At 48.1% G+C, this 253,716-nt stretch overlaps 16 protein-coding genes, 6 long non-coding RNA genes and 1 pseudogene across 68 annotated transcripts in view; 12 read left to right on the top strand and 11 right to left on the bottom strand.

The window, feature by feature from the left end:
- The window catches only part of LOC125752196 (uncharacterized), a 2,081-nt gene extending 624 nt beyond the window's left edge, over positions 1-1,457 (bottom strand). Inside the window, exons 1-2 of the long non-coding RNA XR_007401083.1 lie at positions 546-1,457; positions 1-93 (exon numbers count right to left, since the gene is read on the bottom strand). The exon at positions 1-93 is cut by the window's left edge and continues 52 nt beyond it. This is a non-coding gene — a long non-coding RNA (uncharacterized LOC125752196). The remainder of the gene's footprint in view (positions 94-545) is intronic.
- Positions 1-8,270, top strand: part of LOC112641420 (uncharacterized) — a 12,081-nt gene extending 3,811 nt beyond the window's left edge. For all 5 annotated transcript variants that reach the window (XR_007401081.1, XR_007401082.1, XR_007401080.1 and 2 more), the window contains one exon: positions 6,698-8,270. This is a non-coding gene — a long non-coding RNA (uncharacterized LOC112641420). The remainder of the gene's footprint in view (positions 1-6,697) is intronic.
- Positions 8,271-20,002: 11,732 nt separating this feature from the next.
- On the bottom strand, positions 20,003-37,760 carry LOC118350454 (uncharacterized). The gene is made up of 3 exons (XR_004804268.2): positions 37,645-37,760; positions 25,574-25,680; positions 20,003-23,997 (listed from the first exon to the last, which is right to left on the bottom strand). It is a non-coding gene; the product is annotated as an uncharacterized LOC118350454 (long non-coding RNA).
- Positions 37,761-58,144: 20,384 nt separating this feature from the next.
- On the bottom strand, positions 58,145-61,010 carry ZBTB9 (zinc finger and BTB domain containing 9). The gene is given in 3 exon segments (XM_025418444.3): positions 58,145-59,166; positions 59,168-60,601; positions 60,773-61,010. Coding segments are annotated over 2 exon segments (1,386 nt in total). The 5' UTR covers positions 60,521-60,601; positions 60,773-61,010; the 3' UTR covers positions 58,145-59,133.
- An 87-nt stretch (positions 61,011-61,097) lies between these two features.
- LOC112641416 (uncharacterized) lies at positions 61,098-70,211 on the top strand. 2 transcript variants are annotated; one of them, XR_003124621.3, is made up of 4 exons: positions 61,098-61,321; positions 67,795-67,934; positions 68,541-68,859; positions 69,423-70,211. It is a non-coding gene; the product is annotated as an uncharacterized LOC112641416 (long non-coding RNA). The 2 variants fall into 2 exon arrangements; XR_003124620.3 differs by having other exon boundaries at positions 68,541-70,211.
- On the bottom strand, positions 61,818-95,419 carry SYNGAP1 (synaptic Ras GTPase activating protein 1). 12 transcript variants are annotated; one of them, XR_003124616.3, is made up of 20 exons: positions 95,285-95,416; positions 89,797-89,918; positions 87,593-87,698; positions 81,285-81,376; positions 80,700-80,821; positions 78,743-78,896; positions 78,420-78,518; positions 76,309-76,935; positions 76,019-76,163; positions 75,647-75,791; positions 73,915-74,151; positions 73,567-73,768; positions 73,180-73,358; positions 72,485-72,526; positions 71,019-72,093; positions 70,440-70,613; positions 68,553-68,764; positions 67,353-67,443; positions 66,465-66,542; positions 63,616-63,752 (listed from the first exon to the last, which is right to left on the bottom strand). XR_003124616.3 is itself a non-coding variant. In XM_049091997.1 (19 exons), the coding sequence occupies exons 1-19, from the start codon at positions 95,388-95,390 to the stop codon at positions 63,606-63,608; spliced, it is 4,074 nt and encodes a 1,357-aa protein (XP_048947954.1). In that variant the 5' UTR covers positions 95,391-95,419; the 3' UTR covers positions 61,818-63,605. The 12 variants fall into 12 exon arrangements, 10 of the variants coding, with proteins under 10 accessions (XP_048947954.1, XP_025274208.1, XP_025274211.1 ...); XR_003124617.3 differs by having other exon boundaries at positions 63,692-63,752; positions 67,353-67,456; positions 95,285-95,417; XM_049091997.1 differs by lacking the exon at positions 66,465-66,542 and having other exon boundaries at positions 61,818-63,753; positions 67,351-67,443; positions 68,553-68,758; positions 95,285-95,419.
- Positions 95,420-95,532: 113 nt separating this feature from the next.
- Positions 95,533-97,186, top strand: CUTA (cutA divalent cation tolerance homolog). Of its 7 annotated transcripts, none has more exons than XM_025418439.3 (6): positions 95,533-95,686; positions 96,078-96,286; positions 96,466-96,525; positions 96,630-96,675; positions 96,797-96,846; positions 96,966-97,186. In XM_025418439.3, the coding sequence occupies exons 2-6, from the start codon at positions 96,105-96,107 to the stop codon at positions 97,090-97,092; spliced, it is 465 nt and encodes a 154-aa protein (XP_025274224.1). In that variant the 5' UTR covers positions 95,533-95,686; positions 96,078-96,104; the 3' UTR covers positions 97,093-97,186. The 7 variants fall into 7 exon arrangements, with proteins under 7 accessions (XP_025274224.1, XP_025274223.1, XP_025274227.1 ...); XM_025418438.3 differs by having other exon boundaries at positions 95,660-95,818; XM_025418442.3 differs by lacking the exon at positions 95,533-95,686 and adding an exon at positions 95,694-95,747.
- A 103-nt stretch (positions 97,187-97,289) lies between these two features.
- PHF1 (PHD finger protein 1) lies at positions 97,290-102,334 on the bottom strand. 6 transcript variants are annotated; one of them, XM_035697972.2, is made up of 15 exons: positions 102,203-102,334; positions 101,307-101,484; positions 101,133-101,214; positions 100,929-101,024; positions 100,398-100,498; positions 100,156-100,304; positions 99,860-99,955; positions 99,614-99,682; positions 99,390-99,513; positions 99,217-99,284; positions 98,944-99,048; positions 98,630-98,819; positions 98,446-98,540; positions 98,090-98,170; positions 97,290-97,928 (listed from the first exon to the last, which is right to left on the bottom strand). In XM_035697972.2, exons 2-15 carry the CDS (start codon positions 101,463-101,465, stop codon positions 97,640-97,642), a joined length of 1,704 nt encoding a protein of 567 aa, XP_035553865.1. In that variant the 5' UTR covers positions 101,466-101,484; positions 102,203-102,334; the 3' UTR covers positions 97,290-97,639. The 6 variants fall into 6 exon arrangements, with proteins under 6 accessions (XP_035553865.1, XP_035553866.1, XP_025274205.2 ...); XM_035697973.2 differs by having other exon boundaries at positions 98,090-98,167; XM_025418420.3 differs by lacking the exon at positions 98,090-98,170.
- A 1,195-nt stretch (positions 102,335-103,529) lies between these two features.
- Positions 103,530-116,306, bottom strand: KIFC1 (kinesin family member C1). 6 transcript variants are annotated; one of them, XM_035697956.2, is made up of 11 exons: positions 115,550-115,630; positions 110,901-111,038; positions 110,673-110,772; positions 109,903-109,956; positions 109,734-109,784; positions 109,128-109,525; positions 107,843-108,622; positions 107,027-107,317; positions 106,869-106,942; positions 106,649-106,724; positions 103,530-103,641 (listed from the first exon to the last, which is right to left on the bottom strand). In XM_035697956.2, the coding sequence occupies exons 1-11, from the start codon at positions 115,613-115,615 to the stop codon at positions 103,597-103,599; spliced, it is 2,073 nt and encodes a 690-aa protein (XP_035553849.1). In that variant the 5' UTR covers positions 115,616-115,630; the 3' UTR covers positions 103,530-103,596. The 6 variants fall into 6 exon arrangements, with proteins under 6 accessions (XP_035553849.1, XP_035553851.2, XP_048947966.1 ...); XM_035697958.2 differs by lacking the exon at positions 115,550-115,630 and adding an exon at positions 116,152-116,306 and having other exon boundaries at positions 103,531-103,641; XM_049092009.1 differs by lacking the exon at positions 115,550-115,630 and adding an exon at positions 115,959-116,145 and having other exon boundaries at positions 103,531-103,641; positions 110,901-111,041.
- Positions 116,307-116,514: 208 nt separating this feature from the next.
- Positions 116,515-127,008, top strand: LOC125752194 (uncharacterized). Its single transcript, XR_007401077.1, has 3 exons — positions 116,515-117,014; positions 121,821-121,928; positions 126,127-127,008. It is a non-coding gene; the product is annotated as an uncharacterized LOC125752194 (long non-coding RNA).
- LOC118350452 (uncharacterized) lies at positions 117,998-163,538 on the bottom strand. 2 transcript variants are annotated; one of them, XR_004804264.2, is made up of 4 exons: positions 163,126-163,538; positions 128,758-128,835; positions 127,925-128,039; positions 117,998-120,583 (listed from the first exon to the last, which is right to left on the bottom strand). It is a non-coding gene; the product is annotated as an uncharacterized LOC118350452 (long non-coding RNA). The 2 variants fall into 2 exon arrangements; XR_004804265.2 differs by lacking the exon at positions 117,998-120,583 and adding an exon at positions 127,270-127,495.
- LOC118350451 (diphthine methyl ester synthase-like) lies at positions 124,095-125,439 on the top strand (annotated as a pseudogene).
- On the top strand, positions 157,897-163,538 carry SMIM40 (small integral membrane protein 40). Its single transcript, XM_035698132.2, has 2 exons — positions 157,897-158,308; positions 163,309-163,538. Exon 1 carries the CDS (start codon positions 158,027-158,029, stop codon positions 158,267-158,269), a length of 243 nt encoding a protein of 80 aa, XP_035554025.1. The 5' UTR covers positions 157,897-158,026; the 3' UTR covers positions 158,270-158,308; positions 163,309-163,538.
- A 664-nt stretch (positions 163,539-164,202) lies between these two features.
- On the top strand, positions 164,203-168,695 carry DAXX (death domain associated protein). Of its 6 annotated transcripts, none has more exons than XM_035697948.2 (8): positions 164,203-164,387; positions 165,269-165,524; positions 165,679-166,507; positions 166,633-166,847; positions 167,005-167,215; positions 167,369-167,837; positions 167,999-168,221; positions 168,433-168,695. In XM_035697948.2, exons 2-8 carry the CDS (start codon positions 165,318-165,320, stop codon positions 168,490-168,492), a joined length of 2,214 nt encoding a protein of 737 aa, XP_035553841.1. In that variant the 5' UTR covers positions 164,203-164,387; positions 165,269-165,317; the 3' UTR covers positions 168,493-168,695. The 6 variants fall into 6 exon arrangements, with proteins under 6 accessions (XP_035553841.1, XP_048947964.1, XP_025274180.2 ...); XM_049092007.1 differs by having other exon boundaries at positions 164,241-164,387; positions 165,266-165,524; positions 167,005-167,203; positions 167,366-167,837; XM_025418395.3 differs by having other exon boundaries at positions 164,241-164,387; positions 165,266-165,524.
- Positions 168,696-169,006: 311 nt separating this feature from the next.
- On the top strand, positions 169,007-172,697 carry ZBTB22 (zinc finger and BTB domain containing 22). The gene is made up of 2 exons (XM_025418397.3): positions 169,007-169,453; positions 170,131-172,697. The coding sequence occupies exon 2, from the start codon at positions 170,200-170,202 to the stop codon at positions 172,120-172,122; it is 1,923 nt and encodes a 640-aa protein (XP_025274182.1). The 5' UTR covers positions 169,007-169,453; positions 170,131-170,199; the 3' UTR covers positions 172,123-172,697.
- A 155-nt stretch (positions 172,698-172,852) lies between these two features.
- Positions 172,853-184,393, top strand: LOC112641396 (TAP binding protein). 2 transcript variants are annotated; one of them, XM_025418405.3, is made up of 8 exons: positions 172,854-173,075; positions 173,198-173,368; positions 173,576-173,836; positions 180,732-181,130; positions 181,520-181,861; positions 181,966-182,055; positions 182,167-182,204; positions 183,282-184,393. In XM_025418405.3, exons 1-8 carry the CDS (start codon positions 173,039-173,041, stop codon positions 183,291-183,293), a joined length of 1,350 nt encoding a protein of 449 aa, XP_025274190.1. In that variant the 5' UTR covers positions 172,854-173,038; the 3' UTR covers positions 183,294-184,393. The 2 variants fall into 2 exon arrangements, with proteins under 2 accessions (XP_048947968.1, XP_025274190.1); XM_049092011.1 differs by lacking the exon at positions 173,576-173,836 and having other exon boundaries at positions 172,853-173,075.
- Positions 184,394-185,516: 1,123 nt separating this feature from the next.
- RGL2 (ral guanine nucleotide dissociation stimulator like 2) lies at positions 185,517-193,023 on the top strand. 2 transcript variants are annotated; one of them, XM_025418392.3, is made up of 18 exons: positions 185,517-185,658; positions 185,866-186,065; positions 187,274-187,357; positions 187,593-187,771; positions 187,902-187,952; positions 188,042-188,339; positions 188,607-188,858; positions 188,951-189,054; positions 189,140-189,224; positions 189,305-189,379; positions 189,581-189,655; positions 190,242-190,274; positions 190,395-190,516; positions 190,613-190,708; positions 190,805-190,916; positions 191,025-191,315; positions 192,110-192,224; positions 192,337-193,023. In XM_025418392.3, the coding sequence occupies exons 2-18, from the start codon at positions 185,907-185,909 to the stop codon at positions 192,546-192,548; spliced, it is 2,343 nt and encodes a 780-aa protein (XP_025274177.2). In that variant the 5' UTR covers positions 185,517-185,658; positions 185,866-185,906; the 3' UTR covers positions 192,549-193,023. The 2 variants fall into 2 exon arrangements, with proteins under 2 accessions (XP_025274177.2, XP_035553837.1); XM_035697944.2 differs by having other exon boundaries at positions 189,302-189,379.
- A 782-nt stretch (positions 193,024-193,805) lies between these two features.
- PFDN6 (prefoldin subunit 6) lies at positions 193,806-195,396 on the bottom strand. 2 transcript variants are annotated; one of them, XM_049092013.1, is made up of 5 exons: positions 195,271-195,396; positions 194,758-194,905; positions 194,437-194,507; positions 194,233-194,357; positions 193,806-194,026 (listed from the first exon to the last, which is right to left on the bottom strand). In XM_049092013.1, exons 2-5 carry the CDS (start codon positions 194,819-194,821, stop codon positions 193,897-193,899), a joined length of 390 nt encoding a protein of 129 aa, XP_048947970.1. In that variant the 5' UTR covers positions 194,822-194,905; positions 195,271-195,396; the 3' UTR covers positions 193,806-193,896. The 2 variants fall into 2 exon arrangements, with proteins under 2 accessions (XP_048947970.1, XP_025274204.1); XM_025418419.3 differs by lacking the exon at positions 195,271-195,396 and adding an exon at positions 195,051-195,185.
- Positions 195,397-195,418: 22 nt separating this feature from the next.
- WDR46 (WD repeat domain 46) lies at positions 195,419-203,386 on the top strand. The gene is made up of 15 exons (XM_025418398.3): positions 195,419-195,561; positions 195,663-195,875; positions 195,984-196,064; positions 196,209-196,321; positions 196,446-196,533; positions 196,660-196,721; positions 196,980-197,084; positions 197,172-197,322; positions 197,440-197,575; positions 197,769-197,868; positions 201,918-202,231; positions 202,380-202,474; positions 202,635-202,730; positions 202,884-202,997; positions 203,125-203,386. The coding sequence occupies exons 1-15, from the start codon at positions 195,493-195,495 to the stop codon at positions 203,224-203,226; spliced, it is 1,839 nt and encodes a 612-aa protein (XP_025274183.1). The 5' UTR covers positions 195,419-195,492; the 3' UTR covers positions 203,227-203,386.
- A 284-nt stretch (positions 203,387-203,670) lies between these two features.
- B3GALT4 (beta-1,3-galactosyltransferase 4) lies at positions 203,671-205,555 on the bottom strand. 2 transcript variants are annotated; one of them, XM_025418409.3, is made up of 2 exons: positions 205,395-205,555; positions 203,671-205,128 (listed from the first exon to the last, which is right to left on the bottom strand). In XM_025418409.3, exon 2 carries the CDS (start codon positions 205,103-205,105, stop codon positions 203,954-203,956), a length of 1,152 nt encoding a protein of 383 aa, XP_025274194.1. In that variant the 5' UTR covers positions 205,106-205,128; positions 205,395-205,555; the 3' UTR covers positions 203,671-203,953. The 2 variants fall into 2 exon arrangements, with proteins under 2 accessions (XP_025274194.1, XP_025274193.1); XM_025418408.3 differs by having other exon boundaries at positions 205,268-205,401.
- Positions 205,556-206,001: 446 nt separating this feature from the next.
- On the bottom strand, positions 206,002-211,569 carry RPS18 (ribosomal protein S18). 2 transcript variants are annotated; one of them, XM_025418418.2, is made up of 6 exons: positions 211,430-211,569; positions 210,891-210,989; positions 206,604-206,690; positions 206,424-206,525; positions 206,229-206,320; positions 206,002-206,120 (listed from the first exon to the last, which is right to left on the bottom strand). In XM_025418418.2, the coding sequence occupies exons 1-6, from the start codon at positions 211,430-211,432 to the stop codon at positions 206,045-206,047; spliced, it is 459 nt and encodes a 152-aa protein (XP_025274203.1). In that variant the 5' UTR covers positions 211,433-211,569; the 3' UTR covers positions 206,002-206,044. The 2 variants fall into 2 exon arrangements, with proteins under 2 accessions (XP_025274203.1, XP_048947969.1); XM_049092012.1 differs by having other exon boundaries at positions 211,424-211,481.
- A 41-nt stretch (positions 211,570-211,610) lies between these two features.
- On the top strand, positions 211,611-226,706 carry VPS52 (VPS52 subunit of GARP complex). Of its 4 annotated transcripts, none has more exons than XM_025418394.3 (20): positions 211,611-211,965; positions 212,801-212,885; positions 213,020-213,072; positions 213,256-213,331; positions 213,522-213,589; positions 213,889-214,064; positions 214,458-214,608; positions 214,906-215,006; positions 215,119-215,251; positions 215,390-215,447; positions 215,807-215,940; positions 216,406-216,561; positions 217,027-217,145; positions 217,539-217,662; positions 217,955-218,050; positions 218,166-218,273; positions 218,492-218,557; positions 225,424-225,535; positions 225,744-225,862; positions 226,059-226,706. In XM_025418394.3, the coding sequence occupies exons 1-20, from the start codon at positions 211,876-211,878 to the stop codon at positions 226,203-226,205; spliced, it is 2,172 nt and encodes a 723-aa protein (XP_025274179.1). In that variant the 5' UTR covers positions 211,611-211,875; the 3' UTR covers positions 226,206-226,706. The 4 variants fall into 4 exon arrangements, with proteins under 4 accessions (XP_025274179.1, XP_025274178.1, XP_035553839.1 ...); XM_025418393.3 differs by having other exon boundaries at positions 211,611-212,070; XM_035697946.2 differs by lacking the exons at positions 211,611-211,965; positions 212,801-212,885 and adding an exon at positions 212,914-212,931.
- Positions 226,707-249,200: 22,494 nt separating this feature from the next.
- RING1 (ring finger protein 1) lies at positions 249,201-253,125 on the bottom strand. Its single transcript, XM_025418407.3, has 7 exons — positions 252,967-253,125; positions 252,722-252,859; positions 251,785-251,945; positions 251,469-251,684; positions 250,375-250,764; positions 249,922-250,195; positions 249,201-249,623 (listed from the first exon to the last, which is right to left on the bottom strand). The coding sequence occupies exons 2-7, from the start codon at positions 252,797-252,799 to the stop codon at positions 249,522-249,524; spliced, it is 1,221 nt and encodes a 406-aa protein (XP_025274192.1). The 5' UTR covers positions 252,800-252,859; positions 252,967-253,125; the 3' UTR covers positions 249,201-249,521.
- Positions 253,126-253,716: the final 591 nt, after the last annotated feature.

The following is a 253,716-nucleotide window of genomic DNA, read 5'->3' as shown; positions in this document are numbered from 1 at the left end:
TAGAAGAGAGAAATATTTTTCCTCCCGATTTCGCTGAGACTTTTTTCACCGGTAGTTGGGAAGTTCTGTAGTTTCAAAGCCAGACTTGGGATTCTGTTAATTAGTACAGGAGGAGGGAAGAGAGAGGCAAATTTAAGAAGCTAAAAATTCACAACATAGGAAAAGGGCTGGGTAGGATAATTGTCAAAAAGACCATGGGAATGTAAAGGAGTCCGTTTTCCATCTGTAGAATGCAGAAGACACTTGTTTGGTAGAACATGCATCAAATTTAAGTCCCATCTGGTGTCAGCTATGGACGTGGTCTTTGGCCTGAAATCATGGCCTCCTGTCATTATTGTATCTGTGGCTTCTGACATTATATTGCGGCTGTAACCCCTGGAGTCCAGTGGGAAAAGGGGAACAGAGGTTCACTGGTGGCATAGACTCTGACCCTGCTGAGTTCAGATGGAGCTGCTACTCAGAATAGCTCCCTCCCTCCCCTCCTCACTGAGGCTGGGGTGGTGTCAGGGATCTCTGGAGGACCAGGGACTGAGAGATCAACTAACCTTTCCTGCCTTTCCTTCTGAAACACTTTTCACTCTATCAGCTCTGGGAAGCTGGGCCCTCATCCTGGTTGTAAAGCCTCTCTGCTTTCAGTCCAGGGATTTCAGAGATGAAGATCCCAAACTCTTGTGGGTAGTAAGCCCTTGAAATAGGTCTTCTGGATTATTTTCTAGTAAACAGTGGTTTGAAAAGAGTGGTTTCTTCCTGCCACGTAAGTAGATGGTTTTCAGGTGAAGAGCTGGAATTTACCCAAGGCCTCAGGGAATGCTTTGATTTTAACTGGGTAGCCGCATATCCCAGTTTGTTTGAGGCATTTCCAGTCAAGACCCAGTGTCCTGGTGTAATTATTAATAGCATTCCCTTCCACTCTCAGAGGTAAGAAGTATCCCCATTGTGACAACAAATTATATGGTCCCTGGAGTTCTAAGGCAGCTCACATTTGCTGAAGGATTAGTTCCTACTCTCTGAATTACCTCTTCAGTCGTTCAGGCCGGAATCAGTCAGACTGACTTGCCTTCAGACCCCTCAACAGGCAAGCTTTGGAATCTCTCTCACCACAGGTAGGTCATACAGTTGGTTTCCATCATTAATACAGCCTCTGGCATGTGAGTATGGGAACTGTAGGTTGCTGTGTGCTTTAACAACTTCCTCCCTGAGGGAACACTGACAAATATTTGAAACCCAGTCATAAACACCCTAAAGAGAATGAAGCATTGACTGGAGTGGCTTATTAACAACCTCTAAAATCCCCATCACTTTAAATTCTTTTCTGTGAGACTTTTTTGTTGTTGTTGGAACATTTTATTTATTCATGAGACACAGAGCGTGCCATGGGGAGCCTGATGTGGGATTCAGTCCCAGGACCCTGGGATCATGAGCTGAGCCCAAAGCAGACGTTCAACCACTGAGCCACCAGGTGCACCTTCTGTGGATACTTTTTAATGCACGGTTCAGGCAGCTCCAGGGCAGATGTGCTGTTGGGCCAGTGCAGGCTTTTAAAATAAGCTGAACTGGGGCACCTGGCTGGGTCAGGCAGCAGAGCATGCAACGCTAGATATCGGGGTTGTGAACTCGAGCCCTCAGGTGGGTGTAGAGATTACTTAAAAATGAAATGTTTAGGGGTACCTGGGTGGGTCAGTTAAGTGTCTGGCTCTTGATTTCAGCTCAGGTCATGATCTCAGGGTTGTGAGAACGGGCCCTCCAAGCTGGGCATGGAGGCTGATGGAGATTCTCTCTTTCCCTCTGCCCCCCCTCCCCCCACATACTCTCTCTCCCCCTCTCTCACACACACACAGAAAATCTTTAAAAAATAAATACAGTGTCTGGGTGGTGCAGTTGGTTGAGCGTACAACTCGATTTTGACTCAGGTTGTGATCTCATGGGTTGTGGGATCAGCCTCCTTGCTCAGCACAGAGTCTGCTTGAGTTTCTTCCTCCCTCTCCCTCTATCCTCTCCTCACCTTGTGTGCTTCCTCTCAAATAAATCTTTAAAATATATATGTAGGGACGCCTGGGTGGCTCAGCCATTGAGCACCCACCTTCAGCTCAGGGTGTGATCCCAGAGTCCCGGGATTGAGTCCCACATCAGGCTCCGTGCATGGAGCCTGCTTCTCCCTCTGCCTATGTCTCTGCCTCTGTGTGTGTGTGTGTATGCATCTCATGAATAAATAAATAAAATCTTTTAAAATACATATGTGTATATAAAATAAATAAGCTGGGATCCCTAGGTGGCGCAGCGGTTTGGCACCTGCCTTTGGCCCAGGGCGCGATCCTGGAGACCTGGGATCAAATCCCATGTTGGGCTCCCGGTGCATGGAGCCTGCTTCTCCCTCTGCCTGTGTCTCTGCCTCTCTCTCTCTCTGTGTGACTATCATAAATAAATAAAAACTAAAAAAAATATATTAAAATAAATAAAATTAAATTAAATAAGCTGAATTGAGCTACTTTTGGGGAGTCTTACCCTCTCTGGGGAGCCATAGGGTCCCCCCCCCCTTGTCAGATTCCCAGCTGCTTCACTCACATTTACATTTCTTCCCTGGTGCCTAGAGACTGGGGAATTTGTGAGCTCAGCCCTCAATTTCCCTTTCTACCTCTGTTAGCTGTTAGTAGAAAGAGCTGAAAGCACCTATGGGCTTCTTAGGCTGACTTTACAAGGAGAGTCCCCACAGGTGAGACAGGCCTGGTCCTCAAGCACATAACCCCGTACTCGCAAGAATTTCAGAGCCAATAGCCAACCTTTACTAAGCAATTTCCACTTGCCAGGGACTGTTATAAGGGTTTACGTGTTCTAGTAATCTAAGGGCTGGGGTGCTTTTGTCCCCATTTACAGGTAAAAAAACCAGCACAGACACGCTGATTAACTTCCCTAAGGTCATATGAGTGAAAATTGAGAAATTATTGCTGCTTATTTTCTGATTACAGAAGTAATTATTGTTCAGTTATAGAAAATTTGGAAAATACAGAAAAATAAGACCTAAATTTATAAAACTACAGAATAAAACAGATAATCTCTAATTGTACCCTAAGGCATACATAACCCTATGCTTAGTAAAATTCTACCAGGTTTTTTTTTCCCTCTTGAGTAGGTTTTTTAAACAGCTGGGATTATTTGATGCATCTGTTTTATAACCTGATTTTTTATATGCCCTCTATTTGTGGATATTTTCCTGTTGCAATAATCTACTTTTACATCATGTTTTTTAATGGCTGCGTTGTCTTATACATATGCACTATAATGAATTTTATTCTTAACCAATTCCCTATTGTTGGACATTTATGTAACTTCCAAGCTGTTATAATTAGCCAGCATGTGAATTTACAATGAGAAATAAATCTGGCAAGCGAACAAGACTATTTCTGCAAGTTGGGCACACATCATTTCCCTATAAAAAGGATATAGAAAGTCAAATTATATCATAGAATTTAAAAAAAGGGACATTGATCTTAATAACCCGTATCAGCAAGCTACGTGGTAGCCTGTTAATACAGATTTGAAGATGTTTGAATAAGATTGTCTATATCACAGCTTTCCAAGTTACATCAAAGACAAAGCCCAAATCACGCACATCGGGGTCTTCTGATCCTCACCTTTAAATCTAGCCTGAGGTGCATGAGTTTGCAAGTGATTAATCTTGTCTTTCCTTCCACTCTTTGGGTCCTGAGTGCCTGTTCTCATCCCCATGGTCTGGCACCTGAATATCCTCACAGTTGTCCATCATGTGTACATGCTGCCTCGTCATCTTTCCCCCACCCCCATAATTTACATCTCATTGCCTTGTGTGGGGAAAATCCATGTGTTTGTAACATCTAAGTATTTGATTGATAAGATTTGTATTCACTTTATACACTTAGATGAGTACACAGATTAGTGGGAACTTATTCAATACCCTTTACTTCAAGCAGAGACTTTGTTTATTGCTATGTAGTCCTTCCAAAAAAATTTTTCCCCCACACCTCCTATGTGCCACATCCTGTTCTAGATGCTTGAGATCATCAATGAACAGAAAAGATAAAAATTCTTTCCCTCATGAATTTATGTGTAAGTGAGTCAGATGTGGGCATTATTGAATTTCACTGGGTGGCATCAATATGCTAGTATCTACAGAGCCACTCTCCTGTTACAGTTTTAGTTTAGTTTGAATTTTGCCAATTTGGATTGTTACATACACATTTTAACTTTAGCTGTATTCAAAAGACAGCTTAGTGTGTGTGTGTGTGTGTTTTAGTTCTTGAAATATTCTTATATACAGAGTGTGGAGAGCCGTGCAAGAAGGAAAGGGAGAGAAGGGAGTGCACACAACAGGAAGCTGCATTGCTTCCTTTTTAAATGTGTGTGTTTCAACATTTTCCCCTTAAAGGAGGGATCCTGGAAGGCCCTACCTACTTCATTTAGTTTTACTGTGCTGGCTCAAGTGTTTTTTGAGCTGCCTTTGCAATGGATACATATATGTGAGCCTGAAATGTGACTAGTCTTTATCTCTTAAGGATCCTTTTATTTTAAAATGTAGCCAAAAGTTATTTAGTAAATCTGAAAACCAAGGACTTAACTCAAGCCAGTGAGTAGATGTTTAATCAAAAATGTATGTGATGTGAGCTGGAAGTTTTTTGAACCTTAGAAGTAAAGGGTGTGCAAATTATACTCCATTTGAGGTCTCTTGTCACCATTAGTTAAGCAAGGTCTCATTTACTTTATTCCCTATTTTCTCATCAGCCCACACCCAAAAGTAGACAATTACTTTTTTTTTTGGAAAAAAAAATTTAAATAATATTATATTAAATTTAATATAATCTAAATATAATAGTATATTAAATAATAAATAATTAAATTTATTTAAATATTAAATAATAAATTTATTTAGATTATCTGTACTGGGACGCCTGGGTGGCTCAGCGGTTGAGCGTCTGCCATCAGCCTGGGGCGTGATCCTGGAGTCTGGGGATCAAGTCCCACATCAGGCTCCCTGTGTGGAGCCTGCTTCTCCCACTGCCTCTCTCTCTGTGTTTCTCATGGATAAATAAATAAAATCTTTTTTAAAAAATGTGTTTCTGTTAGTAGGAAAGAAGAGAGAGGTGTTTATAGGTGACTAGCAGCCTCTGACAGAGTGCTCAGATCACATTGAAGCAGCTTTTTGAAAACTGTCCTGTTAATTGTCACAGTTCATTTTTGGTAAGAAAGTATGATTTCCACTGCCTACCCTTTGTAGAAATTTTTTCTGAGGATGTTCTCAGTAAAACCAAAATAACTTTGTAATATATATGAAGTGATGGCCCTTGTCACTATTCCCAGATGCAAATTCTCTCTACTAGAGTTTTCCCACTCTGATTTGTGAAGTGACCATGGCGGAGGGCTGGAGGGGCAGAGATGGGCTAAGAGACTAACTCTCTTGCTTAGCTTTGCATATTTATTCTGCCTTTACATTCAGCCTGTGATGCTGTTCTAACTCCAGACGCAAACATCTAGGATCCTTTGAGATATGCCATTTCAAAATTAAAAAAAAAACTAAGAAATCTCCAAAATCCCAATCCAAATGTAAACAGTATTCTTGAATTGTAGGCATTTTCTGTGCAAAAAGTTTTTTTTTTTTTAATTTTTATTTATTTATGGTAGTCACACACAGAGAGAGAGAGAGAGGCAGAGACACAGGCAGAGGGAGAAGCAGGCTCCATGCACCGGGAGCCCGATGTGGGATTCGATCCCGGGTCTCCAGGATCATGCCCTGGGCCAAAGGCAGGCGCCAAACCACTGCGCCACCCAGGGTTCCCTGTGCAAAAAGTTTTTTAGAAAGTTTTTAAAAATTGAAAGTCATCCAAAAATATACAAAATACTCCTACAATTAGGGATGCTTGCCTGGCTCAATTGATTAAACATCTGCCTTCTGCTCAAGTCATGATCTCAGGGTCCTGGGATGGAGCCCCGTGAGGAGCCCCCATCAGGATCCCTCCCTTCTGAACATCCAGAAGGGAGCTCCCTTCTGAACAGGGAGTCTGCTTCTCTCTCTCACTCTGCCTCTCCCTCTGCTGCTCTCCCTTGTGCTCTTGCTATTTCACACATGCTCTCTCTTTCTCAAATAAATAAACTAATAAATAAAATACTCCTACAATTAAAACCAAACAACTCCCATTAATCAACGGGCCAAGCAAGGATATGGAGAAAGGGGAGCCCTCTTCACTGTTGGTAGGAATGCAAGCTGGTGCAGCCACTCTGGAAAACAGTATGGAGGTTCCTCAAAAAGTTGAAAATAGAGCTACCCTGCAATCCAGAAATTGCACTACTAGGTATTGACCGCCAAAATACAAATGTAGTGATCCAAAGGAGCACATGCATCCCAGTGTTTATAGCAGCAATGTCCACAATAGCTAAACTATGAAAAGAGCCCAGATGTCCATCGACAGATGAATGGATAAAGAAGATGTGTATCTATATACAATGGAATACTATTCAGCCATCAGAAAAAAATGAAATCTTGCCATTTGCAACAACATAGATGAACTAGAGAGTATTATGCTAAGAGAAGTCAATCAGAGACAATTATGATCTCACTCATGAAATTGAAGAAACAAAATAGGATTATAGGGGAAAGGAGGGAAAAAATAAAAAGATGAAATCAGAGAGGGAGACGAACCATAACAGACTCTTTCTTTTTTTTTTTTTTTAGGTTTTATTTATTCCTGAGATACAGAGAGAGAGGCAGAGACACAGGCAGAGAAAGAAGCAGGCCTCTGCAGGGAACCCAATGTGGGACTCAATCCCGGGACTCCAGAATCACGCCCTGAGCCAAAGGCAGACAATCAACCACTGAGCCACCCAGGCGTCCCAGAGACTCTTAATCATAGGAAACAAATAGGGTTGTGGGAGGGGAGGGGAGTGGGGGCTCGGGTAACTGGAGTATACACTATATGTTAATTGAATTTAAATAAAATTCTATTTTATCAAAAAATACGCATAAAAGTACTTTGTAAACACTAAATCACTATACAGAAGTAGACAGTAGGGCAGCCTGGGTGGCTCAGCGGTTTAGCGCCGCCTTCAGCCCAGGGCGCAATCCTGGAGACCTGGGATGGAGTCCCACAGCGGGCTCCCTGCATGGAGCCTGCTTCTCCCTCTGCCTGTGTCTCTGCCTCTCTCTCTCTCTCTCTCTCTCTCTCTGTCTCTCATGAATAAATAAATATATTTTTAAAAGTAGTTAAAAAAAAAGGGGGCCAAGGACTTGAGTAATAGACATTTCTCCCAAAGAAGATATGCAAATGGCAAAATAAGCACTGGAAAAGATGCTCAGTATCACTCATCATTAGGGAAATGCAAGTCAAACCCACAGTGAGATGCTACTTCATACCCATTACAATTACTATTACCAGAAAAAACAAACTACAAATGTTGGCGTGAGGCTATGGAGAAATCACAACCCTTGTGCATTGCTGGTGAGAATGTACAATGGTGCAGCCACTCTGAAAATGTCATGGCAGTTCCTCAAAACAATTAGAATTACCATATGACCCAGCAGCTCTACTTCCTGGTATATTTCCAAAAGAATTGGAAATAGGGACTCTAGTTATTTGCACACCCATGTTTATAGCAGCATTAGTGATAATAACCAGAAAGTGGAAGCAACCCAGGATCCACCCGTGGGGGACTGGAGAAATGAAACACAGTATCTGTACACTGGACTGTTACTCAGACTTTTAAAGGAAGGACATCTGACCATGCTACTACAATGGGGATGAGCCTTGAGGACATTATATTAGTGCAGTAAGACAGTACAGAGGACAAATACTGTTTGACTCCACTTAAGTACCTTGAGGAGCCAAATTTTTTTTTTAAGATCTTATTTATTTATTCATGAGAGACACAGAGAGGGAGAGGCAGGCTCCATGCAGGGAGCCTGACATGGGACTCAATCCTAGGACTTGGGAATCATGCCCTGAGCCAAAGGCAGACGCTCAACCACTGAGCCACCCGGGAGTCCTGAGGAGCCAAATTCTTAAAGGAAAGTAGAACAGTGCTTGCCAGGGGCTGGGAGGAAGTTATTTAATGGATATGGAGTTTCAGTTTGGGTAGATGAGAGATGAGAAAAGTTCTGGAGATGGATGTTGGAGATGGTTGCCCAGCAGCTGGAATGTCCTTAATGCTACCTAGCTGTATGCTTAAAAATTACTACAACGGTAAATTTTATGTTCTATACATCATACCACAACTTTTTTTTAAGAGTTGAAAAAAAAAAAAAGAGTGGTTGAGGGACACCTGGGTGGCTCAGTAGGTTAAACATCTGACTCCTGGTTTCAGCTCAGATCATGATCTCGTAGACCTTGAGATCAAGCCCCGTGTTGGACTCTACATGGGCTCCGCGCTCAGTGGAAAGTATGCTTGAAGATGGTTTCCCCCGCCCCTTCTCTGATTGTCTCTCTCCCTCAAACAAATAAATCTTTAAGGGGCACCTGAGTGGCTCTGTCAGTTAAAGTGTCTGCCTTCTGCTCAGGTCACGATCCTAGGCTTCTGGGATTCAGCCCCACTCCGGGCTCTCTGCTCCTGCAGGGATCCTGCTTCTCCCTCTCCCTCTGCCTACTGCTCCCCCTGCTTGTGCTCTCTCTCTCTCTCTCTGTCAAATAAATAAAATATTTAAATCAACCAATCAATCAGTCTTTTTAAAAAGTGGTTGCTGGCAGCCAGGGTGGCTCAGCGGTTTAGCGCCTCCTTCAGCCCAGGGCCTGATCCTGGAGACCTAGGATAGAGTCCCATGTCAGGCTCCTTGCATGGAGCCTGCTTCTCCCTCTGCCTGTGTCTCTGCCTCTCTCTCTCTCTCTCTCTGTCTCTCATGAATAAATAAATAAAATCTTAAAAAAAAAAGTGGTTGCTGGTTGGGCTCAGCCATGAGAAAGTTTTGTTGGGGTTCTTTCAGCCTGAGTGCCATGGAGCAAAGCCATAGCCAGCCACAGCCCTTCTATAACATGAGTGAAAAATAAATCTTTGCTATTGTTTAAAAAATCAAGAAATAGGGATCCCTGGGTGGTGCAGCGGTTAAGCGCCTGCCTTTGGCCCAGGGCACGATCCTGGAGACCTGGGATCGAATTCCACGTCGGGCTCCCGGTGCATGGAGCCTGCTTCTCCCTCTGCCTGTGTCTCTGCCTCTCTCTCTCTCTCTCTGTGACTATCATAAATAAATAAATAAAAAAAAATCAAGAAATACATTTTATGTTTATATATTACTTAGCATAATAAAAGAATTTGAGAGAAAATGTTTTTCATAAAGCTCTTTGTGTAAAAATGTGGAAAGTGAATGGATACCTTTTTAAATCCTTTTTTGAAAGAATTTAGAATAAAATCCAGATTTTAGGTAAGCATATATGTTTTTGGTTTTATTTATTTACTTATTTTAGAGATTTTATTTATTCATGAGAGACACAGAGAGAGAGGCAGAGACATAGGCAGAAGGGGAAGCTAACCTTCCCACAGGGAACCCAATGCAGGACTCGATCCCAGGACCCTGGGATCACGACCTGAGCCAAAGGCAGCTGTTCAACTGCTGAACCACTCAGGTGCCCCAAGCATATGTGTTTTTTAAAAGGATCAAGCCAAATCTTGGTTTTCCACTTATAGCACCTTACTACATCATGAAACATCTCCAGGTCTTTCCATGTAAGTCTACTTTATGCTCTTTATAGCTCATGGATTTCACAGCAGAGACATGCCATATCCATCTGACCGATGGAGATTTATTATTTGTGATACTTTTAGCTGTTTACTTATTTAGCGGCCCAAGTTAAGATGGTTAGGGTACATGTGGGAAGATTTTTAAATTCTAGAGTGAAGCCTACTTGTCTTCCACATGAGGGATGCTGGGTACTTACTGTCCATTGCTGCCTCAAAGCCTGGTTTCTGAAGCAGATTTGAATGCAGGGTCAGAACTACAGGGCTGTGCACACTCCCCCTCTGTAAATATTCCTGTTCTGTGTGTTTGGTCCCTCCGTGGGCATTGGGAATGGGTCAGGGTACAAGGTAGAGGGCTGCCTCTCGTGTGTGTGTGTGTGTGTGTGTATGTGTATGTGTATGTGTGTGTGTGTGTTCCTCAGAAACTTGCCCATTGTGGCCCTGAAGCCCCCACCCTCTGCAGAAGAAAGTCCTGAGGCCCAGTCATGGTGGCTGCAGCCCTAGCACTTGGATCTGGTAAGCTCTGTTTCCTCTGCTCCTTCGGGAGACCTTGGCTGGCGAATTAATCAATTGGAATTTGCATTCCCTCCCACGGTATAATAAATATATTTGGTCTTCAGCCCTGATTCCTGGCACTGAGCTTCTAAAACCCTTGGACTTGCCTGGGTGATAGGATTGTCTCTTGTTACTCTTAAGGAGTCCCTTTCCAAGAACACAGGAGTTTATGCTGATGAGGGGACTTAGGGCAGGTAGGGTCCCCGGACAGCCTCAGGATGGGACCGGCCACCAGAGAGACCAAGTAGTTGGAGGATTGCAATTCCCAGCCCCACCTGCCAACCTATGGGAAGGGGAGAGGGCTGGATATTAAGCCTGATAAGAACTGCTGGGCAGTGAGATTTGATGAGCTCTTCCTGGGGCTCATCCTTCTGCAAGGAGGTGACACAGCCTAAGTCCACTGGGGACAGAAGTATCTACACTCTTCATCTAGCCATTTAGTCATATCTTTTAACATCCTTTGGAATAGGCTGGCAATCATAAGTAAACTGTTTTCCTGAGTTCTGAAAGTGGCTCTAACAAATTGATTGAATCTGAGGAGAGGAGAGGGTCATAGGAACCTCTGATTTTTAGCCATTCAATCAGAAGTGCAGGTGACGACTTGGACTTGTGATTAGCATCTGAAGTGGAGGCAGCCTGGTGGGGCTGAGCCCTTCACCTATCGGATCTGATGCTCTCTCCACTCTCTTGGGGCACTTGCCTGGCTCAGTCGGTGGAGCTTGAGACTCTTGATCTTGGGATGGTGAGGTTGAGCTCCATGTTGGATGTGGAGATTCCTTTAAAAAATAAATAATAATAAAATTTAAAAAATGAAGAAAAAAAAATTTCAAAATTAAATCTTTAAAAAAAATTGAGGGACACCCAGCTGGTGTCAGAGAACTGTTTGGTGTGGGAACACCCCCCTACACACATATTTGGTGACCAGAAGTATCGAGAGTAGGGGAGGGAAATACAGTTTTCCCTTGCACTTTCATTGCTGTGGCGTTTGCTGGACACAGCAGCCCTAACCACTCCCTTCCCTGCTGGAAGACCCTTGTCTTGTTCCATATCTGTCCTTGCTCATCAGGTATAAACACAGACTCAGAGCCTCCTCTTTATCCTGCTGAATAATTCCCCAAGGATTCTTCTTCTGGTGACAGCAGAAATCCTGTGTTTCAGGATTGGGTGATCTTTGAGGATGTGTGAGGCCATGGCCATACACTTCGCTCATAGGAACTGGAATTGTGTGACCCTTCTGAGAGGAATCTCCGTTTAAGACGTGATGGAGAATGTTGGGAATGTGATCTGATTGGGTAAGGGCTCTCTGTGTGACTCTGTTCCTCCACTGCTAAGTCATTGTCACCACCCATTTGTTAGCAGCATGGTCTAAAGACCAGTTTAGGGAAGCCCAGGTGGCTCAGCGGTTCAGTGCTGCCTTTAGCCCAGGGTGTGATCCTGGAGACCTGGGATCGAGTCCCACGTCGGGCTCCCTGCATGGAGCCTGCTTCTTCCTGTGCCTCTGTCTTCTTCCTGTGTCTCTGCCTCTGCCTCTGTCTCTCTCTGTGTGTCTCTCATGAATAAACAAATAAAATAAAGATTTCAGTTTAGTTGATTTTAGCTTCTGAATCCTTGTAAGCTGCATGCTCCCTCCTGATGAAAAGTGCACTATTTTTGCTTCCCATAAACGTCATACTGTGATATCTCCCTTACTGGAAATGGGCACCTTTCCTGTGATCTGAGTCTATGCTCTCCAGCACCCAGTGATCTGCCTTTGTATGGAAGACCTTGCCCATGGGCATTTTACTTCTGGCCTGAGATGGTCCCCCCCTTGGAGAGCAGCCCCTGGCCATATCTATTTCATGTTGGCAGAAGGACTAAGCCTGGTTTGGGCCCATTATCTCCCCTTTCCTGTTTTCAGTGCTATGAATAGGATTTCATTTTTCCTAGCCTGATCTGATCATCTTCCGGGAACAAGGAGAGGCATGGCAGGTACCAGATCTGCTGGCCACTGAGGATGGAGGGCTTCACCTGCATGGCTGAGTGAGGGGAGCCCACTAGCACCCCTCCTTGTGGCATTGCCTTCCCTTGTGCCTTTTGAAACATTGACGCACCGAGGGCAGAGCCCCGATTTAGGTGACTCCTCATTTTTCTCTCAGTCTCTTAGCCAGTAGGTGGAAATCTGATAGAAACCTCCACAGTAATACGGTAATACGCTGGTGCCCATCTCCTCTCCCCTGGGTTAGCCCTCGGCACCCAGAGGATGCTGGCTGGTGCCATGCCTCTACCGACCAGTTGCTGAAGACACCGAGGACCTCCGCCCACAGCCGTACCCCTTTTCCTGCAGCTTTGTTTTCTTACCCCGTCCTCCTGGGGGTTGACTTCCCCTCTACCCATCAGCTGACTTCCCTGTTCATTCCCTGCGTCTTTGCCCAGGCCTGTGTTCCTCCCTCCTAGTCTCTGCATGTTATCAGTCAGCACCGTGGGCCTTCTTTGCCTGCCGGCTCCTGCCGCATCCCAGGCCCCTTCCCTCCCTTGCTGTGAAGGGTAGGTAGAATGAGGGCCACACGCCTCCGTTCTCTCTTTGATTGTTCTGTCCTCAGGTGGGTTTTTGCTCACAGAGAGAGAGCCCTCTTCTGTGGCAGGTGTGGGAAGTCTTGTGTGCAGGCCCGTGACCATCCACGACAGTCAGAAGGCCTGTGAACAAGTGCAATGTGGCAAAACCTTTAGCTCTAGCTCCCAGCTTCCGACTCGTGGGGAGAAGTCTCCTGAGTGCTGAGGATGGAGAGGAAGTACCAGGAGTCAGTCATTCAGGCTTCGCATCAATACTTTGTAATCAAAAAACCTCCATAAATGTAACAAGTGTGAGAACCTTCCAGGACAACGAGGCCCTTTCTCCTTTTCTTCCTGATGGGAAGAAGTATGTGTGTATTGGTGAGCGCAAAGAGGCCTTTGCTCAGGAGGCTGCTTTTTTTGTTGTTGATCACACGGTGCATGCTAGAAAAAAGCTGTAGAGGCCTCAAAGAGACAGGTCCCACCTCATCACACACCAGAGGGTTCATACCCCGGATAGGCCACATGTGTGCAGCAAGGGTAGAGGAGCTACCCTTTATGGATTATATCAACTACTGAGCCCCATAGAGTTCACCCTGAAGAGAAGCCCCACAAATGTCAAAGCTCCCAATACTTGCTTCCTCTTGAGTAGTCTCTGGGGAAAAGCCTTTTACCTGTGGCGGGTGTGGGAAAGCCTTCAGGGAGCAGTTCCATGTCATCACTCATCAGGCTATTCATACTCCAGAGAAGTTTTTAAGATTTTTATTTACTTATTCATGAGAGACACAGAGAGAGAGAGGCAGAGACACAGGCAGAGGGAGAAGCAGGCTCCCTGTGGAGAGCCCAATGCAGGACTCAATCCCAGGACCCTGGGATCATGACCTGAGCCGAAGGCAGACACTCAACCACTGAGCCACCCAATGTTCCCTCCAGAGAAGTCTTGAGTGCCAGAGGCATGGAAAAGCCTTTAGCCAAACCGAATCGAAGGTTCCATTGAAAAGCCCACACAGGGGACGCCTGGGTGGCTCAGTGGTTGAGCGTCAGGCTCCCCACATGGAGCCTGTTTCTCCTTCTACCTATGTCTCTGCTTCTCTCTCATTGTCTTTCATGAATGAATAAATAAAATCTTTTATAAAAAATAAAAGAAAGAAAAGAAAAGTCCACACAAGAGAGGGATCTGGGAGTATTGCCAATGTGGGAAGGCCTTTCTGAGGAATCCCAGCCTTATTGATCACCAGACACACCACTCTGGGAGGAGGCCTCGGCTGGGAGGGAGGAGAGAAGAAAGGTGGTTAACAATCACGAAGACTGTCACTCACGTAGTAGATTTCATACCATTTCGAATCCTGGGAGTGTGATGTGTGGGAAAACAGAAAAAGATCACACCTTCCTTCTCCCAGAGTGGATGTAGGAGACAGATTGTGCAAACATAGCAGGAGGGGAAAGCCTTCCCTGTGACTAATTCCAGAGCAGGGGCCGCCAAGCCACTTCTGTAAAGGGCCAGAGAATAAAAACGTTTGGCTCATGCGCTCTGCAGTCTCCATTGAAGCGACTCAGCTCTGCTGTTGGAGCACAGAAGCACCAGAAATATGTACCCTGATGAATGTGGCTGCCTTCCCGTATGGTTTGCTTTACAAAAACAGAGAACCGGCTGGATTTGGCCCACAGGTTGTATGTGGCCAACACCTGTTCTAGAGAGGAAGCCTCTCAGGAAGCCTTGATAGTCAGAGTACAGTCACTAGACGGGATTCCTCCTGCAGAGAAATCTTGCCACTGCAGGATCAGTGGAGCAGAGCCTTCCGGGGGTGCTCCGGCCTTGTCAGAGAGGCTGTCAGAGAGGCATGAAAGATCCAGAAACCTGGGTATTACCACAAAATAGCTGAAGGCAAGCACTGGGTCATTTAAAAGCCACAGCGCTTTTCTAAGAAGAGCAAGAAAGTATATCTGAAAGTGCTTCCAAAGTGAATATGGTAAACACATGGATTAACTTTTTTAAGTCATCTCTACCCCCATCGTGGGGCTCGAACTCACAACCTCGAGATCAAGAGCCCCATGCTCCTCCAGTGGAGCCAGCAGCTGGGCGCCCCTCTACGGTAAACACATTTACAATGGTGATTTATGTGAAAAGGTTCTACTCTTCCAAATAGGTTTTGAGCTCCTGCTGGGCCAGGTTCCTGCAGAGGGAAATAGGGAGCGTCCACCGTGTGCCGAGGGCGTTTGGAGCCGTGAGACAGGATGAATTTCACCAAGGGGAATCACGAAGGTCACGCTGGGGCCTCGGGCAGTTGGCTGCAGAGAGAAGACAGGTCTCAGCGGGAAAGACTGCGAAGGCTTCCAGAGGCAGGCCAACGGCTGGAGGGGCCAGGACAGCGGCGAAGGGCGCATCGGGGGATGGGGCGGGCACCCCAAGGGCGCTGCTGCTGCGGGGGCGGTGCGCCCGGAAGGCCCAGCTCGGAGCTGCCCAGGCACATGACCACCAGCCGAGCCTAAAACAGGAGGAATTCTCAGTCCTGGGGGGGGGGGGGGATTCCTTTGCCTCTGCCAGCTCCCAGAGCTCCTGGCGCTCCTCGGTGTGCCACCCGTGCAGGAAATCCAGGCTCCTCAGGTGTCTTCTCAGGCCCGCTATCCTGTCGTGTCTCTTCCATGGCTCCTAGGGCACTTGTCTTTGGATTGAGGGCTCATCTCATAATCCAGGATGATCTCTCTCAAGATTCTTGATTTAATGACATCTGCAAACACCCGCTTTCCCAAATCCGTTTGCATCCATAGGTTCCAGGGGCACAATCCAGCCCATGCCAGGTTTTGTTGGCGAGGAAATGGTAACAAAGGACAGGAAAAAAAAAAAAGAAGGACAGGAGCCAGTTCTGGGAAGAATGGGGGCGGAGGTAGTGTAGTCCGCGAGTGAGTCTCAGCTGGAGGGTACGACTGAGTCACATTTGCCTGATGAAAGCAGGGATCCTATGATACCCGGCTCTCTGAGTAGGATGCAGCACCCTGTGCCCCTCCACACACGCACGCACGCACACGTATGCTGCACACATTCTCAGGAGCAGGGGACAGAGGAAGTGGGGAGGTGTAGCAAAGCATTCCTGTTACACAGCCAAACTTGTGATGGCCCAACTTCCGTGGGCCCCTCTGGAAGGGGCTGTGCGGGGGGGCTCGCAGAAGCCGGTTACCTGCAATCTGAGGCAACTATCCATAAAACCGTTGGCACATCCTCCCCACAGCCACAAGAAACCTGTCCTCACATAGTTAAACCCACTTCCCAAACTTGCAGGACGAAGAGGTAGTCTTCTTGAATGCAGGGCACCCCGCGTTAGTTAGGCTTGCCCTCTCCGATGGCAATTGCTCACCCCAGCTCTATTGTCTAGGATTTCTTGAACAGTGCCACAAATGGTGGTGTGCTTTCGGGAATTGCGAGTTGAGGTCATCTCGGCTTGAGCAAAAGAGAGCTAAGCAGAAGGTCTGAGGCGGAGGCCTTGGCTGCAACAGGCCCTGTTGAGAGGAGACCGATGGTGATGGCAGGAGGGATGGAGGGAGAGCACCTGGGGGAGCACGGCTGGTGGGGAGGATCTGTCTCAAGTCTCAGCCTAGCTCCACCATGGAGGACCAGCCCAGCATCCCTAACGCTGACCGCATGAACCGGAGAAGGGGAGGCGCAACCTGCCGGTCCCCATGTCCCTTGGGGAGGGCTTCATCCTGAGCAGTCACTCTGTGCTGCCAGGGGGACCACTGCCGCCTGCCCACCCGCAGGTGCCCCACAGCCCCAGTGGCAGGGTGCACGGGGCAGTCTCCTAAGGTCACTGAGGGCAGGGTGTGTGCGACCCTCTCTCTGCGCATTTGCCTCTCCTGACGCCTCTTGTGGCCGCAGTGATTGCTTGCCACCTCCCAGCTCTTTCCCTTCCCTGTCCTTAGTCCCAGACTGACGAATGGCATAAGGAGGAACACCCCACACACACACTCCCAGTCACCAGCTCTAGCTGAGAGACAGGGCAGGGCTGGCAGGGTGCTGCCCCGAAGGCTGGCATAAGGTCCTCTGCCCCCTGCATTCTCCCCAGGCAGAAGTACTTCAAACCATCTAATGGAAGCAAACATTTGTCCTTTTATTTCTTTTCAAAGAAATTACTTATCTTATTTGAGAGGAAGAGAGAGTCTTAAGTAGACACCACACTGAGCACGGAGCCCAACACGGGGCTCGATGTCACGACCCTGAGATCATGACCTGAGCTGAAATCAAGAGTCGGACGCTTAACTGACTGAGCCACCCAGACGCCCCAAACATTTCTAGTTCTACGTATGCTCCTGGAAGTGTTCATGCACCGGCATCTCTCTGTTCCCTACGAGGTGGGTCAGACAGGCAACTGTTTCTGAAATTTGATATTGGAAATGGAATTACTGGAGAAGCTCACTTTCTGTGTCATGTGCGTCTAATGTATTTTGTAATCAGAAAGAGAAATTAAAATACTGAAAAATATGTGTACCAACCATGAGTTACTAGTATCTTTTATATGTACTGTTTTCAGGATGAGGGCTCTGCTCCACTGATCTTTCTATACACCTATTTCTCTTGAAATTTAATTTTGACACACCAGGTCCACATGGTATGTAAAGCACAGATTAAAAACAATTTATCAGGGCAGCCTGGGTGGCTCAGCGGTTTAGCTTTAGCGCCTCCCTCAGCCCAGGGCGTGATCCTGGAGACCCGGGATCGAGTCCCACATCAGGCTCCCTGCATGGAGGCTGCTTCTCCCTCTGCCTGTGTCTCTGCCTCTGTGTGTGTGTGTTCTCTCTCGTAAATAAATAAAATATTTTTTAAAAATTTTATCACATTTTTGTGATAAAAGGAAAGTTGAGAGAAAATAGTTTCTATCTAATCAAGTTGGCATTTTTAATAATCAAAGCCTAGTTCTAATGGGATTGCTGAAAATGGTATATAGTCTGGGAATATTTGAAAAGTATCCATTTTGGTGTACTGACAGCAATACTTTTTCTAAGTTATATTTATCTGCGAGTTGTGAACAGAGGGGGGGTGTCCCATGGTCAGCTAGGGACCCATTCCCAGACGAGGAGCAGACTTCATGACCTAGGGTCTTCTCTGTGTCGTGCTGTGTTCAGCGTGGCCCAGAAGGGATGTTCTGGCTTCCACCCCGCTCCTGACACCCAGCGCTCAATGTGTAATCTGAAAAGAAAAACAAGGATGGTTTCTGTTTTACAATTGAGGAGGAGAGTCCCTGAAATGCTTTTTCAAAAGCAAACTCTCATCCTCCACATTTCTTTGATCCTGCTTCTATCAGACTATAAACTGTGACATATTTGAATTCAAATTTTATTGTTAAGAAAGGTGATTTCCACTGTTAGAGGTTCCCTTCTGGGTGACCTCCTGCAGGTATCCCCGCCCCCTGCACCCATTGCTTGATGCAAACCTTTTCAAGGAGGGGCATTAAAGACTAGGCCTAGACTGAGCTAGGGCTTGTTGTTGTTGTTGTTGTTGTTGTTGTTGTTATTGTTTTAAGATCCTACTCATTTATTAGAGAGAGAGAGAGAGCAGAAGCCGCAGGAGGGGCTGAGGGAGGAGAGAAGCAGGCTCCCCGCTGAGCAGGGAGCCCCACATGGGGCTCGACTCCAGGACCTAAACCGATGGCAGACGCCTAACCCACTGAGCCACCCCCAGACTCCAGACTGAGCCCCTGAACGCAGAGAGCCGTCCTTCGTTCATCTTGGTACCTCCAGCCCTGGCTGCGGATGAATGAGAGGCTGCGGGGCTTTCACGTGGGGAGAAAGCCAACCAGTCAAGCCAACCCGGTGCTGCTCCTGGCAGGAGCTGGGCTTTTCCGTCTGCCCACCCGGCTCTTGGATCCCGGCTCAGGGATCCCTCAAACCCTGGTGCCAGCTGTCTCCAGCGCTCGGGGTCTGAACAGCGAGAGCCCTGGGATGCGGATGCAGAGGGCGTGGGCTGAGCAGCAGGGGTTCCGGGAGGCGGCAGAAGGGAAAAGAGGCCCGGCCCAGGGAATGCGGGAGAGTTTACCCCTCTGGGAGGACAGACAGGAAAAGGTTTCCATTCCTCAGAGGAAAAGGAAGGAGAGGTAACAAGGGCCCAGGAGGCGGGCCTCCAAAGGACGGTGGGCGGGGGCCGGCCCCAAACTACAGGCAGCACAGGCATCGAGCCCCAAGAGAAGCAGGTTTATGAGCCTTGAAACCCTCTGAGATGTGAGAGATAATATCCATGAAATCCAGGATTGCTAGAAAGCCACAGACTTGCTTCTCCAAACTGCTGAAAATAGAAAGTAGGAAGTGAAATTAATAGCGCTGGGGATGAGAAGGAAACCAGGCCATGTGTGCATATCTTCAAAGCAAGAAAACAAGCCCATCTTCGGAACACATTACATTCCAGGTGCTGAACCAAGCAATTTCCACTTATTATTTCATTTAATCCTCATAAAAGCCCAAGGAGATAGGTACGACAATCCTGCTTTATTGATGAAATTCTCTTAGGTTGGGTAACAGACTCCAAAGTCACAGAGCCGAACCCTGTTCTAGCAGACTCAAGAGGATGGATTTAATCACTGTGCCTGTAGCTTTGGAACCTCTGCCATGAAGACCCACAGTAAAAGACGGATCTTAGATCTGAACCCACCGCACATAGATCTAATATATAACTGAAAGGAAAAGTTCATAAAACAGCAGGTACCCTTACCACCTGCAGGGCTCGCTGATACCTTCTCTTCGTTCTGTTTTATTTAAAAGGAAATGCTAGGAACGCCTGGGTGGCTCAGTGGCTGAGCAGCTGCCTCTAGCTAGAGGGGCGATCCCAGGATTGGGGGAATCAGTCCTGCATCGGGCTCCCCGCAGGGAGCCTGCTTCTCCCTCTGCCTGTGTCTCTGCCTCTCTCTGTGTCTCTCATGAATAAATAAAATCTTAAAAAAAAAAAAAAAAAGTAAAGAAAAATGCTGGTCACGGCCTGCTAAATGCATTTTTTTTTTTTTAGATTTTATTTATTTATTCATGAGCGACACAGAGAGACAGAGAGAGAGGCAGAGACACAGGCAGAGGGAGAAGCAGGCTCCACGCAGGGAGCCTGACATGGGACTCCATCCCGGGTCTCCAGGATCACACCCTGGGATGCAGGCGGCACTAAACCGCTGCACCACCCGGGCTGCCCTAAATGCATTTCTTCATCCATTAATGGGACAGGACCCCCAATGGCCCCCCCACCCATGCCCATCACACTTGGAGAAGCCCAGCATCACTGCCTCTGGCCAGTGGAGGAGGTACCCTGGACCCAGAAGAGGGCTTTACCAAGCCCCCTGAATTGCTGGGCAGGAGGATAAACATCTCCCCAGATAAACAGAGCGGACTGCAGGCCCCTCTGGAATCTCCGGGTCCTGATGAATCACACCCCAGCACCGCAGGAGAACGTGCCTCCCAGACCTTTCAGGAGGCACTGCAGGTGAGACTGGCAGTGAATGATGAACAAAGAATTAGCAGTTATGAGGGGGAGGGTGCGCACCCGCCAGGAAGCCCTTGGGCCAGGTCTGTCCCGCTGGCAGCAGGTGCCCAGTCCCGGCCACGCAGGAACTTCAGCAAAGTGCGGGGCTGACTCCCCAAAAGCCCTGCAAGGTAACTTGGGACACGTGGGCTGCTTTGTGGCTAAGTCCACTTGCTCCCAGGTGCCTGCCCATCCCAAACAGAGCACAAAAGAGATCCTCCGTGAGCGGGTTCTCTGTAAAAATGAAATCACAGAATGAGTGGAAGTGATCATTTATAGATGGCATGCCTCTGCCTCCTCCGCCAGTGTGTGAGCCCTGCAAGGGTGGGGGACTTGTTTGCCCCGCCGCCTCCTCCCCAGCACTAGCGCAGGATCGGCACTCAGTTGCGCCTGGAGAACTCAGGGGGAATGTTATCATTAATTAATCGATACCTGCCCAAAAGGACTCCAGGGACGTGGGCCAAGGTTCTGGCCTTCATCCTCTCTCCTTGCTCCTTCTTACCTGTGACTTGGGTGGAGGAACGGATGACATATTTACCAAAGTTTCAGGTGGCCAAAAAACTGGGACAGCCGAAGCACTGGATGAGAGAATCGAGGTCCAAATATAACTTAGCAGCCTGGATGGTGGGCTGACTCAAGATGAAAAATAATAGAGCTGTGTTCTCCCTCTGGGTCTCAGACTCAGCTTGCGGAGCACAGGATGGGGGTGGGTAGACCTCACAGCCACATGTGGCAGGGACTTTGGTTTTTATTGGACGCTAACAAATGAGGCAGTGATGTGGCAAGGTCACCAACACTGGAGACTCGGTGCAAATACAGGCTTAGTGAACAACAGAGGGAGGTCAGGGCCCCTCTACTTATGCGGGTCAAATGACGCTGGAAGACCTGGTTTTGAATCATGAAGGGGGATTTATTAAAAGATTTATTTCTTTATTTGAGAGAGAGAAAAGGCAGGAGTGGGAGTGGCAGGGAGAGAGGGAGAATCTCAAGCAGACTCCTCACTGAGCATGGAGCCCTGCTGGAGGGCAGGATCCCAGGCCCCTGAGATCATGACCTGAGCTGAAATAAGAGTGGGATGCTTAACTGACTCAGCCACCCAGGTGTCCCATGAAGGGTGATAGTGACACATCACAGACCTTAGAGAGGAGAATATGCTGAATCTGCCCACATCAAAATCAAGGATTTCTGTTCAGCAGAGGCCACCAGAAAGGCACTGACTGGCTGGATAACATGCCAGGAGAAAATGTTATATACAATTAACACAGAATTAACATCTAGAGTTTTTAAGGAACACCTTCACGTCAATGAGAGAAAGGCAGGAAACCGGGAGCAAAGAGGCACAGGGGGTGAGCAGGCATTTCGCAGGAAAGGAAATTGGAACTGCGACCAGAGAGGCTGGGATTCACCGCTAATCAAAGGACTGCAAATTAAAACAACGGGACTCTCTAGTAATAAGAGGATAACTCTCTCCAGCAACCCTCCTGCTGAAACAACTAAATAGGCTGGATAAAATGTCCAAAATTGCATCTGTAAGGAGCTGACAAGCTGGAAGGCACAGGGCACAGGGATCAAGGAGGGAGGAGCTCAGAGGTTGCTCTCTTCCTGAGGACCTCTGCCCACCGTGGAGGGTTGAGCTCTCTTTCTGATGGCCTCTTGAGATGAATGTGTCTCCACCACAGCCCTGCGGGGGCGGGGAAAAGTCTAATGGGAGACCCCATTGCCCCCAGTAAGCCAGGTTAAGTGTAAACCAGAAGTGGACCAACCGGCCAGAATGAACAGCCTGCTTCCATTTGCCTGGGTTACCCAGGGTATCCGCGGCCTTGACTCTGAATATCTCAGCGCTGGCAGTGCCCCCAGGCTTTTGGAAGCAGCAAACACAAATTCTCTGTGGAGGAAATTACCTTCATCCCAAATTACTCCTACAAATAATTTTTCAAATATAATAACCAACATATAGTCAAAGATAACTCGGGAAACACGGAAATCAGGCTCCAGCCTGCTGCCCTAGAAGCCCGGTTCCACATCTGCCCGGCTGCTAGACTCCACATCTGACACCTAGGGGTGGGGTGGCACGGAGGGAGTGTGTGGCATCAGGAGCAGTGTGCCCCAGTGGCCAGGCATTGTGTGAGTGCACGACACTGTGTGTGCATGTGTGTGCCACCCAGCAAGTTGAAATTTTCTCCCTGGTGGAGCTGGTCAGGTTTCGTGGTAATCTTCTAACTTTTCAAAAACATGTGGTTGAAGAAGGGCCACTTTTTCTAATTTGTAGAAAGATGCCCTAAGGCCTAGGGGCAGCCCCATGTAAAGACTTTAGATAATGGAACTATATGATACACATGATAAAATAAGTTTATTGTTGGGGATGCCTGAGTGGCTCAGCGGTTGAGTGTCTGCCTTTTTTTAATTTTTCAATTTTCAAATGGCAATTCTTTTATTTAAATTCTAGTTAGTTAACCTACAGTGTAATATTAGTTTTAGGTTGAGCGTCTGCCTTTGGCTCAGGGTGTGATCCCGGGGTCCGGGATCGAGTCCCACATCGGGCTCCCTGTGTGGAGCCTGCTTCTCCCTCTGCCTCTGTCTCTGCCTCTGTCTCTGTGTCTTTCATGAATAAATAAATAAAATCTTTTAAAAAAATTTATTGTTGTAAAGAAATAGGTTGAATATATCTACAGGGAATAGGAAGGTAGAAAAAGTGACACGGGTACATCTTTAAAAGAACCAAACTGGACTTCTACAAATAATAAATGCAGTAAATGAAATGGAAGGCATGTTGGGAGCCTCGGGCTCGGGTTCAGGCATGGCCAAATGCAACCAACACCGTGGATAACCAGTCACAAAGATGGCACAGAAATGGCATCGAGAAACCTAGTCACAAAGACATGAATCTTGGGGTGCCTGGGTGGCTCAGTCAATTAAGTGTCCAACTCTTGGTTTTCACTCAGGTCATGATTTCAGAGTCGTGATATCAAGCCCCATGTGGGGCTCTGCACTCAGTATGGAGTCAGCTTGAGATTCTCTCTCTACTGCTCCTTCTCTCTCTCTTTCTCTCTCAAATAATAAAGAAATAAATCTTTAAAAAAAAAGATATGAGGGATGCCTGGGTGGCTCAGTGGTTGAGCTTCTGCCTTTGGCCCGGGGCGTGATCCTGGAGACCTGGGATTGAGTCTCGCATCAGGCTCCCTGCATGGAGCCTGCGTCTCCCTCTGCCTATGTCTCTGCCTCTCTCTGTGTGTCTTTCTGAATAACTAAAATCTTTAAAAAAAGAAGATATGATTCTCTTAAGAGGGCAGATCCTATGTTCCTAAGGAACATGCACTTTTCCCAGAAGCACAACAAGAAAGATTTGAAGAAGACGCAGGCCAACAACACCAAGGCCAGGAGTCCCCAAGGAGGTCAAGCCCAAGATCCCAAAGGGCGGCAGCCGCAAGCTCAACTTGCCTGCATCGCTCACCCCAAGCTTGGGAAATCTGCTCGTTGCCGCATTGCAGGGTCTCAGGGCTCTGGAGTCCGAAGTCCAAGACCAAGGCTCAAACAAGACTCAGACTACAGCTGTGACTCCAGCTGCAGCTCCTGCTGCGGCTCAGGCTCCCAAAGGTGCCCAGGCCCCTTTGCACAAAGGCTCCAGTGCAGAGGCTCCAGTCTGCCAGTGTGAGGACAGAAGGCCGGGTGTGACCCATGGGCTTCTATCTGCATGGGGCTGGTGTCCTCCTGCGCTATTTGTACAAATAAACATGCGGCAGGATCTGTCAAAAAAAAAAAATGAGATGAAAAATTCATGGCAATGAGATAACCTCTTTACCCCAGTCAGAGAGACCAAAGTTAGAAAGGTGGGAAATACGAAACACTGGCCAAGAGCTGGGGAGCTGGGCTCCTTGGGCAACTTTTGTGGATACATAGAGAATACCGCCCTCTGGAGAGGCACCTGTGGTGCTTTGTGCTATTGGCACATGTGCCGACTCTCACCTGGGTTCAGAGCACAGAGAAGCCCTGCCCAGACCCGTGCAGAGACAGGCCTGGGAACCTTCATCCCAGCCTGTGCGGGAGTGCAAGCAGCTGGGATGAACGCCAGCATGCAGCTTGCAGTGGCCGACTTGCTTTCTTTTTTATGATTTATTGTTTATTTTAGTTAGAGAGCACAGGGCAGGGGGGGCAGAGGGAGAGTCTCAAGCAACCTCAGCACTGAGCGCAGAGCCCACTGTGGGGGCTTGATCCCATGAGCCTGCGATCACGACCTGAGCCAAAACCAAGAATCCAGCGCTCAACCAACTGAGCCACCCAGGCACCCCAGCAGTGGCTTTCTTTTTTTTTTTTTTTTCAGCAATGGCTTTCTTAAAGCAGATGTGGATAGAACATTTTCAGTGGAAATAATTTACTCTAGGGATCCCTGGGTGGCTCAGTGGTTTGGCGCCTGCCTTTGGCCCAGGGCACGATCCTGGAGACCCGGGATCGAATCCCACGTCAGGCTCCCGGTGCATGGAGCCTGCTTCTCCCTCTGCCTGTGTCTCTGCCTATCTCTCTCTCTCTCTCTCTCTCTCTCTCTGTGTGTGTGACTATCATAAATAAATAAAAATTTAAAAAAAAAGAAATAATTTACTCTGTAGCCTGTGGAAACTGAAAGAGGAAGAAAGCTTATATTTAAGGGGCTCTAAATAGGAAGGCAAGGTGATTTTTCACGTTGAGATGATTACAAATTTTAACAATATTTTACATTTTAACAATATTTTATTTGTTTTGCTTCATAGCATTAAAATCACTTAATCGGTTTGGTTAAAGTCAAACAGATAGAAGAAAGAATCCAGATTATATGATGTGGCTCTTTTAGGAAAATAAAATACTTTAATAACGTCAGTAATGGTCGTCTCTTCACAGAGTCTAACAAAAATAAACTCATGGTCAAAATACAAAACTGACCAATTAACTGGACAGAGTTTACCTCCCAGTGACTCCACAATTATTTACATCCTCTATTTTTCCTAAATTTATTAGCAGAATCGTCTTTCTATATTTCTTTGGATACATTTGCAAAGTTAATGATTAATTTTAATTAGTTAATTATTCAATGGTATTAATATCATTTTAAAGTCCCCATAGTAAAATGTAACCTAGAGCCAGATCTGAGGGGTGAAGATCATGTATAAAATTTCTATCAAATGATAAGCACTAAATTTTGTTGAAAGTTGATTAAATCAAGAAACCCAGACCAGCATTTTAAGTAAGTCACAAATTGAATCAACCTGATTAAAATCAGACCCTCTAACTCCATATACTAGGTGCAATTTATGCTGATAATATTTAAGACAGTTGGCGATTCCCGATTACCTCAGTGATCCCTGGATGATGATTCTTGGAAGAGCTGGACAGGCAAGGGGGGTGGGGGTGCTCCAACCTACATTTGGAGCGGGCACATTGCAGTGGCCTCTCTGGACCTGGAAACAAAGGATTGACAGCTGAAAAGTATTGCCACCAATTGGCTTTAACTTGTCCTGGTTTACTGATGTAAAATTGCTTAGGTTGAAGGTATATTTGCAAACTCCTTATTAGATCAAATTTACACTGGCTTGCTTTGTTGTACTCAGAATGCTCAGATACATTTTTATTAGCTTCTGGGAGCTCCGGGGGTTTCTCATAAGTAAGCTTCTTGTTAATTGCCTTTTTCGTACATAAGCAAAATCTCAAATTGGAAAAATGAAAGGAAATGAGGAATGAAAGTTTCTTTACTTAAAATGCAACTCTTTTGTAGCTTTAATGCATTCGTTTTCCTTTTTCACTACTTACTCAACATGTTTTTATGATCCATGGGGTTAACTGGCCTCAATTAAAATTGGAACTTAGAAAAAATATGTATGTAGTCCAAATGATGGTGTTTTTTTCCAGTAATAGTTCTTTTTTTAATAAATTTACTTTTTATTGGTGTTCAATTTGCCAACTTACAGAATAACACCCAGTGCTCACCTCAGTGCCCGTCACCCATTCACCCTCCAGTAATAGTTCTGAGGAACAATGGGGTCAATTTGAGAAAGCATGATCTTTACAATCATTCGACCTGAGTTTTAATTGGAGTCCACCAATTAGCTATAAATTAATGATTCTTTGGCAGTTTCTGTTCTGTCGAATGGGAATTTCACCTTCCTTGCAGTTGATATGAAGGTTAAAGATATGAATAAAGTGCCTGTCACATGAGAGACAGTGTTTGTAGTATTCCCTAGTGTGAGTCTGGCCAGAGTTTGATGGTTTAAGCATGTCAATCTTGTGGGGGTTTTGCCTTGTTTTTTTTTTTTTTTTTTAAGATTTTATTTGTTTATTCATGAGAGGCACAGAGAGAGAGAGAGGCAGAGACATAGACAGGGAGAAGCAGGCTCCATGCAGGGAGCCCGACATGGGACCCGATCCCAGGTCTCCAAGATCACAACTTGGGCTGAAGGCAGCACTAAACTGCTGAGCCATCGGACTGCCCTGCATTGCTTTTATATATAGCATGACCTGGTGGACAGTTCTTGCCCTTCTGTATACTCTTTTCGATGTGATTTAATTTCCACCTGAACTTGAGACATATCTGAGTTCATTGATTTAATGATTTAATCTTCACTATAGCCTATGAAGGTCACTCCTGAAGGCCATCAACATGAGTTCACAATCCAAAACTGGAAAACCCACAAGGAAATAATCCACCATGAATGAAAATTTACCTACCTAACAAAGAGCAGGATTAGACCCTGGATCACTTCAGACAATGGAATTAGTATAAGCTTCAAGCTATAAGTATGTTAAAAGTTATTGACATCATAAAACAAAGAATCAAAAGCATGAGAAATAGCAGAATGTTATAAAAAAAAGGTCCGGTATCAATGATTACAAATGATTATTATAAACTCAATGGATGAATTAAGCAAATGATTACAAGTAGCTGAGGTTAAGGGAGCCTGGGTGGCTCAGTCAGTTAAGCATCCGACTCTTGGTTTCGTCTCAGGTCATGATCTCAGGGTGGTGAGATCGAGCCCAGTATTGGGCTCTGTGCTCAGCATGGAGTTAGCTTGAGATTCTCTCTGCCTCTCTCTTTGCCCCTCCCCCTTCTCACACACACTCTTTCTCTGGAATAAATAAATCTTTAAAGAAAAAAAAGTAGCTGAGCTTAGAATTGAGCACTAGAAGATAGATCTGACAAAATTATCTAAAATGTAGCACAGAAAAAGGGATGCCCTGCTGATTTAGTGGGTAGAGGGTACAACTCTTTATCTCGGGGTCATGAGTTCAAGTCCCAAGTTGGATGTAGAGCTTAAATAAATAAATAAATAAATAAATAAATAAATAAATAAATAAAAATGGTGAGTTAAAAAAATAAAATGTAGCAAGAAAAATAATAGAGGAAAAGGTATAGTGGGTAGAGTGAGATGTTTGAACAAATATCTGTAAAAAAATCTGAGCACCAGAGACTCAAAAGAATGAGAGGGAATGGAGAAAATGCTCATTTATTTACCAATTTATTCAACAACTAAGCACCTAAAGTGTGCCAGGCATAATCTTTCACCAATAATGAGGTGATGAGATCATGGTTGATCATCTTCCAGAACTGATTTTGGACAAGAATTCTCAGTCTCAGGAAATTAATTCCAAGATACACTACTAAATATTCATCCAGATACACCAGAGAGAAACTGAAGAACTCAAAGATGGGGAAACCTTTGAAAAGAAACCAGAAAGAAAACATGTTTTCCATAATACAGTGATGCCAGGACCAATAATAAATTTCTCAACAGCAACTATAGAAACCCCAAGACAGAGGATTATTGTCTTCCTAGTTCTTAGAGGAAATACCTGATACCTTGGACCGTCACACCTAGCTAATCCATTATTTGAGGATAAAAGTGCCTTGAACCTTGAACCTAAATCCTTACTGATTTTTCAGATAATTGGAGAAATATGAATATAGACAAATTTAGATTGTATGGGGAATTATTCTTTTGTTAGAATGATATTGTGGGTAAGTAGGAAATGTCCTTATTTTCAAAAGATGAATACTCAAGTATTCAGGGGTGAAATCTCTTGATGTATGTAATAACTTTCCAAAAACCACAATGAGGGCAGCCTGGGTGGCTCAGCGGTTTAGTGCCGCCTTCAGCCCAGGGCGTGATCCTGGAGACCCAGGATTGAGTCCCACGTCAGGCTCCCTGCATGGAACCTGCTTCTCCCTCTGCCTGTGTCTCTGCCTCTCTCTCTCTCTCTCTCTCTCTAATGAATAAATAAATAAAATCTATTAAAAAACATAATGAGCTATTATTTCATCTAGTCATATTGTCAAAAGTAAAAAAGAAAAGTCTGAAAATACCAAGTATTGGCATTGGTGGAGGCATAAATTGGCTAACTGGAAAGTAATTTGGTATCAAGTGGTAGAGTCAAAGATGCAGTTTCCTTCTGCCCATTGATGCTGCTGATGGAGAAGTTGGTCAAGAGGATGTAATGGCCATTTGACCCTTGAGCTGAACCCAAGGCTCATCACACACTCCCCTCTCCTTGGAATGTACATTCTCCCTTCCATTCTCATGGTGGGAGCCTTTTTCAAATACGAAGCCTTGAGAAAGAAATATGTTATTGAGACCACCTAGATGGGATACATGACTGAAACAAGTTAAAGCCTCTATATAAACTTATAAGATTTGGTGGGTGGGTGCTGGGGATCTATTCACTGCCCAAGACAAGCCCATAAGTAATTTCCCTTGCTTATTAAAACTGCCACCTACCAATCTGAGGTGCCCCACCTCTTTATTCTGTCTCTCCCTCCCCCTGTAGATGGGGACTAGTTTCAGATTATACCAGGAAACTCCTAATGCTGTGAACCAACAGTGACATTTTAACTTTATATCCTAGCGAAAGTCTACATGTTCAGAGGCATAAGCTAGATGGTCCTACCATACTGTGTGCTAGTTAGCAGTTAAATATATATGTCCTTCCATCTTCAGCATGCATTTTCCAACACTTCCCAGTCTTTTGTTTATCGGAACTTCCCTGGAATCTATCACACAGAAGTGCTATCTGAAGATTTTATTTATTTATTCATGAGAGACACAGAGATAGACATAGGCCAAGGGAGAAGCAGGCTCCATGCAGGGAGCCCAATGTGGGACTCGATCCTGGGACTCTAGGATAATGTCCTGAGCCAAAGGCAGGCACTCAACTGCTGAGCCACACAGGTGTCCCCAGAAGTCCTATCTAAAAAAAGCCCCCAAAGCCCCAATTAGCAAGGGGCACAATCTTAGCATAGAACTTTGTGCAAGAATGTTTATTATCTAACAGCTGGATCAGTAACATAGTATTGTGAATACTGCATCACCTGTGATGTGAGGTAGCCAAGAATGTTTGCTTTAAATCTAATCAAGCCTGGACACCTGGGTGGCTCAGCGGTTGGGCATCTGCCTTCGGCTCGGGGAGTGATCCTGGAGTCCTGGGATCGAGTCCCACATCGGGCTCCCTGAGTGGAGCCTGCTTCTCCCTCAGCCTATGTCTCTGTGTCTCTCATGAATCAATCAATCAATCAATCAATCAATCAATCTAATCAAGCCTTTGGACCCTAAATTACAGTTATAAGGAAATATAGAGGAAAGAGGAACAGGCTAAACACCACCATAAGGAAACAATCAGACCCAGAAGCGAGGATATTTCATAGGACAACCAGCCTATTCCACCGAATCAGTGTCACAAAAAAAGAGTTTGAAATTAAAAGAGGCTTAAGGGACACAATAAATAAACTGATGCAGGATGTCGTTCTAGATTGGATCTAGTTTGGAAAAACAGACACCATGGGGATAATCTGAATTATCTGATAAATCTGAATCTGATAATCTGACACCATTGGGGAAATCTGAATATGAAATGGACATTTGATGATATTAAGGAATTACTACTGTTCCTGTTGTTAGATGTGTTTGTATTAATTTGGTCTATGTGAGTAAGAGTTCTTTTCAAAATGTAGGCACAAATATTTAAGACTGAAATATCAAGACATCTAAAATTCTGGATGTTAAAAATGTAAAGTAAGTTAATTTTTTAAATGTTTTTTAAAGACTTTATTTATTTATTAATAGAGACAGAGAGAGAGAGAGAGAGAGAGAGAGAGAGAGAGGCAGAGAGAGAAGCAGACACCATGCAAAGAGCCTGACATGGGACTCGATCCCAGGTCTCCAGGACCACGCCCTGGGCTGCAGGCGGCACTAAACCGCTGCACCACCGGGGCTGCCCAAGTTAATTTTTTTAAGTGAGGGTGAAATAAGGTCATCTTCCTTCAAAGAAAAACTCAGAGTGGAAGATTCCTAAGGGCTGTATTTCAGGATGAAGGAAAAACGGGACATTGAGATGCAAGGGAGAAAAATTTACAAATAAAGACTTGAGTACATGTAAACATGTTTAGATTATATAAAGCAATAATAATAGCATAAATATGGGGTATATAAAATAAGTTACAACTGTGTACTAGATACAGTAACACATCAGATGGAAGGGAGATGGTCAGTGTAGTAGCACTCAGAGGCCCTTTATTTTTCTGAAAGAAGGTACAGAAGTTAAGTAAATTTAAACTGGCAGGTATGCATGTTAAAATACTAAAGATTTTATTTATTTTTTTAGAGAGAGTGTGAGTGTGAGGAGGGGCAGAGGGAAAGGGAGAGTCAGCATCTTAAGCTCCATGCTCCGTGCGGAGGCCAGCATAGGGCTTGATCTCATGACCCTGAGATCATGACCTGAGCCGAAATCAAGAGCTGGATGCCTAACTGACTGAGCCATCCAGGCACCCCTATTTTATTTTTTTAAAGTAATCTCTACCCCCAACATGGAGCTCCAGCTTACAACACCAAGATCAAGAGTTGCATGCTCTACCAACTGAACCAGCCAGGTGCCCCAAAATATTAAAGATATTTACCAAAAGAATAAAAACAGGAGTATAACTTTCAAACCTCTAGAAAGGAAATAAAGGAAAAAAGAAAACACAATCATCCCAAATGCAAGCAGGAAAGAAGGAAGAAGCATCATAAGAAAGTCACAAAGCACAAGATGATAGTAATAGGTCCAAATATATCACTAATCAGAATAGATATTATCTTCCTATCTTTCCAAGGATTGTTGGGTTGGAAGAATTTTAAATATGAAGCCATATGCTATTTACTAGAGCATATATAAAACAAAGAGGTACAGAAAAGTTTAAAATAGATAGATGCAAAAAAAAAACATATCAGACAGGGTGCCTGTGTAGCTCAGTTGGTTAAGCATCTATTGATTTTGGCTCAGGTCATGATCTCAGGGTCCTGGAAGCAAGTCCTGTATTGGGCTCAGTGTGGAGTCTGCTTAAGATTCTCTCCCTTTCCTTCTGCCCCTTTTGCCACTGCTGCATGCTCTCTCTCTCTCTCTCTCAAAAAATAAAAAAAATTAAAAAGACATAGCAGACAAAAAACTAACATAGAGAGAGGATCGGGGACACCTGAATGGCTCAGTGGTTGAGCGTCTGTCTTCAGCTCAGGGCATGATCCTGAGGTCCTGAGATCGAGTCCCACAGTGGGCTCCCTGAAGGGAGCCTGCTTCTCTTTCTGCCTATGTCTCTGCCTCTCTCTGTGTGTCTCTCATGAATAAATAAATGAAATCTTAAAAAAAAAAAGAAATGAAGAGGATCACCATCAACAAAATGAAAAATCAACCTACTGAATAGGGGAAGATTTTTGCAAATGATATATCCAGTAAGGGGTTAATATCCAAAATACATAAAGAACTGAGCCTGGGTCGCTCAGTCAGTTTGCTTTTAGCTCAAGTCAAGATCCCAGCTTCTGGGATCAAGCCCCCACATCAGGCTTCTGCTCAGCAGGGAGCCTGCTCCCCCTGTTTGTGCTCTCTCGATCTCTCTCTGTCAAATAAATAAAATCTTTTTAAAAAGAGCTTATAAAACTCAACCCCAAAAAACCCACAAATAATACATATGGCTGCCCAACAGATACATGAAAAGATGCTCCACATCACTCATCATCAGGGAAATGCAGATCCAAACCAAAATGAGATATTACTTCACACCTGTCGGTGTGGCTAGAATCAAAAAGACGAAAAACAAGTGTTGGCAAGGATCTGGAGAAAAAGGAATCCTCCTGAACTGTTGATAGGAATGTAAATTAGTGCAGATGCTGTGTGTGGATAAGAGTATGGAAGTTCTTCAAAAAATTAAAAAATAGAAATATCATATGACCGAGTAATTCTACTATTGTGTATTTACTCAAAGAAAATGAAAACCCTAGGGGCTCCTGGGTGGCATAGTCAGTTAAGCATCTGACTTTTGGTTTCAGCTTAGGTCATGATCTCAGGACGGGGGGCTGAGCCCCGAATTGGGCTCCATGCTCAGTGTGGAGTCTCCTTAAGGCTCTCTCCCCCTCTGTCCTTCCCCACCTTGTGCACTTTCTCTCTCTCAAATAAATAAAGAAATCTTTAAAAAAGGAATATGAAAATGCTAAATTGAAAAGACATATAGACCCCCCACCATGTTTATTGCAGCTTAATTTATAAGAGCCAAGATATGGAAGGAGCCCAAGTGTCCATTGAGAGATGAATGGGTAAAGAAGTAGTATATATGCACAGTGGAATATTACTCAGCTATGAAAAAGAATGACATCTTGCCATTTGCAACAACATGGGTGGACCTAGAGGGTAGTATACTAAGTGAAATAAGTCAGAGAAAGACAAATAATATATGATTCACTCATATGTGGAATCTAAAAAATAAAACAGATGAATAAACAAACAAAAAGCTGAAACAGACACATAAGTACAGAGGACAAACTGACAGTTGCCAGAGGGGAGCAGGGCAGGGTGCTGGGCAAAGTGGGTGAAGAGGAATGGGAGAAATAGGCTTTCATTATGGAATGAATAGGTCACAGGAATGAAAGGCACAGCATAGGGAATATAGTCAATGGTATTGTCACAGTGTTATATGATGACAGATGTCAAATGTTACCACACTTGAAGTGAGCATGGCATAACCTATAAATTAGCCAGATCACCACTATACACCTGAAACTAATGTAACATTGTGTGTCAACTATACTTCAATAAAAATGAAATAAAATAAAATAAAATGCCTGATGATTTTTATTTTTTTATTTTTTCCTGATGAGTTTTTTTAAAAAAATGAAGAGGATCTCTATATAATCACAGATGATATAATGCACAAGGAAGAGTTTAAAATTCTTAATTGTATGCACAAAATAACATAGTTTATTTTTTTAAAAGATTATTTATTTATTCTTAGAGACACAAAGAGAGAGAGGCAGAGACACAGGCAGAGGGAGAAGCAGGCTCCATGCAGAGAGCCTGACGTGGGACTCGATCCAGGGTCTCCAGGATCACACCTTAGGTTGCAGGCAGCGACAAACCGCTGCGCCACCAGGGCTGCCCCATATTCTTTATAAATATAAGAAGCAAACACTAACAGAACCAAAAGGAGAGATTTATAATTCCCAATGGCAATGGGTGATTTAACATGTATCTGAGAACTATCTAGATTAGGTAGACAAAGTGAGAAGTAGATTAGCACCCCATAGATAAGCAATCTTGCATACAAATATTAGAGAATTCACGTTCCTGTCAAGTCCATGTGGGACACTTACAAAAATGGCAAAAATTGACTGTGTATTGGGGAAAAAGTAAGTCTTAGCAAATTGCAAAGGTCATTATCATAGAAGACAATATGCTTAGACTACAATGCAATCAAGTTAAAATCAATCTTTTAAGAAGATACTTTTTAAAAAATATTTTATTTATTCTTGAGAGACACAGGCAGAGGGAGAAGCAGGCTCCTGGGGGGAGCCCGATGTGGGACTCGATCCCAGGATTCCAGGATCATGCCCTGAGCAAAAGGCAGGTGCTCAACTGCTGAGCCACCCAGGATCCCACACACGCAACTTCTAAGATGAGTCAGAAGTCCAGTAAAGGGACTACATCTTGAATATAAATAGCACCTGCAGCTGGAATCCCACCAGATTAAGTCACAGTCATTTTTCTAGGATTACACTTGACTTGCACAGACCAAACTGGTGAATTAAATGGGAAGGGTTAGGAGTCACTAGCTCTGCTTCTTTCAAGTCTTTGATGGGAGTGTCAATGTCTTCATTTCCCTCAGAGATGCAGTGTTGCTTCTGGTTTACTATCTTGGCAGGGAGTGGAGGTTCCAGAGGCTTCCACTTATCCCTGCCGACCATCACGACCCCATAATGATCCCATAGGTAAGAGCCAATGTGGGGATTCTGACATTGGCCAAACATCTATTCCAATTACATTCTCAGGAACCAGGGAAATAGCCCCAGGGTGAGTTCATGGGCCATGGGCCTGTTGAGAGTCACACTTGGGAGTTGAGATTCTATCACCTATCCATCAGATACCCCTACTCTGGGTAGGGGTGAGCCTTGCTGGCATTTTGAATCCCAAGGAATTAGCATCAGTTCAGAGCCATTGTCTAGTAGCCCCCGAAAGGCCCAGGTAATTCCTTTTCCCCAGTGCACTGTCACTCCAGTAAATAGTTGTGCGTTTCTTTGGGAATGCTTGAAGGAAGATTAAGGTATTTATTTTTGGCGGTGGAGCAAGGTCCTTTCTCTAGGGAACCTGGCTTTTTGAAAGTGCTTTGGGTCTGCAAACTGACTGGGTTTGGGTCTGGACACTGAGTGAGAGGGCATCATACTCTACTATGGTGACCCAAGTTAGGTGATTGGCTACCAGATGTAGAGTTTTTCCTGTTACATGGATCAAGCAATTCTAGTAGGCTGATTATCTATTTCATCCTAAAGACACCATGATCAATTAGTTACCACTAGAGATCTCCACAGGCCAAGGCATTCTGATTACTGAACCATCCCCAATGCCCTTTACGGTTGAGGTGCCCACCCTGTGTTTGACAGTTAAGTGCTTCTATTTGGCCTCTGCTACAATGGAACAGTACCAACATCCTCATTGAAATCAGACGTGCATGGGCAGCCCGGGGGCTTAGCAGTTTAGCGCAGCCTTCAGCCTGGAGTGTGATCCTGGAGACCCAGGATCAAGTCCCACGTCAGGCTGCCTCCATGGAGCCTGCTTCTCCCTCTGCCTGTGTCTCTGCTTCTTTCTCTGTGTGTGTCTCTCATGAATAAATAAATAAAATCTTTAAAAAAAAATCAGAAGTGCAGTTTAATCAGCCATTAGAAATGACAAATACCCACCATTTGCTTCGACGTGGATGGAACTGGAGGGTATTATGCTGAGTGAAGTAAGTCAGTCGAAAGACAAACATCATATGGTCTCATTCATTTGGGGAATATAAAAAATAGTGAAAGGGAATAAAGGGGAAAGGAGAGAAAATGAGTGGGAAATATCAGTGAGGGTGAGAGAACATGAGAGACTCCTAACTATGGGAAATGAACAAGGGGTAGTGGAAGGGGAGGTGGGCGGGGGGTTGGGGTGACTGAGTGACAGGCACTGAGGGGGGCACTGGACGGGATGAGCACTGGGTGTTATGCTATATGTCGGCAAATCGAACTCCAATTTAAAAATATACAAAAAAAAAAAAAAAGAAGTGCAGTTTAAAAGTGGCATCCCTGGGGCACCTGGGTGGCTCAGTCAGTTGGGCATCTGCCTTCGGCTCAGGTCATGATCCCAGGATCCTGGGATCAAGCCCCACATCAGGCTCCCTGCTCAGCGGGGAGTCTGCTTCTCCCTCTCCCTCAGCCCCTCCTCCTAGCTTGTTCTCTTTCTCTCTCTCTTTCTCTCCCTCTCTCTCTCTCTCAAATAAATAAGTAAAATCTTAAAAAAGAAAGTGGCATTCCCTACAGTCATAACTGGCCTACAAGGGAGAGAAACCACAGACCTTTTAAAGGATAGAGGTGCTTCCCTCACAAATATATTTCACAATGCCTTCCCCCTTCACATAGAATATAGTTAGGGGATAGGTCACACATGATAAATCCAATCCAACATGGCAACCTCCCTGCACATCTGGATTTCCTCCTTCACTTCACACCAGAAAAGCTCTGGCATCTTGACTGCATTAAATTAAACCTCATTAAACTGGAATATTGAGTTCAAGTTTCAGTCAACCAACCAAATAAATTAAAGTCACCTCTAGCTACACAAGCTAACATACTACATCTGGAATTCTAGTAAGCATATTTATACAAAAAATTTGATATAGTGGGAGCATCTGGTTGGCTCCATTGGAAAAGCAGGTTTTTTTTTTTTGTTTGTTTTGTTTTTTTTGTTTTTTGATCTCAGGGTTGTGAGTTCAAGCCCCAAAATGGGTGAAGAGATTACTTACATAAATTTAAAAATGTTTAAAATTTTTGATATAGTGTTTTTTTTTTAATTTTTCTGATCTAGTGTTATATATCTTGCCCTCCTTGATTTACCAACCTAAGAACCCATTCCCACACATATTCTGCAGTTACTACCAACACATGTTAGAAAAGTTCTGCAATTCTTTTTAGCCTAAATTACTTTCTCCTGGGTTGTATTGTGTTCCTGTACCTCTGGAGCATGCTAAGGCTTACACTATTTATGGGCCTAGTGGCAAAAGGGGGTGGCTGTGGTGGATCCTGAGGAGAAGAATTATCATCCTCTTTCAAGGCATCTGCTTCAGGTCAGATTGTCACAAGTTTTTTAAGTAGAGAAAAACCATCACTTTCAGACATGAGAGGGCAAACTCTGGGGGCTCAGTATGACCTGGGGGTTCAAGATTATCAGTTTTATTTGGATGTCTCAATTCATTTGGGATGTCTCAATTTCAAGGTTCAGAATCCCATTCTTTCCAGATCAGTGCCTAACTTTCACACGACAAACTTGGCAAGACTGTTAATTCAATAGCCATTATAATTCAGCAACCTACACAATTAAATTTTGGTTTTGATTTTTAGTAATATCAGCCCTGGAACTATAAGAAATAAGAAATTCCTTTAGGGTGGGATCCCTGGGTGGCACAATGGTTTGGCGCCTGCCTTTGGCCCAGGGCGCGATCCTGAGGATCCGGGATCGAATCCCACGTCGGGCTCCTGGTGCATGGAGCCTGCTTCTCCCTCTGCCTGTGTCTCTGCCTCTCTCTCTCTCTCTGTGTGTGACTATCATAAATAAATAAATAAATAAATAAATAAATAAATAAATAAATAAATAAATTTAAAAGGGAAAAAAAAAAAAGAAATTCCTTTAGGGTTATCATGGAAGCTTCCATACTTGAGCTGAGACTTAATAGACTGAGCTATTATTTTCCTTTTATAAGTGCTCAAGTATACTAAAAAAAAAAACAAAAACAAAAAACAAAAACAAAAAAACCTGTCCCACACCACAATCTTTATAGTCAAAATCTTTAAGATTTTTTTAAAAGTAATCTCTACACTCAACACGGGGCTCGAACTCACAACACCAAGATGAATAGTTGCACACTCCACTGAGTGCCAGGCCATTGGCACTTTTCCTGGTCATCGTTAGTGTCATAACAGTGAAAGGCCACAACCACATAGACTCCCAAGGCATGTGCTTCATTTGGCACTTCATCACAATCAACTACATATGATAGATAATCCAAGTAATTGTGATGCCACTGCATGCTATGGATTACTAGCAGCCCATTTCTCATTGACAAAGAGATCAGTGCCATGCTCAAGCCGAAAGGTGTTACCAAACCAATGCCCAAATGCCACCTCCATGGGTCTACTTCCTAGGACCATTCCTGGTACCAATTCTTTATTACTTTGTGTCTAATTGAGAGACAGAAACCACATAGTAATTTAAACAATGTAGCTTAATGTAAAGAATTGTTAAACAATGATAGGTCAGTAACTACAAAGAAGTTAAGAAGTATCCTAAAGCTGAGGGGAATGCCCAAGCCTATGGCTCAGAACTTACTGGAGAAGGTATGGCCGCAACCTACTGGATGGCAGAGAAGTTTGCTGGGTTTCCCAGGCCAGAGCTAGTCAGCAAGCAGGCAAGCAGGACACAATCCTCCAGAGCGTGGGTGAACTGAGGCTGGTGGGCAGACATGCAGAGACAGCTGAGGCATGTAGAATATGTGGTGTTCACCTCAAGTGGGAAATAACTGGGTTGAAGCAAGCTGAGGCTGGTGGGTGGGCAGGCAGAGGGAGTCGTGGCACTGCACAGCCATGAGGCCTGGAGTGTACTGGGTCTGCACTGGGGCCTCTGGGGCTTCATGGTGGCTGCAGGGCTGCATTCTCTGGGTACGTGGCTGGAGCAGAGCACTCCTGGATGGTTCCTGTCTAGGCCAACACAAACACACACATACACACATTGCTGATCGACCATGTATCAGGGGGAATAAAAGCAAAATGCTGCATATTGGAACCAGGAAGAAAAATTCCGTTCTTCCTTTTGTCCTCCTGTGCCCTCTACATTATACTCACTCTACAGAAGAAGTGCTTAAATAGTCCAGTCCATTACTGCAGAGCAAGTTCTGAAGGGTGAATTTGGAGCTGAGTGTTAATAAATTGATAGCTGGCATAATACTCTCAATTACTTTGCTATAGTGCTTATATACAAACAGTTCCGGCGGGGGAGGAGGGGGGGAGAAGAAGAGAAGGAATGTGCTTACAACTCATTTGTCAGGCTATTGCAACATTTATTTATTTAAAACTATTTATTCATCTCCTACTATGTACTAGGTCGTTGTAGGTCCTAGCATTACAGTAATGAACAAAAGAGATCAATTGCCTGCTCTCATAAAACTCACATTGTAATGAGTGAAGACAGACAATAAATAAACAAACATAAAAAGATATCAACTGGCTATAAATGATGTGCAAATAAAGCAAGAAAGGGCTGCCAAGTGAAGAAGAGACCCCCCCCCCTTTCAGCTATGATGGGGTAGCTTGTTCTTGTCACCAAGAACAAGCTAGGCTGAATAAAGCTAAAAACAAAACAAAACAAATTTTATTTGAAGGCATCAGACAGCTACCAAGACAGCCAGAATTTGAGGGGCCAAGTTTCCAAAAAGAATGAAAAATCATTGAGGTGCGTCCAAATTCTACTCAATTCTTCATAAAGAATAAGTCTTTGCTAGTTTATAAGTGGCACAGGGTGAGACACTAAGAAGCTGGTCAGAAAGTGGCCACTAAGAGGCCAAGAAGCTCAGCAGGTTCCTCAATGACCTCACAGGGATGAGGGGGGCTCTTGAGACAATCAGGACCTGAGGGGCCCAGATCCTGGGGAGGAGAGTCCCCCCAAATGACTTTCTTTGTGAAGCATTTGCCTCTTTGCAAGGGGCACAGTGGGAGGCTGAGGAGCTGAAAGGAAAACATATACCAAGGGGATGAGAATCTAAACGGAGTTCTTGGCTATCTCATGGTGTTAGGGACGTAAAACATGGAGTTCAGGCCAGTTAAGGAGGAGAGTTCCCTATAAACCCCAGGCTGTCAGTTAAATAAGATCTAAATCCTTGGAGTTAATGGAAAACCAGAAATCTAGGACACCTGGGTGGCTTAGTGGCCGGGCATCTGCCTTTGGCCCAGGGTGGTGGTGATCCTGGGGTTCTGGAATCGAGTCCTGAGTCCGGCTTCCTGTGAGGAGCCTGCTTCTCCCTCTGCCTGTGTCTCTGCCTCTTTGTGCCTCTCATGAATAAATAAATAAATAAATCTTAAAAAAAAAAATAAAGGAAAACCAGAAATCAGAAATAGAGAAAGCCTTACAGAGCACAACAGCCACAGATTAGTTCAATTCCTGATCAATGTATCTGTCGTATCTCTAACTTCCTGCCTAGAGAAGCTAAAATAAGTCTTCTCTGAAAAAAGGTAACTTCATCTAGAGTCTCTACAATTTTTTTTTTTTACAATTTTCACATAAAATATTCAGCATTGAATAAAAACGTACCAGTCATGGAGCACCTGGATGGCTCAGTTGGTTGAGTATCCAGCTCTTGGTTTCAATTGAAGTCATGATCTTGGGGTTGTGGGACTGAACCCCATTATGGGCTCCACACTGGGCTTACTGTCTGCTTGGGAGTCTTTCTCTCCTTCTCCTTCTGTCCCTCCCCTTGCTCATGCTCTCTCTTTAAATAAATAAAATCTTAAAAAAGAAAAAAGAAAAAAAGAAAGACCAGGCATACCAAGAAATGGGACCAAGAAAGAAAGTCAATAGGAATGGACTCTTAGGTGATCCAGATATTGAGGTATCAGATGAAGATTTTAAAATACCTAATTAATATGTTTAAGAAAAAAGATGACACAATGGAGAGTTTTCAGGAGAGCTGGAATCTATAAAAATCAATAAAGTGGAAATTCTAGGGACAACTGGGTGGCTCAGTGATTGAGCGTCTGCCTTTAGCTCAGGGAGTGATCCTGGATTTCCAGGATTGAGTCCCACATCGGGCTCCTTGCATGAAGCCTGCTTCTCCCTCTGCCTGTGTTTCTGTCCCTCTGTGTTTCTCATGAATAAATAAATAAAATCTTTTTTAAAAAGTGGAGATCCTAGAATGTAAAAATACAGTAAATGAAATGATAACTTAATAGATTTGACAAAATTGACACAGCTGAAGAGAGATTAGTGACCAGAAAAATGAGTTAGTAGAAAATATTCAGACTGAAACAGAGACAAAGAGATTAAAAATACCAAAAAGAGCATAAGATACATGTAAGAAAGGGTAAAAAGTGTAACATATGTGTGGTTGGAATTCTAGAAGATGAAAAGACCGAGAATGTGACAGAAGCAGTATTTGTTAGAATCATGGCTGAAAATTTTCCCAATAATTAATTAATAAACATCAAACTACAGATTCAAGAAACACACACACTTATGCATATCATAATAAAACTGCTGAAAACCAAAGAGAGAGGGGAAAAAATTACAGCAAATAGCTGTTGCTGCATTCAAAATCCAAAAAGACCAACAGTCACTGTGCATCTTTTTGGTAGCAGAAGACGTAAGGTGCAGTAAGTTCCCCTCTACCTTGGAGATGTATCTGGACACCTTTTTCTTCACTAATATGAGCCCCAAATCTGTGTATGGCTTGTCTTCTACCCTCTGGCGTACCTGCATCTTACAGGGGTATCCAGGCTACTTGCTACTTCCTATTTCCTGGCCCAAGATGGTTTTTTTTTTCCCCAAGATGTTTTTAATATAGTTGATCAGTATAATATTCTAGAGAATGTCCAGATGACCAAGGTCGTGGTAGCCTATAATGGAACAAGAGAGCAGGAGAGTAGCTCTGGGAACGACCATGACCGTACACTGCAATCTATTGCATGTGAATGTGAATTGTTTCTGATCTTCCTTCCTGATATAGAAAAGAACACAATTACCAAATCAAAAGCCATATACAAGATCCAGAGGCTATGTTGGACTACCACAGAGTCCGCTACCATCCACCATGATCAATCTAGTTTTCACAGGCATCACAGTGCTGAAATAAATGGAAATATATATAACAACTGTATTGTTTAAGTATCTGAGGATGATACTAATCTATGTCTTCCATGTAGAATGCAAAACTACTTCTAACTTATCTTGGTTTGGTGGGAAGAGGAAAGATAGTTTTAGGGGATTTTACTTGTCTTTTCCCACCATTATGGATCTTACTCCATTGGCCTGGGAATTACTGCGAGGGCCTACCAAAATCTAAATATATCCATCCTTACCATGCTCTTAGGAATTAGAGATATTACCAGGGGATGTGTCCACAGATCCACTATGAGAAAAACTTGGGTCAGGACTCTATCACCCAGGCTCCATACACTACTTAACAGGGGGGACATGCTGTCACTTTAGGTACCTGATACAAGTGCCACCTGAGACTCTGAAACCCACACCTCTCAAAAGATCTTGCTGTTTTCTCTTTTTTCCTGTGTACAGTTTCCTTAGTTAATTGTATCAGTTCCCTTTAGGATAAGAGAAATTGCTGCTGCTTTGTCACAGTCCTTCCTTAAGATAATTCAGTCTTTTCTGGGTCTGAGAATTGGCTCAAGCCTAGCAACTGAGTGGGGGATTGTGATTTTTTTCAGTAGCAAATATCAGACTTTGGTTCAACCACTCTTGATCTTTTTTTGGTTATATAGATTGAGTAATATATTAACTGGCTTTCTATCTATCTTGTGCTGGGGATTCCATGGCCTATTAGCCATTGACACAAATCTCCATGGTTTTCTCCCCTCTGGATGCCATTCTGGCTTTGCTGCTTATTATGGTAATTATATCCACCTTGCCTCTAATTAAATCAGGGCCTCTGCTCTTTCAAAATCCTATCACCCTCATTGACCCCAGGGACTCTGGTTCCCTATCAACCTCCTTTATTATGAAACTTAGTTTTCAAAGAACAGCTACTACTGATATTCTCAACAATGTCAGTGCTCTTATCTAGCATATTTTTTACTGCTTTATTGAGGAGAGTATCCTCTGAGCCTTTCAGGGAACACAGTCAACTGATAGGATTTTTGATCTTAAGATAAATCCATTCTAGCATATCTATACTAAATTTCCCAAGGCAGTTCCAGCGTCTCCATTTACTTTTATTATGGGGTACTGTTTTTCCAAGCATCAAGGAGCTTCCTCAGTGATGTACTAGGATCAATTCTAGATGTCTTTTCCAGAACATTAAATCCCAAGTCACAAAGAGTGTCCTTAATATATTCTTCTTTATCCAATCTTATGTCCCAATCCCCTTGGTCCAACACCCTCAAAACTGGCATATTTTCCCAGTTGCTACTGGTATATATTAGAAAGATCCATGAATATATTTTTTAATATATATATTTTTTTTCTTCCCAAAATGGAGTCAATATTTCCCCAGGTGGGCTGTGACAAAAAAATGATCCAAATTATTGACCTAGAAACCATGGGAGGTTGGGGGCAAATCTTCAGGGGAGTGAATGATCCCCTGAGTGAATGATCCAAATTATTGACCTAGAAACCATGGGAGGTTGGAGGCAAATCTTCAGGTATCATCTTACAAGGCATTTGCCTCCACATGTTTCTGAATAAGTGGAAGCTGTTATCATCCAACAAAGGGGAAATGAGACATTTCTTTAGGTCCAGCAAGTTCAGGGGAATCTGGAGCTCAAGCATGTCCACACAATATCCCCATTTCAAGTACCAGAGTGTTGTCATTCTCTTCTTATCAGGGCACTGATTTTGATGTAAGAGTCTTTTTTGTTGTTGTTGTTGTTTTGTTTTTTGAGAGAAAAAACAGGGAAAGGAGGGGCAGAGAGAGGGGGAGAATCTTATGCAGACTCCACACCTAGTGCAGAGCCTGATGCAGGGCTAAATCTCATGACCCTGAGATCATGACCTGAGCTGAAATTAAGAGACTCTCAACTGACTGAGCCAACCAGCGACCCAGATGTAGGAGTCTTAACAGCTTTTAAGCCTTCTCTATAATTCTGCTACTGTTGAAATCAAGTCCTGTGCCTGGTTCTCAGCTCAATCCTCCCTGTATTCAGGAAGGTAGTGAAGGGCTTACAGCAACCAAGTAAATGCTTAACCAGGAGAAAGGCCACTGTAACAAGGCAAGAGAGCTTCGAAGTGTTTTGTTGTTGTTGTTGTTGTTGTTGTTGTTGTTTTCTTTGAAGTGTTTTAACTTAGTCTTGTCCACTCTCTCCCTGGCTTGGTGGCAGTCTCAAAGATGGCAGATTGTATTCCCAGTGTGTGTACAATCTGGTTCAGAAGGAAAAGAATGGACCTTGTTCCCAAGGAATTATGTTTGTCTGTTTTGACCTGACTGGAGTTTTCCTGAAGGATTAACATAAGGACCTTACCTTCATTTCCCTATGTCAGAACTCTACCCGGGCAGAGTTCCCTATGCTGAGGATATTCTTTGAGAATATTGAAAGACAAATGAAGAAGCTGCTGCCTTCTGGGGCAAATAAAGCTGTTGGAGCAAACAACAGACACAATAAAAACCTGGGAGGAAAAGCCAGAGAGATTTGGGGAGGAACAGGGATCTTGAAAAGCTCTCATGTATACCGTGGGAACTCAAAATCCATACATATGTCCAGGGAAGAATGTATGCTCAGAAAAGACCTGAGAAGAGCATAGGCATTCATCTCTGGCTGATCTGTAGGCTCAATGCAAGCAGGAAGTGAAGGCTAAGAAAGAGTTGTAAATGGCCTAGTTAAGCACTGAAGGAGTTACTGCAATCCAGAGCCAATCTGGAAAGATCTAGAGAGTAATTTTCCTTACCTTTTCTTTTTTTTTCATAATATTCAAGATGTCCACCTTTCAACAAAAAATTATGTATACTTTTGACGGTATACCCACTTCTGGGTATATAGTCCAAAGAACTGAAAATAAGGACTCAAACAGATCTTCGTTCACCAGTGTTCCTAGTAATATTTTTCACAGTAAACGGAAAAACTGTGAAGAAAGCAGGTGACTTAAGAGACTAGAGAGGGGCGCCTGCCTGGGTCAGGGGAACGTGGGACTCTTGATCTTGGGGTTGTGAGTTTGAGCCCTACATTGGGTGTAGAGATTACTTAAAAATAAAATCTTAAAAAAAAAAAAGACTAGAGAGACATGTATATTGGAAGTGATAAAGTGTACTAAGAGGTGAAGGCATAAAAAAATATATATATGCATGGCCGTGCACGTGTTTCCAGGGAATACCTTATTTCCTGTATGAGAGAAAACAAACACAAATGATTAAAGTTTTGTTCATTCCGGAGAGTTACCATGCTCCTTCCAAGAAACACATTCCACTGGAGGTAATAATCTGGGAGGAGCTAAGTTGGAGGAAGAGCAGTATTACCAACCGAATTGTGTCCCCCCTCCCCCGCAATTTTGTATTTGACGCCCTGATGCTCAATGTCACTGTATTTGGAGATAAGGCTTTTAAAGAGGTAATTTTTTTAAAAGATTTTATTTATTCATTCATGAGAGATACAGAAAGAGAGAGAGAGAGAGAGGCAGAGACACAGGCAGAGGGAGAAGAGAGAGAGAGAGAGGCAGAGACATAGGCGGAGGGAGAAGCAGGTTCCATGCAGGGAGCCCGGTGTGGGACTCTATCGAGGACTCCAGGATCACGCCCTGAGCCAGACAGATGCTCAACCGCTGAGCCACCCAACCGTCCCTAAAGAGGTAATTAAAGGTAAATAAGGTCATAAGAGTGAAAGCCTAACCCAATATGACTGGTATCAGAATAGAGACACCAGGAGTGCCCGTGCACTAAGAAAGACCATGTGACCAGTAAGAATGGTGGCAGACTGCAAGCTGAGGAGAAAGGCCTCAGGAAAAACCAAACCTGCTGGCATCTTGATCTTGAATTTCTAGTCTCCAGAACTGTGAGAAGAGAAATATTTGTCATGGGTCGCCTGGGTGGCTCAGTTGGTTAAGCATCTGCCTTCAGCTCAGGTCCTGATCTCAGGGTCCTGGGATTGAGCCCCTTGTTGGGCTCTCTACTCAGTGGTGAGTCTCTGCCCCTCCCCCCTACTCCTGCTCCCTCTCTCAAATAAATAAATAAAATCTTAAAAAAAAAAAAAAAAAAGGAAAGAAATATCTGTCATTTAACCCACACAGTCTGTGGTATTTTGTAATGGCAGCCCTAGAAGACTAATATTTGACAACAAATCTTTTTTTGTTGTTTTTTAAAGATTGTATTTATTTATTCATGAGGGACAGAGAGAGAGGCAGAGACTCAGGCAGAGGGGGAAGCAGACTCCCCGTGGGGAGCCCGATGTGGGACTCGATCCTGGGACCTCAGGATTATGCCCTGAGCTTAAGGCAGATGCTCAACCGCTGAGCCACCCACGCATCCCTGACAAATATTTAAAGGAAATTTTATTTATTTTTAAAAGTTTTTATTTATTTAAATAATCCCTACATCCAACATGTGGCTGGAACTCACAACCACGAGATCAAGAGTCTCTTCCAACTGAACCAGGTAGGCTCCACTAAGAGAAATTCTAGATTATAGAGACAGAATCATCACTGTTGCTTATAAGAGATCATGATCATGACAAGAGCAGAAAAATCACATCCAAAAATGCAATTTCCGGGGCATGTGGGTGACTCAGTCAGTTAAGCAGCTAACTCTTGGTTTCCACTCAGGTCATGATTTCAGGGTTGTGAGATGGAGCTCCACATTGGGCTCCACTCTCAGGGGGTGAGTCTGCTTGGGATTCTCTCTCTCTCCCTTTGCCCCTCCCCTCTCCCCTCCCCCTAAAGTAAATAAATAAATCTTTTTTAAAAATGCAATTTCCAGCACAGTCTATGGTTATCAAAAGCTGCATAACACAAGCAAACGGAATGTAATATTGTCCATTTTTAGTTTCTTGTCGTGCTTTGTCAATACTTTCAGAAGACAATTCATGACCATCCACTTCTGAGACTCATTGCTGAGTCTCAGGTAAGCTAATTATCCACCGGCATGGATGAACCTCAGACATTTACTGTTTCACTCCTGCTCAAGCTCATTCTTGTTCACCTTCATCCCCCCACTAAACAGCAACAGTGACTACAACTTCCATATCTCCCTTCTCATCTCCAACCTCACTTAAGGGACACTGCAATTTCAGTAACCACATTTAAAAACTTGCCTTGTTTATTTCACTGCTGCTGAGTGTTATTTGCCTTTGAACATATCATTTCACTGTTCACTTACATTACAGTAACAATTGTTTAAGAGGAAAACATCAGTATCCTATGTTATTGCACAAATAAACTCATTGAGTTAATTAAGTGTTAATTAAGTAACTGGTGTTTTAAAGGCAGAGAAACCTAGTTGATTGTTATATAGATTTTTAAGAGTGTTTTAAGCACTGAGGGAAATTGGTTGGGGTTTTTAGACCTGCTGGAAATACAGTATTATTTTTTTCATTTAAAAGAATGACATATGGGGAGGGAAAAACAAGATGAAATCAGAGAGGGAGACAAGCCATAAGAGACTCTTAAGCATAGGAAACAAACTGAGGGTGGCTGGAGGGGAGGGGAGTGGAAGTATCTCATAACTGGGAGATGAGCATTAAGGAGGGTATGGGATGTAATGAGCACTGGATTTTTTTTTTTTAAGATTTTATTTATTTACTCATGAGAGACACAGAGAGAGGCAGAGACTCAGAGGGAGAAGCAGGCTCCTTGCAGGGACCCCGACGTGGGACTCAATCCCGGGTCTCCAGGATCACGCCCTGGACTGAAGGAGGCACTAAACAGCTGAGTCACTTGGGCTGCCTGAGCACTAGGTATTATACACAACTGATGAATCACTGCTGAATGCTACCTCTGACACTAATAATACACTACATGTTAATTAGTTGAATTTAAATAAAATTTGAAAATAAAATGACATGCAAAAATAAAATAGAATAATGAGTTACAGACTCCCACTACCTAAAAATTCACTATCCAACATATTTTTAGGAATGGATTCTTAAAGATCTTCTGAGGGATACCAGAACTAGGATAAAATATACTAGGAAGAATAAAGTCATATAGTTATATTATTGTATAGTTAATGCTGCATCCCATTAGAAGACACCTATGATTAATCATTAGTGATGCTGAGATTGAACCCCTAGATTAGATAAAATTAGTGGTGAATGATCCCTCGATTTACAGTTAATGCTTTCCCTTTTGAGACTAGAAAGTAATCCACATGGTATTACTTTGACTCTGCATGCATGTTTACAATTACCAATCATCTATTGGTTTTTTTTTTTAATTTTTATTTATTTATGATAGAGAGAGAGAGAGAGAGAGGCAGAGACACAGGCCGAGGGAGAAGCAGGCTCCATGCACCGGGAGCCCGACGTGGGACTCGACCCCAGGTCTCCAGGATCGCGCCCTGGGCCAAAGGCAGGCGCCAAACCGCTGCGCCACCCAGGGATCCCCATCTATTGGTTTTAACACCAATCGATAATCCTTGCCTGAGTCAGTTCTGTTGGAGTTCATGAAATTATGTTTTTCTAATTCTTTTATTTCTTTTACATTGTTTAACTAGCATTCTGTGAAAATTCTCTTTATTAACTAGAACTATTCAGTTATCCTAAAATAAACTTTTACTGGAAAAGCAAAATACATGCTTAAAGAAACCATACTTTTTGTTTTTTTGTTTGTTTCTTTTGTTTTCCATTTTATTCTTTAAAAATCTTTATTTTTTTTAAATTTATTTATTTATTTTAAAATTTTTATTTATTTATTCATGAGACACAGAGAGAGAGGCAGAGACACAGGCAGAGGGAGAAGCAGGCTCCATGCAGGGAGCTCAATTGGGACTCGTTCCCGGGTCTCCAGGATCACACCCTGGGCGGAAGGCAGGCGCTAAACCGCTGAGCCACCCGGGCTGCCCTAAAAAAATTGACTATAAATACACAAATTATAGTTTAATTTATACAATTATCTAGTACTTATGTATGTGTATATTTGATATATTTTTTAAAGATTTTTATTCATTTATGACAGAGAGAGAGAAGCAGAGACACAGGCAGAGAGAAGCAGGCTCCACGCAGGGAGCCTGATGCGGGACTAGATCCCGGGACTCCAGGACCACGCCCTGGGCCGAAGGCAGGCGCTAAACCACTGAGCCACCCAGGGATCCCCATATTTGATATTTTTATTCAATCCATAACTATGAATAAATTTATTTACCCATAAATAACAAATACCATCCAAAGACAAGAATCCTTCTTTACCACAATACCCTTATCACAACTAAAATCTTGTTTTTAAGATTTTATTTATTTATTTATTTATTTATTTATTTATTTATTTATTATTTGAGAGAGAGAGAGGTAGTGAGAGACAGCACCAGCAAGGGAGAAAAGGAGAAGCAGGCTCTCCACTGAGCAGGGAGCCCCATGCAGGGCTCCATCTCAGGACCCTGGGATCATGACCTGAGCTGAGAGTGAATGCTTAACCTACTGAGTCACCCAGATGCCCCACAACTAAAAACTTTAACAGTAACTCCTAATATTAGCAAGTGTCCAGTCACTTAGTTGAGTCCCCAGTTATCTCATAAGGGCCAGAATTGTCTCTCTCTCTTTTTTTTTTAATCTTTTAAATAAACTATGATCCAAATAAGGTCTGAACACTCTGGCTGGCTATTATGTCTTTTATTATTTATTTGTTTATTATTTGAGAGAGAGAGAGAGGGAGAGAATGAGCATGGGGATGGCAGTGGGAGAGGGAAAGAGAGAATATTAAGCAGACTCTCTGCTATGCATGGAGGAGATGTGAGTCTCAGTCTTATGACCTGAGACATCATAATCTGAGCCAAAATCAAGAGTTGGCTGCTTAACCAACTGAGCCACCTACGTGCCCCAGTTAATATGTCTTTTAAAATCTTTTAGGGAGTTCCTGGCTGGCTCAGTTGGAGGTGTGCAACTCTTGATCTTGGGGTCATGAGTTCAAGCCCCATGTTGGGTGCAGAGATTACTAAAAAAAAGTAATAATAAACTCTAAAAAAGAAAATCTTTGAAACTACAGATTTCCCTCCTTTCCCTTTGTCCCTTTGAAATTTTTTGGTGAAGAAAATGGAGTGTTTGTTCCTTAGAATTTCTTGCAGTCTGTTTTGCTGATTACCTCGCTGTGGTGTGGTTTGACATGTTTCCCTGTCCCCTGCATTTTCTGTGAATTGGTAGTTATATTTTGAGGCTTGATCACATTCAAGTTCAATATTTTGGGCCAGACTAATTCATAGGTGGTCATGGTCTTTTCCATAAGAAGCACATATAGTCTTTTTTGTTTCTTTTTTGTTTGCACCACTAATGCCCAATGCCTATGTCCGTTAGTTCATTCATGGTTCGGTTATTTGTTGTTGATATTGTTGTCTTATTGTGATAAAATATATGTAACATGAAGCTTACCACTTAAACCATTTTCAAGTATACAGTTCAGGAACAATAAGTACGTTTACACCGCTACGCAGTGTATCTTGATGGGCGCGGGGGGGGAGCGGGGGGACCGGGGCTCCAAGATGGCGGATCATCCGGCCAACCCTCTCCAAGATGGCGACTTTCCCGCCACTTTCACTGCGGCCTCCAGGTCACCACCAGGAAACTGAAGTTTTCCACCCAGGAACTTCCCAGTTGGGAACTGTCCATCACGGGCTTCTCCCACCCCATGACCTCTCTACCTTACCTAATACGGACACAAGCCTATGGCCTGCCTCAACCCGATAAAAGGACCCTGCCAACTCCCTCCCAGCGCGACTTCCACGACTCACACTCTCTCTCTCTTTCTCTTCTCCTCCGTGAGTCGTGGAACCTCGCCCGAGGGTGCTTGCAATAAAGTTCATCTCTCAGATCCACTTGCCTTGTAGCCTCTTTTCTTACCACCGTCGGCAGGAGAAACTTTACAACCATCATCCATCTGCAGAACCTTTATCATCTTTCTAAACTGAAACTCAGCGCCCATGAAACAGTAACTCTCCATTCCCTCCTCTCATCAGCCCTTACCTAGCCACCACCGCTCTACTTCTTGTCTCTATGAACTTGGCTGTTCCTAATCCCTCATTTAAATGAAATCAAATAGTATTTTTTCTTTTCTGGTTTCTTATTTTACTTAACATAATGTCTTTAAAATTCACTCGTATTGGGGATACCTGGGTGGCTCAGTGGTTTAGCACCTGCCTTCAGCTCAGGGTGTGATCCTGGGGTCCCAGGATTGAGTCCCACATCAGGCTCCCTGAATGGAGCCTACTCTCCCTTTGCCTGTGTCTCTGCCTCTCTCTCTCTCTCTCTCTTTCTCTCTCGGTCTCTCATGAAGTAAATAAAATCTTAAAAAAAAAAAATTCACCCGTGTTGTAGTATGAGTCAGGATCTCCTAACTTTTTTTTTTTTTTTTTTTTAAGATTTTATTCATTTATTTATGAGAGACACAGAGAGAGAGAGAGGGAGAGACACAGGCAGAGGGAGAAGCAGGCTCCATGCAGGAAGCCCAATGCGGTACTCAATCCTGGGACCCCAGGATCAAGCCCTGGGCGGAAGGCAGGTGCTAAACCACTGAGCCACCCAGGGATGCACAAGATCTCCTAACTTTTTAAGGCTGAATAACATTCCATTGTATGTAAATATCACATTTTGTTTATCCATTCACCCATCAGTGGATACTTGATGCAAACATGGTAATACTTCCTACTGAATTTAATCTAAAATTACAAGGCAAAGCAGTGATAATATAGGAAACATATACTGCAGCAAAGTCATCAGGTAATGAATCTCAGGTAATGTCAAGGGGCTGTATACACTTCCTGTGCTATCAAAAGTTAAAACAAAAAGCAAGATCAAAAAAAAAAAAGCAAGATCCCCATTCCCTCATGGATTTGAAGCATATATATTTTCTGAGCTTGAACTAAAGTTCCAGCAGTGTTTTTCAAATCTCAATGCAAGTGGAAAGAAAATTTCTATATTTCACTTAATTGTGCAGTTGAGGAGTTTCCTCCTTCATTTTGATGTGATTAATCCACAATGTAATAACATGGTAAAAGGCAAATATCAAGGAAAGAATATAAAAGAATTCTATAAATGTCTCTCAGGTGATGAATATGCTCAATTAAAATTACACACTATTGGATTAATATCAGCATTTGGCAGTACTATCTGTGTGAAAGACATATTCAAAGACGAAATATGTAAAATCTCATTACAGATCGACACTAACAAATGAACATTTGCAATTGATTTTGATGACAGGGAATACTAACTTTGTACCTCAATTAAGCAGCAAACCTCTATTACCAAAAAATTGTACTCAATCATTATACTTTGAGTTCTGTCATTAATAAATTGTGGAAATGTTTTCTTTAATTTTTATGTACTTATGTTATATCCTTGATTTTACTTTTTGGCATGCAAAGCCTAATTACTATTTGATCCTTTATAGCATAAGTTTGCCAACCCCTGGTGTAGAAGAGCACTGGACAAGTACAGCCAGCTGCTTCTAGCCATTCAGATAAAACCCTTGATCCCTCCCAGGTTCTTCTACTTCTGTCTTCCACTCAGTAAATGGCCTCTAATTCAATTACTCAAGCCAAAATTCTGGTGGTCTTCCTTGATTTTTATTTTCCCACAATCTCTATATTAATCTGTTAGAACGTCCTGTGTTAGCCCTACCTCCAATTATAATAGCTTTAATCCGTTTACTTCTCTCCATATCTGCTGCTTTTATCCACCTCTTGTCTGTACTACTGAAATAGTCTGATTTGTCTCTGTTTCCACTCTTGCCTCCAAATGATCCAATATTCCCTCTGTAGCTAGAGGAATCTCTTTAAAATGTTAAAAGATCATTCCTCTCTACTTTAAGCTCTTTATTGCCTTCCCATTGCATTTCAGATGAAACCCAAATGCCTTAACATGATCTGAAAGGCTCTATATAACTCAGCCCCAGCCTATCTCTTCTATCACATCTGCATCGGACAGAACATTTGTGTTCCCCCAAAATTCATAGGTTGAAATCATAACCCCCCACTGTGATAGTATTCTCCCCCAAATTCTCCCACCTCCTTTGGGGAGGTGATTAGGTCATGAAGGTAGAGTCCCATAAATGGGATTAGTGCCCTTATAAAAGAGACCTCAGGGAAATTCCTTTGTCTGCCATGTGAGAACATGGTAAGAAGATACCCATCTATGAACCTGGAAGCAAGTCCTCATGAAGCTCAATCTGTTGGTGCTTGATCTTGGACTTCCCAGCCTCTAGAACTGTGAGAAATGTTTATAAGCCACCTAGTCTATGGTGTTGTTATAGCATCCCCAATAGACTAAGACAACATCTCATTCCTCTCCAAGTCCATTGGTTTGTCACACACCTGCCTCATTTTCTTTCTTGGCCTTTGCATTTGCTACATACTGTATTGGAACCTTCTCCCCTGTCCCACTTTGTAAGTCTGGGTCTTTCTTCTCCTTTGGATACTAAATCAATGTGTACAGCATGCCTTCCTTTTCTGTTATCCTCCACCTTATTACTTGATTTATTTTCCTTACAGCACTGGAATGTAATCTTATGAGGGTAAGAACTGTCCACCATGCCTAAAACAGCACCCACATATAACAGTGGATAGTTGACAAATACTTACTGAGTAAAGGAAATGCCAAGAAAATTCTATGACAGCAAAATAAGAGCTATTAGAGTACACAGCAGAGGTCCCACTTTGGCCTAATGGTCAGATTTCTAAAGGAAGTGATGCTTCAGTTGATATCTGAAGAGAGTAAGAATTAGCCCACTAAAGATTATTTCCAGGGTAGGTAACTATTCTAGGCAGAGTGATAAGCATGAGGAGCAAAAAGAAAAAAAAAAAAGCAGAGGCCTAAGGAAAACATGAGTGGCAAGAGTGCAACAATTGGGAGCAGATCCTTGGACTTCATCAAAGAGCAGGAGGGAGCAAATGAAAGGTTTAAGCTGGAAAGCTAGTGAAACAGTACTTTATGCTTTAGAAAGATCACTCTGGCCATAGTGTGTGGGAATGAGACACAAAGGGAAGCAAGACAAAAAAAAAAACAAAAACAGTTAGGAGGGTGCAGTAGCAGTATTGGGAATGAAAGAACGTATCAATTTGAAATATTTAGGAGATAGCATTGATAGGGCCAGTATGGGATGTGAGACAGGGGCCCAGGAATACTCCCAGCCTTTAGTCTTGGGCATTTGGGTGGATAGTGGAACTTTTACTAAACCTCGAAACAACAGAGCAGCTGGCTAGAGGTGGGATACAGTATTTTAGACAAATTGAGCTTGAGAGGCCCATGAAGTACAGACATACCTGGTTTGTTTATTTATTTATTTATTTATTTATTTATTTATTTATTTATTTAGACATACCTGGTTTAAACATCTGTCTCTTCAAGTGATAATCCTGCTCTTCTCATCAGTGCCAGGTACACAGCAGGCTTCATTGGGTTTTTTTTTGTTTTGTTTTGTTTTGTTTAAAGTAGGCTTGAACTCACAACTGAGATGGAGACTTGAGGTGAAATCAAGAGTCAGAAGCTGAACCAGCTGAACCACCCAGGCGCCCCAGCTGGCCCTATTGTTGAAGGAAGGAAAGGAGGAAATCTAAGTGAATCTGGGGGTCGGGAAAAATGGAGATATAAAATTAAGGGTCATCAGTATTTAAATGGTTTAACTCAGAAGAGTGGATAAAAATCACCCAGGAATATATAAAGTTAGAAGAGGGTGCAAAGACCCCTGAAGAACTCTAGTATTTATGAGAAAGGTAATAATGACATTGAGTATGCCTCATTTCCCCCTTAGCTGAAAATATTTCCCCTTATATATTTGACCCCTCCCTGAGATCACTGATCCCAGTAAAGGTTCCCCATTAGTGGGGAACTAATGGTCTCCCTCATAATAACAGCTAACATTTATCAAGTTTACTGAGGGCAAGGTACTGTCCTCAGCATTTTACATGTATTAATTCTTACAAACCTGTGAGCATGAGTAAGGACAAATGAGGAACTCCAGAGTGAAAATGATGAACAGATGGGGTAATTAAACGAGCAAGGGTTTTGGGAAGGGGATTAGCCTTGGTCAGTAGGAGGGACACCTCTTCCATTATAAGAAGGAGAGGACAGAGGTAGAGAGGTACACTCTATAATTTATATATATATATATAAATTTTTTTGTTTGTTTTTTTAACTGGCTGCTTAGAGTTTATTTTCCATTTGGTGCAAGGCATATAGTTACAGGGTGTCAGGAAGGTTTGCATGTGATTTGGATAGTAAAGAGTGGGGTTCTCTCAACTTCCTTTTTGGTGTTTTGCTGTTATAAAAGAATCCAACTGCTTCTGTTTGCTACAGTTGGCCTAGTCTATGGGGGAGGGGAGAGGCTCTGATGAGCCTAGTGCCTCTTGAAACCTTGTGGCTGGTGAACACCACTCAAGACTGGGGCCTGGGGACGCCTGGGTGGCTCAGTGGTTGAGCGTCTGCCTTTGGCTCAGGTCATGATCCCGGGGTCCTGGGATTGAGTCCACATGGGCTCCCCGCGGGGAGCCTGCTTCTCCCTCTGCCTGTGTCTCTGCCCTTCTCTCTCTGTGTCTCTTATGAATAAATAAATAAAATCTTAAAAACACACATACAAACACTGGGGCCTTGTGTTGCCTTTGCCAGCTAGCTTTACCTGGCTAGCCACCAGGCTGCTTCCAGAGTCAAGTCACAGGTGATTGTGCTGCTGGAGGCCTGGGGAGATTCCAAGCATTCTGGGAACTCTTAGTACTGTAAACAAGACTGAGAGAACAGACTTCCCAAAAAAGAAGTTTGCCCACCAGTGACTCAGGTCACAGTCAGTTCTGGGGAGACCAGGGTGGTGAGAGATGGCTTCCCCGAGATACTTTGCACTTCCGCAGAAGCTATTCCTGGAAGTGGAACCCAGGTGGTATAATAGTCATGGGTGGCCATGAATGAGCCACTGGAGGGGATAGCTCCTGGGCTGGTGGAAACCTCCGCATGACCCTTCCCAGGCCTGGGTGCACGATCCTGGGTGGCAGGAACTGGGGCCTTTGGCCACAGGGCCCATTTGCAGAGGAGCCTGAAGAAGGCTACTCCATGACTCAAGTAGGGCACTGGTCAAAATCCAGATCTTTCGGGGCACATGGGTTGCTCAGTTGGTTGAGTATCTGCCTTCGGCTCAGGTCCTGATCTCAGGGTCCTGGGATTGGGCCGGCACCAGCCTCTCTGCTCCACAGGGAATCTGCTTCTCCCTTACACTCTCCCTCTATACTCTCCATCTCTCTGTCTCAAATAATAAAATCTTTAAAAATCAGTTTCAATCAATCCAGATCTTTCATTAAGGAATTTGTTTTCTGTATAATTCCTAATAACTTCAAAACAAAAACAAAACTCTAACATGGTATTTTAATTGACTTACAGCAGTAATAAAAAAAGTATTACAGAGACTAAGGAGAGGAAAGAAGCAATTCTGCCTTAAGTTCAGAGGGCGAGTATATCTGAGGCTTTAAGGATCCCAAGATGGGCAACATGTGGAGATTGGAGTGCACCTCTGTTCCTGTGGGCTGGCTGGCTAGCATTATTCCCCATTCCCCTCTTCTATCCCAGGACTTCAATTTCCCCTTGAGGATTACATGCCCACTTTGTTGCCTTGATGGATGGAACATATGATTCAGGGTCCTCTGGCCAGAGGCGAGACCTGAAGCAGAAGAAGAGAACTCCAAGCAGACTCTGTGCTGAGCCTGATGTGGGGCTCGATCTCACGAACCTGAAGTCATGACCTGAGTCAAAACCAAGAGTCAGACACTCAACTGACTGAGCCACTCAAATGACTTAAGTAACAAAAGAAATAAGAATGAAAAAAAAATAAAAAATAAAAAAGAAATAAGAATGACTGTCATCCCAAAACATGACCTGAAAAGATTCCCCAGGAGCAATCCTTCTCCCTGGACCCCTCAAGCTTATCCTTCCAAAGGCTGGTCCTTCAGCCCTTCCTTCCAATTCAGGAGCCATTTCACATACTTCCATAGATCCTGTTTTGGGAAGGTCAAGGCCAGCTTTTCTTGCTTGCAACCAAAGGATCTTGCTCAATGGATAGACAGGCACACCATTTCATTGTGCTCCACTTTATTGCACTTTGCAGATATTGCAGGGGTTTTTTGTTTTTATTTTTACAAACTAAAGGTTTGCAGCAAGTCTACTGGCACCATTTTTCCAACACTATTTGCTTGCTTTGTGTCTGTGTCACATTTTGGTAAATCTTGCAATACTTCAAACTTTTTCATTATTAATATATTAGTTATGTGGTCTGTGATTACTACTTGTTAAAAGCTCAGATGATTGTTAGTATTTTTAGCAACGAAGTATTTTTTAAGGTATGCACATTCTTTTTTTAAAGTAGGCTTCATGCCATGTGGAGGCCAATGTAGGGCTTTAATTCATACTCTGAGATTAAGATCTGAGCTGAGATCAAGAGTCAGACGCTTAACCACATCAGCCACCCAAGTGCCTGTGGTATATACTTTATTTTCTTTAAAGAAATAATACTACTACTGCACACTTACTAGGTTACTGTAAAAGCATAACTTTTATATGCACTGAGAACCTAAAAAATGCATTTGGTTTGCTCTGTTGCAGTGGTCTGGAACTGAACCTGTAATATCTGAGGTATGTCTGTAGCCACCTACTGAATGTGTCAAAAGAATGACAGGTAGGTGGCATTTGGTAGCCCTCTCCCTGACTCCCTTCCCAATATGTTCACAGTCCTTAACCATGAGGATGGTACCATGGCATGGCTCTTTACAGAAGCTAGAATTCACCTCCTCAGCCATAAAGTCACATTTTTCAGCCTGTTCTGGGTCCCATACCAACTTTTAAGGAAAATGCTTTGGGGAAAGCTATCAATCTTGGCCCTAGTTATAACTTCAAGTTCACTCATGTTCAGCCACCCATATTATTATCTCTGGTATAAAGAGATCTTTGTGAAACCTCTGCTGATGTATGAGACCTTCTCTTGACTTCACTTATGCCATTACATTAGCCTGTACTGCCCACTAATATGAACTTATCATACCACAGTGTTATTATTTGTCTAGCTTTGAAAGTAGCTGTGAACTTTTTGAGGTCAGAGTAAAAGGGTCTAGCATACTGCATTGCACTAAATGTTTGTAGAACAAACCATACAACCACCAAACATTATATGTAATACATGAAGTCAGGGAAGATTATAGGTAAAGATCATATGAACCAATCCCTTTAAAAATAAGACGACAGAGAACCAATTAGGAGATGCATACTACCCCACAAAAACAAAAACAAAAACAAAAACAGTTCACACTCTGAAAGATAAGGTAACTTACCTGAGATCATTCAGTGGCAAGTCAGGGCCTAGAATCTGGCCCACTGAAGTCCAGGACAGTGTTCTCTGCACCAGTGTGAAACCATCCCATTTTCCCCTCATCAATATAACCCTGCTGCATAAGTAACATATCCAAGTCTTTGCAACTCTGCTTTCGTGCTGTCTCTCCCACGTAAATTACTCAATCCAATCCACTGTCAGTTTAAATTTCAGGGCAAAGTTTATTTGAAGAAATTAAGTAACCTGTGACAGTCTCCCCATTCCAATATCTACTCTTCTATCTCTCTCAAACAAGGGCCTATCATGTGTAAGTGGGATGGATAAGGGGTATGGTCCTACTGTGCAGTTACTCTTCAGCCTTTCCTGTATGTGCTGTCTCAGTCTCTGACAACAGCCACTTGTTCAAAAACAGTGGTGCTACCCTGAGAGCATTTTAGGTCAGTGGCCATCTCCTGAGTTCTTTGGTCATATTCTAATCACCGTGATCAATATATGGGTGATCAGTGGTGGACAAAGGTAAACAAGAGGCACAGGCTATTTAGGGGATATCCTCTATTAAAAAGAGAGTTCTAATGACACATGGAACGCTCAATTTGTTAAAGTGCTCAACTACAATGTTAATAAAAGAAGTGTTGGGAAGGTGCAGAATGAGTTATGATCTGAGAGGCTTCTGGAAAGATCGAACAAAAGAAAGTACATAAAAAGAACTCTACCTAAATCATTTCAGCAATGACAAGGGAGAGGAGAGCATAGACCTTAATTGGTTTCTGAATTACTGGACCCTAGAATCAGACATCCCTAGAATAGAGACCAGCTCCTTCAACACCTCATGGAGACCAAGTGAAATGTTTATCATTACATCTTTTGTTCTAACTTTTCTCTCACCAAACTTCTAATCCGAAATCTGGTTTCCTGCACGAAAGGTCTGTTATGGGGCAAGTGATCAATTTACATATGCCCTGTAAACCACCCTCCTATGGGGTGGTTAGCAAAAAACTTGGTTATAAGAAATCTGAGATCCCAGAATCTGCCAGGTTGACATCCACACTTAAGAACCAGATGTCTGGAATATATCTATTTTCTTGGCATGATTACAAGATCCAGGAGCAGGGTGTGATGGTGGTGATGAAAAAGTATCCATCAGCAGCAGTGGCTCTCTTATCCTAGAAGTTCGTGTATGCCCTTGGCAGTCAGTTGTAAGTCCAGTGAGCAGTGGCCCAGCCCTTGGCCTTTGCATAGGTCCCGATGGCGAAGGAAACAGGCATGTACCCGAAACCGACGGCCACAATGGGGGCAGGCATGCAGGGCTCCAGCATGAGTCTTCATATGCTCTGTCAGATGGTGCTTCAGCTTGAAGCGCTTATTGCAGATGCCACAGCTAAAGGGCCGAAGGCTGAAGGTCAGCATGATATGCCTGTCACGCTTTGGCTTCACTGCAAACCGCTTTCCACACAAGCAACCAAAGCGTTTTCCATCTTCAGGGGGTATACCTCCTAACTTCACAGGCCCATGCACAGCCTGTCCTCCCCCTCCAGGCCACCCACCCCCTGACAAGATTTCATTCCCATGAAGATCAACTGGTTTCCAGGATGGACCTCCTCCTCCTCCATATGTTGCCCCTGCTCCTAAGGGTAACAAGAACCCTAGTTCTCCATTCCCTTTGGTGTCCCCTCCAGAAAACACTTTGGTCTCCTCCTTTGCTCCTCCAGACTGAGTTCCACCCCCTGGTATCTCTTCTTCAGGCTCAGAGGGTTCCTGCTTAATGTAGAAGACTTTGGGGGGTGGTGCAGTATGAAGGGCAGGAGGCTCAAGTGGGGCACTCTCGCAAGGAACCCTACAATATGTAGTGGATACAGGCAGTGGGTGGGATCCATGAGGGCAGGGAAACCCTCCTGATACCCTCTGAGGCTGAGGTGTCTGAGAAGGGGCTGCTGACCCCTGGTCCTCCTCCTCTTCTTCCTCAACTTTAATCTGTAACACATCTCCCAGTTCACTCCCCTCCCCTAAAACAGAGTTCTCCCTAGAGGTGGAGGAAGACTGCACTGGGGCCTGGAAAGAGGAAGAGCGAATGCACCAGCCTCCTGGAGAGGATGTGGTTGAAAGAAGAGTGTGGTAAGACGTCGCCCCACAGGTTGAAATTCCACCTGAGATTTCTAGTTCTCTAAGAATCTCTGAGCACTGATCTACTACTTGCCACATCTGGAGGCCACTGGCCACAAGGAGGTGGGCAGGCAGAGCATCCAGAGGCAGACGGAGGCGTCCTGAATAAATGAGCTGGAGCAGCCCCTCGAAGGCATCGGCTTCAATGACGCTGGGTAGAGTGAGACGTGGCGCATCCCCCAGCAGAAGTCTGTCGTGGAAGTAGGGAGAGGCAGCAGCCAACACTGCCTTGTGAGCTCTAAGTTCCCGGCCCTGCACCAACAGGGACACATCACAGAACTTTCCCTCTAGCCTGTGGCGGTTCAGGGCTTCCAGCAGCACCGAGCTATGCTGTGGGAACTCGATCTGGATTGTCCGTGGGGCTGGGTTGCGGGTCGGGGAGCAGGGTACGGGGGGCAAAGGCGTCGAGAGATCCATATGGCCTCCTCAGAGAGAGAAATCCCAGAGGGCGGAACACTGGAGATGAGGGGCTGGGGGCGCACCCCCGCGGGACGAAGGCTGCGGAGGAAAGGCACGCGGGTCACAGAAGCTCTGGGTAAGGGCAACAACACCCGCCTCCCCAACCCGGCAAAGTGGAAACTTTCCAGTGAGTGGTGGTTCCCGCAGATCAGGCCCGCACACTCCCCCACCAAGAAAAGAAAAACTAAAACACCACAACAAAAGACCAACCGGGGTTTCACTTCCAGGGCCTGCGGAGGAAGACGAGGAGATCCTTCCAGCCCCGGCCTGGCCTCGCCGGCCCCGGACGGCTCCTGCTCACGGCGCCCAGAGGGCCGGCTCCCGGGGAGCCGCACCAGCCAGCCGGGAGGCCCTTCCCGCCGCCACGCCCCCGCGGCTACACCGGCGGCACCGGGCCGGGGCGCCCAGGCAGCCACCGCTCAGTCCCGGGCCGGAAGCCACCGCCTTCGCGCCGGACGCCAACGCCAGGTGCGGGGGGCGGTGCCAGAGCCCCAGCCAATCGGAGGGCGGAGGGCTACGAGCCTCGCGTTGATTGGCTGCGCGGGCGAGAAGGCGGTGCCGGCGGGAGGTGTCTGACGCCCGGAGGAATCTGAGCTGGGCCTCGGGAGATGGTAGCCTGGAAGGAGGGGGCGACCCTTAAGCCCTGCGGATGATTAAACGTAGCGCCCGCTCCCTTCTAAGTGCTGAGAAGGCGAGATGAACTATTGTGTGGGCCAGGCATCGTCCACATCACCTTGTACCCTCCCCCAGCCCTACAAGGTAGGTGTTGCTCTGCTCAGTTTCCTCGGAGGAAACGGAGGCTGGCAAGTGACCGGCCTGGGATTGCAACTCAGATTTGTTCAGGGACCAAGTTCTTTGCTCCATTCCGTACGGGAGCATTTTAACCAGCCATTAAATCAACCTTATTTCTAGGTAATTACTAAATATAGTTGTGAGTGTGTGTAGATATATATACTTGGAATTCCTTGTCAGATAGTGTTCCTGCTCCCTGGCCTCTCTACTCATAGGGTTAAGTGGGGCAGTGGAGAGGGGAGAGCTGGATTGGGTAAGCTTAGCCAGGTCACAACCCCTGCTCAGAAACAGAATACATCTTATGGCCGGGTGGGAGAGTGCTATTCTGGAGGAGACTGTGGCATCATGCAGGGATATGGTTTCTCCCAGGCTGCCAGCTTCCTCTCAAAAAGCAGATCCTATCACCCTACTGAATAGGGTGATACGTCTGAATGTCCCAGCTTAGGAAAGTCAGCACAGCGAAAAAAGAACAATCTCCGTTTATTAAACATGATTTTTCTGTTTCACCACACACTCCAGAAAAAAAGGAAATGGGGCTGGGAGTGGAGAAAAAGGGATAGTGGTGGAGGACAGAGAAGGCTGGGAGTGGGGTGGGACAAGGTGGGGAGGGAGAACGAGAAAACAAAATAAAACAAGTAGGAAGAGCATCTTCCTACCTTTAGGGTGGTGGAGGGGGAGGGAAGCCTGGGGGAGGGAGGGGGCCAGGAAGCTCTATACAGAGGGGTTGCCCCCAGCCCACACACACACACCCCCAAATATGTACAGTACAAACCCCAGATAATTACAACAGCCAAAGAGAGGAGGAAAGGAGGTCCAGGGGGAGGGTCTGGGGTTGGGAAAGTAGGGAAAGGGCACAGGGATAAAATTTCACATATTTACAACTTTTATATAAGTATAAATTTGGCCCCGGCTGGGTGTATGTGTGTAGGGGGATGGGTCTGAAGGAGAACTGTTCATACAAAAGAAAGAAGGGTGAAGTCTGGAAAGAGTCTCAATACCAAACGCAAGAAAGGATGAGGGGGCAGGGCTGGGTAGGGGATAGCAGTCAGGGAAGAGGGGGTGCCAAGGAGGGGCTTCTCCCCTCCCATGACCTACCCACCCTAAACCCCATCCATCCTACCTCCCCTATCCCGCCAGAGAGCTATGTACAGAGAAACACCGAAAAATTGTGGAGCTGGCGGGAGGGAGGGAGGTGGAGGGAGATTGGGGAGGGGGGAGGATGAGAGGGAAGCCCAGCCCTGTCCTACCTCCCCCGGGGGGGACAGAGTCATGGAAGGGGGCCCCCAACACCCCTCCTCCAACACAGGTCCCCCCACCCTGGGGGAGAGAGACATGGCTTTTCCTAGAGTAAGTTCCCCCCTCCCCCTGGGAGTAGAGACCAAGAAGAGAGAGGGGAGGGGCAAGGAGGGCTGTGTGTGTCCGGGTAGGGCAGATCACCTAGTCTGTCCTCCCTAACATACACACCCTCCTAGACCCTAACCCCTCACCCTAACCTCAATTCCACCCCACCCAACACACTGGGGGAGGGGGGGGCATAAGCCCCCTCACCCCGCTCTGGGACCAGCCAAGAGCAGATCAGGTGTGGGAGGAAGGGGAGACAACTCCCATTCCCCCCTTGCCGCCCCCTCCCTGCCCCGGTGGCCCCTCCACCCCATCTGGGTTCTGGGTGGGGAGGGAGTAAATTTAAGAGTAGTAGGAAGAGAAGGAGTTTGTGCGTGCTGAGCCCCCCCAGACGCTCCTGAGAAATCAAGGGGTAATAGGGCCCCCTCACCCGGGGTCCCCTCCCCATTACAAGGGGGACAGGGGAGGCCAAAATGGGGCGGTGGAGGGGAATTAGATTGTCAGCTCTGGTTACTGCTAAAAAATCACCCTGAAGTTGAAAGTTTGGAGGTGCCACACCCCCAGGGTGGGGGTGAGGGTCTGTCCCCCAGTGCTCAGGGGAACGATGAGGCAGAGGATGGGGATAGCACCCCGGACTGAAGGGGTCTGTGTGGGGTAGGTGGTGTCCTGGGGCAAGGGTCCCTGGGGGTCACAGGGGGCAGCACTCCAACAGGAAGGAAAAGGGGCAGCTAAGGGTCCCCACTCTTCCCCGCTGGAAATGGTGCAGTGGGGGTGGGGGATTGGTGCCCCCCAAGGAGGCATTCAGGGAGGCAATCCCACTGTCCCTTGGCAACATCCAGTCCTGGTGGTGGGTGCTGTTCCAGGGCAGGGTGCATGGGGAGGGAGGAGGAGGTCTGTGATGCTGGGTGGGCTAGTGGTCTGCGGTGTTTCGGAACTCGCCGTTCTCAGTGATCTGCAGCCGGGGTGGGGGGGGCGGTGCTGGGGGGGCCAGGCCGTTCCAAGGTGGGGCCAGCGTCACACGCGGGTTTGTTGGACCCAAGGGGGGAAGCTGCCTCTCCTGCAAGACACCAAAGAGGAGAGCGCGGACTTATTGAGACGCTTCGCGGGAGCCTGGGTGCCAGCTCCCCGAGCTGTGCCCCCCCAGTAGCCAACCCACTCCATAAACCGTGTCTCCCTCCCTGCCCCCAGGACAACCCCTCACCCCATCCTCCTATTTTGTTTCTCACCTGCAGAGGAAGTTACATCTTCTGGGATCAGGGAGAAGAGAATCTCACCCCCGACTCCTAACAGGCCTTCAACCCAGGGAGTCATACCAGGAAACCAGTTCAAATGAAACAAGTTCCTACCTCACCCCAACCTAACCCCTTGGATCTTCCCCTACCCAGCCTCCCTCCTCTTCTTAGATGGAACCCCCTCCCAGCCCACCCCCAATCCGAGGTAGGAACTTTGTGTTGAGGGAACAAGGGGAGGCAGTACAGCAAAACCTCATTAATCCAAACCCCTGCGGATTTGGACTTTTTTCATAATCTGAACAAAAACTGGGCTTGAGTTTTCCTTTAGCTCTGAAGAAAGGGTGTGCTAAGCAAATTAACAGTAGAAACGTGTCTGTAGGAGGGTACCAGCTAACAGGCTTTTGAATCTATCTATTCATTAACGCATGCTCCCTGAGGACCTCGAGTGGAAAAGCCTTGTTCATTGAGCCCCACTTACTGTATGTATTTTGAAGACATACATTTCATTAAATAGACACTGCCATTCAGTTTTGTCATTTGTTCAGAGCAGTCATCTTCTCCAATATACCAGTCCAAGTTAGAGAGGTTTAACTGTACTGGGGTGGTGGGGGGGAGGGGGGAAGGCAAGGGATTGGAGGAAGTGATGGGGGATGGTAAAAAATGTGGGAGGGCTGCCTCTCTCTGGGCAGAAATGACTAGGAGTGTCTGCAGAGGCACAGCGTGCCCCCATCCCTGTGTCCCCAGGAAGCAAAACTGCTTCATTCCTTTCCACCTCCATGTTCCTTTCAATCCCTCTCCCTGGGATCCCAGTTAGAGGGAGAGGGGTAGCAGACCCTACTCCCACCCCTGGACCAGCTCCTGCCTCCTGCCTCCTGCCCTCACATCTGGTTTCTGTTCCTATGCTGGGAGAGGAACCACACTGTGGTACTCCTGTATGACACTTCTGGTCACTCACTTGCCTTTTATTTAAGATACAGGCACAAAATTAACTTTTAAGCGAACGGTTACATTGCAGAGGGACCAGTGCTTAAAAGTGATTTAGAAAGTGTCCAGATTATTTCCCGGGCCATGGGGCATTTAGGCCCATTACATGTAACCATATCTCTGTAGGATACAAAAATATTCTAAGTAGAGGCCTCGAGATCAGCTCTCCCTTCCAAATCAAAGAACCCACCTCTCAGGTCACTGAAACCCCAGCCTTAAGCAAAGCCACCCTCTTAGCTTGCTGAGCATCTCACACACTTCTCCCAAGTCAGCGAGAGAGGAAATTATGTATGGTAGGGGATCCTGAGTATGGCAGGACAGCAAGGGAAGGAAACCTCAGATTCCCTTCTCTCTGCTTGTCTGCTGGCAACAGAACATAGGCATGCCCCCTACTCCCCCATGGACCCAAATTTAGAACGTAGATAAATTAGGGTGCCATTATTCATTTTACAAAAGAATTCACTGCAGGAGTCCTTTAAATGGTGAGGTCCCCTGGTGCCTTTTAGCATCTGTTTACAGATCACGAACTACTTTGACAAAGAGGCTGGGCAGGCAGAGTGTTAAAATTACAGTGTGAGGAGCCACTGCCCACTGCAGATCAATCCCACAGAAAGAAAGCCCCTCAGAAATGATGTCAGTGGCTGACAGGTTCCCATTTACTGGTTTGTAGGTAGGACTGCATCCTGCAAGGCCACTGGGTGGCGGGAGAGGAGGAGTGAGCTCCGCTGAGAAGAACAGAGTTTATTTAACATGCTGTTCCTGGCATCTCTGCCTCGGAATCCACATGGCTACTGAGCCCATGATCTTATCTAGGAAGACGGCTCACCCCACTTCCAACTCCCACGCCACATGGGCTGGTCTGCGTCCTGACATCTGCCGAGGCTCCTTTTTTTGTTCCTTGTTCCACTCACCCTGCCTAGTGTCCTGCCATCATGAAAAGCATTCTTTCCAGCCTCCCTCCCCCAAAGTCTTCCTGAGTTAGCTCCCCATTCCTAGTTCCTACCCAGTGGGGCCCAATAAGAGCTAAAGATGCCTTCGATCTCACCAATATAAGGGAGGAGGAAGAGAGAAACAGGTGAGGAGTGGGAGGAGGGGTGGAGAACTGAGATTAGGGAAAGAAGAGGAAACTCCCACTTACCTGCTGCAGTCAGCATAGCCCCTTTAGCCAGGGTCCCCCAACCCGTCATCACTGCCACCCCTTAACAAGCCCCACTCCCAACGTCCCAAACTCCCAAGGACGCTCTGGTGAAATGGGGGGTGACAGACATACACTGGAGAGGCACAGGCAGAGGATTGAGAGGAGGCTGGGCGGTGGGTTTTGTCAAAGAGAGATGTGGGGATGTGCTGGGCGTGTCCCAGGTAAAATGCTTGGTGTTGGCAAGGTGTCCCTGAACAGTTCCCGGAGCAGCAAGAAGTGCTCTCTCTGGGCAGTGGTTTGGGAGATGGGTCTGTGCAGGAGGTGTCAGGAGGGTAGGGTATGTGGAGGGCAGCAGTGAGGGGTGGGGTGGGGAAAGGCTCCAGAGAGTCAGAGGGGAGTGGGCTTCATGACCAACCTGCAGTGGTCCGGAGTCACCTCCCCCTGTGTCCTCCGCCCGTGGTCAAAGGAACCAGGAGAATTACCTGATGAGGAGCTGCAGGGGGAGAGAGTGGGGTCATGGGGTCAGGAGCCTTGGCAGTAGTGGTGGGGAAGCCTGGCGGTCAGAGCAGAGGAAGGAGCAGCATGGGTGGGAAAGTAGAATTGGGGAGAGCAAGGGGCAAGGGTGCAGGATAGAAGTTCTAAAAGCTGGCTGAGGACAGAGGGCGCTGGAGAGCTGGACAGGTTTAAGGACCAGAGGCCTTCACTGGGGTTAAATACTGAGGGAAGGCAAGCTTACAGGGTGGGGGTGGGGGGGGGCTTTCAAGAGCTGAAGAGTCAGAGGAGGAAGCTATTCGGGAGCTATCCAGGAGATAGGAAAATTGAGGAGGCAAGAGGTGATGGGGGCCATTTAGAACCTGGGAAGCTAGAACTCGTACTGCCCTGTGCTCTCTTCTAGCAAACTACAGCCTCTAGCCCCTGTAGCCCAAGAAGAGCTCAGAGGAGGCTGAATTCCCTGTGTGAACAGGAACAGGCACAGATGGGGCAGGGGTGCCAGGAACTGGGTGGGATCTGGGGGCAAAGAGACTGAGGTTCTGCTGGATGCTCCAAGACCCAGACAGGAGTGGGAAAGACAGAGTAGAAAGGCACAGGGGTGGGGCTAACACTGCTAGGAGTGACAAAGGCATAGACGATGGGATGAAGATGGGGTCACTGGGGGTGCTGCCAGGAGCAGCCAGTGGACAAATGGAGGACAGTGGGAGACAGATGGCAATGGGGCTGGGTGGCTGGTGCAGTGAGTGCACAAAGGACAGTGGGATGGATGGGGATGGGACACGGAGAAGATAAATGACATTGTAATTTCCACCTGAGCGTCGAGCAGCCTCTTCTTGGGTTCAGGCAGCGGCTCAGGCATGGCGGGGTGGTCCCGGCGCAGCTCCTCCTCCACCAGCATCAGCCTGAAGGGACGGGCTTCAGTGGGGTTAGTGGCGGGCACGGGCTCGGAGCCTGCCAGTGGAACTCCTGATCCTGGGGGAGCCCCTGCAGCTCTCTGGAAAAGCCTCAGGCGTCCTTCTCCTCTGCCCTCAGAATCCTTCTATTGTTATGACCCAAAGACTCCCTATACTAACCTTCCCCTCAGGGACCCTCACATCTCCCTGCTAAGGACAGCTTTCTGGGATTCAAAGACCTCTATCACCCAGATGCCCCCTTGGCCCTCCACCCTCCCATTCAGGACAGTGCCCTCCCACAGCCCCTCTGTGGCTGAAGGCCTCACTTCTACATCTCCCATTCCATCTCACTGAACCTAGGACACCACCAGTGCCACCCCTGGGATACCCCAAGACCAAGAGGGGTCTCTACAATCATCATTCCCAGCACCTCCGTGCCTTTGATGAAGATTCTCAAAACGATTTCCCATCAAGGATGTCAATTACAACAGGGTTTCAAAGTAAGTTTCAAGTCAAGCCTTTTTCTTCTAATTAATCTTAATCCAAACTACATTCAGAGTGGATCAAAATGGGACTGGCTCTAGTTAGAGTCCAGCCTGGAGTCCCACCACTTCTCAGGATAAGCTGACCGCCTTGCTGAGATACCTTCTTTGGAAGCCAGGCCTTGGCAGAGCAGTTGAAAATGTGCATATGCTAACAGAAGGGTCATTCGGTTTCTTTTACTTTTTTTTTTTTTTTTGGTCATTCAGTTTCTAAGAGAACATCTTTTCAGGGCTGGAGGGAGGGGCTACCCAGGATAGGAATGGCTAGGGGCTACTCTGGCTAGAGGTCTCTGCTTAGATTTGGGGAGAACATCACAGGCTGGATTGAGACTAACCAGTGGGGAGTCCAAGAATTTAAGAAGTTACTCTATCGGGAGAGAGATCAGGGTTCATTTATGCCCTGAGCGAGAAGTTTCTCCCCATTTGGTGATTGGTAGTGAGTGGCAATCTCTGGGAGCAGGTGGTGGGCTTTCCTCATGGTGTCCTGAGTTTGGGGCTGAAGGCTAGAGGGGGAACTTGCTGGCTCTCCTCAGCCTCAGGCTCTCCCTTGTGACCCCTCCCCAGGCCGCCCCTCACCTGCCAATGATGCTCTTGATCTGCGAATCCTTCTCCACCTGTTGCTGCCTTAGCCTCTTTTCGCTCTGCTCCAGTCGGGCCTGATACTGCATCAAGATTTTGCTGGTCTGCTCCTCCTGGGACAGCAGCCTCCGCTCATACTCTTCTAGCTTCCGGTTGGACATGTGTAGTCGCTCCTTCAGTGAATGGATCTCCTCCTCATACTCCTTCACCTGCCCGCCGGGCAAACGACCCCGCACTGTGAGGGGCGCCTCACCCTGACCCACCACCCCGTCTCCATTCTTGCCTACCAAGCAGCCACTGCATGGTAAGGGACAGATAACCCAGGTGCCTTCTGCAGTCCTTTCCCTGCCTGCTGATTATACCAGACATGGTGGCTTTTGAGAAGACCCTTCTATGGAGCTACCTAAGGCTCCTTTAAAATGGACCAAGATCATATGCTCCCATGCCCTGAGCAGTATATACCTGCCCGCACATGTAAATCTGGACACACAAGGACCCACACACAAACATATACAGACTCCCCTCCCACTCACCTTGAGTGATCCTACCTAGAAATGAAAGCTTAAGGTGACTCCTCAGTCCAACCAGAGCACATGGGGAGGGTGGGGAGACCCAGGAAGAAAAGACACTGGATAAGGAGAGGCTATGTGGGGTTCCAGGTCTGGGCTTTAAACAACTCCAGGCTGAGAATCTAAGACTGCCTCTGTTGATAATGATTCTGGAATTCTGGGGCTCGAAGGGCACAGAGGAGTCATTTTATCTGCCCTACTGGCTCTAGAGTCTAGAGCTGTGGTGCTATCCAATACAGTAGACACTAGCCATGTGTGGCTATTTAAAACGTAAATAAAATAAAATTTCCTTCCTCAGCTGCATCAACCACATGAGGCTGGTGACTGCCATACGGACGATGCAGATCATAGAACGTTTCTCATTACTGCAGAAAACTCTACTGGATGGTACTGTTCTAGAGCCTTCCTCAACAAAAATATCTCATCCAAGTCATAGTACAGAAAAAACGACTTGAGAGTATTTTCTCATTCTCCAAAGATGATACATACAGAACCAACCCCACTCTGGAAGCAAAGGAGAGATGTCATTTATTACCAAAGGTGGCTACCTTGGGCATTAGGGCTTAATTCTCTCATGGGACTTGCTATACCAAGTCCATCTAGACAGTCCCAACATTTTCCTCTGCTCAAAAACCACAGCTCCCAAGAAACCTCTCTCTGCTTCCCCGAGTTGGAGTCGTACAGTCTTTACGTTAACCTAATCCTACAGCCACCCTCTTCTTCAGAGCCCTTGGAGCAACAGCCTCTCCAAGGAGCACTGCTGAGCTATGTGTGTGTGCCCTGAGCTCTTGCTGTCTTTTGCTCTAGGCCACCACCAGCTGAGGATCTGGTCTTTCCACACGTGGGCCAACATATACCACTTTCCAACACCAACCCTCTATCATCTGTGCTGGTGGAACAATGCCTGGGTAAGCTGGACATGGTCTGTAGTACAACTGCAGCCCTCTGGCCCCCCACCCAATTTATCAGCTCACACTGCTGGCAGAGTAGCTAGCTGTCCCTTTCCTGAGTAGTCATAGGAATCGGGGCTTCTGTTCTCCCTGGGGAAGAACATGGAAATAAAATGGAAATAAGCTTTAACATAAAACGTTTCTCCGCAGTCTATGATGTGTATAAGCCACAAAATAAAGTTGGAAGTTGGCTTTCCGACAGACTGTGTACCCAGTGTCCCCTAATAGACTGGACACTTCTTAAGAAAGGAGATCAGGTCTTTGTCTCTTCTTTCCACTGTAACTACTTGACCCCTGGGTCCTTCCCTGAGAAGCATCTAGAGGTTGCCCCTGTGGGTAATGGGAAGATGAGGGGCCCAGCGTACCCTATCCAGCCGGCTCTCATCCATCGACTTAGAGTACTCCTTGAGCTTGTACTCCTCTCGCTCGATGTGGGCACTCTCGATGTCAGCTGACAGGTGAGGCATGTTAGAGACCCAGGCCACTGTCCGCTCAGAGGCTGGCATTGTGGGGTTCAGTGTGGATGGTGCCTGAGAATGCTGGGATGGGGCAAGGTGGAAGTGAAGAGAGAGGAAAGGTGGGAAAAGGTAGGGTGCATTTAGGAGAGAGCACTGCTAAAGAAGGTGACCATTCCCATCTCATTCCCCTGCTCTAGTCTCAATCTCCTTGTGAATGCTATTTAATTACATATCATGTCTCCCCTCTGGAGAGGTGAGCTTCATGAGGGCAGGGTGTGTGTGGCACTCAGTGTCAAACCCACAGTGCCTAGAACAGGACATGGCACCTAGCAGGGACTCTGTATACAATTTCTTTAATGAATGAGAGGATGTGAGAAAAGTATGATTTCAGATGCCAGACTCTATTCTGCCCCCACTTCCACAAAGCCATTTCCTTCCACCCTCCCTGTTCCTCACCCATCCGTCCTTCTTCCCACCCTCACGTACCTGCTTGGTGATGGAGGGCTTGAGCCCCCCACCCCCTCCGCCACCGCTGCCCCCGCTGCCCCCAATGCTGCCCTCTTTGCTGAGGCTTTGTTGCCGTGGACGGGCAGGGCCATAACTTGGCTCCGGTGACTGCAACAGATTCCCACTGGATGGCCGGGGTTTCTGGGCAGCGCTGACTGTCAACTGCTGAGACTTGCCCCTCTGCAATGGAGGCGGTTGGCCTCCGCCACCCCCACCACTGCCCCCACCGCTGCTCCCACCTCCGGGCCCTGAGGGGGCAGGCCTCTGGGGACCAATGGTAATCTGGGGAGGGGACAGCATGTGCTGCAGGTTGTCCTGGAGTGAGAGCTGCCGACGGGTGAAGTCAGTGCCAGAGGGTCCAAACTCATCACTGTAGCTGTGGCTGTGAAGGATGGAAGCAGCGGGGGGCTTGGGGACCCCTGAGGAGAGGTCCTCGCTCTTGCTATAGCCATGGAACGGGGCAAAGGTGTCCCCGGGGGGCTCTCCACCTCGGTGGTGGTGATGATGGTGATGGTGGTGATGGGAGGAAGGTGGACCATGACCACCACCCCCTCCGTGACCCCCTGGGGGGCCTGGCCCATCAGCAGCCATGTGGAAGAGAGGGTTCTGGAAGGAGAGAGGGATGCGCAGTTGCTGGGCAGGGACACCGTCCGTGGTGACACCCATCTGGCTGAGACGCATGCCAGCCGCTGTAATGGACGAGCCACTCCCCTGGGAGAGGCGTCCAGCAGGCGCAGGCCGCAGCCCCAAGGCCGCGGTCAGGGAAGCCTGGCTCGAGTGCAGCAGGTCCCCAACAGCCGCCAGGTTGGATACACTGCTGCTGTTGAGGCGACCACCGGGCCCATCACCCTGCAAATCCAGCATGGAGACACTCTTGTTGACGCTCAGCATCTTTTGCTCCGGCTCCGTGATATCTGAGCTGCTTGTGCAGTATGCTGGCGAGGAACGGGCCAGGGGTGGACGGCTCACATAGAACAGGTCTTTACCCCCACCAGGGGGTGGTGGGGGTGGCTTTTCCTTGGTTGGGGAAGGGAGGCGAGCCATGTCCATAGAGCTGCGGGAAGGGAAAGGGGCAGAGGAACAGGAGGTGAGGCCGACGCTGCCGGCAATCGAGCCTGCTGTGGTCTGGCACAGGCCTTGGGGTGAGGAGTGGGACCCGCAGGGAAGGGTGGAGAGCTGGTGGTGGCAGCTCTAGAGAGGGCTGGAAGGGAGCACGGGAGGTGACACGTGGGAAGGAGGAAGGAAAGGCCCCTCTGGGAAGGGAGCAAGGCCTTGAGGAGGGAAGGTGTGGGCACCGAGAAGAGGGATGAGGGGTGGGTCTGGGCAAGTATGGAGGAAATGAGGGTGCATGGAAGAGAAGAGGAGAGGAGAGTGAAGGCCACTGGAGGGGGAGGGGGAGCAGACAGGAGAGGAGAGGGGGCCGGGGGGAGGGGAGAGCCCCTCACCTGTTGAGGCCTCGAGCCATGAAGGACTGAAGGTCGATGGAGCTGGAGAGAGATGGGAAGAGGGGCAAGCACAGACAGAGAAGGAGGTGGGTGGAAGGTGTGGACGCATGGAAGGAGAGGTGGGAATGGTGGAATGGGGATGGCATTGTGGAGGGAGACTAGGCTGGAGGAACAAGTGGGGCGGTCAGCAGAACAAGCAGCAGTTGAGGCCACTGCATTGGAACAGATGTTGGGGCTTAGGAGGTCCTGCTAGGGTGTGTATGCTACTTCTCAATTGCTGGATTGAGGCCTGTTCAGTTCTGGTGGGTGGCTGGGCCAGTGCTTATTTACCAACTAGTACAACTAGTTCAACGTTTTGTTACCACATGGCTGACCCCACGTGGCTGGCTGAACCTCAGCTCTGGGACAGGCACAGAGGCAGAGGGACTGAGAGGAACCCCAGGCTCATAGCAAGCTGGAGCCGGAGGAGCCTCCGCACTCTTCCTGGGGCTCTGAGATTCTTGCTCTCTCTGGCCCTAATGGGCTCTCAGACTAACCGCTGACTCTACCTGTCTCCTTACCATTTTCTCTGAGAGCCTGCCTCTTTTTCCTTCCTCTCAAGCCCTAGAGAGATGCACGGGGGCCCAGGGAAGCGTATCCGGAAGAGAAAAGTAGAGGCCCTTAGGGCACAGGTGCGGGGAGCCCCAGGTACTCACCTGTTGAGGTCCCGCATCATGTAGCCCTGCATCTCTGCTGATGGGCCCCGCAGCACCACAGGCTGGGGCCGAGGCCGCTCACTCTGACGACTTGGCTGCCTTTGGATGTTGGGGTTCCTCAGAGCTGTGCTGATGTCGTTGAGGAGCCGGGGCAGTGGGCCCAGCTTCAGGAGGGCTTCCTGGAAGGGTGAGGCTGTTACCTGAGGGCTGAGCGCCCAGCTCGAAGAGAGCGCCAGAGGGAGTGGAGGAAGGGTGTCCAAGCTGGGGGAGCAGTGGAGACACATTTTGGGGACAGGGAGGAGAGAAAGCACTGTGCAGGGAGTGGTCTCTCAGGCCATGGGAGCCTCTGGAGACATCTGGGGAAGGGGCAGGGGGGCATCTGCTGACCTTACTGAGCTGGGGCAGCACCTCCCAGAGTAGGGCGTGGAGTGTGGAGAGCTCTCGGCCCAAGTCGATGTAACCTTCAAAGCTACTGCTGTTAGTTAGCGTGTCTAGGTTGGAGATCTCGTACAGGAACTGCTGCATGGAACCCCACTCCAGCTCCAGAAACTCATTCATGAAGCCCAGAAAGTCCTCTTTTGAGGTAAACCTGGCCAAGGCATCCAGAAGGTAGAGGTGTTACGCACACGCGCGCGCACAGGCCTCACACCCGCCTGTCTCAGGGTCTCTGGGGACTTGGGAGACCCTTCCTGCCACCTCCATCCCCACCCTACCCCCACCTGAGGCTTCCCTCACTTTGAAAAGTTGGCCAGGTTTTGGATGACCTTGGCGATGAGGGTTAGGGTTCGTGAGGTCTGCTCATCTGGGTACTCCTGCATAAGCCCAAAGAGACTGGGCGACATAATGGCTGGGCAGAGGAAGCGCAAGAAGAGCGAGGCGCTGATTAGCCTGTCAGCGATGTCCTCCCGGCCCCGCTCTGCGCAGCGCAGTCGCCAAGATGCAAACACCTCCTTCAGCTCCCTCGGGAACACGCTGAGGGGAAGGGAGGGGGAGACAGAGAGAGAGAGAAAGAAAGAGAGAGACCAGGACTGAGCCCCAGAGACCCTCAGCTTCCAGGGAACATGCTGAGGGGGGTGGTAGGAGGTGAGGGTGTGGAAACAGAGTGGGGGAGAGACAGGGAGGGGGGGTCTGCAGCAGGAAGACGGGAGGCTACTGGAAGAAGAGGCCTATGGCAGAGGGAACAGACAGATCAGGGAGAGAGAAATGGAGGGGGAGAGAAGGTGAGGGGAGAGAGACATGCAGGGGAGAGACGGAGGATGTATGAGAGAGACAAGGAGAGGAGGAGAAGAAAAACAGACACCAGGGAGAGACAGAGATGGGAGAGAGATGGAGGGTCACTTGAGGTACAGGGAGCTCGGACCCCCCAACTCTTCTGGATTCCAGGGCAATGGGGATGGAGGTGCCCCTGCGTGACCCCCACTCCCTGCAGTGGCTCAGAGCTCACTCCCCCACCTCCCTGTTCCACTTGAGTGTCCCACTGACACCTTAAACTCTGACTCCGGTAGTGTAAAGCAGAGCTCACCATCGCCCCCACACTGGCTCCTCCTCCTGACTTCCCCAGTTCTGCCAATGAGGCCACAGGTCTCAAACACCAGCCTCCTGGCCTCTTGAGTCATCCCTGACTCCCCACAGACAAGCTCCCTTCTTCCCAGGCAGTTGACAGCTCCAGCTGATCCTTTCCTCAGAGAGGCCTTCACAGTGGGCCCCTTTCTCCCTTCCCTGTCTCCGTCCTGATCCACACCTCATCCATCAACCATTACCTCCAAATAGCCTGGACTTTGCTCCCTCTACTCCAGTCATGCCCCACGCTCCACACCACTCTTCTCAATCATGATACTTCTTGGCACAAGCACCACTAATGGCATTCCATGACCTACCGATGAACTCCATCTCCTTAGCCTGGCAGCTGAGAACTTCCAGATTCTAAGTTCAACCCCCTGTCCGGACCTCTTCTCCTGCACTCTCCATTATGAGCTACATGCTCCATTAAACCTGAGCTAACTGCTGGCCCCCCGAAAGCTCCCAGGCCCCTTACCTTCACACACATGCCCATCCCATAGCTTTCTCCTAAAATGGCTTCTTTGTCCACCATATCCACTTATCAGAACCCCACCCAGTCTTCAAAGCCCAGCCCCGGGGAACATCTCCTCCGTGAAGCCTTCCCTGTTTATCTCAATCAAAGCTTGGCCTCCTCTGATCTTATGTTGCCTGGGGGAACCCTCACTTGGTGCTTAACACACACTAAAGTGTTCTGTGGCTTTCTGTGTATCCACTCTGACCCTATCCATTCTGGGCGAGGCCCTCTAAGGGAAGGGGCCAGGCCTCATTCCTCTCTGTCTGCTCTACAGCCCCCAGCACACCGCTTTGCCCATGACCAGTACTCAGTCCTTTTTGCGGATGGACAGATGAATGAACAGATGAACACATGACCCGGGCCCCAGCCCCCACCCAGCGTTCCCAGTCTCACCAGTGAGAGTTGACCACCTTGCACAGGGCCAACTCACAGCACATCCGCAGGTTGGCCTGGTGCTCTGCCAGGCTGGACGCTGTGCACTTGATGGGGTCCACCTCACAATTCTCCTCGGACTCATACAGAGCACGGATGAATTCCCCTGGGGTGGGGGACACAACAGAGGGTGGTCACACTTGTCAAGGGCAGGGATGGGGGCTGCCTGGGTTGGGGAATCCCAGGATCCCAAGGTTGGAGGCTGGAGTCCGGGGACTCTAGGCTTAGAAGCATCAAGCTGAGGAAGGGTGACTTGGGGTCTGGAGTAGCCAAGTTTAGGGTTGGGATGTGCATCTGGTAGGTTTGGGAAGAAGACCTGAGAGTGGGCCATACCAATGGCATCCTTGAGGTATTTCTGACCAATCAGTCTCATGTACTCTTCTATGGCTTTAGTGGCGAGTGTGTTCTCGCGGAATATGAGGTGCTCCCGTTCCATGAACCGGTCCACCTCAGACATGGCCATGTCTGAAAGGAAGTCCTGAGGCCCGGAAAAATCCAAGGATCAGCCTCTGTATAACCTAAGCTCATTCTGAAGACAGAAGTGCCCTATCCCTACTATCCATCCCCTGCCCCAAGCAAGTGCCCACTCCCAGGCCACCTATTCCTAAGGGCACAGCACTCACCTTGGCCTTGCCCGTACTCTGAAGAATATGAACCAGTGCACTGGCAACCTCCTCCTTGCCCTTGACATTCAGGGCGGGCTCCAGGACTGCGCATAGCATCCGATAATGGTTGGTGACATACTCTGCAAACTCCTTATACAGCTCCATGGGCAGGATACTCATCGTCTGGTAACGCGCTTTCAGCCGCACAGCTGGGCAGCCTCCTTTGCCCTTGCCCCCTGAGCCGCTTCCCGAGCCCCCACCCCCTCCTGAGCCCCCCATACCCCCAGAGCCCCCGCTGCCTGTCGGTAGGGTGACGGGGTACCACTGCTCTGTGAAGTGGCGCCCAGCTAGAGTGGCCACGGGCACAGTCACCAGGCCAACATAGCCCGCCTTGTCCTTCTTGCGCTTTTTATCTGAGTCACGGTACAGATGTAGCCGCAGGGCACGGACAGCCGGCAGGTTGTTAAACTCGAAGTGCTCGCCCCAGAAGACGGTGTCCCCTGAGGCTGAGCGGGGCTTGGAGGTGGTGCGTGCATACAGCATGTCATCCAGGCAGAGCTCGCAGTAGTACCGCTTCTTGGGGGGCAGCTCCCGAGCCTCTATGATCCACAGCTTCAACACGTTGTCCACCCGGCGGCTGTTGTCCTGGGGTGGTGGGGTGGGAATGGCAGGTAAAGGGGAAGGGAGAGGAGACAGAGACACCAGAGAGAGACAGTTGGAAAACGAGACAGAGCCTCTAAGACAGCAATCATAAGGCTGAGAAGATGTGTACCGCGTAGAATAGTGTACCCTTCTCCAAAATTCATGTCCACTCGGAACCTATGAATGTGACCTTCACTGACAAAAGGGTCCTTGCTGATCTACTCATGTTAAAATGTGTTCATTCTGGATTAGAGTGGGCCCTAAATCCAATGCCTCATATCTATATGCAGAGGGAGATTTAGACACCGGACACACACAGAGGCAGAAATTGGACCCATGCAGCTATAAGTCAAGGAGCTATCAAGAGGCAAGGAAGAAAAAAATGACCCAAAAAACCCCCAAAAAAGAGGCAGGGAAGGATTCTTCCTAGAGCTTCAGAGGGAGCAAGGTTCTGCCAACACATTGATTTGGGACTTTTGGTCTTCTAAATCTTGGAAGAATAAAATTCTTTCATTGTAAGTGATCTTGTTTATAGTAATTTGTTACAGCAGCCCTAGAAAACTAATATAGATGGTAGCTCATACATCAGACAATAGAATCGGCACTGGGAAAAATTTCAAAAGCTAGAAGAATAAACCAAAGGTAATAAGGTGGAATTTAAAGAGCAGAATTGGGGGGTCCTCCCCAAAGACAACCAGAGATTGATTGCAAAAACAAAAAAGCGAGTTGTAAAAATACAGGATGGGTGAGGCTATATGCAGAGTTCGTGTGCAAGGGCTTGGGGCATACAGTGGACCACAAGGTCCTGGTGAAGCTCAGGATGCTGCTGAGTGAAGAGAGCAGGTGTTCCGACTCTGCATGGGTCAAACAGCATCCAGCCTCTTGGGTCTAGTTATAGACAACGAAAAACAAGGCATCCCCCAGAGAAGGGTCACCAGGGCTGTGAGCTTACTGTACCCTGGGATCCAAGAAGAGCTGGTGGAACCGGAAGCATTTCTCCTAGGAAATAGAAGCCTTGGGAAGAATGCAGACTCAGAATTTCTGAGCCAGAGGGACTTTAGAGATCATCTAATTCCCACATAAACCCAATTCCCACATACACCCCATTCCCACCAGCTTTATGGAGAGGAAATTAAGGTCTGGAAGCTTGGCTAACTGACAACGGGAAGAGTCTCATGGAGATGCGGCAAGCAGGGGCACGGCATCCGGCTGTCAGGGTGCTGGTGGGGCACCGCTGCCTACATAGAAGACAGATCAACACTCTAGGTCTGTGACTTCTACAGTAGAGAAACAGACCATGAGGCAGAAAAAAATGGTAAAGGAAGTGGGCAGTTCAGAAAAGTGGGGGTCACCTCCTGGTCATCCAGGTCCCCTCCTCCCCAGGCCTCCCTTCCCTTTGGCTCACCTTGCCCCCTAGGCCCCCAGCTTCCCCTGTGGCTTGACCTTTGCCTTGCCCATGCTGTCTTTGTCTCCTTTACTCCCGATACCTTGTTGGGTTTTACTGCCCGCTGTAGATTCTCGATCCATTTGTCCCTTTCGGCCGCAGAACGACAGGCAAAACATTTTGTTCCTGAAGACGTTGTTACCTAGAGAGAGGTGGGGGTTGAGATGGGGCTCTGGAGGGGAGGTGACTCCTAAGCACCTGAGACACCCCCCATCACCATGTCTTCCCCTCCCTGGCCTACCCTCCTCTCTCCCAGGCCTAGAGGTTTTCTATTTCCTCATCATCCCCACCTGTGCCACTTTCTCCAGGTCTCTGTGCCCTCATCCTCCATCACTCCTGCCCTCCCCAGCCCACTAGACCCAGTACCTCAAAACAGAATTCCTGGCCCAGGATAGAGCTATGCACTGGCTTGATAATGGAATCTTCATCCAAGTTGAGCTCCAAGGCCTCGGCCGCACTGCTAGGGCTCAGCAAGGACTCATGCGAGTGTGACTCCTTGAAGCTCTGCATCAGCCGGGCCCTGGCGGGGAAGGGTCAGGCCACAGGGTCAGGGCCTCACTCTTCTTACACACTCAGGGGCCAGCTCTAGGATGGAGACCTGGGGAAAGAGCCCCGTGAATCCCCTTCCCCCACGGGGACACAGATGAAAAGAACATTGGCCTATCCTTAAGGAAGGACAGGAGGAAAGTGAGAGAAGTCAGGATGCTTTAAGAGACCCCTACCCCCAATTCACACCTGAGGGGGTACTGGGGACACCTGGAAATATCTCAACCCCAAAATGATCCATGAGACAAAAAAAAAAAAAAAAAGAACAGGTGAGCCTGGGACACTTCCAGGTAGGACTTCTAGCTGAAACCAGAGTCTCAATATAAAGGAAAAAAAGTGGAACTCAAGAACCAGAAGTACAAAGAAGATGTCTCTTTGGGCCTGGCACACAGCTAGCATCTAAGAAACATTTAGTGATTCCAAAAAGAATGCATGAAGAGGACAAGGTTGAGCAAAATCAGCAGAAAGAGGGAAAGTAAGTTACAAGAAATAGGAGAAAGCTATGGGCAGAGAAGTGAGAAGGAAGAACTAGGAAATGGGGCCTGGGGAAGAGGAGGAGGTAGGGCAGGAGGGAGCAGGTGGAGGCAAAGCCACGTGCAGAAAGACGGGATGGGAGAAGATGAGGAGGAGCAGGTGGAAAGATGGGCATGGGAACGGGGGTGGGGGGGGCAGAAACTGCCCTCCCCCCCACAGCAGAAGGTACAGAGGGCTGAGGGACGGAGGACATGGGCCACACAATACAGAGGGATGGGATAGTGAGCGGCTGGGAGATGGCTAGGGGAGGAAGAGTGGAGAGCAGTGGGAAAGCGGGAGGGGGAGCTCGGGTGTGGGAGCCTCCATGAAGCTATTTATAGCAGCCCCGTCATCTTGGGCTCCTTTGCCGTCAGCGAGACGCTCCCCCAGCCCCCCACCCCCCACCCCCGCCCCCGCGGCCAGGAATACCATGCCCTCACCCCACACCCCCCCCCCCCACCAGGCTCAAATCCAGCTCTGGTGACATGGGAGGGGGGTAGGGGAAGGTGTGACTCACCTATCCCAACCTTCCTACCTGCCCAATCCTGGGGGCGGGCAGACATGGGGGAAAAGGAAGGACAGGGTTCTCCCTGGGGAGTGACTGGGTGAGGGAGAAACCCAAAGAGGACCCAAGAAGCAGACAACAGAAGCAATATCAGATCTCCTGCACCGCTGGCCTAGGCCTTGGAGACAGTACTCTCTGACAGTACCCTCCCGAATTCTCTGAGGGCTTCTTCCTCATTCTCTAGTCTGTGATTAACCCTAGAGCTTCCCCTGGCCATTCTATCAACCTGTACACTTGTGCCAGCCTCCCCTTCCCTCCTCCATTAGCACCTGCCAGCCTCATCCCCACTTCAACCTGCTGCCATTCCCTCACACCCTGCTCCCTAGCTCACAGTGCTCCCTCTCCTATCAACCCACTGCCCCCTTCTCTGGATCTCTTCAATGTTCCTCCTGGGCTCCACTACTTCTCTGTCCAGTAGAGCTCCCTGAATCCTGGGCTGGAACCCATCCTTCTGTTGTCTGGAAGAGGCCCTCCTTGGCCTCACCTTCATTCCCCATCCTGCCTCTCTGCTTGTCCTCTCCCTGCACCCTGCCCCTCTCCTGCTACTGCCTCTTCTCCATTCTGTCTCCTGCCCCAAAACATCCCTCATCCAATCTGAGGCCTTTGCTCTCTGAGCCCGGACAAGCCCCTGCCCTCCAGTCTCACCCAAGAGCCCCTGTACTGTATCCAACTCATCCACCCCGGCTCTAATCCCTGTACCTGTCATGGTCAGCACTTCGGAAGCGAGGCAGGATCTGGCGAAAGCTGCTGGTCCGGTCAAGTTTGGGTTGTGACTTCGTGCGTTTGATGGAGCTTTTTAACCTCCGGCTCAGGAAGCCTTGCTGGGGTGGGGGTGAAATGGGGATAGGGGTGGGTTGGGGAAAGGTCAGTTCTACGTACTCCCCCCTCAGCTGGTAAAGAGTCCCTGGATGAAAGTGGGAGGGGGTGAAGGGGAGTCTCTAGAGGTGAGGAAACGGAGATGGGAGACCTGCTACCAATTTGTCTTCCTTTGCTCCCAAAGGGTACAAGCTGTGTGTGCGCGCGCGCACGCGCGCACGCGCGCGCGCGCGCGCGCGCGCGCACACACACACACACACACACACCAGCCTGGAGAAGGTGGGAGGGCTGGTCTGAAAAGCAGGGGGACAGAGCCAAGGAGGGGGAAACCAAAGAGATGGGAAGAGGCAAGTGCGCGCACTCTCACTCTCTCTCCCTGCAGCCCCCTTTCTTAGAACGCTGGGCTCCAGCTGGGGCTGGAGGGGAGGGGGCGCAGCTGGGCCACATCTGGCAAGCGCCTTCACTCACCGAGGGCCGGAAGGGCGCAGCGGGGGCGGCCTCCATGCTGTACTGCTTCCCCCCTGGGACGCTCTTCCTCCTCGAGCGACCCAAGTGGTATTCTGGAGGGGGGCAAAGAGCCAGAAGGGAGGTTGGCAGGGGTCGCTGTCAGCCCAGGTGACCACCACTGACCCCAACCCATTCGCCCACCTCCCTCTACCCCTCAGCTCCAGCCTCACCTACCCCCCGGAAAGCAGCAGGAAGAGCAGCGTCGGCTGAGAGGCTGGCGGCGGGAAGGAGGGGGTAAAGAACCCGAGCCGGAGCCCCCCGAAGGGGATGGGGTGGGAGGCCTTAGGCCCATGACTGGGACTGGCAGTCAGCAGAAGGGCATGGCTGAGGGGGTCAGTAAAACCTCAGTGGTAAAAGGACACTAAAGATCCACACAAGCTAGGTCCTTGGTGCCCACCCCCCCAGGAAGGGGCTAGCTGGGGGGGAGAGTGGGTTAAAAGTCATTGACCTGAGGCAGGCTTTCCCCTCCCCTCAGCTGGGCACATCTTCCACCAGCTCCCCCATCCTGGAACCCCTGTCCATCTGGAGGGCCAGGGCTGCCTCCCATGACCCCCTCCCTGGTCTGGAGGGGGGAAGTCTTAGAAAGGACCTGTGAGGAGTGGCAGGGGAAGAAGCCTGGGGACAGGAAATTCAGGGAAGGGGCAGATGGGGGGAGGGGGAAGAAGGGGCCGGTCCACGTGCACTGCAGTGGCAGGGCCTCAGAAGGGAAGGGGGGTTGGGAGGAAAAGAAAGGAATGCAGGGGAGTGGGGGAGTGGGCAGAGAGTGGGGGGGTGAGCAGTGGAGGTTCAGGGGACTCCCAAGTAAGGGTGGGGAGAGGAAGAGGAGGAGGGGAGGAGAATGCGGATGAAGCTCAGCCTGCCAGGAGTATGGAGGGGTGGCAGCTCGAGGAGGCAAGCTGAAGCTCTGCTGCCAGGGAATTTAGAGGGGCCAAGGGGCTAGAGGAGAATGAAAGTGGGGGCATGCCAAGCTCCGGCTCTAGCTCCAGAATGGCTGCCCAGGCCTGGGCTCCCCCCTCAGCCCCACAGTCACCACTGCAGCCAATGGGGGGGCAGGTGCTGCATCAGGGGCGGGGCTACCATCTCCAAGGCAACAAGAAGCTACAGGCTGGGGGGGGGGGGGCGGGGACCGGAAGAGCTGCCTGTTAACTCTCTAGGTTCCAGAACTAGGCAGGACCACAGCTACATTTTCACTGTCTACTTCCAGAATTGCAAATCACCAGCAACTTGCCCTAGAATCAGTCTCCAGCTTCCCTTTGCCTCTAAAGCCCAGGTGTTAGAAGGTCCGCACACAATAATGTGGGCCCCATGACGCAGGAACCCTTGCAACCCTTGGGAACAGTGTGTAGAGAGCACAGAAACACACACTGAACTGTGGGGGTACGTGTATATAACCACAATACAAAAAAATAGAGATCTAGGTGCTTATGAGACATACAGACAACTGTGAGCAGGGGAGTGCCACAGATCCACATTCTGAGACCTTGAGGCCCACATACCCCCACGGGATATGCTTAGACATATGTGAACACTGCAACAGGGGAGTACACATTTGGACCCAGACACCTGCTGGTGTGGACATGTGGCCCCAGTCCCTTGGGCAATCATGTGGGCAGCACATTACAGAAATGGACACCTAACCCTCACACACACACACACACACACACACACACGCACGACAAGCCAGTTTAATCTCTAAGCTACATGTTTGAATATACCATGATCCCAATCACAGCAAGGTATCCTGGTACCCCAAAAGCACAAACATTCTTCATTCACATGAAAAGTATGACCATATCCACTCCATCACGATCCCTTCTTCTCCCCCAGCCCTTCTCTGACTCTGACGCCTGCACCCATGATTGCTCTCCCAAGAAGGAAAAAATGAGTAAATGCATCAATTACCCTTCTAGGACACACTAAACAATGCATCTAAGGGGTTAGCAAGTCTTTTTCTTAGTTTCTGCCTTTCTCAGGTATGGCTGCCTCACCCCCATTCCAAAGAACCAAACTCAGCCACTTCTCATATGCAAGCTCCCCTAATAAGGGCACAGAGACAAACTTCAAATCCACTAAAATTTTGCTTTGGAACTAAAGAATGGACAGAAAGAGAACAAATTTGCTAACTGGTTTACTTGGTTCTTGGAAGTAACATAACCTTACATGTTACCAGGAACTAAGATCCAGGAGCTCACACATAAGTCACAGGTACATGGAGGCCACATACACATATGGTTACAAAGACTTTCACTAGCACGGGAAAGAAAGTAGAGGATGACAGAAACACAGGACATTCTGTTATTGATGCTGCATTCAGTGACATGTACAGAAACACAGCACAAACCCATGTATACATACAAGCAAACCTGGTAAGTTTACACTGTGATCCTATCCCTGCACAATGTATACACACATGCACACACATAACAGCCACCTACACACACCCGTAACACAGGCATTGTGCACACACCCACACATGTACACACCCTGTGTACACACACAATTGCACTCTCACACACACAGCAAGGGCTTGGACTCCCACCTCTCCAACCTGTCTAATCTTGCCATCACCCACAGAAATCTCCCCCTGCCCTCCAATCCGCCAAATCCCTAACCTTTCCTTCAGCCTTTCTTCCTTGTCATACCCAGCTGGCAGCTCTTGAGGAGAGCCAAGGAGGGAGGCTGCCAGAGCAGGATGAGGAACAGAGTTGGACAGAGCAGAGAAACAGGGGGGTGGGGGGACAAAACTCTGTGCTGAGGACAGGAAACTCTAATGTCAGTCCCTGTGGTGACAGGCCTCACCGTGAGCCAGCCTCTATGCCTGAGTGGCCATCCCTCATCCAGCTAAGCCTGATCTTATACAATCTACACCAGCCAGTGCCCTCTCATTTTGCCCCTTTTCTTCTCTCAAGAGATAGCTTATGAACAGGCCTTTCTGCTCTCCCCACGCCACCTCCCCAGCTCCCAGACCCCTTCTCTCTCCATTTCCATCCAGTTCCCCATCTTAAGCTCTCTTCTCCTCAATCTGGCTTAAATATCTCCTACATTCCCATTCTCCAGCTAGTCCTTCTATCCTAGCCAAGCCTCCCTCATTCCTCGTCACCTCCTTTCTCCCCACTTTTCTACTTTCTCCCTGCTCCTTTCCTTTTCAGCTTTTCTTCCCCCTCTCCCAGACAGATGAGGGGCTCACACCTGCCCAGCCCAAAGGTGTTCCACACATAGTAGGATTCCAAGAAACCCACTCACACACATTCACTCCCTTCCCCCACTCGCACACCACCCACATCCAGACACGCCCTGGACACCCGTGCTGGGATTGACACAGATACCCAGGCCAATGATGGAACACATGCAAAGACACACAGCTGCCACCAGGGACAGAGAAAAATCCTGTTCATGCAGCCACACATCCCTACACACAGGAGACTGACTGGAGATGAGCCCTAGGCAGGGACATGCAAGCTCAGGGTCAGAGGTGACATGTATCAGTATGGCCAGTGGCCCGCCCAGCAGCCTCCTCGGCAGGCATCAGACAGAGGCACGATGAAACAGGACAAGCTTGCACACGGCTGACTGCACATGTGTGCATATGAGGAACTGGGCCCCGGGTACACATGGCATTGACACACGGGGGACAGGAGCATGGACACGAACACATACACCGACACACGGGCTGCCGTCTCCACCACAGGGCTCCGAGACCACCCCACACCGGCCTCCCCCGCGTGCTCGAGACCCCGGCCCCCCCGAGGCCGGTCCCCGACCCCCCACCTCCGCTGTCCCCCTCCAGTTACCATAACTCCCCCCACTCGGAAGATGCAGCGAGAACATGCGGAGGGAGCAGCTGCCGCCGCCGCCGCCGCCGCCGCGGCTCCCCCCCCTCCCCGCGCCCACGCACACGCGCGCCCCCGCCCCCACGCGCGCTCCTCGTCCGCCCGGCCCCGCCCTTACCTCGCACCGCCCCCTGGGGGGGGTCGGGGGTGTCCCCGGTGGGGGAGGGGCCCCGCCCCTGCGCGGGGGAGGGGCGGGGTGCGGCGGGAGAGGGGGCGGCGCGGCCCGGCTCGCGCCGCCCGGCGCGTTGGGGGCGGCGGCGGGGCCCGGGGCGGCCCGGACGGCCGCGCGGTGACGGCCGCGGGAACGGCTCCCTCCGCCGCCGCTCCCGCCGCTGCCGCCGTTGCCCGGGCCCCGCCGCCGTTGCTAGGAGACCGCTGCTGCCGTGGCCGCCTCTGTCACGAGCCCCGTCGCCCGGAGACAGCGCGAGAGAGACGCGGGAGGGGGGCGAGGGGACCCCCAAAACCAACCGGGTCTCCCACCATCCCCTCCCGAGCAGGACCCCCCACCAAAACAGCGGAGGGAACTAGGGGCGGCGGCTCCACCCAGCAGAGGAGGAGCCCTGGATTCCAATGCCCCTCAAAGGTCCGGCGACCTCTCCTGGGCTCCAGCGTCCACAGCCTCAGCACACACCTTCGCGGACCCAGGCCCCCAAGCCCCCAAAGATCCCTCTGTCCCCTGCATAGCCTCCATGCCCTTTACACGTTCTATGTCCCCCTGAAAACCCCCAATGTTCACCAGCCATCAGCCAGCCGTCAACTCTTTCACCAAGCCCTCCCCCCAACTATGTTTACTCCAGGACCCTCCTCCAACCCCTATTGAACCCCCAACACAGCAACCTCCACACACCATCCCCAACTCCGGACACATATGGGTGCCCCCACCCAAAACACACAGGAGACCCATAGAGACCCCAGACCCTTGAGGACTCAGGATAAGGAGAAAGATGGGGATTAGTGGGCAGAGTGGTATCAACCACCTGATAACATGATAAACATGCTCCATGAGCATGTGACAATTCTGGCCTGGACACACAGGTAGGCACATGTGCACACACACAAATCTTTCCCAGACATGGACATGACTCACACACACACACACACACACACACACACAGATGTGACAGACATCACACGCATTCTCTGTACACACCACTACCACCACCACCACCACCACCACCCTGGTTTTGCTTCACAGAAATGTGCTATCTGCACACCCCCATGGTCAGAGGTTTCCATGACAATGACACACATCCCTGCCCACCCACCCACCCACCCAAGGTCCCAGAGCTGGCCCCCAAGGGCAATGAGACCTGGGCCTATCAGAAGAGGGCTATATATAGGGAGCTAAGGCCACTGGATCTCTTGGAGGAAGAGAAACTGGGATACTGGATTCCTGAGGGGAGGGGTTGCTGGTGGAAGAAAGGGGTCACCAGGGGTTGGGGGAATAGAGGAACTGGATCCCTAGTCCTGGAAGGGAAATGCAGTGGTAAATGGCAGTGACAAGGGGGTTTCTGGGGGCCGAGGGCATCTCTCTGCACCTTGGCTGCAGATCTCTGTTCTCTGCCTTCATCTCTCCTCACTGTTCCCATGGAAACCTTTTAAGCGAACTTCTCAGGAAGACAAAAATCTTTTTTTAAATGACTAAAGAGGGGGGTAGAAGGGGGGGCAGAAAGAGGGAGGGAGGGGAAGAGACAGATGGAGAGAGGGAGAGAGTTGGAGAGACAGACTGAGCAGATAGCTCCACAGACAGACAGAAAGGAGATGATGGGGGGTCTGATGAAGTTCCACCGGGACCAGGAGGGGTCCGAAAGAGGAAATCAGGAGGGGTGGGGAAAATAAGAGAAATTGGGGAGGAAAGAGAAGGGGGGCGGAACAGGACTGCAGAAAATAGAAGCAGCTGAAGAGAAGAGGGAAAAGGGGGCAAGAAAAGAAGGAGGGCCCACAGGCCAGAAGGTCTGGCTGGAAGAGGAATTGGGAGCGTGGGGGTTGGGCAAAGGTCTGAGGGGGAGGGGAAGGGCAGGAACTAGGTCATTCTCTCCACGATCCCAGACCAAGGGCTGGGAGGGGCAGGGGCAGGAACGCTGGGACGGGAAGCTAAAGATCTAAGGAGACTATTTTTATAAGTACCGGGAAAACAGGCAAACTTCACTGCTGGAGAGGAAAAGGGGAGCGAAACAGAGCAAAGACCACTGGGGCCTCTCACCCACAACCCCGGTCCCGCTCCAGATCCCCGAAGAGGGCGCCTTCTCCTTCCAGGCTCCCACTCGCGGGATGAGAGACTGTGTCGTCGTCTCCTCCTCCTCCTCCTCCTCCTCCTCCTCCTCCCACCCCTAGACAGCTCTCTTTTTCCCGACCCCCACCCCTCCCCTGCAGCCCCGTCCACCTCCAGCCCTGTCCCCGCGACTGTCCAGGGCACGAGAGCCTGCTCGGCCGCCGTACCATGCTCGCCGTGGGGCCGCCCCTCCACTGGCACGGAGACCGTGCGTCTCAGCAGTTTGTTGCGACTGGACTCGCTCCTCCGGTCCCGGATCAGAAGGGGGTGTATCTACGGGATGCGGGGGTGTGTCAGACCTCACCGGCCCCGGCCGGCCTTCGCCTCTCCCTTTCCCACCGAGAAATGGGAACCTCCCTTTCCTCTCCCCCCGGGCCTGCCCACCTTTGGCCCCGGCCCCTGCACACACTCCAAGTGTCTCGGGATGAGTCGGTTTCTTTCTCCCCACTCTCTCCCAGTCTCTCTCCCTCGTTTCCCTCCCGTCCCACCCTCCTCTTTCCTCCATTTCTTTTGAAAACCCCTCCGGGAAATTCTCCCGAAGCCGACTCAGCTATGCCCGCAACCCCGGGGGAGTCTGCTACTCTGGTAATCCCCTTTCCCCTTGACCTTCAGTTCCTCCATTGTCCCCGCTTCTCTCCCAACCTCCCACCTCCCTCACCACCTTCCCTCCCTCCGTGCCTGTCATGGGGGTAGCAGAAGCTGCATTTATAATCAGGATCTACAGCTTGTCTCCCTCCCACGGCCCGGCTTTCGGCCAGACTGGGACCCAACCTCCCCGCTCCCCTCAGAGGGCCCGGTCACCTCCCCCCACCCTTCATCTCCTTCCCTTGCCCCCCACTCAACCACAGTCACTTGCCTCCTTCTCTTGAGCCATTCCCTCTCCCTGAGCCTCATCCCCAGTTCCAATCCTCCAATCTTCTCCAGCTGGACAAGAACCACCCCACCTTGCTAGCCCCTAGCCCCAGATCCACAGCCTACCCACTTCCAGCCCCGTGTGGTTCTACACACTGCTCACCTCCCCATCCACCCCCACCATTCCCACTCAGACCTGTGCCCAGCTCTCATTCCTTCATTACCCCACCCTCATCCTTACAACAATCCCCACTCTTATTGGTTCCAGTTCCCCCAGTTCATCCTACAGACTCCAACCTTTGGTCAAGACCTACAACCACTAGTGAATCACTCAAATGCCCCTCAATGCCTAAAACTTGGGACTTTTGAACCACCTCTGCCTTTAAAGTCATCATGTCCTCCCCTAGACACCTGGATTTCACTCTGTGACCTGGAAGCTCTAACCAGCCTCTCTACACTCTCCTTTGGCTCTCAGGTGCCTCCAAACCCTGGTTAACCCCAACTCTGATTCTAGCCCTGCCTCACCACACCCTCCCCAACAGGATCAGAAGCACATCTCTCATGACCTCACCTGTCTCCAAGGCTACCTATCACTCTCTAAAGCAGGTTACCCAAATCACCCCCACTCCCTGAATCTGGGCATCTACCTTTCATATCTGTACCCTCTGTTTCCTCTGATGAGTCCTCTGCTGCTGACCCAGTGCCCAATTGGAACCCCCCCGCCACCCCCCCCACCCCCCACCCCCACTCTAACAGCTCTGCATGGGCCCCAGCTCCCACACTCTGACTAGTCCCTGCCAACTTCCACTTGAAGTTCTTCAGAAAATGTCCCCTACTTCCAGTTCCCCTCATTCCCCAGGCACCTCTTCCCTTATATCCCCCACCCCCCATTGATGTGCCTGGTGAAAGCCCAACTGGTCTCTCTAAACCCTGACCTCAGGTACCTTCCCAGGCTTCACCACCATTCACACCAAGATCCAGAATGCTATCATTTCTCCCAGTACCCTCTGACCCCCTCTCAGTCCCAGTTTCCCTCAGTCCCCACTCCTCCCATGATAGAGGCAGGCCTGGGAGTGGTGAGTGATGGGTCTTGCTGGGGTGGGGGGAGAACAGGAGAGGGTTCTTGAGGACCACTCAGGAAGTGGTCCCTCCAAAGCAATGCCCATTTTGCCACCCCTTCCCCAAGGCCTTGTTTCTATTTCCTGTCCTAACCTATCCCACAATCTGGGCAGAGCTACAACAGGAGCCACCCCCAAGTCTTCAGAACCACATCTCCTCCCCAACACTGCACATGGCCCTGAAAGATCCCCTGGCCAAGGTGAGAGAATGCCCGCACTTTTGCACACCCCAATCCAAATCTCAATCTCAGTGGCCATCCTCCTCAGACCGCTTGCAAATGTTTCTCTTTTTGCCTTCTCTGTGTCTCTCACCCCTTCGCTAATGAAACCTTTCCTTATCTTTCTCTCTACATTCTCCATGCTACCCAGAGGTCTTTCCCCAGCCTTCCCACTCTGCTCACCTCATCCTCATCCAGCATGAGAAGCTGGTTCCCCGAGATGATGCAGAACCGTGGGTTCCAACCAGGACGATCATATGGGGAATGAACGTATTGGGTTCGATGCATAGGGGGTCCCCGAACATCTAGGGGACAGAGACACACAGAAACGGTAAGGGAGGTTCTATGCACTTAGGAGACAGAGGCCCAAAATGGCAAGAAAAGAGTCCACAAAGTGGGAGTAGGAGACCCCACCCGCCCTGAGATCACAGATGGGGGGGAAGCACATGGTAACTTATTTTAAGGGAACAGAAGATAAGCCTGTATGTCTGGGGGGAAGGAGAGGAGGGGAAATCACATCACAGGGGGCTCTGCAGACTTGAGGAAAGAAATACAGAGGGGTGCTCCAGGAGGGGAATTATATCATGACACAGAGGGTACACATTCAGAGGCAGAGAAAGATAGTCAAGATCTCCATCCATGTCCAAAAAATGAAAAGATTGAGGGTACAGCAGAACTGGCAGAAGAAAAGCACACACAGATGGTGGTGGCAGGGGACAGGGAAGAGGGAGGGCATCTAGACAACTGCAGAAGATAAGGACTTGGAGGGAAGGTGGCTCCCCCAGCTGTAAAACTGAGTGGAAAAAGCTACACAGCTGTGAGAAAGAAGGATGGGGTAGGGGTGTAGGAATATTTGGTCTTGAAATTCTGAGAGCTAAACATCTGGAAAAGAGAGGAAGGGAGGGAGATGACCTGTTCAGAGTCAGAGACAGGAGAGGGCCTCTTCTGCCTCCCCTCTATTCTCAGCTCTTTCCTCCCCTAGCCCAACCCTGCTCAACCTCTAGGGAAAGTTCTGGTTCTTCTGATGGTAGGGGAAGGATAGGTCTTGTCAACATCTGGCTATAGGGGGGCACGGCTAGAGAGTGAGGAGGTAGGAAATATGCCTTTGTTTGAAGGAACAGAGACTGAATCAATCTCTTCTCTCACTCCATGCCCAGAGATCAGAGATTCTATACTGCCCCCTCTCTTCACTTAGTCTCCATAGACAGGATGAAAGCCAACTCCACAGGTGAGGAACCTCTCCAAGGCACAGTGAGGAGCTTGAGGAAAAAAGGGGAAGGAAGAAAGGAAGATCCAGGCCTGGGATGGAGAGGGGGCCTCCAAAAGCTCAAGCTGGGGATGCAGACAAACTTCTAGAAAAGAACAGTAGACCAAGCGTTGCCCATGCTCAGAGGTGCCCCCAGGGGCATCTTACCCAATTTAGCTGTTCTTCCCAATCCCCTATCCCTGCAAACTGTCTCTCTTTTAAATCCCAATGCCACACACCATCACAGGGAACAACAGGCCTTATGGAAGTGAGAAGGAAATCAAATTGGTGACATTAAAGGGATAGAAAATGGGTCTAAGGGATCCCTGGGTGGCGCAGCGGTTTAGTGCCTGCCTTTGGCCCAGGGCGCGATCCTGGAGACCCGGGATCAAATTCCACGTCGGGCTCCCGGTGCACGGAGCCTGCTTCTCCCTCTGCCTATGTCTCTACCTCTCTCTCTCTCTGTGACTATCATAAATTAAAAAAAAAAAATGGGTTTAAGGTATCAGAGTGAGAAACAATTTAGAGGAAGAAGAATCAAATTCTGTCACCTTTACAAGATAATCATGAGTACAGTGCAGGAAAATAACTTGGCCCTTAAACTTCACTGTAACTGAATACGTTGAACAGGAAACTTTTTGAAAAGTCTAGCCCCTTTCTGTCTACAAACGTGTTCTTCAAATTTACCCAAACTGCAAATAAGAGTCAGAGATGAACCCCTAGCATACAATCTTCAGAAACCCCAACACTTTGAGACTTTCACCATCTTAGAGCCATCTCAGAGATTCCATCTGATACCCGCCAGATACAGAGATCACCAGTCCCTGGGCTCTGAGACTGCACACACTGCAGGCAACATGCCCACTGCACTCAGACTCTGAGGACTCCCAGAGGAGAAATCTGTTGATATATCTAATAATTCTTGGAGGGGCTGGTTCAGGCTGCAACCACAGGGAGGCAGGTTAGAGTTCAGGGGATACCTTCCTCCTGGGGAGCAGGGAAGGATACAGGGATCTTAGCTTAGAAGCCACTCTGGAGACATACACCCCACACACACATACTGTCTAGACTTAAGTAAGGATGATTCTGAGAGGCAGATGCAAGAGACAGACCAACACAGCTGAGGAAAGGGAAAAATTTACTAGGATAAGAAGTCCCACAGGGATCAGATGGGGATGCCTTGTAGGCCCTGTTCCAACCATCAAAACCTGCCTCTTTGCACCCAAATCTCCAACACCCCAGGAAGTAGAGGAGACAAGAAAAGAGGAATGGGTGGTAAGAGCTGAGGTGTTAGGGGAAAGTGGGTAGGCATAGATTTGCAGTGACAAGATGGGGAGTGAGGCAGGGACAGAGGATGGCCTGGGAGACAAATCACAGGGATAGATTTCAGAGAAAAGAACGCAGAAATGAGAGTAAATTCCTGGGGACAAGGGAATATACGAGAAGAGCCCAACTGGACATGGGGCAGAGGAAACGAGGTGCACCTAACAGGGGTATTTAGACAAGGGGATCATGAAGGACAGGTGAAGAGGTGGTAGAGATATAAGGGAGCTACCAGATAGAACAGAGGGAGAGAGAATGGACCAGAGAAAGGACTGATATGAGGGAAGGACAGAGGGGGACTCATATAAGGAACGGACACCATATGGGGGGAAAGATATAGGTGAGGGACACCAGAGGAGGGAGGGGGGAATGGTAATAGGGACTGGAGGTGGGGGAGGGGGGTAAAAGTGGTGAAGTGAAGGGAGCGGATAGGACCCCAGGGGATACATTTCACTGCTCAAAGGCCTTAAGGAGGGTCAGAGTCTAGGACAGGGTCCTAACCTGTCCTCTACTTCCATCACTCAAATCTTACTTCTATTGCCCCCTCCCCCCTCAATAAACACACACATAATTTGGCCCTCCCCCTGCCCTGGTCTATCCTCCCCCAGCCCATTCCCTCTCTCCTCTCTTCCCTCCATCTGGACCCTCCATTTCCCCCACCCCCCACTGCCTCCCTCTCTCTCCATCTGGCCCCTTCTTCTTTCCCTCCATCCTCCTCTCTTCTTCAACCCCCTACCATCCTCTGAGCCCTTCCACCGTATTCTACCCCCCATCTTCTTTGCTTTTTTCACCCCTATGTTTTCATTTCTCCCTCCTAGCCCCTCTCCTAAGACTCTGTCCTCCTATTTCCTTAATATTTTCCTCATCTCTCAGCTCCTACCTCCAAATTATTTCTGCAGCTCTTCCCCCAACCCTAGCCTTCTCTCTTCCCACCATTTCTGGCGATCTATTTCCTCTTCATCATTTTCCCCTCAGCCCCCTTCAAAGCCTGTTTCCTGGCGCCTACGGCCCCTAGCTACCCCTACCCTCTGGCCTCCAATCTCTCCTTCCCCACTGCTCCCATCCCAGCCTTCCCGGTCCTCTCTCTCCCTCCATTTCAGCTGCTCCCCTCCCTGGCCCCGGCTCTGCTCCCCCCCCCCCGCCCCTGCCCCTCCCCCTCTTGCCCCCCCCCACTGGCCCTCCCCCTCCCCTCCCCACCGTACCTCTGAAGGGGGCATAGGACATCGCGGGGATGCTCCCCCGATGGATGGAGGCGCGAGACCTGCTCATCAGGCCTGGGGGGGAGGGGGCGGGGGGACGGGGGAAAAAGAGAAGAGAGAAAGAGGGGGAGAGAGAGGGGGAGAAGGAGGAGGAGGTGGAGGAGGAGGAGGAGGAGAGAGGAGGAGAGAGGAGCGGAGAGGAGCGGAGAGGAGGAGAGAGGAGGAGGAGGAGGAGAATAGGAGCCAACGGCAGCAGCGGCAGCCGGGAGAGAGGGGGGGGGCGGGGGAGCGAGCAAGAGAGGAGAGAGCAGGAGGAGGAGGAGAGAGAGACTCTGCGGCCCCCACCCCTACTGAGTGAGAACCAGAGAGAGAGACCCCTGACTCAAACACACACCAGACTGAGAGAGAGTACAGTTCTAAAGATGTAGACCTCAGATCCCGAGACTGACAGACCCCAGACCACAGATATCTTGTTGCCCACCCCAGGGGTGGGGATTAATCTGAGGCACAAAACCTGAAATCTAGAGGAAAAGAGACTCTGATCTCAGAGAAAAAAAAAAAAAAAAAAAAGACCCCGGGTCCCCCATTGAGGGAAGGGTCAGAGGTCAAAATATGAGTGTCCAGTTTCAAAAAGGTTCTCCACAGCCACAGAAGTCTTAGACTCTAGAATCAGACAGTGATTTCAGGAACCAAGATCAGAGACCTAGAGTCAAAGAAAAAGATGAGATCCAGATTCAGAAAAAAACAGAGCTAGAATTAGTTCTTAGGGGACTCAGATCCAGAGAGATACCAGACCCCAGACTTAAATCGCAGAGAAAAGAAACTGCAGACTCCGAGACTGATAACTCAAGAAAGAGACAGAGAAACTCCAGACCTGGGGTTTGAGGATGGGGAGAAGGCAGAGGGGCAGGGAGAGATATTCATGTAGCTCAGAGATGTTAAATGCAGAGACCCCCAAGCTCATAAAGAGTTTGAAAGACCTCGAGAAAGAGTCATCAAGCTCCCAGAAACACAGAAACTCCCAAAACAAAAAGGAAACTTGGTCTGGAAAAAGATCCCACTGCAAATACTGAAAGGCCCTACAGAGATCTAGCTCAGAAACTCCAAACCCAAAGACAGAGTTCAGGAAGACCCCATCCTCAGAGATGCAGCTATGAGAGAACTCTGATCAACACCCAGTCACACCCACCCAGCAGGTGGAGACCCCAAAACTTGAAAGGAGGGGGAATACTGGGTAGGGGGAGTGGCAAGAGGCTTTCCTCTGCTGCCTCCCTCCCACCGGTCTCTCCTCTCATTGGCCCCTCTCTCCATTTTTGGGTCACTGGATGTGCTTGGGCCCCAGGGAAGTTATGTAGGACAGGTCCTGGCTCCTAGGGGGATGGGTTAAGGGAAGGAGACCCAAGACTCAGAGGTACACTAGTCCGGGAGAGTTAAATAGGAGGGAGAGTAAGGGACAAAAGGACTATCACTGCTTCCTTGTGTCCTCCATAACCCCAACCCGAAGCCCTCTCTCTCCTCGGCTCCCCCCTTCACCAGTCTGTCTCCTCCTTTGGGGTTTCAATTAGGAAGGCTGAATTGCCCTCAGCCCCATTTTCATCACCCTTTATCCCACTTACAGGGTCTCACTGTCCTTTTAAAATGCATCTTTCCCACCTGACCATCGTCTTGCATTGCCCATCCCTGCCTAATCACTGTCCCCTGCCCAGGGCCAGCTGGCTCCTCAGATTATCGTGGTTCACCACCCAACCCGGCATGTGTCGTCCTGGCCAAAGAGGCAGGGGGCGCTCTCCACCCCTGAGCTTCGATCTTCTCAGACCCGCCCACTCTTTAAGGCCTCGGGAACAGCGCAGGGGCTGTAACTGGGCACACTCTGGGGGTTAAGGACGACTCCCCACGCCACAACCTGACGCATCTAGTCGGCGGGGTCTCCAGCCCCCTTTTCTAGCGCCAGGTCTCTCGTCACGTGGCCTGCGGGGCTGGCCTGTGATTGGCCTCCTCGCGCAGCTCATTGAGGCACGGCCGCCTGAAGACGACCGGCCCCCTCACGTGACAGTGGAACGCCGCTGCGGCTCTCCTCAGGCCGCAATTGGCTGTTTCCGGTTTACTCGGAAACGCGCGTGCCATTTCCGTGCACGTCTGCAGATCCAGCTGCCGATTGGCCAAATTCCCTTTCGCTCCTCCCCCAGCAGGAGGCGGGGCAAACCGGGCCCTGTGAGGGCCAGGATTGGCGGGCTCTGGGGGTTCGGGGCCGGCTTCTACTGTCACGTGGTGTGTGCGGTTTTCTTATCACGTGGGTGCTGCCCAGGTAAGAAGAGGCCGCTCTTCCTGGGTCTGGGGTCCCTTCTCGGCGTTCCGTGCGGTTTTTGGTATTCAACTCCCTGCCAGCGTAGGCTGCATGAGGGGAGGGCGGGCTCCCGCAATCCTGCTCGGCGGAGGGGTGAGTGACCGGCCCCGCCCCTTCCGGTCCTCGAAGCCTCGACCACCGCCCTCACCCAAAACCCTAGAGGTTGGCTCCTGAGGGGGGAGCGAAAGCCGAGTCTGCCTTAGTTAACCAAGTTTCTCTTCCAGCTTCAGGGACCTTTTCCTTCGGTGTGCAGAAGAGGGTGGGCAGGCCTGTCTATTCAAGGGAAGGGTTCCCGAGATGCGACTTCCTCGGGTACTTGTGGGGTGACACCAGGTTCATTTCGTGCTCTCAGGCCGCTCTGCTCCTGTCTCTCCTTTGGATGCCGGCGCTGTTGCCTGTGGCCTCCCGCCTGCTTTTGCTACCCCGAGCTCTGCTGTCCATGGCTTCAGGAAGCCCCCCGTCCCAGCCTTCGCCGGCTTCAAGCTCCGGCTATGTTCCCGGCTCTGTCTCTGCAGCCTTTGTCACCTGCCCCAACGAGAAGGTCGCCAAGGAGATCGCCAGGTGGGGGGCCTCAGTGTGGAGCCAGGAAGGAGGATCATGACGGAGAGGGTTGGGGGTGGGAAAGAGTGCGCTCCCTAGCTTCCTGCCTGATCTCGGGCTTTGGAACCCTGTCTCTGGGCTGCCAGTGCAGAAAGTCAGGTCATAGGGCGTTCTGAATGAGGCTTTGTCTTCACCTTCAGGGCTGTGGTGGAGAAGCGGCTGGCAGCCTGCGTTAACCTCATCCCTCAGATTACATCCATGTGAGTCAGGAGTTGGGGGGTTAACCTAATTTTAGGGGCTTATGGGCAGTACTTTTCCTTGAGGACAATCTTTGCTCCCTAAACACTCTCCCTAACCTTTTCAGCTATGAGTGGAAAGGAAAGATTGAGGAAGACAATGAGGTGCTGATGGTGAGAAACATTTTCCCATCCGATGAAACCTCAATTCCCTGACTCTCATCCCTCTCCCTCATCTGATATCCTGGAATCAACCCCACTCCTTGATTCAGTCATGTTTATCTTTGCCTCTTAGATGATTAAAACCCAAAGTTCCTTGGTTCCAGCTTTGACAGATTTCATTCGGTGAGAATTTTGACGTGGGTAGCCATGACGGTGTGGGGGTCGGGCACTTGCTGGGTGGTCTCGGGGTGGGGGCTCCTTTAGGTATATCTTTTGAGTGATCCCCTCCCATTTTTCCACAGTTCTGTGCACCCTTATGAAGTGGCTGAAGTGATTGCATTGCCTGTGGAGCAGGGGAACTCCCCATACCTGCATTGGGTGCGCCAGGTTACAGAGTCAGTTTCAGACTCCAGCACAGCCCTACCGTGATGAACCCTGTCTCTGCCATGTTCCTCTCATATACTTCAATGCCCTTGACTTCCAGGTGATGACTGGGCCCCTAATAAATCCTGTCTGTAGTTCACTCTGCCTTTTTCCTTGTCACATATGTGAATTTGGCTGGGAAGATTAGAAGTGCTTCTAGTCCCTGGTGTTCTCATCTTCCAGAATGACCCAGGGCTGCTAGATTTGTTTATTTACCTTTATTTCAATCATACAGAGTCTGGGACCCCTTATCATTCCCCCCCTCCTCAGTCTCCGTCCCCAGGGGTTAAATAATTTTAAAAAATATTTAAAAAGCTGTAACAAAATAACATCAAAGGAAATAGGAAGAGGGATGGAGGAAGGGTCAGGAATCGGGAAGGGAATAGAGAAGAGAGAGCCTCTTCCCCAGACCCCTCACCTGGATTCCAGCCTGGGCAGTAGGGAGAACTATCCCCCTACCTCCCCAGGTACATCCCAGCTGTAGGTGAGGTCAGAGGTCAGGGTATGAAAGTGCCGGTGTGTGTGAATGGGGAAGTAGGCAGAGGCAGGCTGTTCAGAAGATGCCCCCACCTCCCCACTCAACCAGGTACTGCACAGAACCATCAGGCCGTACTCTCCGAGCAAGGACCCGGACAGGGTCCCCTCGGGATAGGTAACCAACCCCACCTCGGACTCCTCCCCCAGTCCCAGGAGACAAACTACGGCACAGGGGAGAAGGGGGTGCAGAGCGTCTAGGAAGACCTGGGGAGGGGGCTGGGACTGAGGAAGATGAGGCAGTCATCGAGTGGGGGGCACTTTTAGGGATGTCTGTGGGGAAACCAATGTGAAGTTCCAGGGGTGACCTAGGGAGAGAAGGCAATCGTGAGTCCAGATGCTGATAAGGATGGACCAAAAACGGAGCTGACATGTGAATCAGAGGCACCAAGATATCACATTAGAGACTGAGGAACTTAAGAGCACACAGGTGAAGAGGGGTGGCACAGGTAAAGGGGTAGAATCTCACCTGTCTGGGGGTTCACCATCCCCAGAGGTCCCTGCGGTGCTGGCAGAGGGGTGGAAGGAAGCGAACATCCGGATGGGACTGCTGGGTTTAGGGAGGGGGAAAGTCAGGACCCGAAGCAGGGGAACAGGATCCTCTCCCACGAAGAAGAGCAAAGCTCAAACAGCCCCAAGGAATCCCCATCCCCAGAACACTAGAGATCCAGACATTGGTTCTGGAAGTATCTCTAGGACAAGAAGTGGGTAGCCAAGTGGGAGACGGACAATAATTCTGGGTAAGAAAGTCCAGAAGATGTAGACAATCGAAGGAGAGATTCTAAGGGTACATGCATCTGCTTGGAATGAGGAAGGAGCACTGACCTGGGCAGGCAGCGGGCGTCTGTGGGCCGGAAGTTGTAGCCGCTGCTGCCCTGGTAACTCTGGTTAGGGCTGGGGGATGGTGGAGACACTGAGGCCTAGAAGAAGGAGCAAAGGACTGAGAGGGAATCCTTGATTCCTTCCCACACCACCATTTGGCTCCACGGGGGTGCCCCTGCCCCTGTACCTGCAGTGCCCTCTGCAGACGAGCCCGCTCCCTTTGCTCCGGGGGCTCGGGCTGATTGCGCACTGCTGAGGGTGGCCCCAGCTCCTCCATTTTCCCCTTCTGCCTCCTCCTCAGGGGCTCTGGCTCCGGCCTCCGGCGCTTCCCCAGGGGACGTGAGACCCCTCCCCCAGGGCCCTGCCCTGAAGGGAAGCTGTAAGAGGCCTCCTTATCCCCCCAGCCCCCTCCCGGACACCCCAAAGACCTCCCCATATCCATACATATGCCTCCCTCCATTAATACCCTGAGAACTTCCCCATCCTCCCTGGACCAGTGACCTGGTGGGGGCTCTGTCTCCAGTAAGGGGCTCCACAGGGGGAGGGATCCGAGCATGGAGACCAAACAAGCATTTCCTCTTCTTAATCTCCCTCCCTGAAATGAAACTGGGGTGAGAAAAGAAATGATATAGGGTCAGTGCCATAATAAAGGGCCCCTCTGATGCTATTATTCAATCTTTTTCAGAGATGATCTTCCAGGTGAGTCGCAGCCCCTTCCCTCCCAGGCTTCCATATTTGCGTCTGCATTTCTTTCTGAACCTCTTTCCAACTCACCGGTCTTTGTGGCTGTTGAGAGCAGAGAGGAGTTTGGAAGAACGTTCTCCCTTGGGGGTGTCTGAGAGCTGGGAAAGGAGAATGGGATCAGGGGAGAAGTAGTCCCTCTCCCTTCTCCCTTTCTCCATCCTTCCCTGTTCCACTCTCACCCCCAAAGCCTCAATACCCCTTACCTCCCCGAGGAGCAAACTGTCCCAATTCTCAGAGGTGAAGGGGAGGATCTCGCGGTCAAAATCAAAGTATTTTTTCTTACAGCAAACGCTGAGGTGATAGAGGACGAGATGGGCCACATCCACCCTGGAGAAATAATGATTTGTCAATACAAAAGCCTGGAGAGCCCAAGGTGGGAGGCTGGGGGTGCTGAGAGAGGAGCCATGTGGAGGTGGTGCCCACTCACCAGCGAAGCTGTAGCCTCCTGACCTTCTCAGGGCCACCCCGACACACACAGCATTCGAACTCGTAGAACCTGGAAGTGGGCGAGGGGGAGAGAGCGTGGAGGACTTATGAATAAGGATGGGGTGCGTAGGGGAGGTGAGCTTCAGAGGCTGGGGAGACATGGAGCTGAAGCAGCATGGGGGCCTGAGAGGGTAGAGCAGGGCAAGAGTATTCTCCCTTGGCTCCCAGAGAGCCAGCCCCATCTCACCTGTCCCCGTAGAGGAGCGGCTTGCTCAGACACTGGGTGCAGGCCTCATGGAACCACTGCAGGCAGCTCTGGCACTGCAACATTTTCAGGTTCCACCTGAGAGGGAACACAGGACTGGTGACCTCCAGACACTGCCCCGACCTGAATGGCCCCAAACCCTACTCACCACCTACTTCTGCTTTCTTCAGCACTCCCTTCATCCTATTTTTTCTCCTTCATTCCCCAGGATCCCCCCACCCACTCCATCATTCATTCCCTCCCCACCACTCCTCCACCCCTGTCCCTCATTTACTCACTCCCCAGGGCCACCACAGTAACAGTAGCTCTGCTGTCGGTTGCTCAGATGTCCAGCGTCCCAGTCTAGCCCCTTTAGTCCATATGGCAGTGACAGCTTCATGCCCAGCATGGCCCGGGCATAGGGGCCCTTCTTCAGTGCACCCCCCCTCTGCAGGGAGGAAACAGGCCACCTCAGACGGGTAGGGAACAGGAAGGCTTGGGAGAGGTGGTGGGGGAGGCTCCCACAGAATGGTGACCTTACCTTGGTGGCAATGGCAAAGACACACTGGCGACAGACCCAGGATGTGCCCTCTCCCTCTCCAGGGGCTGGGGCTCTTGGAACGTGGCAGTCCTGGTGATAAGCTGAATAATGATAATATTGATGGTAGACCATTTATTGCACAATATACCTGTGTGTGCTAGTGACTGGGATAGGAGGAGTCTGGGCCACCTCATTTCATCTTTGACTGTGATCTGGCTGCAGTAGATAAGTTACCCTTATTTTACAGGTGAGGAGACAGGCTCCTAGGGGCTTGGGAATTTGCCCAAGGTTTTATGGTTAGTAAAGGTGTATTTGAACCATCCTCTGTCTACAAAGCCCACACCTCCTGATTCCATGGCTATTTCTCCCTGTGCTGGAAGAGAGGTTACAGAGTTGAGCAGACTGGCCAGAGCAGTGGCTTGGGGACTCAGCCAGGACAGGTGGCCTAAGGATCAGTGGTGGAGGGAAGACTTAGAGGCAGCCTGGAAGGTTCAGGGCAAGCTAGACCATTTAGGTATCCTGCCCTCTCACCGTGGCGACACTTCTCACAGCTGACCAGCCGGTTTCCAGGGACCACAGTCTCAGAGCGACAGACACAGCAGAGGAGTTCCTCCCCGGGGAGGGCAGCTGTGAGGGAACAGTGTTGTGGGGCCTGTCCTTAAGCCCCCTTTACATCCCCCAAGCCAGGTTTCTGCTTTCCACAGCATGCATATATTTGGGCCTCTAAGGTCTCACCAGGGCTAATGTCTTTCCATAGAACCAGAAACTGGGAATCGTCCTCAAACTGGACCAGACACACCTCCCGGGAACTGTCCACCTGGAATGGATGAGCACAGGAGATGAAACAGGAATCGGAACTACATAAGGAGAATGGGGGGAAGGTAATAAGTCAGAAGTCAAAGGTCTTACTTTCTTGATGGTCCCCAAGTATAGCAGTCCATCCGTCCACCTGGCCAGCACATCTTGACCCTCCCAAAGTCGAGGCCTGGGGCCTGAGGTGGGAGCAGGGGAGGCTGGGTCCCAAAGTGGGGGGGCACCAGAGCGGCTCAGCCGGGGGGGCTGTGCCATTGCATCCTGGGGGGGGGGGCTATCCAGAAGTGGGATGGGAGAAGGTTATGAATGTTGAGAAACTGTCCCCATTTTTCTATGCCTCAAGGACTCAAGCAGCTGTGCTACCAGTCTCCAAATATGAAATACCTGGATAGGAAATCACACAGCACCCCTCCCAAGCTTCATGACTCCAGCTTTTCCAACTCTGGTGACTGGCTCTCCTCTCCCTAACACCCCCCACCCCCCAACCTAGTTCTCTAGTTTCCCAGCTTCCAGAGCTCCCCTGGGATACTGTATCCTGGCCTTGAGATTTTAGGAGGAATGATGGTTGCAGAAGCAAAGGTTACCATTCAGTTTCTACTGTCACCTTCTGTTTAGAGATACTGTAATTGGGGTGTTCTGCTACCCAGAGAATGTGTTTTGGGAGCTTTTCTGGAAATGTTTTCCAAATTAGAAACGGCTGCCTCCCCGGGCCCCTGTGTCTCCAGAACAATAATCCCGATGCCAGGTTATGGCAGGTCACCCTCAAATACGGGGCTCCCTGTCCCCCGGGTTAGATAACTTCCTTGAGTGCCCTGGGAGGGGGGCGTGTCCCAGTCCCGGTCTCTACTCCCCAGGACAGCGAGTCCGAGAGGGGACTTGAGTCAGCCCAGCGCGAGCTGATGCCTGGGCGGCGAGGCTCTCCCGCCCGCGCCCTGCGCGCCGACCCCCGGCTCCCTGCCCCCCCCCACGGGCGCCTCCCGCCGCCTCCTTACCAGTGACAGCTGGGGCCGCCGGGAGCCGGGCAGAGGCAGACGTGGGAGACCGAGGCGAACCCCCCGCGCGGGGAGGGCACGTCTGGGCGTCGGAGGGCGGGCAGGCAAGGGCCGGGGGGTCCCCAGGCCCAGCCCCTCCGTCCCGGCAGCTCTGGGGCGTATGACGCAGCAGCCAAAGCAGCGGCAGCGGCAGGAGGAGGCGGCGGGGGGAAGGAGGGGAGGGGAGGGGAGGGACAAACCGGCTCGGGGGGAGGGTAGTGGGAGGGGAGGACTGAGGGGAAGGAGGAGCCGGTGGGGGGGGCGGGCACCACCTCACCCCACCTCCCTCACCTCCAACGGGCCTGGAGGGCGCCGAACGGGTGGCGGCCTCCCCACGGCTGGGGCGGGTGGAAAGTCAAGACCCAGTGCGAGAGGGAATCCCTGCAGCCCCTTCCTCGGAGGGAGATCCGCCCTCGGGGCAGCAGGGAATCCCCCCCTTCCCCGCAGCTGGTCTCCAGCCTGGCCCCCGCCCCATGCCACATCCGTTAACTGCCCCCCCAACCTCCATGGTCACTCCAAGTCCCGCCCCTCGGCCCCAGTTCACGACCCCGCCCCCCATTCACCCGTCCCGTCGCCCCCGCCACGCCCTCCTCCCTCGAGTGCCCCGCCTTCCTCCCGCCTTTGCCCCGGCCCCGCCCTCCCCGTGGTAAGTCTCCCCCCGCCACACCGCCGCCGCGCTTCTGCGCATGCGTGACCCCTCCCGCGCGCGGCACCTGGGTGGACCGAGCCCCTCCTTTGCCGGGCGGTGGCCGTTGGCGGTTGGCGCGAGCGAGTCAGCGGGCGTGCAGCCCACCCAGCGCCTGTAGGGCGGGTACACGGACCGGGAGAGCTAGTAGCGAGGCGGTAACGCCGCCGAGAGCCAGCCAATGGGCAGCGGGCGGGCCGGCCCCGGTTCTTCGAATGGGACGGCAAGGAAAGAGCGGGAGGGAGAGCCCGCAGTTTGCAGGAGGGCTCGCTGGCCCGGCCTCTGGACTCGGGCTTCCACTTTCCCGCACCCACCAGACGAGCTCTCCGCGTGGAGCTGGGTGGCCTGCGGCAAACCAGTGACGGCGGTCGGCCAGTGGGCACATCTCCTAGAGGCGGACAACCAGGGTAACCATCTAGTCTCCAGGAGATAGCCAGGTAGAGAAAAGCTGAAACCCTTGCTCTGCAAAACACAAATACTCGGCAGAGTAGACGATCCACAGTTCCCATTTTTACAGATACGGGCCATTGTTAACAAAACCTTTATTTAAAGAAAAAAAACTTGTTCTTTATTTGATAGACCCAGGTCACAGAGCGCCCCTCCCCCCAACAAAGCATCCTTCAGCGCCACCCCCACCCCCCCTTCCCAAACAGAGGATCTGGATCTGTCTTCATTTCCTGTTAGCCTGGGCCGTACCAATAACACACTGGTTCACCTGCGGGCAGAGGTTTTAGAATAAAAATATTTTGTGAGTAACCAAAATAACAGTTTTCTCCAAGATCACCCCCCACCCCCAATATTGGGGCTGCCCTCAGAAAATACTAAAACAAAGGCTCTGAAGGCAGATTCAGCCTGGTCTCAGTTAAGGTTAGGTCTATGCCCACTAACCACACCAGGACTGGAGGAAGTGAAGAGGCCTGAGAAGGGATAGAAGCCACACACAGGAGCAGAGATAGATGGAGCCTCCATTTCCAGCAATACCATGGCCCGGACACCCCAAGCCTTCCTACCATTTAGTTGTTAATAAGTTAGATAGAACAACACTCCTTTAAGAACAAAGGCTCCTTGGAAAATAAATGATCCCAAGTCTACGCAGGATAGGTACAAGATGAGTCTAGAATAAAGACTACTGGGTCCTGTCTAAAGGACACAGGAGCCAACTTAAAGGAGCTCCCATTGGCCAATGATGGGGCAATCTGAACATCAGAAGGAATAATGACTATAAAGGATATATATCAAATCAATAAGCATCTGCAAAATGACACCTCCCAAACCAAAACTCACTTGGTCACCTTTGGAAGTTGCCAAGACATCAACTTCTAATACTGAAAATTGATAAAGAATCCTACAGGCATCACTGGGTGGCTCAGCGGTTTAGCGCCTGCCTTTGGCCCAGGATGTGATCTTGGAGACCTGGGATCAAGCCTCCCTGCATGAGGCCTGCTTCTCCCTCTGCTTGTCTCTGTCTCTCATGAATAAATAAATAAAATCTTAAAAAAAAAAAAAAAAAAAAGAATCCTACATTTATCCTGCCTTTGCTGCTACATAGACTAGATTTCAGAGTAACCAAATAAATGGCAAGGGAAAAATTCTTTGTAGAAGAGACAAGACTAATAAATGTAAAGTTACTGAGAAAATTAAACTCCTTGATGAAGTAACAAATCTAGGTACGATCATTATTCCAAAAATCACTAAGTGAAATCATTAGGTCAACAGGGAGTTTTCAAATGGTCACAAGCTGGTAACACCCAAATCTGATGATTTTTAATTCATTTAAGAGTAAAGCAATTCTAGGGATCCCTGGGTGGCGCAGCGGTTTGGCGCCTGCCTTTGGCCCAGGGCGCGATCCTGGAGACCCGGGATCGAATCCCACGTCGGGCTCCCGGTGCATGGAGCCTGCTTCTCCCTCTGCCTGTGTCTCTGCCTCTCTCTCTCTCTCTGTGTGACTATCATAAATAAATTAAAAAAAAAAAAAAAAGTAAAGCAATTCTAAAAAAAAAAAAAAAGTAAAGCTATTAGATATTAGGTGACTTCTGATGCAATGAAGTGTACTGTACCGTTTCAAGTTTTCTTGTCAAGAAATAAGCCTGATTCAAATCAAATTCAAATCCAAGCCCTTAAGTGTACTACTAGATAACAAAAAGTATGGAAGGAGGAGGAAGCAACTGACCAAAATCCAGAATATGGTATTTTCTATAAGACAAATGACCCTATTTCTTCAACAACAACAACAACAACAAAAAGACATAAAAGGAGGTGAGATTATTACGGATTAAAAGAAATTTTAAAAAATAAAAGAATTAAAATGAAATGGGTGGCCCTTGCTTTGATCCCAATTGGGACAAACCTAATATGTTAAAGACATTTCTGATACAATCAGGTAAAATGTAATAACATAGTAATTTAAGGATACTAAAGAGTTTATGGTGTTGGCTGTTAATGACGTTGCTATAACTTTAATTGAACTTGCAAGATAGCAAGGGAAATCCTGATCAAAGCAGAAAATCAGGGCAGGGTACCTAGGGAATGGACCACTTCTATGGCAGCAACCAATGCTTATTGGGGAGAAGACCTGAATATAGCAGAAGGGCACACCTGCCCAGAGATCCTAAATAAAGCCAGAACCCATCATAGGGCTATCCCTTTGGAAAGGAGCAGCCAGAGAAAAAAATCACCCTCCAGAGACAGACAGTAAAGAAACTTTACTGAAAGGAGCATAAGTCTCCTAGAGAATTCATGGCATGGCCTTCTATTTAATGTTTAAGTGGGTCTTGGAATCTGGATTCACTCTACTCGGAATGGTCTGAAAAACTTTTTTTTTTTTTTTTTTTTTTGAGAGAGAGAATGTGTGCACATGAGGAGCAGAGGGTAGAAGGGGAGGAAGAGAGAATCTTAAGCGGGCTCCATGCGATGTGGGGCTTGACCTCATGACCCCAAGATCATGACCTGAACCATAATCAAGAGTCGGGCGCTTAACCAACTGAGCCACCCAGGCGCCCGTATCCAAGTCTCTTATGATCCAGCAATCCCATTTCCAGGAATCTCCCTAGATAGCTATAACTGAACAAATACAAAATGACATCTATGTATAAGGTTAGTCAACGTGGCCTTGTTTGTAATAGAGAAAAGAGTGGAAACAACCCAAGTGTCCAGTAGAGGGAACTGGTGGATAAACTTTGGTGCAGCCACACAGCGGAGTCCTAGGCAGACATCAAAATAATGGGGTAATCTCTGTGTGCTGGTGGGAGAGTAATCCCAGGAATGTCTGTTTAGCAAAACAAAGTACAGAACAACATACATATATGAAAAAATAGATGTCTTCTATATAAGAGGTAAGGGAATAATATGCATGTTGCTTCTATTTGCAAGAAGAAACACTGAAAGGATAAGTAAAATGATAAATGACAAAAATGACTGCCTCTACCAGGACAGGTAGGGAGAATGGGGTACACACGGGAGATGGTAAAACTTCCATGTTGTGCATAGCTTTTATACAGTTTTGACCTCTTAACTACCTATTTTTAAAAAATAAAAACCCCAAAACCCAATAGCTAAAAATGGATTCAGAGAGGTAGTGTCCCAGATGCCCGGCAAATGTGAATCCTTTCCAGATGAATGTGCCCTTGGCCTAAAGGACTGAATGGATCCCTAAAGGGTCAGAATGGAGAAGCCTACAAGCATCCAGGAGTCCTGACAGGGCCTGGGCCTGGTGGTAACTGCACCTTGGAGGCAAAGCGTAGGGAGTTGAGGGACTCAGAGACGTTCTCTTCTAGGGGAGAAATGTTCACGAACATGAGCCTGTAGAGAGAGAAGTGGGAGCCAAACCCCAACATCAGTGGCTGGGTGGAGCCTGCACCAGGTTCCCACTATTTCCCCTTTCCCACCCCTGATCCCAGCCTCACAGTCTCCAGCCAACCCCTTCTGTCTGTCCCTTTCACTCACATCTTAGCGCTGCCACCCAGAGAGTTCTGCAGCAGGTAGGTGAGTTTGCTGTTCCGGTAAGGAATATGGGACTCCTAGAGGGTTGAAGGACATAGGTGATTAGGATAGGAGCACCCCAACCTACCCCAGGTCCCACTGGCCCTCATCCCCATTCCTACCTTGTTGCTCAAGGCCATGATGACCAGCCCCAGGGTGGACAAGCTGCTGTTAATGGCTTGTGTTTCCCGAAGGCGTTCCCGCTCCCCAGGGCCAAGGGCTAAGCTGGGGTCTAGCCGCTCACTACCAGCCAGGTCCACAAGGTTGAGGGAGGCCCCACACTGCAGGCCTCGTCCGGTGTGCTCCCCAGAGATCTGCAGCTGGAACACGCTGTGACTACGAGATGATCGCTCATTCTGGGACGTGCGGGCCACTGCCCGGTTCTGGTGGGCCAGATGGAGCAGGGCCTCCACCTGGGGTGGGGGTAGCAAAGGGCAAAAGCAGGCTGGGAATCAGCAGACAGCTATGTCAGTAGCAAGGAACCAGAGCACCCTAAGCTTTCTTTCTAGCCACTGAAGAGGCAAAATGACTAAGTAAAATGCACGGTGTGTCTGAGAGTACCAAGGAGGAGAATAAAGCAAAGTAACGAGTGTGTGAAGGTAGGGTGAGGGTTGCAATCTTAGACAAGATGGCCAGGGACAGCTTCAGTGCCTGGAGACAGCAGAGCGGCTAGAGCTATAGTAGGAATGAGGCCTGAGATGCGGTGGGTGGGGGCCAGGAAGCCTTCGGCCACATGCACCACTCTACCCCCTCGTTCCCAAAGGCAGACAAATTTATCCTGTGGCCCATAGGCCAAAACTGATGTGACCACCCACCCACGCAACCTGCCCTTCCTCCATCCTCCCACTCTCTCCTGTTCCTTTTCCATCCACCTGCACCTTGTGCCCCCTCCATCCGCTCTTCCCCGTTCTCCAGCCCCAGAGGCCCTCAGTCCTTACCTCCTTCTCACAGGAGACAGGAACGTATCGGGCATTGGTGACAGTAAGCTCCTCACTCCCAGGCCCTGCCCGGCGGATCTCACACTCCCCGCCCTGGCCCTTCCGGGGCCCAGTGGCCAGCAGGTCTCGGACAGTCTCATTATAGATCTCCACGTAGCTTGCCACAAAGCTGTAGGTCCAGCCCTGGCCGCCCAGCTCCTGGGCCACGGAGAAGAGGTGCCGCAGGGCCCGAGGGATCAGGCCCTCCACCTGGGGGTCTCTCCCAGGCCCACCCTCCATTGTGAAGGTCTTGCCACTGCCTGTCTGGCCATAGGCAAAGATGCATACTGGGTAGCCGTCCAGGGCTGACTGGACAAGCATGGCAATCTCCTCAAACACTTCATCCTGCCCACTCCCTGGGGGGAATACCCGGTCAAAGGAGAAGTCGTGGCGGGTGGCAGGGGCTGGCGCCCCACTCAGGGTCCCACGGCGCTCATCACACCGGGAAACGCTGAGGCGTGTGGGCAGATCAGCGGGCCCGCCAGGGCCAGAGGGAAACAGGAGGTAGCCAGGGGGTGGGGTGGGCTCCCCTGGAAGGACAGGGCGGACCCGGCAGAACACGCGGATGTTGCCTTTGAGTTCCTGTAGCTGGTTGTGTAGTCGCCGGCGCTCCATCTCTAGCCCGTGGAGACGTTCTCCTTGCTCCACCAGGAGGGCCGCCTGGCTTGTGGCCTCCTGGCGCAGAGATGCCACCTCTGCTTGGCTGCCCGACAGAGCTGCTTCTGATGCCTGCAACCGCCTCTGTCCGGAACAGAATGGACAGAGAGAGTGAGACACTGAGGAGTAAGGACAAGTCACGATGATGTGGGGTGGTGGCGGTAGGGTGGTCCCTGTCCCCAGGGACTGAGTCTGCCAGGGAAAGAGGTAAGAAAATAGGAACCAGGGTCCCAGATTAGGGAGTGCTATGGAAAGAGCCAAAAGGGGCACAAGGACAATGATACCCAAAAGTATAGGAATACGCCAACAAAAAGACAGAGAATGGAAGGAACATTCCACAAAGAGGGAAGTGCATATGCAAACTGCCCCAAACAGATGATTAAATCATTTGATAAATGACAAGTAATTCCATCTAGTAGGGAGAAGTGGGGCAGAAAGCAAGATACAGGAGTGAGCAGGGGTGGAGAAGGACAGAGGACAGAAGGACAGAGGAATACTGCTGGAGAGGTGGTCAGGGACTCCCAACCCCCAGAGACTTCAGGGTAACCCAGAAAGGTGGGCTGGCGTTTGCTGAGACGATGGCCCTTACCTCCTGCTCCTCCAGCCGGGCAGCCAGTCCCCTCCGCTCCTCCTGCAATTCTAACTGTTCTTTCTGGAGCTCTCGCAACAAGCCCTCCTGTGTGCACTGCTGCTCTTCCAATTCCAGGACACGGGCCCTGAGGCTCCCCAACTCCTGCTGGCCCTGCTCAGCCTGGGCCTGCACCCTGGCCAACTCCCCTTCCAGTGTCCTACACTCTGCCCCCCGGGCCTTGGCCTGTTGTTGGGCCTCCCTGAGTTGGTCCTGCAGCTGTTGGTTCTCCTGGGCCAGTGTCTGAGTCCTCTCACGGCAGCATTTCAGCTCTGCATTTAGGTCACACAACTGACCCTTTAAGTCCCAGGCCGGACGCTTGGTGGGTTTCCTCCCTCCCACCATTGGAGGGGCAGCTGCTGAGATGGACATAGAAAGGGCAAAGGTCAGGGAGGTCGTGGCTTTCCCTCTCTGCCCCCCTCCTAGCCTTTAAAGCCTCCACACCTGATGCTACATCTCTTTCCCCTCCAGACAGGGAGGGAATCAAACAGATTTTTAGGGGAGTCCTCACCACCTCTTCTCTTCCCGCTCCTAGCCTCTCACCCAATGGTTATGGCAGTCACCTACCTCCAGGCTTCTGGGCAGGAACAGCAGGGCCCGATTTCTGATTCTTCAGCACTAGAGAATTGGAGAGTGAACATAAGGAATCACAGCACCAGTATCCTTCTACCTCCATCACCCTCCCTTTCCACATACTCCGAATCTCTTCCCAGCCCCCACTCTGAAGCACTATTACCCGTGGCAATCGCTGTGGAACATCGGGGTCCTGTCTTCTTGGGAACTTTTGGAGCTGTTGGGAGATGGGAGCAGAAAAAAGTAGAACAATCAGTCTCAGGATGGCATGAGCTCTGGCTGGGCCAGGGGCAGAGAGATTGCTTTCTCTGAGGGTGAGAAATAAGATAACTTCCCTCATCCCTGAAATCTGGCCAGCTTCTAAAGATATCCCTCCCATGACCAGAAATTACTCAAGACACCAAGGAGTAAGTTGGACCAAGATAAGCAAAAAGAGCAGGGAGCAGAACTGGGTTAAGTATGCTACCACTTATAATAATAAAATGTTGGAGAACATGTCCAGATTTGCTTGAACATTCATAAATTGGCCCTGGAAGGGACAAGGCAGTTGTCCCTGGGGAGGGGAACTGGGTGGCTGGCAGACAGGGGTCGGAGGGAAACTTTCCACTGTATAATGCATTTTGTGCGTTTGGAATTTGGGGGTGGTGGGCAGAGGGAGAGGGGGAGAGAGAACCCCAAGCAGGCTACACACCCAGTGTGGAGCCTGACACAGGGTTCCATCTCATGAGATGGGAGACTTGACTTGAGGCGAAATCAAGAGTCGGATGCTTAACCCACTGAGCCACCCAGCCCGCCCCTTGTGCCTTTGTAATTCTGAAACAAGTGAAACCTATTACTTATCCAAAATTAGCTAAAATTGAAAGAAAAGAAATAAGTGAGTTGAAGAGCGCTGGACTTTCATGCCCTTGGTTTCTGCCCATTCATAGAGCCCACCTGTGATCTGGTTTTGTGTCTGTGTTCTTGCAGTGAGGGCTGGTGCTCTGGATTGGGATGTGGCAATTTTAGTCACTGTATCCAGTCCTCGTGTCCTTTTCTGGAGGTAGACAAGAATGGAGTCCATTTAGTCTCTCTCACTGGCTTAGACACACTCTCTCTCTCTCACACACACACACACACACACACACACACACGTGCATGCAAAGCTTTCCAAACCCAGCTTACCTTCTCAGGCTCTAAGGCATCCTCCATCTGGTCAGGCCCCCTCTTAAACCTTGTTCCAGGGAGAGGCAGCCGAGAAGGAGCCTTGACCAGGGGTCTCTTCAGCTCTATGTTCCCCCTCACTTCCAACAAGGGGGACCTCTGCTGGGAAAAGAGAGACCCTTCAGACAACCCTTGGAGCCCAAAAGTCCTAAGAACTCCCCTTCCTGTTCTAGCCTAATTATCAACCACCATCAAGTACTGACTGAGTACCTCTCGTGTACAAACCGGGGCCCACGGATTATGTACCAGCCAAAAGGCACAGATAGAAGTGCAACATGATGCAAAAGAGGGAGAAATCTCTACGGGAAGAGCTGGACAGACGCTGGACCTCAGCTAACTCTCAGGGTAGTACCTACACAGGCAGAGAGAAATGGACACTCTTTTCAGAAGGCAAAACTTCAAACATGCACATGATATATGGCTGGGAAATCAACAGGCTCTTTCAGCTAGAATGTAGGATCACAGTTAAGGGAGAGACTGGAAAATGGGTAAGGCTGAAGACTAGATGATGGGAGGAACAGGTAACATTTTATTTTTATTTTTATTTATTTATTTATTTTGAGAGGCTCCACACCCAGCAGGAGCCCCATGTGGGGCTCGATCTCACGACCCTGAGATCAATCATGACCTGAGCCGAAACCAAGAGCCTGATGCTCAACTGAGCCACCCGGGCACCTCAAGCGGGTAACATTTTAGAAATTGTTTTAAATGCTTCATCTGTATCAACTTAATCCTTATAGGAGCCCACTGAGAAGGTGCTATTATTAGCCTTATTTCACAGATGAGGAAGGAAGGCATCTAGAGGTAAAATAGCTTATCTAAGTTCATCAGTGAGTAAAAGATAGAGCCACGGTTAAAATCTAGACAGTCTGGTTCTGGAGGCCATGCGTGTCTTTAATGCCAGGCAAAGGAGTTTAGGCTTTAGCCTCATTTATGTGGAGAACCAGATATAGTTTCTGGTCAGGCATGTGAAAAGTATACAAAAGAGCCTACTTAAAAAAAATAGAGTTAGGTCAGCCTGGGTGGCTCAGCAGTTTAGTGCCGCCTTTGGCCCAGGGCGTGATCCTGGAGACCCGGGATTGAGTCCCACATCAGACTCCCTGCATGGAGCCTGCTTCTTCCTCTGTCTCTCCCTCTGCTTGTGTCTCTGCCTCTGCCTCTCTCTCTCTCTCTGTGCGTCTCTCATGAATAAATAAATAAAATCTTTTTAAAAAAAAAAGAGTTACAAGTAGGCCGACTTGCATGAAGAGAACTAAGAAGCAGCATGACACATGTACCACCAAAGTACAGGTATTGGGCGGGGGCAGTGGGAGAGATCCTCTCCTAAGCACTGCAATTTGGTGCTTAGAGATTATATTATGTCCACTCCATGGCTACTCTCGACTAGGGTGACCAACTATTCTAATTTGCCCAGGACTAAAGGGTTTCTCAGGACAGAGAACTTTTCCATGCTAAAACCAGGTCCTTAATTATGCAAACCCTGCTCCTATCTGACCATCAGGAGAGTAATATGTATACAGATCAATGTTTAATCTTCACTATAGTTAACTTTTAATTCCAAGGCTAGTCTCTCTGCCCTTTGGCTCACTTTATTCACTCAATACTCTTAGTGCTCACTATGCCAGAAAATGATTTGGGTTTGGGAATAATAGATGTTATCCCTGCCCTCAAAATACTCAGGGAAAATGGAGAAGAGAAGCATTTTTAATATTTTTTTTTCAATTTTTATTTATTTATGATAGTCACAGAGAGAGAGAGAGAGGCAGAGAAGCATTTTTAAAGAGATTATTAAAATTTTACTGAGTGGTATCATAAAAAAAGTATACCCCAAGGAGGGAATGAGCATGTAGTTCAGATGCGGAGAGTGTCAGAGAACACCTCTAAAAAGTCTTTTTAGGCAAAACCTGGATGATGAGAAAGACTTAGCCAGGGGACCTGGGCCAAGGAGGAGCCTCCCAGGCAGAAAGCAAGGACGGGTGCATGCAAGGATGCCAAGTTGTTCTGTTCAGCTGACACATGGAGTGTGCATGGCAGGCAGTATGCCATGATAAGGAGTCTAGCATTTACTGAAGGCAAGAGGGACCCTGATGGTGGTTTTTAGTTAGGAGAGTAGTAAGACTAGATTTGTACCAAAAAAGTAGTGTGAAGCAATGTGAAGAAGTAGATGATGAGGGATATGACAGGTAGAGAAAATTCATCATTCCTTTCTTCCTTCATCCAATAAGGATTTGTTGCACTAAGATTTGTTGCAAGACTGCTCTGGACCAGACATTGTTCTAGAAGGTGAGGTGAGTGTAATGAACAAAATCCCTGCCCTTCCAGACAGGTTCCCTGTAGGGAGCCTGATGTGGGACTCGATCCCAAGACCCCAGGATCACCCGAGCCGAAGGAGATGCTCAACCACTGAGCCACCCATGTGCCCCTCAAAGGTTTGTTTATTAAGGACAACTCCAAAGAGTACAGTATTAATTCTCTTCCCATCTGTGATATAGAGCCAGACACAATGACTCCCAACTATCCACAATGAAAAGCATAAGAGAAATGCTTCCCTTCCATGTATACATCAGACTCCAGTCCTTCATCTATCTATTGGGAAAGAATCCTATCAATCCTTCCATTTCTCCTCTACACCATCAACTTTTCACTCTACTGGATCATTCCTATCTGTATTATAACACATGCTATTATTTCTTCCAAACTGAAAAGAGTTTCTTGACTCTGCTTTACCTGTCAGCTTTTTGTTACTCTCTGCAGCAAAACCCTTAAGTGTTCACTAGAATATTGACCATGTCCAGATTCTCTCCTAAACTCATCCCAATCAGGCCTTCACTCTCACTGTGTCATCAAAACTACTCTCCTTGAGGTCACAAGTACATTGTGTGTTGCTATGTCAACTCTGCATCTTCCTGCTTCTTGACCTATCACAGCATTTGATAGAGCTGCTCACTCTCACGTCCTTAATACACTTTCTTCATTGAGCTTCCAGGAGACCATCCTCTCTTGGTTTCCCCATCTCTCACGGCAGGTCCTCCTCATCTTTCCAAACTTTAATGATGGTCTTTCTATTCTCTATCCACATTCCAGTGCACTCTCATCCATACGCTGACAACTCCAAGATTTATACCTCTAGCCCAGACCTTGTTCCTGAACTTCTATGCAACTACCTTCTCAATGTCTCCACTTGGAAGTCCAATAAACGTGTCAAACTTACATCCAAATGGACTTTCTAATGTCCAAATCCCTTTCGAACTTGGTCCTCTTACAGCTTTCTCCATCCCAGTTGATATATATCTTTCAGTTGTTCAAGCCAAAAAATCCCAAGTCTTCTCATTCTCTTACATACCACATCTAATGTCAGCAAAGGATGACAGAACTGACCACATGTTACTACTTCCACTGCTACAACCCCGATCCATGTCAGCATCACCTCTCAGGTTATCATTCTCCACTGGTTATCAACTGGGGGTGATTTGACTCCCTAGGGGGCATTTGATGAGGTCCGGAGACAGTTTGACATTGATTAGGTGGGAGTTGCTACTGACATCTAGTGGGCAGAGGCCAGGAATGCTGCTACCATCAGACCATGTATAGGACAGCCCCTACAGTAAAAATGTCAATAGTATGGAAGTTGAGAAAAACTGCTGTATTCCTTCCTAACAGTCCTCCTTGTTTCTTTCCTTACCCTTGATGTTTACTCTCAGTGTGGCAGCTAGAGTGATCCTCTTAAAATGTAAGACAGATCTTACCTGCTTAAAACCATCCAAAAGTCAAGGGCCTCACAACAAAGCCCCAACAAGAAGCAATGGGGTCGACAATCCCACTCTCCATGCTCTGACTTCCCCTCCCACAATTTGCCCCCTTGCTCACTCCATTTTAGCTTTTGCTACACAATTCTTGAAGGACTTTGCTCTAGCAGATTCCCTCTGCCTGGAACGCTCTTCCCTCAGTAATCACTAGCCTTTGTCCATCATCTTGTTCAAAGCACTTATTCAACTTTCATCTTCATAATGGAGCTTACTAAGACCACCCTATTTAATACTGTATCCTGCAAGTTGGCCTCCCCTCCTCTTCCTTAATCTGCTCAAGTTTTTCCTTCTGTTCATAGCATTCATCACTTTGAAATAGAGTTATGTAACTTATATTTCCTGGCTCCCCACAGAATGGCAGCTTCTCATAGAATGGCATCTGTAGGGACGACAGGGATTTGTCTTGTTTGTTGCTGCATCCCAAGTATCTACCACTGTGCCTGGTACACAGTAGGTGCTCAGTAAATATGAGAAGGCTTCTACTGTTTTTCACGGTCACATCATACTCATCTGCTCTTTAGCTGTCGGGATACAAACAATATCTCTTCAGTCTGAAACCTGCTTTGGGTAAATCTGAATGTGAAATACTAGCAAACAGAGGATCCAGGCAGGAGCATTTCTCTGGCACCAAAAGTCAATACACTCTGGCTGTCACACATCTCTCTCGACTGGAGAGGGGAGGCTGCTGATGGTTGTGAAGTGCAGTAGGGCCACCGATAAGAGAAGAAACTAAGTCCCAGGGGCAGAGATCTCTGTAAAACCTGACGAAGGAGAGAGAATGAGGAATCCTTCAGTTCAGATTACCGCATTCCCTCTATCCCCTTCCCGCCCTCCGAAGCGACAGCAACCGGAGAGAACAGGAAAGATCATCAGCGCGGATTTGGCCTCAGGCACCACTTCCCCGAGGGAGACGGAATCTCAGAACTCCTCTCAATCACACACTGCAATCGCTGGCAGGAATGGAGAGGTGGGTACAGAGTCAGATAAGCCCGAGAATTCGAAATCGAAAAATCCTGGAGACATCAATCAGAGCGGGGAGGGCTGGCAGACGTGCACCCCGACGCCCCGGGGCTGCTCCCAGCCCTCTCCCTCCCGCCTGTCCCCTGCGCGAGGACGCACGGGCCTCTGCTCTCCACGAGGCAGGACCGAGGCCGGCCGGGGGCCGGGGGCTCGCCAGCGTCGCGGGCAGGAGACCCCTCGCGGCCCTACTCACCTGCGGCTCCATGGCCAGCACCGGCCCACACGCGCCAGGGGCGCCCGCCGGAAGAGGACAGGGCGCCGGGGCTTCCGGGACCCGCGTTCTCTCGCCGGCTTGCGACACAAGCCACGCGTGTGCGGGGCTCCGGGGCTCCCGACCGACGCCACACCCGCCACTTTTGAATTCCAACCGTCGCCACCCTTCTCACCTCCCTCCGCACGCAAGGGCCAATCGTCGCCGTCGCCACGGCCGAGACCAATCGCAGCGCCCCCTGCCTCTGGAGGCCACACCCCGCCAGGCCGGCACCTTCCCCTTCCTGCTTCGCCGGCGCGCGGGAGGCAGGAGGTTAGTCACACTTCCGGCTGCCCTCCCACCTCTCTCGCCCACCCCGCCTCCAGCCGGGGTCGGGCTGCACTTCCGCTCGGCTCCCGGCTGCAGCACGTCACGTCAGAGCATTCCCGGACGGCGCCGCGCGAACTCAGCGGGGTGGGGGCGGGGACGCTGGGAGAAAGGAATCACGCGAGAGCACACGGGACTCGCTTAGGGGGAGGGACGCGACGGGGCAGCCCCCGCCCCCAGCGAGTGCGGCGGGGAGCACCCCCGTTACCCCCGGCCGCGTCTGTGCGATTAGGGTTCGTGACTCGGCGCCTCGCCGCGGAGGCGAGGTCCCTAAAGCTCCCGGGAAGTGGGAGCAGGAGCCCGCCGGTGGCGTGAGAGTGGCCGCGTCTACCCCCTCCCCAGTCATTTTGGCATTTCCCCCCAAACCTAGGGACTTGAGGTGCAGCTTGGCGCTCCTGGAAGCCCGACAGTGGGGATTCGAGGCTCAGAGGGGTTTTCCCTGCAGTCCCCCTCGGCACCCCATGTCCTCGGTACCTGGGCGCCGGTACCGGTGCTGGAGCTGCCTTAGGGCTCCGGAGCCTCCATCCCACGGACGGCAGACTGCTTACATTTAGGAAGTTTCTATGCTTCTCAGGCTGTCTGCACGTGCATTATCTCTTAATAATCGCTAAATTCATTGAGCTCTTACTACGGTCGAGTGTTTTGCATCCCTTCTCTGCAAGCTGGACAAAGGTAGGCTTAGAAAGGTTAGGTATCCAAGCACAAGGTCACACTCATGATCGGGAGTGGATCTAGATTCCAGCAGCTTCAAAATCCAAGCTATATGTTACCCCACACAACCTCTAACAATCTTAGTGTCAAAGACATCAAACCCTTCACCTGCGAGGAATTTGCAGTGATTGTACTGCATTTATTCGTCGGAGTTTCCAACCAACCTGGAGGTGGGACAGGGATTTTATTGATGAGACTGAAAGGAAGGGGAGTTCTGTCTTGGTGCATTTTTGGAGATCGACAGAGCTGGAATCAAGCCACCCATCTTCTATTCCAGTGGGAGGTTTTTTATTATTACTTTTTAAGATTTAATTTATTCATGAGAGACCGAGAGAGGCAGAGACATAGGCAGAAGAAGCAGGCTCCATGCAGGGAGCTCTATGTGGGACTCCATCTATCCAGGGTCCCTGGGATCACGCCCTGAGCTGAAGGCAGATGCTCAACCTCAGCCAGGCGTCCTTATTCCAGTGCTTTGACTTAAATTCAAACCTGCTTGTGGAGGGAGCAGACTGGGGATCTGAAAAACCCAGTGTCTGAAAACTGGGTGGTCATCCCCCAACGGTTGATAGCCTAGGAAACCTACAAAAAGCAGGAGCTTGAAAAGAAGAGAGAGGAGTGTGTGTGTGTGTGTGTGGGGGGGGGGGGATGGTGATAAGACCAACACTTAATGGATGGGTAAAGAGGGAGAACTGAGGGAATCCCTGGGTGGCTCAGCGGTTTAGCGCCAGCCTTTGGCCTGGGCATGATCCTGGAGTCCCAGGATCGGGCTCCCGGCATGGAGCCTGCTTCTCCCTCCTCCTGTGTCTCTGCCTCTCTCTCTCTCTGTGTGTCTCTCATGAATAAATAAATAAATCTTAAAAAAAAAAAAAAAAAAGAGGGAGAACTGAGAAGAAACTTACGGCAAAAGACATTACTCAAAGTTAAAAACAAACGTTAGACTACAAGTATGGACCCATTAAAGGGGCAACAGTTTATTCATGTCAATTGGCATGTAAAAACTACTCAAAATATTTAACATCTGTTGCTGTTAAAGAATGCACCATAACCTGATAAAGGACATCTTGAAAAATCCTGCAGCACACGTCACAATAATAGTAAGCATTTCTCTTAAGATGAGAAACAAGGGGCAGCCCGCGTGGCTCAGGGGTTTAGTGCCAACTTCAGCCCAGGGCCCGATCCTGGAGACCCAGGATCGAGTCCCGCGTCGGGCTCCCTGCATGGAGCCTGCTTCTCTCTCTCTCTCTCTCTCTCTCTCTCTCTCTCTCATGAATAAATAAATAAAGTCTTAAAAAAAAAGTTGAGAAACAAGCCAAGGATGCTTGCTCTTAATAACCCTAGTCAATACAATAGTGGAAGGTTAGCCAGTCCAATAAACAACAGCAACAAATATATAAGGATTAAGGAAAAAAACTAAGGAACGTCAGTATTCATGAATGAAATTACTGTGTGTGTAGCAACCCCAAAAGAAAATTAAGATAGAATTGGTAAGTTTAGCAAGGTTGCTGGATATAAAACAATATAGCAAAAATCAATATACAATATCTATTGCAATTCTAGCAGCAGCAACCATCAGAAGGTATAACTTTTAATAATATTTCCCACTTAAGGGGTGCCTGGATGACTCAGTCAGTTGTGTCCAACTCTTGATTTCAGCTCAGGTCATCATCTCAGGGTGGTGAGGTTGAGCCCTGCATTGAGCTCTGTGCCCAGTGGGGAGTCTGCTCAAGATTCTCTCTCTCTCCCCCTCTCCCTCCCCCTTTGCACCACCCACCCCTGCCTTCCCCAGGTCCACACCTTCTCTCTCTCAAATAAATACATTTTTTAAAATATTTCCCATTTGGTTACATGAACATATACATATATAAAGCCAAGGTATATACTTGATTTGTGCACTTTGTTAAATGTTGTGCACAAACATTTTAATAATATACCATTTGCAATAGCAACAAAGATATAAAGTACTTAATAAATTGAACAGGTATGCCGGCCTTTGTGGATAAAATGATAAAGTTTTACTGAAAGATATTAAAGAAAATCTAAATTAATGGAAAGATAAACTGTGTGCTTGCAGAGAAAGACTTGATATTGTAAAGATTTCACTTCTCCCCATGACCTTAGTATTGAGCCAAGGGGGATATTAAGAGTTCTCCAAGCCTAGTCTTAGTAGAGTCTCACCCATCTGCTCATCTCAGGAGCAGGCTGAGTGGGATCACCCTTGGTGGTCCTTGACTCTTCCCCAGAGATTTCCTCCTGCAAACTGAGGAGGATTTCTTACCTTGGAAATCACATTCCTGAAACCTTCATCTTTTCCTCCTCTGCTTCTCTTTCTGGCTTATCTGGCAGTTTCCTTTTCTCTTCCCCAGCCCTTTGTAGACCTCTCCACAGACGGCAAGGTGTGCAGTAAAATTACCTTGATTGTCTGAAAGATGTCACCCTCCATCCCCCCACCCTACCCCAGCAAATTCTTGTGTTCACTCTCCTGGAAAGTGTGTTACTTAGGCCCTGACCCTTACAGGTATTTTGCCTCTGTTACCTTCTCCCACAAAATCGGTTGTCATTGCCTTGATCCTCAGACCCCTTGGTCTTAAGAGTGGGGTGATGGGGCAGCCTCGGTGGCTCAGCGGTTTAGCGCCACCTTCAGCCCTGGGCGTGATCCTGGGGTCCTGGGATTGAGTCCCACGTTGGGCTCCCTGCATGGAGCCTGCTTCTCCCTCTGCCTGTGTCTCTGCCTCTGTGTGTGTGTGTGTGTCTCATGAATAAATCAATAAAATCTTTAAAAAAGAAAAGAGTAGGGTGATGATTGAACAATTCTGTGACTATGCTAAAATCCATTGATTTGTACACTTTAAAGGATGAATTTTATTTCTAAAACTATTATAAAAAATAAAAAAATAAAACTATTATGAAAAATGTTAATAGGTCATTCAGTTTTCAAGTACAATTCATTCAACATTTCTGAAGTGCCCACTCATGCCATGCACTGTGCTAGGCTTTGATGAAGAAGACAAACATAATCTCTTTCCTCTCAGAGCTTCCAGTTTTGGAGTGAGGGGCAGACAACAATAATACCACAACAATACCATATGGTGAAAGGAACACAAGTGCTATTAGATCACCTTTCTCAGAAGTGAGGCGCTGAAGAAAGATTTCCAGAGGAAGCTCTCATCTCAGCTGTGAGCGATGAGATAAGTAAGCATTCAGAAAAAGCAGCTTCCATCTTGGCAGGAGTAGAGATGTGGTTACAGGCCGGAAGCTGAGGTTCCAAAGGTTGGATCTACTTCTGTGGGTCTGAGAGGACCCAGCCAGAGGTGATTGATTTCCCCCAAAGTTTTTCTCCCTTTATCCCAGGATGTTATTTGGTAACAAAACCAAGACATATAGTTACTGGTCCTGTGAGGAGAAGACCCACTCATTTCCACAGGAAGTCAGGAGAGGAGTAGGTCTTATGGTTTATTCTGGAAAGGAAGGCGTCCAGTTTTTCCTAGAGTATTACAGCACTGAGGTGACTCCTGGGTCCTTGTCTACAGGCTCTAGGGGAAAGAGTGCAGAGAAGCTCTTTCAAATAAATAAAAATAAAATAAAAATTTAACTAGGCTCTATACCCAACATAGGGCTTGAACTCACAGCCCTGAGATCAAGAGTTGCATGCTCCATAGACTGAGCCAGCCAGGTACCCCTCCACCAGTGGATAGTTATTAAATAGAAGATGACAAAACTATATTATGTGATGTAAATTTAATTTGCATATATTTCTAACAACACGTATACCTCAGATAGAACACGTATTGGGGCCGTGCATCTTCTATGTGTGCTATTGCCTGTGATTCAACCCTGAACCCAAACTGACACAGCCCCGCCTTCAGGGAACTTAGAGTCAATTGGAGAAACAGACCTTAAATGCCATTCCGTTTAAACACTCCACAGTAGCAGGTGTGGCATAGAAATAAATTATAAATTTTAAAAGATTGTAATTCAACCTTGGTTCAAATCAGTTACAAATGAGAGTGATGTCTAATGGGAAGTGTTGCAAGAAAAGCACTTTGTTGACATGAGGTCTTTCAGTGCGGCTTAGGTACAGGCACATACAGGTAGAGCTATAGCTATAGACAATAAATATCGGGATCCCTGGGTGGCGCAGCTGTTTGGCGCCTGCCTTTGGCCCAGGGCGCGATCCCGGAGACCCGGGATCGAATCCCACATGGGGCTCCCGGTGCATGGAGCCTGCTTCTCCCTCTGCCTGTGTCTCTGCCTCTCTCTCTGTGTGACTATTATAAATAAATTTTAAAAAAATTAAAAAAAAAAGACAATAAATATCAAGCTAGACTCCAGGTTGCAATGGACCAACATCTGGCCAAGGGAAGAAGCTTTTACAAAATTAGTTTTGGGCATGCTCTGTCTGCAGTTAAAGAGGAGCTACCATTTCATTTTATTTTTTACTTGTTTTTTTTTTTTCATGTCATTTTAAAAAGTGGGAAAATGTGGAATTTAAGAAACAAAACAGAGGATCATTGGGAAAAGGAGGGAAAAATAAAATAAGATGAAATCAGAGAGGGAGGCAAACTGTAAGAGACTCTTAACTATAAGAAACAAAGAGGAGGTTGCTGGAAGTGAAATGGGTGGGGGATGGGGTAATGGGTGATGGTCCTTAAGGAGGGTATGTGAGGTAATGAGCACTGGGTGTTAAATGCAACTGATGAATCACTGAACACTTTATTTATTTATTTATTTATTTATTTATTTATTTATTTATTTATTTATTTATGGCAGACACTGAGAGAAAGGCAGAGGCACAGGCAGAGGGAGAAGCAGGCTCCCTGCAGAGAACACAACGTGGGACTTGATCCCGAGGCTCCAGGATCACACCCTGGGCAGAAGGTAGCGCTAAACCGCTGGGCCACCCGGCTGCCCTGAACACTATTTCTGAAACTAATGATACACTATTTGTTAAGTAATCGAATTTAAATAAAGTAAAATTTTAAAAAATAATAAATAAATAAAAGGGGGATAAAATCAGGTAGCCTCTCTGATAGGCTACTTCTAACTCCAGAAATTATAACCTAAAATTTAAGGTTTTGTTTTCTTTTATTGTAGAAAATTGAATTTGTCATAGCGAAGTATGTGTGTTCACTTCAAGTTAAAACTATATTTGTTATATGAAGTTACATTTGCCCATTGACCTTATATTGATAACACCAAGTTTGAGACCTTGCTGATTTTGTTATAATTAACCATATCTACATATTATCTTGCCAAGTTAGATTCTAAATCTAGCTTCCTTCCTTGTGAGTTATTCAAGTAAAAAAAAAAAGTATAGCATATTTGCTTTCAAAAACACATCACTACATCTGGATTCTCCACAAAGGAAAGCATTTAGGGTGTTAGGTACATGAAGAAGTTCACCCCCTTGCATATACACTACATTCAAAATTGTGTTTAAGAAAAAGAGCATGCCTAAGAAAAAGAAAAATAATAAAAATGCAAAACTTTTCACTATGTTTTCAAATGTCATGTAACATGGTTATGATACCTAGGCATGAAAAGTTATTTTAAAAAGGTTTCCCTGAAAAAAAAAAAAAAAAAAAAAAAGGTTTCCCTGATGGGCGCCTGGGTGGTTCAGTCCATCTGCCTTCTGCTCAGGTCATGATCCCGTGGTCCTGAGATTGAGTCCTGAATCCAAGCATCTGAGGTCCCTGTTGGAAGGACCAACAGTGGGAAGCCTGTTTCTCCCTCCCCCTCTGCCTGCTGCTCCCCCTGTTTGTGCTCTCTCTCTGTCAAATAAGTAATTAAATCTTAAAAAAAAAAGTTTTCCCGGATGGAGGATTAAATCCCTGCCCCCTCCCCTCCATGATATTCATTGAGATGTTTTTGAGGACAGAAAGATTGGACGGGGAACATGGCAAAACTCCTGTTTGCATTTTTCTACCCAAAGACCAATAGAGATTTTTAGTCCATGTGGTACTTATTCTCCCAATAACTTTCCAGTTCTCAGAGTGATAAGAGAGCACCCAGCATTAACTACAAACAGACGGCTGGATTCTCTTTTGCCATCTCATTCTTCCCCGTTCTCACGGACTATCCAAACTCAGCTAACAGCACAGATGTGGAATTGGAGGGGCAGCGGGATGGGGGATGAATTCTCATATGACACTGGGCTGGAGGGCACTTTCAGAGGCCAGGCACCATCTAGATTCCAATTCAAATTGCTACAAGAATGCTCTTTTCTACCATATGTCCGGATCACAAAATTCCACAACTACAAACCATATTGAATGGACATCCTAGAGAGTTTCTCATAATGGAAGATTTCATATCCAGACTGGGAAATATTTGGTCACATAAGTAGGGTAGAGGTTGTGTTAGAAGAAAGAAATGGGGCTTTCTATATTTTACTGTCATTTCTTTGATGAGAAATGCAAGGTGTTAAATAAAAAGAGGGTGAATGCTCATGATCCCGGCCTGTAGAGCAGACCTCCCTCTTCAGTCTCCAATTGCCAAGGAGGCATCACTAAACACCACCACACTCTCTCTCCTCACATATAGGCTTCACAGGAGACAGACACTCCCTGGAGTGAGGTCCACTATCGCTCTGCAAAGCAGTGTCAAAGATTCAGGGAAGATACACCCTTCAAAGTAGGTCTAAGGAGCCATTTTCCTTTCTTTGATCAGTGCTCCTCAGAAAAAATTAGTCATAAAAGAAGAAAGAGTGTTACTACACTTAAAAATGTCTTGCTCCATATTTTTAAAGATTTTATTAATTGAGAGAGAGGGGGAAAGAGAGAGCATGAGCAGGGAGGGGGAGAAGAGGCAGAAAGAGAGTAACAGGCAGATTCCGCACTGAGCAGGGAGCCTGATGTGGGGCTCAGTCCCAGGACCCCGAGATCATGACCTGAGATGAAGGCAGTCTCCGAATTAGTCACCCAGGTGCCCCTGTCTTGCTTCATGTTTATGCAGGATGCAAATTCAGTGTAAGAAGCACTCCAATCCTTAACTGCTTCTTCAGAAAGGGAGCAGTTGGTGGTCTCTGTCCCCCTGGACTTTGAAATGTGTTACCTGGTTAGCTTGGGCTTGGGTGATGCCAAGAACATCAACATTCAAGGGCCTGGAAGCTGTAAAATGCTGCACTCAAGTGTATCTGGAAGCCTATACCTTAGTCTTGACAGTAGGGAAGAAAACCCTGGAAGAGCATGGAAGAAAATTGATTCTTGCTGATAGGGAAGAAGTGGAACAAGAAGCAGATAATATTTTGAAGGATGCTGATATCAATGATGTTGCTTTCCTCATGGTTGATAATCCACTTGGGGATACAATACACAGTGATCTTATTCTGGGAGGAACAAAACTGGGAATCTCTTATCGAGTTATTCAAAATGCTTCCATAATAAATGCTGTAGGCTGCTGTGGTTTACAGTTGTATAAATGTGGAGAGAAAATTTCTATTGTTTTTTGGACAGACACTTGGAGACCAGAAAGCTTCTTTGACAAAGTGAAGAAGAATAGACTGAACAACACACACACACTCTCCTTACTAGACATCGAAGTAAAGGAGCAGTCTTTGGAAAATCTCATCAAAAGAAGGAAGACCTATGAACCTTCTTAGTATATGAATGAAATCCAAGCAGCACAGCAACTTCTGGAGAATCGATACTCAACAAGGAGACACTGTGTTGGCTTAGCCAGGGTTGGAGATAAAGACCAGAAAATTGCAGTTAACTCTTGCAGCAAACATGTACTATGGATTTGGGAGGACCGTCACACTCCTTAATTATCACATGAGACAATGTGCATGTGCTGGAGATGAAGATGCTAAGTCAGTCAGTTTTCCATACTTGAAAATACCTCAAAATCCCCAACCATTGATGGACTCTGAACATAGACATGTTCTATTGTTAGGTGGTTAATTTCAGCCATGTATGCCTCTACACATGTTTGTAAAACCAACTCAACAGTTCTTTTGGTTTATCTAATAAGTATAAAACAAGCGACCAAGAAGAAAGCTGTTGACTCAGCAATTAAAACAAACACAAGAAGCCAGGTCAGTTGTGGCACGGAGTCAGGGGCTGTGTGCATGTGTCATACTGTGCTGGATGCTGGGCTCACGGCAGAGACAGGACAGACTCGTCCCTGCCTTTTTGGAAGTTCTCAACCAGTGAGGAGTACAGATAGATGAGCAGATACAGAGGCAATGACAAAAACAAGAGATCATGGATGTGACAACCTCAGCACAGTATGTACAATCATACGCATTCTCTTCCCTTTGGATGCCACAGTCTTGAGAGCAGTAAGTGCAATGCAAAAATGAATTCACTTTGAGATTTGTATTTAGCTTTTTGAAGTTTTCCAAGTCCAGTTAGTGAGCCCTTTGCTAACTAAAAACAGATTTCCTAGGCAGCCCAGGTGGCTCAGTGCTTTAGCACTGCCTTCAGCCCAGGGCCTGATCCTGGAGACCTGGGGTCGAGTCCCACATCAGGCTCCCTGCATGGAGGCTGCTTCTCCCTCTGGCTCTCTCTCTGTCTCTGTCTCTCATGAATAAATAAATAAAATCTTTTAAAAAATAAAATAAATAAAAACAGGTTTCTATCCTTCAAAGAAAAATTTATATCTGATCTTATATTTTCTTTTCTTTTTTAAGAGTTTATTTTTAATAATCTCTACATCCAACCTTTGGCTTGAACTCACAACCCAACATCATGCAGTGCTGACTCTACCACCAGGTGCCCATTATATTTTCTTTATAAAGAAGGCCTTTTACAGGGGTGCCTGGCTGGCTCAGTTAGTGCCTGGTGACTCCTGATCTTGGAGTTATGAGTTCAAACCCCATGCTGGGTATAGAAATTACTTAAAAATAAAGTCTTTGAAAAAAGAAGGCAGGCTTACATGTGTATTTCTGTCATCATGGCTTAAATGGTCCAGTGCGCTGCCCATGTCCACGTGGCCAGACTTCTCCTGGGCAAATCCAGCTGCAAAGCTTTTTTAAATTCCTCAAAAATGGACGATGTTCTCTCACATCCAGGCCTTCACATTTTTTAAAGCCTAAAATGATGTTTTCCCCCATCTCTTTCTTTTTCAAAATAAGGAGCTCTCCATCTGACCACCACGGTGCTGCCACTGTGGACACAAGCTGTTGCAGCCCATCAAGCTGACCAGGACCAGGAAGGTGCTGCAGGGACTGTGCAGGCGGGTGTGCGTGCAATTCACAGAGGACACCAGCCTCTCCACTCTCCGCAACCGCGACGGCAACGGGAAAGGCCCGGAGGCAAGGATGACTGCTCACCCTATCAGTCAGAGTGAGAGGCTCAGGGGTGGCGCAGGACTCATGGTGGGCCCTGGGTGTCTGGCCCACAGGGATGATCAGCGATTGTTAATAAGGTGTTTATATTATTATTTTTTAAGATGACATTCTTTTAAAAATTTTTATGTTTATTTATTTATTTTTAAAGATTTTGCGTATTTATTCATGAGAGACAAAGAGAGAAGCAAAGGCATAGGCAGAGGGAGAAGCAGGCTCCTCCCAGGGAACCGCATGAGGGACTGGATCCCCAGACTCAGGATCACACCTTGAGCCGAAGGCAGACGCTCAACCGCTGACCCAGGCGTCCCGACATTTTTTTTTTTTTTAATTTATTTATGATAGTCACACAGAGAGAGAGAGAGAGAGAGGCAGAGACACAGGCAGAGGGAACAGCAGGATCCACGCACCGGGAGCCTGACGTGGGATTCAATCCCTGATCTCCAGGATCACGCCCTGGGCCAAAGGCAGGAGCCAACCGCTGCGCCACCCAGGGATCCCCCGACATTCTTTCTTAAAAAAGATTTATTTATTTGCTAGAGAGAAACCACTAGTGTGGGGAGGAGCAGAGGGAAAGGGAGAAGCAGACTCTCTGCTGAACAGGGAGCCCTACCCGGGCTCCAGGCTCCTTCTGGGGACCGTAGGATCAGGACCTGAGTCCAAGGCAGATGCCCCAAGTTGAAATTTTCTTTCTTTCTTCTTTCTTTCTTCCTTCCTTTCTTTCTTTCTTTCTTTCTTTCTTTCTTTCTTCTTTCTTTCTTTCTTCTTTCTTCTTTCTCTTTCTTTCTTTCTTTCTTTCTTTCTCTTTCTCTTTCTTTCTTTCTTCTCTTTCTCTCTTTCTCTTTCTTTCTTTCTTCTTTCTTTCTTTCTTTCTTTCTTTCTTTTTTTTTTTTTTTTTAAGATTTTACTTATTTATCCATGAGAAACACACAGAGAGAGGCAGAGACATAGGCAGAGGGAGGAGAAAATTGAAATTCTTAAGTAGAAAACCAAGTAACAGGGACGCCTGGGGGGCTCAGCGGTTAAGCGTCAGCTCAGGTCATGATCCTGGGGTCCTGGGATGGGTCCCACATGGGGCTCCCCAGAGGGAGCCTGCTTCTCCCTCTGCCTGTGTCTCAGCCTGTCTCTGCGTTTCTCATGAATAAGTAAGTAAAATCTGAAAGAAAGAAATAAGAAAGAAAAGAAAAGAAAATAAAAGAAAAGAAAAGAAAAGAAAGGAAAAGAAAGAAAAGAAAAGAAAAGAGAAAAGAAAAGAAAGATAAAACCACACAGCATGGCAATAATGAAACCCCACGGAATCACCACCCCCTTTCCGACACTAACAATTTGCCCCCCCTCCTTTTTTTTAGTAAGTAAAATGTTGTAGAGTCAATTGATGCCCCTGTGTCCTCCTTCCTGATACCTTCCCTCTCCCCAGAGGTAACCTCCAGCCTGAATCATTATCATTCCCATGAATTATTTTGTACTATCACTGTATTTTTATGTGTCTGTGAGAATATACAGCATTTTAATGTGTTCAAACTGGATATATTTATTAGCTAATACATTACAGTTTTGTCTTGTGTTCACATTACATTTTTCTTACCAGTACTTTCACAACTTTTTTAGTCACAGTTTCTCAGTTTCACGTGAAACAAATACAAAAGATTGAGCAGGATCTTGCTGTAGAAGTTTCAATGAAAATATTCAAATTTTGCGTTCTGTGGAAATTGTAAAATATCACAGAAAGGAAACACAAGGTTATTTTTTTAGACAATCTGGTGGATAGGTTTCAATAAGTAACCAGTAAATATGGTTTTGCCAAACTCCAAAAAGGCTTTACATGCCTTAAGTGTTTTTCTTGAATTGGTTGGAGCCAGAATTTATTTTATTATATTTGAATAGATGATACAATTGCATGGTTCAGAATTTAAAAGAGGCAAAGGATGTATATGAAAAGTCTACCAACCACTTCATCCCTCACCACACACTTCACATCTCTGAAGGCAATGGATGTTATGAATTTCTTCCAAACCAGTCAAATGAGAGGATACTCTAAGTGTACAGGCAGCTTGCTGGCTTTTTCCTATCAATATTATATTTTTGAAACATATATTCTGAAACATATAGACCCGGATGACTCATTTTATCTACTCTATAACATGCTGTCCAACAGAACTTTCTGCAATGACGGAAATGTTCTATAACTACACTGTCCAGTATGGTACCACACTGAACAATTGATATAAAACTAATGTGATTGAGGAACTAAATTTAAAATTTGAAATTTAAAACATAGAATTAATTTAAATATTTAAATTTAAGTTTATGTAGCCCCATGTCGCTTGTGGCTACCATGGGGAACAGAACACCACTGTTGTATTCAATTATATGAATATACCACAGATCAGGGTGCCTGGGTGGCTCAGTAAGTCCTACCTTGGGCTCCCTGCTCATCAGGAAGTCTGCTTCTCCCTCTCCTTCTGCTGCTCCCCCTGCTTGTACTTTCTTCTCTCCCTGTCAAATAAATGAATAAAATCTTTTTTTTTAAGGGTCCCTATTGCCCCATAGAGTCACCAACATTTGCTATTACCAGACTCATCTTTGTTAATTTGATGGATGTAAAATGTTATCTCATTGTTATTTTAATTGGCAGTTTTTGTTTTTCCTTTGAGGAATTGTCTTTTGTACCATTTTCACTTTTTGTGTTGGATTTATTGTCTTTTTCATATTGATTTGAAGGCGTTCTCCATAAATTCTTCTTGGTTATATGCCTATATATGATGTCTCCTATAGTGTGCCTTTTGTTATTAGCTTAATTTTTGGAATAGCAATATATTCACATGTATTTCAAAAGGCACACAATGATAACCAGGGCTCTTTCAAAAGTTAAATGCAGAGTTACCATATGACTGGAAAAGATTCTCTCCTTGACCAAACTCCAACCAGGCTCCTCTAAGCCCTTTCCATCTAGCTCTATAAAGACTTAAACTAATACCAGCATCATTTCTAATAGCTCAAGGCCACAGCTCTAGGATGATCCTTGCCCCTCCTTTAAGTGCCTACCTGAGAAAACTCAAGGCTGCCAAAGGAACTTACTGTTTAGCCAACGCCTAAGGTTATCACCCCTGCCTCCCAGCCTCTGTGGGAGGGTAGGAGCCTAACTTGGATAAGCACCAGTTAATAAACTCGAATGGATTTCACATGGACCAAACCACTGGGATTCCTGCTTTTTAAATTTTTCATTTCCACTCTACTAAGTTGCCACTCACTCCCCTTTTCAATGCCCAGTTACCTCTGTATCAAAGTTGAGTTTCATTCATGCTGGCCTCTTTTCCCTGCTGCAACAGTATCTTACTGACTAAAGTTTGTCCTTACCACTTTAAGGAGGGTCCAGTTTTGTTTATGTTGACACAAACCAGCAATTTTACCTGAGAAATAAAAGCATGTGTCCACACAGAAAATTGTACAAGAATGTTTATAGCAGCATTATTTATAATAGCCAAAGGCAGAAACAACTTAAGTGTCCATCAACTGATGAATAAACAAATTATGATATATACATAGAATGAAATAGTTTCAGCCATAAAAAAGGAATGTACTACTGATACATGCTACTTTGATGAACTTTGAAAACATGCTGAAATAGGAAGCCAAACACAAAAGATCATATATTGGGTGATTCCTTTTCTTTTCTTTTTAAGATTTTATTTATTTATTGGGGATGCCTGGATAGCTCAGTGGTTGAGCCCCTCCCTTTGGCTCAGGGCATGATCCCGGGTCCTGGGATTGAGTTCTGCATCTGGCTTCCTGCAGGGAGCCTGCTTCTCCCTCTGCCTGAGTCTCTGCTTCTCTCTCTCTCTCTCATGAATAAATGGATAAAATCTTAAAAAAAAAAAAGATTTTATTTATTTACTTAAGAGAGACAGAACCGAGATAGCGATGGAGAGAGCACGAGTGGGAAAAAGAGGAAGAGGGAGGCTCTCCTAGAACAGAGAACCCGATGCAGGGCTTGATCCCAGGACCCTGGCTCATGACCTGAGCAGAAGGCAGATGCTCAACCGACTGAGTCACCCAGGAGTTCCTGATTCCTTTTTTTAAAAAAAGATTTACTTATTTATTTTAGAGAGAGAGCGCGAGAGTATATGAGGCAGGGGTGGGGGTGGGGGGAGGCAGTAGGCAGAGGGAGAGAATGGGGAAGCAGATTCTGCACTGAGCAGAGAACCTGATGTCAATGCCAGGAGATCTCAAGACACAAGCAGGGGGAGAGGCAGAGGGAGAGGAAGAAGCAGGCTCCCACTGAGCAGGGAGCTGACACAGGACTGGATCCCTGAGCCAAAGGAAGATGCTTAACCGACTGCACCACCCAGGTACCCCATAGAATAGTTTTTTGTGTTTTTTTTAATTTTTTTTAAATTTATTTATGATAGTCATACAGAGAGAGAGAGAGAGAGGCAGAGACACAGGCAGAGGGAGAAGCAGGCTCCGTGCACCGGGAGCCCGACGTGGGATTCGATCCCAGGTCTCCAGGATCGCGCCCTGGGCCAAAGGCAGGCGCTAAACCGCTGCGCCACCCAGGGATCCCCAAATAGTTTGAAAGTATACTCTTACATACTCTTTCTCTTCTCTGGGAAAATGTATGTTTTTTTTTTTTAATGTTTTTGTTTTAATGTTGGTTATAACTCTGTATCCATTTCATGGAGCATTTTTACTTTTTCTTTTTTAAAGATTTATTTATTTATTTATTTATTTATTTATTTATTTATTTATTTATTTGAGAGAGACAGCGCGCGCGCGCGCGAGAGAGAGAGAGAGAGAGAGAGAGAGAGAGAGAACTATCTGAGGGAGGGGCAGAAGGAGAGGGAGAAGGAGACTCCTCATTGAGCAGGGAGACTGACTCAAGCCTCGGTCCCAGGACCCTGAGATCATGACCTGAGCCAAAGACAGACACTTAACCAACTGAGGTTAATGTCTCACTAAATGTAAATATTTTCAGCTGGGCCACAAGTTGCACAGAGGAAGGGACCTACAGTTTTGTTAAGCACTACTCCAGTGGTTAGCACACTGATGGCACAAAATTGGCCATCAATATTTGCTGACTGTTTGATTACATGAATGAATAAAAGAAATAGCCTCAAAATGGAATATGAACCAAGTTATTCTTAAATATGGGCAAATTTGAGCTCCCTATGAAGGCCTTCTACTTCAGAGCAAGTAAAAGATAAGAACTGGGAAAGACCATATAGCCCCAATTATGAAAGCAGAGGGTTGTAGATGGAAGTGGATGCCTCATCATGGTCCCTCTATGCAGAAGCCCAATATAAAAAGATAGTGATGACAGAGATGTGTCAGTACCAGGGACCCCATCATCACTGGAGGTCTGCTAGAACCCTGGGCATTCATCATGCTATCTGAGAGCCAAGTGCTATGTAGGTTCTTGGGGAAGACTCTGCAGATACTCTCACAGACAGGAGACTGGGCCTTAGAAAGAAGTAGATTTCTTAATAGAAAGAAGAGTCCCTCAAAATACCAACTTAAATTATATATTTCTTTTTTTAAAATATTTTATTTATTTATTCATGAGAGACAGAGAAGAGAGAGAGAGAGGCAGAGACACAGGCAGAGGGAGAGAGCCCATACAGGCTCCATGCAGAGAGCCCGAGGTGGGACTCGATCCCGGGTCTCCAGGATCAGGCCCTGGGCTGAAGGTGGCACTAAACCGCTGAGCCACCTAGGCTGCCCATATATTTCACTCTGTAACAAAACTGTATCCAAAAATAGATTACACTTACAAAATTCCCCTATCTTCTCGAGGCAGAGGTGGCTCAATGTCTTCTATGGGGAGCCAGAGAAAGCTTACTCACCATGTCCTCACCCCTCTGACTCATGCTCAGTGACTATCATGTTTATTCTGCATCTATATGTCAATACTAGGAAGTGCCTTGGACAGAGGTATGAGAAATCTATTCCCTGGAAAGATATTATATCCTAGGTATCCTAGCCGATATGTCTCACATGACTTTGACTAGCATCAGTTAGCCCTTTAGGTTCAATTACCAAATACACTGGCCAACAGATCTCTAGAGTTGCAGTAAGGATCATCACAAATCCCAGATTGTGATTTGTTCATTCATTCAGTACACTTGCCTGAGCACCTCCCGTGTGGGATATAATTGTTGGGTCAGTCCCTGGTATCTACCTAGACAGCTATTTCCACATGACCCAGAAATCTTGATCTATAGAATAGATTTGAAGATTGATGGCTTAGCCTGCTATTTGCCAAATTTCCTTTTTGTTGTTTCAAAAAAGAACAGAGGGGATGAAGGGAGCAGGAGTTTGAGAGAGCTTGTTTTAAATGTGCAGGTTGATTAAATTGTTGAGTGGGGTCACCATCACATGACACCTCTCCTGCATAAAACTCAGGGAAACCCCAGGACTCTACATCTGAGTAGAGCTCTATATTTGAGTAGCCTCTGGTGCCTGGTCCTGGCTCTTCTCTGAGTTGTTTGGCTACAGGGCCAGACCAAAGCCATGTTGATATTTTTTACTGCTATGACCAGACTTTCTGCTTTTTCACCATGGAGTCATTTAATTGCATTATCCTTTGAATCAGCTGCCATGTATATTAGGGGCGTCAGCCCCACACAAGACTTGGAAAGTAAGGTATCATAGTAAGGTAAAAAAAGGCATGTGCTCTACAGACAAAGCTTGGGTTCAAATCCAACCTTCTGCACTTACTTCTCTAGGCCTTATGGAAAAATAGGGCTAATAGGAGTCCAGTATCAGTTGGATGTACTCAACTGAAATCTACAAAAAACTCAGCTAACAATAAACACATCAAATTGTTTCGTATTACAAAAGTCTAGAAGTAGGTGTCTGCTAAAAACATTCAACTCGGGGATCCCTGGGTGGCTCTGCGGTTTAGCACCTGTCTTCAGCCCAGGGCATGATCTTGGAGTCCCGAGATCGAGTCCCACATCCGGCTCCCTGCATAGAGCCTGCTTCTCCCTCTGCCTGTGTCTCTGCCTCTCTCTCTCTTTCTCTGGGTCTCTCATGAATAAATAAATAAAATCTTTAAAAACAACAACAAACAAAAACACACATTTAACTCTATCATCCAAGACCCAGGCTTTCCTCACTCTGCCCCATCATGCTTGCTGTGCTGGCTTTCGGGGTCTTCTGTGATGTTCTACTGATACTCTTTGCTCAAGGGAAATATTGCTCCTAGATTTCCTAGATCAATTTGGGAATACTGCTGTTTTGAGGAGGGAAGAAAGAGTAGGTAGGGGACAGTGGTCCTGTGATGGTTTGGATTGTTATTCCCCATACTTTGCTTCCTCTTTAAGTACACATTCATGCCCTTTGGTATGTGACTCTCTTGGACCAATGGAATGTCATGACATGATATAACCAGATACTTTAAATGTGCTTTTGTGACTTGATTTGGCCTCTTACACCTCTGTGATGTGTCAAGAGAAAAGCAAATTCTATATATCCACTGCCCCTTTAGCTTGGCCCAGGTTAAATAACTGAACATAACCAGGAGCCTGAAGTTCTACCATTCTCTGTTAAGCCCAACATGGATAAGCCAAACCATAGCCAACTTCTACCACCAAAAGCATGAAAATAGGTGATTGTTATTGTAAGCCATTGAGAGCTTGGAGTTGTTTGTTACACAGTAAAAACTGAGTATTGCAGGCCATTTTGAGGGCCCCACCAATGTCTAAGCTCTTTAGTAGGATCAATTATCTTACACCACAACTCAGAGATGTGAGGAGAAATAGTTTATCTATAAGTAATGTGGTTTTTCTTACAACCTTCATTCACTAGGTAGCATGAAAAGCTGGAGTTGTTTCAGTGCAATACCAAAGAATAAGTGGGTGTTCAGATACTTTTCAGTCTCTCTAGATAAAAATGCTCAGAGTCTCAGATCTCTCAGACGTCTTCCCTGCCCCCAGGCTTCTTGCTAAGTTTCTGTTGGGGGTGCATGAAGAGAGAGATGAGGCTTAAGTGATCTCCTCAGGGATGGGTATAAGAAGGGAACTGGGGTTCTCATGCTTTCAGTATGTCCTTTGGTTTATGGGCCAATATGCGCTTGGTCATGTTCACCCTGCCGGCCTTTGACTAAAGTCAGCACTTAGAGTATCTCACATGTCTCTCTTGGCTAGACCTGATCTCATCTCTCTGGCTGACTCAACCTCCCTATAGCTCTGCAAAGCCCAGTGGGCCCCTTGAATTTCCACTATGTCCCCCATCCAGCCCCTGACCCAAGCTGTCCAAACCATATGCCTCCATTTCCTTTGCCATCCTCCTACTCCACCATGGCCCATGGCAGGCCCTTGACTCTCAACTAAATGCTCATCATTGGGGAAGGACTGACAGTACAAATTAGACACTATCTCTCTGACAGTTCACCCTGATTTGCTCAGTTATCTACATTGGGTACCAGTTTATTATAACTTCAGTGATTTCTTCTATTTTCTGGGTATTTCTGAAGCCATTTCCCCAATTCCAAGTTAAACCTCTTTGATTCTTATCTCATTCTCCCCTCCCAGATATCTTCTTCAATGTCCAAGACAGGAAAGGGCAAGCTTCTCTTTTTTTCCTTCCATATCATATCCTTGGCTTGCTGACTCTGGTTGCCACTTTAGAAGACAGAAGTTCCTTTTGGAAACAATTCTTTGATGTAGGTGTTATCAGCATCATGGGTAGATGAGGAAACCAAAGACAATAGACTAAGTTATCCCCTCCTTTGGTAGAAATTTGAATCTGGGTTTGGGTCTTGATCTCATCAAATATTAGCTAAGTGAATATAGAAAATTATTTCTCTCTCACAGAGCTTGGTTTTCAAGACTATTGTTTTGTTGAAAAATTTTGAATTTCAATAATGCATATTAGCTCTTTTCTTTTTAAAAATATTTTATTTATGTATTTATTTGAGAAAGAGAGAGGGAGAGCACTTGGATGTGAGTGCCAGCAGGGAGGAGCAGAGGGAGAAGGGAGAAGGAGAGAGTCTGAACCAACCAGATGTCACACTGAACACAGAGCCCAACAGGGCTTGATCTCACAACCAGGAGATCATGATTTGAGCCAAAACCAAGAATCAGATGCTTAACCAACTGAGCCTCCCAGGTGCTCTTCCTCCCCCCACCCACCCAACAAGATTCATTTATTTATTTTAGAGAGAGAGAGGAGAGGCAGACTTCCCAATAAGCACAGAGCCCAAGACGTGTGGGGCTTGATCCCAAAGCCCTGAGATCATGATCTGAGAAAAATCAAGAGCCAAATGCCCAACCAATTGAGCCACCCACCCTTTTTTTTTCTTCTCTTAGCATTCCTTCTGAAACAATCCGAACCTCCTCACAAGATTGATGCCATAACCAAATAAAGAGGAGGTCATTTTCTGGCTAAGGGCAGAGTGAAAAACTCATTAATAGTTTCTAAGTTCTGGGTAGCCCCGGTGGCCCAGCGGTTTAGCGCCCTTTTGCCCCAGGGTGTGAACCTGGGAACCCGGGTCCCACGTCGGGCCCCCTTCATGGAGCCTGCTTCTCCCTTTGCCTGTGTCTCTGCCTCTCTCTGTGTGTGTGTGTGTCTCTCATGAATAAGTAAACAAAATCTTTTATAAATAAATAGATAAATAAATAAATAAATTAGTTTCTAAGGTTTTAAGTCAGTGGTGAAATTTATTCTAGCTCCCTGCTCTGCTTGACTTCCCTATTGTGAAGTCCAGTGAAATTTTGTCCAGTCCTTTGAGTGTGGGCATGCCCACATGTGTCAGTGTGTGGGTATGCATGTGTGTATGCATATGTGTGGCCATTTTGTGAAAAATCAACTTTCCAATTATTCTTTCAAAACTGTTTTCTTATGCCATGAGTCTTTGGCTTTTAAAACCCCAAAGCAAAAAAATATCTGACTCATTTATAATTGGTGTTAGCTATTATCATTTCTTCCTTGAGATAAAACCAGAACTCTGTTTTCTATGATGAGAATAGGGACAGGAGTTACAGGAAGTAGAGGGTAACTGGTTACTATTTTAAAGAAGATCCATTATCTCTAGGATCTATGTCAATGGCAATAGAGAGAAGAGAAGGCAGTGATGGTGACCCAACCAAACTGCCACTGAGCTGACTAGCCCTCTGGCTCCTCATTCTACTACCATGAGACATAACCCTGGCTCCAATAACCTTTGAATGCAGCACAGTGAACCAAGATATTTTTGAGTCTTAACCATACATCCAGCAGTATGTTATGTACTTTCATACACATTACCTCATTTTATTCTCAAAGCAATCCTTTAAGGTGGGTATTAGCATTCTCACTTTTTAATGATGAGGGAACACAGACAGAGGTTGGGTAACTTCTCCAAAGCCTCACAGCTAAAACATGAAAGAAATAGGATTCAATCCCTATCCCCTGTGATTTCTAACTTCATCTTCCTTTCCTTACTTTAAGGTATTTCTTGAGAGAATGTGCCAGCACCACAGGGGGAGGATTCTATAAAGATGAGTATTTTCTTTCTTGCAGGAGTTTATTTTTAAAACAAGTATGAAAGTGAGTTTACTTAATCTGGCTTTAAACTAAAGGCATCAGATTTAAGCCACTGCTAAAAATATATATATATATCACAAGTGGAGAGGGAGGCCCCAGCTCCCTTGGCACGTATTAGAGGGAGCTCATACTGGGACAGGTCAAAGAGCCACACAATCTGGCACTGGTGTTTGGGACATTTCCCATTCTTGTTGGGTTTTTGAAGCCTAACAAGAAGTAAAGAAAACGGTTGCCTAGGTCCATTTTTTAGAGCGCTTTAAAAATTCTAAAATGCATATTTTCTTCCAAATCAGGCTATGCTTTTAGCTGCCCTGTATGTTTAGCTCTTTTTGAGCACATCTAAATGTCATCAGATCTTTTTGGTGAGTACAGGGAGTCCCTCAAACATCAAGAACCCAGAGTTCTTCTGGTTCAGTTGGGTTATCTATTGATGCATAACAAACTGTACCAAACTTGTCTTAAATCAGTAACCGTTTTTATTGTTTCTCACAATGCAATGGATCAGGAATTCTGGCAGGTCATAGCTTGCCTCTGACTCCCATGATGTCTGCTGGGGCTGGAAGGTCCACAAGGGCTCCCTCCCTCACATGTCTTGGGACTCAGCTTGGAGGGCTTGAGTGGCCAGGGGATGACTGTAATTGCTCAATGGGAGTCATACATTTCAGGCCTCAATTCTCATTGTTGCTGGCTTCCTTCCTTCATTCTTATTCTTCTTCTTCCTTTTTTTTTTTTTTTTTTTTTTTTTTTTAAGATTTTACTTATTTATGAGAGAGAGAGAGAGGCTCCATGCAGGGAGCCCAATGTGGGACACGATCCCAGGTCTCCAGGATCACACCCTGGGCTGAAGGCAGACACTCAACCACTGAGCCACCAGGGCTGACCTTCGTTCTTTATTGTGAAATCTCAGGGCCCCTCTCTCTCTGTGTGGCCTTTCCACCCGGTCTCTCCAGCACAGTAGATAGACTTCTTACCTAGAGACCCAAAGTTTCCAAGAGAGGAAAAATGGAAACCACCAGGGTTTCTTTAGGCTTAGGCTCTGAACTGGGTCATAGTGGATACTATACCCTATTGGTTACATTCATGTGACCGAGCCAGCGACAGATTCAAGAAGAGGGGACTACACAAGGTTGTGAATATTGGGAGTCATCTATTAGGGGTCACCAGTGCAGCAGGCCACCATAGGTCTCAACTTGCATAGCCAATCCTGCAGAAAGTTCCTTCCCTTGGTATTTGTAGATAAGCCCACAGGAGGCCTTACATGTGTTTGTAAACAACAGCTGTAGCCACCAGGAAGTATCTGCTGTGTTCCTCCTCTCCTATTCTGGTTCAGTGACCATAGTTCTCAAAGTTGCTAAGGAAGCTTCGCTGTTATTATAACTGATATCCTACAGAGAATGCCATCAGCCAATCCTGAGTACCACATTAATGCTGGGGTTTGTGACAAACTGGGACATTAAGCCCCACAGCAGTAGGACTTGTGTCTGGAGTCCCTGACATTTCTCAGGAAACAGTTCCTTCCACTAATGAACTGGGACCTACTAACCACTAGCACTCAAATTTGTACCAGGGTCTGGTGTGATGGTGAGAAGACATCACTTTATCCCTTTCTCTCTCTCATAGATACATAGCAAAAGGTCAATCAGTGCTTCAAGCTTCTAAAACAATAAAGGCAGAAAATAGAAGGGGGAGAAATCTTCACCAGCCAATCAGAATGCCCTGTTACTCAAATAACTTTGTGATAATCTCTTTGAGAAGTTACTGAAATGAAGTTCTCCCAGTCAGTTAGAGGTAAAATGTCACAAATATCTGTAATAAAATAGTAGATTATAAAAGGACACAGGAGGAATTCTGATAAGGAACTCTTTTTAATGACCAAAATCACACAGCAAAGAGAATAGAAAAGGAGACAATAGCAACAAAATGTTGGAAACTTGAAAGCTAAAAAGTAGTGGTAACTAGTTTAGTAGACCAGAGAAAGCTGGGGAAAGCAGAGCAGCAACCAAATTTACATCACAGAAGCTGCAAAAAGAATTAGTGACACTGGTCACCTATGGAGGTGAGTATGGGGCTAAAAGCAGAAGGTTTAGTTGGAAGTCCACTTAGCAGCTGAACCCCAAATACCTCTCTTTTGAGAGCAGGCATGTGACTCCTCCTCCTAAACTAGTAAAAGTCTGAGAATTTATATCCTAGAACTTACCAATTAGAGAGTCTCTAGACTGGAGGACACCAGACAGCAAAGGTGCCATCCGAAAACAGGAGTATTAAGTGAAAGTTTAGAGTTCTCCACTGAAAGTTGAGATTCACAGCCTTTTCTCCCACTTAGCTCACAGAACTCTGGCAACCAGACTGGAACCCTCCAGACAAGAGATTGTCTAAAAAAAACCTGACAAGGACAAAAGAAAGGACCTAAAAGTGCAGATGAATATAACCAAGTAATAGCCCAGCTAGGTCACTACTGACGGGCTGGCGAGACTGGGGACCTCAAAATGGCCGATTGAAGGCCGCAACCTCCCAATAATGCCGCCTTGCCGCCATATCCTAACTTGGCTTACAAAGACCTGTAACTCTTCCCCGAATGCCGCCCTAACCCCCTTCTTCCCGCCGAAACTCTTTATAAACCCCCCTGCGGTTTGCCTGGGCCGACTTCCCTGACTCGGGCCTGTCCGGGAACCCGTCCCCAAGCGCTCCCCATTAAAGCACTCTCCAACCCACCGCCTGGGTCTGCTGTCTTTAATTTCCTCCGCCGGTCATTAAAAGAAAACCTAACAACTACCCCCACCTTTGTCCCCTGGACAGCCCCACTTCAGCGTATCTTGCTGACTTCCAAGTGCCAGCATCTGAGTCTCTGCTTGTGATCTCTCTCCAAAGCCAAGGAAAGCTACTCTGCTTAGGCATAAGGCAGGCCAGAAGTGCTAGGGAATTAATACTTTCCCCCCCAGCAGCAGCTCTCAGCCAATGACTGTCAGGATTTGATGTATGAATATCCCATCTCCCTCACTCTTGCCTGGAATAATTCTGAGGTGTGGGTTTTGCAACATTTTCTCAATTTCTCCATAGGATTAAGGCTTAGTTATTCTCAGTGATAGCTAGCATTATGGCTGCCCTCTCTCCCCTGTCTTACTTCCTTGCTCCCCTACCTGTGTTTCCACTGAATACTTTCATTTGAATACATGTCTGATGTGTGTGTGTGGGGGGGTCCTTTTTGAGGGAAAGCAAACTAAGACAATCACATCAAAGTTGAAAATCTCCATTCAAAATGAATAGAATATTTATTTATTTATTTATTTATTTAGATTTTATTTATTTATTCATGAGAGACACACACAGAGGCACAGACACAGGCAGAGGGAGAAGCAGGCTCCATGCAGGGAACCCCACAAGGGACTTGATCCCAGGTCTCCAGGATCATGCCCTGGCCCAAGGCAGCGCTAAACTGCTGAGCCACCCAGGCTGCCCGTGAATAGAGCTTCTAATCAGCTTTGTGGTGCCCCATTCTAAATATAAGCAGTCAAGGATCACCAGAAATTGAAGGAAAAATCCTATCTTGAAATACAGAGATCAAACAAAGCAAAAAATAAAATAAGTTGGAGGAAACAGAGACTAAAGAAAACTTACCAAAAGATCTTTTATTAATATCTTTAAGAAAGTTAAGGAAAGAAATTTGATGCATGAATTAAAAACAGAGGACTATAAAAAATAAGATCAGAGAACAAAACAAAGCTCTTGAAAATAAAAAAAAAGTGTGATAGCAGAGATGAAAAACATGATATGAAAGATAGACAAAAAAGAAGATAGATGAAAAAAGAAAAAGAAGATATGGAAGATAAAGTCAATGACATCTCCCAGAAAGTGGAATAAAAAGAAAGCAATATGGGGCCCCTGGGTAGCTCACTCAGTTAAGCGTCTGCCTTCAGCTCAGTTTATGATTCTAGGATCCCGGGATTGAGCCCTGCATCTGGTTCCTTGCTCTGCGAGAAGCCCGCTTCTCCCTCTCCCTCTGCCTGCCACTTCCCCTGCTTTTCATTTTTCTATTGTGTTTTCTGATTTTTTCCTATTAATTTGTGGAAATTCTTTATCTATTTTCATATTGGCCTTTAATTGTCTGTATGTATTGTGAATATTTTCTCTCACCCTATTGACTACTTATTTTACTTTTGAACTATGTTGCATAAATAAAAGCAAGACCCAAATTATATGCTCTCTACTAGAAACACATCCAACACAGAGACATATTTAAGTTAACAATAAAAGGATACAAGAAGGTGTACTATACAGACACAGTCCAAAGAAAGCAGAAGGACTATATCAATACCAGACAAATTAGACTTCAAAATAAGGAATATTACCAGGGATAGAGAGGGACCTAACAACAAAGGAATCAATTCATGAAAACATAACAGCCTTAAATGTTCATACACTGAACACAGCTTCAAAATACATATAGCAAAACTTCTAGAAGTGAAAGGCAAAATAGATAAGTCCACAGTTGGAGACTTCGACATTCCTGTCTCAGTAATTGATAAGACAACTAGACAGAAAATCAGCAGAGTATAAAAACCTGAACATAACATCAGTGAATTTGATCTTACTGACATTTTGGGAACATTCCACTCAACAACAGAAAAACAACATTCTTTTCAAAGACACATGGAATATTTATCAAAATAGATCACGTTCTGGGTCATAATATAAGCCTCATCAAATTTAAACTAATTGAAATCATAAAAAAGTATGTTCTCTTATCACAACTGAATTAAATTAGAAATCAATAACAGAATGATGTTTGGAAAATCTACAAAATATTTGCAAATTCTAAATAACTCATGGGTCAAAGAGGAAGCCACAAGGAAAATCAGAGAATATTTTTAATTTAATAAAAATGAAATGCAACATTATCAAAATTTGTGGACACTGCCAAACCAGTACTTAAATGGAAATTTAAACATTAAACTAGAAAACAAGAAAAATTTCAAATCAGTAATCTAATCTTCCGTCTTAAGAAATCAGAAAAAGAGGGACGCCTGGGTGGCTTAGTGTTTGAGCGTCTGCCTCAGGCTCAGGACGTGATCTGGGGTCCTGGGATTGAGTTCTGCATCAGGCTCCCCAGTAGGGAGCCTGCTTTTCCCTCTGCCTCTGTTTCTGCCTCAGTCTGTGTGTCTCTCATGAATAAATGAATAAAATCTTAAAAAAAAAAAAAACAGAAAAAAAAAGAGTAAATTAAATCCAAAGCAAATGCACAATGACGTAAGAAAGAACAGAAATCAATAAAATTGTACAGAAAAACAATAGAGAAGCAATGAAACCCAAAGCAGATTTTTCAAAAAGATCATTAACATCAATAAACCTCTAGACAGACACATGGAGAAAAACTATTTTTAAAAATCTGTAGTGTCAGAAATCAGACCGGTGCTTGCCAGTAGCTCTACCTTGTGGGGAGGAGTTGACTACAAAGCAGCAGGAGGGAATTTTGAGGAACATGGAAATGTTCTAGAGCTTGATTGTAGTGGTGTAAGTGAACACATTTATCAAAACACACAGAACCTGGGGCAGCTCTGGTGGCTCAGCGTTTTAGCACTGCCTTCAGCCCAGGGTGTGATCTGGAGACCTGGGATCGAGTCCCAGGTCGGGCTCCCTGCATGGAGCCTGCTTCTCCCTCTGCCTGTGTCTCTGCCTCTCTGTGTGTCTCTCATGAATAAATAAAAATCTTAAAAACAAAAACAAAAACAAAAAAACACACACAGAACCTAAAAAGAGTGAATTGTGTTACATGTAAATGATATCTCAGTAAACCTGATGTTAAACATCAGACTCCATTTTAGCATTTTAAGAGGAGAGTTTCACAATACTTTTGTTTTGGATGTGACTGTGTTCTGTATTACAAATAAAATGTGTGTGTGGTGGGGGGGTTGTTCATTTTTTTGTTTTGTTTGTAGCCCATATATTACGGTTAAAAAAGAAAGAAAGCATTGCCCTAGAACATGCCAAGGTTTTTTCTGCCTTGGAACTTTACACACAAGCCACTTCCTCTGCTGTAATGCTAAGACAGGTTCATTCTACTTGAAGTCATATTTGGGAGCCCTTTCCCAGTCACCCTGTCTTTCCACTCTCTAACTCTCTCACACTGTTTCTTTTGCTCCCATCACTTACTACAATCTGTAACTTTTTACTTTTTTTTTTTTTTTTAAGATTTTATTTATTCATGAGAGACACAGAGAGACAGGCAGAGACATAAGCAGAAGGAAAAGCAGGCTGCCTGCAGGGAGCCTGATGTGGGACTCAATCCCAGGACCCCAGGATCATGCCCTGAGCCAAGGCAGACACTCAAATGCTGAGCCACCCAGGGTTTTCCCCCAACTTCATTTTATTTTATTTTATTTTATTTTTTTTAATTTTTATTTATTTATGATAGTCACAGAGAGAGAGAGAGAGAGAGAGAGAGGCAGAGACATAGGCAGAGGGAGAAGCAGGTTCCGTGCACCGGGAAACCGATGTGGGACTCGATCCCGGGTCTCCAGGATCGCGCCCTGGGCCAAAGGCAGGCGCCAAACCGCTGCGCCACCCAGGGATCCCCCCCAACTTCATTTTAAATTAAGTTTCTTCTCTGGGCCAGCTAAGCCTGGCTTGATGTGGAAAGCTGAAGTGGGAAATGGGCACAATGTGGCTGGCTTCTTCCTCATGCATTTCTTTCTAGGCTCCCTCAGTGTCCACCTTTCTCATCAAAGCTAGTTGCAAGGAGGTCTGGGAGAAAATGCTTTATTTACCCAGCACAGACCAGAAAGGGTTTGGGTTTCCTCTGGCTGAGGCAGATGTTTATATTGACTCTTGCTCTTGCAGGATGTTTATGAGTCTGTGTACTCCCTCAATTGCTGGTTCTCTCTCCCTTGCACTCTCCATTCAAGACCTTGTATTTGTCTTGTGTTTATTTTTGCACTCCTTGACTCTGGATTGGCTTTGTGACTTGCTGTGGTCAACAGAACAAGGTAGACGCAATCTTGTGCCAGCTCTGAGCCTAGGCCTCAGAAAGCCTTGTTTGTAAACTTCTGCTCTAATCTTGGAACCCTGACAATAGTCAAACTCAAACTAGTCTTCTGGATGACAAGATATGGGGCCCAGGCACCTCTTTGTCACCTCAGGAACACACAGCCAACCTCCAGAAGTAATGCTGTCTGGCCAACACCTGATCACAAGCATATAAGTGAGTTTTGCTAAGATGAAAAGAAGAAAAAAAAAGAAGAAAGAAAGAAAGAAGAAGAAAGAAGAACGAAAGAAAAGAAAGAAGAAAGAAAGAAAGAAGGAAGAAGGAAGGAAGGAAGGAAGGAGGAAGGAAAGGCAGGAAGGAAGAGAAAGAAAGACAGAAAGACAAGAAAGAAATAAAGAAAGAAAAGAAAGAAAGAAAGAAAGAAAGAAAGAAGGAAAGAAAGAAAAATATTCATTCTGGCAAGAATAGAGCAGAGAGAGTTTGACTTAGAGCAAAGCAGCTCACACTTTAAAGCACCAAATCCTCTTTTTTTCTCTTGAAAAATGACAAAAATCACTTTTTGTTTGTTGTTTGAGCTAATTATAATGAGGACAACTGTTACTTTTTAAAATTAATTTGTTTTTAAAAAGATTTTATTTTTAAGTAATCTCTACACCCCACGTGGGGCTTGAACTCATTTATGACCCTGAGATCAAGAGTCTCATGTTCCATCAACTGAGCTAGCCAGGAGCCCCACAACTGTTACTTTTCAAATGCCAGGAGCTTCTTCTTGTCATAAAAAAAGTAAAATCTGGATCTTAAAATTAGTCTTGAGTTTTTCTTTCTCATCTACTGTGGATCTTACAGCTCTTTGTTGATTTTTTTATAGCATCCTGTTCTTTTATATATATGCTATCTTCTCTTATCTATGAGGAAGCTTATTTTTTTAATGAGGAAGCTTATTTCAGTTTATGTGAAGTTTTCCTCTTATATCTCTGTTTGCTTTATGATCTTTTTTACTTTTTATTTTTATTTTATTTTATTTTTTCTTTTTTACTTTTTAATTTTGATTTGTTGTTCTTGTCCAGGTTCTTCCTCAAATAACTGAACACTCACATTTAAGATGGAGCGACCAACAAGCTGGTAGGTCACTCTGCTACCTTGGTGGGAACTAGTAGCCTTCATTACAGGAGAACCCAGACTTTTAAAGAATTTAAATAACCCCCAAATGTCAATATCTGTAGGTATTTCTCCTTCAAGGGGTCAGTTTCCCCTTTTTTTTTTTTTAAGATTTATTTATTTATTATTTATTTATTTATTTATTTATTTATTTATGATAGACAGAGAGAGAGAGAGAGAAGCAGAGACACAGGCAGAGAGAGAGGGAGAAGCAGGCTCCATGCAGGGAGCCCGACATGGGACTTGATCCAGGGACTTCAGGATCACGCCCTAGGCCAAAGGCAGGCGCCAAACCACTGAGCCACCCAGGGATCCCCAAGGGGTCAGTTTCCTTATAGAATTAGACTTGTATGGTGTGAAAGGAGATTTCCATCCTCTAGGGAGGGCTGGGAAAAGGGAGCTGAAGGGTTCACTGCTTGGGATACAGACCTCACTAACATCCCCTGTGCTTGGCATCTCATCTCTGCTCTCAGTTGGGTCTGGAGTCTCTAAGGCCAGAATCCATCTGGTTTGTCTTTCTCCAGTCTTCTCCCAGTGTGATGCACTGGCCTAGGAGGGTGCCTGGTTATCAACTGCAGGGAGAACTAACTCTGCTTCTTCAAAAATTTTAAATCCATCTTCCCCCTTTGCTTTCAAAGAGAACTGGGGCCTCTATTCCTGTATCTTCCCCAAGTTCTGCCTCAGGAATCACCTTGTTTCTTGTGACCTACAGCTATTGCTCCTACCCCAGGGTTTTGCTTTCCCAGGTTGGCAAAGTCAGTTAACACTCTTCTCTCAGCTCCATCAGCTTTCCAATTCTTAAAAAGCTGGCTTCTCCTGTCTGATTCGTGCCTTCTCCTGTCTTCTTTGTCCCTGTAGGCTTGTGCCTTTTTTACTCCTTTACTTCAGGGAGATTTGGGACATGAGGAGAGATAAACTTGAATGTCTACTTCTCAGGATTTAATGAAAAGAGCTTAAAATTGCCTTTGTATTCAAAGAAATGAAGCTAAAATTTGTCCTTGGATCAAGATATACCTTTGTTTTGGGAGGGACTACTTTTGTAAATATTTTATTTAGCATTGGTTCATTCATTAATCCATTAAAAAAATATTTCCAGGGATGCCTGGGTGGCTCAGCAGTTTAGCTCCTGTCTTCAGCCCAGGGCGTGATCCCGGAGTCCAGGCATCAAGTCACACATTGGGCTCCCTGCGTGGAGCCTGCTTCTCCCTCTGCCTGAGTCTCTGCCTCTCTCTCTCTCTTTCCGTGTGTCTCTCATGAATAAATAAATAAAATCTTTAAAAAATATTTCCACGTATCCTGTATACTGTACAGACTTGACAAGACAAGGTTTGTTCCTGCCCTCATAGAGCTTAGATTCCAGTTCTGAGAAAGGAGGAAAATAGATAAAAAAGAGAGAACCAACAAATAAATATTATAAAATATAATAAATATAAAGCAAATAAAAGAGAATAATAAAACTCTGTTCTCCTCCTCATTTTTACATCCCAGTAAGAATTGTTAGTATTGACTGCTTCTATAACCTGCTTCCCACTCATTTCCCATAACCTAACTCTGGTTGGGCTTCTCCCTCTTACTCTATTAAATTCTCCAATGACTTCCATGTAACCAAATCCAATGGACTTTTCAGACTTCCTCATATTTGGCTTCCAGCAGCAGGTGAAAAATTGTCTTCCACTTTCTTGGGACATTTGTCCTTTGGCCTATGTGACCTAACACTTTTCTGATACCCCTCTCACCTCTCTGCCTTTGGTTACCATTGCCTTCTTTATCTTGACATTAAATACTGGAGCTGCCCAAAGCTTGATCTTGGACCCTCTTCTCTTCTCACTTTATAATCCTAGGAGATCTCATCCTTAACATCTGGAAATTTCAGGGGTGCCTGGGTGGCTCAGTCAGCAGAGGATGCAAATATTGACCTTGGGATTATGAGTTCAAGCCCCACATTGAAGGTAGAGTTTAGTTAAAAAACAAAAAAACACAAAATACAAAAACTGGAAATTTTGGTACTCATCTTCCTGCCTGGCCTCCACCAATAATCCTGATGTTACTTTTGCATACAGCCTGGACTCCTTTGTTACTTTATCCTTTCCCAGGATTTTTGGCAAAGCCCTAAATCTGCCAGCTCCGCCACCGTACTCATGTGGTTAAACATATCCAGAGGGAATGAAAATCACACATCCATGCTGGCTGATCTCACTTTGAATTTATCATAAACCTCAAGTAGACGTCAGTGCTGGCTGACGATCATATTGCACTTCCCTACTCCAGGGCCCTTTGCCCTAGAGTGTTCAAAACCCAAGGAGTACACAAAGACCTTACCAGGGGTATGAGGGTATGGCCAGTTATGAAGATATCCATTTTTGTATTCTCTATTGCTATATGTCCTTTTTCCTAAAACTGGTTTGCCTGAGAACTGTTCTACAGATTCTCTTTTCTTTCCTCCTCTTTTTACCATTGCCTACAAGGTGGGGAAATGTAAAAACATCTGGGTTGTCAAACAAAAGTACAATTTGGAATATTTGGAATATTGTTTTTGAAAATAAATGACTCTAATGATCGAGTAATGAGTCCTTTAGCAAGTCAGGTGGTTTCCAATTCTTTGCTTTCAACAAAATTAAAAAAGAATATAATTGAATTGTTAGCTCAAATATCATCATTAAAATACTTTTAATGATAGCTCATTATGTGATTTTCGACAGGTAACTCAGAAGTGAGTGATTTGCTGTAATAAAACAATTTCAAAAAAAGAAAACAATTTCCATTCCCTTTTACTTATTTATGTGAACAAAAACCCTCAGCCCTTACTCTGATGAAAAGGAAAAAATAGAAAAGAAATTGATAATTAATGCTGCCTCATTCCAGCAATATGATTCAATGATATATGAACTAGTTGAAAACTCATTAAGAGATACATTTTGGATAACATTTTATATTAATATTTAATAATTATCAAATTTTATAAATATAATTATATTTTATAATTTTATATTAATATTTAATAATTATCAAATTTTATAAATATAATTATAAAATTATCAAATTTTATAATATACTAATGTGATTTTCATCACATTAGTGCTACTGCTAATGGTTCAATCCAGAAGACAAATTAAAACATTTAGAATGTTATGGTTAAAAGAAATTAAAAGGAACTAATTTTAAAAAATATACTTCATTGCAGAGAAATATAGGGAGATCATCACAAGACTTTCAAATATCACGTCCATTAAAATAAGATAAAATTCTGTAGTGGAAGTGAATGAAATAGGAATTCAAGGAGAAAACTAACGTAAGATCTCTAACTGTGGAAGAAGGGTTCATTCGTATCTTTTAAAAAAAAAATAGCAGGGGAGCATTAAAGGGTATGCTTTAATACCCTTTACTTGGCAAGTCAGTAGGTTTTTTAAGTAGGTTCCATGCCCAAAGTGGGACTTGAACTCATGACCCTGAGGTCAAGAGCCACATGCTCAACCTGCTGAATCAGCCACACACCCCCATTCATATCTCTTTCATTTTTATTTTTTAAAAAGTTTGTTTATTTATTCATGAGAGACACAGAGAAAGAGGCAGAGACATAGGCAGAGGGAGAAGTGGGCTCCTCTCAGGGAACTCAATGTGGAACTCGATCCCCAAACCCTGGGATTACACCCTGAGCCAAAGGCAGACACTCAACCACTGAGCCACCCAGGTGTCCCTCATATCTCTTTTAAAAGGGAGATGTTGGGGGTAGATGGGGGGCTCAATGGATTAAGTGTCTGCCTTCTGCTTGGGTCATGATACCAGAGTCACTAGTCCCATGCTCCCCTGCTCATGCTCTCTCTTTTTCTCTTTCTCTCTCAAATAAATAAATAAAATCTTTAAAAAAAAAGGTGATTGTTGAATATCAAACAATGATGGCATTTAAATTCTATTGGATACATTTAAAAGATATTATTAAAAGAATATATAAAGTTTTATGTTAAAATTTCAACATTTATAAGACATCAGAATTTTATACCCTTTGTAGTTATTTAAATTCACAAGAAAAACAATTAGCTCTAAAGTGAAAAAGATATGAAAAGGTCACATAGTTTTCCAAAGTGTGTTTAGGAAACATGCAAGCAAAAAACTTGAGGTCTGATGGACTAATCCTAGCACTGTTTTTATACCCACACAAGAAGGGCTTCTGGCTTGAGCTCCTGCACATTCTGAAGGCTCATCTAGGAAAGGACCTGTTTTTAAGCTCACTCCAACAGTTATTGGCAAGATTTAGTTCCTTAAAGGTTGTTGGACTCAGGCCATCAGTTTCTTATTGGCTATTGTCCAGAGGCTACCCTCAATCTTTTGCCATGTGGGCCTCTCCAACACGGCAGCTTACTTCATCAAAGCCAGCAATAGAGTGCCAGCAAGATGAAAGTCGTGTCTTTTATAACTTGATCTTAGAAGTGACTTTCCAGGCTAAGTCCCAGGCTGCTCCAGCCATTCTCCTTGATGTCCTTCCCCCACTGTGTGGGCTCGGCTTCATTGGTGTGCTGGGCTGGCCACTGAGCAGCCAACTTTTTTGCCCTTCGTGCCCAAGTTGAACCCCTTCATGGGGTTCTGGGGAATGTGTGCAGTTGCCTCTGACTCTCCTCTGTCTCAGAAGGCCCCAAAGCCCAGAACAAGTCTCTGTTCATGCAGCTGACTTTGAAACCTCACGGTCCAGTGCAGATAGCAGAGTCAGGGCTGAGCTAACCTGCCCTCTGGACAAGAATGAAATAAAGGAAGGTCTTAGACAAGTTTTGTAATGGTAAAGAAAGTCGGAAACTGGATGTTGATTATGGACTCAATGCTAATCTCCTCCACCAAGTTCTCATAAGCTTTAGAAATTATATCATGCAGTCTCCTTCCCTCGATGTGGATATTCACATTATTTTGAATGTTGTTTGCTTCAATGCAGTTCCTGTGGATGATTTATTTCCAGTTTTCTGAGGATGTGAGAAACAAGTATCTCCTGTGTTGGAATGTCAAGATGATCTAGGTAAAATCAGTGACTTAAAAATATCACCTAACTGATATCAAGAAGCCAGAGCCATACAGTGGAAGATAATATTCCTTTCAGGCCCCACAAACAGTGGAAAGATTTATCATGCAATCCAGAAATTCTTACCAGCAAAATCTGAGTATATTGTGGCCCTTTAAAATTATGCGCATTCTGGATGGGTCAGCTGGTTAAACATCCAGCCTTTGATTTTGGCTAAGGTCATGATTTCAGGGTCCTGGGATGAGCCCTGGGTCAGGCTTTCCCCTCAGCTGGGGAGAGGACTCTCTTCTTCTCCCTCTGCCTCTCTACCCACTTGTGTGGGCTAAAATAAATACATCTTTAAAAAAATAAAATTACTGGCACATGAGATCTTCAAAAAGAGTAATACTGCTCTTGGTACAATTAAGTGGGGTGGGAGGTGGGGAGAGGGAGAAGCAGACTCTCTGTTGAGCAGGAAGCCCAACCCCAGCAGAAGGCAGACTGACCAAGCCATTCAGGTGCTCCTATTTCTGGGTTTTCTATTCTGTTCCATTGATCTATGTGTCATTTTTGTGCCAGCACCAGGATTTTATACTTTAGTTTGGATAGCTGATTTAAACATTAGAAAAATAATATTTGAAAGCATGAGCAAAATTTTAATCTGACATTAACTTCATTATACATCTGTATGCAAATGTATTCAAATACTGTAAAGTTTGAATATGGTTGCATTTAACTTTTAAATTCAGCCCATTACCATCAATAGAACACAGATTATGTGAAAATCTTGACTATAATAACATAGTGACTTTGCTAAAGTAAAGATAAATATAATTCATTTTATAACATATATATTTTAGGGGTACCTGGTTGGCTCAGTCAATTGAGTGTCTGACTCTTGGTTTCAGCTTGGGTCATGATCTCAGGGTTGTAAGATCAAGCCCCGCACTGAGATCTGCACTCAGTGGGGAGTCTGCTTGAGATTCTCTCTTTCTTCCCCTCTGCCCCTCCCCTAACGCCCCCCATCTCTCTCTCAAATAAATAAATAAATAAATAAATAAATAAATTTAAAACAATATATATATAATTAATTTGTAAATAATGCATATCTTTATTACTCATCCAACTATATCTGATCCACCAATAGAATACTTAGGGACATGTGATAATAATTAAATGTAGTCATTTTTTGTTCTTCTAATTGTGTTGTTTTACATATTTTTTTAATTTTGTAATGAAGGTACATTTGTCAAGGTATGAGTAAAGAACATACTTAGCAGTCCATTAGCCTGATTAGTGACTTTAAAAAAATTTAGACCTATGATATGTAGGCCTCCATTTTTACTCTTGCACTGGGACCCTGCAAATGTCTACACCTTCTTTTCTCTCCCTGGTGAATCTATCCCCTGGTGCCCAACTGATTATGTTATTTCCTAGTTCACTAGAAGCAACAGAAGAAAACTTTCTCCACCTCCCACTACATCTCCCTCACTCACTACATTTCTGCCATTAGACTCTGTCTTCCCTCCAGGCACTACAAATGTGTCTTTCTAAGGCCAACTCCTCTATTTACACACTGAACCCTGAGCCCTCTCACTAAAGGACACCACCCCTACCAGGGACCTGAGTGGCTCAGTGGTTGAGCATCTGCCTTTGGCTCAGGCTGTGACCCTGGGGTCCTGGGATCAAGTCCCGAATCAGGCTTTCTGCAGGGAGTCTGCTTCTCCCACTGCCTATGTCTCTGCCTTTGTCTCTGTGTCTCATGAATAAATAAATAAAATCTTAAGAAAAGAAAGAAGAAAGAAAAAAAGAAAGAAAGAAAGAAGGAAAGAAAGAAAGAAATAAGAAAAAGAAGGAAAGAAAGAAGAAAGAAAGAAAGAAAGAAAGAAAGAAAGAAAAGAAAGAAAGAAAAGAAAACAAAAGAAAACAAAAGAAAACAAAAGAAAAGAAAAGAAAAGAAAAGAAAAGAAAAGAAAAGAAAAGAAAAGAAAATCCAGGGACAGGAATATTACCACTCCTATAATTACCACTTTACTCCCTTGTTTCCTCCCTCCCTACTTAGTCATTCCTATAAGCAGATAAAAATACCAGAATATACCCATTAAAAAAATCCTTCCTCATGATCCCATATCTCCTATATATCTCCTGCATTTCTCTACTTCCCTTTAGGGCAACATTCTTTGAAAGAGCTGGCTGTGCTCTTGTTCTCCTCTTACTCACCTACCATTCTCTCTCTTGAACTCTCTCCACTGTTTCCATCAAGAGGTGGATTTATGAGATCTGTATCTCCTCCCTATAAATATGAACAGGTTTATGACTCTCGTGTAATGCATAAGATGCAATGAAGTCATGCTGTACACTTTCTGAGGCTAGATCTAAAAGGTGATGCATCTTCTGCCCTTTTCATTGCAACACTTGTTTTTGGAGCCATGAGGGCCATATAAGAATTCTAACTACCCCAAAGTTAGTATGTTGTGAAGAAGCCCAGGCTCTGTGGAGAGGACTCCTATGGGTGTTCCAGCCAAGAGCTCCAGCAGAGATCCAGCTGACAGCTAGCATGAACTGTCAGAAGATGCCTCCACATGATTCCACCTCAGCAGTTAAGTTACCCCCAGCCTTAAGGTCTTCCCAGCTGAGGATCTCTATAGACATCACTGAGCAAAGATAAGCTGTCTTACTGTGTCCTTCCTGAATTCCTGACATCATTCCACAAGCATTATAAAATGGTTATTTTATACCACTAAGTTTTGGGTATGTTAGGCAGCAGTAGTAACTGGAATAGTGTGTGTGTGTGTGTGTGTGTGTGTGTGTGTATGTTCACATATTTCCTAGCTTGGTTTACAGAAGGGCTTAGAAACAATGGCATCCCTGTAGCAATAATGACGTCCACCACCCAGATTTGGGTTTCCAAGTACCATCTTATTCGAAGAAGCCAGAAAAAGACATAGCTGATTCTTGGGCTGAAGCAGCAAAAGTACAGATTGAGAGCATGGATAACCTCTTGTCGAGAAAGTAAGGAAGCACTCAAATAATGTTGAGAAAATTTCAAAAGGACACAGGATCCAGCTTGAAAGGCTATTTCATTAGCTAAATTTGGGATAATTTGCACATCAAAATAATAATGATAGTAACTGATTATAATTCATTAAGTAAAATAGAAATCCACAGTCCAGACAATAAATATGAGAGTAATGGATTTTAGTTCATTTGAGTAAGATAGGAATCCATTATAAATGAATAAATGAGGGAGAAGGGAATGCTCTCTTTCATAGTAGATTGTTGACTAAAAGCTGAAGAGGAAATGATGGAGTTAAAAATAAGTATTTAATAAGTATTATCATGGAGATTATTCCAATGGGGGTTATCAATGGATGCTAAGGCAAATAGATAGAGATCTGATGATGTAGCAGATTCTTAGGAATTATAGACAGACAAGTGATGACTTTATGAAGGAGAAACCTGCTAAACTGGGTTGGTAGTACAGGAGTGAGGTGCATTCACTTCCTGCATTTCTTTTTTTTTAATTTTTTTTTAATTTTTGTTTATTATTTATGATAGTCACACAGAGAGAGAGAGAAAGAGAGAGAGAGAGAGAGAGAGAGAGAGAGAGGCAGAGACACAGGCAGAGGGAGAAGCAGGCTCCATGAACCGGGAGCCCGATGTGGGATTCGATCCCGGGTCTACAGGATCGCGCCCTGGGCCAAAAGGCAGGCGCCAAACCGCTGCACCACACAGAGATCCCTCCTTCTTGCATTTCTTGATGTAATTCACTGGTGCACTGAAAAGACACAACATCATATTTCTCTTGCTCTTATGTGGCACCTGGGTTGAGAGACACCTTGCAGAAATGAAAAGCCTGTGCTCTTTAGTTTTGGGGTTTTTATTTTATTTTAAAGATTTTATTTATTTATTCATGAGAGAGACAGACAGAGAGAGAGAGAGAGAGAGAGAGTCGGGGGGGGGGGGAGAGAGAGAGAGAGAATGAGAGAGAGGCAGACACAGGCAGTGAGAGAAGCAGACTCCATGCCGGGAGCCCGACGCGGGACCCGATTCCGGGTATCCAGGATCACACCCTGGGCTGAAGGCAGGCTCTAAATCACTGAGCCATCCAGGGATCCCAGTTTTGTTTTGTTTTGTTTTTAATTTTTTTTTTAATTTATTCAGAGAGAGAGAGAGGCACCATGCAGAGAGCCCGATGTGGGACTCGATCCCGGATCTCCAGGATCACGCCGTGGGCTGCAGGCGGCGCTAAACCGCTGAGCCACCCGGGCTGCCCCAGTTTTGGGGTTTTTAAAAAGGATTTTATTTATTTATTATATAGGGGGGGAGAGAGGAGAGAGAGAGAGAGAGAGAGAGAGAGAGAGAGAGAGAGAGAGATAGGGGGGCAGATGGAGAAGCAAAGGGAGAGGGAGGGGAAAGAATCTCAAGCGACTTCATGCTGAGCCCTGACCTCAATGTGAAGCTCAGTCTCATGATTCTGAGATCATGACCTGAGCTGAAACCACATCCAGGCACCCAAAGCCTGTGATCTTTAAAACTGATTCTGGAAAGCCAAGGCAGATAAAGGATCTGCCCAGATTAAAGGAGACTGTAGATATGTGACAACCAGATGCAATATGTAATTCTGGACCCAAAAGGCCAGAATTATATTATTAGATATATTATTGAGACAGCTGGTGAAATTTGAATGGTATCCAGGATTTGAACAGTGGTGCTGATTTCCTATTTAGAATAGTGTATTAGTTTGCTAGGGCAAACTAGGGTAGTAATGAAGTACTACAAACTTAGTGGCTTAAACAATAGAAATTTATTGCCTCATGGGTTTTTTTAAAGATTTTATTATTTATTTATTTATTTATTTATTTATTTATTTATTTATTTATTCATGAGAGACACACAGAGAGAGGCAGAGACATAGGCAGAGGGAGAGGCAGGCTCCCTGCAAGGAGCCTGATGTGGGACTCAATCCCAGACCCAGGTTCCACGGCCTGAGCTAAAGGCAGAAGCTCAACTGCTGAGCCATCCAGCATCCCTGCCTCATGGTTCTAAAGGCTGGAAGTCTGAAATCATGGTGTTGGCAGGGTTGGTTCTTTCTAAACAATAATGTGAGAGAGAAGTCTAATCCAATGAGTCTCCACCAAGCTTCTGGTGGTTTGCTGGCAAGCTTTGGCATTCCTGGTCTTGCAGACACATCAACCCTCTCTCTACCTTCATGCACACGTGGTGTTCTCATTATATTCAGGTCTGTGTCCAAATTTCCTCTTTTCATAATGACATTAGTCACTTTGGATTAGGTATATACCCTCCTGCAGTATGACTCATGTTAATTTATCCAATTACATCTATTATCACCCTATTTCCAAATAAGGTCCCATTCTAAGATACTGAGGGTTAAGACTTTACTATACAAATTTTGTGTGTCAAAATGCAACCCATAACAGATGGTTATATTGGGGTTGAGAGAAATGAGTAAATTTACCCAAATGTAGACAAGTGGGGAAGTAGGATGAAAAGGATACCAGTATTTTTTTTTTTTTTTTGGAGAGAGAGAGAACACCTGTGAGTGTGTGGGGGGGAGAGGGGTGCCAGGAGATGCAGAGACTGGTGTGGGGCTCAATCACATGACCCTGAGATCATGACCTGAGCCACAATCAAGAGTCGAACACTTAACTGACTGAGCCACCCATGCACCCCTGCATACTAGAGTTCTTGAAACCATTCTTAAATGTTTTCTGTAAACTTGAAATTATTTCAAAATTAAAAAAAAATCCTATGAAGTGCTAGGTTTATATATCATACAAGACATTGGTGCTGAACCTACCATGTGGAAGGAAAGATAAAGGTGTTTGTGTAGCATTATTGTAAACTTGCCTGAAATGTAAGTGAGGGTATCAGAAATTAATATATTAATATAGCACTTCACAATTTACAAAAAGTAAAAACAAACAAAAAACTCCTTACATGGGCAGCTCTGGTGGCTCAGCGGTTTGGCGCCTCCTTCAGCCCAGGGCATGATCCTGGAGACCCGGGATCAAGTCCCACATCAGGCTTCCTGCATGGAGCCTGCTTCTTCCTCTGCCTGTATCTCTGCCTCTCTCTCTGTGTCTCTCATGAATAAATAAATAAATAAAATCTTAAAAAAAAAAAAACTGACGTCATTTTCTCCTTATAACAATTCTGTGAGGAGAGAGATTTATTAATTTTATTTAAAAAACTAGGGGCACCTTGGTGGCTCAGTTGGTTAAGCATCTGTCTTCAGCTCAGGTCATATTCCAGGGTCCTGGATTGAGCCCTATGGAGCTCCCTGCTCAGCAGGGAGCCTGCTTCTCCCTCTCTGTCTGCACCTCCCCCTGCTTGTGTTCTCTGTCTGTCAAATAAGTAAATATTTTTTTTTTAAATTAAAAAATTTGAATTTTTAAATTTGAATGGGGCAGCAGCAGATCAGAAGTGCTTAGGTATGCTCTGTAGACAGAGCATGGGGACAGACTTATATAGATAAAGTACAGAAGAAAAGAAAGGCAATTACTTGACTGGCTATATAGCTTAAAGCCTAGATGGCAGATCACCTGGGTGGCTCAATGGTTGAGCGTCTGCCTTCTGCTCCGGGTGTGTTCCTGGGGTTGTGATCTCAGGGTCCTGGGATTGACCCCCACATTGGGCTCCCTGAAAGGAACCTGCTTCTCCCTCTGCCTATGTCTCTGTCTCTCTCTGTGTCTCTCAAAAATAAATAAATAAAATCTTGAAAAAAGAAAAAAAAGCCTAGATGGCTGTGACTGTCCTCAGTGTTTTGGTTTCCTATCCTTGAGGAATTTACAAGCTTAGGTTTTGATTTGCTAATATAGGCCACCATGCCATTAGTGCCACCTCAGTCTAATGGCTTCCTTGTTGAATTAATTTAACATAAGTCCTCACTTGGCCAGTACATATACTAAACAAAAATTTAACATACCTCAAAAGTAATTTGTTTGAACCCATCCAGGTTTTTTGACTCTTAACACAGCCCTCTTGGGGCAACAGCAAATAATAACATAAGTTGACTCTACATAAAATTGTGATATCATTTGTACCTTTCGGTGGTGAACAAGGTCTTCCTATTAAGGTAAGTAAGAGACCCTAAAGGCTCCGGGTATGAGGTCCACCACCACACACTGCTTCCTCTGCTGGCTGCCCTACCTACCCCCTGCCCCACTTATCGCAGGGGTGGGGGAATCCTCAGGTCTCCACTGGGCTTCCACTTCTGTTATGGACTTTCCGGCCAGTGCCTGGGCAACAGGGACAAGAAATGGCCTTCAACCCTTGCCCCAGTGACAATCTCCTGGATGACACTCCCAGTCAGCAACTCTTCCTCAGAACTCCTGCTCTCATTATTGCCCCAACACTTAAGTCCTAATTACTCTCCGGCTCTGCTGACCAGTCACTATCTTTCTCTTTTTACAGACGTTCCCTTGGGCCCCTGCCCTCCAATTATAGTTGTCCTCTGGACAGCATGGCCCAGAAATGAGGAGGAGAGTGCATTGGGTTTCAACGGGTCTGCAGACTTAGGGAGAGGTAGGCCTGTGCAGGCTGGAGCCTGCTGCTGCTCTTGCACCCCCGCTTCAGTTCCCCTAGGCCTTTTCTCACCTCCCATTGGACAGCTGGAATGGGCTGACAGCGGCTTACCGGCTCATACTAGCTCCTCTTGTTCACCCTTTGTCAGTAGGGGCCCAAGACGCTGGGCCCTGAGCCTAGGGACCTGACATGACTGGACCAGCTTGCATAGCTCTCAGCTGGGCCTTCAGTTGACAGGTCACAGTTACAGTAAAGGTGGACAGCCTTTATGTATCATTTAGTCTGGACCATTCACATTGCACTGGATGATCATATGATGATTTCAAAGGCTCAGAGGCTTCTCTCTCCTTTCTCTCTCTTTGGTGGGGGAATTAGGGTCAGGCTCAGCAGGTGTAAGACTTGCTGTGGCCATGCCCCTTAATCCTCGATTTGCTGAGCAAGGGCTTCCATCCCAGTCTTCCCTGATCCTGTCAGCTCTCAGACTATGAGTTAGTATGGCTGAGGAGGAAGGTGATGTGGACGAGGAGGATGTGTTCCTGGCATTTGCCCAGGGTCCCTGTCCTCCAAGGAGTCCCTTCCGTAGGGCCTTGGACAAAGCCTTCCTTGTCTTCCTGTTTCTCATCCTGACACTACTGACACTGGAGGCTGTTTGTAAGCTGCTGTGGCTGCTACCATGGACAAAGTTTGGGGACTGGCTCCTGAGAACACCTCAGAAGGAGGAGGAGCTGGAATTGTGACCACCTTTCCTATAAATATTCTCTTCCCCTGCTACAGAGGTGAGAGGGGAGGCAAGAGGGAAATGGGACTGCTGGGGGCTGTGCAGGGGACACTTGGATAGCTTAGAACAGCTGTCTTAAATTTTTTTGCACCTATACTCTGGAAAATAATTTTGAAAAAGTTTGTACTTCTTGCATATTTTTAAGGAGCCATCTAAAAATCTTCATCATAAATTAAAATTGTTTCAAGGATGTAATTTCTGGCATATTAAAAACATTCACTTTTTAAAAATATTTTATTTATTTGACAGAGAGCGAGAAAGCACAAGTGGGGGGGTGCGGCAGAGAGAGAGGGAGAAGCAGGCTCCCCACTGAGTAGGGAGCCCAATGTGGGACTTGATCCCAGGACCTTGGGATCATGACCCGAGCGGAAGGCAGCCACTTAACCAACTGAGCCAGCCAGGCACCCCCAAAACATTTACATTTAAAAATAAAACATATTACCCTTTAAATGTCCAGGGGAATGGTAATATCAAAGTGACCGGATAGTCACCACTACCCATTTTTTTTTTAAAGATAAACAAGCTCTTAACAATTGGGATTATTCCTTTCCTTCTTTCATGAATCTTTTCTCCTCAAACACCTATTATCAGTCCACTTCCCTACAGACAATTTTAGGCTTTTATATGTGAAAGTCTTTTATTGACCAATCTATCATACTTCCCTGCATATACATATATATATATTAACTGAAATGCAAAGTATTTTCCTTTCTTGTGACCACGGACAGCAGTTTTTTTTTTAGAACTTCTCCATATCACAATTATTATGAGGACAGAACTGATTAAATGGCATAAAGATTGCACACATTTTTAAAATAATTAAAAATTAGGAGCACCTGGGTGGCTCAGTGGTTGAGTGTCTGCCTTTGGTTCCTGTTATGATCCCAGGGTCCTGGGATGAGTTCCGCATTGGGCTCCCTGCAGGGAGCCTGCTTCTCCCTCTGCTGTGTCTCTGCCTCTGTGTCTCTCATAAATAAATAAATAAAATCTTTTTAAAAAATTAGAAGTACTTTTTTAATTTTTTTTTTAAATTTATGATAGTCACAGAGAGAGAGAGAGGCAGAGACACAGGCAGAGGGAGAAGCGGGCTCCACGCACCAGAAGCCCGACGTGGGACTCGATCCCGGGTCTCCAGGATCGCGCCCTGGGCCAAAGGCAGGCGCTAAACCGCTGCGCCGCCCAGGGATCCCTAGAAGTACATTTTTAATGAGATAGGAAAGGTGGTGCTTATGGTACCTTGATGAAAGAAATAGGCTATTTTTTTAAAGGTTCTATGTATTTATTTGAGAGACAGTGAGAAAGAAAGCATAATCTGCGGGGAGGGGAAAAGGGAGAGGGAGAAACAGATTCCCCGCTGAGTAGGGAGCCCGACGCAGGGCTTGGTCGCAGGGTCCTGAGTTCATGACCTGAGCCGAAACCAAGAGTCAGATGCTTAACCGACTGAGCCACCCAGGTGCCCCACTATATGTTTCTGTATTTAAGACAAGGTAAGATTTCATGATTTACAGGCATATTTTGGAAATTTGCATGTTTGATTCCAGATGACCACAATAAAGTGAATATCGCAATAAAACAAGTCAAAGGAACATTTTTGATTTCCCCGTACATATAAAAGTCATGTTTACACTATAGTGTAGTCTATTAAGTGTGTGATAGCATTATGTCAAAAAAAACCCAATATACATATCTTAATTGAAAAATACTTTATTATGGGGCAACTGGGTGGCTCAGTTAGTTAAGCATTTGACTCTTGATTTCTGTTCAGGTTTTGATCTCAGGGTCATGAGATGGAGCCCTGCATTGGGCTCTGCACTGGGTGTGGAGCCTGCTTGGCATTCTCTCCCTCTCTTTCCCTCCCCATGCGCATGCATGCACTCTCTCTCAAAAACAAAACAAAACAAAACAAAAAACCAAAAAAACTTTATTGCTAAAAGATGCCAAACATCGTTTGAGTGTTTGGGGAGTTTTAATCTTTTTGCTGGTGAAAAGTCTTTCCTAGATGCTTTTGGCTGCTGACCGAACAGGGTAGTGGTTGCTGAAGGCTGTGTCAATTTCTTAAAATAAGACAACAATGCAATTTGCCACATCAATTGACTACTCCTTTCACAAATTATTTTTTCTGTAGCATGTGATGCTGTTTGATAGGACTTTACCCACAGAAGAACTTTCAAAATTAGAGTCAATCCTCTCAGACCCTGCTGCTGCCTTATAAGCTAACTTTATGTAATATTCTAAGTCTTCTGTTGTCATTTCAATAATCTTAGCATCTTCATCAGGAGTAGATCTCATCTCAAGAAAACACTCTCTTTGCTCATCCACAAGAAGCAGCTCCTCATCTCTTGAAGTTTTATCTTAAGATTACAGCCAATTCAGTCCCATCTTGAGGCTGCACTTCTGATTCTAGTTCTCTAACTATTTCTACCATATCTGGAGTTACTTCCCCCACTGACATCACTGACGTCTTGAACCCCTCAAAGTCAACCATGAAGGTTGAAATCAACTCTCTCAAAACTCTTATTAATGTTGATATTTTGGCCTCTTCCCATAAATCATGAATGTTCTTAATGGCATCTACACTGATGAATCCTTTCATGAAGGTTTTCAATTTACCTCACCCAGATCCATTAGAAGAATTATTATGTATGCCAATGATAGCCTTATGGAATGTATTTCTTAAATAATAACCCTTGAAAGTCAGAATTATTCCTTGATCCATGGTCTGCAGAATGGGTGCTGTGTTAGCAAGCATGAAAACATTAATCTCATTGTACATTTTTATCAGAGCCCTTGGATGACCAGGTGCATTTTTAATAAGCACTAACAGAAAGGAGTCTTTGTTTTTGAGCAGTAGGCATTAACAATAAACCAGGCTGTTAAGAGATGTGCTGTCATCCAGGTTTTGGTGTTTCATTTATAGAGCACAGGCAGAGAAGATTTAGCATAATTCTTCAGGCCTCTAGGATTTTTGGAATGGCAAAGGAGCAATGGCTTCAATTTAATGTCACCAGCTGCATTAGCCCTTAACAAGAGTCAGCCTGTCATTTGGAGCTTTGAAGCCAGGGCACTGACTTCTCTCTAGCTATTGAAGTCCTAGATAGTACCTTCTTCCAATATGAGACTGTTTCATCTACACTGAAAATCTGTTGTTTAGTGTAGCCACTTTCATTACTTATTTCGGCTAGATCTTCTAGATAACTTGCTACATATTCTACATCAGTGCCCGCTGCTTCATCTTGCACTTTTATGTTACAAAGATGGCTTCTTTCTTTATACCTCATGAACCAACCCTGCAAGCCTCAAACTTTTCTTCTGAAGCGTCCTCACCTCTCTTAGCCTTAGGACCTCTGAGAGTCAGGTTGTAGCTTAAGGGAGTGTTGTCGCTGGTTTGACTTCTATCCAGACCATTCAGGCTTCCCCCATATCAGTAATAAGGCTGTTTTTCTTTCTTATCATTCATGTGCTCACCAGAGAGGCACTTTTAATTTCCTTCAAGAACTTTTCCTTCGCACTCACATCCTGACTTTTGGCACAAGAGGCCTAGCTTTCAGCCTATCTCATGCTTTCAACATGCCTTCCTCACCAAGCTTAATCATTTCCAGATTTTTTTTTAATTTTTTTTAAATTTTTATTTATTTATGATAGTCACAGAGAGAGAGAGAGAGGCAGAGACACAGGCAGAGGGAGAAGCAGGCTCCATGCACCGGGAGTCCGATGTGGGATTCGATCCCGGGTCTCCAGGATCACGCCCTGGGCCAAAGGCAGGCGCCAAACCGCTGCGCCACCCAGGGATCCCTCATTTCCAGATTTTGATTTAAAGTGAGAGACAGGTGACTCTTCCTTTCACTTGAACACTTAAAGGTCTTTGTAGGGTTATTAATTGGCCTAATTTCAATATTGTTATGTCTTAAAGAATAGGGAAAGCTGACGAGAGGGAGAGGGATGGGGAAACAGCTGGTCAGTGGAGCAGTCAGAACACACAGTATTTATTAAGTTCGCTGTCTTATATAGGTGTCATTTTTGTGGTCCCCCTAAACTAAGACTATAGTAACACCAAAAAGCCACTGATCACAGATCACGGTAACAAATATAAAAGTAATGAAGAAGTTTGAAATATTGCAATACTTACCAAAATGTGACACAGACATACAAAATGAACAAATGCTGCTAGAAATAGGATGCCAATAAGGGCGCCTGGCTGGCTTAGTTGATAGAGCATGCGACTCTCGATCTTGGGGGTTGTAAGTTTGAGTCCCATGTTGGGTATAGAGATTACTTAAAAATAAAATCTTTAGGGGCGCCTCAGTGGCTGAGCATCTGCCTTTGGCTCAGGTGGTGACCCTGAGTCCCGCATTGAGCTCCCCAAAGGGAGCTTGCTTCTCCCTCTGCCTGTCTCAGCTCTCTCTGTGTCTCTCATGAATAAATAAAGAAAATCTTGAAAAAAGGAAAAAATAGTACTGATAGATTTGCTTGATGCAAATCTTCAATTTGTAAAAAACACATATCTGTGAAGCACAATAAAAGGAGGTATGCTTGCATGCATTTTTTTTTTTTTTTAAGAGGGAGCAAGTCTATTATAAAAGGGAACCGGAAGAAAGAAAACCTTTACTTGCAGGCATTTACTCAGATCAATTTTGGGAAAGTCGAGAATCTGTAAATTAAATTCCTATGTCTCCTAAGTCTGCGTACCCTTTTGGGGAGTTTTCGTATTCCCTAATTTGAAGACTGTAGGCTTACATATGGTGTGGGATTCTTTAATGGCAGTGAGGGTTTGAGGTTCTGGTACTCTGTGGTCCTAGAAAGTGGCAAGATACTCACCACTTGTGGAATGTGACGCAGGGGAGGAGAATCTCCGTGTTAACCGGTGTGACTTCCCCATAAGCTCGTATTTGGACCCAACGTGGCCTCCACGAGTCCTTCCGGCCTCTTTAAAGTTGGGTGAGGTGCGGGTGTGGGCGAGGGGGCGTCAGTCAGTTTCTTGTCTCCCCGTTCTTTTCTCAGCTCTCCCAGAGGAAGAGGAAGAGACCAGTGGAGACTCAAGGTATTTTACAAGTCTCATTTCATCCAACAGCGGCAATTTGCACAGATTCTCCTCAAAGCCCCCGCCCCACATCGCGGTCCTATGGCCCTGGAGCTCCTGGACAAGGCACGGCCTCCAGGTCATCACTGCATGCACCTCGGGCACCCCACCAGAAAGGAACGGAGAACCACCTAGGTCTCACCTGCTGGGTGGGTCATTAGTTCCTTGGAGGCGCTTAAAACGAAGTCAATAACAATAGTAATAATAATAATAACAAATTTGTGTAGCGAATTGTGCTCGTTTGTATGCATGTGTTATGATTTCACTATTGGGAGGTGTGGGCACGGGGAAGTAGAAGTAGCTGCTGGACAGCGGCTGGGGAGCGCGCAGCCTGCAGAAAGGAAAGGGCAGGCGCAGTAGATGAAGCCGCGGAAAGGGTACCTGGCAGGTAGGAAAGCGGCGCCGGAAGGCTGGTCAATGGCCCAGCGGAAGGAAGAGGGTTTTTTTCCCTCTTAGGAGATTCTCGCTCTCCTATGCACCCCTGCACAGTCTTGGAGGGCCCAATTCCTTAGCTGTCCTGTTCCGTCCTCCCCTCCCCTACTTGGAAAGGTGGCTCAGTCCTTCCAGCACGCGACCCGCCGGCGGTTGGGCTGGATGCAGGAAGTTTCTGATTGGTGGAGTCGCAGAAGCACCGGGCGAAAAGAGCTCCGTCGGTGGCGCCCCCGAGTTCGGGCGTAGCCAGTACCGTACGGCAAGATGGCGGCCCCCAGGTACTTTGGGACGTCCTGCGGGGACAAGCCCGCCCTCTATTGGTCACAGGAAAGAGAGCGGCATACTCTGTGGGCGGCACTGGGCGGGGGGGCGGGCCTACCGCCACTTCCTGCCTCAGGGGGGCCGGGCGCCGTACGACAATATGGCCGCGTCTAGGTGTCCGTAGGCGGAAACTCCGCGACTTCCGGTCCAGAGAAGGGCCTGCGGTGGGTGGGGGAAGGAAGGCGGAGGGAACCCTGCGAGGTTCTGAGATCAGCAGCGAGGGTCGCCTCGAGAGACCGTTTCTGAGGTGGGGGCCGGACCGTGCGGGGAGCGAAGGCAGGGGCGGGAATGTCGAGGGAGAGGTACTGGGGAGTCCCAGGCGCTGAGTCTGAGGTGCAAGCTGTGGTACCTTCCTTCCAATCCCTGAAGGGGAATGGGGCGGCCGGGGGCTGAACTGGGGGAGGGGGACTTGGCGGGAAGCTCATTCGGGGGAAGGGGTCGGATGCGGGGTTGGGATCTGAGAGGAATCCGGAGAGCTCAGTACTGGGCTCACAATCGGTTACAGGTCACAGAGAGAGAATGGGGGAATTCGGGTGGGGTGAGAGGGAGGGGACTTGAGGTGAGATCTCTCCAACCTAACGTCCCGGTTTGAGGAGACCCGTCAGAGGGTGGAATGTGAGAATAATCCCAGGAGGGGAAACGGGAGTGGATTGTTGGGAGAGAACCTCCTTCGCCTCTGAGAGTCTAGGAGTTGGGGGTGATCCTTCAGGATGGGATGAGGGTGTGGATTTGACGTGTTTGAGAGCGAAAGGGGGAAGGCTGGTGAGGTGGTGCTGACGGGGATGTGGTATCTGTGCGAGGGAATGTCGAGGAAATCCAGAGTGCACACGTGCAGGAGGTGGTCGAGAGATTGGAAAAGTCAACTTGGCAAGTATGAGAGATAGTGGGGAAACTGGATCTCGACAGAAGGGGTAGAGCTGGGGGTGGGGACTTAAGGTTTTCAGGTGGTTTCAGGTAGTGAAAGGTCAGAAAAGTGTCTGGTACTAGTGGTTGCTGAAGTTAGGCAGTGAGGACACTGTTGAGCAGGGCTGGGTGTTACTGAAACCCAAGAAGATTGGAAAATGTGTGAGATGAAGGGAGGGGCTATGCTGGAGGGGCTCTTTCTGAGGCCCCATCCCCTTCCAGCAGGAATTCCGAAATCCCCAACACTTCCTTCCTCCGGGGGATTTGATCCCCCATGGCCACCGCTAACAGCATCATCGTGCTGGATGATGATGACGAAGATGAAGCAGCTGCTCAGCCAGGGCCCTCCCACCCACCCCCCAATCCGGCCTCACCCCAGGCAGAAGCCCCTGGCTCCTCCCAGCCCCATGGGGCTGGAGGAAGCAGTAGTTCTGGCGGCAAGAAATGCTACAAGTTGGAGAATGAGAAGCTGTTTGAAGAGGTGAGCTTTAGGGGAGAAGATTCTTGTGCCCCAGGGAGGGGGATGGCTGACTGGCTCTGTAGTCCTTTCTTCCCCACTAATCCCGCCTTGCCTTCTTTCTCTCAACCCCTCCCCTTGTCTCTTCCCCCCTCCCTTCTTCTCCTGAAACCTCCAGTTCCTTGAACTCTGTAAGATGCAGACAGCAGACCACCCTGAGGTGGTCCCATTCCTCTATAACCGGCAGCAGCGTGCCCACTCTCTGTTTTTGGCTTCGGCGGAGTTCTGCAACATCCTCTCTCGGGTCCTATCCCGGGCCCAGAGCCGGCCAGCCAAGCTCTATGTCTACATTAATGAGCTCTGCACTGTTCTCAAGGCCCATTCAGCCAAGAAGAAGCTGAACCTGGCCCCTGCTGCCACCTCTAGTGAACCCTCTGGGAATAACCCTCCCACAGACCCCTCCTCGGACCCCACAAATGCCGAGACCACTGCCTCTGAGGCACCAAGGACCCGTGGTTCCCGGCGGCAGATCCAGCGCTTGGAGCAGCTGCTAGCGCTCTATGTGGCAGAGATCCGGCGGCTGCAGGAAAAAGAGTTGGATCTCTCAGAATTGGACGACCCAGACTCCACATACCTGCAGGAGGCAAGGTTGAAGCGTAAGCTGATCCGCCTCTTTGGGCGGCTTTGTGAGCTCAAAGACTGCTCTTCCCTGACGGGCCGTGTCATAGAGCAGCGCATTCCCTATCGTGGCACCCGCTACCCAGAGGTTAACAGGCGCATTGAGCGGCTCATCAACAAACCAGGGCCAGATACCTTCCCTGACTATGGAGATGTACTGCGGGCTGTGGAGAAGGCAGCTGCTCGGCACAGCCTTGGTCTTCCCCGACAGCAGCTCCAGCTCATGGCTCAGGATGCCTTCCGAGACGTGGGCATCAGGTTACAGGAGCGACGTCACCTTGATCTCATCTACAACTTTGGCTGTCACCTCACAGATGACTACAGGCCAGGTAGGGATTAGTGAGATGCCTACTGGTAACCCTTGTATGTCAGATGTTTGGTGGAGGGAGCATCTCTCTAGTCCCTTCTTCTAGGGTTTGGGCTGAGTACTCTGACTTTATATCTTCTCATGTAGGCATTGACCCTGCACTGTCAGATCCTGCCCTAGCCCGGCGCCTGCGAGAAAACCGGAGCTTGGCTATGAGCCGGCTGGATGAGGTCATCTCCAAATATGCAATGATGCAAGACAAGAGTGAGGAGGGTGAGAGGCAGAAGAGGAGAGCTCGGCTTCCCCAAGCTACCTCTTCCCACTCTACAGACCCCCTCAAAGCCTCCTTGGATTCTGGTGAGGTATGGAAGGGATAAACCCTTCAGACAGACCTTGTCCTTTCCTTGCACTGGCCAACAAGGATTTCAGGGTCATTGAGGGGGAAGAGTGTGGAAGGAACACGAGAACCAGATCCTCTGGGGCAAGGGATTCCTTACAGAAACTCCTTTGTCCCCCCAGGGCCCTAGTGGAATGGCATCCCAGGAGTGCCCTACCACCTCCAAGCCTGAGACAGATGATGAAGAAGATGAGGAAAGTGAAGAGGAAGAGGAGGAGGAAGAGGAAGAAGAAGAGGAGGCCACAGATTCTGAAGAAGAGGAGGATCTCGAACAGATGCAAGAAGGTCAGGGGGACGATGAAGAGGAGGAGGAGGAGGAGGAGGAGGAGGCAGGTATGTCAAGAACAGTTCCTTTTTGTGTCAGTTCCCTCCATTCTGTTGGATGTGAACCACCTGTTTGAGACCCTTCCCTTCTTCCTCTTACTCTCAGCAGTATTCTTTCCCCAAGTTCTCATGCTCCCTCTCCCCTCTTTTCTTCTTTTCCAGGTCAGGATGGAGACAAGAGCCCTATGTCCCCACCACGGATCTCCACTGAAAAGAATCTGGAACCTAGCAAAGGGATCAGCAGGTCTATGGGGGAGCAGCAAAACAAAGAATTCACGGTGTCACCATCATCAGAAGAGCCCTTGGCCCCCTCCAGCATAGATGCTGAAAGCAATGGAGAAAACCTTGAGGAGTTACTCCTGGAGGAAGAGAGCCCTATATCTCAGCTCTTTGAGCTAGAGATCGAAGCCTTGCCCCTGGATACTACCCCTTCCCCTGAGGAGAGGGACATTTCCTCTTCCAGGAAGCAGTCAGAGGAACCTCTCACCACTGTCTTGGAGAATGGAGCAGCCATGGTCACCTCCACTTCCTTCAATGGAGGGGTGTCTCCTCACACCTGGGGAGATTCCTGTCCCCCCTGCAAGAAGTCTCGGAAGGAGAAGGAAACTGGAGCAGAGCCATTAGGAAACAGGTAACAACAACAAGGAGGAAGAATAGGGAGGCCAAGGAGACATTACAGGGGGCTTTCTGAGAGGAATATTGAGGAACTGGGTCTGCTGGGAGAAACTGGACACTCCCCCTCTAGCCTCAGGCTCTCCATACCTCCCTACATATTTGCATTTCTGTCCCTAGCTATGTGGAAAGGCAAAGGTCAGTGCATGAAAAGAATGGAAGGAAGATACCTACTCTGCCCAGCCCACCTTCTCCCTTGACTTCCATGGCCCCAGTTGCGGATTCCTCAACGAGGGTGGATTCTCCTAGCCATGGCCTGGTGACCAGCTCCCTCTGTAGCGCATCTCAAGCCCGGTTGTCCCAAACCCCTCATTCACAGCCCTCCAGACCTGGTACCTACAAGGTAAGAGGGGGAGGCAGTTTTTCCCTGACTTAATTCTCTTTCATTGTCTGTTCAGTTTCAGGATTTTCATCTGAATATTGCACACACCACATCCTCTCTCTTCCTTTTTTTCTCACCCCAATTTTTAATCTCGGATAAGTCCTTTCCTCTGCTCCTCCTCTCCGTATATTCCGGACGCTGCTTTCTGACTCTGTCTCTCACTCCCCTGCAGATGAGTGTGGCCACACAGTGCGATCCAGAGGAGATCATCGTGCTCTCAGACTCTGATTAGCTGCCTCTCCTCCCACTCCCAGCCTCCAAAGTGTTTTGGGATAGTATTTGGAGGATGGTGGGAAGCTGATGACTGAGGAAGGGATTGACTGAGCTAATCCCCTTTTTGGTGGTGTTTCTTTAAAAAACAAAAACAAAAAACCAACAAAAACTTAAGTTTTACACAGAAACATTAATAAACAATAAAGTTCTTTTCTTATTGTATCCCTGTCTTTTTCCTTGTCCTTCTACGTTCACCGCTCAGCACCAGTCGTTCTCTGGCTCAGGGTTAACCTTGGTCCTGGGCTACCCCTTGGAGCTGTCCTTTGTAGCCTGTCTTTAGCTCGCCTCCCGGAGTTCCCTCGCCCTCAGACCTTCCCCTAGCCCTCGGCCAGGCACTTAAAAAAAAAAAAAAAATCAACTTGCTGCAGCCTCCCAAACTCGCTTTACTTTTCTCACTTCGAGCGGTAGGAGTAAAAAGGCCAATCAGGGGCCGACTCAAGGTTATTTTGGCCAATCCGTGCCCGGAGGAAGGGGGCGGGACTTCAGGGGGGACTGTCAGAAGCTGGGACAGCAGGGCGATTAGATCCCGCAAGCCCACTAAAGGCCACAGCTCAGGGGCGGGGCCTAAGCAGCGACGGCCGAGACCCTTCGCCAATGGGAAGGGCAGGCTTACAGAATTAAAGGGGAATGAGTGCTTCGGCCGAACCACCAAGTCCTGAGTTCTTCAGCGGCAGAAGCGGCCTGGTACCTTTAAGGTGGAATGAGGCGGCTGTTCTTTAAAGGAGAAGTGGACGAGTCGGCCGAGTATTGCCTAGTGGCACGGGCAGGGGTGCCCGCCTGTACCTTTAAAGTCGGAGGGGCGGGAGGCGGAGCGGAGGCGGAGGGCGGAGGGAGTCGGCGCAAGATGGCGGCGGGAGGGGCCCAGGCTGCGGCTCTGGCCGCCGAGTGAGGGGCGGGGGGGCCCGGGGGCGCGCGGCCCGGTAAGCGGGGACGCGCGGGGTTGGGGGCGCCTTCCGGGTGGGAGAGGAGGTCGAAGTAGCGCTTGGGGCGGAGCAGAGGGGGGCGGGGTCCAGCGTGGGCGGGGGTAGACAAGGGGCGGGGCCGAGAGGGCCACGGGGGTGGGTCTTGAAGAGGCGGGGCCGAAAGCCCACGGGGCGTGTCTTGAAGGGGCGGGGCTAGAGGTAAGCCGGGGGGCAAAGGGGGGCTTTGGCTCGCGAAAGAGCTGGGGGGCATAGATCCGGAGGGAGGGATGTTCTTAGTACAGGAACAGACTTGCCCCCTCCCAAGACAAGGGTGCAAAACACCAGTAAGGTAGATTTGGGAAAGTCAGGCGCTCAGGCAAATGGGGAGTTCTGAGGAGAGGCGCCCCACTCCCCAAGAGTACCTTACTTCTCTTAATATCCAAGGAAGGAGCACTGCATTTGGAATCAGGACATCTGCGTTTGCTGGCACTGCCAGTTACTGGCTGTGTGATCTTGGATAATCTCGTAATCTGAGCCTCGGTTTGCTCATCTGTCAAATAGGGTTGAGAGGAATGCCTACTTTAGGGTGTTGTGGGGAACTACTCAGATAAAGGGTACGAACATGTTTTTAAACTGTAAAGTGAAGGGCTGTGTCATTATGGAATGTTATCCTTCTTCTTTCTTTTTCTTCCCAGAGACCCCCCCGGCCGCCCTTTTCCTTCCCTTGTTCCTGTGGCTGGGGGGGTAACCCCTCCCTCCACGCCATGGAGCCATCTCCTCTCTCTCCCAGTGGGGCAGCACTCCCCCTGCCTCTGTCACTGGCTCCGCCCCCACTGCCCCTGCCTGCAGCTGCAGTGGTGCACGTGTCCTTTCCTGAGGTAACCAGTGCCCTTCTGGAGTCCCTCAATCAGCAGCGGCTACAGGGCCAGCTCTGCGACGTGTCCATCCGTGTGCAGGGCCGAGAGTTCAGGGCTCATCGTGCTGTCCTGGCTGCCTCCTCCCCTTACTTCCACGACCAGGTTTTACTCAAGGGCATGACCTCCATCTCGCTGCCCAGCGTCATGGACCCAGGCGCCTTCGAGACTGTCCTGGCTTCGGCTTACACTGGCCGTCTCAGCATGGCTGCTGCTGACATTGTCAACTTTCTCACAGTGGGGTCGGTGCTCCAAATGTGGCACATCGTGGATAAGTGCACTGAACTCCTCCGCGAAGGCCGGGCCTCAGCCACTACCACCACCATCACCCCTGCTGCAGCCACCTCTGCCACTGTTCCTGGTGCTGGGGTCCCATCGGGGAGTGGGGCCACTGTGGTCCCTGCCACCGTGGGCTCCGTGCGCTCCCATGCCTCCAGCCGGGCCAGTGAGAATCAGTCCCCCAGCAGCAGCAACTACTTCAGCCCCCGAGAGTCCACTGATTTCTCATCTTCCTCCCAAGAGGCATTTCCAGCTTCTGCGGTGGGCAGCGGGGAGCGTCGAGGAGGTGGCCCTGTATTCCCAGCCCCTGTGGTTGGCAGTGGGGGGGCTACCTCTGGGAAGCTGCTGCTGGAGGCAGATGAGCTGTGCCATGACGGCGGGGACGAGAGGGGTCCTGTGGTTCCTGGGGCTGGGCTCCGGCGGCCCACCTACGCACCCCCCAGCATCATGCCACAGAAACACTGGGTATATGTGAAGCGGGGTGGAAATAGCCCAGCACCAGCACCCCTGGTTCCCCAAGACCCAGATCTGGAAGAGGATGAGGAGGAAGACCTGGTGTTGACCTGTGAGGATGATGAAGATGAAGAGCTGGGGGGTGGCTCCAGGGTTCCCGAGGCGGGAGGACGGGAGGCCACCCTAAGCATAAGTGATGTCCGCACCCTGACTGAGCCTCCGGACAAGGGAGAGGAGCAGGTCAATTTCTGTGAGTCTTCCAATGACTTTGGCTCCTATGACGGTGGGGGTCCTGGAGCAGGGCTTGATGATTCAGGGGGGCCAACCCCTTCCTCCTATGCCCCCTCCCACCCTCCAAGGCCCTTGCTTCCCCTGGACATGCAGGGCAACCAGATCCTGGTTTTCCCATCATCTTCGTCCTCCTCTTCCTCTTCCTCTTCCTCACAGGCTCCAGGCCAGCCACCAGGGAACCAGGCTGAACACGGGGCGGTGACCCTGGGGGGCACGTCGTCAGGGGCCCTGGGCATGCCTGGTGGTCCTGGGGGAACCCCCGGAGGGACAGGCAGTGGGGATGGGAATAAGATCTTTTTGTGCCACTGTGGGAAGGCGTTCTCACACAAGAGCATGCGTGATCGGCACGTGAACATGCACCTCAACCTGCGGCCCTTTGACTGCCCCGTGTGCAACAAAAAGTTTAAGATGAAGCACCACCTAACGGAGCACATGAAGACACACACAGGCCTCAAACCCTACGAGTGTGGTGTCTGCGCCAAGAAGTTCATGTGGCGAGACAGCTTCATGCGCCACCGGGGACACTGTGAGCGAAGGCACCGCCTGGTTGGGGGCGGGGGCGGGGGCGGGCCAGGACCCGGGGGGCCCACCGGGCCAACCTTGCCCCTCAAGAGAGAGTCCCCTGGAGCGGGCGGGGGCAGCGGTGACGAGGCAAGTGGGGCCACGCCCCAGTCCAGCCGCAGGGTCTGGTCCCCACCCAGCGTCCACAAGGTGGAGATGGGCTTTGGTGGAGGTGGAGGAACAAACTGAAGGGGCAGCTCTGGAGGTAGCTTTCCGGTTTGAGGAAACGGAGGCTGAGCCAGGCCGCCGTGGCCCTCAGGTGATCTCCCGCCTCACTTAATGTCTTCCTTATCTCTACAGACTTGTATATATTCTGGAGGGGGAACCATATTGCACCATTAGCCACTCCATTCCATTCCTCAGCCCCTCTCCCACGAAGTATCCCCGGAACTAAGTCCTTCCTTCCCCTCAGATGGGTACACTGAAGCCCCAGCTCCAGACTAGGACGCATATGGTGGGGGGGAGGGAAAGGGGGACCATGGAGCATCCTGGAGTCACAGGGTCAAGGGTCAGGTGGTTGTAGTCTGTACCTGAAGTTTGTGTTTGTGTTGTTGTGGGGACCAGGCCTTTGTCCTAGCACCTACCCCACTTCCCTAAGGACGTGCCCTATATTTCTACCCTCATCCCTCCGATTCCTCCTTGGGCCCCCCCCCCACCCCAACTGGATTCTCATTGAGGAGGGAGTGAAGACGTAAGAATATAAGGTTTTTATTTTAAATCTTATTTTTTTTAAATGGTGATTAAAATATTTATTGGTCATTTCACTCGGCTTACCGAAAGCCCCTCTGTGTTTGCTGGGGACCCGGCGCAGGTGGGGGAAGGCGGAGTCTCCGTACTCCGGGAAGTGGATTGGTGGGGTGGTGGGGACGGAGGGGGAGCCTAGGGTTGGGGAGGGCTCTTGGACTGGGTGGTGTCTTGTGGCCCAAGAGGGCGGGGCGGGGCTGAGGTCTCCGGTCTCGAGCGGGAGATAAGGTTTGGGGAGCCCTGCCGCCCACGTGCCCTCACCGGACCGGAGCGGGTATTTCTCCGCCTCTCCCCGCCCTTTCAAGGAAAGCGAAAGTGAAGGGGGAAGTGGAAGCTCCGGGGCTGAGCTGATCGCGGCGCCATGAAGCCCCTATCTCTGCTCCTCGCCGTGGCGTCGGGTGAGCGAACCCCGAAACCCTTTGCCCGAGAGCCAGGGGTGGGCGGAGGGAGGTGAGCCCACCGCGCGCCAGCCTCGGACCCAGGGCGTGGGGCGCCCCCTCACCCGCGCCCCTCTCCGCAGCCTTGGGGACGGCCGTCTCGGCGGGCCCGGCGGTGATAGAGTGCTGGATGGTGGAGGATGCGGGCGGGGGCCGCCTGGCCAAGAAACCCGCGGCCCTGCTGCTGCGCCAGGGCCCGGGCACTCCACCCCCGCGGCCGGACCTCGAACCCGAGCTCTACCTCAAAGTGCACGGTGAGTCGTTCCGGACTCGCCCTCCGCTCTGTCCCTGCCCTTGAGGTCGCGCTGTGACCTCGGGCCTCAGTTTCCCCTGTAAAGTGAGGTCAGATTGCCTCTAAACTCTCGCTACCGGGCAGTTTGTGCGTTTGGAATTCCCGGGACCTGCCCTCCCCGCCCGTTGCCGGCGGGAACGGCGGCACCGACTCCCTTCTCCGCGCACAGACCCCGCGGGAACCCTCCAGGCCGCCGTCAGGAGGTACCCCTCGGACGCCCCCCCGCCACACTGCGAGCTCAGCCGCTTCATCCCGCTGCCCGCCTCGGCGAGGTGGGCCCGTGGCCTGACCCCGGGGCGGAGCTGCCCGCGGGCCCTGGACGGGGCGTGGCTCATGGCCAGTGTGCTCAGCCCGATCTTCAGCCTCTCCTGCCTCCTGAGACCGCAGTCCGAGCCTCAGCCCGAGCCTGCGCTCTTCACTTCGGCGACAGGTAGCTGGGGAGGGGAGGTGGGAGGAACGCGGGCCGCTGAGGGCCTGGGTCTGGCGGGACTCGCGCTGCGAGCCCCCTCGCCCAATCGGGGCTTAGTTTCCTGATTGGTAAAGCGAGGCGGTTCCGCTGCGATTAGAGCTGCGGTCTCCACCGCTTCTAGCTCCCGAGGGGTTTCGAGCAAACAAGCGCAACCCTCTGTTGGGGACGGGGCTTCGGACAGAGTCGGACTCCTTGCTACCTTGAGGAACTTGTATGGGGATGGGGTTGAGGGGCTCAGAAGCCCCCCAAAAGAAGGAACTCTTTTTCTCTTCTCCTCCCAGATCTGTGTCCTGCTAGGTAGACACTGCCGTCTTGGTGGTTAACCCTGTTTCAGAAACTACCGGTCAAGCCCCGCCCGTGCCCGCTTCTGGAACTGTGGCACCCCGCAGAGCAACAAAGGCTCTAGCGCTCTAGCGCTCTAGCGCGTGGGCCTTCCTTGCCAGCCCCTTTCCATGGCTCGTGCGGATGCCCTGAGTCTGTGGCCGCCAAGTGGTGGGGCTGCACTGGGCCGGAGAGACAGCTTCCCACTGCAAGCGCTGCTTATTGCACGGTGCAAGGCGGTTTGCCGAGCTGAGGCAGGAGGGAGTGGGCAGATAGAGCAAGAATGGGGTGCCTAGGGGGCGCCTGGGTGGGTCAGTGGGTTAGCTTCTGCCTTGGCTCAGGTCTGGATCCCAGGGTCCTGGGATGCAGCCCTGCATCAGGCTCCCTGCCAGGCAGGGAGCCTGCTTCTCTCTCTCTCTGCCTACTTGTGTGTGTGTGTGTGTTTTAATTTATTCATGAGAGACATACAGAGAGAGAGAGAGAGAGAGAGAGAGGCAGAGACACAGGCAGAGGGAGAAGCAGGCTCCATGCAAGGAGCCCGACAAGGGACTCTATCCGGGTCTCCAGGATCACACCCTCGGCTGCCGGCGGCGCTAAACCGCTGCGCCACCGGGGCTGCCCTCTCTCTGCCTATTTGTGCCCTCTCTCTCTGTCAAATAAATACAATGTTAAAAAAAAAAAAAAAAAAAGGAATGGGGCACCTCGGAGCTCACCCTTCTCATGGCAGAGGGTGGGTAGGATATGAACAGTCATTGGCTTCTCGCAGTCCTGTGAGCTTTTTTAAAGTTTATTTAAAGTTTATGTATGTATATATGTATTTAAGTAGTCTCTTCACTCAACGCCGGGCTCAAACTCAAGACTCCGAGATCAAGAGCCACATGCTCCTCTGAGCCAGCCAGATGCCTCTTGTATGATTTTTGTAAACAACACAGCACAACTGGCAAGCTAACCCCTCCCTTCCCCCCCCACTACCTTCTTCCCACCCCCCCCCACCCGCCCACCCCCCTACCCCCGCCCAGAGAGTGAATCACCCACAGGACCAGGGAAAGGGACTCAGCACCCACCCATCACCTCTGTCTACATTGACGTTCTTGGTTGCCAGGCCTCACCCTGGGCAGGGCAGAGGCAAACTATGGGGATTATAGCTCTCTCCAGTGGGGAGGAGTATCTCCCAGGCCTGCTGGCTTCACTGAGGTGGGGGTGAGAAGAGGCTTTTCATTCTGAGTCTGTTTTTCCAACTGTAAAATGTGGATGCTATTTCCTGCTGCTTTTCTGTTGTTGTGACTCTCAGGGGAGACACTTGGTTAATTAATTCACTGGTTCAATATTTATTAGCACCAAGAAGAAATTAGGCCCCAGTTGGTTCTCAATCCAGGCTGCAAGTAAGAGTCCTTTTGGAAGTTTTTTTGTTTGTTTCTCTTTCTTTTTCTTTATTTTATTTTATTTTTTTTAAAGATTTTATTTATTGAGAGAACACAAGCAGGAAGAAGGGCAGAAGGAGAGAGCAGACTCCCCGCTGAGCAGGGAGCCTAGGATCAAGACCTGAGCCAAAGGTAGACACTTAACCACCAACTTAAATACCCACATGCCCCTGTCTTGGAAGTTTCTAAATGACACTGAATTGTCCCACAACAGGCAAATTAAATCAGAATCTCTGAGGTGGCCTTGGGCACTTTTAAGGGTCACGAAGGTGATCAGATTCTGCTCTCAAGGTTCTCAGTAGATTTATAATGGCTAATTGTAGAGTGGAAGACAATTTGGGCCATAAGAGAAGTGCAGATAGGAGCCGTAGGAGTGCCCAGTGGGACAATTTTCTGCTTCTTATAGACCCAAACCTGGGGGTAAAAACTAGTTGCTGTGCTCGGTCTTCCTTTTCAAGCATTTCTACTTGATTAGAGATTGAAGAAAATGAAAGTTGTTGTTTTAATGTAAATTTTAAAAAGGAATCTTCCTAGGGGCACAGATCATTGGTATTTTTCCTAATATACATTTATACAGTATTTCTTATCAAATACTTCAAAATGTTTATTGACAAATACACTGTCCTACTATACTTCACGTGTATGGTTTTTAAAATCTCATTGTTCTTTTAAAACATTGTAATGGAAAATTTCAAAGACACATGAAAGTAGAGAGAATGGTCTAATGAACCCCCATAGACCAATCACCCACTCACTTGTGTAGTTATTAGGCTTTACCACATTGTTTTGCTGACCCTCCTCCCACCTATTTTCTTGTTTTGAAATTTATACCAGGCACCATATGATTTTATTCATAAGTACTTCAGTAAGAATCTCTATCAAATAAGGGCTTAAAAAATATTGTCATAGCAAACCAAACAGGTCTCTATATTTTACATTTGGTTCTTGCATCTGCTTGGGTTGCCATAACAAAATATCATCGACTGGATACCTTAAATTTATTTTGTCACAGTTCTAGAGGCTAGAAGTCCAAGATCAAGTCTAAGATCAAAATGCTCTCAGGGTTGGTGTCTGATAAGAGCTCTCCCGTTGTGGTTGCACATGGCCACTTCTGGCTGTGTCCTCACATGAAGGAAAGAAAGTGAGCTTTGCTGTTTCTTCCTCTGCTTAACAGAACACCAGCATATAAGGTTAGAGCCCTGTGTTAATGATCTCATTTGACCATGATCACCTCTTCACAGCCCCTGTCTCCAAATACAGTTTACTCTTGAATAACTGTGCATGTGTGTATGGTGGGAGGTTAGAGGCACTGACCCCACCCCCAGCAGTCGAAAATCTGAATCCATTTGACTCCCCCGAAACTTAACCACTCATAGCCTACTGTTGACTGGAAACCTTACCAATAATGTAAACAGTTGATTAACACATATTTTATATGTTATATATATTACATACAGTACTCTTATAATAAAGTAAGCTAGAGAAAAGAGTTATTAAGAAAATTAATCATAAGGAAGAGAATATGCATTTGTAGTACTGTACTGTACAAAAACTCCCACATATAAGTGGACCATTGCAGTTCAAACCTGTGTTGTTTAAGGGTCAACAGTATAGTCACATGGGAATTAAAGCTTCAACATACGAACTTGAGGGGGTCCCACAGAACTCAGTTCACAGCAATTTTGTCTAAGTCTCCTTTATTCTTTTTTTTTTTAAATATTTTATTTATTTATTCATGAGAGACACAGAGAGAGACAGAGAGAGGCAGAGACATAGGCAGAGGGAGAAGCAGGCTGCATGCAGGGAGCCCGACGTGGGACTCGATCCTGGGTCACACCCTAGGCTGAAAGCAGCGCTAAACCACTGAGCCACCTGGGCTGCCCAAGTCTCCTTTATTCTATAATTGCCCTGCACTCCCTAAATGCTAGTGGTTTATCACTTGTTCAGCAGAACTTCCCATGTTCTGTCTTTGGTCAACTGTCTCCTCATTGTGTCATTTTCCTCTTATTCCTGTCCTCCATACTTCCTGCCAATTGACAGTTCTAGAAACTTGATTAAATTTGAGCTTACATTTTTTTTTTCACTAACACTTTATAATAGTTGTCTACCGTTCACTTTATTAACAGAAAAGCGAAAATCTCTGTGATGTAAAAACAGGTACAGATTTCCTTCGTGTTCTGGCCCTGTTGTGCTTAACATTTGTATTTTTCAAGACAGGTTTGTGGGATGCAGGTCTAAAATTGCTCCTTCAACCCACATTAAAGAGCACTGTTAGCTTGAGGGTTAAACTGTAAAATCTTCGGATTTTGTTTATTCATCTCATGAATCATTTGTAATAATTTAAAATTTGTGTCTGGATTTTGAGAAATGAAGTTTATTTTTTATTTATTTTTAAAAAAGATTATTTCTTTATTTGACACAGAGACCAAGAGCACAAGCAGGAGGAGCAGGAGACAGAGGGAGAGGGAGAAGCAGAGCAGGGAGCCCTATGCAGGGCTCGATCCCAGGACCCCAGGATCATGACTTGAGCCAAAGGCAGACGCTTCACCGACTGAGCCACCTAGGCACCCCTGGTTTTACTTTATTGAAAAAAACTGTCCCATGAGGTTGAGAGAAGTTTAACCTTGTAGGAGTTAAACTAGGATTAAAAATTACAGTGTCACAAGAGAAGAAAGACTACTTTTACAGGAAGGACTGACATTTCGGGGAAGAAGTAGTTATGGAACTGACCTTGGGGGACATGGAATACTTAGATGTTTGGGAGACAATAGGCAGGGAACTGAGTTAGACCAAAGCAAAGAAAGGCCTTATGATTAGAATTTCTACTAGTTTCAAGAAAGGGATTCTTTGGAGCCAGTTCTTAGGATGCAAGAGAAGTCTGGAAAGGTGAGTTGGGGCCTGGGCTGGATCATCAAATACCCTGAGATCTGGGCTTTATAGGTGACAGTGAACTATCAGAAGTCTTATGTATAATAATGTGTGTGTGTGCTGGCACGTGCCATCTCCCCAAAAGCCTGCTATTTTACTTGATTCTTTTTTTTAAATAAATTTTTATTTATTTATGATAGTCACACAGAGAGAGAGAGAGAGAGAGGCAGAGACACAGGCAGAGGGAGAAGCAGACTCCATGCAGGGAGCCCGATGTGGGACTTGATCCCGAGACTCCAGGATCACGCCCTGGGCCAAAGGCAGGCACTAAACCGCTGAGCCATCCAGGGATCCCCTATTTTACTTGATTCTTACAAAGGTAGGCAAGGAACAGATCATTGGACTAATGAGAAAAATACAGATGGAATGATTTTGCTGAGATACCCAGCAAGTCCACGAGGATGATGGTGGCAGTAATGAAAATAGCAACACCTAACATTGATCGAGCATATTCTAAAGATGGGTCCTGTTCATGACCTGAGCCAAAGGCTGACGCTTAACCCTGGGCCACCCAGGCATCCTGGTAGCTCGGTTTTTTTAAACAGGCATGTGAACGGCTTAGACTTGTAGTCACACTGTGCAGAATATGGATTGAAGAAGAGAGAGACTGAAGATAAGGAAGACCCAAGAGGAGGTTGTCATTGTCCTAACAAATGTTGGTGAGAACTTGAGTTGGAGTCAGAGGTGAGAATCTATCTGGAAGACAATTAGGGCCTGGTGGGGACAGCAGGTGGTATGTTATATTTGGCAATTTGCTCATCTGTCTCCCTTACTAAACTGTAAGAAACATGAGGGCAGGGACTGCCTGTCTCATTCACTGCTGTCCTCTACCTTGAGTATCATAGGTGCTTAGTAAGTATTAGTTGAGTGAGAGAATGAGTGACTCTAAGTATTTTCCCTTAGCGTCCAGAGTAGGGGTTGATCTTTCCACAAGGCAGGGAGAGTGGACTTTTGGAGCGGGGTGAGGGAATGTTGCAGAGATGCTGTTGAGTTGGGGCACATTAAGTTGGTCTAATAGATGGTTAGGTGTAATCCCAGCAAACACTTGGTGGACTTACTGTATTCTAGGTACTGTTCTAAGCACTTCACATATAGGTGTCTTTGTTATCCAGAATCAGGAACTGAATAAATCTGGGTAACCAGAGGCATTAAATCATTTAACCTGCATTACAATGCCATGAGATACGTATTATTATCATATTATTATCTCATTATTTAGGAGATGAAGCTGAGCCATGGCAACATGAAATAACTGGCCTCGTGATCCCAGGACCCAGGATCGAGCCTACTTCTCCCTCTGCCTACGTCTCTGCCTCTCTGTCTCTCATGAATAAATAAATAAAACTTAAAAAAAAAAATAACTAAAGGGATCCCTGGGTGGCGCAGCGGTTTAGCGCCTGTCTTTGGCCCAGGGCGCGATCCTGGAGACCCAGGATCGAATCCCATGTCGGGCTCCCGGTGCATGGAGCCTGCTTCTCCCTCTGCCTGTGTCTCTGCCTCTCTCTCTCTCTGTCTGTGACTATCATAAATAAAAATTAAAAAAAAATAGCTAAAAAAAATAAAAATAAAAAAATAACTAGCCTATAAGGTCATATAAATAGCGGCAGAGTTGGGATTAACCAGGGAGGGCGGGCTCCAGGCACTTAATTGGCATACCCTGCCTCAGTAGAGCATAGATGTCTGTTTGGGTCTAGGCTAGAGCCAGAACCTTCCAGAGTCAATAAGTACTCTATACAGCACCAGAGGATTGACAGCCCTGAGTCATCACAGTCTTTACCAGCAAACCAAGAAAGGCCTGGTTCTTCACAGGTGGTGCATGGAGACTGGACTGGTTCAGGCTGTGTTGGAAGTGCACTCAGAGCCCACTGTCCCCAGAACTTGAGTGGGCTGGGTGCTCAGACCAGCCTTCAAAGGCTGTATCCACTCACTGCTCCTAATCACCTCTAGACCTGTCTGCTCATGTGTAGCCGCTCTGGGTTGCACGCAGGCCCAGAACAAAGGGGATTTGCAGGGAAGACTAGAAGAAAGACTAGAAGATGGTTTGGTATCGGAAAAGGAGGGGTCCTCTGAGGGGTGGGTGAATTTGAGTTGGGTACTCCTCCCTATAACTCTGTTTCTCTATTTCTTTCCTCTTTGTTTCTCTCCTTCATGCCCCTTCTACTCCCTCCTCTCCTCCTCTTCCCCAGCTGTGCTGACTGTCCTCACCTACAGCCCCATCGCTCAGATCCAACTGGGACAAGATGCTCTGCTGGACTTGAGATTTGCCTACATGCCCTCCATCTCTGAGGCTGCTGCATCACTGGCCCCAGGTCCCCCTCCCTTTGGGCTGGAATGGCGACGCCAGCACCTGGGAAAAGGGCACCTACTCCTGGCTGCAACTCCAGGGCTGCATGAGCAGATGCCAGCTGCCCAAGACGGGGCAGTGGCATTTGCCGCCTGGGATGATGATGATCCATGGGGTCCATGGACTGGAAACGGGACCCTCTGGCTGCCTGCAGTACAGCCTTTCCAGGAGGGCACCTATCTGGCCACTGTACACCTGCCATACCTGCAAGGGCAGGTTGCCCTGGAGCTTTCTGTACAGAGTGAGTTGGGGTACAGGGATCCCCATGGGTAAAGCAAAGGTGGGCACTTGATAATGGCCATACCATAATGGAGGAAGGATGGGGGAGAAGAGGGTGCTGGGTGAATGGCAGGAGGTAGACTGGGATCCTTGGGAATCAGAAAGGCAATGGGTAGAGGTCCCTGGGAATTTAAGTGACTGGGATGAAGGTTCCCAAATATGAGGAACAGGATCCTTGAGAATATGGGTTTCAGCATGGGGTTTCCTGTGAAGCACCAGTGGGGAGACTGTGGGTTCCCCATCCTGGAAGAAAAAAACCAAACCACCTCAGTTTGGGGGAAGCCATAGGGCAAACTGATAGAGACAAATGTGGATTGATTCCCCCATGCTCCTTTCCTATTTTCTCCCCAGAGCCCCCCAAAATATCCTTGACACCGGCACCTCTTGTCTGGGCTGCCCCTGGGGAGGCACCCCCCGAGTTGCTCTGCCTTGTGTCCCGCTTCTATCCTGCCAAGGGCCTGGAGGTGGAATGGGAGCTCCGGGGTGGCCCAGAAGGCAGCTTTCAGAAGGCTGAGGGGCAGAGCTGGCTCTCCGCCCTGCGCCACCACTCAGATGGCTCTGTCAGCCTCTCTGCGCACCTGCAGCCCATCCCAGTCACAGCCAAGCACCATGGAGCGCGCTATGCCTGTCGTGTCCACCACCCAACCTTGCCCACCTTGGGGCGCAGTGCAGAAGTCACCCTGGAGGTGGCAGGTAGGAGCCAGAAGGGTAATCGAGCAGCCAGGGGTGGGGTGGTGGGGGTCCAGGGGTTCAGGAGGATACTACAGAGTTTACTCTTCCCCACTTCCACCTGCCAGGACTCTCTGGGCCCTCCCTGGAGGACAGCGTGGGCCTCTTCCTGTCTGCCTTTCTCCTCCTCGGGCTCATCAAAGCGCTGGGCTGGGTGGGTAAGTGTGACTCTCATTGCCACAGTGACAGTCCCTGCCTACTCCCAGAAGCCTGACACCTATCTACCCTACCACACCTCCATCCCAACCCTTCTTAATCTCTCTCCACAGCTGCCTCCAGATCTACTTCAAAAGATCCAAAGGAGAAGGTAACAGGCCTCTTCCTTTTCTTTCCGTTGTCATTTGAGCTCCTCTTGGAACTTCTCACCCATGGAGGGAGCCTGCTGGCATGGGGTGGGGGGGGGCAGAACTTGGAATTCACAGACCTGGGTTAACTCCTGCCACCTTAAGTATTCTACTTCATACCTCAGTTCCTTGAGTGTCAAGATAAAAAAATTACTTAGGCAGCACTGTCCGACAGTATGATGCCAGCCATGTATGTTAATTTAAATAATCTAGTAGCCACAATAAAAAGGTAGTAACAGGTAATATTAATAATACCATTTATTTCATCTAATATATCCAAAATGTTATCATGTAACATGTACTCAATATAAGAAATTTTAGTATTTCTGTTCTAAGTCACCTAAAACAGGTGCTTCTTTTAAACTGTCAGCTCCTGGGCACCCTGGGTGGCTCAGCAGTTTAAGCGCCTGTCTTCAGCCCAGGGTATGATCCTGGAGACCCGGGATCGAGACCCACATCGGGCTCCCTGCACAGAGCCTGCTTCTTCCTCTGCCCGTGTCTCTGCCTCTCTCTCTATCTGTCATGAATAAATAAATAAAATCTTTTTAAAAAATAAAAAAATAAACTGTCAGCTCCTGTCAGTTCAGACTGGCCACATTTCGAATGTTGCACAGACACATGTGGGTGGTGGCTACTGTACAGACAGCAGAGCCTCAGAGGGCTGTTGGGAGGATTAGGCAAAATCACTCGGCGCTGTGTGTGCCAAGCAGAAAACCCACAGAGACCGTTCTGCTGCCCTCTGTGCTCACGAGGGTTCATTTACCTCTGGACTGATCGTGAGCATTTCTTTTTTCAAAGATTTTATGTATTTATTCATGAAAGACACACACAGAGAGGCAGAGACACAGGCAAAGGGAGAAGCAGTCTCCACGCAGGGAGCCCGATGTGGGACTCAATCCCAGGACCCTGGCATCATGCCCTGAGCTGAAGGCAGGGTGCTCAACCACTGAGCCACCCAGGTGACCCTGATCATGAGCATTTCAATTTCACCTCTCTTTCTAAAACCTGGAATTCCTCACCTCGTTTTATTTTTCTTCCAGAAAGCACAGTGAGGCCACTCACCACCATCCTGGGGAAGCTGCCACCATCTCTGGCCTGAGCTACTGGAGTAGCTCCCCCAAATTGTACACCATCATCTTGCTCCCTCCAATCTCTCTCCACAGAATGGCTGGAATGCTTTTTCAGAGGATACAAATCTGTAGCATTTCCTTTCTTAGAGTGCTAAGGCAGTGCAGTGGTTCTCAAATTCTTTAAGTCTCAGGACTGCTTAAAAAGCGTCAAGGACGCTAAAGAGCTTTCGGTTATGTGGGTGACAAACTACAGATATTTATGCTACCAGAACTTACAACGGAGAAAAATTTAACAAAAGAATACGCAAGAACATGTTCCATTAGTTGTGAGGACAAGGATATCAGCATGCAGCTTCTGGAAAGCTCCAGGGTGCATTTCTTTGGAGAGAGTGAAAGAGGCAAGGAACATTTTAGTATTGTTACCAATAGTCTTAACTTTGCACACCCACTGAAATAGTCTCCAGGACCTCTGGGACAAGGGCCACACCTGAGAACCAGTGCCCTAGAAGCCAAACCCATTCTTGTCCTGCTATGCATCTCCGGGGCTGGAGCCACTGCCTGCCCCTACAACCCCACCTGGTGCCCTCCAGCCCTTTCCTCAGTGTTCATCTCACCGAACGTCATTTCTCTTTTCCAGTGGCTCCCACCTTCCCCGTCTGTTCCGTATGTCAGGTCCACCCCTCGCCCTTCTTGGGCTGCAGACCAGGTCAGCCTCATTCCCTCACACCGCCGCGTGTCCCTCCTGTGCGGTTCACCACACTTGTATTTGAATGATTGTGCGAATCCTTGTTAGATGTCCTTGTTAGATGTGCGAATCCTTGTTAGAGGTCCGCTCCCGGGACTGCCGGTTCCTCAGAGGCAGGAACGTGTCCGTCCGTCCGCCGCGTGGTCCCTGCTCCCGCACCGGCCCGGTGCCCGCTGGAGGGCGCTCAACGCAAACATTAGTCCTTTTTTCGTCCTCTGTATTTGAAAGCCAGTGTTGGACGAAGTAACTACTGGAGGAAGGAAGTGGCAGCTCGGACTAGGGACCTCCAAGGGAGGACGGTCAATTAGACCGAAGCGGGTCTAATCGTGCGGGAATAGGGATCCCTGGGTGGCGCAGCGGTTTAGCGCCTGCCTTTGGCCCAGGGCACGATCCTGGAGACCCGGGATCGAATCCCATGTCAGGCTCCCTGCATGGAGCCTGCTTCTCCCTCTGCCTATGTCTCTGCCTCTCTCTCTGTCTCTCTCTGTGACTATCATAAATAAAAAAAAAAAAAAAATTAATCGTGCGGGAATAAAGTTGTGTCCTATGCTCCCAACAGGGTGTCTCCTTCCACCCCACGGGTCCCCCTGGCAAGGGAGCACAGGCTCTTAACAACCACCTCTGGTCCCTTCTCTTTTTTTTTTTTTTTAAAGATTTTATTTATTGATTCATGAGACACAGAGAGGCAGAGACACAGGCAGAGGGAGAAGCAGGCTCCTCGCAGGGAGCCCGATGCAGGACTCGATCCCCGGACTCCAGGATCAGGGCCTGAGCTGAAGGCGGCGCTAAACCGCTGAGCCACCCGGGCTGCCCTCACCGCGAGCGCTCAAACGCTTTGGCGACACCCCAGTCCCCGGCACGCTGCAGGGTCGGGGGCCACCAGCGGCGGGCGAGACGCCCGGTGCCGCGGGCTCCGGGGAAGGCGGGGCGAGCCCAAGGGAGCGCACGTACCACGCAGAGCGCCGGAAACGCGGGACAGAGGAACCGAGAACCGGAAGTGGCGGCTTCCTGCCCCGCCCCCTTACGCGAGGGCGGGAACCCCGCGCTTCTCGGAAAACGCGGACTGGATTCCGGTCCGCTACAGGCGTGGGTGCGGGTGGGGAGTGTAACCGCGTCAGGGGGAGTAAGCGATCCCTGTCGGCCTAAAACGCTTCCCCCGGGAGTTTTAGCTTCGGTGTTGTCGGGGGGCAGGGGAATGTCAAATCCGGCTCCTATCCTCCCTCGGGGTCGGGAGACGGGAATCCACTCGGATTGAGTGCGGGGCGGCGTGGGCTCCAGGATCCCTGAGCGGGGGCTCCGAGGACAGCGGGCGGGGGCCCGTGACTGCTGGGGCCTGGCCGCTGGGCGCCCGGCGCTCCCCGAGTCCGCGGCCCTGGCTCCTGTCCTCACTTCCTTCCCGTTTTGGCTCCTGCAGTTGGAGCAGGCGGACGTGGGGGGGGGAGGGGGCGAGCGGAAAGGGCGGGAGGGCCCGGGAGCCTGGCGGGCGGTAACGGGGGTGCGGAAAAGCCGAGGAGGGGACTCGGGCCAGGGACTCGGTTGGGGACCGGAGACCGACGGGAACAGCGGCCCGGGACCCGCGCTGCTCCCACCGTTCCCGAGCAGGTCAGAGCCTGAGCACCCTGTGACCCTGCCCGTTCCCGTACTCGTGACCCCCAAACCCCAGATGCACCAGGGACCCCCATAGCCCACTCCTGTGTTGCTTCCCTCCCCAAACTCCCGTACGGTCACCTGGGCACTCACCCGCGTCCCTCCCCTCCCCGATCCCCCGCGCCCACCTGACTCTCCACCTGCCCCCCCGTTTCTCCCCAGGCGCCCCCATGGCCCGACCCCGCTGATTCCTTCACTCGGCCATGCTCCCGCGGCCCCTGCGGCTGCTTTGGGACGCGAGTCCCCCCGGGGGAGTCGTGCTGAGCAGCTTCCGGAGCCGAGACCCCGAAGAGGGTGGGGGCCCAGGTGGCCGGGGCGTGGGCGGGGGGCAGGAGGAAGAGGAGGAGGAGGAAGAAGACGAGGTGAGACGCGAGTGGTGGGAAGTCGGGAGGTGGACATGTCGGAGACGCTCTGCCTCGCCCTCGGGTCTCTGTCCCTCCTCTCTCCCTCCGGCCTCCTGCTGGGTGTCTGCCAGTCGGCCCGGCGGGGAGTCCCGGAGTTCCTGGGGCTCCCGCTGGCGGTGGGACTCAGCACTGGCCCGCGGGAACCTTCCCTGGCTCTCCCCGCCCCGGCCCCAGGGCGCCAGCCTTTCCGGCCGTCGTGTCTCGGTCCCCGTCGCCCTCCGTGTTTTTGTTTGGCGGGGTGGGGTTTGTTTCCACAGTAACCGGCCTCTCCGACTCCGGGATTGGGGAGGGAACCCTTCGATTTCGTGACCCCTCCCCCTCTCCCGCTGGGCCGCGAGTGGAGGCGGGAAGCCCGGGTTCTCGGACTTTGGAGGGAACATCCCAGGCTGGGCCGGGGGGGTCACCTGCTCTCCGCCGGGACTAATGGTGGTGGCCAGGAGCGGGATCCGGGGCCCCAGAAGGGGCCAGAAATTGGATTCGGGGCCCCGAGGCCCAGGACTCCTGGGTCCAGAGCCTGGGTGAGGGCAGGGTGACTGGCAGGGCTGGTTTTTCGGGATCGGTTGGGGGAGGGGCTGGGGCCACGTGACCCTGAGTCGGCTGCACAACCCCCCTCCCCATCATCCCGACTTCCCCTTCTCCTTCCTGTACTGGCATTGGAGCCGCCACCTTGAGGGGGTCTCCCAGCACTGAGGGACCAGGGAAGGGGGGCTCCCCTGAAGGAGTAACTCTTGGGGCTCGGTCAGTTCCTGCGGGGGAGGGCGGAGCTTGCGGCTGTGCCCGTGACTGAGGTTCCAGCTTTCAAGGCCTCTGCCTCTGGCTTTCTGCCTTTCTCGCTTCCCCCTCCTATCCTTCGCACCTTGCTTCTCTGCTGTGTTGGGGTTCAGCTCTGGGGGGAAAGGGCGACAGAGGTCTCCGGGCCCAGGGTTCCTGCATTCCACCCACCCCCCCACTGCCACCCCCTCGACTCCACCGGGCCCTGAGGCGGCTTGGGGGGGGCTGTCTAGGCCCCAGTGGGGGAGACCTGGGGTCACCAGCCCCCCCCACCCCTCGCACTCGCTGGTACTGTTCCCCGCCACCACAGGTGAGGGGTACAGAGGGAGGATTAGGGCTGGGGGCAGTAGGGGGTGGCGTGGGACTGTCTCACCTCCCCTTCCTTGCTCTGCCAGGCCCCTGTGTCTGTCTGGGATGAGGAGGAGGATGGTGCCACCTTTACTGTCACAAGCCGCCAGTATCGGCCTCTTGATCCCTTGGTGAGATCCTAACTTTGGCTTCTCACCTCTGACCCATGACCTCCCAGTCTCCTGTCCTCTGGCCAACTCTTTGGAGACCTGAACTCTGCCGTGTGACTTTGGTCAATCAAGTTTTTGGCCGTCTCTGAATCTTCGTATAACGAGCCCCCAGCATTTCCTGAGTCTGGGATTTTCCCCAGAGGTCTAGGGGCTAAGTTGAAAACAGGGTCAGTGACTTTCCTTCTGTCTCCCCCAGGCCCCGACGCCTCCCCCTCGGTCCTCCAGAAGGCTCCGAGCTGGCACTCTGGAGGCCCTGGTCAGACACCTGCTGGATGCCCGGACATCAGGGGCTGACGTGACCTTCACACCAGCTTTCCTGGCCACCCACAGGGCCTTCACTTCCACCCCTGCCCTGCTAGGGCTTGTGGCTGACAGGTCAGGGTCATAAGGGACCAAGGATCATGGAGGTGTCTGGACTTCTTAAAGCCAGAAAATCCCCCCAGAATAGTCAAAGCCACTGGGGGCTTGGGGAAAATGGGCAGATCGAATCTCTTCTCCTTCCTAGGCTGGAAGCCCTCGAATCTCATCCTACTGATGAACTAGAGAGGACAATAGGGTGAGTGACCGCTGATTGTTAACCTCACAGTCCCCTCTGGCTGAGCTGCAGCTTGATAGCTGACCCCTGGCTGATTCCCCTTCTCCCAGGGTAGCCACCTCTGTACTGTCAACCTGGCTGGCCTCTCACCCTGAGGATTTTGGCTCTGAGGTCAAGGGCCAGCTTGACCGGCTTGAGAGCTTCTTGCTTCGGACAGGGTATGCAGCAGGGGAGGGTGTTGGGGGGGGCAGCGCTGACCTCATCCGCAACCTCCGGTTCCGGGTGGACCCCCAGGCCCCCGACCTTCCTAAGCCCCTGGCCCTCCCCGGCGATCCCCCTGCTGACCCCACGGATGTCCTGGTGTTCCTCGCTGACCACTTGGCCGAACAGCTGACCCTGCTAGATGCGGTGAGACCCTGACCTCTGCCCCTGTGCCCCCTGTCCCCTTACTACTCCCCCTGACTCCAGAGCCTTCTCCTTGTTTCTAGCCCTTCCTAAACAAGCTCCCAGCTTCCCCTGTCCACTCTGTTTGATCTTTCCCCCTTCCCCATGATTGTTACCCTTCAAAGCCCGCTCCCCTTTGGTTCCTTGGCCACCTGCGATCCTCACGCCCCTGATGTTGGAAGGCTGAGCCCACTTGACTCCGAACCTTGATCTCTGTCCTCTGCTCCACAGGAGCTGTTTCTCCATCTGGTCCCCTCTCAGTGCCTGGGGAGCCTGTGGGGTCACAGAGACCGGCCGGGACATTCCCACCTCTGCCCATCTGTCCGAGCTACTGTCACACAGTTCAACAAGGTGGCAGGGGCAGTGGTCAGCTCTGTCCTGGGAGCTACTTCAGCTGGAGAGGGGCCCGGGGAGGTGACCATTCGGCCACTGCGTCCTCCGCAGAGGGCCCGGCTCCTGGAAAAGTGGATCCGTGTGGCAGAGGTAAGAGAGAGGCTTGGCTCTGTTGGGGACCCTGGTGTGGAGAGAGTGGGCCCAGAGCTCTGGCCTGCCTCTGTGACCCTCCCCTCCCCCAGGAGTGTCGTCTGCTCCGAAACTTCTCTTCGGTTTATGCTGTGGTGTCGGCCCTGCAGTCCAGCCCCATCCACAGGCTTCGAGCAGCCTGGGGGGAAGCCACCAGGTGGGAGCACGGGGGCACCTGCCTGGCGCCGAGGGGGCGTGGGGCAGGCTGGCCCATCCTCAAGGCTGCTGCCCCCCACCCCCAGGGACAGCCTCCGAGTCTTCTCCAGCCTCTGCCAGATCTTCTCCGAGGAGGATAATTATTCCCAGAGCCGGGAGCTCCTCTTGCAGGTGAGTCCCTGTTCCATGGTGCTCCCAGCCATCCCTGCTCCCCTTGAGGCACCCCTACCTCCCTGTCCTGTCACCAGCAGGAGGTGAAGCTGCAGCCCTCTCTGGAGTCAAATTCCAAGAAGGCTCCGAGGTCTGGCTCTGGCTCCCGGGGTGGGGTGAGTGACTAGCCTAGCGGGGGGTGGGGTGGGGTAGGGTCGGGGGGGAGTGTTGTGAAAGAGTGAGAAGTGGAGTGGGGAGGCATTCAGAGGGACGGAAAGGGGAGGCATGGCAGGAGGGAGGGATGGGATAGGCAAGGGCAGAGGGATGGAGAGCCCTCAGATCAGGAGTGGGCATCTGATCCTGACCTCTGACCTCAGGGCGTGGTCCCATATCTTGGCACCTTCCTGAAGGACCTCGTGATGCTGGACGCAGCCTCCAAGGATGAGCTGGAGGTGGGTGGTGTGCAAGGTCGTTGTGTGCATTGTGATGAGGGAACAGGTGGGCCTCAGGGTTAGATAGACCTTCCAGAAAGGTGTTGCAGGGCGTCAGCACCAAACTCCAGGGCTCGAGCCAGATTGTCGGAGTTCTGGTTCTGTTACTTGAGCAAGTAGCTTAACTTATTTGTGGCTCAGCGATTTGTAAGTGAGAGCGCGGTGACCATGTCAATGCCAGTCTGTTGTCAGGAGGATTAAATGAAATACTTTTCAGCAGGTGCTTAGAGCGTGTCTGCAGTGTTAGCGTATGTAGCATTTGTTAAAGAAACAAAAACTGGGATCTTGGGCAAGTTCCTCATTGTCTTTGAGCCCTAATTTTCCCATCTGTGGAATGGACACCACTTCTACCTGTGATATTCAATTTCAAGGGTAAGGTAGAGAGCTTGGGGCAGGGCAGAGGTGAGGGGGAGCTGGGGAGGAACAGAGGATTCGGAGGCCTAGTGGGTGAAATGCTTGAGAAGTTGGATGTGGATGTGTGTGTGGAAGAGGGTATGTTCTCTCTGTGGCAGAACTGGGCTTCACCCCATCCCCAATATTCTTGCAGAACGGATACATCAATTTTGACAAGCGGAGGAAGGTGAGGGTAGTGCACGCATGGGATGCTAGACCTCTCTAACCATGTCCCGACAAGGGGAGGTGGTGGGGAAAGTCAGGGGTCCCTGAGATCGGCTCCTGCAGTCTGTGGGCTCCTTCTTAGGAGTTTGCTGTCCTTTCTGAGCTGCGGCGGCTCCAGAACGAATGTCGTGGCTATGACCTCCGACCTGACCCTGATATCCAGCAGTGGCTGCGAGGGCTTCGGCCGCTGACAGAGGCCCAGAGGTGACTGGCTGGGTGAGGTTGGGACTCCAGACCTAGGGCTGAGTGTGGGGATCGGTGTGTCCTGTCCTGACATCTGTCCATTGGACCTCTTCACAGCCATCGAGTGTCCTGTGAGGTGGAGCCACCTGGTACCAGTGACCCTCCTGCCCCAAGGGTGCTTCGGCCAACACTGGTCATCTCGCAATGGACAGAGTAAGGGTGTCAGCAGTTAGAGGGTAGTGCCATGGGGAAGCTCCTTGGGAGAAGAGCCCTTCTCCCTCTGACCCTCTTAATGCCTTATTGCTCCAGGGTCCTGGGCTCTGTCGGGGGACCCACCCCCCTTGTCTCCTGGGACCGGCCCAGTGTGGGGGGAGAGGAGGTACCTGGAACCCCTGCTCCTCTGTTGACCAGGCTGGCCCAGGTGAGCTCTGTTCCTGACCTCTGATCTCAACACTGACCTTGCCTTTGTGAATGTTTCTTCTTTGACCTCTCTGCCTTCATGCCAGTCCCACATGTTGTTTGTCCCTAGCACATGAAGTGGCCATCTGTCTCATCTCTGGACTCTGCCCTGGAAAGCACTCCATACCTGCACAGTCTGGCGGACCCCAGCCACCTCTCTCCCCCAGCCTCCTCTCCCAGGCCTTCTCGAGGTCACCGCCGTTCCGCCTCCTGTGGCTCCCCACTCAGTGGGGGTGCAGAAGGGGCCTCCAAGGGGACTGAATACAGGGGTGGGGGATCTGGGCCAGGGGCCTCTGATTGCCGAATCATCCGAGTCCAGATGGAGCTGGGGGAAGATGGCAGTGTCTACAAGAGCATCTTGGTGAGGAAGCTGCCCCGTGCAGTGGGGCTGAAGGATGATGCCTTGTGGGACTATAGATGTTGTCCTGAATAGCCAAATGGGAGGATGATTCTAGCCTTGGTTCTGACCTGTGCTTATGATAGCCGTTTTGTTTTTCATTTTTCAGAGCAAGTGAGCAAGTGGGGTGGGAGGGGCAGAGGGAGAGGGAGACAGAGAATCTTAATCTTAACTCCACACCCAGTACCGCAGAGCTGGACGTGGGTTCTGTCCACCTCACAACTGAGATCATGACCTGAGCCACAACTGAGAGTCTGACACTCAACCAGCTGAACCACCCAAGCACCCGTCAGCTATTTTGTTTTAAAGGTTACTTGGTGGGACGCCTGGGTGGCTCAGTGGTTGAACATCTGCCTTCATCTCAGGGTGTGATCGTGGGGTCCTGAGATCGAGTTCCGCATCGGGCTCCCTGCAGAGAGCCTGCTTCTCCCTCTGCCTCTGTCTGCCTGTCTCTCTCATGAGTAAATAAGTAAACATCTTAAAAAAACAATAAAGGCTACTTGGCATTAGCTGCTGCAGCTTGAACTTTGGGGACCATATTAGATCTTCAGAATCCATAGCAGTTTCCTCTTAGGGAAGCAGTCCTATTTCACTGGACACTGTGGGGTACAGGTAACCACTACATAGTGCTTCCCTGTTCATTCTAGAGTGTTTGACATGGGTCACCATTTTCAGTTGGGATCAGCAGTTAGAGCTGAACGGATGGAAAGCAGAGGCAATGGCCAGTTTATTGCTCTTTTGGTCTCCTGTCCTGCCAGGTGACAAGCCAAGACAAGGCTCCAAGTGTCATCAGTCGTGTCCTTAAGAAAAACAATCGTGACTCTGCGGTGGCTTCGGAATATGAGCTAGTGCAGCTGCTACCAGGGGAGCGAGGTAAGAGGCCGTGAGGGAAGGCAGACTTGGGAGGAGAGTGGTGCTTCCATAGCCAACTGGTTGTGGGGGCAATGATCATGTCGCTCTTGATGTTCCTTCTCTGAACACACAGAGCTGACCATCCCACCCTCGGCTAATGTTTTCTATGCTATGGATGGAGCATCACACGATTTCCTCCTACGGCAGCGGCGAAGGCCCTCTACTGCTACACTGGGTCTCACCAGCAGCCCCTCAGCCTCAGGAACTCCCCCAAGTGAGGGAGGAGGGGGTTCTTTTCCCAGGATCAAGGCCACAGGGAGGAAGATTGCCCGGGCACTGTTTTGAGGAAGAAACCCTGCGAGCTCAATAGAACTCATGGTGGCCACACCAATGTGGGTTGCCATCCTGAGTGGTGGCAGTCATGTTGCACCGGGAAGAAATCCAGAAAGGTGGCCAACCACCCTGGGGCAGTGAAGTGCTACTGGTTTAACCAGAAGGCTGAGAGATTCAGCTTTGTGAGAACTGGTTATCTTGGTAACCAAGTTGGGATACCTGTGTATAGCTCCCTACTTTCCATGAATGCAGCACATGGCCAGTACTGGAAAAAGGGATCAGTTCCCGGTTCCTGGCCACATCCTAGCATTCTAAGGCCAAGGAGAGGCCTACAAGGAGGAGGGAGAGGAAAAGCCTAGAGGCTCTGAGCCCTGGGGAGAGGGGATGGCAAGAAGTAGGATCTAGTAGGAGTTTATTTTCCTACTCTGGGTGTTCCTGTCACTGTGACAACACTAAGATAATAAATCAAAACACTACCTACATTCTACTCCCCTGTCCTTGAATTGTGTATGGTTTAGCTTCTGGGAGTGGCGGTGGGGAGATGGCCAAAGGTAGACACCAAAGAACAAGGGGCCCAATGTTTTCTGTCCCCATTGCTGAAAATGAAGCGTTGGCGAAAACAGTTTCCTCACAACAGTTTCCTTCTCCCCAGTAACCTCTCTGCTGGCTCCCTCTATTTGCTATTTTTCTTCTCAGTTGTCACAGACCCATAGCAAGTACCAGTCACCAATTAAAGTGAGCAGATTAAAGAACAATCCGTGGTTGGACATTTGTAAGAAACAATTTTAGGACAAAGAAATGGAAGAATGACTTTGTGGATAACGTATAAACTTGAGGGCCTTACAACATCACAAAGTGTTCCATGCTGGGATTTTAAATCAGCCTAAACTTCATTCAAACAAATTCTAGAATGAGACTAAGATGCTGGGGCTTTCTGGAGGATGATAAGAAAGCATAGCAAGAGGGTCACCACATTTCACCCTGGGGTCTCAGTTTAGATTACCGTGAGCTCTGTAGTTAAACTGGCCTTCCCAATGATCATTGCGTGGTAAATGCTCTTCTCATGTTTCCTAAGGGGCATGCCAACCAAGGCAAGCGTAGTGTATATAGGCAAGTAGGTGTGAGACGTTTCAGATTTTAGTCTCAGTGAAAAAAGGAGGATTACTCTGTGGCAATTCCAGTCACGAGAATTGGGACCGAACAGAGTAATGCAGGTGGCATATATATAAAGTTGAAGGGGCCCAAGGAAGAGACCATCATGACAGGAAGTGGCTGGTCAGAAAACAGCCAGGGGTTTTCACATTTTATTAGCTACAGCATAGACCCTTGAGCTGCCTCATTCCCTCCCCCCCCCATGGGGTCAGGCCTTCCCAGAAGCCCCTGCCTTGGCTGCCTGGGCCCTCTGGAACTCCTGCTGCAGCTGAGCCAGGGTCTCCCTCTGTTGCTCTGACTGCCGCTCAAGGTCCCGGAGCTGGGATTCGTATCGCTTACTGAAGAGAGGCAAGAGAGACAAGCAAATGAGAAATTGATGGGATTTACTCTTGAGGGTGCTGAAGGGTTGGACTCTCCTGGACTCCCCGTGGAGGGTTTGAGGAAGCAGATCAGACAGGGCTACCCTGGAACTACTCCAACGGCTCCTCGACATTCTACGCTGGGGGCGTCCGGTGCCTTGCAGGGTGTCAGAACAAAGACTCACATTTCAGCTGTGATATAGTCCAGCCTCTTCCCCACTGTGGCACGAGCCTCTCCCAGCTCCTGTTTGACCAGCACAGGACCCAGAAGTTTAAAGACCACGTTGGATCCATCTAGCAGGGCCAGCTCCTGATGGAGGGATGGGACATACAAGATCAGAATCACTTCCAGGTCAGGTCCCTTCTGGCCCGGCATATCCCTCTCTCACCTCCTTCACGATATTATTTTCTGTTAGCTGCGCCTCAAGCTTCTGTCTCCCCGACATGGATTTACTCAAGTCTGGGGGTTAGGAAGAAAGGGTTGATTAAACACATCACATGTGCCGCCTAACCCCAATCCTGGTGAGAAGAAAACGGAGCTGAGGAAGTAGACAAGGAGGCGGCAACAGGTCAGTGGGTGGGGACGAGCTCCGAGATGGGGAAGGAGCTGCACGCGGGGCCTCTAGTGGGGCACAACATATTATCTTGGTTTGGCTTTGGGCTGTAAGTGAAGGGTCTGGGGCGAGGCCGCGCCGACGCTGCTCCCTTACCCTTCTGTAGCTGCTGATATTTCTCCACTTCTCCCTGTAGCTTCTTCTGGATTAGCTCAGCCATGGCGGGGACGAAGGCCCGCGGGGAGTGGGAGCGGGCGCTGGGTCTCACTCTGGGAGGTACCTAAACTCCCCTTTCTGGCCCGGCCTGCGGAAAGGACAGCACTCTTGCGAGGCAGCCTCCCAGGGCACCACAGCCTCTCCTCGTCCCAGAGAGCCCTCCACGCAGGCCCCAGGAGGTGGCGGGCGCAGCAAGACCCCAAGCCCCTCAACCGTAACCCAGCCATACTCACGTTCTCGCTTCACTATTACTAAACCTGGAAGTAAACAAAGAATGCTGGGAAAAGAAGGCGCCGGAAGCTGTCTTCTGACGCATGCCGGGAACTGTAGTTTTGGCACGTTTAGTGAACGGTGTTCCCCCAGAAAACTGGACCCGGGAGGTTTTAGGCAAGACAGGGAAACGGAGCTGGAAAAAAAAACTGCACCGTTACTTTGTCCCCAGCCCCAGACTACCTTTCTTTCATTACTCGGGCATAAGCGGCTGCTCGGGATTGCGGAGCCAAGACCTGCCCCGCCCCTCGAGAGAGAGTGGGCCCTCATTCAAGATGGCGCTCAGACGGCTTCAGACCTGGTAGGCACTGATTGGACGAGGGCCGGCGGGCTTCCGGGAGTTTCCGAGCCGTCTGTGGACAGCTGAGAGAAGTTTGCACGTGGGTCGTCGTTCCGGTGGGCTAGATGGAAACAGCCTCCAAACCCGGCAGAGATGTCCAGCCCAAGAAGGCCAGACTTCAGACCAAGAAGAAGGTAGAGACCTCGCTAGGGTGGAAGGGAAATTTTTAGCTGCGGGGTCCCGGGGGTGGGGGGGCGAGGGCTATGGAGTGTTAGAGCTTGTGATCTGCCCGTAGAAACCGCGGAGGTACTGGGAGAAGGAAGCCACTCTGACCGCTGCCGGAGCCTCTCCAGGGCCCCCTCGTAACAAGAAAAGGAATCGAGAGCTCCGCCCCCAGAGGCCAAAGAACATTAACCTCCCAAAAAAGTCTCGGATCCCCGGGAAGCCTCAGTTCCCGAAGAAACCTCGAGAACAGAGAAATCTTGAGCCTCAGAGAAATTTGTCCGGGGTGAGCCTGGGACCTGATAAGGTGGTGGGGCAAGTTGCCTTGTACTTTACAGGTGCGATGGTTGGGGTCAACCCTAACCTGTCTGCTAATTGCTTCCTCCTTCCCCAGGCCCAGGATCCATTTCCAGGCCCTGCTCCCATCCCTGAGGAAGTGGCTCGCAAGTTCCGTCGCATTGACAAATCCAAAAAGGTGAGGACCAGCTGGGAGTGAGGAGGGATTGCAGCTTGGGAGAGCATATGAGTGAGTTGGATGAAGAGGAACTGTGTGACTCTCCTGGCACCCCACATAACACCTGGTTCTTTTTTCATTACTCTCCTGCCAACGCTGGTATAGCTGCCACATTCGAAGTCGAAAACACGAAGCCGACTAGAGGTGGCTGAAGCTGAGGAAGAGGAAATAAGTATTAAAGCTGCTCGTTCTGAACTGCTTCTTGCTGAGGAACCTGGGTAAGTGGATCCTAATGTGGACCTCCCCAGGCCCTGCTTGATGGGGCTTCTCGTTCTCATTTTTACGTTGGTACACCCACCGTGTATTTGTAAGTTTTACTGCAACCCTAGTGCTCACCCTTAGGTTTCTGGAAGGGGAGGATGGGGAGGACACAGCAAAGATACGCCAGGCTGAGATTGTGGAGGCTGTGGATATTGCAAGTGCAGCCAAGGTGAGTCTGAGGTTGGAAAAGGGGCCACTGGTGGCACAGATAGAAGTGGGAACTAGAGGTGGAAATTACCAAGAGGAGCCCATTCTTCCTTGATTTTTTTTTTTTTTTCATTTTTCCCTCTCTCAGCATTTTGATTTAAACTTGAGGCAGTTTGGACCCTACAGACTGAATTACTCCCCAGTTGGGAGGTAAGATTGGATATCAGTGACTCTTGAACTAGGATGTGGTTCATCTCCTTAACCATTTCAGCCACACTCACCTCAGCCATATGGTATATGTTTAGGCTGATGAAGTGGGGATGGTTCTGTGATTTGTTTGCATATGAGGGTGAGCATGTAAAGCATCTCCTTATCCGGAGAGGCGGGGCCGGTGGGGGGGAAGACCTCATGGTCTGAGTCAGGGTGCTTCCCTGTGTTGACATGCTGCCTGTCCCCCACCTCCAACAGACACCTGGCTTTTGGAGGGCACCGGGGTCATGTGGCCACCCTTGACTGGGTAACAAAGAGGCTCATGTGTGAGATCAACGTCATGGAGGCAGTGCGGGACATCCGGTCAGTGGGGGTGGGGCATCTCCTTCCTGACTGAATGACAGTCCCTTGACCCTCTTTCCCTCTTAACCACTCTTCTCCTCCTTCCAGGTTTTTGCATTCAGAGGCACTGTTTGCTGTCGCTCAGAATCGCTGGCTTCACATCTATGACAACCAGGGCATCGAGCTCCACTGTATCCGCCGCTGTGACCGAGTCACACGGCTGGAGTTCTTGCCTTTCCATTTCCTTCTGGCCACGGCTGTGAGTGCCTCTGGAGTGAAGAGACTGGGTGGCAGCCCTTGAGAAAACTGTTTCTTCTCTGGGATCTCAGTAGAAGGATGGAGGGCAATCAGGACTCATTCTTTCTCTCTCTCTCAGTCAGAGACAGGGTTTCTGACCTACCTGGATGTGTCAGTGGGAAAGATCGTGGCAGCTCTGAATGCTCGGGCTGGGCGGCTGGACGTCATGACTAAGAACCCTTACAATGCTGTCATCCATCTCGGACACAGCAATGGTTGGTCTCTAGCTGAGCTTTGACTCTTTGACCATCCTGACCTGCTTTGCTTCCTTGTTTGTACTTTGCACGTTCCTTCAAGTAGCCCCTATTCCTCCCTCTCGTTACCTCTTGGTCTTGAGACCCTGTCTTTCCCAGAGGTAATCACCTCAGTGCCTGTTAGTGACTTTGGCTCCTCTCCCCTGACATCTAGGTACTGTGTCCTTATGGAGTCCAGCCATGAAGGAGCCGCTGGCAAAGATTCTCTGTCATCGGGGTGGAGTCCGGGCTGTGGCAGTAGATTCTACAGGCACGTAAGTCACTTGTTTGGTCCTGAGGTGCTGAGAACGTCACAGCTGGGTAGAAAGGTATAGAAGGCAGTGTACCTTTAGGAGCACAGACTCACAGTCAGGCTGTCTAGGTTGTAAATCCTGGTTGGGTAGCCCAGACGGCTCAGTTGGTTAAGTGTTTGACTCTTGATCTAGTTCAGGTCTTGGTTTCAGAGTGGTGAGTTCAAAGCCTGTGTTGGTGGAGCCTACTTAAAAAAATAATAATAAAGTAAATAAATCGTGATGGTAGCCACTGACTGACCATGTAAGTGTGGGCACATTCCAGAACCTCTGTGTGCTACATGCTTTCCTTACCCCAAGAGTATGGATGAGTATCTAGCTCAAAGGTAGAAAGCTTTTTCTATAAAGAGCCAAGTAGTAAAGATTTTAGGTTTTGGGATCCCTGGGTGGCGCAGCGGTTTGGCGCCTGCCTTTGGCCCAGGGCGTGATCCTGGAGACCTGGGATCGAATCCCACATCGGGCTCCTGGTGCATGGAGCCTGCTTCTCCCTCGGCCTAGGTCTCTGCCCCTCTCTCTCTCTCTCTCTCTCTGTGACTATCATAAATAAATAAAAATTGAAAAAAAAATTTAAACTATTAAAAAAAAAAAAGATTTTAGGTTTTGCTGGCCAAGAGGCAAATTCGAGTGTGTTATATAGGTACTTAAGTAATGAGAAAGCATCACGAATTTTTAAGTGATGAAATTCAAAATATAATAGTTACCGAGTACAGGTAACTATTTTTATAATACAGGTCTACTAATGGGAAGAATTGGATTTCTCTTTTTGAGGATAACATTTTGCTCAGTTGAGGTTCATAGTTAGTGTTCTAAATCAGCAAACTCAGTTGCAAATGTTTATCTGTTAATGTCAGTCTGTGGAGAGATTTTACTTAGTCTTTGAAAACGTCTTTCACACAAGCGATGAGATAGGTGGCACATGAAGCACTGTCAAGTTGTAACCATGTCACTGAGTTGTAGTGCACCCACAGTGGTGTAAAGAGATGACATGCCATACGTGATGTTGGGTCTTGACTGCTCTCCCGGGCTGTTGTACAAAGCAGCCACAGAAGAAGCCAAAGAATGAGTGTGATCGTGCTCCAATAAAACTTCCTCTGTGGCCACTGAAATTTGAATCTCCTATATAATTTTCGCCTATTTCAAAATATTTTTGAATTTTTTCCAGGCACTTAAAAAAATGTCCAAAACATTTGGAGCTTGAGGGCCGTCCAGAAGTAGGTGGTGGGCTGGATCTGGCATATGGGCTGTAGGTCCCAAGCCCTGGGGACCTAGACATTAACACGAGTTAAGGCATGGTGCCCAGGGAGCATGGAGCACTGGGTTTCACCATTGGTATCAGAAGTGATCATTCTCTTTAGGCCTGGCTGGTGATGTGAGGGGTAGGAGTGGTGGGCATGCTCTGAATCTCTACTCTTTGGGAGTTTGCAGGTGCCCTGCTGGGCTGTGTGAGGTGTGCGTGCACATGCATGTGTGTGTATGTATTAATGTGTATACCTGGTACACTGTTCCACACAAGTTCCCTCTGATGGGATTAGTTGGTGTTCCTTTAATACCCCTGTTAGGCACTCACATATGAGGACCTGCTATGGGCTGGACTCTGCTGCAGTTCTGAGGGGTACAGGGATGAAGGGGCCATGGAACTTGCCATGGTGTGGTATTCCACCTTATGAACAGAGACAGGGACTGTAGTTTATGGAAATAATTAGCCAGGAGGTGTATTTAGTTTCTGCTGAGTTGTCTTTTGTCACTTGTCACACCAGACTTAATGTGTCCATCCTGGGATAGGTCAGCCCACTCGCAGATTCCTCCTTGCTAGCTCTCTTTTTACTGTATTTTCCTGTCACCTAGAATTTGACTTCCTGTCACCTGGCTACATAGCCTTATAGTCTTCGGCTATCTGGGTGCTTTCTGAGTGCCCAGGTTCTGCTCCTTGCTTTGGTGACAGAACTTCATTACTGCCTGTGACCCATGAAGTCTTGGCTGCTTTCCTCCCGAGAGCCCCTCCAAGGTCTATTTCTCTCCGTCCTTGCTGTCTCCTGTGAACACCCACGATGCTCACAGCCACTTTCCAGACTCTGGTTCTTCTTCCTCGAGGCGTGGCCTAGGCTGACTTTCCCACAAGCTACTTGGCTGACTTTCCCACAAGCTACTTACCTCCTTTTATACTGCTGCACCGGAATCTTCTACATGAAGTATAAACTATGTAACTTTATTTTTAAGTAGTCTTAAAGTCAGGAAAGGTTTTAAAGAAAGTCGGGTTTTGGGCAGCCCTGGTAGCTCAGCGGTTTGGCGCCGCCTTCAGCCCCGGTGTGATCCTGGAGACCCAGGATCGAGTCCCACGTCAGGCTCCCTGCACGGAGCCTGCTTCTCCCTCTGCCTGTGTCTCTGCCTCTATCTCTCTCTGTGTGTCTCTCGTGAATAAATAAATAAAATCTTAAAAAAAAAAAAAAAAGTTGGGTTTTATGAAAACCTTCCACATGCTCAGACCCTCTTTGTTCTCCACAATTGTTGTATCTTTGGAGACAAGTGATTTGCTTCAACCATTTTTATTCTATATTTTTGCCAACCTGGCTTTAGGAGAGTGCCTTCTGTGGGCCACTGAATCTAAGCTGTGGTTTGCCTTCCCTCTGGGCTGCTGTGGTCAGGTACTGCTGTGCCCAAGGCCTCACCCCTTAAGTTCCCTGAGATTTGGTCAACCCCTTGAGAACAGCTCTGGTCCTTGATCTTGAGCCCACCTCTTCTTATCTCTGGTCCTCCTCAGGAGTGCTTCAGACAAGCCACAGGGGCTCCAGAGATGAGGCTTACTGTCTGCCTTACGAGGCATTCTGGGAGCTTGCAGTAGGATTGGATTGGATTCTCAGAGCCAAATTGTTGTCTGCCAGTTTAGAAGTGTGGTAGTGTACCCTGGATATCTTCTGGCCAATGGGCTGGTGGTATTTGTGCAGGGGATCCCAAAGGTGGGTATGTGTGGGGAGAGAAGCTAGCATGTGCCCTTGTGTTGTGGGTTGAATGAAAGGTATGACCCCGTGTCTCGGGAGCCGTCAGTAATTCCTGGTTAGCACTGATGTCTTTCCATCTGTTGGAGCTGGGGTCCTGATTGTCTTGTCGTGTCTGGAGTCATATCCAGCTGGGCCTCTCTTCAGCCCCATCACAGGGTTAGTCCCTCTCGTAGGAGCCCTTCAGTCCCCTCTTCTGGGGTTCCCAGCCAAAGCTAAGAAGAGAGTCCATGGCCTATTGGCAAACTTACATCCCCTGGCCTGCCTGGTCTTCCGTCAGCCTCCGTCTCTGAGGAACAACTTGAACATAGAAACTCCTAACCTCTGAAAACAGACAAAACCTCTGTGCCTTCCCTTCTTCTGGGGAGACACAGGGTGGGGCAGGATCCTCCAGCACGTTATGTCATTGCTTCCTCAGCTTCTCTCAGGTCCTTGCAGTCTTCAGCTTATGGTCTCAATGCCAGAGAGTAGTGTTGATGACTCAGGGTTGGGTCTTCAGTCTCAGTTTAAAGAGCCCCCTGAATCTGTCTCCTCGTCATCCTCCTGACCACATGTCCCTCCAGTCCTGAAAGCAGACCTCTGCTTCCATCTTACCACCTCCACACTCTGATGTTCATTCATTTTACCTGCTGTATATGTTTCTTGGTTTTCTTGAGAATGAGCTAGAACAGCTCTAATCCCAGTTTTATTATGAAGTCCTCCCTGACCACTGTTGTCAATCCTTCTCTTTGCTGAGCCACTGCACTGTGTGTGTGCTAGAACATCACGTTTTGGTATAGATGGGCCTGTGCACCGTAAACTTTGGTCAAGAGGACAAACAGAAGGGTCTTGAATTCTAGCCTGACGTGAATTCCAGCTCTACCATACCATTCACCCTAGTCTTCTTTCTCTGAGCTTGTTTCCCTATCTGTAAAAGGGGAATAAAAGTTGTTTTTCCCCAACAAGACTTCATGCCCGCACTTGGCCATAGCCCTGCTCAGTAAGCCCACACGACAGATTAATTGACCTCTTCTCCGCCAGGTACATGGCCACTTCTGGCCTGGACCACCAGCTGAAGATCTTTGACCTCCGAGGGATGTTCCAGCCTCTGAGTGCTCGGACCCTGCCCCAGGGAGCGGGGCACCTGGCCTTTTCTCAGCGGGGACTGCTGGCTGCGGGCATGAGTGACGTGGTCAACATATGGATGGGGCAGGGCATGGCCAGCCCCCCGTCCCTGGAGCAGCCTTACCTCACCCATCGGCTCTCAGGCCACGTGCATGGTCTTCATTTCTGCCCCTTTGAAGATGTGCTGGGGCTGGGGCACAGTGGGGGCATCACCAGCATGCTGGTCCCTGGTGAGTAGGCTAGGGGATGGGATCCACGTGGATGAACTCTGGTTGGAAGTTTGGGTTTGCTCAAGACAGCCAAGAGCAAAGGGCTTGGTGGAGCTGGAGCTGCTGGACTGGGTTCTTTTTATGGCTCCATGCTTCTCCCTTCCTCCAGGGGCTGCTGAGCCCAATTTTGATGGCCTGGAGAATAACCCTTACAGGAGCCAGAAGCAGCGCCAGGAGTGGGAGGTGAAGGCCCTGCTGGAGAAGGTGAGCCTGTGCTGTGTGTGCTTTGGGCTGGGGTTGGGGAAAGCTTCCCGTGTCCCAAGTCTTGGGAAGAGTGGGATTCAGCAGCGCCCTGGCCTCTGTCCTTCTTTGGGTCACTCTCCTATGGCTCTTGACCTGTTCTTGTCCCTTTGTGACACCTCAGGTGCCTGCAGAGCTCATTTGTCTGGATCCAAGAGCCCTGGCAGAGGTTGATGTCATCTCTTTGGAGCAAGAAAAGAAGGAGCGGATAGAGAGACTGGTATGGAGCAAGGCCCTGGTGCTCAAACCTTTCTCACCTCTACAACTTCCCTCCCCCATGCTGTGTCCCCAGAAGTATGGCACAGGAGATGGGGGCTGCCACAGTTCTTGGCCTCTGAGACTGTTCTAGGTTTCACCCTTGTCCCTCCCTTAGGGCTACGACCCTGAAGCCAAGGCTCCCTTCCAGCCAAAGCCAAAGCAGAAGGGCCGCAGCTCGACAGCAAGCCTGGTGAAGAGGAGGAGGAAGGTCATGGATAAGGAGCACCGGGTAAATGATCATTGCCGGGGGGGGGGGGGGGGGGGGGGCTAGGCATCCTACTTGGCTGCATCCTCCTGCTAGTGCCTCTGCCATTGCCAGCCTGACACATCTCATCTTGCCCCCTCTCCCTACCCAGGACAAAGTCCGGCAGAGCCTTGAGCAACAGCCACAGAAGCAAGAGAAGAAAGCCAAGCCCCTGAAGGCCCGGCCATCTGCCCTGGACAGATTTGTACGCTGAGCCGTGCTCCAGGATGGCCTGAGAATGCCATCTGTCCCCATGATTGCCTCTGGGGAAGTGACCCTGTTCCTTGGAATAAGGAGAGGGCACTGTGCCCCTTCCTCAGCTGGAGAGAGACTGCTGGCTCTGGGGCAGGGTTGGTATTAAAGAAGAAAGTAGTTTTGTTTTGTTTTTTTTGGATAATGTGTGTAGATCGTCCTGGGGACCTGTTCCCCTCCCTTTGCCCAGCATGGGACTACTCTAGGAACTGAGGGGGTCGTGGTATCCTGCTTTTACCCTCACCCCCTATCTTGTCACTATGACCTCAGCCTTGTTCCTTAGGGGCCTTCCTCTTTCCCATGTCCCTGGAGATGTCCTTCCCATCCAGAATGGTCTGGCAGCCTCCAGGCTCCCCAGGTTTGCGTTGTTAGACTCCTGGTGAGGACTACGCTGCACTCGAAGAGGTAGACAGACAAGTTTATTGAGGAGCTTGTGCCCCTTCCCCGCCATAGCTGGAGAGAACAATCCCGGCATTGTTTTGCTCTTCCTGGTGACCATCACTAGGTCTGGCAGGCCAGGCCCCTGGATTTCTCCTGTGTCCCTCCATCTTCAGTGATAGATGGAGCATTTGATAGAGGAAACCGATCAGCTGCAGCCAGTCAGGGCCCCCTGTGTTGGGCCTGGGCCAGAGAAGGTTGTGGGTGTGCTGGCTCGACCCTCAGCTCCTCACTCCTCTACTATGGCACTCTCAGCTATGAAGCCAGGCTATTACCCGACATCGCAGGATGCCCAAAACTTCCTGAAGCCAGGAACAGAAGGGTGCAGTCCTTTCCCCGTCAGAGCCGCCCACCAGCTTCCAGGCTTCCTGCATCTTCCAGGGGTCCAGTTTGTGGGATGTCAGCAGGAATTTCCCATAGCAGCACCGGTCCAAGGGGTAGTGGGTGGCCCCAGCCAGTTTAACACAGTGGGTTGGGGTGAGACCTCCTCGTCGGGCGCTCACCCCCACAAAGACATCCTCCAGTGGCAGAGGGGGTGCCCGGCTGGCCACTTTTAGGATGAGCTGCACAGCAGAAGCTGACAGCACGTACCCTGTACCAGAGGCATAGGGTGGAAAGGGGCCCCAGGTGGGAGGCCACTGCTCCTCCGATATCTGGTGCTTGCTCCCTGGTGTCCGAGAGGGGTGCACCCGCCAGTGCACACGGCCCAGATACAGAAGAGGCATTGGCTGGCTCTTCAAGATGGGCCTTTCTTCCCACTCTTTATCTCCAGCCTTAACTGCTCTTGGAGGCTCCTTGCCCTTCTCCCATTGTTCCCAATGGCCCCCTCGCCGAATCAGCTCTGATACCAGTTCGGGGACGTTGACAAACACATCATCATCTGTCTTGAGGATGTAGCGGGCCATAGAACAGTGTTTGTCTGCCCAGTTCAGCCCACTGAGGGTCTTGAGAGTAAGGTTACGGTAGGAATCCCGGAAGGCCGCCTGTAAGATGTCCCCCTGGGCCGCTGCCTCCCGTACTAGGTCGATGTCGTGGGGTTCCTTGGTAGGATGCCACAAGCTTGGCTCTCCCAAAAGAAAGAGAATCTGCACCCGGAACCCTTGGGCCTCGCGCAGCCCGCCCCACGAAGCCCGAATGGCATTTCTTTGGTTCAGGTTCTCTGGGGCCGTGCACACCAGGATGAGCAGGAAGGGTGGGGAGCCGGGACCCCCGCACGCCTTCTCATTGGGAATCAGGAGGCGGGGCAGGGCCAGGGGCGGCCCCGGGGAGGCGGGAGCCGGGCTCAGGGAGGCCAGAGAGAGGCTCAGCAGCTCCTCCCCGATGCCCGAGGGCCCAAAGAGGGTCCAGATAATCACCAGCAGCAGGGCAGCAAGGAGAAGGCGCCGAAAGAGGCTGAGGGGCATGGCGTGGGGTAATCAGAAGTGACCTGGAGGGAAACACGAAGGCGGTTAGCGGGAGGAAGCCCCGGGTCCCTAACCGGCTACGCCTAGGCTGGAGCGGGCGGCTGGAGCGCGCGGCGGGTACCGGTGCCGGAGGGGGCCGCAGCCAGGACTGCGGGAGGTTACCTCGTCGGGGCCCCGCCGCCCGAGCTCGGTTCCGAGATTAAGCTGCAGCGCCGGCCGCCCCTCCCCCGCCCGCGGTGGCGGCTGGGCCCGCCTCCCTCCCGGGGAGGGCGTGGGGCCGCGCGCACACCCGCCTCCCGGAAGCCGCTCCGAAGCTTCGCGGCTGCGGCGGACGCGGTACGGCAGGCGGAGCACCGGCGGCGGGAGCGGAGTCCGGAGCAGCGTTCCGCGGACGCAGAGCAGCCTCCCGGTGGCGGCGAACCTCTTCAGCCACACGCGCGCCCCCTTGCTGGGCCGCGGAGCCCAGCTCTTCCGGGTCAGAGATTTGGAGGATTTTATCCCTACCGGCAGCCCGCGACTTCCGGCCTCCGCGGGCCTGTTTTTTTTTTTTAAAGCAAGCCAGGGGCGCCTAAGGCCTGTAAATACCCCCCAGGCCATCCAGTGCTCAGGGTAGACACGCCCGCCACGCCGCTGCGCAAACCTCTGGGGACCTCCGTTGTCTACAAACGGGCTTGGGGTCACCCTCAAGGTCGAGTGATTTTTAATTTACCTCTAACGTTAGTGGGCAGGCGCCACAGGGTCGCTTCAGGTAGGGCGGCGATTGGCAATGCCACGGCTTCAGCCCACACCCGGGGCAGCTTAATGAGGCCACCCCACAAGAGGACAAACAGCCACAGGGCCCGGTTTGATAGCCCCCCCCCCCCAGGAGAAAGAAGAGAAACACACAGAAGGAAGCCTTAGGTGTATAAACGATTTATTAACAAGACAAGGCCTACAGGTTTATTTCTTCTTGGACACACCCACGGTGCGACCACGGCGCCCTGTGGTCTTGGTGTGCTGGCCTCGGACACGAAGTCTGCAGGTGAGAAAACAGAAGGGCCACAGGTTATACACAATGCGAAGGAAGGAGGCAGAGCATGGCAAAGCTCTGGGAGCCTAGGGGCAGGGAGGGACCCCCACTCACCCCCAAAAGTGGCGCAGCCCCCTGTGGGCTCGAATCTTCTTCAGTCTCTCCAGGTCTTCACGAAGTTTGTTGTCCAGACCATTGGCCAGGACCTGGATTTGGAAGAGGGGGTGAAGAATGTTTATCCTCTGACCTCCTAGGACAAATTCTGACTAGACACACCCTGCCTCTTATCTCTCCCATCTTAATACACACCTGGCTGTACTTTCCATCCTTTACATCCTTTTGTCTGTTCAAAAACCAGTCAGGGATCTTATACTGGCGTGGATTCTGCATAATAGTGATCACACGTTCCACCTGGCAGGCAGGACAAAAAGTCAGGTACAGGCTTCCCTTCCAAGGCAGGCCCCAATCCAACCCGCCCTCCCTCCTCACCTCATCCTCAGTGAGCTCTCCTGCTCTCTTGGTGAGATCGATGTCTGCTTTCCTCAATACCACATGAGCATATCTTCGCCCCACACCCTGTGGAGAGGTTTTGGAATTGGGGTTGAGTCTGTTTTTGGTTCCCTTTATAGCCCGACTATTCAAAGAGGACACAAAGGTAGGGCCTGCAACCACCCAGTGTGATACTTTTCTAAATACAGAATCTAACTATTAAATACTTTTTCAGGGGTAGGTCGGGCAAAAAAAAGAATCTTTTTTCACACTGCTCAGCATATATAGCCATCAGATGTTGACTGTTAAAGACACTTGCAACAGCACCTAAGAACAGTACAGTATCTTCTAGTCTCTGCATTGTGGAGGACAAAGGGCTTGGCTCTCAAAACTGATGGGTACCATCTCAAAACTGATGTGGTGCTCTGGGTCTGTAAAGGTCATAATTCTTTGGGCAGATCACCCCATCGCCATCATGAACAGTTTCCCAAGATCACAAACTTGATTTTGTCAGTGTCCGGAGATGACCAGGGAAAAGGGAGCTAAGTGCCCAAACGAAACTGAAAAGGAACTAATGCTTAAACTGGTGGCACTGTCAGCACCAATACCGGTTCTCCTTGCTACCTGAACTCATGAAGAAAACACATATGAATTGTGAAGAATGATGTGCTGGGTTGAATAGTACTGCCCACCTACCCCAACAGGTCCATCTAGAATCCCAGGATGTGACCTTAATAGGGCCATTGCAAATATAATTAGTTACAGTGAGGTTACACTGGATTATGACAGGCCCCGAATCCAATATCTGGTATCTTTTTAAAAGGAGAGGACACAAAGTAGAAGGCCATGTGACAGGAGAAATGATGCAGCTAACAAAAGCAACAGAAAGGATAACCTTGGGTGACAGCCACCAGAACATAGGATTCCCAGAAGAGCATGGCCTTGCTGACACTTTGATTTTCTATGTTTGGCATCCAGAACTATGGTAGTTTTTGTTGTTTTAAACCAACAAGTCTGTGGTAACTTGTTTCAGCAGCCTCAAGAAATGGAGAGATATTTCCTCTGTGTAAAAAGTGACCTAGGGGGCACCTGGGTTGGTTAAGCATCTGCCTTTCAGTTCAGGTCAGGATCTCATGGTCCTAGGATTAGGGCCATGCAGGACTCCCTGCTCAGTGGTCAATCTGCTTTTCCCCCTCCCCACCAAATAAAAATCTAAAAAAAAAAAAAAAAAAAAAAAAAAAAAAAATTGACCTAGAAAATCAAATTACAGGTTGATTCAGAAGAGATTAGGTCTCTTGGACACGTGGGTAGTTTATTCAGTTAGGTGTCCTACTCGTGATTTCAGCTCAGGTCATGATCTCAGGATTTTGAGATTGAGCTTCATGCTGGGTTTTCTTCAGCATTCGGATTCTTTCTTCCTCTGCCCCTCTGCTCACACATATACTCTCTCTCAAATCTTAAAAACAAAACCCTGAAACCCAAAAACAACATTAGAGTTTATAGATAAAATAGTATGTCTGAGATTTAGATTTTCTTTTAAAAAGACTTTTATTTATTCATGAGACAGAACCAGGCTCCCTGCAGCGAACTGGATCTGGGACTCGATCCCAGCACTCTGCGATCACAACCCAAGCCAAAGGCAGATGCTCAACCTCTGAGCCACCCAGGTGGCCCTGAGATTTACTTTTAAATGATAGTGAATATAGATGAAACAAGATTGCAAGTTTTTAGCTAGGTGATATTCATAGGGGCTAATTTTCTTCCCTCTACTTTCAAACGTTTTAATTTTTCCATAATAAAGTTTTTAAAAAGTTGCTGTAAACTACCTTAAAAAAAAAAAAAAAAGTAGGCTCCATGCCCAGCATGGACTCTGACTCTGAGATTAAGACCTGAGCTAAAATGAAGAGACAGATGCTTAACTGACAGAGCCACCCTAAGTGGCTAAGATTTTTGATAGCGTTGTTTGCTGACTGATACGGACCTGCCAACTTTCTAAATTAGATCCCTTTTCCAAGGGGACCACCTGTTTCCTCCATCCAGAAGGGTAAGTATATTCAGGGGACCATCTCTCTTATGCCCAACTCCAACCTCTCCCTTCCAGGTTTCCAAATAACCCATAGAGCAGTGTCACCCTGATTTAGAGAAGGGCAGAAGACCAGCCAACCTTAAATAGCCATAGCGAAAAGTCTACAAGTAGAAACAAAACAATTAGGAAGGGATCACAGGATAAAATAATCTTAATAGGATCTGTATTCTCGCTCATTCTCTTCTACTTACTGTCAACTTCCACTCCATTCTTCATCCTTCCCTAGGCAATTAATCTTGCTTACCACTCTTTAACCACATCTTTTGAGGAATCCCTCCCCATCCCCAGCTCCCCACACTGCACTTTGTTCCAGTTTCCAAGTATTACCCCTCCTCCTTTCCGGATCCTTAACAACAACAAAAAAAGACCCCCTCCTGTTCAAGCTTCAGTTCTATCATCAGAGGAAGAGCTACCTCAATTTGCTGGCTCTCCACACAATCAGCAATAATCTCTGTATAATCTATCTCTAGGGATAACCTTTCCCAGTGATAAGCATCGGGATCCCTAAGAGACTTATTACAAAGTTCATAAAGTACCTTAAAGTCCTTTGGTTAAATTGTTTTAAGTGGATTACAAAGGCTATGACATATTTAATGAAAGTAAATACAAATCCAATTAATTTTCAGAAACAAAGAGAAAGGGTTTAACACAAGCATCCCACTAACTGCAACCATCTTCAATACAGGTACACCTTGTTTAAGGACGCTGTGCAGATACCCTGGTTTTGTTTACAAACTGAAGGCTTGCGGCAAATCCTGTGTCAAGTCTCAGTGCCATTTTTCCAACAGCATTTGCTCACTATGTGCTCATGGCACTCTGGTAATTCTCACGTTATTTCAAACCTTTTAATTATTTTATGTTATAGTGACTTGTGATCATGGCTCCTCGAAAGCTCACAATGATATGCATTTTTTAGCAATAAAGTATTTTTAAATTAAAGCATGTGCTTTTAAAAGACATAATGCATTACTACACATTCAATACTGAAATACTGATTAGAGTAAATATAACTTGCATATGCACTGGGAAACCAAAATATTTGACCCACTTTATTGCCTAGAACTGAACCTACAATATAGACCTGTGATATGCAGGTCTATTCACTATCCCATTTAAGCCTCATAGCAATCTTTAAAAGTACTAGTATATTTTATATTGCCTTACTAGTTTCAAAAAAACAGAAAAAAGCAATCTTCTTATTTACCATTTAAGAACAAGTGAAAATTGTACATCCTGCAATAAAACAAAAGAACCAAAGAAATCTAATCAATCTTATGAACCAAAGCTAGAACATATAGCTTTGATTGGTCAAGTTACCTAATACTTATGTTTCCTTTAAATTCTTTGAAACCAGGCTACAGCATCCCTGGATCCATTTCTAACATTTCATGAGCACCTATTATGCACCAGGAGCTGGGAACTGTGAACAAAATAGGACTACCCCGTTTTGTTCAGTTCTATCCCTGTCTATCCCTGCTCCCACGGTGTCCACACACTGGCAAAACCACATTCAACCATATCCACAATTACATATACTAACAAAAACAAAACAAAATGATGGAATGACCCCAACTGGAAGGCCAGTTCATTAGGTCAGTGAAAGAAAACACCCAAACTTATGCTCACCGACCTAAGGCATAATATGAGCCAAATACCGATGGTTCCTATGAGGTAGAAAGGGGAAATGCATTGTATTCACCTCTGACATTGGAATAAATACTGTTCACGATGTAATGATACTCCTCCCACTTCCTAACTATAGGTTTCTTCACACTTGGCAGTCTGTTGGCATTTCGACTACCCACCATGTATGATTACAAAATTTCTAGGGCATGTAGATCACAGGAAGGGTAGCTGTCACGATGCTCTGCAGTGGGGAGCAGAAGCAGAAACCAAACCTAGAACGAACTTCACAGGATGACAACAGGTGACGGTCCAACAAACTTTTAGTGAATTCTAGAAGCCGAGGGAACCCACTCCCCATCTAGAGTATCTTGGCTTGATGTGCGACTCTTCTCTGGCTTTCATTACTTACCTTTTGGTGGAAATGATGTAAGAGACCAGAGGACTAGTCACTCTTTTAACCGTTCTTTAGTTTACCCAGCAGCTAAGGTGATCTGGTTGGGACATGTCTCCTGGACCCTTCCTCACTTACAGCTATCCTGTCTCATTTACAGGCTCCGTTCCTTACCCTACCTTACCTTAATTGCTGTGATGGCAAAGGCTATTTTCCGCCGCCCATCGATATTGGTGTTAAGTACTCGCAAAATGTGCTGGAACTTCTCAGGGATCACTAGAGACTGGCAGAGACAGGGGGAGAAACAGGACACCGTCAACCACCATCAAACAGTAACGTCAAGAGGAACGTCCGGGTTGTCACACCGGGAGCAACAACCCTCCCCCCTTCAGTCCCGCTCGCAAAACCTTAAGTGTTCAAGCTCGGGAAAACGCAACCTCTGGGAGGGGGCAAGTCTTCTGCCCGTTCCCAAAAGTACACTGAGAGGCGGAGACCTCAGGTCCCCATTCACGCCCAAGCCTTTTCGCCGGTTTCGAGTGACTCTTCCTCTGGCCTACTCCACAGAACTGGAAGTCCTCAGTCATTCCTTCCCAGGGGTGCGCTCCAAAGATTCACACAGAAAGTTGCTAACCCCTAAAACAGGGCGTTTTCTGATCCCTAACAGCAGACTTTCCGTGTCCCGGTTCCGATGTCGCCGGATCCCCGCACGAAATCCACTCTTACCATGGCAGCAGCCTCTGCAGCGGCGTGCGGGCCTCCCGTGGAAGAGAGAACGGAAGTGACATACTAGGCTTATATAGCTATCAGCGGAAGAGGCGGAGCGATCACGCAGGAGCGCTTCCGGAAGCCGCTGGTGCCAGAACTAATTCAACTATGAGAATCTCTCTTCTTTACCAGAACTTCCGGTGCGGCCTCTCTTTACATGTTCGTAAAGTCCTTAAGAGGGAGAGCAGCAAAGGTTCCGGGGTGCGATTGTGCTTCAGATATCCAGTTCCCATTTGCAGTTGGGTCAAGTGGTTAGGGCTGAAAGGGGAAGGCTGGAGTCCAACAACTTAATTCAAATATCTGGGAACGATTTCGCTCTCTGCAAGACCCTCTAGGATTTGTAGGTCCACCCCAGGGACGGACCTACGGCGACTGGACAGCTGCCGGAAGTGAGGCTACGCAGAATGGCAGCTGCTGCGACCATGGCGGCGGCTGCGCGAGAGCTGCTGCTGAGAGCCGGGACCTCGGATATGGAGGAGGAGGAGGGCCCGCTGGTGCGGACGTGGGGCTCTTTCTCTCCGGAGTCTTGTCCGGGGGTCCTCGCGTCAGAAGGGCCTGGGCTGGGTTTAGGCAGAAGAGTGGGCGAGCGGCTGTTAACGGTGATGCTCCCTGTGTGTTTTTCCGTATCCGTCCTTGGAGTCGGGTCTGAGTCTGCCCTGGAGTCAGAATGGCCGACTCAGGTGCCAGTGGCAGAATTTCAGTTAACTTCCAGATCTGAGGGCAGAATACAGCGGCAGTATAGTGTAAAGGTTAAGAACGTGACTATGGTCAGATCGCCTGGGTTCTAATTCCAGCTTTGCCTCTTGCACGCTGTGTGTCGTTGGGCGGGTTAATCAGTTTCTCTGTGTTATACTTTCCCCACGTATAAGGTGAAGGAAATGATAAGACTTCACCGTAGAAATTGTTGGTTATGATTAGATGAATGAATGTATGAAAAATGGCACCTGGCCCGCAGGTAAACACTGTTAGCTGACATTTCTAGAAGGGCAGGTGATCCCCACAGGGATTGTGATAGAACACCTAAGATAGCAGGAGTCTGGGGATCCTACACTCAGCTGTAAGTTTAGCCCTGTCCTCTGCAACTCCTCCTTTACTCTTGTGGTGACTTTTGAGTCTTTTTGTTATATTCCCTACCTAGGAGCCCCAAATAGCAGATTGGGGACAGTGTGAGACTTTTGGAATTTTTTGACCCAGTGCCCATGGCTTCCCAATAAAAACCCAGCCCAGCCCCACCTTCCCCAAACCTTGAAGGTCTGTGGATTATCCCGTTATATTTGTTCTCTCTCTCTCTCTTACTGTGCCCTTTCCTGTTGACTTGTCCCTCTCCAGGGGGGTGGCCCTGGTCTTCAGGAGCCATTGCCACTTGGAGAATTGGACATCTCCTCTGATGAATTTATTCTGGATGAAGTGGATGGTAAGTGATGGCATGAGGTGGATGCAAACTGCTTGTGATCCAAGAGGTATGGTGCTGGAAGTAATAAGGTGGGGAATGGTGTACAGATGTTCGTTTGCGGGAGCTGGACCCTTATGATAAATTTCTATTTCCAGTTCACATTCAGGCAAATCTGGAGGATGAGTTAGTAAAGGAAGCTCTTAAAACGGTGAGGCTTTCTGCTGTACTGATTTATCCCTCCTCTTACCCTCCCCTCAAAGAGGAAAAAAAAGGACAGTCTCTCACTCTTACAACATCACCCTGGTGTCTCACCTTCTAGTCCTTTATTGATTCTTTCTAGGGTCTCTTCACTGCCACTTCCTCTTAACCTGTTGTGTTAATGTTCCCCTAGGGCGTGGATCTCCGTCACTATTCAAAGCAGGTTGAGCTGGAACTACAGCAGATTGAGCAGAAATCCATTCGAGATTGTATCCTCCAGTAGAGAAAAAGGGTGATGTTATTAAAATAGAGATTTTGCGGAGCATGGTGCATGCAGCCCAGCAGGGGCTGACATCTTCTCATGGCAGTTTCTGTCATCTCTGGGAAAAATGGGAATAGTCCCACAGGTCTGAGAATCTCCAGCTTTATGGTGAGGCCCCTTGACTTTTTGTGGATTAGATATCCAGGAGAGTGAGAACATAGCGTCTCTCCACAACCAGATCACAGCCTGCGATGCTGTTCTTGAGGTTAGTAACCATGACCTGTGATCCCTCTTAACCCTGAACCAGATCATGGTCTGGTGTTGTTCTTTAAGTCATCATCCTCAGGTGGGGATAGTTAGATTCACGTTCAGGATGACCTTAGCAGACCTTTTTGTTGCTACTGCCATAACTAATGTTATTTGCCAGTGACCTTTTGGGTACTTCTTACCTCATCACCTACCTTCGAGGACTGATACTGAAGACTTTACCAATAAACTTAGGTGGCCCATTTGTCCCTTGCCAACCCTTTGGTGCTCCAACAACATCTTCTGTCCTCCCCCCAGCGCATGGAGCAGATGTTGGGAGCTTTTCAGAGTGACCTCAGCTCTATTAGCTCTGAGATCCGGACACTGCAGGAACAGTCAGGAGCCATGAATATTCGGCTTCGAAACCGCCAGGCAGTTCGGGGAAAACTTGGGGAACTTGTCGATGGTCTGATAGTGCCCTCTGCTCTGATCATGTAAGTTGCCATTTTGAAGAGTTACAATGTCTATAGCAGGTAGATGGTCTAGGATGACCTACCACATGGGTCTCCTGGCCTCAGCTCTTCAAGCACCTTCCAGAAACTGATGGGTGGTTGACAACTCAACCTTGATGCATGCTTTAGGCATCAAAGATTAGGAATATCCAGAGTCAGGCATTTAGTTGGGAGGTTTAGTTGGGAGGTTTAAGGCTTTATGGACGTGGGATTGGGGGAGGTTCCAGGAACAGGAGACTTTGTACACGTATCCTGACTATGTGACTTAGCGTGTGAAGGGAGAGGTGACAGGCTGGATGTAAGGAATATAGTTTGGGACCTACTGATGTCTGGGTCTCCCTCCTATAACCCCTTCCACCTGTCCCTGCTACCCAGGGCAATTCTGGAGGCACCAGTGACAGAGCCTAGGTTCCTGGAGCAGCTGCAGGAACTGGATGCCAAGGCGGCTGCAGTCCGAGAGCAGGAGGCTAGAGGCACAGCGGCTTGTGCTGATGTCAGAGGCATACTTGACCGGCTACGGGTGAAGGTGAGGGGTGGGGATGATACCCCCAAGATTACTAGAACCAGCCTCCCTGACACCTTCAACCTGGGTTTCCCCAGCAGCGCTCACTGTAGCCCATCCCCAAGAATTTCACCCTGCCTTTACTGGCAGAGCTCATCTTCACATCTCTAGGTTCCCCTGAACACTTTCAGAAATACTGATGAGGTCTTCTCCAACCTCCATCCTCCTGTATTTGAAATGTGACCCTCCCCCCACCATTTCCATAACAGTCATAAGGTTGCAGCTTCATGCCCTGTGTTTGTTTCCTCCCCCCATGTCCAGGCGGTGACGAAGATCCGAGAGTTCATCCTTCAGAAGATTTATTCCTTCAGAAAACCAATGACCAACTATCAGATCCCCCAGACGGCCCTGCTCAAGTACAGGTCAGTGCCCAAAGGAAAGGCTCAGCATGGCCTCTGGGCCATCAGTCAGCCTGGTGAGGGGTCTGCTTTCTTGGGGAAGGTGGGGAGACTGACTTGTCCCTGGCCTCTCCAGGTTCTTCTACCAGTTTCTGCTGGGCAATGAACGGGCAACGGCAAAGGAAATCAGGGATGAGTATGTGGAAACGCTGAGCAAGATCTACCTGTCTTACTATCGCTCTTACCTAGGGCGGCTCATGAAAGTGCAGGTGAGGCCAAGGAGGGAGGCATGGCTAGGATTGGGGAAGAGGGGCCACCCCCAGGCAGGGCTGGACAGTGGGGAAAAATTGTTTTATCACAACAGGGGAGGAGATGCTTACTGGTTCCCTTTTCTCTTTTTTTCTTAGTATGAGGAAGTTGCCGAGAAGGATGATCTAATGGGTGTGGAAGACACAGCAAAGAAAGATATCCTAGAACTGAGGAACCCACGTAGTAGGCCTTGATAGTGACAGTGCCTCAAAGGCACTGCTTCTTGTCTTTTTCTCTGGGACCAAAACCTTTGAGAATGTGATAATGGCTATCCCCCACCCCCCCTGCCGCCCGAAAAAGGCATGCATCCTTTTGACACATAGTTCTACATGTGATGGCAGGGAGGGTAGGAGCTCTCTGAAGCCCGTTCCCGGGTGTCAGATGAAGTGGGGCCAAGGTACTGGGAAGGAGGGACATCTAGGCTGTGTCTGGCTGCCTGCGGTCCCTGGAGGTAATGAGCCTCTGAGTCTGTCACCATTGTGATCTAGTTGTTTTCCCTGACTCTGATCCTTTACGATTCTTCTCAAAGCCTTCCCTCCGCAGCAGGAACACCATCTTCACCCTGGGGACCCGTGGCTCTGTCATCTCCCCCACTGAACTGGAGGCCCCCATCCTGGTGCCCCACACTGCCCAGCGGGGAGAACAGAGGGTAGGAGAAGGGATGAGAGTCAGTCATGAGGGTGTGCTGGGCATGGGTAGGAGAGGCCAGACCTCTGGGCAAAGCTTCCCGCCCTGCAGTCCCCTGTATCAATCCCCTTAGAACGGGGAATGACCTTCTTGGATCACCCAAGTGTTCTGTGATGTGAAGAGGGTTGAGACCGTTGACTTCAGGACATATATAGAGAGAGATTGGCTGAAGGGAACATCTTGGGGTAGGTTGTAGAGTTGGGTGGTGCAATAACAGCAGGTGGGGGTGGGTTCTTCTCTTGAGCCCCTCGTCCCTCTACCCCTTTCAGTACCCATTCAGGATGCTCCTTCACAGCCTGCACCTGGGTTAGATGGGAAAGACCTGAGCTCTCGTTACCCAGGCTTGCTGATTTTCCAGCAATATCTATGGAGAGTCAGCATTGGGGTCCATCCCTTCTGTCCCTCTTCTTCACCTCTCCCATCCTAGTATCCATTTGAGGCCCTCTTCCGCAGCCAGCACTACGCCCTCCTAGACAATTCTTGCCGTGAATATCTTTTCATCTGCGAATTCTTTGTTGTATCCGGCTCGGCTGCACATGATCTCTTCCATGCTGTCATGGGTCGCACCCTTGGCATGACCCTGGTAAGATCCCCAGCTCCTGTGCTCTTAGACCCCTTTGTCCTCAGTCCTCTGCAGCACTGTAGGGGGTCATAGCTCTGGTAGTACTGAAACCAGGCCCCCCCTAATTCTAAAATGTCTAAGCCTTGTACTCACAGAGCATATGAAACCCTCAAAGCTTGGGGTCCCTGAGGTACCCCTACTACTGACCCATAGCCAGGCAGTAGCATCTGAAAACGGAGGGGCCCCTGAAATGGTGCTCAGCCCTGAATTCTGCTGTGATGGGCTTGTGATCTTAAATCCTGATGGGCAAGGCAGCAGGACCACCTGAGGGGCTAGTGGACAGGGAAGGAGGAGGCATTTCCTGAGAGCTCCCTACCCTCCCTCCCAGGGCTGCATCCCCAGAGGAGTACATGCATTTGTCTGTAGCCACTAGGAATGACAGAATAACGAACGCTCTTTTCCAATTCTTCTATCCCTGAATCGTAGAAACACCTGGAGTCCTATCTCACGGACTGCTACGATGCCATTGCTGTTTTTCTCTGTATCCACATCGTCCTCCGGTTCCGTAACATTGCAGCGAAGAGGGATGTTCCTGCCCTGGACAGGTCACTGAGTTCTGGTCCTTGATGCCCCATTGCTCTTGAACCCTTGGCTTTACATGGTCCTGTTCTGACCATTGGGCTGCTGCTGACCAGACACCTGACTCTTACTCCCGTTCATCTGCCTGGGGACAGTACTGCTTTCTGCCTCACCATTCATACTAGTCCAACCTCCATCAGCCATCAGCTGGGTTCCCCCACAGAAACCCTACCTCCGTCCTCCCAGATTTCTTTTTGGCCTTTTAAATTTTTATTTTAATTCCAGTTAGTGAACATACAGTATCCTCTTAGTTTCAGGTGTATGATAATAGCGATTCAATATTTGCATGTATCACCTAGTGCTCATCACGACCCTCACATTTCTTGCCAGCTGATCTCTAATTCTGATTAAGTCTGCAGGTACTGGGAGCAAGTGCTTGCCTTGCTGTGGCCACGGTTTGAGCTGATCCTGGAGATGAATGTCCAGAGTGTCCGAAGCACTGACCCTCAGCGGCTAGGGGGGCTGGATACTCGGCCCCACTATGTGAGAGAGGGCAAGGGTAACAAAGGGGTTCCCAAAAGGCAGGGCTCTAGCTTCACTATGGGGGTTGGTCGGGTTCCCAGTTGTGTTGTGGGCCTGGCTGGATATTGGGGCACACTCTGTGTGTGGGGCAGTCTAGGAGTATGTGAATTCAGGGTGAATTTGGCATCATTTATTATAGTGATTGGGGGTGGGAGTCACAGAGGTTGATGGGCCAGCTCCTAGGGACTTGCAAGATTGCTTTGGTTGGGTCAGGGGGATGGTGTGATTTTATTACCACTTTTCTTTTCCCAAGATCACGCGCCGATATGCAGAGTTCTCGTCTGCTCTTGTCAGCATCAATCAGACAGTTCCCAATGAACGGACAATGCAGCTGCTAGGACAGCTACAGGTGAGGGTGGGCAGGAGAGACTTCCCAGTGGCTGGGCTGCCTCAGTGGCCTGCAGTGTGAGGAGCGCTGTGTGCCCTCACCTTCTCATGTCACCTCTTCCTTCTGGCTTTTCCAGGTGGAAGTGGAGAATTTTGTCCTCCGAGTGGCAGCTGAGTTCTCCTCAAGGAAGGAGCAACTTGTGTTTTTGATCAACAACTATGACATGATGCTGGGCGTGCTAATGGTACAGACACTATTTCTCTCTTCCTCCCTACCCAGAGGGTTTGGCCTCCCCCACTGCTCTGTTTGCTCTGTGAGGACAGAGCTTGGTCTTGTTCCGTAAGTTATTCTTGGCATCTGGCGCATTGCCTGGCCAAGTACAGTAAATGTGGAAGGAAGGGGATATCCTGAAGTCAAGGGCTGCTTCTCCCACACTTGAGATTTCCCTTTGTCTTCCCTTAGGAGCGGGCTGCAGATGACAGCAAAGAGGTTGAGAGTTTCCAGCAGCTGCTCAATGCTCGGACACAGGTAGGGGGGTGGGGAAGAAGAGAGGGAGAGTCTCATGTGCTATTTTCTCTTCTGTGTGTGTGTGTTTAGGGAGTGGCAGGTAAAGGGCTTCATGTACCCAGAATTGGAACTACTGGTTTCCTTTCCTTTTGTGTTTTTTTTTAACGATACACATACCCCTGAAGCCTTCACCTACCTTGACGATAACCAGCATTAAACAATGAATTCTTCCTCAGCCCATTTCCTTGCCCATCACACTTTTAAGTCTTTTCTTGACCTAAGTATTGTGTTTACCATGCTCTTGCTTTCAAAAATATAGCTGTAAGTATGGCAACTAATTAACTTAGTTGTACTTATTTATTTCTAACGTTTTTATTTTTTATTTATTTTCTTTTTTTAAGTAGTCTCCATGCCCAACATGGGGCTCAAACTCATGACCCCGCGATCCAGAATTGTGGGCTCTATCTGCTGAGCCAGCCAGGTACCTCCCCACCTGTATTATATTTTTATTTTTATTTTTATTCTTGAGTGACATAAAAGCAATCACAGGATTTTTTTCATGCATAATTTTTCCAACATTATCATATTATGACATATGGCTACAGCTTTTTCTTTTTTACTTTATATAATTTTATATTGTGTGAATGTAACGTTTTTTCCTGCAAGTGGACCTTGGGATTATTTCTAGTTTTTTGCAACTGTGAGAGTTGTTTTATGAACAGTTATGTTTTTTAGTGCATGTAGATGGAGAGAAGTTTTATAAAAGTTTCTCTTGGAAGTAGGACTTGGCTTGTTGCTTGTAGGGTTTGCCAGCATTCAACCTTATGAGACAGTGCCATATAGTTTTCCTAAGTGGTATACTAGTTTTTTCTTTACTGGCAATGTGTAAGAATTCTCATTGAGCTATATTTTCTACAACACATGGTATTACCAAACTATCTTTGCCATTCTGGTATAGGTATCTCCTTAGGGGTCTTTATATGCATTTTTCTGATTACTATTGAAATTGAGCATCATTTCAAATGTTAAGTAGTTATACAAAGTTTTCTATTCCATAAAATATCTGTTGTAGCATTTGGCCTTTTTAAAATTGGGTTGTGTATTTCTTTTTGATTTATACGATTTTTAAAATATATTTATGAAACCAATTTTTTGGTTGTATAGGTTGCAGATATATTTCAGAGCTTTATTTTTTATTTTTATTTATGTTGTCTCATGATGGACAAATTCTTAATTTTAATGTGATTGGCTTTACTGATTTTTTCTTGATTTTTCTGTCTCATTTAAGAAATCTTGTATTGGGCTTTTGAGGGACTCAGTCAGTAAAGCGTCTGCCTTTGGCTCAGGTCATGATCTCAGGGTCCTGGGGATCCAGCCCCACACTGGGCTCCCTGCTCAGTGGGGAGCCTGCTTCTTCTCTCTCTGCCCCTTGCCCATGCTGATGCACTCTCTTCTCTCTCTCACTCACTGTCTGTCAAATAAATAAATAAGATCTTAAAAAATAAATCTCAGGGACGCCTGGGTGGCTCAGTGGTTTAGCACCTGCCTTCAGCCCAGGGCGTGATCCTGGAGTCCCGGGATCAAGTCCTGCGTTGGGCTCCCTGCATGGAGCCTGCTTCTCCCTCTGCCTGTGTCTCTGCCTCTCTCTGTGTGTCTCTCATAAATAAATAAAATAAAATCTTTAAAAAAGAAAAAAGAAAAGTCTCATATCATCCTAACATCAGAAAAACATTATACTACATTTTCTTCTTAATGTTGTAGAATCTTGCTTTTTATGTTTAAGCTCTAAATTTACCTGGAATTGATTTTGTGTATGATGTGAGGTAGAACCTAATTTAATGTTTTAATATAGATAACGATGGGCCCAGAAGCACTTATGGAAAATCCCTTTCTCTACTTGATCTGCAGTGTGCTTCTGTCACATAGCAAAACTATAAATATATGTGTCTTCCCTCTATTCTATTCTATTGATTAATTTGTCTGACCTGTCGTGCAGTTTTAATTATAATGCTTTATAACTATGCAAACATTATGCTATATAATTATGCAAATTCTATCTTTTTCAGGAATACCTTGAATATATTGGCCTCTTGATTTTTTCATATAAATTTTATAGTTAGCTGTTAAGTTTTCACATTGAAAAAACTTTTAAGGATTTTGATTGGAATTGCATTGATCAGTTTGGATCAATTTTGAAGAATTGATAGTTTATGATGTTGAATCTTCTCATCCATGAACTTGGGCTTCCCATTTTTAAAGATATTCTTTAATATCTTCTTGCAACCTTTTGTAATTTTCAACACAAAAACATTGCAAATCTTTGGCCAGAGTTATTCCTAGTTAGATGTAATATGTAGATTATGTAGATTTCACCCTCCTAGGAGTAAATATATAGTTTCCAATCCTTTGTCTTTAGTTTCTTACGTCTTTGATCTACTACTGTTCTGGCTAGGATCTCTCTGACAATGTTGAGCAGTTGAATAGAAGTGTAATAGTGAGAACCCCTATCCTGTTCCTGATTTTAAAGGGAATGCTTTCCTCATTTCCCCATTAGGAGTAACACTGCTGTGAGTGTTTTTGTAGATGCCTTTTATCTGGTCAAGAATATTCTTCTCAATCCCTAGTGTGCTAGTTGTTACTGTAGTTATTCCTACTAGGAATAAATCCACATTTATTTAGGGATAATTACTAGGAGTACTAGGACTTACCAGGAAGAATTACTTTTTTTTTCTAATTGTTTAGGCTTTTTGATCTATTCTTTTAGAATTTGTCCTTTAAATAAACTTGTTACTTAAATAGTATCATTTTAGAAAGAAATTTTCTTGTTGTTTTAACTGCCATATAGAAATGCTATTGGGGGACGCCTGGGTGGCCTAGCAATTGAGCGTCGGCCTTTGGCTCAGGGCGTGATCCCAGGATCCAGGATCGAGTCCCACTTCAGGCTCCCTGTGGGGAGCCTGCTTCTCCCTCTGCGAATGACTCTGCCTCTCTCTCTGTGTGTCTCTCGTGAATAAATAGAGAAATCTTAAAAAAAAAATGCTATTTTTTTTTTTTTTTTTAAGATTTTATTTATGGGAATCCCTGGGTGACTCAGCGGTCTAGTGCCTGACTTCGGTCCATGGCGTGATTCTGGAGTCCCAGGATCGAGTCCCACATCGGGCTCCCTGCATGGAGCCTGCTTCTCCCTCGGCCTGTGTCTCTGCCTCTGTCTCTCTCTGTCTCTCATGAATTAATAAATAAAATCTTTAAAAAAATAAAAAAATAAAGATTTTATTTATTTATTTATTTATTTATTTATTTATTTATTTATTTATTTATTTATTTATTTGTGAGAGACACAGAGAGAGGCAGAGACATAGGCAGAAGGAGAAGCAGGTTCCCTGTGGGGAGCCCGATGCAGGACTAGATCTCTGGACCCCGGGATCAGGACCCAAGCCAAAGGCAAACACTCAACCACGGAGCCACCCAGGTGCCCTAACTAACCACATTTTAAGTGATTGATAGCTACATGTGAGTCATGGCTACTGTGTTAGGACAGCTCATCTCAAAAAAAAGAAAAAAAAGGACAGCTCATCTCTCTTAGCTGAACTTCCTTTTGCAGTATATTCCCTGTGCCTCCCCACTGTTATATTGTTAAAAGTGGGTTATTGCATTTGGGCGACTGGAATAGGTTGAATTTGGTTATTTAATCTCTGTTCAAAATGACATTACAAATGAAGATCCCTCAGTTATAGAAAGATCCGTTCTTAGGAATGTCTTCCCCATCTCATATTAATTACTGGACATTCTTCAGTGATGTAAGTGGATTTTTGGTGGGAAGAGTAGAAAAATATTTTTTCATTTTTATTTTTTTTAGAGAGAGCATGCTCAAGTAGGGGTGAGGCGGGGAGCAGGGAGGGGCAAAGGGAGAGGGACAGAGAATCCCAAGCAGGCTCTGCACTGAGCCCCAACACAGGGCTTTATCCCACAACCCGAGATCATGACCTGAGCTGAAATCAAGAGCCAAACACCTGACTGAACTTCTCAGGTACCCCAAGGATTTTATTTTTAAATGGAAATTGTTTTAAAAGTTTCACTTTCACCCTACCAGATCTTACTATCAAGCTTGGGTTTCTGCTTTCATTCAGCCCTGCCATTTTAAAAAAATTTCTAAAGGTTATTTATTTTTATTTTTATTTTTTTTAAAAGAATTTATTTGACAGTGAGAGAGCACAAGCCGGGGGAGTGGCAGATGGAGAGGGAGAAGCAGGCTCCACGCTGACTATGGAGCCCAGTGCGGGGCTCAATCCTAGGACCTTCAGATTATGACCTGAGCCAAAGACAGACGCTTAACTGGCTGAGCCACCCAGGCACCCCTAAAGATTTTATTTTTAAGCAATCTCTACACCCAACATGGGACTTGAACTCACAATCCCAAGATCAAGAGTCACATGCTCTACTGACTCAACCAGCCAGGCACCCCAATTTTAACTTTTTATTGTGGGAGATTTCAAATGCACATACTAATAGCATAGTGGATCCCCTGGGGTCCTCTCCCAGGGGTCGCACCCCCAAGTACCATCACAGATCTTCAATCAGTAAGTACTTGGGGACAGTTTTATTCCTTTCTATCAGCACCCATTGCTCATCCTTCCGTGCCTGCCCCCCAGTTATTTTTTTTTTAAAGATTTTATTTATTTATTTATTTATTTATTTATTTATTTTATTTTTATTTATTTATGATAGGCACACAGTGAGAGAGAGAGAGGCAGAGACACAGGCAGAGGGAGAAGCAGGCTCCATGCACCGGGAGCCCGACGTGGGATTTGATCCCGGGTCTCCAGGATCGCGCCCTGGGCCAAAGGCAGGCGCCAAACCGCTGCACCACCCAGGGATCCCCAGATTTTATTTATTTATTCGTGATAGACACACAGAGAGAGAGAGAAAGAGAGAGAGAGGCAGAGACATAGGCAGAGGGAGAAGCAGGCTCCCCACAGGGAGGAGCATGCTCCATGCAGGGAGCCCCATATAGGACTCGATCCTGGAGTCCAGGATCATGCCTGGACCGAAGGCAGGCGCCAAACCGCTGAGCCACCCAGGGATTCCCCCCGGCCCCCGTTATTTTGGATTAAATCTTATACATCATCATTTCATCTGTGTCAGGATGTGTTTTTAAAAACACAATATAGGTAGCCCCAGTGGCTCAGCAGTTTAGCGCCGCCTTCAGCCCAGGGTGTGATCCTGGAGACCTGGGATCGAGTCCCACGTCAGGCTCTTTGCATGGAACCTGCTTCTCCCTCTGCCTGTGTCTCCGCCTCTCTCTTTCTGTGTGTCTCTCATGAATAAATAAAATCTTTAAAAAAAGAAAACCCACAATATATTATCACACTTTAAAAAAATGATCTTAAAAGAGCTAGTGTTCAGATTTTCTCAGTCATAAATGGTTTTTATAGTTCAAATTAACATCCATGTATGGTACATACATATGTCTCTTTGTGATCTATAGAGTGCCCTTCCATCTTTGCTTACCTCCTCTGCAATTTATCTGTGGAAGAAACCAAGTAACTGAGTCATCTGTCATGTTAGAATAACAGAATACAGTCTAGATTTTGCAGATTGCATTCCATGGTATGGCTAGACTTTTTTCTTTTTTTCCATAAATGTGTAGTTAGATGAAAAGTCTTGATCAGTTTGCAGTTAGTTGCCCACCCCCCCGCCCCCCCCGCCCCAAGGATAGTTGAGAGCTAGTGGTATGTACTTCCATTGGGGGCACATAATGGTTTCTTGGTTCCTTTTCTGTCAATAGCCATCAGTGATCACTGCCTACATCCATGAACTAGATTTCCATAACCCTCAATGTCTCAAAATTTCCCATCTCATCTGTGCTACATTTTAAGTCATTTCTTCAATTATAAAATTCAATTTGCTGTATCATTCTTCAGGTATTTCTAATCTGCTGTATAACCTGTTGACTTTTTAAAATTAAAGACTTTTAATTTTTAAGTCATCTCTTGAAAGTTTCATTTTGTTTCAAGTCTGTCCATTCCTCATCTTGTTGAGTCGTCATCTTTGTGTCTATATTTTTAATTCTTTGAATGTTTCATACAGAACTCACAACTGCTGTGTATATGACAGTTTTTTTTTAAAGATTTTATTTATTTATTCATAGACACAGAGAGAGAGGCAGAGACACAGGCAGAGGGAGAGGGAGAAGCAGGCTCCATGCCGGGAGCCCGATGTGGGACTCGATCCCAGGTCTCCAGGATCACACCCCAGACTGCAGGCGGCGCCAAACCGCAGTGCCACCAGGGCTGCCCGTATCTGACAGTTCTGATGTTGGCAGTCTTTGGTATACCAGTCTAAGTCCATTGCTTATTGTTTATACTGTTTCTCATGGTAGTTTCCTTTCATATGTGTCTGACGATCTTTGAGTTCATTGCTCTGTCTTAATCAGGGGGAGTCATATGGGCCTAAAATGAGATTGAGGATATTTTTCTGTCAAGAGGATTTGCCTCTGCGTTTACGGTAGGCAAATTACTGAAAGACCTAATCCACCTCGATTTATGTCAGCACCCCTTTGAGGCTCTCACAAGAGGCCCAGGCTCCGCTTCTCCACTTGAGTCTGGCATCAGGCTCAGATTCCAGATAGCAGAGTTGCCATCGCCATTTGTCTTCTGGCAGCCTTGCCTCTCCCAGCTTCCTACCTTTCTGGTTCTGGCTCTGATCCCAATTACTTGTGCTTTGCTCCCCAGTTCAAGTTTAGTGTTTTGGGACCATTGGTGTCTTAAAGTATGTAATTTGCTCTGGCAATATTCTGAGGATCTAGTCATTCATGATGCCAGAAGTGGGAAAATGTCTTGATACCAGGACATTTGACTATGTGTATGTGTGTGTGCTTATTTCTACAGGAATTCATTGAAGAGTTGTTGTCTCCCCCTTTTGGGGGTCTGGTGGCATTTGTGAAGGAAGCCGAGGCTTTAATTGAACGTGGACAGGCTGAGCGACTTCGAGGGGAAGAAGGTATGCAGATGATGTGGTCAGGTGGTGGAGTTAATGGTAAGGGGAGTGGAAAAGAAAAATGAGAGGAGGCAGATTCCATGAGGAGGGGGTAGAGCAGGAAAATGAGATTGGATGTGGAAGAGGGCTGTGCCTTGGGGAGGACGTAAGGGTTAAAGATCACCTAGCCAAGTCCTTTTCTGAGACCCTCTCTCTTTGCTCCTGCCATCAGCCCGGGTTACTCAACTGATCCGTGGCTTTGGTAGTTCCTGGAAATCATCAGTGGAGTCTCTGAGTCAGGATGTAATGCGGAGTTTCACCAACTTCAGAAATGGAACCAGTATCATCCAGGTAACTTGCAGCTTCCAGGCCTCCCTTCCCTCCAACCCCTATCATTAGTTGTTTTCTCTGGGCTCAGCATCATCCAGGTGACCCATGACCTTCAACTACCAGCATGCCCAAAGTTCTGGATGAGCCCTAGCCTGATTCCTGATACCATCTCTAGCACCACTCCACAGCCTGATCTTTCATGACTTTCTCTGACCAGGGAGCTTTGACCCAGCTGATCCAGCTCTATCATCGCTTCCACCGGGTACTCTCTCAGCCCCAGCTCCGAGCTCTCCCTGCCCGGGCAGAGCTTATCAACATTCATCACCTTATGGTGGAGCTCAAGAAGCACAAGCCCAACTTTTGATGCGCCAGACCCTGGGATCCACCCGCCTTCTCCATGGACTTCCGTACCCCATCCCAGACTCTTCTTCATCTGGGGTTTCCTTAACAGTTGTCCACCTGCCTCCCAGGTCCTTGACATGCCTCACCCTGCCTCATCAGAATAAGCTGGATCACCTTGTTTTTGGGTTCCCAGGACCACTCCCCCCGGGCTTCCAAAAGCCTTTATCATTTCCCTGATTTCACCACCCCTTCCCCCACACCCAAGTTCTCTTCCCCCAGTAAAATCTTTACTGTTTCAGTCTCAACTCTTGTCACCATGGCCTGAGGTGCAACGCCTCAACTCTTGGAATTGGTGGCAAGGCAAGTCATTGATTTTTTTTTTTCCCCTTTCACTCAGTGATTTCTTTTCTGTAGCTTTTTGACCTAAGATCTCAGCAACTTGAACACTAACAAGACCTCTCCTGGCTTGAGAGTTACTCCAAGGTCAGTCTGCAGAAAACAATAAATATTTAATATGACATAATACTCTTCTCTCATTTCCTTCCTCCTTCTTCCTGGGGCCTTCAAGTGGCCCCCACCTCTGCTCCAGGATCACTTTTTTGTTCTGGCTCTCTCCTGGGCTTATCTCCCTTCTGGTGGGTGTCCAGAAGAAGGGGTACAGATAGTAACTTCTAATCTCTAGCTGCTTCAGGCCAAAGAAGTAGCAGCGTTGGTTTTAGGGAGGGGACTGTGTCGTGAGTAACCAGCCTGGTGGAGGAAGGTGGCCCCTGGTTAAAAATGGCAAATACCTCAAAAAAAAAAAAAAAAGGGCAGATCCCTCAAGGGCTGGGAACACGGTTGTACAGCCTCAGGCACTGTTCCACAGGCTACCTTGATTCCCTAACAGGGGCTTAACTTGCATGGGGGGCTGGAGGGCTGTAGCACTCACACCAGGGCGGGGGTGGGACAGGTTTGCAGCGTGCCTGTTTCATCTATTTCTGTGTTTGCTTCCTACTGCACCCCTACACCTCGTTTGAACTCAGACTCTAGACAGAAGAGACACGGGGGCGCCTTTTTAGTCCTAACGGGAAAGGCGCAGGCAGTCGGGAGAAAATGGTAATTTGGGGATGTTTCCTCTGTTTCCTTCTCCCACATGGCCCGAGCATTGCTTCCCAAGTCCCAGCGAGCTACTGAAGGAAAAAGAATTCCACCCCCGGCGCGGGCTCTCTGGACGCGAGCCGGGCCTGGGGCGGGGTGGAGGAGAGGGTGCCTCTAGGCCGGCGGCGGCGGTGGGGCGGGGCCAGGGCGGTCCCGGCGGGCGGGCTCTTGCGATTGGCTGCCGCGAGGCGGGGGCGTGGCGGGAGGGCGCCTTCCCCCTCCCTCGGGAACCGCGCTGCGACTGGGAGGCCGCCCGCCGAGCGGCGTCCTCAGTTTGGGGAGCCTTGGCGCCCGAGGCCGCCGGGTGTCGGGCGGCGGGGGGCATGGGCGGCTGCCTGATTGGCCCAGACGCCTCAGGGGCGGGCCGGGGCAGTGTCCTCAGCCGACCCCTCCCGGCGCCGCCGCTCCCTCGGCTCCGGGCGCCCTTCCAGCGTTACCGCGCCTGACTCGGCCCCAGCCGTTCCCCGAGGCCCGCCGCGCTCTAGGCGGAGGTGCGCTGGGCTTCGAGGGCCGCAGCTCGCCCCGGGACCTTCTGTCCTCCTGCCTGCCTCTCCCGCCCACCTACACCCTCCCCTGCTTCTACTTTCAACCTTGGGGGAGCCAGTTCTCCTATATGACCCGACTCCAGCCTCAGGAGAAGGTTCGCTCAGGGTTTGGGACTCGGGACGGAGGCGGCACGGGCGGCTTTGACAAAGAGCAGTTTCCCAGAGCAAAGGTCTCCGGATCCCCCACGAGGGAGACTACCTCCATGATAGACGCCTTCGTGGAAAGCCTCTCACGCTCCCGTGGGAGAAGGGCTGCGCTGGCAGGCACTTTGACTTTACTCGGTACAGGCCACTCCTGTCCATTCCCGAATGCAAATAAATATTCAAACAACCGGTAAGCGCGTCATTTTGCAGGGCTGAGGGGCGGTGCCGGAGTCTGAGGAAGCTCTTGATTAGGGAGCCGGAAGGCATTCCCATTTTATTGTAGCTCACAGTGTTTGGGGACATCCATCTCCCCGGGCACCCAGGAGATCTCCAACGGACTCTCAAGGACCCGCGAAGTCGCAATGGGGTGAAAGGGAGCCGCGGTACCCACACAGACCTCCAGGGGGCAGCATCGACCAGGAGATGGAGTTGTTCCGGGCTGCTTGGTCTCGCGGCAGGTGGCTGCGAAGGTTCCCCCAGGGCTCCCATCTCTCTGAAAGGACGGAGAGAGTTTTCCTTCAGCCTAACCACCCACTCCACACCCCCTTTAAGCTGTTTTTAGAAGCATTTAAAAAAATATTTAATTTATTCATGAGAGACACAGAGAGAGGCAGAGACATAGGCAGAGGGAGAAGCAGGCTCCCTGCGGGGAGCCGGATGCAGAATCCTCCATCCCAGGACCCCGGGATCACGCCCTGAGCCGAAGGCAGACAGCCACTGAGCCACTCAGGTGTCCCTCATGCAGGACTCTTAACCAAGATCCTAAAGGCTCTGTGATTGAGAATTAGAAAAAATTACGTATTATTTTCACGAACCTCTAATGGAAATGTAGCATTTCCTCCAATGAAAAGTGTAGACAACAAACCACAGCAGAATTAGCAGTATCTGTGACTGTCATCAATAGAAATCAGATGCTTTTATATCACATCACCTTCCAGTTGCAGAAATCTTAAAATGTCATGTGTGCTCATCATTGCTTTATAGTTTTGATAGTGGTTAGACCTACACTGAATGTTATTATATATCACACATTTTTAAATTTATTTTTTATTTTTGCTGCTCGGAACTATGCCATCACGTGCAAAATAATCCTCACTTGACATGGCTTCCTATAAGGACTCCCAATCTGGTAGAGGAGATGGACTGTTTATTCACATGGGTCACCTGGGCTGCAGCTTACTGACAGCAAGCAGAGGGAGAGGTTGCTCCAGTGCAGGAGCAAGAGGATGTGTTGTCTGTAGAAAATGTTAAAATAGGGATCCCTGGGTGGTGCAGCGTTTTGGCGCCTGCCTTTGGCCCAGGGCGCGATCCTGGAGACCCGGGATCGAATCCCACATCGAGCTTCTGGTGCATGGAGCCTGCTTCTCCCTCTGCCTGTGTCTCTGCCTCTCTCTCTTTCTCTCTCTGTGACAATCATAAATAAATAAACATTTAAAAAAATTAAAAAAAAAGAAAATGTTAAAATAATACTGAAATTCACTTTTTATTGTTCTCATCATGCACCAACGATTCTATAACAGTGTTAGTGACAAAACACTTCTCTCTGTGGTCCTGCCCTCTTCCACTTCACCTCAGTTGGTATCCCACTGCACACACAGGGGTTTAACAATTAACAGTGTCTATTTTACACACACACACACACACACACACCCTTTTGAGACTTCTCTTTCCCTCCTTCAACCTCCCCATCCCAAATCTCATCTCACTCCACTCAGGGTGGGATCTGTAGGCTTTTGGACCAGTCTACTCCAGGGCTAGGATCCAAGCTGTCTTTGAGCCTCGTGTCCACCTGTCCTGAGTGATAATAATGTGACTGCCACATATCCAGGGCTTGTTCTTTACAAGGCACTGCTTTTCTCCCCCACTTTGTTGAATTTCTTCATCGGACATTGCTTTTTCTATTTTATTAATGCCATCTCTTTATTATTTCTTCAATTTGCTGTGTTTGAGTTTGATATGCTAGTCTTTTTTTTAGTTAAGATGAATTTCGAATCATTGGTTGTCAGCCCCGTCTCCTTTTCTAACAGGACTTAATGCTATAACCTTTCCCTCTAAACACTGTTTAGGTGTATCTCACAAGTTTTTATATCTTTTATCTCTTTCTATTGTTATTCAGTTCAATAGATTTCCTAATTTCTATTGTGAAGGCTTCCATAATGCAAGGATTATGTAGGAGTATGTGGCTTGATATCTGAGCAGTTCAGTATTTTAAAAATTTTATTCTTGATTTCTATCTTCCAGAAAACATATACTGAATGGTTTCAATCCTTTGACACTTTTTTTGAAGCTTGTTCTGTGACATAGCATGGGGTTATTTTTAGTAAGTAAAATTCAATATACAAAAGAATGTGGATTTTTTTTGCTGTTGGGGGAAGTGTTGTATATTTGTCGAATAGGTCAAGTTGTTAATTGTGTTCTTCAGATGTTCTATACAGTTACTGATTTTTCCTTGTGTTTTTTTCCTATCAGTTATTGAGAATGGTGTTCCAAAGTCACACACTATGAACATGGATTTTTTTTTCATTTAACTTTGCTGAATTCTGTTTTGTGTATTTTAACACACTTTGGGTGTACCTTACACTGGGTTTGGGGAAGGGAAGGAGTCATGTGTCTATGGAACTGCAATATCCTATTGTCTCTAAAGTGGAATTAGGATCAGAGTCAACTTTAAGTTCAGGATCAGATCAGAGTCAAAGGAGGTTGACACTGTTCCTGGGAGGTGGGCTGTGGTGGGAGAAACCCAGGACACAGCTACAGAGATGATCATCATTATTGGAGAAGCCACAAGTGGCCTTATGTGTAGCAATATAACCTCCTGTGCTCTCAGGGAACGAAGCCTTCTCATCCAGATCCCACTTATAGGAGGTATCAGCCAGCTGCTACCTGAAAGAATCCATCTTTTCATTAGGATCTTCTTGATATCTCCATGTAATTCTTGCATTCCCAACTGCTCATGCAACTTGTCCTTCCAATCCAAGTGCTTGCCGCTTGTGCTTTCCACCTAGCACAGGGGCAGGGTCCAAGTGGGGAAACAGGCTGCTGTGCCAGCAGTTTGGGAGCTACAGCCAAGTGTATGTGAGGCAACTACCCAGAGACTTAGCACAGCAAGTCATTTAATCCCCACAGCAGCCCACTGAGGTCAGTACTCTTGTCATCTCCATTTTATAGAGAGGCCCACCTACTCTACACTACAGTGTCTTTGTCTCCATGACACCCTGTACTCTGGTCCTGACCCAGCTCTCCACTTGCCCCTCCCTGAGCTACCCTCATGGGCTCTTATAAACTGCAGACCCCCTCATTCCCTTAGCTTCTCCTTAGAGGGCTCCCTTCAGTTCCCGGCTTTGGATGAAACATAACTCTCCCCTGGGGGCACTACCTCCTCTGCTGTCTTCTGAAATAAGAGCTGTTTATTTTCTTATAGGTGAGGGTACTTTCCTTGCTCTAGATGGCTGCCTCCAAACTATACCTCCTCCAGGCTCCAGTTTTGAATTTAAAATTACCCTCTGCTTCTGTGGCTCGGGCATTCAACTAAATTGCCCTCTCCTCTCTGCTTACCATCTGCCACCTGCCAGACCACCTTACCTCGCTTTACCTCTCTCAAGGGGACACTGGCACCCAGTGGATTGTGTCTTCCCATCTCATTGCCCACACGGAGGACCCATTCCCCACCTGGCCTCTTAGCAACTCAATGACATCATCCCAGGACCTTCTGCACTCTAAGCCAGCCACCACTCCCTTTGTCACACCCCGGACATCTGAAGGAGCCCCTCTTTGAAAATCCCTTGTTCAAGCAACCTGCATGATGTGGCCTCCATGTTCTGACCTTGCAGCCATCACCCTGTCTAGCCCCTCACCACCGTTTCTCAGCCTCCCGGTACCTTCAGGTCAATGATATTTCCCTTCTTCCAACCCATCAGTCCGTCCTATTCACTTTCAGCTACATGGCCTTTCTTTTCTTTTCTTTTTGTTTTTAAAGATTTTATTTATTTATTCATGAGAGACACACAGAGAGGCAGTGACATAGGCAGAGGGAGGAGAAGCAGGCTCCATACAGGGAGCCTGATGTGGGACTCGATCCCGGGACTCTAGGATCACATCCTGAGCAGAAGGCAGACATTCAACCACCTGAATCACCCAGGCGTCCCTGCATGGCCTTTCATTTCAGCAACTGTCTTGACAATGTCCCGAACTCCTTTGCCCCTCTTATATTTTCACCTTTTGCTCCTACCTGGCAAAGCCCCACCCCTAGATGAGTCCAGGGATCTATTTTCTTCAGGATTTTACTCTGATGGCCCAGAAACATTGAAGGAAGATGCACAACTGGGAAATAGTTACCATGCCTTATTCGTGGCCACCAGCCCCAGCATTCCTTAGTGATCCAACCACATTGCACTGGTCAGTGGCTACTTTAAACTCCCGGATCCTGGGACCTGTGAAGCTCTCCTCTGTCTCATCTCTCTCACTTGATAATCTCACTTATGTCATGGGGGAAATTGAAGCCCTCAGAGGTGAACTCCCTTAAACATCCATTACCAAATTTATACTATCCCCTTGTTCCTCACGTGAGAGCATAAGTTCAATTTCTGTGTGTCACAATTGCCTCGAGGGCATGCTAACCATGTATTTCTGTTTCATTAGTTTGGGCGAGGGGGGCTAGAATTTTCATTTGTAACTAGTTCCCAGGTGATGCTTATGGCTGCTGGTGTGGGGCCCCCGCTTTGAGAACCACTGATGTAGAGGAGCTGCCTTTCTCCCACCCAAGGCCAGTCTCTCTACCATGTTCTGGATCCCTTTCCCCTTCCTTTATCTTCAACCTCTCTCTCCTCCCCCTCTCCTTCCACTATTCCCAGCACCTTTTAATCACCTTATCCAGCCTGACTCACACAAAGTGTGTGTGTGCCTTGATTGCATCCTGGTTGGGGGTGGGGGGGGACAAAAGACATTTGCAGGTGAATTGGGGTGAATTTGAATATATTTTGCATATGAGATGATATTAGGGACCAATGGTGATTTTCCTATTGTAACGATGGCATTGTGGTTACCATAGGAGAAAGTCTCCAGTTTAAGGATGTATATGCTGAAGTATTAAAGTGTGAAGGCTCATGATTTCCTAAGTTTTCACAAGGTTCAAGAATATACATAAGTACTGGTGTGTCTGGGTAGCTCAGTTGGTTAAGTGTCCAACTCTTGGTTTCAGCTCAGGTCATGACCTTGGGGTTTTGGGATTGAGCCTCACATTGGGTTCTGCACTCAGCACGGAGTCTGCTTGAGTCTCTCTCCCTCCCCCTCTACTCCTCTCCTGACTTGTGTGCACGCTCTGTCTCTCAAATAGATAAATAAACAAACAAATAAAATCTTTTTAAAAAGTATATAAACACATAAATATTTGTATGTATGTATAAATAAGAACTGTTAAATCAAAAAAAAAAAGAACTGTTAAATCTAAGTAAAGTAGTGGACGCACAAATGATAATTGTAGTATACTTTCACCTTTTATCTATGTTTGAAACTTTTCATGATAAAAAATTGGGAAAAACTTCTCCATTCCCTCACTTCCACTCATTCCTCAACCCCTGCAGGTGAGTGTCCACCTCTCTCATGCCACTTGACTGCTTTTGCAATGATTTCTGCCATTAAATCCATTTTTCCCGTTTTCCCCTGCTTGAATTCATCCCAGTAGTCAACTGTGTTGACCAATTCTTTCTTGAAACATTATCTTCATTTAGTTTCTAGGACTGAGCACTTTTCTGATTTTCTTCCTTTCCCTCTGGCTTCTCCTTGCTTCTTTGTGGGCTCATCCTGCACTATCTAGCCATAGTAGAATTCATCAAGGGCAGTGAGTCCCAAATCCCTCTTCTCATGCTATATCCTCCCTCCAGGGGACTCATCACACCTGACCCATGGCTTCAACTGCTATCAGCTGATCACTCTAAAATTTGTATTTTTTCTCTGATCTCCAGTCTTGTATATCTGACTGCTTACATTGGGAACCCTACTTGGATGTCTCAAAGGTACCACAAACATAGCATATTTGAAACTAAATCATGATCTTCCCCCACAGTGTCATCATCATATCTGGACCACAAGGGCCTTGCCCTGGCCCACATACTTTAGGGGTCCTTATCACACACAAAAATTATTAAATGACACCCAGGCACTTGGAATCTGGCCCTCAGTGCTGGCACAGCACAACCTGAAACCCTGAACATCTGCTCTCAATAATTAACACCATCTGGGCCCCAGGGAAATGCTTCTGCAATCTTTTGCCCTGTATCCTGGAAACAAAAGATGACCACAACTGAGTCCTGTGAAAATTTAGGCTATGCCTCTGCCAGATTCAGAGGTGCACACTGGGTTGCTGTGTAAGCAGGATTTAAGTGGCAGAAACACTTAGGTAAGAGAAAATGCAACTTAATTAATTTGTCAAATATTAGCTTTCAAATGGCATGATAAAGTATCATTTCCCAATAGTGTTGAGTATCCATTTTTCTTGCTTCTCTTTGTGTTCCAGAGGTATTGATTTATATTATGCTGCATTCACAAATGACAGTTGCAAATGACAACTGAGGAACATTTTGCAATATTAAATGATTTTTATTACTGTTAAACTAGTATACATGTATGTCTAGGCATAACTTTTGTGCAGTATCATATTGACTTTCTGTTTGGTAAGCGAATGAACATTGAATACTAGATTGCAAATAGTTTGATTTCTATAAAGCTATTTGATAGGATTTTTAAAGTAAGCAGAAAAGAGTTTATTTAAATTAATTTGATTTAGAATATTAATAGTCATTAGTTATAATTTTTATTTTGCCTTTTTCAATTCATAATTTTGAGTATTTTAGAAGAAAATATAACATCTAAAATGATTTTAAGTTTTTTACATTTACATATTTTGATAAAAATACATTTAAATTTTGTAAACGTTGGCTATAATTATATGCATATATATATTTAAATCATAGATGATTGAGAATGAGTACACCTTCAAATCATGATAGAAGTAGAGGGATGCCTGGGTGGCTCAGCGGTTGAGTGTCTGCCTTTAGCTCAGGGTGTGATCCTGGAGTCCTGAGATGGAGTCCCACATCAGGCTCCCCGCATGGAGCCTGCTTTCTTCCTCTGCTTATGTCTCTGCCTCTCTCTCTCTCTGTCTCTCATGAATAAGCAAATAAAATCTTTTTAAAAAAGATAGAAGTAGAAACTATGAATGTGGAACTCAAAGAAAAATGGAGCATCTCCAAGGAAGCAATTTACTGAGATATTTAAAAAGTGAGAAAAGAGTACAAATGAAGACCATGTGTATCTTCATTGTTGTGATCTGTAACTAAATCAATAAAGAATATGAAGTTGTGTAATTTTATCTGATTTGTTCAAGCTGTAGATTTGATAAAATCATTTTCTTGCTCATTTTTCTCAAATCCACAAGCTGAACCAGAAGATTAAGTCCTTGCAACTTCATATTCTTTATCTGTACCCCCTCAAATGTCAGAACTTCTCTCTCTTCCCCTCAGGAGGCTTGCTCCCCAGGAACCCAGCCATCAGGGGTGGGAGCCTACAACCTCAACTAAGGTTTCAACCAACTACGAGCATTGGCTGGCAGACATGCAAGCAAAAGCCTCCAGACAATTTAGCTCCCAGCCGTCCAGTCACTTTCAGTGCAGTCCCAGGACATTGTAGGGAAGACACAGGAGGCCCTAGCTATGCCCTGCCCAAATTCCTACCTGTAGAATCCACAGGATAATGTATGGTTATTGCTGTTGTAAACTATTAAGTTGTAACCAGCTACTGTTTGTTACTTTGTTATGCTGCGTGGGTAACTAATACAACCTCCTCAATTCACTGTCATCCACTCTACTTCTTTCCCTTCCACTGAACCTGCTTTCACACAGTAGATCTTCTCTTTGCAAATCTAATGGACATTTTTTTCACCTTTGTTTTGTTTTTCTTTCTTGGAGCAGTTGACCCTGTTGACTACCCTATAAAATTCTTTTCTCTGCTGGTTTTTGTAAAATCACTCTCTTGTGTTCTCTCCTCTCATTTGTCCTTCTGCCTGTCTTCCCAGCCTTTCTCAAGCTACTTTCTATCTCTTGGTCCAGGCTCTCTTCTCTCCTCATCTGCACATTTTCCCTAGGCACTCTCATGCCCATTGCTATGCTGGTTGACTCTGAAATGTGTATTTTTAACCCAGATCTCTCCTTTGACCTTTACTCTCAAATACCTGATTCTCATGAATCAGATTCTCATGAATCTTTCCATTTGACTGTCCCCAGTTGCTTAAAAATTAATGTTTCAGTTTCAACCTATTGAGCAGACATTCCCTAATTTGCAGTTTGTGCCTTCTCCCACACCTGCTCCTTCTTCCTTAATCCTGGTTTCAGTTGACAGAATCATCAACCACCTAGTTGCCCATGCCAGAAACCTGGAAGGATTCCCAAGTCACACTCTTTCTTGACTCACCTCATCCCACTCCCATTCTATAACCAAGTCCTAGTGATTTTACTGTCTAGCTAATCAGCATATCATTACATTACCAACCCTGCTGCCACTGCCTGCCTACCAACCTCTGGCCTTCCCCAAGCCCCTAGCACCATGTGCCCACCCACTTCACAGATGAATCACAAGCTCTCCTTGGGCTTTGGGGCCTCTGCTTAGGACCCCTGCTGGTCATTTTTTTTAAAAGATTTCCTTTATTTATTTGACAGAGAGAGCATGAGAGAGCACAAGCAGGGGGAGCGGCAGGCAGAGGGAGAGGAAGAAGCAGGCTCTCCGCTGAGCAGAGAACCCAATGTGAGGCTTGATCCCAGGACCCCAGGATCCCAGGATCATGATCTGAGCCAAAGGCAGAAGCTTAACTGACTGAGCCACCCAGGTGCCCCTCTCCTGGTCATTCTTCACCTACTCCCCCAGTCTTGCTTCTTTCCAGCTTCTAACTCTCAGCTCTAGAGCTCCAACCTAAATCTCATCTCTGGACTTCTGGATTCTAGGGCTTGACTCAGTTTTCACTGTTGGACTGTGGCATGGTTTTCAGTGTTCTATGAGCTTCGGAGACAATCTTCATCCTACTTTTCCCCCTGAACCTAGCCCCCAACTTAGCCACTTGGTCAGCCACAGGTGTCCTCTGCTAGTCCCCATGAGGAGGGAATGCAGCACTCCCCACCCAGACCTTTGAAGATGTCTCTTTACTTGGTCCTCTGCTTCTAGTTTGCCACCCCCTCTTTAGCCCTTGCTCTTCCCAGCTGCTAGAGAGATGCTTCTAAATCATTTTTAAAAAGATTTTATTTATTTATTCATGAGAAACAGAGAGAGAGAGAGGCAGAGACACAGGCAGAGGGAGAAGCAGGCTCTATGCAGGGAGCCTGACGTGTGACATGTGACTCGATCCCTAGTCTCCAGGATCATGCCCTGGGCTGAAGGTGGCACTAAATCACTGAGCCACCTGGGCTGCCCTAGAGAGATGCTTCTAAAGTGAAAGCCAGAGCCTCTCACTTACTCACAGTTCCTTAATGGCTGTGTCTCCCCTTCAGGTAAAATCCCCACTTGTTCACCTGGCACACCAGGACCTTCAGGATCTGACTTACTATATGAAGTATGGTGGGAAGAGCACACTTTTTACGAGCGGCTTTAAACCTCGCTCTGCCATTTCTAGGCTCTGTGATCTTTGATAAGTTAGTCTGGACCGCAACCTCATGTGTAAAATGGAGATAGGGATGTTGTGAGGATTAATGATTTATTTATTTTTAAAAAGATTTTATTTATTTATTCATGAACGACAGAGAGAGAGAGAGAGAGAGAGAGAGAGAGAGTCAGAGACACAGGCAGAGCAAGAAGCAGGCTCCCCACAAGGAGCCCAATGTGGGACTCGATCCCAGATCCTGGAATCACACCCTAAGCCAAAGGCAGGCGCTCAACCGCTGAGCCACCCAGGCATCCCAGGACTCATGATTTATGATTCTGTGAAGTGTGTGTCACTGAGCCTGGCAGGTAGTAAGTGCTCAAGAAATGTTTGTGATTGTTCCCTGCCTGCCCGCCTCCCCCACCCCAGTCCTTGCACTTTATGTTCCAATCAGCAAAACTGACTTAATTGGGAATCACAGAGTATGTCATGCTTTTCGTTGTCCATGCTGTAGGCATGCTTTTTCCTCCTTCTGGAAAGTTCACTACTTTTGATCCACTCCCCCTCCGCACAAAGGGCCAATGTATGTCTTTTTCAAGGATTAGCTCAAAACTCAAGTGCTATGAACCCATCTCTGACTCTTCTAGGTAAAGTGACACCTTTTTTCTAATGCTGCCTTGTTTTGGTTATCTATCCCTGTTCTGCAAGCCACCCTAAATATTAGTGTTTTAACAGAAGTGTATTGTTTCTCACAATTCTGCAGGTTGCCTGGGCAATTCTGCTTCACTAAGTGTTGGCCAGGGCCCTGGGGTGGTTGCATGTTCCAAAGCAGCCTCATCACTTGGCAAGTAGTTGATACTGGCTGCCAGCTGCAGCTCAGCCACTGCTGGCATCTGGGGGCCTTAGGTCTAATTCATATGGGTCTCTCGGTGGCTGCTCAGGCTCCTCTCAGCATGGTGACTGGGTTGGTTCCAAGGAGAATGTTCCAGGTGGCAAAAGTGGAAGCTGCAGACCTCATAAGACCCAATCTCAGAAGTTACACATTCACTCCTGCCACATTCTGTAGGTCAAAACAGGTCACAGGGCCAGCCTGGACTCAAGAGAAGGGAAGATAGACTGTACATCTTAATGGAAAGAGTGACAAAGAATCTGCTGCCATCTTCAATCCCCCATGCTCTGAGTGCACTCGTCACTTGCCTTTATGTAGCTTTAATTACACTGTATTTTTTAAAGATTTATTTTTTATTTATTTACGATAGAGAGAGAGAGAGAGGCAGAGACACAGGAGGAGGGAGAAGCAGGCTCCACGTCAGGAGCCTGATGCGGGACTCCATCCCGGGACCCCAGGATCATGCCCTGGGTCAAAGGCAGGCGCTAAACCACTGAGCCATCCAGGGATCTCCCTAATTACACTGTATTTTTAAGACCTGCTCCTACATCTATCTCTGTGGTAGCCTCCGTCTCAGAGCCCAGAAACTGGCAACCCACTCAAATATTTCATCTGGTTCACAATGTGCTTTTATGATTCTTTTGAATTAACTGCAACACTTCAAAATGGAGAAATTTTACAGAAAAATTGGGACTTATAGTATTGCAAAAAAAAAAAAAAGTTTTAAATGTGGCAATGCTAGCTCTGAATTCCTACAAGGCAACACCGAACCACGAGCTGTTGCCTCTCTGGACAACCTTGCACTTGGCACATTACCTGCCTGGCTTTCACAGAGATGGGAGTTTTCAGGCCTTAATGTAGCTCCTTGAAGGCAGAGTCTGGGGCATCTCAGATAGCGGGCACTTTCATTGCAATATAAGGTTCTTAAGAGATTTTAAAACCTGAGATTAGGGCAGCCCAGGTGGCGCAGCGGTTTAGCGCCGCCGGCAGCCCAGGGCATCATCCTGGAGACCCTGGATCGAGTCCCATGTCAGGCTTGGAGCCTGCTTCTCCCTCTGCCCATGTCTCTGCTCGTGTCTCTGCCTCTCACTCTGTGTCTCTATAAATAAATAAAATATTTAAAAATAAATAAAACCTGAGATTAAAAAATAATTTACACATGGGCAGTCAGTGAATCCTCCAACTCTTGGTCTCAGCTCAAGTCATGATGTTGGGATCCTGGGATGGAGCCTCACATCGGGCTCTGCACTCAGCAAAGGGTCTGCTTCTCTGCCTCTCTCTCCTTCTCCCGCTGCTCCCCAACTCTACCCCCCCTCACTGCTTGCATGAGTACACTCTCAAATAAATAAATAAATCTTTTTTTAAAAAAGAATTTATATGCAGCTGAAGGTGATCCCCAAGAACACTAATATCATCATCAACAGCAACAACCACCTTCTAGTGTAGTTACTCTAAGCTAGGAACTGTTCCAAGCTCTATTAACCTACTTAAATCTCACAGCAAAGCTAGGAGACAGGCACTTTTAACATGTGCATCTTATAGATGAGGAAACTGAGGCATGTAGCAATGACGCAACTTGCCTAAGATTACCAGGCATAAATAGGAGTGAGACCTCATGTGGTAAAAGAGGAGATGAGAATAGGTAGGGATGCCAGCTCTCTCCACCTACGTAGCATCAGGCATCAGAGTCTTGTTTTTTTTTGTTTGTTTGTTTTTGTTTTTTAATATTTTATTCATGTATTCATCAGAGAGAAACGCACACACACAGAGGCAGAGACACAGGCAGAGGGAGAAGCAGGCTCCACGTAGAGAGCCCGACGTGGGACTCAATCCAGGGTCTCCAGGATGACGCCCTGGGCTGCAGGCAGCGCCAAACCGCTGTACCACCGGGACTGCCCTCCACTCACTTTTCTCTTTTTTTTAAATATTTATTTATTTATGATAGTCACAGAGAGAGAGAGAGAGAGAGAGAGAGAGAGAGAGAGAGAGAGAAAGAGAGAGGGAGAGACACAGGCAGAGGGAGAAGCAGGCTCCATGCACCGGGAGCCCGACGTGGGATTCGATCCCGGGTCTCCAGGATCGCGCCCGGGGACAAAGGCAGGCGCCAAACCACTGCGCCACCCAGGGATACCTCCGCTCACTTTTCTTGACAGTGAAATCATCCTGCTGTGCCTATTCTGATTCTTGCCTTTTTGTGCACGTGTAGAAATACTTTTCTGGGGAACACATATCAAAGCAAGGTTGCTGGGTATTAGGATATGTGTATTTTTAGCGTTAAGTATGTTGACTCTTGAACAACGTGGATTTTAACTGTGTGGGTCCAGTTACATGCAGATTTTTTTACATTATATACTGTAAATACATCTTCTCTTCATTATGATTTTCTTTTTTTTTTTTTTTTTTTTTTTTTTTTTTTTTATTGGTGTTCAATTTACTAACATACAGAATAACACCCAGTGCCCGTCACCCATTCACTCCCACCCCCCGCCCTCCTCCCCTTCTACCACCCCTAGTTCGTTTCCCAGAGTTAGCAGTCTTTACGTTCTGTCTCCCTTTCTGATATTTCCCAGACATTTCTTCTCCCTTCCCTTATTTTCCCTTTCACTATTATTTATATTCCCCAAATGAATGAGAACATATAATGTTTGTCCTTCTCCGACTGACTTACTTCACTCAGCATAATACCCTCCAGTTCCATCCACGTTGAAGCAAATGGTGGGTATTTGTCATTTCTAATAGCTGAGTAATATTCCATTGTATACATAAACCACATCTTCTTTATCCATTCATCTTTCGTTGGACACCGAGGCTCCTTCCACAGTTTGGCTATCGTGGCCATTGCTCTCTTCATTATGATTTTCTTAATAACATTTTCTTTTTTCTGGCTTACTTTACTGTAAGAAAGATTGTACAAAATATGCATTAATCAACTGTTTATGTTATTGGTAAGGTTTCTAGTCAACAGTAGGCTATTATTAGTAGAGGTTAAATTTTGGGGAATCAGAAGTTGTATGTGGGTCTTCCGCTGTGTGGTGGGTCAGCAACCCTAACCGCTGTGTTGTTCAAGGGTCAACTATATTTATAGCCACATTTCTCTTCAAATGTCTCGTAGCTGTCTACATTTCAACCCAAAATGTGGGAGTTTCTAATTGTCCCACATTTTGGTCAATTCTTGGCGTTTTCGGAGTTATTTTGTTTTTTCAGAGATATTATTTTTAAGTAATCTCTACACTCATCCTGGGGCTCGAACTCATAACCCTGTGATCAAGAGTTGCAAGCTCCATGGACTGAGTCAGCCAGGCGCCCCTATCAGAGAGATTTTAATTTTGCTGAATTAGTATGTGTAAAATACTGTCTCATGGTTTTGATTCTCATTTGTTCATTACTAATGAAGTTAAGCATCTTTTCATGTATTTATTGATCATTTGGGTTTCCTTTTTTGGTGACTTGCCGGTATGTAGCTTTTGCTCATTTTCTACTGCCTTGTCCTTTTCCTAGTGAGCTGCAAGAGTTCTTTATACATCTTGGATACCAAATCTTCATTAATCTTTTAGGTTGTAAATATTCTCCAAGTCTGTGGCTTGCTTGTATTTTTATTTTGTTGTGATGTCTCTTATCTTGTAAAAGTTAAAAAAAAATAAAGATAGAGTCATATGTGTCTATATTTCCTTTTATTTCTTCTGTTCTTTGTATCTTAAGAAATCCTTCCCTACTCTGATACCATCAATATATTGTCTTAGAGTTTCTTCAAGCAGTTTAAAATTTTGTTTTTCACATATTTAAGCTATCTGAATTTTGGTGTATGTTGTAATGTAGGGATCTGTTGTTGTCGTTTTTTTTTTTCTATTTGCATAGTCAATTAACCCAAGATAATCTTTTTTAAAATTTTTATTTATTTATGATAGTCACACACACACACAGAGAGAGAGAGAGAGGCAGAGACACAGGCAGAGGGAGAAGCAGGCTCCATGCACCGGGAGCCTGACGTGGGATTTGATCCCGGGTCTCCACGATCGCGCCGTGGGCCAAAGGCAGGCACCAAAACCGCTGCGCCACCCAGGGATCCTGACCCAAGATAATCTAACAGACAGTCCATCTTTTTCCACTGATTTATGTCACTTTTGTCATATACCAAGTTCTCATATCTTTGAAGGTCTGAGTCAAGAAGTTCTACTCTGTAACAGTAGTTTATGTACTTGCCCATGTGCCAGGACTACATGCTTTGATCACTCTGGCTTTCTATAGCAAAGTTGTGATATATGATATACGGCATGAGTAGCCCCTCTGGTATTCTTCTGCTTCAAACTCATGTTGGCTTTTCTTGGCCATTTACTTCTTTATAAGAATTTTAAGAACAGTTTGTCAAGTGCCATGAAATATATTGTTGTGGTTTCAATTAGAATTGAACTGACATTTATAGATTTGAGACAAATTACCAGCTTTATATTGAATTTTCCTCTTCTTGAGCATAGAATATCCCTCCATTCTTTTTTGTCTTCTTTTCAAAATGTTCTCCAATAAGGTTTTATAATTTTCTCCATAAAGATCATGCACATATTTTGTCATATTTACTTCTCAGTATTCTATAGTCCTTGTTGCTATTATAAACGGCATTTTCTTAAGACAGAATCTTCTATTTGTTTATTGGTGTGGTATGGACAAATTGATGTTTGCATATTATCTTGTCCCTGGAAAGGGATATATTAGTTCTAATTGTTTGTGGCTTCTCGTAAATTTTGTCATTAATTAATTATCTATGTATAATGACGACTTTGATTCTTCTTTTTCTTTTTTTTTAAAGGTTTTATTTATTCATGAGAGAGAGAGAGAGAAGCAGAGACACAGGGAGAGACACAGGCAGAGTGAGGGAGAACCAGGCGGGACTCGATCCAGGGACTTGATCCAGACACTCGATCCCAGGACTCCAGGATCACGTCCTGGGCCGAAGGCAGGCGCTAAACCGCTGAACCACCCGGGGATCCTCCTGATTCTTCTTTTTCTTATTGCTCCATTTCACACCCGCTAGCACAAGTTGAATAGAAACAGTAAAAACTAGGGAGGCATCTGGCTGGCTCAGTCAGAAAAGCAAGTGACTATTGACCTCAGAGTCATGAGTTCAAGCCCCATGTTGGGTCTATGTAAAGATTACTTAAATTAATAAAACTTTTTAAAAAGAATTAAGTGTTTTGATATACAACTGATGAATCACTGAACACTACCTCTGAAACTAATAATACACTATATGTTAATTAATTGAATTTAAATTAAAAAAAGAAATAGTAAAAACTAGTATACTTGACTTTGGAAGTTATTTTCGAATCTTAGGTAGATTTAAGAAAAATGAATTCGTGTTAAACATTACCCAGTATGTTCTCTGCACCTACTGAGACAATCATATTTTCCCTTTAGTATGAAAAAATATAAATATCATTAATAGATTTTTAAAGTACACCATCCTTGCATTCCTGCAGTAAAGTCTGCTTGGTCAAGCATACACACACACACTCTCTCACACACACACACAGACTTGCACAAACTCCACCACATTCAGTTTGCTAATATCTTATTTAGGATTTTAGTCTTATAAGTGCTATTGTCCCTTTTTTCCATTGTCTGTGACAGTTTGTATAAGTAGATAAACAAATGGTTCTTAAGAGTTGGCAAGATAGGGACCCCTGGCTGGCTCAGTCTGTGGAATATGTGACTTGATCTTGAGGTCGTGAGTTCAAGCCTCACATTAGGTATAGAGCTTATTTAAAAAAAAAAAAAAAGAAAAAAAAAAGAAAAGAAATAGAGATGCCTGGGTGGCTCAGTGGTGATCTTGGGGTCTTGGGATCGAGTCCCACATCCGGCTCCCTGCAGGAAGCCTGCTTCTCCCTCTGACTGTGTCTCTCATGAATAAATACATAAAAATCTTAAAAAAAAAAGAGTTGGCAGGATAATACATCCATAAAACCATCTAGATGGGGGCATGTGTGTGTTTTAACCTCTCATTCAATTTGTTAGAATTTATAGATCTGCTCAGGTTTTCTAGTTCTTGAGACAACTTTGATCACTTGTCATCTGATTTCTACACCTCGTCAGAACCAAGACCTCGGGCAGCCTGGGTGGCTCAGCAGTTTAGCACCACCTTCGGTGTGATCCTGGAGACCCGGAATCGAGTCCACATCAGGCTCCCTGCATGGAGCCTGCTTCTCCTCTGCCTGTGTCTCTGCCTCTCTCTCTCTCTCTCTCTCTCTCTCTCTCTCTCTCTCATGAATGAATAAATAAAATCTTAAAAAAAAAAAAAGAACCAAGACCTCATCTCTCATCCTTTGGTGGCTAGTTAAAACACTTTTTGGTTAATAGAACCAATTCTCTCCCAGTCCCCTTCTAGCAACCATTGCCATGATCCGCTTATTCTCTGGCTTTCAGTTTTCTCTTTGTCTAGCACTTGGGATTTTAGTTTCCTTTTGAGAACTCAGTCTTGCTTACCTTTCCCCATATTTTATCCAGTATTTCCAGGTGATGGTGTGTTTAGATTTTTTAAAAGATTTTGTTTATTTATTTATGAGAGACCTACAGAGAGAGGCAGAGACACAGGCAGAGGGAGAAGCAGGCTTCCCATGAGAAGCCCAATGTGTGACTCGATCACAAGATCCCAGGATCACACCCTGAGCCCAAGGCAGATGCTCAACCACTGAGCCACCGAGTCGTCCCTAAAATCTTTTTTTTAAAAAACAAAATAAGATGTCATAAAAGAAAGAAAGAAAGAAAGAAAGAGAAAGAAAGAAGAAAGAAAGAAAGAAAGAAAGAAAGAAAGAAAGAAAGAAAGAAAGAAAGAAAGAAAGAAAGAAAGAAAGACGAAAGAAAATGGCATATGGAACTCCTGGGCTGCAGCTGCTGGAGGGAAGGAAAATCATGGCCTCAAACCATCGTCTCTGAGATCCTGGAATATTTGGCCCTCTACTCCGGATCCTGGCACCCATGCCTCCATTAAACCAATATTTCGACTCAATATTTTTGGAGTGTCCAGTTCAGGGTCCCCCCTGTATGACAAGAGTGAGCATCTGCAGCCACAATCCCTGCCCTCAGGGAGCTTACATCCTCTGGGGAAAAGAGGCCTCCATCAAATAATGAACAAATACAGAACTGCAGTCGCGCCAAGTGCCTCGGAGGGAAGGTGCCCCTTGGTGTGGGAGCTCAGAAGAGGGGAATCTGATCCAGGAAGGAAGGGCAGGATACCTTTCCTGAGGATGTGGCAGAGACGCTGAGATCTGAAGAATGAAGAGGAGCTAGCTAAAAGAGAAATGGGAGAAAGAGGCTCTCAGGCTGAGAGCCCAGCCTGCATGAATGCTCTCTGCAGGAGGAAGCACTGGGCAGACAGGAAGTGGACCCTCACACAGAGGGTGAGAGTGACGGGAGAAGAATCTGGAGAGACCAGCAGAGCTACACCTGACAGGGCCTTAGGGGCCAGGGTAAGGACTTGGGTCTTTAACCTAAGATCAATGGGAAGCCGCTGGCTGGGGTTAAGCAGAGAGCCTAAAACAATCAGATTTGCATTTCAAAAAGGCCTCTAACTCAGGTGTGCGGCACGCGTTAGAGATGGCCATTCCCAGGCTCTCTCACTACCGCGGGGATTCAGGAGAGCCAGATGTTTCAGCTGGTGGCGGGACCAGGGAAGTGGAGGGACGGAGAAGGGGAACAGACTTGAGAGATAGTATAGTGGATACAACTGATCGGAGTGCAGGTGGATTCAGTACTGAGATGCTCACTACGAACACCTCTACATCCCATCCCTCCAGGGCAGGGGCCAATCAGACACCTGTTTGTAATCCCCAGGTCCCAGAACAGCCCCCTTTAGGTGGTGGCATCAGTAGAACTTCCTGAAAAGGTGAAACTGACTAGTCGTCTCCCAGGTGATCCTTTTACCTCTAAAGTTCTTTCAGTCCTTGCACGAGTCAGTAATCAGCCTCTTGGATGCCTCAGTAGGGAGAAATTTTCCAAATTCTAAAGAGTATACTTAGGGGCAGTTAATGCAAGAACTCAGATCTACCTTATCTTTTAACATGAATAGTAACAATAATGTCACTGCGAGTGTTGCCCAAGGGAGTAACTCCTCCAACAGAACCTTCTACAAGGGTGAATGGTAATAGCATCCTCCCCGGCACCAGGCTGGGGCCAGGGGCACCATCTGGAGGGACACTTCTGTGGGACTTCCTGCTGACTGGCCAAAATCAGTTGCCCAGCATGAGAAGAGGACAGTGAGCAAACAATTTTGTAGAAGAAGTACAAATAGCAGGGCAGGAAGTGCTAGTGCTAGTTTTGGAGCGTGACAACATGGGGTGGGGGTGGGGAGAAAACAGAAGAAGGGATGAGCCGTCTCCCTGGCGACATTTGTAGCCGAGGCGGTCCTAAGTTTTTCTGAGATGTCTCATGTGTGTCGTCTCACACAGTGCTCTCACTGCCACGTCCAGACACATGATCTGCTATGGTTTGGGGACTGAGAAGCCCGGGGGAGGGAAGAGGTGGGATTATGGAAGAGTAAGGGAGAGAGAGGCTCCCCACCCTCTCCAGACTCTCTTCTTCCCTTCACGTGGATCCTGGCTGGATCCCACCTCCTCTGTGAGGCCCTTCCCAGCCACCCCAAGGGTTCCCAGCGATCCCCCTGCTCCACAGGTGTGGAGCCCCTTCTGTATGGGGCACTTGCGTTCACCCTTTAAGGACAGAGCTAACATGTCATGGAGCATCTGCTCTACTGCTTCTCTCTGCCTTGGTGCACATCAGAATCCCCGGGAGGGGTTGTTATAATGTCCCCCCACCCCGAGTTTCATGCTGGCAGGGTGGAGATTTAATCCCACCCTGCCTCCAGTGACCTCTCTTTCTCTACCTTGCTCCTTTGCAACGTTATTCTCCTGCATGTATCTAGGTCCTCAACAAAATAGTCCAGTTCTTTTTGTGTACTTTGTATTTCTGGCTTTGCCTCGCCTATATATGCGGGCATAACTGACATGAGACATGAATGATTTGGGGAAACTAACCCAGGGAAGCTCAGGGTGCAAGAGAATCTGAGCTGCTGCTCCCCCCCACCCCAACAGTTCCTTCTCCCGGCACTAGGGAAGGAGAACACCTGCTTAAGGAGGGTAGTTACTTCTCCTTCCTGCGTGGGTGAGGGAGACACCTAGGGCAACAGTTTGGGCTGTCTCCCACATGATGTCACGGAAATAAACAGGCGCATCTTCGAAGTGCAGTCCTGGGGGCTGCAGAGAAGGGACAAGCGGCAGAAATGTGAGAAGTGGAGAGAAGCGGAGGGCGGGGTGCTGTTGTGTGGGGTCCGAGGAGGGATCGAGGGCCGGGACAGGGACGAGGGGCCGCGGGCTGTTCCAGGACTCAGGGGAGGGCGGGAACGGAGGCAGAAGAGGCCGCGGGTCCGTCAGGCCTGGAGAGAATGAGGAAAGTGAGGGGGTGACTCCCAGCAGTCCCTGGAGCCAGAGGAGAAGCCGGGCTCGTTCCCTACTCTCCATCCTCCGCCTCGGTATCCTTCCCGACTCCTCCGCGGCTGTTTCTCTCCGAAACTCCGGGAGCGACGCCCACCTCCCTCCCGCGCCCCACCGTCCCGGGAACGCTGGGCTTGGGGAGGAGGGAGCCGGGGTCAAGGGTCCCTCCCGGGCGAGGGTATAGGGAGGGGCTCCTGCAAGGGTGAAGCGCGTGTCCTTGTCTGCAGGGCCAGAGGGCCGCGGGGGTGAGCTCCGGGCCGCCAGGGCTGCGGGACCTGCGCGGGCGGGAGATGCCCGGTCGGTTCTGAAGGTCCTAGGGACCAGGGGAAAACCAGGAAACCCCAAGCGTGGGGTGGGGCGCCCTCGGGTCTGTGGGTGGCACCGAGGCTGACTCCTCTGCCAGCGGGGCAGAGAACTGAGAAGCCGCAGGAATTTGAGGCGGATCGGGGTGGGGGCACGAAGGGCGACGGAAACAGGAAGTGATGGGCAGAGGGGCTGAAGGGGGTAGAGGGAGCATCAGCCTCCCCGACCCCCGCACTGCCCGGGACCCCGCGTGCAGCCGAGCTCCCCTGTCCCCCGGACCCCGCCGCGCGCCTCGAGGCGACGGCCTCCCCGGAGGCCCCCACCCCTCGGCTCTCGGCCGCCGCCGGGACAGCAGCAGAACCGCGCGGCGCGGCGCGGCGGGCACCCTCTCCTCTCGCGCGCTCCTGGGAGCTGTAGTCCCCGGCCCTGCCCGCCTTCGTGGGGCGGCCAGGATGCCCAGCAGGGAGGTTCGGCGGCGCTCCCCGCGTCTCTCCAGCTTCTCGCAGCGGTGAGGAATTAGGCTTCGGAACTGCAGGTCCCGTTGGCGTCTACAAGCATGCCTTGCTGTCTTGAGCCACTCTCCTATTTTCCCTTTGATATTGAAACCCCGGATTTCAGGCAGGGCGATTCAGGTTTTAGGGGGCAGGTTTGAGATCTGACTTCAGACACCGCTCGGCTCTCCATCCTGTCTCTTCCAGCTTCATGGATTGTTCCCCACTATTTTCATACATATATGCTGACTTGGGATTCATAAAATTGGGATTTACACACCGTGAATAACCTTTGACATTTCCTCCCCATTTCCCAGGCTGATTCCACATGATTTCCAGGCTTGTCTCCCCCACTTTTTTTTGTTTTTCCCCTTCTAGTACATCCCTGATGAACAGAGACACAGAACTGCAGGTTTCAAAGAGGAAAAGAAGCAAACTTGTTGTTGTTGGTAGGAGGGCATGAAGGGGAGGGTTCTTCACCTTCCCCAACATCTTAGATAGCTGGGAGGTTGGGGGGGCAATAGAAAAGGCAGTAGATGGGGGCGCATGCCCCGTTCTGTACAATATAGAAGAATCTGATATAGATACTTTGTATAAAAGCCACTTGTCCTCATTTGTGTCCTCTTGCTGGCTGGCCAGGTTGGGGGACCCTGGGGGACAAAGAAGCTGGGGGTGGTAGGCCAGGACAAAGGGACATCCCATGGTCCCCATCCTCTGGCTGTCCCTTTGTGGGGTCACTTTGGATCCTTGGTGGGGGCATAGCAGAGCTCCAGTGGCCGGGACACCTTCCAGAACTTCTCATTCACCAGTTCCAGGGTCAGCGAGCCATTCAGTGTCTACAGAGGGGTTGGGAGAGAGAGGCAAGGTAAGAAAAAAGAAAGTTGGAGAAGGTGATAAAGGATATGAATAAGGCAGAAAATGATCAAGGGAGGAAGAAAGAAAAAAGCAGGAGCAAGAGATGGGGCAAAGCCGGGGCACAGGGAGTGATGGGGGGAGAAGAAAAGACAGAGATGGGCGATGCAGAGGGAGAGGGGAGGGTGGGCCAGTTAGAAGTCAGAATCTATGGTTCCGTGTGGCCCCAGGCCACCCTCCCCGCCTCTCTCCTCTTATAGCACCGCTCTCAGAGGCTCTCACCGTGAAAGCTCCGCCCCCAGGGGCGATGTAGATGGTGTACTGCTTTTCACTGACACCTTCCAGACTGGGCAAGGCAGGCTCCTCAGGGCCGTCACCGCCTCTGGTACCCCCACCCTCCCCGCCACCCCCATCAGGTCCCCCGGCATCAGAGGCGCCCCCTCCAGGCCCTCCTGGCTCCCCGGCCTCTTGCTGCTGCCTCCGCTCAAGGGCAATACGCAGGGCCAAGTACTTGGAAAGATGGTCCACTGTGGCATTCCCGGTTGTCTTCACATACCTGAAGTGGGAAAGAGGGCAGGTTTAGGCCACAGAAATCTTTAAATGGACAAGGGAAGCAGGGGCTTTCCAGCAGGGCCTCTGAGCTAGGGGTCGTTGCTGGATTTGGGTGAAGCCCCCTTCCGATGGAAGGCTAGGCGCTGTCTGGTTTCTCAGCGGTCGGGAAGACAGGGCTCTCACCTAGTCTGGCAGTATTCTCCCTTCTCCACGAGCAGGGGGTGGGGCCGGAACACGAGCTCAATTTCTCCACCTGGCTCCGGGGGGCTGGGGGCCCCGGGAGGGCTCGGGGGGCCTAGGGTTCCCCCTCCCAAGGTCCCTCCTCGGTCGCCAGAGTCTTCAGAACCGGCGCCCCCACCCACCCCACCAGCGCCGCCTCCCCCCGTCCCTACACTGCTCCCGCCCGCGCCCCCGCCACGGGGTCGCTTGGGAGCAGGGCCTGGGGCAGAGTCAGGGGCGGAGTCTGAGCTCACATCCTCTCCATCCCCCTCTCCCTCCCCAGGCTCTCCTTCCCCCCCACTCATCGTGGTGGTCTGATCTGACCCGGGCATCGGCCGCCTCACACGCTGGGCCCTGTAGAAAGAAGTGGTTGAGGTTAGAAAGCGCCAAGGATAAGGGGTTTAGACTTTAAACTTAGGAGAGAACAAGAGATCAGGGACATCTTACGGATGACACCCAACATTTATTAAACACTAACTACATGCCAAGCACGCTGCGAAGTATTTTGCACTTATTGCCTCACATAGTACAAATCCTAGAAGCAGGTGATTATTATTCTATTTATGGTTGAGGAAACTGAGGCTTAGAGGCTTAGAACTAACTTGGTTCGATCACAGCCCCTTGCCGCTCCTCATGAATTCCCAGAAAAAGTAGCATAGATTTGTAGAAATGCAGAATTTCAGGGTCAACTCCAGACCTACTGAATTAGAATTTGCATTTTTAACAAGACCTTCAGGTAATCTGGATTCACATTAAAGACTGAACAATGCTGGCCTCGGAGGTCATTTAATTCCCAGAGCTTATGCTCAAAGTCACTCCACTGTTCTAACTTCTAGAAAGTTAGAGGGTGAGATAATTTCTCCTTAAGAATAGTAGTGCTGGTTGCTAACTAAGAAGCTTCAATTTACATCCCTGACTTCCAGGCTTTGACAATCAGGGTGTGGCTAGCTATTAGGATGCTAAGGCTTAGAGGCTGGCAGGTGGCAGAGACAGCACCAGGTGTTTGACCCACGCATCTGTCCCACCAGCCCTGCTACAGCCTCTCCCCCAGCTCGAACCTGTGCATGGCCTGCATGCGCAGCCCCTCCTCAATGCTGGAGCTCAGTGCCTGCTGGTTGTGCAGACGACTGAGGCGGATGAGCACCCGGTCTTGATGGGCCTCGTACTCCTCCCGGCTGGGATAGATCTTAGAGATCAGGGCATCAAAGTTGGGGTCTGGCCGCAGAGACCGCTTGGATACCAGCTTCTTGCGGCAGGTGGGGCACTCCTTGTTCCTGGGGTAGGAGAGAGGAGGCTCTGAACAGTCAGTCACCAGGGCAATGAGGTTCCAAGTCTGTACCCTTCACCCCATCTCAAACACATCCCTCCTGTTACCCGCTCCGCAGGGCTGTGACAATACAGTCAGAGCAGAATCGATGGAGGCACTCCTTGGTGGTCATGGTATTCTTCAGCATGTCCAGGCAGATGGGGCACATGAGTTCTGAATGCAGTGACCGAGGGGAAACCGCGATCTCTGTGCCATCCATGATGGCTTCCTGGAGGCATCAGTGAGTGGAAATGTGATGGTGGGTTGGGGGGGGGGGTAGAGGATTTAGAAAAAATGGTCCATGAAATGGGAATTTTGAGAAGTACAGTGAAATAGCAGAATCTGAGTACCCCATGTTGGCCTGCTAGGGAAGATGGTAATTCTGAGAGGAGCTTTGACTTGGGAGAGAATGAAAACAGAAAGGATTAGTGTCCATTAACTAAAAGTAGGAGCTTCGAAACAGGAGGATCTGAGGTTTGGCGAGAGGTCTGGGGCTTGTGGTGGCACAGACTTGGAGTTTGGGGAGGACTTTTTCAATAGGATTTCTTATAGCATGGTCCAGGTTCAAGCTATATTAAAATCCCCCAGGGGACTTGTTTAAAACGCAGATTCCAGGGCCCCATCTCTATTGTATCAGAATGCTGGGAGGTGGGGGAAGGCCGAGAGGCTCTATTTTTACTAAAATTGGAAGGAGAGTCTTCTGTGCGCTGACTTGTGACATTGAGCTGAGGAACAGTGAAGGTAATTTTTGTTTACTACCTTTCAGATGAAGGCAGTCATACTTGCGGTAAATCCGTGGGACTAGCTGATGTGAGGATTAAACTAGATAAATGTGAAGTGCTCGTAAAGATTAAGGTGATTCAAAGGTAGGGCCAAGGGAGTCTGTGACATCGGGCAGGGTCGGCAGAATAGGGCAAAAAAAATGGAAAAGAGGCCGTGAGATGGGGTGTGTGGATGGAAGGGTCTGGGAAAGGGAGTGAGCTGTGGAGGGAGAGTCCTTGTCACCTGCGGGGTCCGGTGGAGCTCGTACAGACTCAGTTCCCACGTTTTGCTGGCATTCTGGGCATTCGCCGGCGTCGTCATGGTGACCGGGCACAGACCCCCACCCGGGCTCCGCTGCGGCGGAGGAGGAGGAGAGGTAGGCTGGGGAGCGGGGGTAGAGGGAAGGGGTGTTAGGGGGGCCGCCGTCGCGCAGACCCCGCCCCTCCGGGGCTCCCCCCGCCCCTCCGCCCCGCCGCGCCGCCCCTCACCCGGCTCCAGCCGTCCGCGCCCCGCTGCCGCAGCGCCTCTCTCCCGGCCCGGGCTCCCGGCCCCAGTCCGCTCGGTCCGCAGCCGCTGCTCAGACAGCAGCTCCCGCCGCCGCCGCCGCCATGGCCCGGGCGCTGGGGCCTACGTCACTTCCGCCTGTCCCTCCGCTACACCCCCCACCCCCGCCGGCGGAGACGTCACCCGCCGCTCGGGGCTGGGGGGGGGGGGGGACGCGACGTGGGCGCCGGGGTACCCCGCCCTCGGGACGCGCCTGCTGCGCGGGAGAGCCGGCGTCCCCGGAGTCCCGAGCTACGTGGGGGCCGCAGTCTCAGTCCCCAGGCCCGCACCGTCGCGCTGCCCACCTTGGCCGCCGTTCCCCGCCCGAGGTCCCCACCCGGGGCCTCCGCTCCGGAGGGCGGGGCCTGGGATCTCTAGGACCCCGGGAGGGGACCGAGGGGGTGGGAAAAGGGGCCACATCCCCCACTCCTCGTCCCCTAGCGGCTCCGGGGAGCAGCTGTCCTCCTCCCCACAACTTCTCCGTCACCGCAGCCCGGCATTCCGGGGAGCGGAGGTGGGGCGGCTGCAAAGGATCCCCTGCCGCTTCGGTCCTCCCGTCCGGTGAATGCCCGGGATTCCCCTCACCACCCTGGGGACTTGCTCCACCCTCCGCTTGGGCTCTCCCTAGACCCTCCGACCCGCTCTCCCCTCGAGGTTTGGGGGCGGCGGCTCGGGACGTCCAGACTCAACTCTCG

This window comes from Canis lupus, chromosome 12 (assembly GCF_003254725.2).
Source record: "Canis lupus dingo isolate Sandy chromosome 12, ASM325472v2, whole genome shotgun sequence".
NCBI lineage: Eukaryota > Metazoa > Chordata > Mammalia > Carnivora > Canidae > Canis > Canis lupus.
Note: the sequence above shows the minus strand (reverse complement) of the source record. Positions and strands in the feature narration are given on the sequence as shown.

Coding starts and splice junctions, on each gene's coding strand:
- SYNGAP1 (XM_025418423.3), bottom strand. CDS start 95,390: ATGAGCTGCGCGAGGAGGCCAATCACAGGCCAGCCCCGCAGGCCACGT. Junction 72,527..73,179: donor ATGATGCGGGACCTCAACAG/GTGAGTACCTGG, acceptor ATCTCTCTCCAG/CTCCATCGACCTTCAGTCCT. Junction 63,753..67,352: donor AGAGGCTGCTCGACGCTCAG/GTGGAAATTACA, acceptor GGTGTCTTGCAG/GAGAGGCAGCTTCCCCCCTT.
- CUTA (XM_025418436.3), top strand. CDS start 95,777: ATGAGGGGAGGGCGGGCTCCCGCAATCCTGCTCGGCGGAGGGGTGAGT. Junction 96,287..96,465: donor GTCGCCAAGGAGATCGCCAG/GTGGGGGGCCTC, acceptor CTTCACCTTCAG/GGCTGTGGTGGAGAAGCGGC. Junction 96,847..96,965: donor GCTTTGACAGATTTCATTCG/GTGAGAATTTTG, acceptor ATTTTTCCACAG/TTCTGTGCACCCTTATGAAG.
- PHF1 (XM_035697972.2), bottom strand. CDS start 101,465: ATGGCACAGCCCCCCCGGCTGAGCCGCTCTGGTGCCCCCCCACTTTGG. Junction 100,305..100,397: donor TCTTTGCCATTGCCACCAAG/GTAAGGTCACCA, acceptor TCCTCCCTGCAG/AGGGGGGGTGCACTGAAGAA. Junction 99,956..100,155: donor TACTGTGGTGGCCCTGGGGA/GTGAGTAAATGA, acceptor GTTCCCTCTCAG/GTGGAACCTGAAAATGTTGC.
- KIFC1 (XM_035697956.2), bottom strand. CDS start 115,615: ATGATCTTTCCTGTTCTCTCCGGTTGCTGTCGCTTCGGAGGGCGGGAA. Junction 111,039..115,549: donor AAGGGGATAGAGGGAATGCG/GTAATCTGAACT, acceptor TTTTCCCAGCAG/AGGTCCCCCTTGTTGGAAGT. Junction 108,623..109,127: donor CCCGGCTGGAGGAGCAGGAG/GTAAGGGCCATC, acceptor TGTTCCGGACAG/AGGCGGTTGCAGGCATCAGA.
- SMIM40 (XM_035698132.2), top strand. CDS start 158,027: ATGGCTGAGGAGGAAGGTGATGTGGACGAGGAGGATGTGTTCCTGGCA.
- DAXX (XM_035697948.2), top strand. CDS start 165,318: ATGGCCACCGCTAACAGCATCATCGTGCTGGATGATGATGACGAAGAT. Junction 166,508..166,632: donor CACAGATGACTACAGGCCAG/GTAGGGATTAGT, acceptor CTTCTCATGTAG/GCATTGACCCTGCACTGTCA. Junction 167,216..167,368: donor GGAGGAGGAGGAGGAGGCAG/GTATGTCAAGAA, acceptor CTTCTTTTCCAG/GTCAGGATGGAGACAAGAGC.
- ZBTB22 (XM_025418397.3), top strand. CDS start 170,200: ATGGAGCCATCTCCTCTCTCTCCCAGTGGGGCAGCACTCCCCCTGCCT.
- LOC112641396 (XM_025418405.3), top strand. CDS start 173,039: ATGAAGCCCCTATCTCTGCTCCTCGCCGTGGCGTCGG. Junction 173,369..173,575: donor GCTCTACCTCAAAGTGCACG/GTGAGTCGTTCC, acceptor CTCCGCGCACAG/ACCCCGCGGGAACCCTCCAG. Junction 181,862..181,965: donor AGTCACCCTGGAGGTGGCAG/GTAGGAGCCAGA, acceptor TCCACCTGCCAG/GACTCTCTGGGCCCTCCCTG.
- RGL2 (XM_035697944.2), top strand. CDS start 185,907: ATGCTCCCGCGGCCCCTGCGGCTGCTTTGGGACGCGAGTCCCCCCGGG. Junction 186,066..187,273: donor AGGAGGAGGAAGAAGACGAG/GTGAGACGCGAG, acceptor TTGCTCTGCCAG/GCCCCTGTGTCTGTCTGGGA. Junction 189,656..190,241: donor CCTCCAAGGATGAGCTGGAG/GTGGGTGGTGTG, acceptor ATATTCTTGCAG/AACGGATACATCAATTTTGA.
- PFDN6 (XM_049092013.1), bottom strand. CDS start 194,821: ATGGCTGAGCTAATCCAGAAGAAGCTACAGGGAGAAGTGGAGAAATAT. Junction 194,358..194,436: donor AAAATAATATCGTGAAGGAG/GTGAGAGAGGGA, acceptor TCCCTCCATCAG/GAGCTGGCCCTGCTAGATGG. Junction 194,027..194,232: donor GACTATATCACAGCTGAAAT/GTGAGTCTTTGT, acceptor GCCTCTCTTCAG/TAAGCGATACGAATCCCAGC.
- WDR46 (XM_025418398.3), top strand. CDS start 195,493: ATGGAAACAGCCTCCAAACCCGGCAGAGATGTCCAGCCCAAGAAGGCC. Junction 196,722..196,979: donor AATTACTCCCCAGTTGGGAG/GTAAGATTGGAT, acceptor CACCTCCAACAG/ACACCTGGCTTTTGGAGGGC. Junction 197,085..197,171: donor GAGGCAGTGCGGGACATCCG/GTCAGTGGGGGT, acceptor TCCTCCTTCCAG/GTTTTTGCATTCAGAGGCAC.
- B3GALT4 (XM_025418409.3), bottom strand. CDS start 205,105: ATGCCCCTCAGCCTCTTTCGGCGCCTTCTCCTTGCTGCCCTGCTGCTG.
- RPS18 (XM_049092012.1), bottom strand. Junction 206,321..206,423: donor AGGATGGAAAGTACAGCCAG/GTGTGTATTAAG, acceptor TTCCAAATCCAG/GTCCTGGCCAATGGTCTGGA. Junction 206,121..206,228: donor GGGCTGCGCCACTTTTGGGG/GTGAGTGGGGGT, acceptor TCTCACCTGCAG/ACTTCGTGTCCGAGGCCAGC.
- VPS52 (XM_025418393.3), top strand. CDS start 211,876: ATGGCAGCTGCTGCGACCATGGCGGCGGCTGCGCGAGAGCTGCTGCTG. Junction 217,146..217,538: donor GATGTTCCTGCCCTGGACAG/GTCACTGAGTTC, acceptor TTAAGTCTGCAG/GTACTGGGAGCAAGTGCTTG. Junction 217,663..217,954: donor TGGATACTCGGCCCCACTAT/GTGAGAGAGGGC, acceptor TCTTTTCCCAAG/ATCACGCGCCGATATGCAGA.
- RING1 (XM_025418407.3), bottom strand. CDS start 252,799: ATGACGACGCCGGCGAATGCCCAGAATGCCAGCAAAACGTGGGAACTG. Junction 251,946..252,721: donor AGCTCCACCGGACCCCGCAG/GTGACAAGGACT, acceptor TGATGCCTCCAG/GAAGCCATCATGGATGGCAC. Junction 250,765..251,468: donor CGCATGCAGGCCATGCACAG/GTTCGAGCTGGG, acceptor TTCTTTCTACAG/GGCCCAGCGTGTGAGGCGGC.